The sequence below is a fragment of the Chiloscyllium punctatum genome, chromosome 30 (genome assembly GCF_047496795.1).
Source record: "Chiloscyllium punctatum isolate Juve2018m chromosome 30, sChiPun1.3, whole genome shotgun sequence".
NCBI classification, from domain to species: domain Eukaryota; kingdom Metazoa; phylum Chordata; class Chondrichthyes; order Orectolobiformes; family Hemiscylliidae; genus Chiloscyllium; species Chiloscyllium punctatum.
This window is the reverse complement of record NC_092768.1, coordinates 25,082,803-25,295,745: the sequence shown is the minus strand read 5'-3', so window position 1 is coordinate 25,295,745 and position 212,943 is coordinate 25,082,803. Positions and strand designations below refer to the sequence as shown.

At 44.9% G+C, this 212,943-nt stretch overlaps 3 protein-coding genes, 1 long non-coding RNA gene and 1 pseudogene across 7 annotated transcripts; 4 read left to right on the top strand and 1 right to left on the bottom strand.

Moving 5' to 3' along the window:
* The first annotated feature begins 7,634 nt into the window (after nucleotides 1-7,634).
* Nucleotides 7,635-37,865, top strand: LOC140455303 (butyrophilin subfamily 2 member A2-like). 4 transcript variants are annotated; one of them, XM_072550070.1, is made up of 19 exons: nucleotides 7,635-8,239; nucleotides 12,301-12,640; nucleotides 12,810-12,893; nucleotides 13,216-13,590; nucleotides 16,419-16,703; nucleotides 17,913-18,032; nucleotides 18,335-18,361; nucleotides 20,993-21,019; nucleotides 22,676-22,702; nucleotides 22,859-22,885; nucleotides 23,177-23,203; nucleotides 25,072-25,098; nucleotides 25,741-25,767; nucleotides 27,322-27,348; nucleotides 27,891-27,917; nucleotides 28,925-28,951; nucleotides 29,825-29,851; nucleotides 31,135-31,161; nucleotides 36,282-37,865. In XM_072550070.1, the coding sequence occupies exons 3-19, from the start codon at nucleotides 12,854-12,856 to the stop codon at nucleotides 36,797-36,799; spliced, it is 1,662 nt and encodes a 553-aa protein (XP_072406171.1). In that variant the 5' UTR covers nucleotides 7,635-8,239; nucleotides 12,301-12,640; nucleotides 12,810-12,853; the 3' UTR covers nucleotides 36,800-37,865. The 4 variants fall into 4 exon arrangements, with proteins under 4 accessions (XP_072406171.1, XP_072406169.1, XP_072406172.1 ...); XM_072550068.1 differs by lacking the exon at nucleotides 12,301-12,640 and having other exon boundaries at nucleotides 7,636-8,239; XM_072550071.1 differs by lacking the exons at nucleotides 7,635-8,239; nucleotides 12,301-12,640 and adding an exon at nucleotides 8,263-8,394.
* On the bottom strand, nucleotides 37,709-43,268 carry LOC140455330 (uncharacterized). Its single transcript, XR_011952818.1, has 3 exons — nucleotides 42,960-43,268; nucleotides 38,974-39,101; nucleotides 37,709-37,854 (listed from the first exon to the last, which is right to left on the bottom strand). It is a non-coding gene; the product is annotated as an uncharacterized lncRNA (long non-coding RNA).
* Nucleotides 43,269-46,613: 3,345 nt separating this feature from the next.
* LOC140455112 (uncharacterized) lies at nucleotides 46,614-133,422 on the top strand (annotated as a pseudogene).
* On the top strand, nucleotides 72,483-84,179 carry LOC140455323 (butyrophilin subfamily 1 member A1-like). Its single transcript, XM_072550102.1, has 6 exons — nucleotides 72,483-72,767; nucleotides 76,262-76,285; nucleotides 76,432-76,455; nucleotides 80,165-80,191; nucleotides 81,682-81,708; nucleotides 82,680-84,179. Exons 1-5 carry the CDS (start codon nucleotides 72,485-72,487, stop codon nucleotides 81,690-81,692), a joined length of 369 nt encoding a protein of 122 aa, XP_072406203.1. The 5' UTR covers nucleotides 72,483-72,484; the 3' UTR covers nucleotides 81,693-81,708; nucleotides 82,680-84,179.
* Nucleotides 133,423-160,376: 26,954 nt separating the features above from the next.
* LOC140455312 (zinc-binding protein A33-like) lies at nucleotides 160,377-179,601 on the top strand. The gene is made up of 6 exons (XM_072550085.1): nucleotides 160,377-161,137; nucleotides 161,227-161,322; nucleotides 161,416-161,649; nucleotides 162,255-162,277; nucleotides 163,423-163,538; nucleotides 177,150-179,601. The coding sequence occupies exons 1-6, from the start codon at nucleotides 160,727-160,729 to the stop codon at nucleotides 177,710-177,712; spliced, it is 1,443 nt and encodes a 480-aa protein (XP_072406186.1). The 5' UTR covers nucleotides 160,377-160,726; the 3' UTR covers nucleotides 177,713-179,601.
* Nucleotides 179,602-212,943: the final 33,342 nt, after the last annotated feature.

Here is a 212,943-nt window from a genome sequence, read left to right as displayed (position 1 = left end):
TCATTGGTCTTTGAGAAGGTAAAGACAGAAATGTATCAGACTCAGAGCAGGAACAGTTGAGCTCAGTTACAGCAGCCCGTAAAATGCAATGTAGACACCCAGTTCCCAGAGCCCATGGGGGACAGAGTCCATGAGAGTAGAGCAATAGACATGGCCAGATCAGCAAAAATCAAAATGTTTTTCCAGGCAAAAGTCAGGGCAATAAGTATGGGTGAATTGCACCTCGAATGGATCAACGCAGACACAATGGGCCAAATGGCCTTTTTCTCTGTTGACCATTCTACATTTCAATGATTTTGTGATCAGTTTTGCGATATCCACCATATCTAAGGAAGAATGCACTGGCCTTGGAGGCTGTCCAGAGGACTTTTGCAATAATGATCCCAGGGATGGAGGGATTGTCATATGAGGAGTGGTTGAAAATGCTGAGCCTGTACCGATGGACCCCCATCCATCCCTTGTGCTCAGTAGCTGCAGTGTGTCTTTAAAATGTACTGCAATAACTCTCCCGGCACTGAAATCTTGATCACTGCTCATTCTTAATGTGTCTTTTCTGTTTTTCTTTCTCAGAGAAGCTTCAGAACAATGTTAATGAGTTTCTGATTCAGTCTTTTTGTTGTCCGTTGAGGTGACTTCCAACAGCATCACTGAGGTGCATATTTTTTGTTGGTTTTGCTCATTTTAATTGGGATTACTAGAATCTGATCCTAAGCCCAGGAACAACCTGTGTTTCAATGGACAGTAACTGTGTGGGCCCCATGGCTGATGAGTTAGTGAATACAATACATCCTGCTTATCTAAAGGTCAGACAGAGCTCTGCATCAGATACGGGGACAGGTCAAGGCAGAGCCCAGTTCCAGTTTCTGGGCAAAGTCCAGAGGTGTAACACACATTCTGGACTGGGATCAGGCATCTGGGGATCCTGTGGGCAGCCAGTTGCAGGGTGGAACACAAATCATTAGGGACTTGGAAAGAATTGGTTTCTTTTAACACTATCATTCATAAGTTGTGAGATGCTTGACATCCAGTCAGAAATTGAATGATCTGCTCACTCTCTTGTTGGCTGGGGACAGGTGGTTACCATGAGGATGGATGTTCTAAATGACCTGTGATGGGAAAGAGTGGCTGGGAAAGGGAAGGTGATGAAATTAAAGGTCAGAGAATATGTAGTGAAACCTCCAGCAATTCATTGAAGCAGAGTCACAAATGTCCATGTCTTTGGAGTGGTCAGAGAGGATGATTTGTCAGCTCAGTTGGTTGGGTAGCTGGTTTACAATTAGGGATGATCCTGAAGTGCTTTTGTTTTCATTGGTACGCCCAATGCTATAAGGAAGGGAGTTCCATGATATTACCCTAATGACACTGAAGGAGCTGCATTACAGTTTGCAATCAGGATGGACAATAGATAATAGACAATAGGTGCAGGAATAGGCCATTCTGCCCTTCGAGCCTGCACGACCATTCAATATGATTATGGCTGATCATCCTTAATCAGTATCCTGTTCCTGCCTTATCTCCATAACCCTTGATTCCACTATCCTTGAGAGCTCTATCCAACTCTTTCTTAAATGAATCCAGAGACTAGGCCTCCACTGCCCTCTGAGGCAGAGCATTCCACACAGCCACTACTCTCTGGGTAAAAAAGTTTCTCCTCATCTCTGTCCTAAATGGTCTACCCTGTATTTTTAAGCTGTGTCCTCTGGTTTGGCACTCACCCATCAGTGGAAACATATTTCCTGCCTCCAGAGTGTCACGGTGAGTGACTTGGAGGGGAACTTGCAGGTGGTAGTGTTCCCATGTTTCTGGATGATAGTAAAATGACACAGTATGTTCAGAAATGTGACATGCAGCGATCTTATAAGTACAAAGAGAGAATGAAGAGATTTGGACATACTGGACAGGACTGTCTTGGCTAAATGAGGGATGATATCGGGTTCTGAGTGACTGGATAGGGTGGAAACCCAAGGTTGTTTACTCTTGTGGTGGAGAAGTCTGCCTTTAATGACAGAGAGACAAATAATGTTTCTCTCAGAGGGTCAATGAAGTATGGTGATCTCTTCTCAAGTATGTACATGAGGCTGGTCTTTAAATTTATTCAAAATTATGTTCAATAGATTTTTCACAGACAGGGGAGTGAAAGGTTAAGGTATACGTACAGGAAAGTGGAGGTTAGAACTCATTGATTGTCAGACAGCATGATCGAACAAGTGATCTACTCCTGCCCTTATGTCCTTTGTTCCTGTGTATGGTCTATTTCATCATTCACCAAAAAGTGAGAAACAAAAATAGTGATGACAGTTTTAGGATGAAAGTACATAAAATTCAAATTATTCTCTCCATGCTCTGATTATTCCTGGACTGAGAGGCAGTGAGATGGAGAGTCAAACAGAGATGGACAGAGACAGAAACAGAATGAGCATACTGCTCACTCTAATTCTTCCCTCTCCACCCTCCCAGTTTAAACTTCTGCTCTCAGGATATTAACAGGAAAAGAGAGGGTAAGTAGAAATAAACTACTTCCAAAGTAGTGGCGTAGTCTGAGACTTAGGGCCAGACCATTCAGCAGAAATGTTCGGCAGCACTTCTACGCACAAAGGGTTGTGAATATTTGGAATGCTCTTCCACAAATGGCAGTGAATGCAAGATCAGTTGTTAACAAAAGCTTAGTTACCTAAGATTTAAAGTTAAGCAAGTGTATTAAGTGGTAAGGTTGAAAGAGAGGTATATGAAGTTAGGCCACAAATCAGCCACTGAAGTTTGAAACTGGTTAGAGAGCTTGAATGGCCTACATCTGTTCATTGGTCTACCTCTTCACGTTAATATAGCGTATGACAATGCTGCTTCTTAAACAAGGTTATGCTTTTTTCCTCTAAGAAGTCATAAAAGCAGCAATTCTGAAAAGTCTAATTTTGAATGGTTTTAGGGCCAATTTGATTATAGTTAATGGATACTGTCTCAGACAAAAGGCTTTCACGTTTAAGAAAAGCTTAACTATAGAGACATAGCAATGTATAGCATGCCAAACTCATCCATGCTGACCAGATATCCCAACCCAATCTAGTCCCACCTGCCAGCACCACCCTATATCCCTCCAAACCCTTCCTATTCATATACCCATCCAAATGCCTTTTAAATGTTGCAATTGTACCAACCTCCACCACTTGCTCTGGCAGCTCATTCCATACATGTACCACCCTCTGCATGAAAAAGTTGCCTGTTAGGTCTCTTATATCTTTTCCCACTCACCCTAAACATATGCCCTCTAGTTCTGAACTCCCCCACTCCAGGGAAAAGACTTTGGCTAGATATCTTATCCATGTCTCTCATGATTTTATAAACCTCTAAAATGTCACCCCTCAGCTTCCGACGCTCCAAGGAAAACAGTCCCAGCCTATTCAACTTCTCCATATAGCTCAAATCCTCCAAGCCTGGCAGCAGCCTTGTAAACCTTTTCTGAACCCTTTCAAGTATCACAACATCTTTCCGATAGGAAGGAGACCAGAATTGTACGCAATATTCCAAAAGTGGCAGAACCAATGTCTTGTACAGCTGCAACATGACCTCCCTACTCCTGTACTCAACACTCTGACCAGTAAAAGAAAGCATACTTAAACCCCTTCTTCACTATCCTATCTACCTGCGACTCTACTTTCAAGGAGCTATGAACCTGCACTCTAAGGTCTCTTTGTTCAGCAACACTCCCTAGGACTTTACCATTACCTCTAAGATTTGTTTTCCCAAAATGTAGCACCTCGCATTCATCTGAATTAAGCTCCATTTGCCATCTCTCTGGCCATTGGCCCATCTGGTCAAGATGCTGTTATAATCTGAGTTAACCCTGTTCGCTGTCCACTACACCTCCAATTTTGGTGTCATCTGCAAACTTACTAATTGTACCTCTTATGCTCACATCCAAATAATTTATGTAAATGACAAAAAGTAGGGGACCCAGCACCGATCCTTGTGGCACACCACTAGTCACAGGCCTCCAGTCTGAAAAACAACTCTCCACCACCACTCTCTGTCTTCTACCTTTGATCCAGTTTTGTATCCAAATGGCTAGTTCTCCCTGTATTCTGAGATCTAACTTTGCTAATCAGTCTCCCATGGGGAACCTTGTTGAACACCTTACTGAAATCCATATATATCACATCTACTGCTCTGCCCTCATCAATCCTCTTTTTTACTTCTTCAAAAAACTCAATCAAATTTGTGAGATATGATTTCCCATGCACAAAGCAATGCTGACTATCCCTAATCAGTCCTTGCATTTCCAAATACATGTACATCCTGTCTCTCAGGATTCCCTCCAAAAACTTGCCCACCACCGACGTCAGGCTCACTGGCCTATAGTTCCCTGGCTTGTCCTTACCACCCTCCTTAAACAGTGGCACCACGTTAGCCAACCTCCAGTCTTCCAGCTCCTCATCTGTGACTATCGATGATACAAAAACTCAGCAAGAGGCCCAGCATCACTTCTCTAGCTTCCCACAGAATTCTCGGGTACACCTGATCATGTTCTGGGGATTTATCCACCTTTATGCGTTTCAAGACATCCAGCACTTTTCCTCTGTAATTTGGACATTTTGGAAGGTGTCACCATCTATTTCCCTACAGTCTATATCTTCCATATCCTTTTCCACACTAAATACAGTTGCAAACTACTCATTTAGTATTTCCCCCATTTTCTGTGGCTCCACACAAAGGCCGCCTTGCTGATCTTTGAGGGGCCCTATTTTCTCCCTTGCTACCCTTTTGTCCGTAATGTATTTGTAAAAACTCTTTGGATTCTACTTAATCCTATTTGCCAAAGCTATCTCATGTCCCCTTTTTGCCCTCCTGATTTCCCTCTTAAGGATACTCCTACTGCCTTTATACTCTTCTAAGGATTCATTAATCTATCCTGTCTATACCTTACATATGCTTCCTTCTTTTTCTTAACCAAACACTAATTTCTTTAGTCATCCAGCATGCCCTATGCCTACCAGCCTTCCCTTTCACCCTGACAGGAATATACTTTCTCTGGATTCTCGTTTTCTCATTTCTGAAGGCTTCCCATTTTCCAGCTGTCCCTTTACCTGTGAACATCTGTCCCCAATCAGCTTTCGAAAGTTCTTGCCAAATACCATCAAAATTGGCCTTTCTCCAATTTAGAACTTCTATCCTTTTCCATTACTATTTTAAAACAAATAGAATTATGGTCACTGGCCCCAAAGTGCTCCCCCACTGATACTGCCTTATTTCCCAAGAGTAGGTCAAGTTTTGCAACTTTTCTCATAGGTACATCCACATACTAAATCAGAAAACTTTCTTGTACATACTTAACAAATTCTTCTCCGTGTAAACTCTTAAAAACTATGGCAGTCCCAGTCTATGTTTAGAAAGTTAAAATCCTCTCCCAAAATCACTGCTACTCCAAAAGATTAGATTATCTACAGTGTGGAAACAGGCCCTTTGGACGAACCAGTCCAAACCCATTTCCCTCTAACTAATGTACCTAACACTACAGGCAATTTCACATGGCAAATCCACCTGACCTGCACATCATTGGACTGTGGGAGGAAACCCACAAAGACACGGGGAGAATGTGCAAACTCCGCACAGTCGCCAGAGGCTGGAATTGAATCTAGGACCCTGGTGCTGTGAGGCATCAGTGCTAACCACTGAACCACTGTGCCACTTGGAAGAGAGTCCAATGATCCACAAATGTGAATCCTTCTCCCATACACCAGCTCCTCAGCCATCTGCTCAATCTTCCTATTCCTGCCCTCACTAGCTTGTAATACCGGGTTTAATCCAGATATTACCACTCTCGAGGATCTCCTTTTTAAATTCCTGCCTAACTCTTTGTAATCACCCTTCAGAATCTCACCCTTTTCCCTTCCTATGTCATTGGTTCCAACGTGGACAATGACCTCTTGCTGGCCCCTCTCTCCCATGAGAACATTTCTTTTATCATCCAGCATTCCCTCCACCTACCAGCTTGTCCTTTCACCCTCACAGGAATGTACTGTGTCTAGAATCTCGTTATCTCATTTCTGAAGGCTTCCCATTTTCCAGCCGTCCCTTTACCTGTGAACATCTGCCTTGTGCAATAAAAGTGTGGTGGCCAATTCTCCCAGCCAACTTTTGGTTTGCTTTGCTTTGGTTTTTTATAGTAGACTGACTGTTTACTGAAAGCAGGCAGCCAGATAGTGAGGCTGCTGGTCCAAGAAACAGCTACATGGAAGAAGGTGTTCCATGCTGAATATTTCTGCCATCACTCTCTCTCCTGTAAGACCCTATGTTTGATTTTACATTTTGTGCCAAAGAGTGTTTATGGGGATTGTGCAAGTAGTTAGAACAGCATCATTAAGTTGGGATAGTTGGGTTTTCAGATAGGTTGTTATTCTGTATTCTGTTCTCTTTTGTTTGTGTTTCATCATAATAGAACATAGAACAGTACAGCACCATACAGCCCTTTGGCCCTTGATGTGTTGCTGGCCTTTTATCCTACTCTAAGATCAACAAACCTACATACCCCACATGGTACTAACTTCCATGTGCGTATCAAGAATTGTTTAAATGCCCCTAATGTATCTGACTGTACTATCACTGTAGGCAATGCATTCCATGAACTCACCACTTTCTGAAATCTCCCCTAAACCTTCCTCCAATTCCCTTAAAATTATGTCCCCTCATGATAGACATTTCCTCCATGGGAAAGAAAGTCTCTGTCTATCCACTCTATCTATGTCTCTCAACATCCTGTACACCTCTATCAAATCACCTCTCATCCTCTTTGCTCCAATGAGAAGAACCCTAGCCTCCTCAAGTTTTCTTCATAAAACATGCCGTCCAGTCTAGGCAGCATCCTGGTACATATCCTTTGCACCCTCTCTAAGGGTTCCTCATCTTTCGTATAATGAAGTATTGAAAATGAATTTCCTCTTGTTTAAAACTAAGTGGTTGTGCCAGCTGCATCACTCCTGAAATATCCACTCAACACCTGCTGAAAACAACTAGCAAAGTTAGGGTCTGGTCTATTTTTTTGAAATGTTTTGAGGGGGTCTGGCCTGGTTCATTGTAGTGATCACTGCACTCTGCAGCAGTCTCTCGAGAGCTTTACAGAGGAAGCTTGATTATCTGAAGGACATGGATGGAGAATATTTTGTTCGGATAATCAAATGCTGGATAATCGAATGCTGGATAACACAGTTTAGCCAACCTTGCGATCTTTTTTGGATTATCTGAAATTTGAATAATCAAGGTTCCTCTGATAATTATCCTGCTTTTACTCTCTGGGCTATGGCAAATAAAGGTTCCCTAATTTAGAGAAATGAACAGGCAGGAGAAAGAGGGATATGGATCAGTAGAAGCAAAACGTTTTCTGTTTGGAAAGGCATCAGGTTTGGTGGGCCAAAAGGGCCTGTTCCTTGCTGTACTGACCTTTGTTCATTGTTTATTACCATAACTCCTTTACTGATCTGCTCCAGGAAAGGTGTGATCACACCAATGAGATTACAGAGGAGATTTAAAACGTGTTGTCGGACTGGAAACTTTAGCAACTGTTTTCTTTTTGTAACTGAGGAGATGTTTAACTGTGGAGTAGAAATAGAGAGGACGAGGTAAACCGTTTAGACAGATCCCATAACGGAGAGGGCCAGGGATGTAGAGTAATGGAAGGATATTAGACCCAGAGACTGGGAATTCGGATCTGGATCTCCCTGTCTGAAAGAGGAATAGCGAAGAAACTGTTTTTTTGAAAAGTGGTTTGTGTACAGATAACGTTTTGGAAGGTGGGGTTAGACTCGACGGGCCGATTGGTCTCCCTCTGTGCCCTGAACCTCCTGTGAGGGTACACGTGTGTGCAAGACATACAATGTATGTATAAATAAACGAACATTGGGGAGAATCAGGGGAAAAGAGTGCGTGTGGGGGAGCAGGGAGTGATCTTTCTCTCCTGAAACAGCGAATGGTGGAAATTAACCCGAGCGGGATCCCCGATGGGACATGAAGTTGAACAAACATTTCAATGTTCCAGAGGCTGCAGATAACCTGGCGAAGGCTCAGCTCAAGATTCTCCGGATTACACTCTGAAGCACAGCCGTCCTTCCACAGTTTATGAAGTTAACGCCCTCAAAATTGTCGTTGAAAATCTTGCAAAAGGGAAGCGGAGGTGACATCAAATAGAAACTGAAAGGCGCTGATCACTGCTCCTTGGTGTCGCCCTTCCCGAATTTTGGATTTTTCTTTCTGGGTGAGTTTGGGGGTAATTTCAGCTCCTGCCAGTTTCGGTGTAATTGACTCCGGTCTCCCTGAGGGTGGGGGAGCCCCTGGATCACACACTCAGCCGCGGAACCTAACAGAGGCCGGCCCGGGAACTGGGAGGGCCGGGCTGTGGGAGAACAGAGGGTAAAAACAATGACTGCAGATGCTGAAAACCAAATACTGGATTAGTGGTGCTGGAAGAGCACAGCAGTTCAGGCAGCATCCAACGAGCAGCGAAATTGACGTTTCGGGCAAAAGCCCTTCATCAGGAATAAAGGCAGTGAGCCTGAAGCATGGAGAGATAAGCTAGAGGAGGGTGGGGGTGGGGAGAGAGTAGCATAGAGTAGCTTCAGAGCAGAGGAAATGACCTGGGAGTTGCAGTGGGAGAGGGACTTATTGTTTTTACCTTGTTGATTTTAACCCTCCTGCGAATCCTCTTGCAAGGATGCCTGCCTTGAAGAAGTTTTCCTCCTCTCTCTACAAGAATCTCAGCGAGTCCCTCTCCCACTGCAACTCCCAGGTCATTTCCTCTGCTCTGAAGCTACTCTATACTACTCTCTCCCCACCCCCACCCTCCTCTAGCCTATCTCTCCATGCTTCAGGCTCACTGCCTTTATTCCTGATGAAGGGCTTTTGCCCGAAACGTCGATTTCGCTGCTCATTGGATGCTGCCTGAACTGCTGTGCTCTTCCAGCACCACTAATCCAGTATTTGGTTTTCAGCATCTGCAGTCATTGTTTTTACCTTGTTGATTTTAACCCTCCTGCGAATCCTCTTGCAAGGATGCCTGCCTTGAAGAAGTTTTCCTCCTCTCTCTTCAAGAATCTCAGGGAGTCCCTCTCCCACTGCAACTCTCAAGTCATTTCCTCTGTTCTGAAGCTACTCTATGCTACTCTCTCCCCACCTCCACCCTCCTTTAGCTTATATCTCCATGCTTCAGGCTCACTGCCTTTATTCCTGATGAAGGGCTTTTGCCCGAAACGTCGATTTCGCTGCTCGTTGGATGTTGCCTGAACTGCTGTGCTCTTCCAGCACCACACTCTTGGCAGGGAATTTGTTTTCGGTGTACAGAAGTACTACGTTAGCTTTGGGACGTCGATGTAAGGTACTATGTAAATGCTATGTAAATGTAAGGTGCTATGTAAATGCAGTCAACATTATTCAGGAGCTTGCAAGGGTCAATGTTGCAGAGACGTTTTTTTCCCTTGGGCTGGTGACTAGCGCTTTTGAATGGAAGACAGTCATTAATAAATCCAACTGATAACCCTGCAGCAACTTCCTCAACCAGAAAGAGGGAGTGGTTGATGTGGGTGCTCGTTCTCCCCCACTCTCTCCGTCTCTGTTTCAGGATGTTGAATCTCACATTTCCTGTGCAGTGCCCCAGGCGAACGAGAGACAACTTCCAGAAACTGGCCATTCAGCCCCACGTGTATGTGTGGTCAGAATACATCCGTGCAATCCCAGACATTCTCTTTCCACCTTCCAGCTCCTGGTCCATATCCATGCACATCCAGATCCAGTGACTTTTTAAATGAGTTGAGCATTTTCACGTTTAGTATCAAATTGGGCAGAGAATTCCAGATGCTGACCACCGGCTGAGTGGAAGGGACACTGCTCATGTCCCCTATCATCCTTTATCCATCACCTTCAATCTCTGCCCCCGGGAGTTGATTGCACTTGTGGGAGGGGGGAACCATGTCTTCCCTGTCCATGCTATCCCAGAGCCTCATGCTGGGTACACCTCGATTTAGCCACAGGTCCACACCCCCCAACAAACCACCCTCCCGTGTTGGCACCCTCCCCTGCCCCCACAGGAATTGCAAAACCTGCGCCCACACCTCCTCCCTCACCACCATCCAAGGCTCCAAAGATGCCTTCCACATCTGTCAACATTTCACCTGCATATCCATCAATGTCCTTTATTGTATCCCTTGCTACTGATGTGGTCTCCTCTACACTCCCCACAGAGTGCATTAGGGAACCTCTCCAGGACACCTGCACCAATCAACCCCACTGCCCTGTGGCCCAACATTTCAACTCCCCCTCCCACTCTGCCGTGGTCATGCAGGTCCTGGGCTGCCTCCACCGCTGCTCCCTCATCACCCGATGCCTGGAGGAAGAACACCTCATCTTCCGAATTGGAACACTTCAACCCCAGGGCATCAATGTGGACTTCACCAGTTTCCGCACTTCCCCTACCCCACCTTATCTCAGTTCTAACCTTCCAGCTCAGCACTGTCCTCACAACCTGTCCTGCCTGCCTATCTTCCTTCCCACCTATCCGTTACACCCTCCTCTCTGACCTATCACCTCCATCCCCACCCCCATTCACCTATTGTACTCTTTGCTACCTTCTCCCACCCTCCCCTGTGACCTATCACCTCCATCCCCTCCCCCATTCATCTATTGTATCCTTTTCTACCTTCTCCCCAGCACACCCCCCCCACCCCCACCGAAATTTATCTCTCCATCCTGGAGGCTTCCTGTCTCTATTCCTGATGAAGGGCTTTTGCCTGAAACATTGATTTTCTTTGGATGCTGCCTGAACTGCTGTGCTTTTCCAACACCACTCTGATCTAAACTCAATTCAGCCACCCCCTCAGCCTCTTCAGGAATACAAGTCTAGCCTACTCGATCATTCCTCATTACTGCAATCTCCAAGCACTGTCAACATTGTTGTAAATCTTCTGAATAATGTCTAGAACCATTGTGTCCTTCCTGTAATGAGCTGACCAGAACTATACACGAAACTCCAATCACTAGACAGAGTCGTTATATAGATCCAACAATTATTTTCTGTTTTGTATTCATGTCTCACCCGATGAAGGAAAGCATCATATATGCCTTCTTGACCTCCTAATCTACCTCTCTGGCTGTCTTCAGAGACTGTGGACATGCACTTTAAGATCCTTACTTTTGTGCCCCTCAGTTCTCTCCTGTTTTGTGTGCATTCCTTGGCTTTGCCCTTCCCAGTTCCCTCATTGAAGGGAATTGCATTTGCCCTCTCAGCCATATCATTGATATCATTTTGCAGTCAACGGCCATTCTCTTCCCTAATATTTATATGCTCTGTTTTTAACATGTGGAAATATCCCAATTGTGCTTCCAACATTCACATCTAAATTGTTAATATGTACCACTATCAGATAGGGACCCAACATAGAGACCTGTGAAACACCACAAGAAGATGCCTCCCAGACACAAAAACACCCATTGACAATTACCGTTTGTTTCATGTCGCTGAGCCAGTTTTGAATCCAACTCACCAGGTTACTGGAAATATTGAATAGGTTTGACAAGGCTGGCAGCTTACCCAGTGTCAGCTTGAATCAGGTGTTGTGACTCCTTTCTTTACATCAGGAGTTTGTCGGCTCAAGTCCCACTCCAGGACTTGACCATAACACCCAGGCTGACACCACAGTGCAGTACTGAGGGAGTGCTGCAGTATTGGGGGTGTGCTCTGATCAATGAGATTTTATTGAAAATCTTACTTGATCTCTTGGTTTACCCATGTTCAGAGATGTCAGTCCTCCAGTACTTTCCTTCTCATTATGGTTATCTTTATGAGCCCACTGCTTCATAGCAAATTAGTTTTGAAAATGAATATGGTGCATTGGTATGAATAAAGATTTTGCATTTATCATCATAGATTTATTTTACGTTGGGGGAATAATCTGATGCAGATTGTAATTTCATGTTAATCTACACTTTTTATAAAATGTGTACCCAGTGATGCACAATTGATTGTTTAATAAATCTCACATGACGTGCTCCTGCACCATTCAATTAGATGAGCTTAATCGCTATCTGCACAAGCAATAATAATTGTGATAGAGTGAGGTGTATTAAATTGTTATTTGAAACTGAAGTATTCAAGGTCTATAGGAGAGTAAAAGGTACCTTGGCCCATTGAGTTGGTATTGGTCTGAAACAGCCACCTGTTTTAATCCCACTTTCCAATACATGGCCTTATATGCCTTGACATTGCAAGTGCACATCTAAATACTTCTTAAAAGTTATGAGGATTTCTGCCTTTACTGTGCATTTCAGATTCCTACCACCCTCTGGGTAAAAAGGATTTTCCTTACAGCCCATCTAAACATCCTGCCCTTTACCTTAAACCACTGGCCCCAGTTATTGATCACTCCACCAAGGCGATAAGTTTCTTCCTGTTTACCCTGTCTGTGTTCCTCATCATTGTTACATCTCAATCATGTGCCTGCTGAATCTCCTCTGCTCCAAGGGAAGCAACCTCAGTCTCTCTGATCTCTACTATTTTCCAGTTTTGGAAGAGTCACATAGATGAATAATTTGTGAAAAATTATTAAGAGAAAGGAGAAAAATATGAAAGTTGGGAAGGCTACTTGGGAATGGATCTGTGTGGAAGCCGGTATGTGTTTGTTAGTGAATGTATGTTTCAGTACTGGGTGTATATGTCAGCACATGTTGATGTAGATACCCAAATGTTGCTGTTCTAGTTGACTGCCCAGTGTGCCCATAAATTGCTCTGACTCTCCCCACTGTTATTGATGTAAACTGTCTGGTAATATTTTCGACAGGTACGACACATTATTCTTGCGTCTCCTGACACTGGATTTCTGAAATGTTTCTTCTGCTCTGGATTCTCGTTTGGATCTTTCATGGTAGGGAAATAAATCTCCAAGATAACAAAAACCTGTTTGCTCTTTTGTATTTTGCTGTTGGGATCACTTGGCAAGTCATTGGACCCTGAGCTAGAATTTTTTCTGTTTCTCATTCTTCATGTTTATCTATTCCTCACTTTGTTTTTGTCTCTCTGTCTCCAATCTCTGCCTCTATCCCTCACTGTCCCTCTGCCTGTCCTTTTCCACCACTCTATTTCTCCCTCTCTGTTCCTCCCTCTCTGCCTCTCCCTCTTACTCTGTTACAATGTCAATATACAGGTGTAATCTAAGCGATAACCAGTTAATCTGATTCTCTCTCCAGTGGTTACTGCAGAAGCGGTGACAGATTTTGCAGTGACAGGACCACCTAACCCTATCATGGGGGTTGTCAAGGGAAACGCGGTCCTGGACTGTCAGTTGGTGCCAGCCAAAGCCCCACAGAATATGGAAGTCCGCTGGATCAATGTAGTCAATGGCTACAACTCACCTGTCCACATGTACAAGGAGGGAGCAGATGATTTGACATTCCAGCCTTCGGCCTATAGAGGCCGGACTGAACTGTTTCTCAATGAAGTGGCGCAAGGGAATCTCTCCCTCAGGCTCAAGGATGTCCAAGTCTCTGACGGGGGAGAGTACAAGTGCTTTGTGGCATCTGATGAAAAACACCATGAGGTCAAACTCACGCTGAATGTGGCAGGTCAGTGACCATTTTGGAAACACCCTGTTTGACCTCCTCAGTGAAGGGCTTATTAAGGTGAAGGATTAAAATTCCTCTAAACCCTGATAGAGCACAAATAGTTCGAGACCCTGACAGGATCGACACTGAGAGTCTATTTCCACTGATTGAGGAATGTAGAACACAGGGACGCAAACTCAGAATAAGGGGACCATCACTTGGCACAGAGACGAGCGGTTAATGTGGAGGCTGAGTAGTTGAGTGTATTTAAGATTGAGGTTTATAGGCTTTTGATTGGCAAAGGGATCAAGTGTTATGTGGAGAAGTCAGGAAAATGGGGCTGAGAAACATATCGGTCATGATTGAATGGTGGAACAGAAGCGATTGACCAAATGGCCGAAGTTTGCTGATATATCATATGTTCCAACACCTGGCCTGTAGACCTGTATGCTTCAGTACTGTAAATGCACATCTAAATAATTCTTAGGTTTTCTAAAGGAGTGAGTTGTGGATTCCCACCACCCTCTGAATGAAAACATTTTTCCTGACATCCTCTTGAAACCTCCTGCCTTAAATCTCTATCACCAGGTCATTGAACCCTCCACCAAGGGAAAAAGTTTCTTTCTGTCTACCTTAATCTCTGCTCTCCATAATTTTATGTATCTTCTAATCATGTTTTCCCCCCACCACCCCTCCCTATCTGTCAGATTTGGGGCGGCACAGTGGTTAGCACTGCTGCCTCACAGCACCAGGGTCCCAGGTTTGGTTCCAGCCTCGGACGACTGTCTGTGTGGAGTTTGCACATTCTCCCCGTGTCTGCGTGGGCACCCTCCGGGTCTCTGGTTTCCTCCCACAGTCCAAAAATATGCAGGTTAGGTGAATTGGCCATGCTAAATTGCCCGTAGTGTTAGATGAAGGGGTAAATGTAGGGGAATGGGTCTGGGTGGGTTGCTCTTCAGAGGATCTGTGTGGACTTCTTGGGCTGAAGGGCCTGTTTCCATCCTGTGAGTAATCTAATCTAATCTCAGTTGCCTCTGGTCTACAGAAACAGCTCCAATCTGTTTAATCTCTCTTCATTACTGAAACTCTCCAGCCCAGGTAACATTCTGGTAAATCTTCTGTGCACCCTCTCCAGTACAATCACATCTCTCCTATAATGAAGATTCCAGAAATGCACACGGAATGTCCAAGAAGTTTTTTTTTTACTTGGAATCAAGGCAATACAATTCCTCAGACTAAACTGTTCTTTAAAAGCAAGACCATGCATTTTAAAATAAAAACAAAGTGCTGTAGATGCTGGAAACCTGAAACAATTTAAGAAAAAGACTGGAGAAAACCTGGAAATCTGACAACATCTGCACAGGGAGAGAAACCAAGTTAGTAAGACTTTTTAAAGAGGGAAAAATTCAGAGGATTCCATCCATTCTTCCCATCTGGGATTGTGATTTTACTTCTTTGAAACCATGGTCAAGAGTTTTGGTCTTGAGCATAATTATCAGGTCAGCATTAATTTACTGTTCAAGAAAATATATCTTTGGTCTGACTTGAGTTCCATAAGTTTCCAGGAAAACCCATTTGCAAGTCGTTAATACTAAATAGTTCAGAGGCACCTGCAAATGTGTGTAGTCACTGAAATTTTGAACCAGATACTGGAGTCCACCTTGTGAGGTTGTACACTTTTTGTGTGGAGACTATTTTCTTAACAGAGAAAGGTTTCAGAAATCTGAAGTGCAAAGGGTCTTGGGAGTCCAAGTTCTTGATTCTTTTAAGGTTAGCATGCAAGTTCAGTTGGTAGTTTGGAAGCCAAATGTACTGTTGGCATTCGTTTCAAGATGGGTAGAATACAAGAGCAGGGATTTATTGCGGAGGCTCTATAAGGCTCTGGTTAGGCCTCATTTCAAAATTTGTAGGGTGGTTTGGGCCTCTTTTCTCAGGAAAAATGTACTGGTGTTGGATGCAGGTCTAGAGGAAACTTATAATGACTATCCTGGGGAGGAAGAGCCTTTCACATAGGAGAAGTTGAGGGCCCTGGGCTTGTATTGGATGGACTTTAGCAGGATGAGAGGAGTGTTCTGATTGAAATTTACAGAATACTGAGAGGCCTAGATAGATTTGTCGTGGAAGAGTTGTTTCCACTAGTAAAGGAGACAGGACCCAAGGGCACAGTCTAAGAGAGAAAGTATAACCTTTTAGAACTGAGATGAGGAGGAATTTCTTCGACCAGAATGTGATAATCGTTGTTACATATGGTTGCGGAGACTAAATCATTGTATGTATTTAACATATAGATGGATGGGCTCATAAGGGGATGAAGGGTTACAGGGAGAAGATGAGAGAATGGGGTTGAGAAACATATGAGCCATGATTGAATGCAGTGCAGACTCGATGGGCTGAATGGCCTAATTTTGCTACTATGTCTTATGGAGCACTCTGGATTCAAATCGGGTTAAAGTGACTTTAGAACAATGCCAGAGAACCATGTTCTGATCCATGCAGGTCAGTGAATTTACAGTGAATTAAAAATTTCTGTGATGTTTGCAATTTAAAAAGTCCTACTTGACTATTTTTTTTAAAAAGTTCATCCTGTGGCTTCTTTGAAGGCCCAGAAACAAGGATTATATGTAAAAACTTTGCCCTGGTGTCTAATTTGTTCCCTGGGTAGTTCCTATCTGTATTGTTCCTCTCTCATCTCTCTGAGTGTGGTTTCTGACAGATTGTGATTGAACCCTGGTTACCCTGTGTGAGGGGATTATGAAAGCACAGGTCAGCTGCAATCTGACTGGGTGGTGCAGGGAGGCCATGACAGGCTTTGCGGCCTGCTTCCCTTCCTGATGTCTCTGTGATTGCAGGTACAGGCCGCCAGCCCAGGATCGAGATGGAGGGCCAAACAGGCGATGGCATCAGTCTGGGCTGCAGATCCGAAGGGTGGTACCCACAGCCGCCCGTCCTGTGGGTAGATGGAGATGGTGTGAATGTGACGGCCCAGCAGCAAACCACGTACCAGCCAGACCCTCAGGGGCTGTTCACGGTCAGCAGCTCCATCGGGATCCCCAAGCACTCCCCCAACAAGTACACTTGTGTCATTAACAATGTGATCCTGAAGGAGACACAGGAAGCTCACATCCAGATCGCAGGTCTGTCATGGTGGGAGAAGACTTTCCCAGATACTCAGCGGGCTGGGGGAAAGGACTTGAATCAGATTATTGAGAAATACAAAATCCCGAGGAAATGCTGTGATTGAAACAGGTTCCTCGTGGCCCTGGTCAGAGACAAGTGGCAAAGGTCAGCATCTCACGGCTACAGCTTGCCTGTCGTGGCAACAAAAAAGGCATTTTACCAGGAAAGAGGGAGTGATGGAGATTGAGAGAGAGTGAGAGGCTGCAACAGAAAGCGAAGGAGAGGCTGTGATACAGACTGGGGGAAGGAGAGGGTGTGATGGAGAAGGAAGGAGAGGGTATGATGAAAGTGGGGAGAGGGAGGGTTGAATTGAGTTTGCGAGAAGAGAGAGAGGTGATGGACAGAGAGTGGGTGTTGGAGGGAGAGAGAGATAATGGAATGGTGGGTTCAGGAGAGGGAGATGAGTAAAGGAGGGGGGAGGGTTGACGGATGGAGAGGGGAGATATAAACTGGGAATGGGGTGTGACAATGGCTTTGTGTTAACTCAAACAACTGAATGGTTCATTTTCTCAAAGTCTCCCTTTTTCTGTTTTCCCCCATCCCCATTCTCTCCCTTTATATCTTCCATTCTCCCTCTGGCTTTCTCTTTCCCTCTCACCCTTACTCTTTCTCCCTTCTCTCCTGTCCCACTTCCATACCTCCATCTCACACCCCTTTCTTTCTCCATCTCTCATTCTCATCTCTTTCTTTTTCTGTATTTTTTCTTCCTTCTATCTCCCCTTTATGCCCATTCTCTCTCTCTTGCTGTCTCTCTCCTTCACTCTTTGTTTCTCTGTCTCCCCCTCATCCTCTCAACCCCTCCACTTGTTCTGTCCTGCTCACTATCTCTCATCTCTCCCCTTCTCTGTCTGTCCCTCTCTCCCACTTTCTTTCTCCCTTCTTCTCCTCTCTCTTTCCCTCCCCATCTTTGCCACCTCCTTCTCCCTCTCTCTCTGTCTCTACCTCCTCCTCTCTCTTGCCCGCTCTCTTTTTCCTCTTTCTCTTTCTCCCTCATACACTCTCTCTTCCCTCCTCTCTTTCCTTCTCTCTCTTTCCTTCTCTATCTTTCTCCTACGCTCTCCCTCACCCTCCCATCGTCCTCCCCCTCTGTCTCTTACTCCCATTCTCTCACTATCTCTGTCTCACTCTGACTGTCTCTGTCTCTTCTCATCTCTCTCTCGATACAGATTCTTTCTTCCCCAATGTTTCCAGATGGCTGATAGCGTTCTGGATCCTGTTTCTTCTGATTGTTGCAGCAGTTACTCTCGCAGTGTGGTACCATTGGAAATTACAGAATAAAATTCAAGGTGACAAACTCTGCTGAAACTCTCAGAAGGTTTTTCAAGAATATTCGTAAACAGAAACTAATAAGACATTAACAAAAAATAAAACAGACAGTGCTTGTAATACTGCATAGATTAGGCAGAACCTGTGGAGAGAGAGAGAGAGAGACAGCGTTCGTGTTTCGGGGAAATAGGAGTTTATTTTTAGTGAAGTGTGTAATGAACAGTGTAATGAGGACCCTTTTCATTACGTTCCGACTCTGACTGTATCTCCCAAGGATATAGTGCCCATTGGGTTCATTAATTTATTTGCTTTTCTTTGCCAGGCCTCAAGAAGTCTGGTGGTATTCTTGGTAAGTAATGTTTCTTCAGTCTATGGGACATGTGGTGATGTTACACTGGCTCTTACTGTTGAGGACTTTCACACTCCCACTGTGACCTTTACTGTTTCTGTCCTGAGAGGGCTCCGACCCCTCCTGTGTGTAACTGATCTCACCAGTCTCCGGGAGGTTCCCTCAGTCAGTTTCTGATCCAACCCTCAAATTTCCAGCTGGGGCATTCGAGCATATTAACACTGCCCTGGTACCCACACCCCCGTCCCAAGACACTCCCAATCCCCTTCTGTCTCTAACTCTCACCCAATTGTCTCTCTGCACTCCCCAACTCTAAACCCTGCTACTCTCTGCCCTCCCCCGCTACTCTTTTCCCCTTCCCAACGCGCTCGCTTTCGCCCCCTCTGCGCTCTCTTCGCCCCCTCCGCGCTCTCTTCGCCCCCTCCGTGCTCTCTTCACCCCCTCCGCGCTCTCTTCACCCCCCCGCGCTCTGTCTCCCCCGCAATAATTTTTCCTCCCCCCCCCAGCACCCTCTCTTCCCGCTGCACTCTCCCTTCTCCCCGTTCCCTCCCTTACACCCCCCAGTGTCCAATCCCCCCCCCCCCCACACTCTGTCTTCCTCTCTGCACTGTCTGTTCACCCCCACATGTTCTCTTCGCCCCCCCCCCCATACCGTCTCCTTCCCCTGTCTTCCCCATTCCCCCCCATACTCTCACCCCCCTCTGTCTTTACCTTATCTCTTCTCCCCAGTCTCTGCTTTTCCACCCCTCACTTTTCCCTCCTCCACGTTGTTCTCTTCCCGTTCTAATTGTACAGGGGTTTGGTAAGATTGGAGCATTGAGTACAGTTTGTCTGCTTACCAGACTAAAGGTGTTCAGGTTATGGACGTAGCGCAATGTTGGCTTATCAGACTGTTGTGTGCGATAACAAGACTTGATCACTTAGATCTCTGAAAAGAGACTGGTTCACTTAGAATTAATTTTTGGAGGTTCAAAGAATGAAGCTGAATCTCTCTATCCCTCTGTCTCTTTGCCCCTTTCCACCTGCACTCCTCATTCCATCAACTCCCTTCCCATCCCCCCTACCCTGTCCCTCTATTTTCCAACTCTACACCCTTCTCTCTGCTCCTTCTCTCTCTCTCCCTCATGCTCCCCCTCCCCCAACTTCTCCCTCACTCCCTCCTTCCTCCTCCCTCTCTCTTCCTTCCTCACACTGCCGCTCGTTCTCTCGCTCTCTCGCTCCTCGCTCTTTCCACATAGTTCTGCAATTACTTCTTGTCCTTTTTAACTATTTCAGTGATTCCCTTCAGAAAGTTCCTGTTGAAAATCATGGAAAAAAAACCTACTGGTACCTCTCTCATGTTTCTGTTTCCATTGTTTTGAGTCCATATCCTCTGTCAGTGACCCTCTCCCCAGTTTCTCTCCAGTTTATTCACTCTGATAACCAGACATTGGGCCCTTCTCCTTTGTCCTTCCCCTTCCTCCTCCCCCTCTTCCACTCTCTCACTCCTTTACATCTCCTCCTCCTCATCGTTCCCTCCTCCTCCTCCTTCTTCTTTCGTTCCTCCACTCTCCCACCTCTTCTCTTTCCCTATTTCTCTCCATCCTTCCTTCTCCTCCCTTTTCTTCCTCCTCCATCCTCCCTTTTCTGCTTCTCCTTCGTTCTTTCTCATCCTCCCTTCCCCATCTCCGCCCTCCCTGCTCCTCCTTCCTTCTCACCCATCTTAAACATCCCACCTCCTCTCCCCCACCTCCTCTCCCCCCTTCCTCCTCTTCCCCCCTTCCCCCTCTCCCCCCTTCCTCCTCTCCCCCTTCCTCCTCTCCCCCTTCCTCCTCCCCTTCCTCCTCCTCCCCTTCCTTCTCCTCCTCCTCCCCTTCCTCCTCCTCCTCCCCCTTCCTCCTCCTCCCCTTCCTCCTCCTCCCCTTCCTCCTCCTCCCCTTTCCTCCTCCTCCTCCCCTTTCCTCCTCCTCCTCCTCCTCCTCCTCCTCTCCTCTCCTCTCCTCTCCTCCTTCTCCTCTCCTCCTCCTCCTCCTCCTCCTCCTCCTCTCCTTTCTTCTTCTTCCTCCTCCTCCTCCTCTTCCTCCTCTCCTTTCTTCTTCTTCCTCCTCCTCCTCCTCCTCTTCCTCCCCTCCTTTCTTCCTCCTCCTCCTCCTCCTCCTCCCCTTTCCTCCTCCTCCTCTTCTCCTTTCTTCCTCCTCCTCCTCCTCCTCCTCCTCCTCCTCCTCTCCTCTCCTCTCCTCTCCTCTCCTCCTCCTCCTCCTCCTCCTCTCCTCCTCCTCTCCTTTCTTCCTCCTCCTCCTCCTCCTCCTCCTCTTCCTCCTCTCCTTTCTTCTTCCTCCTCCTCCTCCTCCTCCTCCTCCTCTTCCTCCTCTCCTTTCTTCTTCCTCCTCCTCCTCCTCCTCCTCCTCTTCCTCCTCTCCTTTCCTCCTCATCCTCCTTGCTCCTCCTTCCTGTGTGCTTCTCCCTCCTCCTCTCTTCCATTTCCTCCTCTCCCCCTCCTCTCCCTCCCTTATATCTTTTAAGACTTTTTACAGTCGGGGAGAGTGGGTGATGTGATTTGGGTGACGCACGCTGCTCTGGGATTGGGAAAGGGATAAGTGTGAGTTGCAAAGTGCTGCCACTGATTTAATGTTTTCCTTTGACTCATTACAGAACATCAAAGACTGCTGGATGACATGGGTGAGTTGGTGTTAGAAACTTAAATGTGAAGGGAATGTGAAACCCAATGATGTGGAAATATAGTCACAGCATTTGAGAGAAGAACTCTAATCCTAGGCCTGGTGATGTAACGGTTAACAAATAGTTTGGGTTTGAAGGTCTTCATGGCGTGAATAGTAAGAAATATTTGCATTTCTGTAACACCTGTCACATTCTGAGAATATCTCAACGCCTTTTATCGAAAATGATGTGCAGAACAAAATGAGAAGCCAGAGCAGGAGTCAGCTGGAGCAGGTTGAGCTGTTCCACTGTTCATTCTGATCATGGCAGATTCTGCAATATCTCACGCAAAGAGCCTACATTTTTATTTTCCTGCATTTTTGATTGATGAGGCAAGGAATTCAGAAGATTCACAGCGCATAGATTGAGGAAATTTCTCCTCATCGCAGACCTGAACGGGAAGAAAGGTTTTCAGAACTGTGGGTGGGTTGGCATTGAGAAGCGAAAGGAGGACGAGACTGTCGATATGTTCTGCAAGATGGAATAGTCAGGTTTTCTCCATTACAAAGATGAGTTTTACATCTTGAATGAATTGTGGTTCTATGATGAGGTTTTGGCTTAAAGTTCCTATCCAGGGTTTGGGGACTAAACTCCATTTTGACACTACAGCACAGAGCTGAGGGAATACTGCATTGTCAGAGGAGCTGCCTTTTAGATTAGGCTTCAATACATGGCCTTTGAATGAATGGAAACACATGCTGTATCTCTAAGAAGAACAGATGAGGGCTCCCCAGTGTCCTGGCCAATATTTATCATGCGATTAACATTGTTTGTGGGATCTTGCTGTTCACAGGTGGGCTATGTAGAAGAATACAGTACAGAAGAGGCTTTTCAGCCCATCACTCTATACTATAATGCTTCCTTTGTGATGAGATGTGCCTTTGAAGGGGATTTGTTCTGTCCTGGTTCTTGAAGAGAGGAATTGTAAACCTGGAGCCGAGGTGTCTGCTACATGGACAGCAGAGTAAATAGCTTTTTCTTTAAAAAATTAAGCTGAAGAAGCCCGAGCACATGGAGTCAGGCTCACAATGACCCAACGTTTTAGTTTTGCTTTCAGTTGTTGAAGTTGGGGTTTTGGAGTGAAGCTGCATGATACAGCTCTCTCTCAGTTGCTGCTAAAAGCTTACATTCCCTCTCTCTTTGCTGCTGGATTCATTCTGTTGGTTCTCCTTCTTCTGGACTGGAGGAGGTAGCAAGTCTGGAAAAACTGTTCTGCTGAATTTGCCTTCGCCAAGAGTGGGTTCATGGGATGCTGTGATATTGGAACAGTTGATGTGTAGTAGTTAACTAGTATTTTATTAGGTCTTCAAGGGAGATAAAGTTGTGCCAATTCTTTGTTTTGAGTTTGCATTTTATTGTGGTGTCAGAATAGTGTTTTTCTCAAAGCCCGTTGGTTTGACCAATCGAATCACACTTACAAAGAAGGGCCTTACACTTGCCTCTAAATAAAAGTTCAGCTCTACGTTATCTTTTTATATGTTTGAGGAGGTTTGGACTGGTCCATAACACATTAAATAGACAGTTCTGTTTCTGGAGGACACATGGTCACCGTTAATTAAATCTAAATGAATCTGTATTTTTCACCATTTCTTACATGGATTATTTTTAAACTTTCAGAGCAAAAGAAGAGAAAGGTGCATGAAGGTTAGTAATCAGAAACCTGGGGATGCTGGGGACGGTTCCATTCAGACCCTGATTGTGTTTCTGTGCAGTTTCAAGACTGGAGTCAATTTCAAACAGAGATATTGCATGGTCACTTTATTGTCATCCCACTGAGGTGTTTTCACTTTTTTTTAACAGAGCATCAAAGACTGCACCAGGAGATAGGTAAGAACATGAAATCAATTGGATAGAAGGGAGTTGTGGGTGGATTATCCCCAGAGCAAGACCGTGGGAGAGCAATGGGAAAGCTGAATGGGACCGGATTTTAGTGGGAGAGAAACAGTTTTGGAATAACGTAGAACTCATGGCAGACCCATCAGGGGATTTGCAATAAAGCAGGTGCTGAGTGAAGGAGCGGGTTTGGACCTCTGCCATTCTGGGAGCAAGGGGAGGACAGATGTTGACCTGGTTACTGTCGACTCAGGATCACATCGTTGTTTGTTTATTCCATTTCAGAGAACGCGAAGCAAGCAGGGAAAAAGGGTGAGTTATGTGAACACACATTGTTTGGATTGTAATGTTTCATTTCAGCATCAGCCCATCTGAAGACAAGTTAACAAGTTTGTGAAGAACTGTTAATAGCCGTATCACCCAAACTGTTCCATCAAAATGGATATTAAATTGTTATACTGTCCTATCACTACATGATGTGAAGTGGATGAGTTCATTCAGTCACTTCTTCCATGTGAGCTGGTTATGTTCATTGATCTCAGAACTGGGATCCTTGAGAAGCTGACTTTCCAGGAATTTCTTGAGCTGATGGGAACAAATCCCGGAGCTGGGCATCTGTGGATATCTAGAAATACACTCCTCTTTAAATCACTATTTATTAATATTGCAGCAAGTCTGGTGTGTTCACTACTTTCCAAAATGCTCGCTGATCGAAACTGCCAGCAAATGCTAGAAGGAGAGACTTAGCATCAGTTTTAAGAGGCACCGGATTTTTGAGGGTAGAGTCTAGTCAGAGAGTGAATGGCAAAATTACTCTGCAGAGGGTGGCATGGTGGCCCAGTGGATAGCACTGCTGCCTCACAGCGCGAGGGACCTGTGTTCGATTCCAGCCTCGGGCAACTGTCTGTGTGGACTTTACACATTCTCCCTTTGTCTGTGTGGGTTACCTCCCACAATCCAAAGATGTGTAGGTTCGGTGAATTGGCTGTACTAAATTGCCCGATGTGTCGGTTAGGTGCATTAGTTAAGGGTAATCGGTCTGGGTGGGTTACTCTTCAGAGGGTCGGTGTGGATTTGTTGGGCTGAAGGGCCAGTTCCCACACTGTAGGAAAGAAAAGATTCCTGTGATTTTGTTGTCTTTGCAACTTTGATAAAAAGGCTCATAAAACTTGAGCAGGATGCCTGAAGTTAATCACAAGCTTCTATTCAGAAGGAAGATTTAATCTTTCCCATGAACACACACTCCTGCTCCCTGAGACTGAGTGAGTTACACATTTTATTTTTATCGGGGCATGTGTTTGTGAATCAGTCATTGATTTCATAATCAATTCTCTTCACAATTCTTCAAATTAGTCAAATAACATCTCCCATATTTCAGTATTTTCTAGTCGTTTCTAGCCTTTGACATTCTGATGTGAGGAATGCAAACCTCAATATATCAGAGGAAAAATGCATTCCTGACAACACAGTTTCATCTCATTCAACACCCTCTGACTAGGCTTTCACAGCCTGTAAATTTGTGGCCATCCAGCACTCTGCTGCCTGTGTCTTCACTAAACCCCTGTTCCACTCCCATGTTTGCAGACCTACATTGGCTCCTAGTTGAAAAATGTCTCCATTCTTAATTTCCCACTCAATCCCCTCATGTCCTTGCCTTCTCTGCTCTGTAACTCTGACATTCCTGTGCTCCTTTAATTCTAGCCTCTCGCATACCAAAAATTATAATTGTTCCTTCATTGGAGAGGACGGTTTCAGTTGCTTCAGTTCCAAACACTACACCCCTACCAAATCTCAATTTCCTTCTTTAAACACGTTCCCATGAAAACCTCCCTCATTGATAAAGCCTTTAGTCATCTGACCTAATACCTCACTGTGTAGCTGATATTTTTAAATGTAATATTTGAAGCATTTTGAGATGGAGTTGAAGAAAAACAGACTCTCTAAATGTAAGTTGTCGTGTAATATATATGCAGTGTATTATCTGATAGGTGAGCAATGCTATGCAAACATTACTCACATAACAATTATTTTTTAAAAGTTTTTTTTGTCTAAACTTAAAAATATCTGAGAAGTGATTTCAGGGATTTTTCAGTGACATTTCTGCTACAACTAATGATCTGATTTTAGATTGCTTTGTTCTGCATATGACAAATTTTGCTCTTGTCTTTTTTTCTCTTCAGAATGTGAAGAACTCCAGTGGTCGTATGGTAAGAGATAATTTCCAAAGTATTTTCTCTCTGGGTGTGGGTTCGCAGCTCATGTTCAGCACAGCTTTCTTCACCAGTATCGCATTGGTCGTGAGAAGCTAAAGGCAATGTGGTGAACTACCCCAAGTTTATTCCTGATGCTTTCAGCTTAATGGGTTTACTTTTACTGGATATACCAAAGTGTTTGATGCCAACAGTCAGAGGCAGCTTTGTGCTGTACCTAGTCCGTAGCTGCATCTCCTGAGAGTATTTGATGGAACAGTAAAGAACAAGAAGATTTACATTGTTCCTAACTGTGCTGTACCTCCTGGGAATTTTTGATGGGGGTGGTATAGACAGAGCTTCAATCTGATTCTAACCCTTTATTTTCCCTGACCCAGGAGTGTTTGATAGGATGGTTTTGAGGGAGCTTCACTCTATATCTAACCTATGTTATACTGGAAGTATTTAATGGGACAGGGTAGAAGGATAGTTTTTATTCTGTACCTAACCTGGTGGACTGGGTAATCTCATCGCTGACCTGTGCAGGGCGAGGGTAGACCTGGATAGGGTTCACCACATTCATTCCAGAAGCCTTGCACAGTGGTGGCATCTTCTAGAAGGTTCTATGCTTTAACATCTCTTTCTTTTCCTTTTTTACAGAAAAGAAAATTGCCACCATTATTGCAGGTAAGCAGGGAGCTGAGGAATTTCTGCTGGAGGAGAGGGACAGCAGATGTGCTATCAACTCTGGTTTGATGCACCTCTGGAGGTTTGGTCACATGACTTTGTCCCTCCAATTCCTCACAACCAATCAAACAGGCCTTCCCCGTCCCTCACTTTTTTTCCCTCCAAACACCTTAAAATTATGCCCCCTTGTGATAGCCATTTCTGTCCTAGGAATAAAAAGTCTCTGACTATTGACTCTGTCTCTGCCTGTCATCATGCACCTCTATCAAATCGCCTCTCACCCTTCCTCACTCCCATGAGAAAACCCTTAGCTCCCTCAACATTTCTTCAAAAGACATGCCCTCCAGTCGAGGCAGCCTCCTGGTAAATCTCCTCTGCGCCTTCTCTAAATCTTTCACGTGCTTCCTACAATGAGGTGACCAAAACCGAACAACAATATTCCAAGTGTGGTCTAACCAGGGCTCTGTACAGCTGCAGCATAACCTTGCAGCCCTTAAACTAAATCCCCCAGCTAATGACAGCCAACACACCATATGCCTTCTTAACAACCCTATCAACTTACTTTATAAGTTCAAAGACATTTAAATAATCCACACATTGTGTAATTCTGAGAGTTCCCATTCCTGGGCAGTGGTCACTTTGACCCAAGATATTGACCATTCCTTCCTGGAGAGTTGGTTCCCCGTGTTAGTGAACATCTGTTCATGTTCCAGCTGCTTCATATCTTCTGGGTTTTGTCTCTACTCTGAGGGAAAGGGCATAGAGTGACAGAGATGTACAGCATGGAAACAGACCCTTCAGTCCAACTTGTCCATGCCAACCAGATACCCTAAAATAATCAAGTCCCATTTGCTAGCATTTAGCCCATATCCCTTTAAACCTTTCCTATTCATATACCCATCCAGATTTGTTTTAAATATTGTAATTGTACCAGCCTCCACCATGTCCTCTGATGGCTCATTCCATACACTCACCACCCTCTGCGTGAAAACATTTCCCTTTGGGTGCCTTTTAAATCTTAAGGTTTAAATGATCTTGTCTATTTATCCTTTCCATGCCCCACATGATTTTATAAACCTCCAGGGAAAACAGACCCAGCCTATTCAGCCTCACCCTATAGCTCAAATTCTCAAACCCTGGCAACATCCCTGTAAATCTTTTCTCAACCCTTTCAGGTTTCACAACATCCTTCCAATAGCATGAACTCTTCACTCCCCAGATGATGTCAATGTTGGCCTGACCCAATGCTTGCCTTGGTATTCGGGTAGATGATTCCTGCTGTAGCTGGGGGTTTGCTGTTTGGGTACAACTGGCACCGAGAACCGTCGATTGGATTGGTGTTGCACTATCCGCTGCTCCAGTTTGTGGTGGTAGATGCCTCCATGGGCTACTGCTGGCTCCTCCCAGACTGAGTGAGTCTGGCTAATGGAGACTAAGCTCCGAGCACAGAGGTCAATCTAGAGCACAGAGGACAACAAAAGATAGCAGAAAATGAAGGTTGAGACATTGTGAAATTCAAATTTGTGATTAATGCCTCTCCCTTGTCTATTACAGAACATGAACAATTTAAGAAACAAGTTGGTAAGTGATTTAATCAGATTTTTTTATTTCTGTTGATGGCCAATTCAAACCAAAGGCAGACTCACTGCAACTCTTCCACAGTCCGTGCTGAGACTGGGGCCTGTTTCTCAATCTGTACTCAGTCTGGGGGCTGTTTCTCCGTCTCTGCTCAGGCTGGGGGCCTCTTTCTGCGCTTGGGCTGAAGTCTGTTTCTCACTCTGTGCTCGAGCTGGTACCTGTTTCTCAGTCTGCGCTCAGCCTGGGGGCCTGTTTCTCAGCCTGGGGCCTGTTTCTTAGGCTGTGCTCAGAGCCGGGGGCCTGTTTCTCAATCTGCACTCAGGGATAGGGGTCTGTTTCTCAGTCTGCGCTCAGGCTGGGGGCCTGTTTCTCAGTCTGCACTCGGGATGGGGGCCTGTTTCTCCGTCTGTGTTGGGGCTCAGTCATGTTACCAGTGTCGAGGACCACACATGTTAGCCTTGATTTTCCATTTTATTAATATTGTATAATGTCTCACTCGGGTCATTGTTCCATGCTATTGCTAAGTTCTTGATTCTGTCTTACAGATGAAGAGAGGGAGTCAGAGAAAGCAAGTAAGTAACTGTGTGTGGGCCTGAAGAAATGAAGTTCACCTCAACACAGGAGCAGGGAGGGGACTGGGATGGTGCATGCTCTGACAGGGAACAGATTGAAAACCCGGAAGCAGATAGCAAATGCTTCTCTCTCTGCTAATTTTCATTCTCGGTCTCTCCGCCTCACTCGCTTTTCATATTTTCTCTCACTTTCCTCTCCCATTCTCACCTTCTGCTCCTCAGAATCTCTCTGTCTGTCTCTCTCTCTCTCTGACACCCCCACCCCAAATGCTCCCCAGGTTCTTTCTTCTTTCCCTTTTTCATTCATTCTCTTCTGCTCTCCTTCCTCATCTTTGCCTTCTCTTCTGCTAATGTCTCTGCATCTCTGTCTCTCTTTTCCACCTTGTGTCTCCCCATCCCTCTCCTCTTCCTGTTTGTTTTCTCCCCAGTTCATTCTTTCTTCTGCACCTCGTCAAACCTGTGCCCTTTTGCTTCCTGCCCTATCCACTTTCTTCATTCCCTCTTCGTCTTCCTTTATTCTATCTTCTCAAAACTCCTGTATTCTTTCTCTACTTTACTCTGTCTGTCTGCCTGACTGTCTCATTCTCTCTGCCTCTTTTGCTCTCTATCTCTCTGTCTCTATCTCTCTCTCTCCCCTGCCCCCCCCCCCCATCTCTACATCTATCTCTCCTTCTTTTCACAAAATGATTGGTTAGTGATCTAAAACAAAGAAGCTCAGCAGTCCAGGGAGCATCAGTTGAAAGAGGAAAAACTGAGTTAATGTTTCAAATCTATTTCATTGTTTTTGTACCATCTCCTTGTAAATCACTTGGTGCCCTATTAGAAGGCAGTATATGAACACAGGTCAGTTCATTTTTTGTTTGAAATCAGCTTTGGGAAATAACTACTGATATTGAAATTTGTACGTGTTGGTAACAGTGTATAGTCAATTGTTTATGAAATCATTCATTTCGTTTGAAGATGTCAGCTCTTTGCTTTAACCATTTCTGATCATTCCTTATTCACAGAATATCAGAAGCTACGCACTGAATTTGGTGAGTTAGCTGTCAGTAAAAATGTGCCTTCATCTTCAGCTCAGCTACAGTTAGTAATTGAGCATAAAAAAAAACCAGGTTCAAGTCTGCACCATGCTTTCCCTCAGTTGGGTGTAATAATCTGGGATTGACTAGTCTCCGTCCTGGTGTTACAAATAACTTGTTTCCTGAAACAGATTTCTAGACAGAGCTGCAGGCGCTCATGAGAGATTGAACATCATGTCTGTAAACGGCAACTTTGGAAAGTGACCTGGGCTGCCTCATTTTTAGCTAAAATTATAGAGTGTGAAATAATTCATAGTCAAAGTCTGGATTCACTGTGAATTGATCACGACTCAGTTAATGAACATGGATTGGGTATTTACTTTGCAGCAGGAAGACAAAGCTAGCTTTTATAAGGTGTTGCTGGGCAATGGGTCCAATTTTCGTCCCTTCAAATTTCGTTCAAGATGGAAATTCAGGCAGTTCTATTGCAGGAGGCTAATCCTCCAATGCTTCTCAGAAAATATACCCTTGCGTGTTCTTTACCAAATATGAAAATATTGGTGGGAGTTGAGCAGGGAGCTTCAGTAACTTGCTCTGTAGTGCCACTAGATGGCCAGATGTTGCAATCACAGTCTGACTGTTGACGTAGAAAAATAGAATGGGAACTGCTGGCGCAGGTATTTGTTGATCAGAAATGCTGGCAATAGATCAGGACTTCACACCCTGGCTAGATTTTCTTAATAATACGTTAGTTATTGCTGCCATATTTAAAATGGATTTGGCTTTATCCTTTAAGAAAACTCTAGCATGAAAGCAAAATTTGTTGATAGTGTTAAGTGTATTGAGTGGGTTTTATTCACACATTTTCTCTTCACTGTTTCATTTCAGAGCAATGGAGACCTCTGGTCCAGTCAGGTATGATACCTGTGTGAATGCACATTGAAAAGAATCTTCAGTTGTCATTTGTACAAATGATTTAGATATGAACACAGGAGATATAGTTAGTATGTTTACAGATAACACCAAAATTGGTTGTCTTGTGGACAGCAAAGAACGTTACCTCAGAATAAAATAGAACTGGGATTAGATGGGCTATTATACCGAGGAGTGACAATGGTTCTTGGGGGGAGTTTAATTTCAATAAATGGGAGGTGCCAAATTTTGGAAAGGCAAATTAGGGCACAACATATACACTGAACGGTCCTGGGGAGTGTTGCTGAACAGAGACCTTATGTTGCAGGTTTGTAGTTCCTTGAAAGTGGAATCGCAGATAGATAGGATAGTGAAAAAAGCACTTGGTATGCTTTTCTTTTTTTTTGTCACTGCATTGAGTATTGGGGTTGGGAGGTCATGTTATGGCTGTACAGGACATTGGTTAGGCTACTTTTGGAATATTGTGTGCAATTTTGATCTCCCTCCCATCGGAAGGATGTTGTGAAACCTGAAAGTGTTCAGAAAAGATTTACAAGCATGTTGCCAGGGTTGGAAGGTCTGAGTTATAGGGAGAGGCTGATTAGGCTGGGGTTGTGTTCTCAGGCACATCGGGAGCTGAGTGGTGACTTTACAGAGGTTTATAAAATCATGAAGGGCGGGGATAGGATGAATAGCCAAGGTCTTTTCCCCAGGATGGGGGAGTCCAAAACTAGAAGGCATAACTTTTTAAAGTGAGATTTAAAAGGGACCTAAGGGGTAACGTTTTCATTGCAGAGGGCGGTGTGTATATGGAATGAGTTGCTAGGGGAAATGGTGGAGGCTGGTACAGTCACAGCATTTAAAAGAAACCTGGATGGATATATGAATAGGAAGGGTTTAGAGGGATTTATGCCAAATGCTGGCAAATGGGAAGAGATTAATTTAGGATTTCTGGTCAGTATGGATGAGTTGGATTGAAGGGTTTGTTCTGTGCTGTACACCTCTATAACTCTAAGAATCTATCAACGTTTGTATATTTTTTGATGTTAGCCCAGAGTAGCATTGAAATAAATGGAACAAGGGAGTGCGATGATCAAAATTATGTTAATTGCTACTTTTATTTCATTTAATCTGGAGTGTGTGTGTGTGTGTCTTTGCCTTTACTGTGGGTCAATGTCAGATCCTTGGTGTACTGAAAGCCACAATGTACTTTGACTGTTGTCGTATTTGAGAGTACTACAGTTTATTAGTCATCTTCAGTTACTATTTCTGTGTTACTTTTGCAGAGTGGAACAGGATACGGAGCTATGCAGGTAAGATTGTCATTGTAGGTAAGACCTCACACGAGACTGCCCTAACCACCATCTTTTGGACCATCAGAAGGATTTACAAGATTACTTATCAATGTCCTAGGCCGTGTTATAGTGAAAATTCCACAGATACAAGTTGTGAAGTGACCCATTGTACCATAAGACCTCCTCAGGAGTTTAAGACAGTTTGACAGCTCTATTGGCACTTTTTCTGACGTCACATTTTTATTCCTCAATTTTTTTTTCAAACTAACCCAGAAGGATCTGATCTCACCTTTTCTGGACTTTCGGTGCAGCAACAGAATCACAACAGGTGTTTTATACAGGAAGATGCAAATTGGTTGGGTCATCTTTGGTGTAGAGGTCAGGCTGGTGGATTCTGGATTAGTGGTGCTGGAAGAGCACAGCAGTTCAGGCAGCATCCAAGGAGCTGCGAAATCGACGTTTCGGGCAAAAGCCCTTCATCAGGAATAAAGGCAGTGAGCCTGAAGCGTGGAGAGATAAGCTAGAGGAGGATGGGTGTGGGGAGAAAGTAGCATAGAGTACAATGGGTGAGTCGGGGAGGGGATGAAGGTGATAGGTCAGGGAGGAGAGGGTGGAGTGGATAGGTGGAAAAGGAGATAGGCAGGTAGGACAAGTCCGGACAAGTCATGGGGACAGTGCTGAGCTGGAAGTTTGGAACTAGGATGAGGTGGGGGAAGGGGAAATGAGGAAATTGTTGAAGTCCACATTGATGCCCTGCGGTTGATGTGTTCCGAGGCGGAAGATGAGGCATTCTTCCTCCAGGCATCTGGTGGTGAGGGAGTGGTGGTGAAGGAGGCCCAGGACCTCCATGTCCTCGGCAGAGTGGGAGGGGGAGTTGAAATGTTGGGCCACAGGACAGTGTGGTTGATTGGTGTGGGTATCCCGGAGATGTTCCCTAAAGCGCTCTGCTAGGAGGCGCCCAGTCTCCCCAATGTAGAGGAGACCGCATCAGGAGCAACGGATGCAATAAATGATATTAGTGGATGTCCAAATAAAACTTTGGATGTGGAAGGCTCCTTTAGGGCCTTGGATAGATGTGAGGGAGGAGGTGTGGGTGCAGGTTTTACAGTTCCTGCGGTGGCAGGGGAAAGTGCCAGGATGGGAGGGTGGGTTGTTGGGAGGGTGTGGACCTGACCAGGTAGTCACGGAGGGAACGGTCTTTGCGGAAGGCGGAAAGGGATGGGGAGGGAAATATATTCCTGGGATCTGTTTGGAGGTGCCGGAAATGTTGGCAGATGATTTGGTTTATGCGAAGGTTGGTAGGGTGGAAGGTGAGCACCAGGGGCGTTTTTACCTGGTGGATTCTGATTGGTCAGGGAGTTGCCTGGAAATACAGCAGAGGATTGGGGTTGCCTCTGTGAATTTGGATTTATGACCAAAGGTGAAATATACGTACAAATTCTTGTTACTGACATGCAATAGGATCTTGTGTATTTATATGTGTAACTTCCAGCATGTTTAAATGCATCTGGTTGTATGTGCCCAGCTGATGATCTTAAATTGGTTTTTGGTGTAACTTGTAGCACCATCTGAATTATTTACCAAATTATTTCCAATAGCAGAATCACATCCTTTGATGGATATATTTTTCTGAGGCTTGCAAATACAGGGTGATAAATAAGCTGGCAATGGTGAAAGAACTATCAATGGAAATGTTTTCAATACGTGACTTTTATAAGTTCTTTGTGATGGTGAAGCGTCCTTCACAATGGATGTAGAAAACTTACTTTGAACTGTTTGCAACAGACCTAGCAATCTTTTGACCAATTCGTGTTGTGCAAAATCAGTCAGTGATAGAATGGGATATATTTGCAGAACATTTTTCACACCCTTGGGAAAATTCTTCATGACCAAAGACCTAAATGTTGGCAGTTATGTTGACTCATTTCAACACAGTGAATGAGGCAAATACATTAGTGTTTGGAAGTTTTGTTGAGAGTGAGGGATTGAGCAGGGGGTGTGGTAGCAAGGGGGCCTTGATTTTAATGTCTCTCTTTAACAGTGCAGCATTCCAGCCGTACTACACAGGGTGAGGTCAGCCTGGAAATGACTGGTCAAATCTTTCAATGCATTCTCCAGCCCACTGCACTATGAGTCAGAAGCAAGGATGTTACTGAGGGAGTCAGAGTTTCCTCTCAATGGTCAGCTTTCTGACTGACATGTCTTGTTAATTTTAAAAGTTCCTGGCCTGAAAATTTGATTGAAGTTTGAGCTGGTAACCTTTAGAATTCAGAAGAATGAGAAGGAACCTCTTTGAAATATATATATATTTCTGAGAAGGCTTGGCAGAGTAAACACTGTGAGGCTGGTTCCCTGGCTAGCAAGTCTAATCCCTACACCATGGAAAAAGCCAATTCTGCTCAGAGCCTGCAGTGACCCTTCAAAGAGCTGGATCTGGCCCATTGCCCTATCCCGGTAACCCCACATTTACCATGGCTAATGCCATCCCTAAAGCCTGTCAATAAAGCTACAAGTCAGGAGTGGGGTGGAATACTCTTCCCTTGCCCTGGATGGGTGCAACTCCAACAATACTCAAGAAACTTGACACTATCCAGGATACAGCAGCCCTGCTGCACTGGCACTACACCCACAATCATCTACTTTCTCTACCTCCGTACCAGCAGTGTGTACTATCTACAAGGTGCACTGCAGAAATTCACCAAAAAATCCTAAGACGGCACCTTTTAAGCCTACAACTATCTAGAAAGACAAGGTAGCAGATGCATGGGCGCAATACAACAATCAAGCTCCCCTCTGAGCCACTCTCTATCCTGACTTGGAAATATACAGTAGTCTCCTCATAACCGGGAGGGATCCATTCCAGGATTTATTGCAGAAGTCTGAAACTGCAGGTAGAAATGGAGCCATTCATTTAAAAGGGAAATTTTCTGTGTTCGGGCTGCGTGAAACCATGGTAACCAGACCCATTGATATGGGGTTGCCCTGTATTGCCATTGTCGCTTGGTCGCAATCCCAGAATGTCCTCCATAATGGCATTGTGGATCTACCTACAGAAGGTGGACTGCAGAAGTTCAAGAAGGCTTTTCACCTTCACATTCTTAGGGGCAACTTGGGATGGGTAATAAATGGTTTTCCAGCCAGCGGTGCTCACGTCCTACAAATGCATTTTTTTAACTTCACCTAGCCTGCTTATCCTTAGTCATAATAGAGCAGGTTTTTGGATGTCGATTTGATCGCTGAGCTAGAAGGTGCATTTTCAGATGTTTCATCACCATATTAGGTAACATCATCAGTGAGCCTCTGGATGAAGCTCTGGTGGTGAAGCCCGCTTTCTCTTTGTGTTTGGGTTTCCTAGGTTTGGTGATTTCATTACCTGTGGTGATGTAATTTCCTTTTCTTTTTATCAGGAGGTTGGTAAATGGGATCAGTGTCAAAGTGTTTGTTGATAGAGATCCGGTTGGAATGCCATGCTTCTGGGAATTCTTGTGCATGTCTCTGTCTGGCTTGTTCTAGGATGGATGTGTTATGCTAATTGAAGTGGTGTCCTTCCTCATCTGTATGTAAGGACACTAAGTGAGAGTGGGTCAAATCTTTTTGTGGCTAATTAATGATCATGTATCCTGCTGGCTAGTTTTCTGCCTTTTTGTCCAATGTAGTGTTTGTTACAGTTCTTGCAAGGTATTTTGTAAATGATATTTAGTTTTGCTTGTTGTCTGTGTAGAGTCTTTCAAGTTCATTAGTTGCTGTTTTAGTGTGCTGGTGATTTTGTGGGCCACCATGATGCCAAGGGGTCTGAATAGTCTGCCAGTCATTTCCAAGATGTCTTTGATGTAGGGGAGAGTGGCTTGGGTTTCTGGACATGTTTTGGGTTCTTTGGGTTTGTAGCTGAAAAATCAGCAGACTGTGTTCATTGAATACAGGATACATGAACATCAATTAGCCACAAAAAGACATGACCCGCTCTCACTAGTATCCTTACATACAGATGAGGAAAGACACCACTTTGACTGGGATAATACATCCATCCATGACAAGCCAGATGAGAATTCTGAGAAGCATGGCATTCTAACTGGAACTCTATCAACAAGCACATTGACTTGGATCCCATTTAGCATCCCCTTAGAAAAAGAACAGAAAATGATGACATCATAGGAAATGACATCACCAAACCAAGGCAACCCAAACACATAAGTAGAAAGTGGGCTACACCACCAGTGCTTCATCTGGAGGCTCACTGACGATGTTACGTAGTGCAGTGACAAAATGTCTGAAAATGAACCTTCCAGCTCAGTGAGCAAACCTACCTCCAGAACCTTAACCTGAGTCTCAAATCTTCTCAAACCCTGAGAGCAAGTTTTAGCTAATCCACCTAACCTGCACTACTTTGGACTGTGAGAGGAAATTGACGCACTCCGTGGAAACCCAGAGAACATGCAAACTCCACACAGACAGTCATCCAAGGTGGAATCGAGCCTGGGTCTTGGTGCTGAGTCCGCAGTGCTAGCCGCTGCCTGACTTGAAAAGGTAGGTGGGGTCAGACATTTCGGATTGAGATGAGGAGAAATGTTTTTACTCTGAGATTTATTAATGTTCAGAACTCTGTAGCCTAAAGATCAGGAGATGCCCAATCATTGAATACATTCAAGGGTGCAATTGATAGAGCTTTTGTCAGGATATTGCTGACATGGGAGGTGGGCATTGCTGTTGAGGCCGGCATTTGGTGTCCATGCCTAATTTCTCTTGAGCTGATTGACTGACTGATCTCTAGGCTATTTCAGAGACAAGGGGATTGAGATTTGGTGGATAGTGAAGTAACTTGGGAGACCAGTGATGTGTGGCATTTGTGTGTTCTTCCCACGGCTGCTTGGGTTTCCTATTGGGTGCTCCAGTTTCCTGCCACAGTCCAGAGATGTGCAGGCTGGGTGGATTGGTCATGCTGTATGCAGAATTATGCAGATGGGATCAAGGTCTGTTTATGGGTGGGATGCTTTTGAGAGGATCAGTGGTATCATGATGGGTCAAATGGCCTCTTTCCATACTATGGGGGTGCTATGATCGTACTGATCAATGGAGCAAGCTCAAGGGGCTGTGCAGTCTGTTCTTGCTTCTATTTCTCATCTTCTTGTGTTCTTTCCTAGCCCATGTAAAGATGGACCCTGAAACAGCCAACGCGTGTCTGATGGTGTCTCCAGACAGGCTGAGTGTGCAAGCCGGAGATGCACAGAATGTCCCCAACAACCCGGAGCGGTTTGACTCTGTCCCTTATGTGCTGGGTGCGGATGGTTTCACGGAGGGGGCCCACTACTGGGAGGTGAAGGTGGCTGACAAGTCCTACTGGGATGTAGGCATCACCAAAGGCTCAGTGCAGCGCAAGGGCATGCCTGAACTGTGCGCCGATGCTGGGTTCTGGACGATTGGGAAGGATGGTGAGCCATATGGAATAAGTGATGCGCAACGCTCCAAAGTCACAGTAACGACCAGTCCTGGAACGATCGGGGTGTTCCTGGAGGTGGAGGCAGGAAGGGTGTCTTTTTACAATGCCGATGACATGTTCCATCTTTACACATTTCAAGTCAACTTCCCAGAAAAGGTATACCCATTCTTTTGGCCTGGCTGGGACAAGTCACCCTTAACTGTCTGTCCAGTCAAGAACTAGTGAACTGATGTCTCATGAAACATTAACATAGTTAAGACTGACACATTAATTTTACCAGTAAGTCACTTGCTAACAAGTGCTCTGGAAGGGTCTATACTTTTAAAGTGTCTTTCAAATGGTCTGTAATCATGAAGTTGATGGGAAAGCAATGACCAAGGTCAGGCTGCATATTGACCAGGAATCTAATATGGCCAGGTTCTAAGGGCAAAGGCCTGGTCAAATTCTTTGATGTTTGGACATTAGACCCCCAATTTTTGAAATGACGCCATCCACAAAGAGCTCATTCTCTGAGGATTTTCTGATTTACATTGAGGAAAAATGATACAGAAAGAACCACTATGCCAGTTGCAAGCCAAGGAACTCTCATTGAAAGACGAGAAACCTCACACGCTGCAATCTAAATTAGTCAGGAAGGAGGCTGGAAGAAGTCACGTTTTTGGGTGTAACCCTTGTAATCTGTTCTCTGTGCTGTGCCCTCTGTGCTCTGCTCTCATTTGACAACATTGTCATGCTGTTCCAAGATATGGGCAAAAATGGGTTTTGCGGAGAAGCGTTGAAACCGTATGATAATTGTTCCACTAAATACTGCCGATACTTTCTTGCCAAGGAACTTATGGGATAGAATTATTTCTGGAAAAAAAATAATAATCTTCTTCAAGAAAAATAATGAACTCGGATAAAAAAGGCCAAGCAAGACAGGCTGATCTTCAGATAATGAAGTACAATAGTAATGGGTGTGAGAACCCTTGATTGAATACAATGACCTGGTGCCGTCTATTTCACGACTGACTCTGAAGTGATGTGTGTGACAGGAGCTTAAGCAGTTAATTTACCAAGTGTAGCAAATTCAAATGTTGTGTTGGAAAGATATTACAAATAGGAGGGAAGCTATGGACTCCAATGAAGGTTGTTGCTCGGACATTTCATCAGTTCAGTTACCAAGGCCCCCGTAAACCCTTGGGGCTCCCCTTCTCACAGTCTGTGGCCCCCTTCAAATGTGGGCCTAAGGAGGCCACATAGCTCCTGTTGAGAACGGCTGACTTCGATGTTAAGTACTGTGAAATAAGAGAGAGAAAAAGAATTATAATGTTACTCAGCTCAATGAGGATGCATTGTCCCTGAATATGAACTGAATACCATCCAGTCCATTCAAGAACAATGGGGCTATTCTATGTAAATCCTGTTGTGCCATACACTCTGCACTCATAAGATTAAAAGATGACTACTCTTTCTATGTAATGCATTGAATTTTGTAATGTTTTTATTTACAATACACTATTCATAATTTCTATTCATGACTTGAATGACAAAGCTGAATGAATTGCAACTTTTTGCAAATGGGATCACATCAAGTGGGAAGGAAGCTTAGGTTAAAAATGTCTCTTATTCATTCATGGGAAGTGGGCATCACTGGCTATACCAGCATTTATTGTCCATCCCTGTTTGCCTAGAGGGCAATTAAAAATCAACCGTACTGCTGGGGAAACGGAGTTAAATATAGGACAGTCCAGGTAAGGACAGCAGTCTCCTGACCTTATCCATCCCAGTCCAACACAGGTACCTCCAAACTTTGGGAAGAAGTCATATTACAGCAGGTTATAGTCTAACAGGTTTATTTGAAATCACAAGCATTTGGAGCACTGCTCCTTCATCAGGTGAAGTTTTGTGACAATTGATAATGATTTTGTTAGACCCTTAATTCCTAATTTTCAGACTTCACTATCTGACATGGTGCCCCTATATTAGAGCCAGAATGTCTGGGTTCAAAACCCTCTGGCTCTAGAGTTATGTCACAGCATGTCTGAACAGACTAATTACAAATAACTACAATATTATGAGTATTGATAACTCAATATTTCAAAGTAGAGATTAAAAACATCAACCACATCTGAATGAATGTGCAAAGGGAATATTTAAAGGTCTTGTGTTCTCAAATATTTAATCAATCAAGCAACCTGAGTATCACTGGCAAGGCCAGCACTTATTTCACATCCCTGACTACCCTCAAGAAAACAACTTTCCAAATCTATCTATAATAATTTAATAGAAATGTTATGTGCCATCTTCAGTGCTGATCACCTTTTTTTTAGGAGAGATATTGACTGAGTAGTAACTGCAAAGTTTGATTCAGTTGTGCTGAGTCAGAGACTTAATAAAATATGTGTAGGGTATACCTGTCAATATCAATCTTGAGGCTTTCAAGTGACTGGCTCCCCACAAAGGATCGTGGATAGTGAGTTCCAAATTTCCATTAGCCTTTGTCATTAGAAATTGCTTCTTGAATTTATTCCCAAATGTTGGCCTGATGTCCAAGACAAAAGTACAGAAAGTGACAAAGATTCAGTCTCGCAAAGTGTGAGGACATGTACTTGGGGAAGGTGGGAACACACAACAAATGAACATTACAGTGGAAACATGTGCACAGGTCTCTGCAGATGGCAGGGCTGGTAAATAGTACCGCTCTCGAATGAAAGAGGGACACGTGGTGATGAGTTAATCTGACGGCCACCATGCTTTAGGAAAGGGGAAAGGTTGAGAAGGGAAGTCCTTCATAGTTACTTCAACCAATGTAGGAACTAAACGAAAATGTCACAACAGTCTGTAAGGCAAGCCATCCATCCAGCCAATTGTGCTAAGAAGGCAAAATGGATATTGTCTTGGTTGCAGCTAGTAAAGGAATGTAAATTATTACTAATTAACTGCTAGTGAGATTTCAGAGTGCTCTCTAGGGAATCTGGACTAATTACAGTAAACGTGTGATCACATCAGCAAGGGTGCAGAGGAGATTTAAAACAGTGTTATGGAACTGGAGTATTTTAATTATGGGAGAGGTTTGTTTGAAATAGAGTAGGCTGAAGAGATGGATGACATGAGGTGTATAAAATTGTGAGGCCCAGATAAAGAGTATAGACAGAGGGCAAATACTAGGGGCCAGAGATGTAAAGTAATGGAAGGAGAATAATGCACAGGGTTTGCACCCGGCGGCTGAGGACCAGGACTTCACTGCCAGAAAAAAAGGTTGTTTTTTTAGCTTGTTCTCTTTCCATGGATACTGCCTGACCCGCTGTAATGTTCAGTATTTGTTGCTTTCAGCACAATAGATTCAGAAACCCTTTAACTTTAAAAAAGTTTTTAAAAAAAATCACACAACACCAGGTGAAAGTCTGACGGATTTATTTGGAAATGAAAGATTTGGGAGATCTGCTCCGTCGTCAGGGAGCTAGTGGTGCAGGATCATGGGACACAGAATTTCGAGTCCAACACGGGCATTTCCGCATCATACTTTAAAAGGATAAATTGTTTACAGAACTCAGGATAACGGTGTTAAGTGCTTCGAGTTTTTGGCTGTGAGGGCCCTGCGATGAAGTTATACCTCAAATCCATTTTTAGTTTTAAAATAGCTGTATTTGTGCAATTTCCTGAGAACAGGACAGCCGCGGCCCTGCCCAGATATGTCATGTAGCGCCACCTCCCGCCTGTGGAGCAACATTACAGGCAGGAAGGTCCCCGGATTCCTGCAGCTCACAGCTCATTCTACCCAGTCAGTCCCTCTCTACAATTGAGCTTCTATTTGTTTCTTCTCTCCCCCTCCCTCTTTCCCCCAGACTGAGACCGACCCCCATCAGTTTACAGCTGGCAGGAGGCAGGGGGACGGGGTGAAATTATGGGATGGATCTGTCAGTGCCCTTTAATCCCGCAGATTGTCAGCGGGGCGGAGTTTTTCCCGCCGTCATTCCATCCCGGATTGAAGATGGGAAAGATCCTCTCAGTGAAAGTGTGGGTGAAAGTGTGGAGATGGGACATGGTGTCCGCATTGTAAAATGACACCTGTCCACCCTCATAGTCCCGGAAAACCCCGATCTTCCGGGGATTCACACTCAGGGAGAGGGGATTCCATGTGGGGGCAACATAACTATCTCCAGGAATCAGCTCCACATTCCAGAATCCTATCCCCTCCTGGAAGACTCTCGGACCACTCCCACTCTCCACTCCGTCTTCCCTCCCATCTCCACCTCCCAGTAATGTCTCCCTCATGTGAATCCCTCTGATCCTAGGAGACAGTCCCAGGGATCAAATCTCTCTGGGGAGTCGGGGAGCGGCTGCTCTGTGTCTCCGAGTCTCACACTGGTCCGGTCCTCAGACAAGATGAGCCGGGGAATGGGCTGTGTTCGGATCCAAAGTCAGAGAGGCTGGAGCTGGGGGAGAGATCAAATATCACCGTCAGAGATCCAGCTTCTTGCTGTGACTTTCCTTGTTAAGGAATCCACACGGTTCGAACTGAATTCGGCAAATTTAACACGAGAGAAGGAGGCATAGAAATGTGAAAGACAGAAAGGAGGAGCGGGGTCTGTGGGCACTGGGCTGGTGGAGGGGAGAAAGGTGAGCAGCCTGAGAAAGTAATTTTCTAAATACTTATTCAGTGCCTTGATGGTGTTTCCTGTACCATTCTTTTGAGCAGTGAGTTCCAGATACTCGCACTGACATCTGAGTCATTTTTCCCTTCAAATCCCCTCTAAATTTTCTGCTCCTTATCTTAAATCTGTGCCCCCCCCAACCCCCCCCCCCACCCCCCCACCCCCACCCCCACCCCCGAGTAAGGGACGCCTCGAGTAGAGGGTCTCTGTGTAGCTAACCTATTCATGCCCCTCTTTCCTGTGTGCACCTCAATCAGGTCCCTCCTCAGCCTTCATTGCTGTGAAGAAAACAACTCCAGCCTGTTTAGTCTGTCTTCACAGCTGTACATCTCCATTTCTCCTCCTTCCTACAGTGTGGCACCAGCGCCGAAACACTACTCTCGCTGTGGTTTAAAGAACATTACATACAGCTCCATCTCTTTGCTCTTCTAATCAATGCCTTGACAAATGAAGGCAAGTATACCATATCCCTTGCTGTCCGCCTTATCTACCTGTCTTGCTGCCTTTCAGGATCTATGGACATGCGCACCAAGGTCCCTCTGACCTTCTGCTTCCTCCGGTCTAACCAGTCATCGTGTTGGCTTTTGTTTTGTTCATGTTCCCAAAATGCATCATTTAGGTTTGGATTCTAAGTTCCTGATGAAGGGCTTTTGCGCGAATCGTCGATTTTCCTGCTCCTCGGATGCTGCCTGACCTGCTGTGCTTTTCCAGCATCACTCTAATCTTGATTCTAATTGCCACTGTTTAGTCATCTAACCAGTCAGTCCATATCATCCCGTAGTCTTGGGCTTTCCTCTTCGCTATTTAACACAGTACCGATTTTTTAATGTGATTTTTGCGAATTTCCTGGCTGTACATTCATGTCTAGATCTTTAATGTACACATCAAAGGAAGAGCGCAGTGAGAAGTGGGGCAGAAGAATGTCAAGCGAAGGAGGGCGAGGGGAATGGGCAGAGGAAAGGGAGGGGGAAAAGGAGCTGGGATAGGAACAGACAGCGAGAGATGGGAGGGGGAAAGTCAGCGAATTGAAGGGGGGAGCGGTATGGGGTGAAGGGCAACCAGTTTTGGGGAGGAGAAGCCATGGAGAAAGGCACTGGGGGAATGGGGAGAAGGGTGAGGAGGAGAGGAGAAAGCTGCAGAGGGAGAGGAGTGAATGGGTAGAAACTGGCCTGGGGTGTGACGGAGACAAGAATGTGGGATAGTGTGTAGAAAATGTCAAATGTTGGACAGCGCGAGTGGGGAGAGACAGCAGCAGGCGGTGGGGTCGGGGTGGAGAGAGGGCCCGTGGGGAACTGGAAAGGGGAAGAGCAGAGAGGAGGGGAGAGAGGGACAAGAATGTAAATTAGGGAGACACAGCACGAGAGGGGGAGACAGAGTAGAGGAGGGGGCAGGGACGGACGGGGCGTGTGCCCCTTTGGGGATGGGCAGAGAGAGGGAGAGCGGGGAATGGAGAAGGCGACGTCCTTTAGGGAGGAAAGGGGAGACAGAGGAGGAGAGAAATCCGGAGGAAGGGAGAGATTGAAGCCTGTGGCATGCATTATTGCAGTGAGATACTTCAAACTGGACTGGGGCCTTTGGTCAAAATCCCGGAAGAACAGCGGATTCCCTCGCTCCCTGCCTGCTCGATCAATGGGACGACTGAAATAATTCGGCTGAACTCAATTCTCACTCACACCGCTGTCAGTTTGCTGCGCTCCCCATTTTAATGTAGATTCTCTGAGGCTGTGAAACCTCTGCCTGATTACCTCCTGTGCTGCTTGAGCCGAGAACACTCCAAAAAGTGTTCCACATGGCCTCCACTATCCAGAGGAGGCTTTCCGTTTTCTGCCGTCACTCCTCTTGACCGAGGAGCCTGGATCCACTGAGCCGGTTAGTTGCCTGTTCACACGCGGTCCCCAAAGTCTGTGTGTCCTCCCGCTAACACACTGATCAAAATCCTGCTCCGGTGTCCGACAGCCTGGACAAACTCGTGCTCACATCCTGAAATCCGTGCTCCCTTCCTGGGTTTATCCAGACCCCTTCACTTTTAATAAATACAGTGCTGGGAACTTCAGTCACTTGCTCAGATGAACCCACAGGAAACAAAATGTGAAAAGGCGTTAACAGCCGGCAACGTGAGTATATTTAATACGAGGTCTTAGATCCCCTTAGTTCTTTCAGAACAGGATTTATCACGAGCTTTACCGGAATTATTAACGTCTATCATTGCTCTCCTCTGTGTAAGTGACTTTAAACTTTCTGACAGGGCGCTATCAGCTACTGAGATCATTGTCACTCAGTCTGTAATTATTGAACAGTCGATGTCACCAATTTGACTTCGCTGGAAAATTTAAGAATTGATTTCAGTGTCCAGTAGCCCATGTCCGTTCAAACCTTTCGTATTCGTGAACTTATACAAATGTCTTTTAACACGGGAGTGTATTAAAACAAAACCCAGCAGCCAGGCCCGTTTGGAGCTAGAAGGTCGTGTGAACAAAAGCCTAGCCAAAGAGGGATGTTTGAAGGGAGAAGGGTGAAAGCGAAGTCGCGATACCAAGGGGGAAGGAGGGCAACCCAGAGATTCGGGCCCAGGCAACTGGAAGACAGAGCCATCAGTGAGCGACTCAAATCAAGGGTCCTCCCAGAGGACAGCGTTACAGGAGTGCAGATATCTCAGAGGGGTTTGCACTGGAGCTGATCTGGTAAATAATTTTTTTTTAATTTCAAAAATATACTTTATTCATAAAAAGATTTGATGGTCTGTACATTGGATCATGCCATACATATGTCCACATTTCCAAATACAGATTCGAATTTATCCTTGTCATTTACAATCCTGTGCATTTTTCAATCTTGTATATATACATATATTTGGCTGAGGCATCAGCAGAGCCCAAAAAAACGTCCGCATGGGCCCCCTGTTCTTCTTTCGGCAGGCCGATCTTACACGGTGGTCTTTCCCCACCGCGCCTTGGCGGCAGCTGCCCCAAGCTTCAGCGCGTCCCTCAACACGTAGTCTTGGACCTTGGAATGTGCCAGTCTGCAACACTCGGTCGGGGTCAACTCCTTCAGCTGGAAGATCAACAGGTTTCGGACCGCCCAGAGAGCGTCCTTCACCGAGTTGATGATCCTCCAGGCGCAGTTAATGTTCGTCTCGGTGTGAGTCCCGATCTGGTAAATAAAGAGAGAGCAGAGAGGTCGTGGATTTCAAAGTAAGGTGGAGAATAATAAAACCCAGATTTCCTTTCACCGGGAGTCCAGGGAAGAGGAGGGGAGGGGCTTGGTGCTGTGTGTCTATGACACGTGTGAGTTTGACAGGAGGGGGTGGGATGTGGGAGGGAGATCTGTCCGGAATGGGATGGAACTATCTCCATTGAGTTTTTTTTAAAATAAAAGACATGTTCTGCCCTGGGCTGGTTTTGATTTCGTTGCATCTCTGACTCAATATTCTAAGAGAAAACTAAACTTGGGGATCTCGGAAAGAATGACAATCCAAGTGTAAAAGCTCACGAGAATTTATTCCCGGTACGATACCGGTATTTCTGGGATTTCACAGACAGTAGGCGAGTGCGGGAATTCGATGAAAATAAAACAGTCTCCCCCTGAATGGACAAAACCGTTTAATTTTGTCCATGCTTCCCAGTAAAAGTACAGCCATGGAATTCACTCAGAGAGTCCTCACCGAGTAGGGCTCTTAACCATCAAAGGCATTCCTCACTTTTTCTGGGTCTGATGAAGGTTACCGAAGCGTTAACTCTGATTTCTCTTCATATATCCTGCCAGATCTGCTGAGCTTTTCCCATCAATTCTTGTCTTCACCTTTCCTGCTCTTCTCACGAACGTTTTCTTCCTGCAGTTCTGAGGGTCTGTCAGGAGGAGGCAGCCGTGTATCTTGTATCAAAGAGAGACCAGCACCTCACCCCAGCCCAGAAACAACGTACACCCAACCCACAGTGAATTCGTACGACCCTGAGAAGTACAAACAGAAAATTAAATAATTCGTCGGTTAATGTCTCATGGAAGGTTCTGGTTGTCTGAAAAACGCTGGTCGCGTCACGGGGAGGACTCACAGCGCCAGACACCGGGTTCGATTCCAACTTCAGGCGACTGTCTGTGTGGATTTTGCACATTCCCCCCCCCCCCCCCCCCCACCTCACCTTGTCTGCCAGGGTTTCCTCCGGGTGTTCCGGTTTCTTCCCACAGTCCAGAAATGCGCAGGTCAGGTGAATTGGCCATACTTAAATTGCCCATGGTGTGAGGTGCATTAGTCAGAGGTAAATGTAGGTAATCGGGTAGGGAAATGGGTCCGGGCGGGTTTCCTCTTCGAAAGGTCGGGGTGGACTTGTTGAGCCAAATGGCCTGTTTCCACACTGGAGGGAACCTGATCTAATCTAAAACAAGACTCACCTGCTCCTGTGTCCGGTGCGATCTGAAACCACGGCCCCTTCGGCCCATCGAGCCTGCACTGACCTATCTACATTCATTTCACATTTTAGCATTTGACCCATAGCCGTGAATGTTACGACAGTTCAAGAGCTCATCCAAGGACTTTTTAAAAAGGGTTTCCGCGTTAAACCATCGCAAGCAATGCACTCCAGACTCCCATCGCCCTAAACGAAAACCATTTTCCCTAAATCCCACATAAATCTCCCATTCCTCTTAACATTGTTCCCCCCCCCCCCCCTTTCGATTTTGACGCTTCGAATAATGGCAACAGCTTCTCTCTCTCCATCCTGCCCATACCCCTTTTCATCGTGTACGCTTTAATCAGATCCGGTCTCATTCTTGTCTGCTCTAAAGAAAGCGTGACGTGGAGGTGCCGGTGTTGGGGCTGGGGTGGCCAAGGTCAGAAGTCACATGACAACTGGTTATAGTCCAACAGGTTTCGTTAAAATCACCAGCTTTCGGATCGCTGTTGCACTTCATGTCACGAAGGAGCAGCGCTTCGAAAGCTTGTGATTTCAAATAAACCTGATGTTCTGTGACTTCTGACCGAAAGATCGCTACCCGAGCCTATCCCGCACCTCTTCATAACTGAACTGCTCCCTCCTGCGAATCTGGACTGCGCCAGTTCCTAAGCGACAGTGACCTTACACTGAACAATAGCTTCCCTCACCTTCAGAAATCTCCTCCCCCAACTTTGTTCCACCTGTTTCTGCAACTTTGAGTTCCTCCTCTATAGAACTTAAATTCTCCTGAATCTCTCGAAGTTCTTTCTCCATTGGTTCTACAATCCTCTCCTCTTCTTCCCTGAGATCTCTGAGTAAACGCTGCTCTTTCTCAGTGAGAATCTGGTGCATTTTAGTGAACTCGGATGTGATGTGGGTCTGCAGACTGCTCGCCTGTTCCTACCAAATGAAATGTGAAACCTCATTAATGTCCCGCGATAAAGGGAACAAAACCAACCGAGATCCCAGAAAATCAGCACCGGGAGAGCTCACCCTCACTTCGGAAATCTTTCCTCCTTTTGTTTGGAGTTACAAAACAGCCGTTTCTTTTCTGTGAAAGATTTCCAAGATTCCGATCGGGAGGGTCAATCACAGAAGGAAAGGGTTTCTTGAAACTCGCAGACGACTGGATCAATTGAGTCTTTTGTTTATTGTCCTTGTGGGGTCTCAACAGCTTCATTGATCGGCAGGAAATGCTGAACCTGTTGTTTGCTAAGCAAGCTCAGATGTTGGTCAGAAGAAACGTTGGGAAACGCAGAGGAAGCGGCGCAGGACTCGCTAAGTCCTTTCCCAGCGGGGAAAAGTTTTTGCTCATTTTCAGAAAACAGCTTCAGGTTCACCCGGTAATCTTCACGCTTTATTTCCTCCTCTCCCGTTTTCACCTTTAATTCTCGAGCTTTACTGATCTCACTATTTATAAACTCTCCAGTCAGAGAAAGCATCCTTGCAGTATCTGATGAAGAGTCACCTATACTCGAATCATTAGCTTGGTGTCTCTGACCCGCTGCTGTCGCCAGCATTTACTGTTTGCTCCCAACCAGCTTCAATTCCAATGCACTTGAAACAGTCGCAGCTTAAAATCCAGTATATTCTCCACGTTATCTCATAAGGAAAACTCGCTCCCTGCAGATCTCCGTGGAGAAGTTGGAGAGTCAGAGTGGATGAAGCGTGGAGCTGGAAAAAAAGTACAGCAGGTGAAGCGGGGAAGAGGAGTCGACGTTTCAGGTTTGAAACTTTCATGGACAGATCTCCGCCTTCTCTTCCTCTCTCGCTCTCTGGCCCAGCCCAGTGTTTGCATTCCATGAAATTTCACACCCTCGGCCAGGATTCAACACCAGGATTTGAGCTAAAAGGGAGAGGTTGAATAGGCTACGGCTGTTTTCCCTGGAGCGTCGGAAGCTGAGGGGTGACCTTATTGAATTTATAAAATCACGGGAGGCATGGATTGGATAAATAGATAAAGTCTTTTTTCGCTGGGGTGGGCGAGTCCAGAACTAGAGGGCATAGGTTTAGAGGGAGAGGGGAAAGATATAAAAGAGACCTAAGGGGGCAACTTTTTCACGCAGAGGGCGGTGCGTGTATGGAATGAGCTGCCAGAGGAAGTGGTGGAGGCTGGTACAATTGCAACATTTAAGAGGCATCTGGATGGGTATATGAATAGGAAGGTTTTGGAAGGGTATGGGCCGGGTGCTGACAGTTTGGACGAGATGGGGTTGGGATATCTGGTCGGTGTGGGCAAGCTGGACCGAAGGGTCTGTTTCCACGCTGTACATCTCTCTGACTGTGAGTCTACGATCAGCCCTATTTCTTCTTCAACATATTGACATTTCTTTACTTCCTGTCAAAGTATCAATAAGACAGGCAAGTTTAAGATAATCCAACCTTGTGTATTCGTCGGGGACTCGTTGAACTGAATGTATTCACCAGCGCGTCATCATCCAAAGTAAAACCGATTTGAATCAGGAAGTGCTGAGTGTGAACATGGCTTCCAGACAGGAACTCCTGAGTTTGACCGAGGAGGCAGTTTGTCCCATTTGTCTGGATTTCTTCACCGATCCGGTTATACTGGATTGTGGACACAACTTCTGCCGCTCCTGTATCACCTAGAGTTGGGAAAAGAAGGAGATAAACTCCTGTCCAGAATGTAGAGGGGAGTTTCCGGAAAGAAACCTCAGGGGAAATCGGGCCTTAGCGAATCTGGCCGAGAAAGCTCGAAAATTAAAGCTGGATCCGAAAGAGAAGGAAAGTAAACCCCACTGTGAGGTACATCAGGAAGATCTGAAACTGTTTTGTCGAACTGACAAGAAATTGATCTGTGTGTTTTGTGTCACTGCGGAACACAGAGAGCACCGTTTCATCCCGATTAAAGAGGCTGTTGAAATCTACAAGGTAAAAGGGAAGATACAAGGTACAATCTACAAGGTATTGGAAGGCGAGGGATTTACCACATTTTGCCGTCTAATCACATTTCAATTCTGTGATTTTTCTCTTCTGATGTCAGAATAAGCTGAAATCTTCGCTAGATTCTCTCACTGAGAAGAAATCGTCGGTTCTACAAATCGAACTGACCCAGAAACGGAAGATTTCCGAAGTGAGGGTGAGCTCTCCCTGTGCGGATTTTCTGGGATCTCGGTTAGTTTTGTTCCCTTTATCGCGGGACATTAATGAGGTTTCACATTTCATTTGGTAGGAACAGGCGAGCAGTCTGCAGACCCACATCACATCCGAGTTCACTAAAATGCATCAGATTCTCACTGAGAAAGAGCAGTGTTTACTCAGAGATCTCAGGGAAGAAGAGGAGAGGATTGTCGAAACAATGGAGAAAAACCTTCGAGAGATTCAGGAGAATTTACATTCTATAGAGGAGAAACTCTCAAAGCTGCAGAAACAGATGGAGCAAAAGGACGATCTGATATTTCTGAAGGTGAGGGATTATATTCCAGGTTAGGTAATGGAACCTTCACCCAGTTACAGCAAAAAGATAATTATTACGTTGATATAGCAATAACTGAAAAAAGAGAGATTTGGATGTGAACATAGGAGGTATTGCTAGTAAGTTTGTAGAGGACACCAAAAATGGAAAGTGTAATGGACAGCGAAGAAGATTATCTCAGAGAACAACAGGATCTTGATCAGATGGGGCAATGAGCTGAGGTGTGGCAGATGGAGTTTAGATAAATGTGATGTGCTGCATTTTGAAGAGACAAATCATGGCAGGACTGATACACTTAATGGTAAGTTACTGGGGCGTGGTGCTGAACAAAGTGACCTTGTTCATAGTTCCTTAATAGTGGAATCGCAAGTGGGTAGGATAGAGAAGAGGGCATTTGGTATGCCTTCCTTTACTGGACAGAGCATTGAGTTTAGGAGTTGGGAGGTCATTCTGTGGCTGTACATGACATTGGTTAGGCCACTTTTGGAATATTGGATGAGTTGGACCGAAGGGTCTGGTTCTGTGCTTACATAGCATTACAGCTGTACTGAAGGAGGATATTCCTGGAAATACATCCAGGGAAGTTATTTGGATGGAACTGAGAAATAAGAAAGGGATGATCACATTATTGGGATTGTATTATAGATGCCTAATATTCAGAGGGAAATTGAGAAACAAATTTTAAGGATATCTCAGGTATCTGTAAGAATAATAGGATGGTTATGGTAGTGGGTTTTAACTTTCCAAACATAGACGGGACTGCCTTGGTGTTAAGGGTTTAGATAGAGAGGAATTTGTTAAGTGTGTCCAAGAAAATTTTCTGATTCGGTATGTGGATATACATACCACAGAAGGTGCAAACCTTGACCTACTCTTGGGAAATAAGGCAGGGCAGGTGACTGAGGTGTCAGTTCGGGAGCACTTTGGCACCTGCGACCATAATTCTATTAGTTTTGAAATAGTGATGGAAAAGGGTAGACCAGATCTAAAAGTTGAAGTTCTAAATTGGAGGAAGGCCAAGATTGATGGTATAAAGCAAGGACTTTCAAAAGCTGATTGGGTGCAGATATTCGCAGGTAAGGGGATGGCTCGAAAATAGGAAGACTTCAGAAATTAGATAACAAGAGTCCAGAGAAATTATCTTGCTGTTAGGGTGAAAGGAAAGGCTGGTAGGTATAGGGACTGCTGGATGACCAGATAAATGGTAGTTTTGGTTAAAAAACAGAAAAAAACACATGTCAGGTATAGACAGGATAGATTGAGTGAATCCTTCAAAGAGTATAATGGCAGTAGGAGTATACTTAGGAAAGAAGCCAGGAGGGCAAAAAGGGGACATGAGATAGCTTTGGCAAATAGAGTTAAGGAGAATCCAAAGTGTTTTTACAAATACATTAAGGACAAAAGGGCAGCTAGGGAGAGAATAGGACCCCTCAAAGATCAGCAAGGCAGCCTTTGTGTGGAGCCACAGGAGATGGGAGAGATACAAAATGAGTATTTTGCATCAGTATTTACTGTGGAAAAGGACATGGAAGATATAGAATGTAGAGATATAGATGGTGGAATCTTGAAAAATGTCCATATCACAGAGGAGGAAGTGCTGAATGTCTTGAAATGCATAACAGTGAATAAATCCCCAGGACCTGATCAGGTGTACCCGAGAACTCTGTGGGAAACTAGAGAAGTGATTGCTTGGCCTCTTACTGGGATATTTCTATCATTGATAGTCACAGGTGAGGTGCCGGAAGACTGGAGGTTGGCTAACGTGGTGCCATTGTTTAAAAAGGGTGGTAAGGACAAGCCAGGGAACTATAGACCAGTGAGTCTAATGTCGGTGGTGGGCAAGTTGTTGGAGAGAATCCTGAGAGACAGGATGTACATGTATATGGAAAGGCAAGGACGAATTAGGGATAGTCAACATGGCTTTGTGCATGGGAAATCATGTCTCACAAACTTGATTGAGTTTTTTGAAGAAGTAACAAAGAGCATTGATGAGGGCAGAATGGTGGACATGATCTATATGGTCTTCAGTAAGGCGTCCGACAAGGTTCCCCATGGGAGACTGATTAGCAAGGTTAGGTTTCACAGAATACAGGGAGAACTCACCATTTGGATACAGAACTGGCTGAAAGGTAGAAGACAGAGGGTGGTGGTGGAGTGTTGTTTTTCAGACTGGAGGCCTGTGACTAGTGGAGTGCCACAAGGGTCGGTGCTGGGTCCACCACATTTCCTCATTTATATACATGATTTGGATGTGAGTATTAGAGGTACAGTTAGCAAGTTTGCAGATAACACCAAAATTGGAGGTGTAGTGGACAGCGAAGAAGGTTATCCCAGATTATAACAGGATCTTCATCAGATGGGCAATTGGGCTGAGAAGTGGCAGATGGAGTTCAGATTAGATTCCCTGCAGTGCAGAAACAGGTCCTTCAGCGAACAAGTCAACACCAATATTCCGAAGAGTCATACACCCAGACCCATTTCCCTCTGACTAATGCACTAACACTATGGGCAATTTTAGCATGGCCAATTCACCTGATCTGCACATCCTTGGACTGGGGGGGTGGGGAAACCAGAGCACCTGGAGGAAACCCATGCGGACACAGGGCGAATGTGCTAACTCCACACAGACAATTGCCCAAGGCTGGAATCAAACCTGGGTCCCTGGTGTTATGCGGCAGCAGTGCTAACCACTAAGCCACTGTGCCATCCATTTAATTTAGATAAATGTAAGGTGCTGCATTTTGGGAAAGCAAATCTTAGCAGGACTTATACACTTAATTATACACGCAATTCTGGTCTCCTTACTACTGGAAAGATGTTGTGAAACTTGAAAGGGTTCAGAAACGATTTACAAGGATGTTGCCAGAGTTGGAGGATTTGAGCTATAGGGATAGGTTGAACAGGCTGGGGCTGTTTTCCCTGGAGCGTCAGAGACTGAGGGGTGACGTTATAGAGGTTTACAAAATCATGAGGGACATGGATAGGATAAATAGAAAAAGTCTTTTCCCTGGGGTTGGGAAGTCCAGAACTAGATGGGATAGGTTTAGGAAAGATATGAAAGAGAGCTAAGGGGCAACATATTCACACAGAGGGTGGTACGTGTATGGAATGAGCTGCCAGAGGAAGTGGTGGAGACTGGTGCAATTGCAATATTTAAAAGGCATCTGGATGTGGATATGAATAGGAAGGGTTTGGAGGGATATGGGCCGGGTGCTGACAGTTGGGACTAGATTGGATTGTGATATCTGGTTGACATGGACGAGTTGGACTGAAGGGTCTGTTTCCATGCTGTACATCTCTATGACTCTCTGACTCAATGACTCTGACTAATTTGTGTCTGTGACTGGCTGATTCCGATGCTGTTCCTGAACTAAACGCTCCCACACTGTCTGGAGAATCTTGGGAATACCAAGACCTTCCCGGGAATGGGTTGTGATGTTTTTACTTGTTTTGTTATTATCTCAGTTTCCCAAGTTTTATTATCTCCTGGAACTCCCATTGTAATCCAGTTCCAGTTCCATGTGGAGAGTGTGTGGGTGTGTCTGATACAGTGAGAGTGTGAGAGTCACTGTGTCTGTGAGCGGGATTGATGGTCAGTATCAGTTTATTTTACCCTCTCCTCAATCTTCCTTCCAAAATGTATCACTTCACACTTCCATGTTGTGTCTGCTCATTTCAGCAGCCTGTCTGTCTCCTCCTGAAATCTGTTACTGCCATCCTCACTGTTTGTGATTCATTTCTTTCAGGAGGAAGCTTGTCGGAAGAGAAGGTAGGACATGCTCTTTATTGAAACTCTGCACAGTTTGCTCAGTAACTCAGGGACGGGTTATTATGGGGTTATTTCCTGGTTATTGTTGCCACTTTAAAGGGTCATTCATGGGATGGCATTTACTCACATTATGGTTCGCACACGAGTGTTTTATAATAAGAAGCTAATTACAGGTTTGGAACAGGCTTCTATTCAACGCTTTTACAATGATAAGATGCCTGTAAATAGTACAACCTGGTTTTCAGGCTGGAGGTAATCACTGCCCTGCCTTGGGCAGTTTGTGTGACTGTGACCTTCCCCCTGACCCTGAGAGAGACACACTGCCCATGTCTCCAGGGAATGGCCATCCCTGTCCCTGCATGGATCCTGACCAACCTGAGGCAGTCAGAGTTTCAAGGGGAAATCATTTTTTGTTTTACTTTTTATAACACTAACTCACACTGCAACCTTTATAAAGGCAATCATAAATCCAAAATAAAAAAAAATCTTTAATCAGTGTATTATAATGTCCTAATTTATTTTACAGGAATGTTGGAAAGTATAGAAAAGTGTCACTGAGATATTAACCCAGATGATTGCTGTGGGTTTTAGTGCATCTTAACGGAGGAAAGAGGAATAGAGAGATGGAGAGGTTCAGGGAGGGAATTCCAGAGTTGAGGGACTTGGCAGCTGAAGGTCCAACCTCCAATGGGGGGAGAGACTAAAATCAGAGACGGTCAGGAGGCTGGAAGTAGAGGTGCTGGATTCTCGGTGGGTTGTGGGACCCATGTATTACACAGTTGGTGATGAGGTTTTTAGATGTTTCAGATTTTTTTGTCTTTGTTCCACAAGCTCTGTTTACAATACAGCAAGGTGATGGAGGGAATCTACATCATCTCCATGGTGTGTGATGTCTCAATAACTGATCTGTTATCAGGACATGGGCCTTTCATTGGTTCTTGGAGTTTCCAATCCTTGTTCTTGCCTTACCAAATTCTTTTTGGGTCAGTTACAAAGATAAGATGAACATTTCACTTTCTAGCACATTGACTGAATCGTGAACAATGCTGAAAACTTGACCATTTAAATTATTTCATTAATATTCTAACAAAGCGGAACTTGTGATTTCAATTTTTTAATATTAGCAGGTTTACTGTGGATGTGAGTGAATGCTCAGCGGCTGATGGCTCTCTGTCTCTCAGCCAGTTCACCGGCCCTTTACAGTACACAGTCTGGAGAGAAATGATACACACCATTCACCCAGGTAAACATGTGTATTCATTTTCCTGATGATGAATCCAGTTGTGTAGGGTCTCCCAGTTTACATTTTCACATCACTAGTTGTTAATTCTGGGAGACTCTCCCTGGAAATATTGGACTTTCCGTGGGTCCATTTGGATAAGTTTCTGAAGCCATCAGCTTTGTGTGTCAGAGCAGAGAAGGGTTCTGTCTAACCAGAGGAATAGAGCACGGAAACAGGATTTCGAGAAGATACTGGGCTGGCTCCATATAGGAAGGGTTTGGAGGGATATGGGCCCGGTGCTGGCAGGTGGGAGTAGATTAGGTTGGCATAGACAAGTTGGACCAAAGGGTCTGTTTCCGTGCTGTACATCTCGAATACTCTGACTCTAACTGGGAGAATAGAATGGAATCTTTAAAGGAAGCAGGGTGCAAAGATTTATAGTCCAGGTAACTGTGTTAGTCAGTGGGTTTATAGTGGATATTGGTGTCCAGTATATCCCCAGAAATGGAGGCAGAGATGTTAAGGAAAGGAGGAGTCAGAGATTGACCTGGTGAAGGGAAAATTGCAATGAGAGCTCGAAGCAAAATTAAAAAATGTTTCCAATTCCAGACAAGAGGGGGAGGCGACATTGAGGATATCATTATATATTGAATGAAGAGTTTTTCTTTGGGGCCAGAACAAGACTGGAACAGGAATGTTCTCCATACCCCACAAAGACACAGGCATAACTAGGACCCAAGTGGGTACCCATGGCCACCCCTCTGACCTGAAGAAAATGAGAGCAGTTAAAAGAGATGTTGTTCAGGGCGAGGATGAATTTGGCCAAGGGGAGGAGGGTGGTGGGGGGTAGGAACAGTTCAGGCCATTTTTCCAGGAAGAAGTGGAGAGTCCTGAGACCATCCTGGTGGGAGATGGAGGTGTGGAGGTATTGCACATCCATGGTAAAGAGGAGGCAGCTAGTGTCTGCAAACTGGAAATTCTGAAACTGCCACAAAGCTTCTGAGGAATATGTGGACAGCGACTGAACCAGGGGAAAAAAGACTGAGTCAAGGGAGGAAGTGGTGAGCTCTGTGGGACAGGAGCAGGCAGAAACAATGAGATTGTTTGTGGATTTTGGGAAGGAAGTCGAAGTGAGTTGTGTGGGGTTGGCGGGCTATCAGCTTGGAGGCAGTGCTCTCAGATCCAACCCTGACTTTGTTATGAAGCCTGCTGATCAGGGTGGGACTGTTGTAGCCTGACAGACTGACCTCTACATTGTAGAGGCTGAGCGCCAACTCTCAGATACCTCCTCCTATCACTCCCTGGATCAAGAAGCCACAATGAAACATCAGCCCATTGTGACAACCATGGTCACTGACCTCATTTCATCTGGTGATCTCCGCCCCCCCCCCCCCCCCCCCCCCCCCCCCCCCCGCAAAACCCTCCACACTGCCTCCCAGCTGATAGGCCCCAGCCCTGCATAGCTCACTTCTACCATCTTCCAGGGACATTTGGGCTCAGGTGATCATCCTTCAAAGCAAATTGGCCAACGTTTTAACATCTTTCTCATCGAAATGTAGCAGAGTTTTAACATATTATAACAGGCTGATAGCCAAGTTCGGTATCCATGAGGATGGCCATAACCAGGACTTTAGGTTCAGGTTCCACTACAAGTGACCCTATGCACTCTCTCGCACATGCATACACACAAGTACACATACACACACATTATTACATGTTCACACACTCTCATACACACATATATACACCCCCCACACTCATACCCACACATACACCCATTCACAGGCTTATACCCCATAACATTCATACTCACACATTTTACCAAATGCACACTTGGTTGCACACATGCAAACATACACTCTCTCATGTGCACTCACTCTCACATGTACACACTCAAATGCACACACTCACTCTCTCTCTCTCTCTCCTGCACGCACATAAATATAAGTCTATGGGGTGAATTTATAATTGCAGAATTATATTTGCAGACATATTCTATGTTGCTCAAAAATGCACAGTCTGCGTGCAATCAATGCAGACAGTTAATACGTCATATTTTGAAATTTTATTTTGGAAATAGAGCCAGTCTGACTCAAGATTGGGATACAGATAGACTCACACCTTTAATGCATTGTCTGAGCTTAGATGTCACTTTCTTTTTTGATAAAGCCTTAAGTTATCTTGGGAATGTGACTTAAAAGAAATGCTGGGATTTATGTACTAATGCACCAAAAGCTGCAACCCATTCTAAAAGATGAAACTCTTCATTACAATTAGTTTGTTCAATACATAATTTCATTTACATGATACTGTAATTTTTTGCTATCAATTCTGTGTCATATGATCCCACTTCACAACTACCAGATGAAGGAGCAGTGCTATGAAAGCTAGTGCTTCCAAATAAACCTGATGGACTATAACTTGGCATTGTATGGTTTTTAATTTTGTCCACCCAAGTCCAACGCTGGCTCCTCCAGATCAGGCATTTATTGAAATTTCATCAACTTAATTTCAAACCACACAGTCACCGTCATCTTCTGTGAGTTCACTCTTCACTCACCCCTTGTGCTTCTTCTCCCTCCACTTCTGCCATACTCTCTTCCCCTCACTCTCCCCTCACCTTATGCTTCAGTTTACCCTCACCAGTGCACTCCCCCTTGCCACTACCACCACACTTTCCCTCTCCACAATTCCCCCTTCTTCTCCCCACTCCTCCTGGCTCTCCAGATGACACTGCACTCCCCAACCTACTCTCAACCTTCTCAGCCCTCAGTTGACCCCTTTCATTGCTCTCACCTGGGCACTCAATCCTCCCATTGCTCACCTCCCTCTGAGTTCCCCCTCATTCTCCACACCTCTCTCTCTCATATCGCCCCTTCACTCTACCCTCCTCTCTCTCCCACCTCTCCTCAATCTCCACTGTCTAACACACATCTCCTCACTCTTCCCCTCTCTTTAACCTTCCCCTCCCTCCTGCGATAAAATTAAGGTTAAGGTTTTGTTCTTCCTGTCCACTTCATTTCCTCACCCACTCCCCTCCAAATGATCCCTCTCACCTCCCTCACTGCTCCCTCCCCAGCCTTCCACCTTACCCATCCTTTCTCCTCATTCCTCCATTCTCATCACTCACTGCACTCTCCCTCACTCACTCCCCTTTCCCTGACCCTTCCCTCCTTCAAACTCCCCTTTTCCAGACTTGCCCTATATCCCCTCCACTCCCATCCCCCTCTGTCTCTCAACTCCTCACAACCTACTCCCCTCAGTCTCCCTGTTCTCTCTCTGCCTTCCTCTCTCTGATGGTGTTATTTGATCTCTCCCCCAGCTCCAGCCCCTGTGACTCTGGATCCGAACACAGCCCATCCCCGGCTCATCCTGTCTGAGAACCGGACCAGTGTGAGACTCAGAGACAAATGGCAACCGCTCCCTGACTCCCCGGAGAGATTTGAACACTGGGAATGTGTCCTGGGATCAGAGGGATTCACATCAGGGAGACATTACTGGGAGGTGGAGGTGGGGGAGAAGACAGAATGGTTTCTGGGTGTGTCCCGAGAGTCTGTGGAGAGGAGAGGAGAGGATGATCCAAGCCTCGAGACCGGAGTCTGGGCTGTGTGGCTGTTACCCGAAGATGGTTATTTAGCTGCCACCCCCTCCTCTGACATTCCCCTCTCCCCGAATGTGCATCCCTGGAAGATCGGGGTTTTCCTGGACGATGAGGGTGGACAGGTGTCATTTTACAATGCGGACACCATGTCCCATCTCCACACTTTCACCCACACTTTCACTGAGAGGATCTTTCCCATCTTCTACCTGGGAGAGAATGATGATGGGAAAAACCCCGGCCCACTGACAATCTGCGGGATTAAAGGGCACTGACAGATCCATCCCATAATTTCACCCCGTCCCCCTGCCTCCTGCCAGCTGTAAACTGATGGGGGTCGATCTCAGTCACAGGTGGAGAGAGAATCCAGGTTAACATTCCGGGATTAAACCCTGTATCGGAACTTAGAACTGAAAGATCAGCAAGGAGTTGTGTAGGGCTGGGGCAAAGAAGGAGGGCTGTTCTCATGCTGCCTGGGTCATTAAATTGTTTTTTAGTTAATTTGTTTTGTTTCTTGTAATCATAACAGAAATGTCATATTGATTTTGTTCAGACTCTCACCATGTTGCTGTAATGTATATTTCCCATGTGGCACAATGACACTGAGAAGCAACTTGTTTTGCTCAGGCCTGTAAATATTGTCCAGCATGTCACTACTCTGTCATAAAATGGAGGAAAGGAATCTCCTCTGACTATGGGAGCTTATTTAAAATTAGAGTCAGAATATGTCTGAGAAGTATTTGAATATCCACATGGGGTGAAATTGCTGGAAATATTGATTTGCAAACTATTTCAGATTTGCAAGTGGGGGGGTGAACTGATTGTGGATGTCATGATCAGATATTGAACCATTTTAAATACAGTTAAGTTGGTGCACACTGGAAAGTAAATGTAGTTATAGTTTTCATTAATTGCCTGATTTATTGCCTGTCTTCATTGTGTATATCAGTGAAATAATCCTTCAAACACCACTATGTCATCGTCTGTTTTATTAAAAGCATGAGTCAAACACTGTCTATCTGTAACCTTGTTAATATTGTCCCTGTATGCGCTGAATTATAATTTATATGATGTGTTTTCTGGCACCAACAAAGCACTGATAATCGCCGAATTGGCATTTTCCACTCTAATTATTCTCATTCTTGGAAGGTGCAATAAAAATACGAGTTTTAAGAAACTACTTTGTTTGATACTTTTTACTTCATCGTTAAATTCATCAATTTGTTACGTAATTTAAAATCCGAAAGAACTGTTAATCAGAAACAAAAACATAAGTTGCTGGAAAAGCTTAGCTGGTCTGGCATCATCTATGGAGAGAAAGCAAAGTTAACGTTTTGGGGCCAGTGACACTTCTTTGGAAGGTCTTTTTTGTTTGCTGGCCCTGATTGTTGTGTGAAGAATGCTGATCAGGAACAGGGGGACCTTCCCTGCATCTCCTCACAACAGGATCTGAAGCCTCCTCTTCAGACAGAGGCAGATTTGCTTTCACATTTACAGGAACAGGATTGGACCCTCTGGGCTGGAAATCTCTGCTGCCGTTTCATTGGATTATGGAGGATCTCAAATCATTTCACCCGTTTTTGCTCCACATTCCCTGATCTTGCCTGTAGATCCATCATGTCTCAGGGGAAAATAAAAATCCACATTGTCTTTAACATCTGTTTGTGATAAAGCAAACATCAGAAACTCACTCCTGAATCATCCAGTTTTACATATAGTGATGATGATTCCTCCCCTTCCCAATATCCCCTTCTACCTCCCTTCTTCTCAGGCTGACCATTGGAGAGAAGAGTTTCCAAATTTGAAAGGTTGGGACTGAGATAAGGTTGGGGGAGGGGAAATGAGGAAGCTGGCGAAATCTGCATTCATCCCTTGTGGTTGGAGGGTTCCTAGGCGGAAGATGAGGCAGTCTTCCTGCAGACATCATGTTGCTATGGTCTGGCAATGGAGGAGGCCAAGGATCTGCATGTCTTTGGTGGAGTGGGAGGGGGAGTTAAAGTGTTCAGCCACGGGGCGGTTGGGTTGGTTGGTTTGGGTGTCCCTGAGGTGTTCTCTGAAATGTTCTGCAAGTAGGCGGCCTGTCTCCCCAATGTAGCCTGCTCCACAACACAAATTCACCTGCACCTCCACACACATCATTTACTGCATCCGCTGCACCCGTTGTGGCCTCCTCTACAACCTTATCTCAGTCCCAACCCTCAAACTCAGCACCGCCTTCTTGACCTGCAATCCTCTTCCTGACCTCTCCGCTCCCACCCTCTCTCCAGCCTATCACCCTCACCTGAAATCTCCTTCCATCTATCGCATTCCCAACGCCCCTCCCCCAAGTCCCTCCTCCCTACCTTTTATCTTAACCTGCTTGGCACACCTTCATCATTCCTGAAGAAGGGCTTATGCCCGAAATATCGATTCTCCTGCTCCTTGGATGCTGCCTGACCTGCTGCGCTTTTCTAGCAACACATTTTTCAGCTGTGATCTCCAGCATCTGCAGTCCTCACTTTCTCCCAGAACAATGCACCTAATCCATATATCCCTGAACACTATGGGCAATTTAGTATGGCCAATTCACCTAACCTGCACATCATTGGGCTGCGGGAGGAAACCAGAGCATCTGGAGGAAACCACGCAGACATGGGGAGAATGTGCAAATTCCATACAGAATTGAACCTGCGTCCCTGCTGCTGGGAGGCAGCAATGCTAACCACTGAACCACCGTGCCACCAAGTGAGGGCAATCAAAGATGCCCGGACACCTATGCCTGTCAGGAGCTTGGGGCATTTTTTGGTCTGATAAATTATTGTGGAAAGATTATACATAACCTTTCATCCTCCTTGCACCTTTGCATAAGCCTTGAAAGCGCTCTCATAGATAAGCCTAACATTCAATGAAGTAAATAAACAGCTGCCATGCCTCTAATGTGGCACATTATGGTCCCAAGAATGATCTGGTATTGACATGTGATATTTCCCTGTATGGCATCAGGATGGTATTAGCTCATAGTGGCCCAATGAAAAGGAACACCCAATAGCTTATGCACCCAGGAATTTGGCTAATGCAGCTTGTAAATACACCCAGAAAATGGATTGGCAGTCATAATTGGGCTCAGGAAGTTCCACCAATACTTTTATGGATGGAAATTTGTGATAATCACTGATTATTTACCCTACTTGAAGAGGACAAGGCAGTGCTCCCTATAAGTTTGGGCCACATTCAGCAGTGAATTTTAATACTAAGTACTTATAATTATAAGTTAAAACACCATCCAGGAGGCCAAGTAGCAAATGCGATATATTGAGCCTTCTCTTGCTGGCAGATACGTCACCAGTGGTGCCCCTAACATTAAATTTTCATGACATGATCCCAGTCACAGCTAAGAATATCAGATTTTAGGCACAAAGATCCAGTCCTTATAAATGGAAACATCTGTTATTAATGGGGGAAACCAAAGGGCCATTACAACTAGAATTGAAACCTTTCTCGACTGGAGAGACAAGCTCAGTGTAAAGGCTGACATATTGTTATGAGGAGCAAGGGTGATTTTCCCAAGCAAAGGTCACTACTAGACAGTGGCTAAATTCCACCAGGGTCATTCAGGGGTCTCCAAAATGAAGATGTTGGCAATGAGTTATGGCTGATGGCCAGGCTTGGACACAGATACAGCCCCATTAGGGGCAGAGCAGTGCTCAGAGTGTCAACAAGGACAAGAATTACTGCCAGAAGCTTCCCACATCCATAGGAATGGCCAAGCAAACCTTGGACTCTGGTTGCATGTCAACTATGCAGGTTCTTTCATGCGTTCAATATTCTTAGTCATGGTAGACACTGAATCAAAGTAGATGGACATGCATAGAATTCATTCCTCAAACATGGGGATGCTGGTAGAAAAACTGCGCATATATTTTGAACACATGGAGTCCCAGAAGTGTTGGTCACAGTTAACAGGCTATCATTTACTAGGAGGGACTTTAGTTACTTCTTTAATATTGAATGGGATTTGACATACACAGTCAGCTCCATACTACCCATCATCCAATGGCTTGGCAGAAAGTGCACGCCAAACCATGAAGGTGGATTAAAGAAACAGCCTGCAGCCTCATTAGATACCAAGCTGTCACATTTGTTGATTGTGGGACCATCCCAAATGCAGCTACAGGAATAGCATCAGCAGAATTGCTAATGGGTCAAAAACCCCGCATGAGGTTAAGTCTGATCTTCCCGGACCTGGGAAAGAAGGTGACATGCCATCAGGAACACCAGTGCAGGACACAACTTCTGTAAGTAAGAGAGATGGTTTAATACAGTGGGCCAAGTTTGGTATAAGCAATCATGGAAATCGCCTCACATAGGTCAGAGGCATGGTTAACCTCAGGTCAGGGCTAATGGGTTTTAACATTCTAGCAGGTGTGATGATCCTGAATAAGCATTTGGACCATATGAAAGCTGTAAACTTGTAAACAGTGCCGCAACAAAACATACCCTGTCCTTGGAATGTCTGAAATGCTGTTGCAACCTGTGGATTCACTTTCTCCATCAAACTGAATCCTCTGTATCAGATTTGGACTTGACAGAAGTAGCTACCTTGATGCCTTTGCTGCCAGAAGAGAATGAAGTTTGGCGAAGGTGTTCCAGGCACAAAAGGCCAGCTCCTGTGCATTACATGCAGCCCATGTTTGATGCCAAGTCAAATGAACCTGATACACTGCTAAAATATCCCATGATTTTCTCCAAGAGAAAGGATTGGTCTATTTCTGCACACTCAGAATGGGAGGGATGTAGTGATTGTAATGAATTGAATTGAATTGAATTGAATTTATTATCACGTATCGAGGCACTGTGAAAATCTTTGTCTTGTGAGCAATGAGGTCAGCTGGGTGGAGAATATGAGTTGCTTGTGTTATGGACCAAACCAAGTCCCCTTCAACTATATCAAGGAGATAGCATAATAAAGACCCTAACTTTTACCTTATTTAAAAGCAAATGAGTTCCAGATGAAATTAAATTGGTTACAAAATGCATTTTACTCTTACCCTACAAACAAGTTAAAATACAAACAAAAGGAAAGAAGATCTTTGGTATAACTTTAACTCTTGATGGAGAACTGAAAAGAATAATAGATTATTTAACTACTAAACACCACAATTCTAATATAGTAGCATCCAATATACACAACCTTGGCATATTCAGTAAAATTGATTGACTCACATGCAATATTTTTCCAGTCAAGAAGGAAATAACATCAAGAGAAAATCATGGTATAGATAGAGAGAGAGAGCGAGAGAGAGAGAGAGAGAGAGAGAGAGAGAGAGAGAGAGAGAGAGCGAGAATTCAAGCCTTTTGCTGTAGCAGGGTGAGATGTATGGCAGCTTCAAAAACCCTGTACCTATGGGAACCTGACTCCACCCATTCATGATGCTTCTATTTTTCCAACTTAAAAGAAAAATCCAAGACCTCACAAGCTGTTTACTTGTTAGCTTAGAACAGAGTGCTGTTCACCTGTGTCTCAACCTATCTTTATTAAAAAGAGCAGGACAAAATACATTTATAAAGCCTCCATAATGTCACACCACCCCACTTAAAGAATGAACCATCAATATGCAAAGATGTCTTCATTTTTAAAAACCTTTAGTTTTATGCTCTTTGTACACTACAATACATATATATTACACTGACTGTAAACCTACAAACATTCAATACGACAGTCCATTTCTTTGTCACCGAACACCATCTTCCTTCATCAAAGTCATGACAATGCCTTGGCAATTATGTTCTCTCGTCCTGCCATGTGCATAATTTTCAATTTAAATGGTTATAACAACAAACTCCATCTGAACAGCCTGGTACATGCATCATTAGATTTTTGCAAAAGCGTTAAGGGATTATGGTCAGTACATACAATTGTCTTCGACACATTACTGGCAAGATAAATGTTAAAATGTTACAATGCCAACATCAAACTCAAGGTCTCTTCCTCAATTGTGGAATATTACTGTTAATAAATATTCAACTTTCTGGAAGAATACCCAATAGACTTTTCTACCTTTTTGTATTCTTGTAAGAGTCCAGCACCAACACCCGCATCACTCGCATCGATAGCCACTTTGAATGGTTCTGCATAAATAGGTGTGGCTAACATTGGGGTAATGGTTAATATAGCTTTCATCCTGTCAAGTGCCTTCTGACATTTCTGCAATCACTGAAATTTTCTGTGTTGCTTCAGTCAGTGAAGCAACCACACTGCTAAAATTTGATACAAATGTTTTGATAAAAATCACTCAGTCCCAAGAATCGTACTACTTCCTTCTTCAGCTTTGACATGGAAAACTCCACAATAATCTTTAATTTCACATCTCATGGGGCCATCTGCCCATGTCCAATGGTACGGCCAAGGAACATGACTTGGGCTTTTGTGAAATCACTCTTAGCCAGGTTTATCACCAAGCCCACCTTCTGAAGTAGATTGAATAATTTCAATAGATGCTCCAAATGTTCCTTCCATTTGTGCCAAAAATCACTGCATCATCTATGTATGCAACAGAATTGGGTAATCCCAAATGATTTTATCAGTTAGTGTTTGAGATGTAGGCTGATGCATTTTTCATACCAGATGCCATAACTTAAAATTGGTAAAGTCCACTCGGTATCACAAGAGCTGAAATTTCCTTCGCTCTCTCAGATAAAGGTATCTGCCAGTATCCTTTGAGTAAGTTCAATTTAGAAATATAAATTGCTTGTTCACCTTCTCAATACAATTTTCCAGCCTTGGAATAGGATATAAATCAGATTTTGTAACTTCAGTGATTTTATCATAATCAACACAAAAATGTTGGGTATCATCTGATTTTGGCATCATTGTTATGATCACCAGTTGCTGCAACTCACTTTGACTATATTGCCTTCCAGCATGCTTTCAATCAATTTTGAACCTATGCCAATCTTAGATGGTTAGACTGTTGCTTAATTGGAAAAGCATTTCCTATATCTACATCATGCATAATCTCTACATATTTCTACGTATCCCTCCACGTGATTGCAATAACTGTTTCAGATCATTTCAGTTTTCCTCTGGAGAGTAACTCAATAATTTTTCCCAATTTTTAAAAACTCCCTCACTGTTAAATTTAATTTGAGGAATATCAAATTCAAATATATCTGGATTTAGTTATTCACTCCAAGTACCACATTCTCCTTTTGCTTCTCTTTCCTATCAAAATACCGCTTGAGCATATTCACAGGACACATTGTGTGAGTATTCCTTCCCTCTGGCATTTTAATTCAATAAATCATCTCACTCAATTTCCTTTCAATTTGATAAGGTCCACTAAAACTTGCTTTTAAAGTTTAACCTATCACTGGGAGCAACAATAACAATTTAAACTAAATAGAGTGGTATAGGGGAAATTAGAAAACCTGAATTAAAAGAGGAGGTAAAACTGCAGAACTTGAGAGAGGTTTTTAAAATCTCCAGCACAGACACAAATTGGACAGAGTATCTGGAAAGAGTTAGCAATCATACTTCAAGTACACTGGGCAAACAAATGACTATGAGAGGTGGGACAATTAATACAGGACTGAAGGTGTTGTATCTGAATGCACGCGGTGTAAGGAATAAGATAAATGAGCTTGTCGTGCAGATCGAAATTGGCAGGTATGAGGTGGTGGGCATCACGGAGACATGGCTGCAAGGAGATCAAGATTGGGATATTAGACAATATGCATCCTATTGTAAAGGTAGGCAGGTGGCAGAGGAGTGGGGTTGTTCTATTAGTAAGAAATTAAATTAAATTAAAAGTGAGAAACAAAGTAGGGTCAGATGGTGTAGAATCTGTGTGGGGTACAAGTGAGGAGCTGCAAGGGTTAAAAAACAAACATAGTTGGAGTCATGTACAGGCCTGCAAATAATAATCATGAACTAGGGTGCAAGATACACCAGGAGACAGAAAAGATGTGTAGGAAAGACAAAGTTACAGTGATCATTGAGAGATTTCAATATGTGGGTAGACTGGGAAAATCAGATTGGTAGTGTTTGCAAGAAAGGGAATTTGTGGAATGTATATGAGGTGGCTTTTTGGAGCAGATTGTGATTGAGCCCATGAGGGAACCGGCAATACTGGATTTAGTGTCGTGCAATGATATAGACTTAGTAAGGGAACTTAAGGTGAAACAGTGAGCAGTGAAGATAGAATCAGCAGTAATGGTATTTCAGCTGAATAAACATAACTACAGAGGCACGAGGGAGGAGTTGGGTAGAATTGACTGGGAGAGGAGCCGAGCAGGGAAGACAGTGCTACAGCAATGGCAGGAGATTTTAGGAGTAATTCAGAGGCACAGCAGAGATTCATCCCAAAGAAAAAAAAAGCATGGTAATGGAGGATGAGACAACTATGGCTGACGAGGGAAGTCAGGGATAGCATAAAAGCAAAACAAAAGCATATAAAGTAGCAAAGAATAGTGGGAAACCAGAGGATTGGAAAGTTTACAAAGATCAACAGAGGACAAAAAAAGAAGAAATAAGGAGGGTGAAAATTAAATATGAGGGTAAGCTAGCCAGTAATACAAAGGAAGACTGTCAGGGTTTCTTTCAATACGAAAAGGGCAAAAGAGAGACAAATGTGGACATTGGGCTGCTGGAAAATGACACAAGAGAGAAATGGCTGAGGAACTGAATAATTATTTCACATCAGTCTTCACAGTGCAAAACACAAGTAATATCCCAAAAAATCAAGAGATTGAGGGAGCAGAGATGAGTATGGTGGCTATCGCCAAGGAAAAGGTGCGAGAAAACTAAATGGTCTGAGGGTGGATAAATCACAAGGACCATTTAGACTATACCCCAGTGTTCTAAGGGAGATAATTGAAGAGATAGTGGAGGCATTAGTGGTAATTTTTCAGGAATCACTAGAATCAGGAAGTGTTGCAGTGTACTGCAAAATCACTAATATAAGACACCAGGGAGAGTGTCAAAAGGGAGTAAGGCAGAAGAGGGGAAATTGCAGACCAATTAGCCTAACCTCGGTCGTGGGTAAGATCCTTGAATCCATTATGATGGATGAGATTTCTGAATACTTGGGAGTATATGGTAAAATAGGACAGAGTCAGCACAGTTTCATCAAGGGTGGGTCATGACTGACAAATCTGCTAGAATTCTTTGAGGAAGTAAAAGCAGATTAGACTGAGGAGAACCATTGGATATTATCTACTTGGACTTCAAAAAGGCCTTTGACAAGGCACCACATAGAAGGCTACTGAGTAAGGTAGCGGCCTATGATGTTAGAGGCAAGGTGCTAGCATGGATAGAAGCTTGGCTGTCTGGCAGAAAGCAGGGAATGGTGTTTCACAAGGCTCAGTGTTGAGACCACAACATTTCACTTTATACATTAACAATCAAGGTGAAGGAACTGAGAGCATTCTAGCTAAGTTTGCAGATGACACAAAGATAGGTAGAGCATGGGTAGCATTGAGGAGACAGGGAGGCTGTAGAAGAATTTGGACAGGTTAGGAGATTGGATGAAGAAGTGGCAGATGGAATACAACATGACAAAGCGTGAGGTCATGCATTTTGGTAGGTAAAATAGAGGCATGGACGATTTTCTAAATGTGGAGAAAATTCAGGAGTCTGAAGTGCAAAGAGACTTGGGAGTTCTAGTCCAGGATTCTCTCAAGGTAAACTTGCAGGTTGAGTCAGTAGTTAGGAAAGCAAATGCAATGGTGGCATTTATTTTGAGAGGACTTGAATATAAAAGGAGGCGTGTACTTCTGAGACTATATAAGGCTCTGGTCAGGCCACATTTGGAGTATTGTATGCAGTTTTGGGCCCCATATTTCAGGAAGGATGTACTGGCCCTGGAGCATGTTCAGAGGATATTCATGAGAATGGTCCCAGGAATGAACAGCGTAACGTATGAGGAAAGTTTGAGAACTCAGGTCTGCACTAAATGGAGTTTAGAAGGATGAGGGGTGATCTAATTAAAACTTACTGAATACTGAATGGCTTGGACAGAGTGGATGTTGGGAAGATGTTTCCATTGGTAGGAGACACTAGGACCTGAGGGCACAGCCTTAGAGTAAAGGACAGACCTTTTAGAATGGAGATAAGGAGAAACATCTTCAGCCAGAGAGTGGTGAATCTATGGAATTCACTACCACAGAAGGCTGTTGAGGCCACGTCATAGTGTGTTTAAGATGGAGATAGATATGTTCTTATTGTAAAGGGGATCAAAAGTTACAGTGAGAAAACGGAAGAATGGGCTTATGATTCTCATCAACCATGATTGAATGGCAGAGCAGACTGAATGGGCTATGTGGCCTAATTTCTGCTCCAATGTCTTACAGTCTTATGGTCTAACAATTTATCTCCTTTAGTAAAACCACAAATTTTTGTTGTTTTCTGCTTTCTGTTTCATCACCTGCTGTGCTACTTTCAAATGCTGTCGAGCCAACTCACACACTAAAATAGACATAGTTCAAATATGTGGTAACTGAACTCTTGCTTACCAATATTTCCTTAATTAATTTCAGTGGTCCTCTCAGCTCAGGTCTGAAAATTAATTTGGATGGACTGAACTTAGTTAATTTGTTGGGTGCATCTCTAACTGCAAAAACTACAAATTAATTTCCTTTATCCCATTTCTTTGAATAGCCTTGACTATAAGCCATGGTCCTTAAAGTTTGACACTATTATTCTAATGCTCCTCACAGTTGATTTAAATTGTTTTATACCTAAGCTGTCCTTAACTTCCTTGAATATTGTTGATGCAAAGTTTGATCTATGACCTGATTGAATCTCTGGATTGTCTTTACATAGTAAAACAAAGTTTGGGAGAAGATTTGTAGCTCGGGTGCTCGTTGTTGTGGTTCTGTTCGCCGAGCTGGGAATTTGACTTGCAAATGTTTCGTCCCCTGTCTAGGTGACATCATCAGTGCTTGGGAGCCTCCTGTGAAGCGCTTCTGTGATGTTTCCTCGGTATTTATAATGGCCTGTCTCTGCCGCTTCCGGTTGTCAGTTTCAGCTGTCCGCTGTAGTGGCCGGTATATTGGGTCCAGGTCGATGTGTTTGTTGATAGAGTCTGTGGATGAGTGCCATGCCTCTCGGAATTCCCTGGCTGTTCAGGGAATTTATAGGGCAAGCCAAATAGAGAATAGCCAGGGAATTCCTAGAAGCATGGCACTCATCCACAGACTCTATCAACAAACACATCGACCTGGACTCAATATACCAGCCACTACAGCGGACAGCTGGAACTGACAACCAGAAGCGGCAGAGACAGGCCATTATAAATGCCAGAGGAAACATCACAGAAGCGCTTCACAGGAGGCTCCCAAGCACTGAGGATGTCACCTAGACAGGGGACGAAACGTTTGCAAGACAAATTCCCAGCTCGGCGAACAGAACCATAACATAGTAAAACATTTGAGTAACTCATCTACAGTCCTTTTAGACATGATATTGCAAAATGAAATTGCCTCTGGAAATAGTCTAGACACAGCTATTATGATCAACAAATATTGATGACCACTTTTTCTTTTAGGGAGTGGTCCAACGTAATAAATTAAGACTTGTAAAATGTTCCTCGATGCTTGAATGGGTGTTAGGATGAGGGTGGACTGACCTTGCCTCCGCTTAACTTGACTCCTTCCTGTCGACCTTCATCCAGGAACTTCCCAGTTACATTTGAGACACGTTCCATGCCTTCCATTTCCTCCATGATTTCCGATTCCCCAGCCCTCAACACCTCATCTTCACCATGGAAGACTTTCTGCACCTGTATCCTCCATGAGGAAGATTTAAAAGCCACTACACCAACACCTTCCACCCTGACCTTAAATTCACTTGGACCATCTCCAACTCTCTTTCCCTTTCCCGCACCTCTCCATCTCCGGCGACTGGCTCAACACTGACATCTACTTCAAATCCACCAACTCCCACAACTTCCTTGACTACACTTCCTACCATCCCACCTCCTATAACAATATGATCCTTTATTCCCAATTCCTTGGCCTTTGCTGTATCTGCTCTCAGGATGAACAAGTCCATTTCCAGATGTCCTCCTACTTTAAGGTCCGTAATTTCCCCTCCCCTGTGATCAACAATGCCTTAAATTGTGTCCCCTCCATTTCCCACACTACTGCCCGTGATATGCCATCCCCCAACCCCAACAAGGATAGGATCCCCCTTATGAATCACTTTCCATCCCACTAATCTCCAAATCCCATGTATAATCCTTCGCTATTTTCATCACCTACAATCAGATACCACCACCAAAAATACATTTCCCTCCGCACCCCAATTTGTGTTAAGTAGGGACTGTTCCTTCTACAACTCCCTCCTTAGGTCCACACTACCCATCAAACCCCTCAGTATCTGGCAACTTCTTCTACTGCTGTAAGAGGTGCAAAGCTTGTGCCCACACCTCCTCCATCACCCCCATCGAAGGCCACAAAGCTTCATTCCAAATCTGGCAGAGATTTACTTGTATCTGCTTGAACCTCATTTACTGCAGACAATGGTCTCGATGAGGTCTCCTCTACATGAGAGAGACTGAACACAAACATGCAGAACTGTTCAGGGCTCATCTCTGGTCTGTATGCACCAACCAAACTCACTTTCTGGTGGCCATTCACTTCAAAAGCCTCTCCCATATCCCCATGATGTGTCTATACTGAGCCTCCTCCACAGCCAAAAGGCCACCCACAAATTGGAGGAAGAACACCTCAACTTCCGTCTCGAAAGCCTCCAACCACATGGCCTCAACATTGAATTCACCAGTTTCCAAATCTCCCCTCCACCCCAACCCCTTCGCAAATTCAATCCTCTGACTTCACACCACCCTCTTGATCCATTCCTGTTGAAGGACTTTTGCCGGAAACTTTGATTTTCCTGCTTCTCGGATGCTGCCTGACCTTCTGTGCTTTTCCAGCACCACTCTAATCTTGACTCTGATCTCCAGTATCAGCAGTCCTTATTTTCACCTACCTGGGTCCATCTTCCTTTCCACATATCCGGTCCACACTTCCCACCAACCTACCGTCATCACCTTTTCCCTGCATCCATCTATTACCATCCCATCTACTATTTTCCTCGCCCCACTCTCCCTCCTCCTATTTATTTTTCAGCTCCCTTCCCCCTTCCCAGTCCTGATGAAGGGCTATGCCCGAAATGTTGATGTTCTTGCTCCTCAGATGTTATCTGATCTGCTGTGCTTTATCCAGCACCACACTTTAACTGAGAATATCTGAGGGATGGTTAGTAAGTTTGCAGATGACACCAAAACTAGTTGTATAGTGATAATGAAGAAGGATATCTAAAATTATAAATAGATCTTGACCAATTGGGTCAATGGACTGATGAGTGACAGATGGAATTTAGTTTGGATAAGTGCAAGATATCGCATTTTGTTTTCACAAACAAGGGAATGACTTATACAATTAATAATAGGACCATGGGTAGAACTTAGAGAACAAAGGGTTCAGGTAGATTATTATTTGAAATTTGCAACATAAGTAGATAGAGTGGTTAGGAAGGCATTTAGCATGCTTGCCTTCACTACTCAGATTTTTGAATATAGATGATGGGACATTATGTTGAGGTTGTACACGATATTGCCCCTTGTCACCCAGTTCTGTTTGGAGAAAGTTGTCACCCAGTTCTGTTCTGCAGATGCTGGAGATCAGATTCAAGAGTGTGGTGCTGGTAAAGCACAGCAGATCAGGCAGCATCTGAGGAGCAGGAGAATCAACGTATAGGGTGGAAACCCTTCATCAGGAATCCAGATCCAGTTGCCTTGTTATAGGAAGGCTATTATCAAACTGGATAGGGTTCAGAAAAGATTTAGCAGGAATTTGCGGGTTGGAGTGTTTGAGTTATTAAAATAGGGTAAATCGGTTGAGACATCTTTACTGACATAACCAATCTGAAAATTACGTCTCAATTTTCCTCCCGGATTCTTTTGCTGTTTTCAGAAGGCAGAGGTTGACTGGTTCCTGCTTAGAAAGAACCTCTGAATTTATTATTCAAAAGCCAGAGCTTTCAGCTACAGGTAAAAATAAATAAGTTGATTTTCTTCAGTCTTAAAGGGGCTTTTACAGCAGAGAACAGAGACAGCTCCTGAGCTGTTGGAAATCTGAAGGCTTCTTTGTATTTTGTTCATAGTTCCAAGTTGTGCAGCTTCCTGAGAACCAGTCACATCATTGTTGGCAGGCTTTTGTCATCAGTAACTGGTCACTAATCTACAAGCCAATCAGCTTCTTGTTGCTGGCTCAGTCGCCATTTGTAAGCCCTCCTTCTGGCACCAGCTCATCTGCAACTTCTCCTACTACTGCTGGAGCCAGCAGCTTTGTAAACAGTGTTTAAAATGAGTCAGGTTACTTGCTTTCGAAAACAGTTATCCTTGGTTTTAAAACACTTCAGACTATTTCAGATTGCAATAAAATAAAAAGATGCACTGTTCAACAAGGTAAAAACTGTATCACTAAGTCTGATTTATATTTCTTTGTTTCCTCTCCTTAACCAATACAATCACGTTAGCTTCATTTTTGAGGTGTGAGTGGTGACAATACTATACTGCAATCTAAGTTGGGAAATTGTCCTCCACTTTGCCTTCTGGTGGCAAAAACTCAGTTTGGTAACAAAGCAAAGACAAAGCAAAAGGCTTCTCTCCTCTCTCCAACTCCCAAATTCCCAATGATCATTTCAAGCATTGGAGGACAATATTGATAGCTAGAAGTACAGTTCTGCAGTGAGCTAACCAAGTGGCATAGGGAGACCATGCCATGCTTTTGGGCCTACCCCCATAACCCCCTTCCTAATGTCTCTGTGATTGCAGGTATGGGTCAGCAACCCTGGATTGTGATGGAGGGCCAAATGGGCACGAGCATCAGACTGGACTGCAGATCCGAAGGCTGGTACCCAGAGCCGCCCATCCTGTGGGTGAATGGAGATGGAGTGAACATGATGGCCCAACAGGAAACCACATACCAGCCAGACGATCAGGGGCTGTTCATTGTCAGCAGCTCCATCGAGATCTCCAAACACTCCCTGAACAAATATACTTGTCTCATTAACAATGTGATCCTGAAGGAGTCACGGGAGGCTCACATCCAGATTGCAGGTCTGTCATAATGGGAAAAGAGCTTTATAGATACTCAGCAGGCTGGGTAAAAGAACATGAATCTGATGGTAGAGAAATATAAAATCCCGAGGAAATTCCATGACTGAAACAGGCTCCTCATGACCCTAATAGGCCACAGTTCCTGATAATAGACTAATCTAGGCTCTTCAGACCTCACATAACAACAACAGACACTTCATAGTGAGGGTGTCTTGGAGATAGAGTCAGGCTGTAATGGAGGAAGAGGCAGTGAAGGAGATGGGAGAAGAGGGAGAGCCAGTGATGGGGGTACAGGCTGTGATGGCGGGGGAAGAGTGGGGTTGTGAAAGGTTGGGGTGTATTAGAGAAAAGGAAGGAGGTCTAATCTGGGAATAGCATGTGAGAGCAGGTTTGGGTGAACATATTCTCAAGCAGTTGACTGTTCTCGCCCCCCCTCTCTCTGTGAGATCGTGTTTAATAATGACCAAGATTAGTGCATGGAGAAAATACCCTCTTTATTAAGCATCTGCAGTAGCACAGTTTGGGAGGGTGATGGAATCCAAAGTACTGTTTTACAATAGCCTCTTTATACACAGTTCTTAGACTCATTAAGATTTTAACACTATGGCATTGCATAGTTGCATCCATTGTATACAAAAGTTTGTGTGACATCTGTCCTGGGGAAGCAGCAGATGGTTTAAACACTTGCTAAACGCTGATTGTTACTCCTGATGGGAATTGAATGTCTGTCCAGTCTGAGCTTGCATAATTAACAGGCGTTAATCCTTTCGTCTTTCAAGTCAGTAATGTTAGTAAAAATACTAAACCTTCATGATCAAAATAAGTAAGAAATTATACATGTGCAAAATAAAGGAATAGAGAATATTAAACTGATCTCAGCAGCTGATTTGTGAGATTTCATGCCAGTTTTGACATTCATTCATGAAGTTTCAAGGATGCGCTGTTTTGACAGTAAGCTTCTTAAATGGATAGCAGGCCTATTTAATATTGTATTAAAAAGCACATGCCAGTGGAGGACTCTATTTGATGTTTTGCAATCTATTCAGATGCTGAGAGACAGTTATTAAACACTGATTAACGTTATAATCTGTCCTTAATTTGAGTAAGTGATGGAGACGTGATGGTAGTATGGCATTGTTCTGAGTAGGTTACAGTACACTTATTCTGGGGTAACCTTTGATACAGAGACAGGTCTAACCACTGCTTAAAGCATAGGACCAATACAAATTTGAAAGGTGGAAAGAAGCAGTAATGGGTTGGAAGGGATGTTTTAATTTAGTTTGTCTTGTAATAGTAAAACCGCAGTTTAATGAATAAATGTAGATGTGGTGTAGTAAACATAGTGTGTTTGTGAATGAGTTGGTAAAGAGAATTATAATGCAATATCTCACATCTCTCTCTCTCTCTCTCTCTCTCTCTGCACAGATGTCTTCTTCCCCAAGTCAGAAGTGAGCGTGGAATTCTGGATCGTTATTCCATTGATTGCTGCATTACCAATTTTATTGTCATGCTGCTTCTTTCAGCTTTTTAAATCAATAAAAGGTGACAAATTAAGCCACTGAATGAAACAGTGATGGGGTTGAGGGGTACAGGGAACTGACTGGGACTGACTCACTTCCTGATATACTGAGTGGGACCAGACTGTCCTCCACCCCCTCCACCTCCCCTACCACTCTTTCTGCCCTTCTTCACTCCTCGTTCATCTTCTCCTACCCCTGCTTCTCCCCACCTTTCCTCCATTCTCTTCTCATTTCCTCCCTCCTCATTTTCCATCCCACTTCACTATCTTACTCCTCCTCCTATTAACCCTCCTTCCTCTTCCTTCTCCCCCATCCTTTCTTACCCTTCTTCCCCTTTGTTTACACCCCTCCTTCTGCGCATCCCCACTTGCTAATTTTCAACCAGATCAGAGACCAGGGGATAGGATGATCCCATTGATATCCTGATCATGGGGTATGCATGTCCAGGCAATAGTAGCACTTCCAAGATTTCAGCCGCACTTCTAATGAAACATCAAATGGACATTTTGTTTTTATCATCTCAATAAGGAGTTTTGAATTTTTTCCATCTGTCAGCAACAAATAAAGAAAGGTGAGAAATTGAAACAAATTTTGTAAAAAAAAAAAGTGGTGGGGGCAGTATCCCACAGGAAAGAGAAAGACATAGTGGGGGCAACTTTGACAGGTATCAGATAATGGTGAGGGAGAAACATTTTTTGCAGCAATATATTGATTGTAAGTTCCTTAACTCCACATTCAGTCCAACTCTTCTGGACTGATTGTGGGGCTAATGTGATTCACCTGAGGGGTATAAACCAAGTACTAGGTGGGGAGTGGCTTTGGGCCTCTGTCATTCTAGGATTAAGAGTAGGACAAGTGTCATTCTGGTTACTGCAAGCCCTGATCATACCTTTTCTTAACACTTCAGAGAACTGTAAGCGAGCAAGGAAATCAGGTGAGTTATGACAACACATGGGTGACACTGTGACTTTTCGGATGATAATGTTTCATACAGTCTTGGATTGTCAGAACACAATTGAAAATAAAGGTACGGTCACTGAAATTAACTGACCAAGTTTATAAACAACAGTTGAAGGCCAAATCACATAAACTGAACCATCAAAACCAAACTAAATTATAATGCTCTCCTGTTACAATGTGTGAAGTGGACAGGCTAATTCAGCCAATTCTTCAATGTGAGCTGTCACGTTCACTGTTCTCAGAACCAGGGTCCCTGAAAAAATGTTGTTCTAGGGGTTTCCTGAGCTGATAGAAACACATTCTAGAGCTGGGATTCAGTGGATTTCCAAACGTACATGTTTATATTCACTTATAGAATGTGGGTGCTCTTGCTCTGATGGAAAACAGCATTTGAGAAATTGTTCACTCCCCTGTGCTAACACCAGTGTTTGGCTTGACCAAGTGGTAGTCCTGGGGATTGGATAGATGTCTCTATGTTGGTGAGGTTTGCAGTGTAGTTCCAGCTGGGACAGATGACTGTCTGATGAATTGGTGTTATCCTATCCATTACTCCAACTTGGAATGGTCCATTGGACACTGCTGGTTGCATATGGTTGAGTAAGACTGAGTAATGGAGAACTGAGCTTAGAGCAGAGGGTTCAGTGCAGAGAGCAGAGAGAAGCAAAGGATTGGAGACAAAGATAATGTTGACATTGCAAAATTTCAAATGTAATCAGGATTTCCTTGTTTGTTACAGCACACCAATAATTCATGAAAAAAGTTCTGTGATTTTACCAGAAGTTTCATTGATGTTGATGGTCAATTCAGAGTAAAGACAGACTGACTGTGATTGTTTTTTGATTGGTGCTCTGACGAGAAGGTTGTTCCTTCAACACTACATCACTGTTTTAAATTTCAGGAATTGTTCCTCTTACTGACTGCTGGAAATGATTTAGTGCCTTTTTGTCACACTGAATAAAATATTCTGACTTTATTGGTACTCCAATTACTCACATCTTGATTCTTATTTTACAGCTAAAAAGAAGAAAGCTACAGAAGGTATGTAATAATGCCAGAGATTCTGACTGGAGACCTCCATGACTTCAAACAGAGACAAAGTGATAGCACCTTTTTGTCACACTGAATAAAGATATTCTGACTTTACTGATACTCCAATTACTCACATCTTGATTCTTATTTTACAGCTAAAAAGAAGAAAGCTACAGAAGGTATGTAACAATGCCGGAGATTCTGACTGTAGACCTCTGTGACTTTAAACAGAGACAAAGTGATAGCATGAACCTACAACAAACATTGTAAATGGAGGCCTGGGTCAGCAACTCAGTGAAGGAATCACTTACTCATCCACTTTGTTTCCAATTGCAGTGGGGAATGTGCAACCTGGAAGAGACCAAATTGGAAATTTAGCAGCAGACAGCACATACTTTCTTTACTTTTCAACCTACATCCTTATTTTTTCCTTCTCACTGTCTCTTTTTCATGTCACCTTGCCTTTCACCTACACCAAGTGCTCACTCTGTGCTTCCTTTCCCTCTTTAATTTGCTTGTTTCCATTTCTTCCATTCCCCTGTATTCTCTTCCCTTCCTCCTCCTCTCTCTAATGTTCTGGTTCTCTTTCTGTTCAGCTTTCCTAACTTTTCTTCTCTGTATCTCTCTATCTGCCTTCTCTCACATGCTCGTCCAGGCCAGTCATTCTGGCCGGAGACTTCAACTGTATCATTGATGCAGATGGACGATCCGGCGGGGGGGACAGTAAACCGGACGCTACGTCCAGGGCCCTGATGGAAACGGTCAAAGACGCCAAGCTGCACGACGTCTTCAGCGCCCCTGCAGATGGAGCGCAGCGTAGATACACCTGGTCACGGGCAGATGGGTCTATCCGCTCAAGGATAGATTACCTGTTTGTGTCCCGAACGCTCTCGGTCAGATCCACCGATGTCAAGCCGGTGTTCTTCTCTGACCACTGCCTCCTGCTGACCGACTGTCACCTACAGGACGAACAGCGGGCGGGCAAGGGAACGTGGAAACTGAACACTAAGCTGTTGACCCCGGGAAACATCGAAGAGCTCAAGAGGGATTACGCAGGTTGGAGAACCGTGAAGCCCCTCTTTGAGTCTCCAGCGGACTGGTGGGAAACGGTAAAAGGGAACATCAAGAGGTTCTTTATCCTCAAAGGTGTCCAGGAGGCGAGAGAGAGGCGGGGAAAACTGTCCCAGTGAGCGACAACCCAACTTTTGATGTCATCTGCCCCACCTTACTGAGCTGTATACTGCTAGCTCCACATTTCACTTTGTTCAGTTGAATCCAGCAAATATCCACCAGTTAGGACTTCAACTGATGCCTTGGCTTTATAGCTTTTTGCCATGTTTCTTATCTGACATGAAGAAAAGAATGTCCTGATTGCAAATATTCTGCAGATATAGTTTGCAATTATTAACCCCTTCTTTTCTGCAACTTAGCATTGCAGAGTTCACTGAGTCCAAAATCCTGCAGCATCTGGGGAGCTGGAGTTAATGTTTTGTCACCCTCTTGTCATTAGTATTGTCTCATCCTTCATGAGTCACTTGTGAAGTATTAAAGGGCAGTATGTAAACACATAGATGTTAATTACTGATCGAAATCAGCATTGGAAAAAGGTGGAAATTGCACCTAGGTAAATGACTGGTTGTTACTCAAATTGTACATGTTGGTGACACTGTCCAGCCGCTTGTTAGAGGTTTGAATATGCTAATCGTTTGTTTTACCTGCTGGGGCGGCACACGGTGGCTCAGTGATTAGCAATGTCGCCTGTCTGTGTGGAGTTTGCACATTCTCCCCGTGTCTGTGTGGTTTTCCTCCTGGTGCTCCAGTTTCCTCCCACAATCCAAAGGTGTGCAGGTCAGGTGAATTGGCCATGCTAAATTGCCCACAGTGTTAGTCAGGGGTAAATATAGGGTAGAGAAATGGGTTTGGGTGGGTTTCTCTCCGGAGGGGTGGTGTGGACGTGTTGGGCCGAAGGGCCTATTTCCACACAGTAGAGAATCTACTTATCAGAGGCTTCACAGTGAATGTGTTAAGTTGGGTATCAGTAAAAATCTGGCTTCACTCAATTAGCATGCAACCACATCTGCTTTTGTGAACAACTGCGATTTAATCTTTGAATTGAATTAGTTTATTGTCACATGCACTCAAATGAGTACAATGAAAAGTGTGTAAGTCGCCATCTGCAGCACCATTTCAGGTACAAAAGTGCCTAAGGACAACTCCTTCAGTTACAAAATTAGTTACAGTGTAACAATGTAAGCCGCACATGGCCATCTTAGATACAGACTACCTAGATACACAGCACAGCACAGTACTGGCCCTTCAGCTCTTGATGTTGTACTGACCTCTTTTCCTACTCTAAGATCAGACTAACTTACATACCCTTCATTGTACTAACTTCCTTTTCCCAAGCAAGAGTCAATTAAATGTCTCCAATGTATCTGATTCTACTACCACTGCTGACAATGCATTCCATGCACCCACCACTCTCTGAGTAAAGAACCTATCTCTGATATTCCCCCTAAACCTTCTTCTAATCCCCTCAAAATTATGCCACCTCATGATAGACATTTCCACTATAGGAAAAAGTCGCTGGCTATCCAGTCTATCTATGCCTTTCAACATCTTGTACACCTCTATCACGTCACCTCTCATCCTTCTTTGCTCCAATGAGAAAAACCCTAGCTCTCTCAACCTTACTTCATAACACATGCCTTCCAGTCCAGGCAGCATCCTGATAAATCTCCACTGCACCTTCGCTAAAGTTTCTACATCTTTCCAATAATGAGGCAATCAGAACTGAACACAATATTTCAAGTGTGGTCTAATCAAAAATCCATACAGCTGCAGCATAACCTTGCGGTTCTTAAACTTAATCTCCTGCTAATGAAAGCCAACACAGCATATGCCTTCTTAACAACCCTGTCAACCTGGGTGGCAACTTAGAAGAATTTATAGACATGGACTCCAAGATCCCTCCACACTGCCTTTAACCCTGTATTCTGCATTCAAGTTCAACCTTCCAAAGTGAGTAATTGCACAATTTTCCAGTTGAAATCCATCTGCTACTTATCAGTCCAGTCTGTATCTTGTCAATGTCTTGTTGCAACCTTCAACAGCCCTCCACACTATTCACAACTTGAATAACCTTTGTGTCATCTGCAAACTTACTAACCCACCCTTTCACTTCTTCATTCAAGTCATTTATAAAAATCACAAGGAGTAGAGGTCCCAGAACTGATCCCTGCAGAACACCACTGGTCACCGAGCTCCAGGCTGAATTCTTTCTATCTACCGCCACCCTCTGTCTTCTATGGGCCAGCTAATTTTGTATCCAGACAGTCAGGTTTCCATGGATCCCATGTCTCCTTACTTTTTAATGAGCCTGCCATGGGGAACCTTATCGTGCACCTTGCTAAAACTATGACTGTCACTCTGGCCATCCTCTTATTCCTCACATAAGTGTAGAATGCCTTAGTTACAATCCTTAGTTACAGAATAGAGAAATGAAGAAAAACTTACATTACAGCTATGCATAGTATAATCGTACATCGGAAAAGCAAGAATCAAAGTTATAAAGACAAATATCACCGTCTATCTCCAAGGGCTGGCTGCAGTAGACTAGTGCAGAGCAGCATCCACAGGGTCTCGCTGTTGGCTGCCATCCTCGAGGGACTGACTGGGCTGTTGGCTTCCCACTACTAACAACATTGGTCACTGGCTTCCATGCGCCAGGCTGCTTGTTGTCTTTATAATTAATTAGTTATTGCTTCCAGTAATTTTCAAACAAAAGTGTTCATCAAGAGAACTTGGGCATGGAGAATTTTTGTTAATAAAGTCAAGAGCACTAAATGGGTATATTGATTCTTTTTCAATTTTTCTGTTTCCATTTAGAGGTTACGGATCCAAATGTTATGATAGGTATGTTCTCCCATGTAAATGCACATTGAAACAATATTAATTTTTCAGTATTGGGTTTTTATTAATGTTAAACCAGAATTGTATTGAATGAAATAGAGTAAGAGGTTGGGAATGTCAGTTTTCTTAATATCCACTCGTAGTTAATTCTAAAATTGCCAAGAATGTAAATTTTGGACATTAATCCTTGGTACTCTGTATGTGTGCACATGTGTGCAAGTGAAGCATAGAAGCAGTATGGTGTAAAGTGTATGATTTAACCTGAATCACATCCCTAGAACCAGCAGATAGGTGCACTGTCTTTAGCCAAACTCCTAAGTTTTGTCCTGCAATTGAGGATTGCAAAGAAGTTCTATTTCTCATTCGCCTGCACCTTGAGGTCTTGCTTCACACAGTTATGATGAAGGTTGGAGATATCTCTGCAGACATTCACTTTGATAAAAACCCCTTGTGATTAATGGTAGTTAGTTTTTGAAAGCAAAATTGATAAGGTATGGATTGAGCAGTCTGGTGTTCTACATATATATGCAGTTTAGTTACTAACTATGTAAAGAGGTCATAGAGTCATAGAGGTCTCTGGGGTCTTGTGGGCACAGTTTGCTGAGACCGCAGAATACAGTAGTTGGAAGTCTTTCAATCACTCTTCAAGAGAATAATTGTGTTCCACAGTCTACTCACATCAAGGATTTTTAGTAAACAGGACAGCTGAATCTGGAAGTTCTTTTCCTTCAGCAGGCTTTCTTCAACAATATCAAAAACATCTTCAAATCAAGCTAAGACCTGGTATTCACAGACTAATGGTCTGCAGTAAATGAGCATTAACCACAATATAGGGACCTACAAGAAGTGCCTTGGTCAAAAAAACCCAAAGATTTTCACTGATTATTTTTGCCCCTTCAGGGTGGCATGGTGGCTCAGTGGTTAGCACTGCTGCCTCACAGCGCCAGTGACCCGGTTGGGTTCCAACCCTCGGGTGACTGTCTGTGTGGAGTTTACACATTCTCTCCCATGTCTGTGTGGTTTCCTCTCAGTGCTCCGGTTTCCTCCCACAGTCCAAAGATGTGCAGATTAGGCCATGCTAAATTGCCTATAGTGTTCTGGGATGTGAAGGTACTAATCAGGGAAATGTATCTAATAGGATGGGGTGAATGGGTCTGGATGGGTTACTCTTTGGAGGGTCAGTGTGGACTTGTTGGGCCAAATGACCTGTTTCCACACGGTAGGGATTCTATGATCTATGATTCTATTCAGATATTGACAGAACTTTGAACTTGATTTATTTGTCTACAGTCCTTCAAAAGTCAAATCCTCAGAATAAGAATATAAAGAATGAAGATTGCATTACCTTTAACATATTGTTAATACCCCTCTAAATGATATGACTCACTCCGTGGTGCCTTGCTTACTATAAATTGCAATGTACTTTGACCCTTGCCCCTCTTGTGTGTATTAAAAACATTATTTATCTTTTGTCTTCTGTTTTTTTTCCACAGCATTGAACTGATTTGCGAACTATACAGGTAAGAAACTTGGTGTATGTGTGTGTGAGTGCACATGCGGGTGGTAGCCAAACTTTTTTAAAAGTGAATTTCAATCCCATGATGGAATTTGAGTTTCACTGGTTTATGTATCCAGTAACAGTACCTTTACAGATCATTCTTCAAATCCCCAGGTTGTTCTGAAGGGCCTTATGATTAAACCAGTAATGTTGCTGTCAATAAATGGCTTGACACATTTCTGTATAGCAAGATTCCATAAACAGCGAATAAGACAAAATAACATTTGGAGGTTTTGGGTGAGGATGAGTGAATGGCAGGGGATGAAGTAGAAAAGGAATTTGGTCTTAATGCCTCATGTTGATTTGCAACATTTCCTTCATATTACATGGAGAAGATTAGGTTAGATTTTTGTGCTCAAATCTCTGGGATGGAAATTAAACTCCCAGCTCTCTGACTCATCAATGAATTGCACTCTCTAAGTCTGAAGCTTTTCAATGTGCAACCTCCTGGCCAAAACCTCCTGCTAATCTTGAGCTCCTGCCCTGCCAAACTGATTGAAAGATTAATTAGATTTGGGCCTACATTCTCTGGAGTACAGAAGAATGCTAAGTGACCTCATTGAAATGTGTACAGTCATGGGAAGACTCAATAGTGTAAGTACTGAGAGGCTATGTCCCCTTTTCTGAAGAGGTCATATTCTGAATTGGTATTGGACATTTAGAATTAAGACCAGAAGAAAATTCCTTCTCAGAATTATTAATCTTTGAAATTTGCTACACAAAAGAGTATAAGATGTTCAGTCATATGAGTACATTCAAGACTGAAATAACTAATTTGCTTATTTTGTACTTTGTAAATTAAGAGATTTTGGGATAGTGTGGAAACGCAAAGTTAAGGCAAATTAGCCATGGTTGTATTGAGTGATGGAGCAGAGCCCAGTATTGTACGTCTATTCCGGCTCCTATTTGTCATCTTCTTGTGTTCTTTCCTAGCCCCTGTGAAAATGGACTCTGAAACAGCCAACGTAAATCTGCTTGTATCTATAAACAGTCAAAAATATGAAAGGTGAACAGACATTGAGTGATGTGACAACCCGGAGTGGCCTTCTCCATCTACTTGCTGAGGCAACATTAACAAGCATATTCATTCATTCAGCTCCTCAAGATTGCTCTCATGATGATCGGATGTAACCTCCAATCCAAATTCCTGCTTGCTTCTGATGACGTTTCACCAACCCCTCTACCCCCACCTTGCTTACGAATCTATCTCTCTGGTAAAACACTTCATGGACTCTGCTTCTCCAACCTTTTCGCGAAAAGCGTTCCAAATACTCATGTCCTCAGAAGAAAGTAACTCCTCATCTGTTTTAAACAGATGACCCCCGAGTTTGGAAATAGTGTGTCCTCTGGTTGTACAGGGGAAGGTGAGAGCTGAGCAACGTTATTGGTGGATTAGTAATCCAGGGACACCAGTAATGTTCTGGGGAGTTGGTTTGAATTCCACCATAGCAGATGGTGAAATTGAATTAAATTTTTAAAAAATCTGGATTAAGAATCTAATCACAACAATGAAGCTTTGTTGAATTTCATGAAAAAATCTGTTTCACTAATGTTCTTTAGGGAAGGAAGACTGTTGTTCTTATCTGATCTGACCTCAAGGTGACCCCTGACTCACAGCAATGTGGTTGACTCTCCTCAGCCCTCTGGGAAATTCAGGATGGGTAATAAATGCTGGCCTAGCCCACATCCCATAAATGAATAATAATAAGATTCTTCCATCAACCTCTGGAAAAGCTGCTGTGGACTAAAAATAGGAAAATAAATTTCTAAGTTTGTGTTTTTGATTTTGGGTCAGTTGCATGCATTTTGTGTATACCTGAATTTAACAACTAACATGTAAGTATTTCTACAGCTACGGCAATTTCTTTGAAAACAATTTGTGACCACAACTTTGTCAGTGCTAATGGGTATTTGTTTATCTTGGGATGTTTTTATATTTTTGGAAAGTAAACCACTATATTTTAAGGATTGTTCAAAATATCTAGCCTTAGTTTTTATTTACATTTTAGGGGAAATACCCAAAGCTTAGTGAGAAAGATTTCTTTCTTCTGTACTACTTTGTTTTTGGGGCAAGTTTGCGAAGTGCTTGTAAATGAGTGGTTGTACAGAGCAGTGCTTCTGAAAAGGGGAGAATATCATGAAACTAGATTACCTTTGAGTAAGGAGTTAGTGTAAGTCCCCAACACAAGGTGTTGGGATAAAACCCTGGAGAAGTTATTTGAAACTGAGTATGTTTACAATAACCTCACACTATCAATGTGAGGACAAGATTTATTTCCCTCTGGGGTGAGGACAGTGCGAAAGATATTTTGTTGGGATTTTGTAAAGGACACCTGTGATGTTAGTGGAATTATACTTTTACTGTGCGTTTAAAAGTACTGTGACAAGTAAAGGCGGGATTTATTATATTTCCATTTATTTTGCTTTATAAAATTTTGAAAAATAAAATCTGCAATCTTGTGTGCTTATACTTCAGTGGGAAACCACCTCACAAAAACCAAACCAAGCCAACATCTATCGATGATTCCTGATGAACGGCATATGCCCGAAACGTCAACTCTCCTGCCCCTCAGATGCTGCCTGACCTGCTGTGCTTTTCCAGCAAAACACTCTTGACTCTGATCTCCAGCATCTTCAGTCCTCACTTTCTCCAACATCAATTGAGCAAGGTTTAAGTCTGGGATCTAACTTGCACAGTAACAACATTAGCTGGGATCATAACAATGGCAGAAGGTTTAGAGGGGATTTGAGCAAATTTATTTTCACCCCGATGTTGCTGGTGATCTACAATGCACTGCCTGGGAAGGTAATTGAGGCGGGTAACCTCACTACCTTTCAAAAAGTACTTAGATGATCACTTGGAATGTCATAACATTCAAGACCATGGGCCTAGTGGTGGAATGTGGGAAAAGTATAGACTTACTAAATTGTTGGTGATATGGACTCAATGGCCCTCCTCTGTACTGTATGATTCTATGAAAACTAAAGAAGCTATGTAAGCACAAGAGCTTACAAGATTGTGCAAGAACATTTAAAAGCTTGACAAGTAAAATTTTAAAAATAAGCAGACGAACATCAGAGCATGGCAAGCAAGAGATGAAGTTCTGCCTTTATAAAGTGAACCTCTGAAAGCAAAATCCAGTAGTTGCTACTAATTAGACGAATGAGTAAATTACTTGTCTGTCAGGCATTCCTGATCACAGAGAGATCAGTTGCCATGTTAATACATTGAAGAAATATCACAGGGAAGAAGGTGATGTGGATCTTTTTTATTACTAGCATCCTGAATTTTGTGATCGGTAAAGGATAGACAGCGAAGTTAGAATCTAATACAACTTCACCTTTATTATCTCTAGTTCTTAGAAAGCAAACAAGCAACATATTAGCTAACTGTTTGACTAGAATCTCGACACTACCCATATGTGGTTAACTGGCCAGGTTCATCCTAATGAGTTGTATTCTGAATTCAGGGTCTCCTCTTTGTGATGGTTGGTCTCATTGTTGTTCCAGTACTCGCTGTCGATATCCTCAATATGGCTTCTTCTGTGTTTTCTCCAAATCTTGCAGACTGTTCAATATCATGCCCCCTTACAGGTTCCCTCAGTGCTGAACTCATTCATCCAAGAATCTAGAGATGTCAGTGTCATGGTTCCTCTCACCAGTCATATTTTATCCTTATTTCATCCACAGAAGTCAAATAACCTTTCACACAGCCATTCGCTTCAGTCAGTAGTCTGATTTTAATACTTCTGGTCATAGTAAGCTGATTTGGCATTTCTGTAAAGTTAGCATAACTTCCCCAGCATGCTTGACCAGCTTCAAATGTTAGGCATAGGGTAACAGTTAGTGACATGATCACATATGTCAGGTGGGAAAAGATAGAGAATGCCAGAGACAATAAAGGTGAGGCAGAGAAAGGATATACAATTCTTAAAGTGAACTCCACAATTTGACTAGCCAATATGGAAATACTGGAAAGGTTAACCCTGCGTTCTTGTATTTAAAGGAGGGAAAACAGGAAGAGCTAGTGAAGTTACTTGATCCATTTTATTTCCAATGTATAGTTCTACACCTGGATGCACTGTGTGAGCTAGACATGATCTGTGAATAGAAGAACCAGAGCAGGTAAACAATATCCTTCCCAGTTGAGCCCAGAAAAACACAATCTCAGGTGAATGAACACTTGCTGGGAAAAGAAATATCACTTTTGAGTCAAGCCAAAGTCAGCTGACTTTTGCTAGTAGTGCTGGGACATAAGAAATAGGAGCCGGACTAAGCCATTCTGCTGCTCAAGCTTGCCTCATCATTCAACATGATTATGGCTGATCTCTCCCAGGCCTTGACTGCTCGATAATACCAGTTCCTCACACACCTCAATTCCATGATAATTTCAAAAATCTGCCAAGTTCTTTTTTTAAATAATTTCAGTGATCTAGCCTCCACGACTCTCTGGTGCAGAGAATTCCAGACATTCAGTACTCAGAGAAGGAATTCCTTCAAATCTCAGTTTTAATTGAAGGTCTCCTTATTTGGTAACTGTTCCTTAGCTGAGATTCCTCCACTAACAACTCAATATTTAACCTATCAAGCTCCCGCAATGTTCTCTTTTTCAAAAAGTTCACCCATCGTTCTTAAACTTTAATGAATAACCTGTATAGCCATTCTTGTTAAGTCAACCCCTTCATCACAGGAAACAGCCTAGTGAATCACTTTTTAAAAACCTCTAATACCAGTACCTTAAGTAAATACAGGAACAAAAACTATACGTGGCACTCCAGGTGCACCATCACCAACATCCTGTACAGTTGTAACAAACCCCTAGCAATAAAAACAATCACTGGTCTTCTTAACTATATTTAACTGTTTCAGTTGAATGCTCATTTTAATGTGTTTTATACATAAGAACCACCCAAATATCGCTGTGCTACACTTTTGTTGTAATTGCTTTCCTGTTAGAAAGCAGTCTGCCTTTTGGTTCTTCCGATCAAAGTGAAAAAGTGGACCCATGACATTCTGCCTTCTCTTCCAAGTTATTAATAAAGATACTAAGTAATTAAGGCTTAAGGAATGTGACATTTAACTAGTCTAATCTTTCTAATCTGAAAAAGATCGAGTAAACCCAACTATCTGTCTTATGTGTTAACCACTCCTCAATCCAAGCAAAAACATTAACCCCAATATGATTTGCTTCTATCTTGTGCAATAACCTTTTATATGGTACCTTATCAAAGTCTTCTGGAAATTCAAATGCATTAAATCTATTTGTCCTCTTATTCAACTCTTAAGTTAATAAACTCCAAGTTCCTAAGCTGGATAGATCAACTTGATTCTAAACAGATTACAGAAAAGTAAATGTATTAATGAAAAGCAGACTCAAATCTAATTCCTTGGTTTGAAAATTGTATTGAAAGGTTTGTCAGTGCCTCATTTCCTTCTTAAGACTGAAGCATAGAACAGGTTCTGGCAAGTGTATTAACATCAAGATACAAAGAGATAACTGTCTTTGATATAATTGATTTGCTGTGGCAATGTTAAATCATGTCATTTGGATTTAAAAGCACCCAACCAATATTCCAGTAACTTATAGAGCATAGAACGTAGAACGTTACAGCACAGTACAGGCCCTTCGGCCCTCATTGTTGTGCCGACCTGTGAAAATAATCTGATGCCCATCTAACCTAACCCATTCCATCATTATCCATATGTATGTTCAATGCCCATTTAAATGTCCTTAACATTGGCAAATCTACTACTATTGCAGGCAGGCCATTCCATGCCCCTACTATTCTGAGTGAAGAAACTACCTCTGATATCTGTCTTAAATCGATCACCCCTCAATTTAAAGCTATTTCCCCTTATGTTAACCTTCACCATCCAAGGAAAAAGGCTCTCACTGTCCATCCTTTCTAACCCTCTGATTATCATATACGTCTTGATTAAAGTTCTTCTCTCCATCGAAAACATCCTCAGTTCCCTCAGCCTTTCCTTGTATGACCTTACTTCCATACCAGGCAACATCCTAGTAAATCTCCACTGAACCCTTTCCAAAGCTTCCACATCCTTCCTATAATGCGGTGATCAGAACTGTACTCAATACTCCAGATGCAGCCTTACCAGTGTCTTGTACATTTGAAGCATGACCTTGTGGCTCTGAAACTCAATCTCCCTATCAATAAATGCCAACACACCATAAGCCTTCTCAACAACCCTATCAACCTGGGTGGCAATTTATAGGACACTGAGATCTCTCTATTCATCTGCACTACCAAGAATTTTACCAACAGCCCAGTACTCTGTATTCCTGTTATTTCTTCAGAAATGAACTACCTCACACTTTTCCTCATTAAACTCCTTTTGCCACTTCTCAGCCTAGCTCTGCATTTTATCTATGTCCCAATGTAACCCACAACATCCTTCAGCATTATTCACAATTCTGCCTGCCATAGTGTCATCAGCAAATTTGCTAAACCATCATTTTACGCGTACATCCAAATCATTTATAAAAATGACCAACAGCAGAGGCCCCAAAACAGATCCTTGTGGCACACCACTGGTAAATGAGCTCCAGGATGAACATTTCCCATCAACCACCACGCTCTGTCTTCTTTCATTTAGCCAGTTTCTGATCCAAACTGCTAAATCACCTTCAATCATGGAACTCCATATGTTGTGCAATAGCCTACCATTGGAACCTTATCAAACACCTTACTGAAGTTCATACACACCACATCAATCATTTTACCTTCATCCACCTGTTTTCTCACCTTCTCAAAGAACTCAATAAGGTTAGTGAGGCAGACCTACCCTTCACAAAACCATGTTGACTATCCCTATCAAATTATTCCTTTCCAGATGATTATAAACTTATTTCTTATAACCTTACCGACAACCAAAGTAAGGCTCACTGGCCTATAATTACCAGGGTTGTCCTGACTTCCCTTCTTAAACAAGGGAACAACATTTGCTATCCTCCAGTCTTCTGGAACTACACCTGTCGACAATGATGACATAAAGATCAAAGCCAAAGGCTCTGCAATCTCCTCCCAGAACTATTTCACAGACCTTGCTTGGGCAAGTATGAATCGCATTTGTGAAGGTGTGATGTAATATGTAGATCAGAAAAGTCAAGGACAGCAGATTTCCTTTTGGGTTGAATGAGACGGGCTTTGAGACCATCTTTTTGTTTGAGACTGAGAATGAATTTTTGATTCAAGTTTTTTGTTTAAATATGCTTAATTAACTGAATTTAAATCACTGTACCCAGGCTGGGATCCATCCTCAGGTTTTCAGTGGATTAGTGGGGCAACCAGATTATTGTCCAGAATATTCCCATTTTCTAAATATCCAAGCATGACATTTCCAGTCCAAAGAAAACATCCTCCTTGCATCGTTCATATGAAGTTGTGTCAATGAGGTCACCCTTCATTCTCTTATACTCTGAGGAATAAAGGTCTCGACCCCTCAAACACAGCTCAGAGAACAATCCCCACCATCTGTTGAATCTTTGTTACATTCGTTATGAGGAAGGTCCATCCTTCTCAGGTAGTGACAACAAAGGTTCTTGGGACGCCAGCTGTGGTTTCAATGAGTGTCTGTAAAATTGCTTTTGAAGTTATATACTTTTGCTAAGGAAATGCAGGAGTGAACAGTGATCTCCATAAACAGGAAATGATATCTGAATACACTTCAGCTGGAGTTCTGAGGAAGAGTCACTCGACTTGACACCTTAACACTGCTCTGGATTAGTGGTGCTGGAAGTGTACAGCAGTTCAGGCAGCAGCCGAGGAGCAGTAAAATCGCGTTTCGGGCAAAAGCCCTTCATCAGGAATACAGGCAGAGAGCCTGAAGGTGGAGAGTTAGGTGAGAGGAGGGTGGGGGTGGGGAGAAAGTAGCATAGAGTACAATAGGTGAGTGGGGGAGGGGATGAAGGTGATAGGTCAGGGGAGGAGGGTGGAGGATAGTGGAAAAGAAGATAGGCAGGTAGGACAAGTCATGGGTACAGTGCTGAACTGGAAGTTTGGAACTAGGGTGAGGTGGGGGAAGGGGAAATGAGGAAACTGTTGAAGTCCACATTGATGCCCTGGGGTTGAAGTGTTCCGAGGCGGAAGATGAGGTGTTCTTCCTCCTGGTGTCTGGTGATGAGGGAGTGGCGGTGAAGGAGGCTCAGGACCTCCATGTCCTTGGCAGAGTGGGAGGGAGAGTTGAAATGTTGGGCCACAGGGTGGTGGGGTTGATTGGTGCGGGTGTCCCAGAGATGTTCCCTAAAGCACTCTGCTAGGAGGCATCCAGTCTCCCTAACATAGAGGAGACCACATCGGGAGCAACAGATACAATAAATGATATTAGTGATGTGCAGGTAAAACTTTGATGGATGTGGAAGGCTCCTTTAGGGCCTTGGAGGGAGGAGGTGTGGGTGCAGGTTTTGCAGTTCCTGTGGTGGCAGGGGAAGGTGCCAGAATGGGAGAGTGGGTTGAAGGGGGGCGTGGACCTGACCAGGTAGTCACGGAGGGAACGGTCTTTAGACAATAGACAATAGACAATAGACAATAGATGCAGGAGTAGGCCATTCTGCCCTTCGAGCCTGCACCGCCATTCAATATGATCATGGCTGATCATTCCTAATTAGTATCCTGTTCCAGCCTTATCTCCGTACCCCTTGACTCCACTATCTTTAAGAGCTCTATCCAATTCTTTCTTAAAAGAATCCAGAGACTGGGCCTCCACTGCCCTCTGGGGCAGAGCATTCCACACAGCCACCACTCTCTGGGTGAAGTAGTTTCTCCTCATCTCTGTCCTAAATGGTCTACCCCGTATTTTTAAGTTGTGTCCTCTGGTTCGGCACTCCCCCATCAACGGAAATATGTTCCCTCCTGCCAGAGTGTCCAATCCTTTCATAAGCCTATACGTTTCAATCAGATCCCCTCTCAGTCTTCTAAACTCAAGGGTATACAAGCCCAGTCGCTTCAGTCTTTCCGTGTAAGGCAATCCTGCCATTCCAGGAATTGACCTCGTGAACCTACGCTGCACTCCCTCAATAGCCAGAATGTCTTTCCTCAAATTTGGAGACCAGAACTGTACACAGTACTCCAGGTGTGGTCTCACCAGGGCCCTGTACAGCTGCAGAAGCACCTCTTTGCTTCTATACTCAATCCCTCTTGTTATGAAGGCCAGCATGCTATTAGCCTTCTTCACGACCTGCTGTACCTGCATGCTTGCCTTCATTGACTGGTGGACAAGAACACCCAGATCTCTCTGAACAGCCCCTTTACCTAATTTGATACCATTGAGGTAGTAATCTGCCTTCCTGTTCTTGCCACCAAAGTGGATAACCAGACATTTATCCACATTAAACTGCATCTGCCATGCATCTGCCCACTCACCTAACTTGTCCAGGTCACCCTGTAATCCCCTAACATCCTCATCACATTTTACCCTACCACCTAGCTTTGTGTCATCAGCAAATTTGCTAATGTTATTGCTGATACCATCTTCTATATCATTTACATATATTGTAAAAAGCTGCGGTCCCAGCACGGATCCCTGCGGTACCCCACTGGTCACTGCCTGCCATTTCGAAATGGAGCCGTTAATCACTACCCTTTGTTTCCTATTAGCCAACCAATTCTCTATCCAATCTAGTACTTTGCCCCCAATCCCGTGCGCCCTAATTTTACTCACTAACCTCTTGTGTGGGACTTTATCAAAAGCTTTCTGAAAGTCCAGGTACACTACATCCACTGGATCTCCCTCGTCCATCTTCCGAGTTACATCCTCAAAAAATTCAAGAAGATTAGTCAAGCATGATTTCCCCTTCATAAATCCATGCTGACTCTGTCCTATCCTGTTACTATTATCCAGATGTGCCGTAATTTCATCCTTTATAATAGACTCCAGCATCTTTCCCACCACTGAGGTCAGACTAACTGGTCTATAATTTCCTGCTTTCTCCCGCCCACCCTTCTTAAAAAGTGGCACAACATTAGCCGCCCTCCAATCCTCAGGAACCGACCCCGATTCTATTGAACTCTGGAAAATAATCACCAGCGCATCCACGATTTCCCGAGCCACCTCCTTCAGTACCCTGGGATGCAGGCCATCAGGTCCCGGAGACTTATCAACCTTCAGACCTAACAGTCTCTCCAACACCAAATCCTGGCAAATAGAAATTCCCTTAAGTTCAGGTCCTTCAGCCACTGTTACCTCAGGGAGATTGCTTGTGTCTTCCCCAGTGAACACAGATCTGAAGTACTCATTTAATTCCTCTGCCATTTCTTCGTTCCCAGTAATATATTCCCCTGCTTCTGTCTTCAAGGGCCCAATTTTTGTCCTAACCATTTTTTTGCCTTGGACATACCTAAAAAAGCTTTTACTATCCTCCTTTATATTCTTGGCCAGTTTACCTTCGTACCTCATTTTTTCTCTGCGTATTTCCTTCTTACTAATCCTCTGTTGTTCTTTAAAAGCTTCCCAGTCCTCCGTTTTCCCGCTTATCTTCGCTAAGTTATACTTTTTCTCTTTTAACCTTATATGCTTCTTTACTTCCCTTGTCAGCCACGGCCGCCCATGTCTCCTCCTGGGATCTTTCTTCCTTTTAGGAATGAACTGATCCTGCATCTTCTGCATTATACACAGAAATATCTGCCATTGTTCCTCCACGGTCTTCCCTGTTAAGGTATTATACCATTGAACTTTGGCCAGTTGCTCCCTCATAGCTCCATATTTCCCTTTATTCAACTGAAATATTGTCACTTCAGATTGTACCCACTCCCTCTCAAATTGCAGATTGAAGCTTATTGTATTATGGTCACTACTTCCCAATGGTTCCTTCACTTCGAGGTCACTGACCAATTCTGGTTCGTTACACAATACCAGATCCAGAATCGCCTTATCCCTGGTCGGCTCCAGCACCAGCTGCACTAAAAATCCATCTCTGAGGCACTCCACAAAGTCTCTTTCTTGAGGCCCGATACCATCCTGATTCTCCCAGTCTACCTGCATGTTAAAATCCCCCATAACAACTGTAGTAACATCTTTGCGACAAGCCAATTTCAGCTCCTGATTCAACTTACCTCCAACATCCAGACTACTGTTTGGGGGCCTGTAGATGACTCCCATGAGGGTCTTTTTACCCTTAGTGTTTCGAAGCTCTATCCACACTGACTCTACATCCCCTGACTCTAGGTCCGCCCGCGCAAGGGACTGAATATCCTCCCTTACCAACAAGGCCACCCCACCCCCTCTGCCCGTCAGTCTATCCTTACGATAACACATGTAGCCTTGAATATTCATTTCCCAGGCCCTGTCCCCATGAAGCCACGTCTCAGTTATCCCCACAATATCGTATCTGCCAATTTCCAAAAGAGCCTCAAGCTCATCCACCTTGTGTCTAATGCTTCGTGCATTCATATATAGAATTTTTAATTTGTTACTGCTCTCACCCTTCCCCTCAACCCTTATTTCACTCAACTTTACAGCATGATGCCTTTTCCAGTTTTCTGCCTCCTTGCGTCTGGTGGTGAGGGAGCGGTGGTGAAGGAGGCCCAGGACCTCCATGTCCTTGGCAGAGTGGGAGGGGGAGTTGAAATGTTGGGCCACAGGCTGGTATGGTTGATTGGTGCAGGTGTCCCAGAGATGTGACACCTCCCTCCCCTTCCTGGACCTCTCCATCTCCATTAATGACAACCGACTTGATACCGACATTTTTTACAAACCCACCGGCGGAAGGCAGAAAGGGGTGGGGAGGGAAATATGGTGGTCTGGTGGTGGGGTCTGTTTGGATGTGGCGGAAATGTCGGCAGATGATTTGGTTTATGCAAAGGTTGGTAGGGTGGAAGGTGAGCACCAGGGGTGTTCTGTCCTTGTTACGGTTGGAGGGGTGGGGTCTGAGGGCGGAGGTGCAGGATGTGGACGAGATGCGTTGGAGGGCATCTTTAACCACGTGGGAAGGGAAATTGCGGTCTCTAAAGAAGGAGGCCATCTGGTGTGTTCTATGGTGGAACTGATTCTCCTGTGAGCAGATACGGCGGAGGAGGAGGAATTGGGAAAATGGGATGTCATTTTTGCAGGAGGTAGGGTGGGAAGAGGTGTAATCCAGGTAGCTGTGGGAGCCGGTGGGTTTGTAAAAAATGTCGGTATCAAGTCGGTTGTCATTAATGGAGATGGAGAGGTCCAGGAAGGGGAGGGAGGTGTCACATCTCTGGGACACCTGCACCAATCAACCATACCAGCCTGTGGCCCAACATTTCAACTCCCCCTCCCACTCTGCCAAGGACATGGAGGTCCTGGGCCTCCTTCACCACCGCTCCCTCACCACCAGACGCCAGGAGGAAGAACGCCTCAGGAATGCCTGTATTCCTGATGAAGGGCTTTTGCCCAAAATGTTGATTTTACTGCTCTTTGGATGCTGCCTGAACTGCTGCCTGAACTCTTCCAGCACCACTAATCCAGAATCTGGTTTCTGCAGTCATTGTTTTTTACCTGCCTTAACACTGCTCCACACAGATGCTGCCAGACCAGCTGAGCTTTTCCATCAATTTCTGCTTTGCTTTCACACTTTCACTGGATATTGGTGAACAATTTTCAAAATTGTGTTCTAGATGATCCTCTGACAGGTGGTTTCTTCGAGAGAGTTCAGCGTAAGGTAATTTGCTCCTCAGAGTGAATCCCATTGCAATTTTCAGCAGAATAATGAAAACAAAACTGGAATGCAGCAGATTGTAAGTGATGTGTCCAAGTCAGTATTTTGCTTCTAACTTAGCACTGGTTAGCACTGCTGCCTCACAGCGTCAGGTACCTGGGTTCGATTCCAGCCTCAGGAGACTGTGTGGAGTTTGCACATTCTTCCCGCCTCTGCGTGGGTTTCCTTTGGATGATTCAATTTCTTCCCACAGTCAAAAGATGTACAGATTAAATGGATTGGCCATGGGAAATGCACATGACAAGGAGAGGTCAGTGGGTAGATATGGGTGGGGTGTTTTTCAGAGAATCGATGTGGATTCAAATTAAATTAAATTTGTTAAACTCAAAATAGGAAAAGACGAGATCTGTGGGGCAGGAGCAGGCAGAAACAATGAATATGCACAGGCAATCTTGTTTGTGGATTTTGGGAAGGAAGTGAAAGCGGGTTGTGCGGGACTGGGAGTTTATCAACTTGGAGCCAGTGGAGGGAGGAGAGATGATGTGATTACCAGATGCAATGAGGTTGGTGACCAGACTTGACACAATGGCCTGATGTTCCATGCTGAGATTATGATCGAGAGGGAGATAGCAGGATGTAACGGAGAGCTGGTGACTCTCAATTCCAGGATCAGCTGAACTCTTCCTTAGATTCTCTCACAGAGAGGAAATCGTCAGTTCTACAAACGGAACTGACCCAGAAACGGAAGATTTCCGAATTGAGGGTGAGCTCTCCCCGTGCTGATTCTCTGGGATCTCGGTTGGTTTTGTTCCCTTTATCGTGGGACATTAATGAGGTTTCACATTTCATTTGGTAGGAACAGGCGAGCAGTCTGCAGACCCACATCACATCCGAGTTCACTAAAATGCACCAGATTCTCACTGAGAAAGAGCAGCGTTTACTCAGAGATCTCAGGGAAGAAGAGGAGAGGGTTGTGGAACCGATGGAGAAAAACCTTCGAGACATTCAGGAGAATTTAAATTCTATTGAGGAGGAACTCTCAAAATTACAGAAACAGATGGAGCAAACGGACGAGCGGATTGCAAGTTATTTCAGACAGATTTCGGACATGATGACAACTGTAAAAATAATATTGAATTTAGTGTAAAAAAATCTGTTTTTTGTAACCGCTGCCACACTGCCTACAGAATCTCGGGAATTCTCCCGGGAATGTGTTGTGATGTTTTTAATTGTTTTGTTATTATCTCCGTGTTCCCCGAGTTTAATGATCTCCTGGAACTCCCATAGTAATCCAGTTCCATGTGGAGAGTGTGTGGGTGAGTCTGGTACAGTGGGAGTGTGAGAGTCACTGTCTTTGTGAACGGGACTGATGGTCAGTTCCAGTTTATTTTACCCTCTCTTCGATCTTCGTTCCAAAATGTATCACTGCACACTTCCGTGTTGTGTCTGCTCATTTCAGCAAGGTAAAAACAATGACTGCAGATGCTGGAAACCAGAGTCAAGATTAGAGTGGTGCTGGAAAAGCACAGCAGGTCAGGCAGCATCCAAGGTGCAGGAAAATCGACGTTTCGGGCAAAAACCCTTCATCGCCTCATTTCAGCAGCCTGTCTGTCTCCTCCTGAAATCTGTTACTGCCATCCTCACTGTTTGTGATTAATTTCTTTCAGGAGGAAGCTTGTCGGAAGATAAGGTTGGACATGCTCTTTACTGAAACTCTGCACAGTTTGCTCAATAACTCAGGGACGGGTTATTATGGGGTTATTTCCTGGTTATTGTCGCTGCTGAAAAGCGTTGTTTATCGGGCCCCAGTGTTTTTATAATAAGAAGCTTCTTGCAGATTTGAAACAGTATTAGATTTTGTAAAACTCTTCTGCAATATTGTAAACTATATCAAGATGCCTGTAAATAATACAACCTGGGGTTCATAGGCTAGATGGGATCACTGCCCTGATTTGGGCTGTTTGTGTGACTGTGACTTTGCCCCTGAACCTGAGAGAGGCACACGGTCACTGTTTCCAATGTTTCCCTGTCCCTGCATGGCTGCTGATTAACCCGAGACAGTCAGGGTTTAAAGGGGGAAATCACAGAATCAGAGAGATGTGCAGAACAGAAACAGACCCTTTGGGCCAACTCGTCCATGCCGACCATTTATCCTAACCTAATCTGGTCCCATTTACCAGCATTTGGCCCATATCCCTCGATACCCTTCCTATTCATATACCCACCCAGATGCATTTTCAATGCTGTAATTGTACCAGCCTCCACCACTTCCTCTGGCAGCTCATTCCATACAAGCGCCACCCTCTGCGTGAAAATGTTGCCCCTTAGGTCTATTCTATATCTTTCTCCTCTCACCGTAAAGCTATGCCCTCAAGTTCTGGACTCCCCCATGCTAGGGAAAATACTTTGTCTAATTATCCTATCCATACACCTCATGATTCTATAAACCTCTGTAAGGTCACCCCTTAGCCTCAATGCCCCAGGGAAAACAGTTCCAGCCTATTCAGCCTCTCCCCATAGCTCAAATTCTCCAACCCTGGCAACATCTTTGTAAAGCTTTTCTGAACCTTTTCAAGTTTCACAACATCCTTCCGATAAGAAGGAGACTAGAACTGCATGCAATATTCCAAAAGTGTACAGCTGCCATATGACCTCCCAACTCTGATACTCAGTGCTCAATAAAGGAAAGTATCCCAAATACCTTCTTCACTATCTTATTTATCTGTGACTCTACTTTCAAGGAACTATGAACATGCACAACAAGGTCTCTTTGTTCAGAAAAACACTCCTCAGGACCTTACCATTAAGTGTATAAGTTTTGCTAAGATTTACTTTTCCAAAATGTAGCACCTCACATTTATGTAAATTAAAGTCCATTTGACACTTCTCAACCCATTGGCCCATCTGATCAAGATCCCATTGTACTCTGAGGTAATCTTCTTCACTGTCCACTACATCTCCAATTTTGGTGTCATCTGCAAATTTAGTAAACATATCTCCAAGGTTCATATCCAAATCATTTATGTAAATGATGAAAGGTAGTAGACCCAGCACCAATTGTGGCACACCACTGGACTCAGGCCTCCAGTCTGAACAGCAACCCTCCACAACCACCCTCTGTCTTCTACCTCCGAGCCACTTCTGCATCCATTTAGCTAGTTGTCCCTGTATTCCATGAGATCTCACCTTGCTCACCAGTGTCCCATGGGGAACCTCATCGAACGATATATTGAAGTCCAAATAGACCATGTCCACTCCTCTGCCCTCATCAAATCTCTTTGTTACTTATTCAAAATCTCGATCAAGTTCGTGAGACATAGTTTCCCACACACAAAGTCATGCTTACTATCCCTCCTAATTAGTCCTTGCCTTTGCAAATACATATGAAGTTTGTCCCTCAGGATTCCCTCCAACAACTTGCCCACCACCAGTGCTAGACACACTGGTCTATTGTTCTGACTTTCCCTTAACATCTTTCTTAAATAGTGGCACCACGTTAGCCAACCTCTAGTTTTCCAGCACCTCACTTGTGACTATCAATGATACAAATATCTCAGCAAGGGGCCCAACAATCACTTCTGTAGCCTCCCACAGAGGTCCTGGATACACCTGATAAGGTCCTGGGGATTTATCCACTTTTATCCATTTGAAGACATCCAGCACCTCCTTCTCTGTAATATGGTCATTTTTCAAGACATCACCATCTATTTCCCCACTTTCTATATAGAGTCATAGAGATGTACAGCATGGAAACAGACACTTCAGTCCATGCTGACCAGATATCCCAACCCAATGTAGTCCCACCTGCCAGGATCGGCCCGTATCCCTCCAAACCCTTCCTATTCATATACCCATCCAAATGCCTCTTAAATGTTGCAATTTTACCAGCATCCACTACTTCCTCTGGCAGCTCATTCCATAGATGTGCCACTCTCTGTGTGAAAAAGTTGCCCCTTAGGTCTCTTTTATATCTTTCCCCTCTCACCCTAAATCTATGCCTTCGAGTTCTGGACTCCCCGACCACAGGGAAAAGACTTGCCTATTTATCCTATCCATGCCCCTGATAATTTTGTCAACCTCTATAATGTGGCCTCTCAGCCGCCAACACTCCGGGGAAAACAGTTCAGCTTCTCCCTATAGCTCAAATCCTCCAATCCTGGCAACATCCTTGTAAATTGTTTTTGAACACTTTCAGGTTTCACAAGATCTTTCCAATAGGAAGGAGACCAGAATTGCATGCAATATTCCAACAGTGGCCTAACCAATGTCTTATATAGCCGCAACATGACTTCCCAACTCCTGTACTCAGTACTCTGACCAATAAAGGAAAGCATATCAAACGCCTTCTTCACTATCCTATCTACTTGTAACTCCACTTTCAAGGAGCTATGAACCTGCACTCCATGGTCTCTTTGTTCGGCAGCACTCCATAGGACATTACCATTAAGTGTATAAGTCCTGCTAATATTTCCTTTCCCAAAATGCAGCACCTCGCATTTATCTGAATTAAACTCCATCTGCCTCTTCTCAGCCCATTGACCCATCTGGTCCAGATCCTGTTGTAATCTGAGGTAACCCTCTTTGCTGTCCACTACACCTCCAATTTTGGTGTAATCTGCAAACTTACTAACTGTACCTCTTGTGCTCGAATCTAAATCATTTATGAAAATGACAAAAAGCAGAGGACCTAGCACCAATCCTTGTGGCACTCCACTGGTCACAGGCCTCCAGTCTGAAAAACAACCCTCCACCACCACCCTCTGCCTTCTACCTTTGAAGTCCATATAGATTACATCTACCGCTCTGTTGTCATCAATCCTCTTTGTTACTTCTTCAAAAAACTCAATCAAGTTTGTGAGACATGATTTCCCATGTTAACAAAACCATGTTAACTATTCCTGATCCGTCCTTACCTTTCCAAATACATGTACATCCTGTCCCTCAGGGCGCCCTCCGACAACTTGCCCACCACTAATATCAGGATCACTGGTCTCTAGTTCCCTGGCTTGTCCTTACCACCCTTCTTAAACAGTGGCACCACATTAGCCAACTTCCAGTCTTTGAGCACCTCACCTGTGACTATCAATGATACAAATATCTCAGCAAGAGGCCCAATAATCACTTCTCTAGCTTCCCACAGAGTTCTAGGATACACCTGATCAGGTCCTGGGGAGAATGGAATGGAGTATTTACAGGAAGCAGGGTGTGAGGATGGACAATCCAGTTATCTGTGGGAGTCAGTGGGTTTATAATGGATATTGGTGGCCAGTCTATTCCCAGAAATGGAAATAGGATGTCATGGAAAGGAATGGAGGAGTCAGAGCTGGACCAGGTTAAGGAGAAAGTGGGGTGGAAGTTGGAAGCATCATTGATAAACCTTTCCAATTCCAGATGAGAGCATGAGACAGCCTTAATATTATCATCAATATACCAGAGAAAAGGTTATGGGTGGAGGCTGGAATAGGACGGAACAAGGAATATTCCAACTACCCCACGAAGAGACAGGCATAACTAAGGCCCATGCTGGTATCCATGGTCACCCCGCTGACGTGAAGAAAATGAGTGGAGTTAAAAGAGAAGTTTTTGAGGGTGAGGATGAGATCAGCCAAGGGGTGGCGGGGGAGTGGGGTTGGTTCAGACCTTTGTTCTAGGAAGAAGCAGAGAGCCCTGAGAACAATGGGGGATGGAGGTGTAAAGGGATTGCACATCCATGGGAAAGAGGAGGTGGCTGGAGTCTTCATATTGGAAATTTTGGAACTTACAAAAAAGTGTACAAGAAATTGTGATCATAAGTGGGCCAGGACAGGACCAGCGAGTCATGGTGGGAACTGATGAGTTCTGTGCGACAGGAGCTGGCAAGAATCAATGTGTCTGCCAGGGCATTCCTGTTTGAGCATGTTTGGAAGGGGGTAGAAGTGAGCTGTGTCAGGCTGGGGGCCTATCAGCTGGGAAGCAGTAGGAGTGGGGGTGGGGGGTGGGTGGGAGGAGAGATCACCAGATGAAATGAGATCAGTGACCATGGTTGACACAATGGTTTGATGTTTCATTGTGGATTCATGGTCTGGGGGAGATAGGAGAAGGCATCTGAGAGCTCGTGCTCAGCCTCTACAATGTAGAGGCCAGTCTGCCAGGCTACAACAGTCCCACCCTGATCAGCAGGCTTCATAACAAAGTCAGGGTTGGATTTGAGAGCACTGCCTCCAAGCTGACAGCCCGCCAAGCCCACACAACTCACTTCTACTTCCTTCCCAAAATTCACAACAAAACTCATTGTTTTGGCCTGCTCCCGCCCCACAGAAGTCATCACGTCCTACCTTGATTCGGTCTTTTATCCCCTGGATCAGTTCCTATCCACATATTCGATGAAGGACTTCAATACTTCAAGTCCTGAGTATTGAAGTATATTCAGTACTTCAATACTGAGTCCTGAAGGCTGCAAGGTCCCCCATTGGGAAATGAGATACTGTTCTTCCAGCTCAAGGCTCAGCATAAACTGAAAGAACAGCATCTCATTTTCCACTCCATTAAGGCCACATCCTCAGAGAGAATCATAGAGATGTACAGCATGTAACAGACCCTTCAGCCTAATTTGTCCAAGCTGACCAAATATCTTAAACTAATCAAGTCCCATTTGCCAGCACTTGGCCCGCATCCCTCGAAACACATCCTATTCATTTACACACCCGGGTGCCTTTTAAATGTTGTAATTGTACCAGTCTCCACCACTTTGTCTGGCAGCTCACTCCATACACGCACCACCCTCTGTGTGATAAAGTTGCCCCTTTCCTTCTCCACAATAAATCACTGAAGTGAAATATTCATCTAGCGCCTCACGCATCGCCTGTACTTACACCTGGGTTCAATTCCTGACTCGGGTAACTGACTGTGTGGAGTTTGCACATTCTCCCCGTGTCTGCATGGGTTTCCTCCGGGTGCTCTGGTTTCCTCCCACAGTCCAAAGATGTGCAGGCCAGGTGGATCGGCCATGATAAATTGCCCGTAGTGTTAGGTAAAGGGGTTAATGTAGGGGAATGGGTGGGTTGCGCTTCAGCGGGTCGGTGTGGACTTGTTGGGCCGAAGGGCCTGTTTCCACACTGTAAGTAATCTAATCTAATCTAAAAAAATCTAATCTAATGTAGACATCTCACCCTAAACCAATGCCATCTGTTCTGGAGTCCCCAACCCCAGGGAAAATATCTTGTCTATTTACCCTATCCATGAGTTTATAAACCTCTATAAGGTCATCATTCAGTCTCCGGCATTCCACAGTAAACCTATTCAACCTCTCCCTGTGGCTCAAATCTTCCAGTTCTGGCAACATCCTTGTGAATCTTTTCTGAATCCTTTCAAGTTTCATAACATCCTTCTGATCAGAAGGAGACCAGAATTGCACACAATATTCTGAAAGTGACCTAACCAATGTCTTCTATTGCCACGGCATTACCTCCCAACTCCTAAACTCAGTGCTCTGATCAATAAATGATAGCATTTCAAACGCCTTCTTCACTATCCTATCTACCTGAGACTCGACTTTCAAGGAACAATGAGCCTGCACTCCAAGGTCTCTTTGTTCACCAACACTCCCCAGACCTTACCATTAGGTGTATATGTCCTGCTCAGATTTGCTTTTCCAAAATGCATCTCCTCACATTTATCTAAATTTAACTTCATTTGCCACTCCTCAGCCCATTGGCCCATCTGATCAAGATCCCATTTTACTCTGAGGTAAACTTCTTCGCTGTCCACAACACCTCCAATTTTGATGTAATCTGCAAACTGACTAAATATACTTTCTATGTTCACATCCAAATCATCCAAAACAAAAAGCAGTGGATCCAGCACCAATCCTTGTGGCACACTACTGGTGTGCCACTACAGGCCTCCAAAGTAAACCTCCACCACCATCCTCTGTCTTCTACCTTCAAGCCAGTTCTGTATCCAAATGGCTAATTCTCACTCTGTTCCATGAGATCCAATTTTGCCAACTAGTCTACCATGAGGAATCTTGTCAAACACCTTACTGAAGTCCATATTGATCACATCCACTGCTCTGCCCTCAACAATCCTCTTCATTATTCCTTCAAAAATCTCAAACAAGTCAGTGAGACATGATTTCCCATTTAAAAAAAGCCATGTTGACAACATCTAATCAGTCCTTGCCTTTCCAAACACATGTAAGTCCAATCCCTCAGGACTCTCTCCAACAACACGCTCACCACCAATGTCAGGCTCACTGGTCTATCATTCCCTGGTTTTCTTTACCACCTTTCTTAAATAGTGGCACCATGTTAGCCAACTTTCAGTCTTCTGGCACATCACCTTTGACTATTGATGATACAAATACCTCAGCAAGATGCCCAGCAATCACTTCCCTAGCTTCCCACAGAGTTCGAGGTTACACCTGATCAGGTCCTGGGGTTTTATCCACCGTTATGCATTTTAAGTGTTCAGGCACCCCCTCTTCTGTAATATGGACATTTTTCAAAATGTTACCATCGACTTCACAACATTCTATACCTTCCATGTCCTTCTCCACAGTAGACACTGATGCACAGTACTCATCTTATAATGCACCCACCTCCTTCTGTTCTACACAGAGACTTGCTGATTTTGAGGTGCCCTATTTTCTCCAAAGTTACCCTTTTGCCCTTCTGTATTTATTGAATCCCTTTGCATTCTCCTTAACCCGATTTGCCAAAGCTATCTCATGCCCCGCTTTTACCCTCCTGATTTTCTTTTAAGTATACTCCAACTGTCTTTATACAATGATTCACACAATTGCAGCTGTCTTTTCCTGACATATGCTTCTTTCTTTTTCTGAACCAAAGATTGAATTTCTCCAGTCATCCATCATTCCCTACAACTACCAACCTCCCCTTTCACACTAAGATGGCTGTACTGTCTGTGACAACACAGGGTAAATCTCTCTGCTAACTTAAACCAGCTACACAGAAAAGATTCAGCCCGTGCTGTAATCTGTTAAAATTCGAGAGGCAAACAACTATCCCGGAGGTGGATTAGTGCTGCTGGAAAAGCTCAGCAGTTCAGGCAGCATACGAGGAGCAGTAAAATCGACGTTTCGGGCAAAAACCCTTCATCAAGAATACCACGTATTCCACGATGAAGGGCTTTTGCCCTAAATGTCGATTTTCCTGCTCCTGGGATGTTGCCTGAACTGCTGTGCTTTTCCAGCAGCATTAATCCAGAATCTGGTTTCCAACATCTGCAGTCGTTTTTACCAACTATCCCAGAGGTCACTACTTAAGGTAAGAAATAACAATAGTATTCTTTAAATCCAACAGAGAATATTAAAACCAACAGCAATTAACAACTCCTTTCTCTTTGTCAGAGAAATTAGCCCAGTAAAGCAGAATCGCACAAGCCAGATCGGGTGAAATTGACAAGCTCTTTTTTTACAAGCCACAGCACTGGAATAGAAATTGACTGAGTTGAAACGACACAGACAGTCTGTCCGGGTAGCCAAAAACTCTTTTCCTCGAGCTGAGAATCAAGCCAGGTTTTGTAGGAATCTTGTACAATGAGGTTAATTAAAATGGGGAAAGATACATTGTATTTGGAAATTAAGTAACCCATTTGCAATGGTGAAAATTGAAAAAAACTTATCGCAAGAATGTCCTGATTGTCGATACAGTGTAATTGCAGCATCAATGAGGTCTGGATGGGATCAGGAGATTTCAGCTCTCTTTGCACGTAGGTGAGATTTTTTTTTGAAACAATAAGGTGTTTCCATTGTTCCTGTGCTGTAAGCAAGGTTTTCTGGCGCCTCTCTTGACCCCTCCTCTGTGTGGCTTTGGCATTGCTGGGTTATGAAACTGCCCTCGGGGCTTGGGGACAACTGGGTTAACTGAGCCCAGGAAGCTTATTCTGAGTGCGTCTTGGGAAGCGTATTTCCTTGTCTGCGAGTGACTATGGTAATTTCTGGATTTTCCTGTCAGCCTGTTTGGTCAATGCTGAGGCATTCTGGGTGTTTATGTAATGTTTTGGACAGGTTTGATATCCTGTGTTCTATGTGGGCATACTATGGGTAGGCAGGGTGGCAGATTTTTTCCCAAACTCTTAAAATTATTTTTTAACCTTCCTAGTATACTAGTATGATAAGAAAATCCCGATACATTTTTGTTTTAAATCACGCTTCAAAAACCAGTCAGCTTTATTGTTAGAAACGAAAATCCCTTCTTAATAATCGCTCTAGACAAATTCAGGAAAACAAAGTTTTATTAGCAAGTCTGCAGAGTTGGGCACCCTTCTGAGAAAAAGGCGCCCCGAGGCTTACAAAGTTTCTCATTATATACAGCACAAGTCCCTCCCCTCCTTGGCTCTAACGAGCCATGAGGTTCACATTCTTAAACCATCATTATTCTCCAATTTGCACCCTTATCACAAAGTCTGCAACAAATGTCTCCAGACCCTCCCCTTCCTGGCTCTAACGAGCCATGAGGTTCACATTCTTAAACCGTCATTATTCTCCAATTTGCACCCTTATCACAAAGTCTGCAACAAATGTCTCCAATGTCTCCAGAGTTGTTGTTTTTCTCACCCTGTAGTCTTATCAGTCAAAGACTTATTCTTCTCTGTCTGTGCTAGCGGTCTTATCAATCTGTAGCAGATGTCTCTGTATCAATCTGTAGCAGATGTCTCTCGAGTCGTTTCCCTATCCTGCAGTCTTATCAGTCAAGGACTCATCCTTCCCTGCCTGTGTTAATGGTTTCATCAATCAAGGACCTGTTTGTTTTTACTCTGCTCACAAATTGTCAGCATTATGCACAATTTAAACTATTCTACTTTTGAGTATACAAAATGTTTTAGAAAAGAAGCAAAAGTTTTGTCTTTTATTATAGATCAGCCTGTGGTCCAGGCACATCTTAAAGTTTGAACCGAAATTACCTCTCACATTTATCAATTCTCCTTAGTAGATTTTTCTCTGCAGATTTTCTCAAGGTCACTTTTGATGTTCTGCTGCACAAACTTATAGACAGGTACCTTTCAGTGATTTGTTCTGCTAGCAGTGGGTGGCTCAGTGGTTAGCACTGTTCCCTCATAGCACCAGAGTCCCAGGTTCAATTCCAGCCTGGGGTGACTGTCTGTGTGGAGTTTGCACATTCTCCCTGTGTCTCTGTTTCCTGCAGGTGCTCTGGTTTCCTCCCACTGTCCAAAGATGTGCAGGTTAGATGAATTGGCCATGATAAATTGCCCCATAGTGTTAGTTGCATTAGTCAGATGGAAATGGGTCTGGGTGGGTTACTCTTCGGAGGGTTGGTGTGGACTTGTTGGGCCAAAGGGCCTGTTTCCACACTGTAGATAATATACATGATTTGCAGATGCCAGTGTTGGACTGGGGTGTACAAAGTTAAAAATCCCACAACACCAGGTTATAGTTCAACAGGTTTAATTGAAAGTACACAATTGGTAGATTAGTCTGTACTTGTTGCTGGTTTGGCAGTTCTCCTTCTAACTGTTCAAAATGTCCAGTTTTATACCACACAACTAAATTCAAATGATCTTGGATTTGGTATCTTGAGGCATAATTTAAACTGATTGGCCAAATTTGAATTTGGTTTTTTGTTTCATGACAAGCCAGATGCTGCTGTTTGTATTGACCAAGTGTTACATTGCTACTGCGTTCAGGAATCTCTGTGCTTTGTTAGTCCTTGCAAGCTTTTCAACTCTCTTAAAGGTACAGTACACCTCTACACCTTCATAACTTGTCTCTGGACACTTGTTATCTCATTTTTGAAGGCTTCCCATTTTCCAGCCATCCCTTCAACTGTGAATATCTGCCCACAATCAACTTTTGAAAGCAAGTGAGCTTAAACCCTCTTCATCACCCTGTCCACCTGCAACTCCACCCTAAGGAATCATGTACCTGCACCCCCAGGCCTCCCACTCAGTAACACTTCCCAGGGCCACACCATCAACTGTGTTAGACCTGGCCTGGTTCAACCAACCAAATGCAACATTTATCTAAATTATACTCCATCTGCAACTCCTTGGTCCATTGGCCCCTCTGATCCTGTTGCAGTCTGAGATAATCTTCTTTACAGTTCACTAGGTGTCATTTTTGTGTCAACTGCCAACTTATTAACTATGCTTCCTGTTCTTGCACCCAAATGATTTATATACATGACTAAAAGCAGTGGGACCCAGCACCAATCCTTGTGGCACACCGTTGGTCAACGGCCTCCAGTCTGAAAAGCAACCCTCTGCCCTAACGCTCTGTATCCTATCTTCAAGCCAACTTTCTTTTACTGAATTGGCAATCCTCCCTGGAACCCATATGATCTAACTTCTATAACCAGTTTATCATGTGGAACCTTGTTAAAAGTTTTTTTCTAGTTCACCTCAACAACATCTATCGTTCTACCTTCATTAATCATCTTTGTTACCTCTTCAAAAAACTCAATCAAGATGTGATCTCCCACTTACAAAGCTTTATTGACTATTCCTAATAAATCCTTGCCTTTCCAATTGCATGTAAATCCTGTCCCGCCCTCTCCAATAACTGACCTACCACTGATGTAAAGCTCACTGGTCTGTAGTTTCCTTGCTTTTCCTTACAGCCTTTCTTAAATAATGGCAGCAAATTAGCGAACCCCCAGCTCTGACACCTCACTTGTAGCTGTAGATAATACAAATATGTCAGTAAGAGGACCAGCAATCTCTTCCCTAGCTTCTCTAGTTCCTGGGAAACACCTGATCGGGTCCCAGGGATTTATCTCACTTTACATATTTGAAGACCTCCACAGCACATCCTCTTTCTGTAATATGAACTCTTTTCAAGGCATCACTATTTATTTCCCAAGTACCCTAGCTAACAAGTTGATCGTCTCTTGATGACCAACATGGCCAAATTACTCACTGTTCCTGCACGCTAACGTTTTCTGACTCATGCATCAGAACACCCAGATCACTCTGCACCTCATAATTCTGCAGGTTTTCTCTGTTTAAGTAATGCTCCTTGTTTTTAAAATTCCTCCTTGTGAAGACTCCCTTTCCCATCACATCACTCAGGCCTCACACAATCCCCATTCTCTCACCCCACAAACTCCCATCCATCACCCCAAAGTTGTCCTATCTCCTCACCCTTGCCTCCCGCATGTATCTCCTCTCCCTCTTCAACCTCAATCACTCCCTCCAGCAAAGCAATTCCTTTCAACAATGCCTACCTCTCCTACACTTCTCCTTCATTTACTCCTCTTCCTCACACTCCCCCACACCACACCCCTCACCACCCCCAGTCTCCCTCCATGCTCCCACTTCAATTGCACTCCCCCTTGCTCCTGTCTCTCCTCGCCCTTTACACTCATCCTACATCAATACCAAACACATCACTCTCCTGACCGTCTTACCCTCACATCCACGCATCCTCCCTCTCCCATCTCACTTACACTAGCCCTCATTTCTCTTCCAGCCTCCTCTCCAATTACTCCTCAACCTCATTCTTAACCCCTGACACTCACATCCCAACACCCCGCTCCCCCCCCCCCCCCCACAGACTCTTCATTCTCCTGCTATGGGCTAGACCAGACTCACTCAAAACATTGCAAGACGGTGGCCCAGACCCTAACATTTCTAATTGTTTTCAGCAGGGATACAGTGGATATTCCAGGAGAGATGCAGCTGGCTCAACCACTCAGTTTGAAACAAAGCAGTATTTATTTACACATGGACAGAACTAAACAATTTCAGAATAATATAGCTATTTAAAAACCAATTGACTCATTCGCAACTTAATGATGTTGTTCCAAGTATTTGCAACATCCCCATAAAAAAAAGCCTCAGCAAAAAGAGGAAAATTCAAACCCAGATTCTTACAGGAGGGATGTCACAGAGAGGATCAGCATGGAGCTGTTTCTTTGACCAGCAGCCTCAAAAGCCTGACTACTTGCTAAACCAAACCAAGCCAAAACCACAGTAAAGTTGAAATGGGAGAACTTGAAAGCCTGCGGCAGTATCTGTTAACTAGAATCAAATCGGCCCTAGAACACATACAAACCAGACACATGGGAAGTGATGCAGTTATGGCCCCTCTGTAAAAGACAGGGACAAACTAACCTTGTTAAAGGAGCAGCATCATGACACCACTCACACCCGTATGCTCTCAGCTTCTCCCATTCATCTCCCTTTCACTTTCTCGCCTCCTGTCTCCCTGATTCTCCTCCTCTGAGTCATCCTCCTCATTTTCATCCCCACCCCATCCCAGTTGCTGCCAATTTCCCTCTCTTTTTACCTTACCCCCTGCCTCTCCCCTCCTCCACACTCATGACCTCACACACAACCCATCTCTTTATTCATCCGATAACCATCTCCTCAGATTCCTTGTCCCTACCCCTCACTGCATTCCCCTTCCACCTCCACACAGGCTCCACTCTCCTCACCTTCCCTCCCCATCACTTTCCCATGGATCTCATTCTCCACTCCCTACCTCTAGCCAACACTCCCTCCTGATCTCCCGCCCGACTCTCACCTGCTTTCACTGACCCCCCCACTTCTGCTCACTCCCGTCTTTGACCCGACTCTCCCTACCATCCACCCTCAGCTCTCCCACTCCTTCTGTGGCCACCTGCTCACTCCCCATTCACTCTTTCCTCTCATTCATTGGCCTCACTCTCCCTGGCTCCTCTCTCCCTCCCTCTCACTGACGGTGTTATTTGATCTCTCCCCCAGCTCCAGCCTCTCTGACTCTGGACCCGAACACAGCACATCCCCGGCTCAAACTGACTGAGGACCGGACCAGTGTGAGACTCGGGAACAAACACCATCTGCTCCCTGACTCCCCGGAGAGATCTGATCCCTGGCTCTGTGTCCTGCTCATCACAGGGATTCACATCAGGGAGACATTACTGGGAGGTGGAGGTGGAGGGCTAAGATGGAGTGGCTTCTGGGAGTGGCTCGAGAGTCTGTGAAGAGGAAACGGGGGGATCAAACTGATCCCGGAGACTGGATTCTGGATTGTGGGGCTGCTACCTGGATGTGGATATTTTGCCGCCACCTCCCCCTCTTCTGACATTCCACTGTCCCCGAGTGTGAATCCCCGGAAGATCGGGGTTTTCCTGGACTATGAGGGGGGACAGGTATCATTTTACAATGCGGACACCATGTCCCATCTCCACACTTTCACCCACACTTTCACTGAGAGGATCTTTCCCATCTTCCATCCGGGATTGAATGGCGGCGGGAAAAACTCCGCCCCGCTGACAATCTGCGGGATTAAAGGGCACTGACAGATCCATCCCATAATTTCACCCCGTCCCCCTGCCTCCTGCCAGCTGTAAACTGATGGGGGTCGGTCTCAGTCACAGGTGGAGAGAGAAACCAGGTTAACATTCCGGGAATAAACCCTGTATCGGAACTAGGAACTGAAAGATCAGCAGGAGCTGTGTAGGGCTGGGGGAAAGAAGGAGGCGGGGGAGGAGAAACAAAGAGAAGCTCAATTGTGGAGAGCGACTGACTGGGTAGAGTGAGCTGTGATCTGCTGGAACCCGTGGACCTTCCTGCCTGTAATGTTGCTCCGCAGGCGGGAGGTGGCGCTACATAACGGTGTTCGAGATGAATCAGTCAATGGGTCTCAGACTGAGCTCATTGGAATCTTTACAGGGCGACTTGGCTCAATCAAAATAAAATATCAGAATGATCTTTCGACTTTCACCATGTGTCAGTAATGTATACCCCACACGTGATTTAATAACATTGAGAAACTGGTCTTGTTTTGCTCAGGTCTCTAAATATTACCCAGAATGTTACTACTCTTTAATAAAATTGGAAAATGTGAAAACATCAGATTTGAAAGGGTTGGGTGTACTGATCTTTTTTTGTCATGATGAGATAATACTTAACCATGTTTGAAATCGTTCAGTTGGTCCATACTGCAATGTAGGTGGAGTCACAGTTATCACTTACCCCAGTTATTGCTCTCTCTTCGTTATCTCCAGTGAAATATCTTTAAGTCACCCCAACAAAAATGTCTGTTTGATAAAAGTTATTACTCTGACACTCTATGCATAGAATCAATTTAGATTTTGTCAATGTTTGCGTAATTTTAATTGTTTTTGGTGTATAGCATCAAATTTGAAAATAGTTTCTTCAATCAAAACAACATCAGTGATTCACGAAAATGAAAACAAGGTTTCGAAAAAAATTACTTCATCAATCAATCCAAGAATTAGAGAGTAACCTGTTGTTATTTCATTTGCAAATTTCTCCAGAAACATTCCACCTTCATCAGGATTATTTTAAAATTCAGTGCTTCGAGTCAATGGATTGTGAGTTACCTGAAAATGATCCCACATTTACTCTGGACATTCAGTCATTGCTCCCTTTGGTAGGGTCTTAGAATCAGAGATTGATAGAGTCCCATAGCACAGAGACAGGCCCTTCAGCCCAAACTGGTCCATGCCAACCAAAAACTCTATCTACGCTAACCCCGTTTCCCTGCACTTGGCCAATCTCCTTCTCAACCTTTCCTTTTCATGTATTTATCCAAATGCCTTTCAAATGATGTGACTGTACCATCTCAAACATTTCCATTGGCAGCACATTCCACCCTTTGAGTAAAAAAGTTGCACTTTTATTCATTCCCTCTAATCTTAAACTGATTCCCTCTATTCATTGGTTCCCCATCCCTGGGGAAAAAGTTGTTTGCATTCGCACTATCCATGCCTCTCATGACCTTACTCACTTCTCCCAGATCCCCTCTCAGTCTCCTATGTTCAAAAGAAAAACAATCCTCGCTTGTCCTACCTCTCCCTGTAACTCAGACCTTTGAGTCCAGGCAACATCCTTTTACATTTCTTCTGCATTCTTTCCTAATAACATTCTTCCTATAGTAAGGTGACTAAAACTGAACACAATAGACCAAATGCAGCCTCACCAATGTCCTGTACAACTGCAACATAGCTTCCCAACTTCTATACTCAATACCCTGACTGATGAAGACCAGTAGGCCAAAAAACCTTCTTCATTGCCCCATCTACCTGTGACTCCACTTTCAGAGAACCATGTACCTGAACTCCAAGGTAACTGTGTTCTACTACAGTCCTTAAGGCCCTAACACTCACCATGAAACTCCTACTTTGATTTGACTTTCCAAAATGCAAGAAATCAGACTTATCTGTATTAAACTCTATTTGCCATTTCTCAGCCTACTTTCAAAGTCCTTCTATAATTTCTGTGAACCTTCCTCACTGTCCACACTCAGTGTTGTCTGAAAATTGTCATGTGGTGGGCAGTGGCACGTATTTCAGACCGTGTGGCTGTAAAGGCGCATGGAGAGAGTATTCAGCTGGTCCAAGTCTGTCCCTTTTCCCCTCCTGCCCTGTAATATTGTTTTTACAGTCTAACTTTCATACAATTTTGTAGTATTGTAAGTGTTTTGGTTTCTTAAATAAAGTGGAAATGTAAAGCTTCAGCAGTTGGAAAATTTAAGGATAATGTTCAACACAGTTAAACAATTCTTGATAATTGAGGAAAGCCAGTGTGGGTTTGTTCAATGCAAGTCATAGAGTCATAGAGAAGTGCAGCATGGAAATAAACCCTTCGGCCCAACCCGTCCATGCTGACCAGATATCCTAACCTAATCTATTCCCATTTGCCAACACTTTGCACATATCCCTCAAAGCCCTTCCTATTCATATACCAATCCAGCTGTGTGTTAGATGTTGTAATTGTACCAGCCTCTATCACATCCTCTGGCAACACATTCCATACACGCACCACCCCCTGCATGAAAAAGTTGCCCTTCGTTCATTTAAAGCGTGCCTCTCTCACCCTAAACCTAGTCTATTTATTTTATTCATGTCCTCATGATTTTCTAAACCTCTATAAAGTCACCCCTTAGCCTCCAGTGCTCAAGGGAAAATAGGCCCAGCCTATTCTGCCTCTCCCTATAGCTCAAATTATCCAAACCTGGCAACGTCCTTGTAGATCTTTTCTGAACCCTTTCAAGATTCACAACATCCTTTCAGATTTCATGCAATATTCCAAAAGTGCCTAAACAATGTCCTGTCCATCTGGAACATGACCTGCCAACTCCTATACTCAATGCTCTGACCAATAAAGGAAAGCATACCAAACACCTTCTTCTTAACAGGGTTGATTGAGCTTTCTAATGAAGACACAATTCGGATGCAGACGGAATTTGATTCTGGACTTGAAAAGGCTATTGTAAAATTGTTACGTAAAAGAATTAAAAGTAAAATTGAAGCCCACGGAATGAAATGCCAGTGATAACATGAAGATGAATTTGACTGGGTGACAGTGAGTGCGTTTTTTTAGAAGAAGTGAGTTTTACAGTAATGTTCTGTATCAGTCTGTTCCAGGAACACTGAATCTCAGCAGGTCTGGCAGCTTCTGTGGAAAGAAAGCAGTTTCTCCATCATTTTGTGTTTTGTTTCAGATTTCCAGCATTTGCAAATTCTTTGTTTGTTGACAACTAGGTGCACTGCAAACTTCAATTTTCACTGCCAAGGTGAGCTACAAAAACAGAAATTGCTGGTGAAAATCAGCAATCTGGCAGCGTGAGTGAAGAGAAAGAGCGACAACATTTTAGCTCCAGTGACACTGCTCAAATTTCTCAAGCAATTTTTGTTTTTGCCAGATACCTTGAAATTGGCAGTGAAATGCAGATTCTTCCAGACCATTTCAAAAAGTCTTTGAATTAGATTTCAAGTAGACTGAGGCATTAGCTTCCCCACTGCCAACCAAGGACTCCATGTTATCTTCTTGAATTCCCTTTTACATTGCAGGGCTGTGCCTTTGTTGTGAGAAAAGGACTGTGAAGCCTCTCAAACCCATCACATAAATCAATACTTTTCTACACCCTCCCACTGGACAGACACAACTCTGAACAAGAGTCACACTAGATTTGAATAATTTCTCACACCTTCGCTGCGGCCAGACCTGCTGAATTTCTCCAGCATTGTCAGAGTTTGTGTAGAATTTGATGCTGAAGAGGGCTGTTGAGGCTGGGTCATTTATTATATACAAGGCTCAGATGGATAGATTTGTCATGAGGAAGGGAATCAAAGGTTATGGAGTTAAGGCTGGAAACTGGAGTTGGGAATGATCAATAGAGCTATGATCTTATTAAATGGCAAAGCAGAGGAGAGGTCACATCTGACAAACTTCACTGAGTTTCTTGAGGAATTGACAAAGAAGATTGATGAATGCTGAGTGATGAATTTTGGTGTAAATGGATGTTAGCTAGGCCTTTGAAAATGTCCCTCATGGCTGGCTGATAAAGGAGATGTCAAATGGTGGGAGGGTGTTTTTCTGACTGGAGATCTATGTCCAGTAGTGCTGTGCTCTGATCTGTGCTGAGACCCCAAATATTAATAATTTGGAGCAGAGTATATGTGGTCTGAACTTTCTGTGTGTGACATGATCATTAAACCCAGACTGACACTCGAGGGAGTGCTGCAGTATTGGGAGTGCACTCCGATCAATGACAATTTGATCCAAACCCCATGTGGGGGTGAAAAGAAAAAGAATTCCACAGCCAATATTTATCCCTCATTCAACATTACAACGATTAGATGACTTGTTTACATTCGTGTTTATGGGTGAATGCTCGATACAGACTGGGTGCCTTATGTTTCACGTTCCAACATTGAATTCTATTCTGAAATACTTCATGGGCTGGAAGAAGCATTGAGATTTCAAGAAAGGCACTTTGTAACAAACAGTAATTTTAATTGAGGCATTCAATTGGATATTCAGGAGCTTGACAGGGTCAGAATACCATGTTATCACTTCTGAGGTTGACTCGGCTTTGTAAATATATAGTTGCCGGCTTCCCCACTGCTGACTATGTTATAACACCACAAGATACATGAGCACGGTGATTTGCACCACCACTATCGTGGCTGATATATTTCATGGGAATCTAGGAATACTGGAGCAGAATGAGGTCATACATTAATCGTGTTTGCTCTACCATTTGAAGGGCTTATATAAGCCGAAACGTCGATTCTCTTGCTCCTCGGATGCTGCCGGAATGGCTGTGTTTTTTCAGCACCACACTCTTCGACTCTGATCTCCAGCATGTGCAGTCCTCACTTTCTCCACAGAAACTATCTGACCGACAAAAGCGGGCAATTCAGCCCATTGTGGGCATTAACAATCAAAACATTCACGTTTCGAGCTTTTTTACTAGTGGCTGTTTTATTTTCACTGCCGCGTTGTGATTCTGCCGACAGGTGGCAGCCGTGCAACGCGTAACAATACCAGGAGGTCCGAGTGTTGCATTGAGGTGGACAAAATCTGCAGTCACACGACACCAGGTAAGAGTCTAACAGGTTTGTTTAAGATCACAAGCTTTCTGAGTTTGTCAGGTGAACGAAGGAGCAGAGTTCATAAAGTTTGTAATCTTTATCAAACCTGTTGGACAATAAGGTGTAACAATGAGAAAGCTGCGTTCATGCAACGCCTCAATATATCCCAGACAATAACTCCACCCGAAATGATCTAAGGAAATGGAGCGGACAATGTGCACAAAGTACAATCCTGAAAAGTACAATCGGAAAATGAAATGAGTAATCGGTCTAGCCTTTTCAGTGTGAGCACTGTTGGATGACCAGACTGTTGGAGGGTAGCACGGTAGTTCAGTGGTTCGCACTGCTGCCTCACAGCGTCCGAGATCCAACCTCGGGCGACTCTCTGTGTGGAGTTTGTACATGTCTTATTAGTTATGGCCTATTGTTGCGAAAGGCGCTACATAAATGCAAGAACCTCGGAGTCCCATTTCTGCATCTGTTATCGCAAAACCATCTGATCATTTAATAGTTCTTTGTGTTTGAGATTGAGTGCCAGCCATCATGCACACAATTCAGATTACGGATCCAGATCTGACCCTGGGCATCACCAGAGGGTCTGTGATCGGCAGTGAGTTCAGGGACTACTGGCTCCCCGCCCATCTCCACCTCTACCTCTCACCTGCGCCCTCTCTTTCTTTCTCTCTCTCAGACACAAACACACTGTCCCCGCCCCCAAAAGTAATTTTCTCGGCACCTTCCCGGGCCGGGGTCAAAGCCCCCGCGGCGTTCTAACCCTGTATCTCCTTCAAAATGTTGTTTTTCACTGTTTTTCCGGTCAAAGTCTAGATAAAACATAGTTACTAGTGATTCTTCGCTGGCAATTGCAGTGAAATCTGTCAGTCACTGATGAAACTGAATGTGTTCACCAGCGCAGCCACATTGAAACTGAAAGCGGTTTGAATCAGGAAGTGCTGAGGGTGAACATGGCTTCCAAACAGTGGTTCCTGAGACTGACCGAGGAGACTATTTGTCCCATTTGTCTGGATTTCTTCACCGATCCGGTTACACTGGAGTGTGGACACAACTTCTGCCGCTCCTGTATCACCCAGAGTTGGAAAAACATGAGGATAAACTCCTGCCCGCAATGTCGAGAGAAGTTTCCGGAAAGAAACCTCAGGGTAAATTGGGCCTTAGCGAATCTGACCGAGGAGACTCGAAATTTAAAACTGGAAGTGAAAGAGAAGGAAAGTAAACCTCACTGTGAGAAACATCAGGAAGGTCTGAAGCTGTTTTGTGAAACTGACAAGAAATTGATATGTCTGATTTGTAGAGATTCGCGGGAACACAGAGAGCACCGCTTCCTGCCGATCAATGAGGCTGTTGAGTCTTACAAGGTAAAAGGGAATATTTTTAAACTAAGGGCTTTATAATGCGTTTGTGTTCTGACACTTTAATTCTGTAATTTCTCTCGCAATCCCAGGATCAGCTGAAATCTTCCTTAGATTCTCTCACAGAGAAGAAATCGGCGGTTCTACAAACAGAACTGACCCAGAAACGGAAGATTTCCGAAGTGAGGGTGAGCTCTCCCTGTGCTGATTCTCTGGGATCTCGGTTAGTTTTGGTTCCTTTATCGCTGGACATTAATGAGGTTTCACATTTCATTTGGTAGGAACAGGCGAGCAGTCTGCAGACCCACATCACATCCGAGTTCACTAAAATGCACCAGATTCTCACTGAGAAAGAGCTGCGTTTACTCAGAGATCTCAGGGAAGAAGAGGAGAGGATTGTGGAACCAATGGAGAAAAACCTTCGAGAGATTCAGGAGAATTTAAATTCTATTGAGGAGGAACACTCAAAGTTGCAGAAACAAATGGAACAAAAAGACGAGCTGATATTTCTGAAGGTGAGGGAATATATTCCAGGTTAGGTGATGGAACTTTCACCCAGTTACAAAAAAAAAGCTGGTGATAATTGTTACGTCGATGTAGTAATTACTGAAAAAAGGAATTGCATTGAATTTCTTCCTGGATGGTTCTGATGTTGTCACAGAACTAACTGCCCCCACACTGTTTGCAGAATCTCAGGAAAACCGACGCCTCCCGGGAATGTGTTGTGATCTTGGTCGTTGCTTAATTATTATGTCCGTGTTCTCCAAGTTTAATTTATCTCCTGGAACTCCCATTGGAATCCAGTTCCAGTTTCATGTGGAGAGTGTGTGGGTGTGTCTGGTACAGTGGGAGTGTGAGAGTCACTGTGTCTGTGTGCGGGATTGATGGTCAGCTTCAGTTTATTTTTCCCTCTCCTCAATCTTCCTTCCAAAATGTATCACGTTACACTTCCGTGTTGTGTCTGCTCATTTCAGCAGCCTGTCTGTCTCCTCCTGAAATCTGTTACTGCCATCCTCACTGTTTGTGATTCATTTCTTTCAGGAGGAAGCTTGTCGGAAGAGAAGGTAGGACATGCTCTTTACTGAAACTCTGCACAGTTTCCTCTAACTCAGTGGCCGGTTATTATAGTTTATTGCCTGATTATTGTCGCCGCTTTAAAGGGTCGTTTATCGGACGACAATAACTCTGGTTATGATTCAACACAAGTGTTTTTTCTAAGAAGAAGCTTATTGCAGATTGAAACAGTATTAGCTTTGATAAAACTGTTCAACAATATTGCAAACAAAGACAGGATGCTTGTAAATAACACAACCTGGTTCTCAGGCTGGAAGTGATCACTGCCCTGATTTGGGCTGTTTGTGTGACTGTGACCTTCCCCCTGACCCTGTGAGAGACACACGGCCCATGTTTCCAGGGAATGGCCATCCCTGTCCCTGCATGGATCCTGACCGACCCGAGACAGTCAGAGTTTAAAGGGAGAATGGGGTGTACTTTGAGAGTGCAAACTCACTGTTTAACCTTTTCACTCTAATACTTGTCTGTATTTAAAGAGCACGTCTAATGTCTCGAGCTGTTTCACAGGAGCTTTAGAAATCAATAAAATAAAAATGACACTGAGATATTAATGCAAATAACTTTTGCAGGATTTAGAGCATCTTAAAGGAGGGAAGAGGAATAGAGAGATGGAGAGGCGCAGGGAGGGAATTCCAGAGCTGAGGGTCTTGGCAGCTGAAGGTCCAACCTCCAATGGGGGAGAGACTAAAATCAGAGATGGTCAAGAGGCTGGAAGTAGAGGAGCAGCATTTTCAAAGGGTTGGGGGAACTCATGTCTTGCACAGTTGGACACAAAGCATCCAGATGTTTCAGTTTCCTTGTCTCTGCTCCACAAGTTCTGTTTATAATACAGCAAGGGGATGGAGAGAATGTTTATCGTCTCCATGGTAGGTGATCTCTTATCAGGACATGGGCCTTCCTCTGGACCTGAGAGTTTCCAACCCTTGCCCTTGCATTATCAAATTCTGTTTGGATCAGTTCCAAAAATAAGATGAACATTTCACTTTCTGGCTTATTCACTCAAACACAAACAATGCTGAAAGCTTGAATGTTTAAATAATTTCATGAATGTTCAAACAAAGCAGAATTTATTATAACAACTGTTTAATGTTTACAGGGTTAGTGATGAGCGGAATAATCTCTCAGCTACTGGTGCCTCTCTGTCTCTCAGGCAGTTCACTGGCCCTTTACAGTACATAGTCTGGAGGGAAATGATACACACCATTCACCCAGGTAAACACGTGTGTTCATTTTAATGATCCAGTTGTGCAGAGGCTGTAAGGCCCCAGTTTACATCTTCACATCACTAGTTGTTAATTCTGGGAAAGGCTTCCTGGAAACATTGTACTTTATGTGGATCCATTTGGGTAAGTGTCTGAAGCCATCAGTGCTGTGTGTCAGAGCAGTGAAGGGTTTTGTCTAACCAGAGGAATAGAGCACGGAAACAGGATTTCGAGAGGAGACTGGGCTGGCTCCATCTGGAGTGACAATGGAGGAACAGTTTTTCTCATAATATCAGGAAGACACTGATATTAAAGCGCCAGTGTTAACAGTGTTAACAATGGTATAACGGCTGCAGAAAGGCAGTTGGAGGGGGATCTGCCTTTGAAGGTAGTATGGGCTGAAGTCAGAAATAGGAAAGGTGCAGTCACCTTGTTGGGTGTTTACTATAGGCCCCCCAGCAGAGATGTGGAGAAACAAATTGGGAAACAAATTTTGGAAAGGTGCAGAAGCTACAGGGTAGTAGTCATGGGCGATTTCAACTTCCCAAATATTGATTGGAAGCTCTTTTAGATCAAGTAGATTGGATGGGGCGGTGTTTGTGCAGTGTGTCCAGGAAACTTTTCTAACTCAGTATGTAGATTTTTTTAAATTTCAAAATATACTTTATTCATGTAAATAAATCTCTGGTAGTTGTACAATTTTCCATGTTGTTCATAGTTATATACATTGCATGTCTTAACATTACAAAGAACAAATTGAATTAATCAAATTTACAGTTATCCTATTAACAGTTACCTTTATTAACTATCCAGTCTCTTGGTATTTGGCTGTGGCTTCAGCAGAACCCACCTGTTATATGAAAGCAAATGCAACTTCTTTAACCCCCAGTTTATGGGGGTTATCATTGTCCATTTGACTGTCCTGTCTCTGGGGTAGCTTGTCTACATCCCCACGGTAAGCACGAACTGCTGGACCTTCGCTGGGCTGAGGTAGCTATCCAGCTCCTCACTGGGGTCATTTACCCGCTCTGGTGTCATTGAGCCAAGGCAAGGGTCCTCACTGTCCAGTTCTGTGTCTGACAATGGGACTGTCAGAGGATCACAGCTCTCGGTTGCCTGTAGTTGTGGGGCAGTGGGTACCCCCTGGTTCTCACTGGGTGGAGGGTGGACTTCGGGGGGTCCGTTGTTTCCTGGTTGGGAGGAAATGCCCTCCTCTTTACCGACGGCGCTCTGTCTCTTCTTCTGGTGGTGATGGCCTTCTTTGCGTCCATCTTCCCCCTCCGAAGAGCTGGCCGTCCCTCCCTCGTGCAGCTGTCTTTTCCCCTTTTGCTGGGAGGCTTTGGGGCCTGGCAAGATTTCCTCTTCCTGTTTTTAACAGGTATCCACTCCTCTGCCTGCTTGATTACCTCCTCCTCCTCCATTTCTTCCATCTGCCCGGCTAGAGCTAGGATCAGCTGCTGTGTCTCCCCGCTGGCTGCCGTCTCCTCCACTCCAGCCTGGTCTTTCTGGGTGTCACCAGACTCCGTTTCCCTGCTGTCCGGGTGGACCTTACTGGTCTTTGGGGGTCCACGGGTCACATTGCCACCTCCAGCCATCTGTGCGTAAGTGGGGCCCCCCCGTCTTGGGCAGGTCTTATACATGTGGCCTGCCTCTCCGCACAGGTTGCAGCTCTTTTCTTCCTGATAGTCCTTAGTCATGTGACCCTCCTGTTTGCAGTTCCTGCAGATGGTCACTTTGCAATCCGCCGCCACGTGTCCCGACTTCCCGCAGGTTCGGCACACTTTTGGCTGCCCTGCATCTGTCAGGTAGCCTCTGCTCCCTCCAATTGCGAAGCTCGAGGGTGGGTGGAGGATGTTCCCACTATCATTGGCCCTCAGAGTTACCCTAACCTGCCGCTTACTGGTCCAGATCCCAAAGGGGTCGATCACATCAGTGGCTTCTCCCTCAACTTGGATGTACCTTCCCAGGAAGGTCAGAACATCAGCCGCTGGAACATAAGGGTTGTACATATGGATTGTAACAACCCGATTCCTCTGTGCAGGAAGCACACACAATGAGGTCGCTGACAAGATGGAAAACAGCGGCTCCCCTTCCTTCTCCTTGAAGACCTTCAGGAGCTGTTCACACTGCTTCACGCTTCTGAAGGTCACATCAAAGTAGCCTGCCCCAGGGAAATCCTGCAGGCAGTACACGTCCGCAGCAGCAAACCCACAGCATCCCAACAATACCTTCTTGATAAACAGGGCGCGGTCGAGCGGTGTATGATCCTCAATCTTCTTCACAGTCACCCTGACTGTATTTCGAACCCCCTGGCCAGGGCTGCGGGCAGCTGTCAAGGCCATAGCTCTGAGGTTGGCTGGTCCCTGAATTGGCATTAGGCCAAGTATGTAGATTGTCCGACCAGAGGGGAGGCCATATTGGATTTGGTAGTGGGTAACGAACCGGGACAATGATGGGCTTGTTAGTGGGTGAGCATTTTGGTGATGGTGACCACAATTCTGTGACTTTCACCTTGGTTAAGGAGAGAGTGCGTGTAACAGGGTAGGTTTTACAATTGGGGGAATGGTAAATATGATGCTGCAAGACAGGATCTGAGGATCATAAATTGGGAGCATAGGCTGTCAGGGAAGGATGTCATTGAAATGTGGAACTTTTTCAAGGAACAGATACGATGCGTCCTTGATATGTATGTACCTGTCAGGCAGGAAAGAGATGGTCGTGTGAGGGAACCTTGGTTGACGAGGGAGGTTGAATGTCAAGTAAAGAGGAAGAAGGAGGCTTACATAAGGTTGAGGAAACAAGGTTCAGACAGAACGTTGGAGGGATACAGGGTAGCCAGGAGGGAGCGAAAGAAAGGGATTAGGAGAGCTAAGAGAGGGCATGAAAAATCTTTGGCGGGTAGGATCAAGGATAACCCCAAGGCCTTTTATGCATATGTAAGAAACATGAGAATGCTGAGAACAAGGGTAGGTCCGATCAAGGACAGTAGTGGGAGACTGTGTATTGAGTCAGAAGAGATAGGAGAGGTTTTGAATGAGTACTTTTCTTCAGTACTTACAAATGAGAGGGACTGTATTGTTGAAGAGGAGAGTATGAAACGGACTGGTAAACTAGAGGAGATACTTGTTAGGAAGGGAGATGTGTTGGGCATTTTGAACAACTTGAGGATAGACAAGTCCCCCAGGCCTGACGGGATATATCCTAGGATTATGTGGGAAGCAAGAGAGGAAATTGCAGAACCGTTGGCAATGATCTTTTCATCTTCACTGTCAACGGGGGTGGTACCAGGGGACTGGAGAGTGGCGAATGTTGTGCCCCTGTTCAAAAAAGGGAATAGGGATAACCCCGGGAATTACAGGCCAATTAGTCTTACTTCAGTGGTAGGCAAAGTAATGGAAAGGGTACTGAGGGATAGGATTTATGAGTATCTGGAAAGACACTGCTTGATTAGGGACAGCCAGCACGTATTTGTGAGGGGTAGGTCTTGCCTTACAAGTCTTATAGAATTCTTTGAGGAGGTGACCAAGCATGTGGATGAGGGTAGAGCAGTGGATGTAGTGTACATGGATTTTAGTAAGGCATTTGATAATGTTCCCCATGGTAGGCTTATGCAGAAAGTCAGGAGGCATGGGATAGTGGGAAGTTTGGCCAGTGGATAGAGAACTGGCTAACCGGTCGAAGTCAGAGAGTGGTGGTAGATGGTAAATATTCAGCCTGGAGCCCAGTTACAGGTGGAGTTCCACAGGGATCAGTTCTGGGTCCTCTGCTGTTTGTAATTTTTATTAATGACTTGGAAGAGGAAGTCGAAGGGTGGGTCAGTAAATTTGCAGACGATACGAAGATTGGTGGAGTTGTGGATAGTGAGGAGGGGTGTTGTCGGCTGCAAAGGGACTTAGATATGATGCAGAGCTGGGCTGAGGAGTGGCAGATGGAGTTCAACCCTGTCAAGTGTGAGGTTGTCCATTTTGGAAGGACAAATAAGAATGCAGAATACAGGGTTAACGGTAGGGTTCTTAGTAAGGTGGAGGAGCAGAGGGATCTTGGGGTCTATGTTCATAGCTCTTTGAAAGTTGCCACTCAGGTAGATAGAGTTTGTAAGCAGAGGGATTGAATTCAAGAGTCGTGAGGTGATGTTGCAGCTATACAGGACCTTGGTAAGGCCACATTTGGAGTACTGTGTGCAGTTCTGGTCGCCTCAGTTTAGGAAAGATGTGGAAGCTTTGGAGAGGGTGCAGAGGAGATTTACCAGGATGTTGCCTGGAATGGAGAATAGGTCGTACGAGGATAGGTTGAGAGTGCTCGGCCTTTTCTCATTGGAACGGCGAAGGATGAGGGGTGACTTGATAGAGGTTTATAAGATTATGAGGGGAATAGATAGAGTAGACAGACAGAGACTTTTTCCCTGGGTACAACAGAGTGTTACAAGGGGGCATAAATTTAAGGTGAAGGGTGGAAGGTTTAGGGGGGATGTCAGGGGTAGGTTCTTTAACTAGAGATTGGTGGGGGCATGGAATGTGCTGCCTGTGGGAGTGGCAGAGTCAGAATTATTGGTGACCTTTAAGCGGCAATTGGATAGGTACATGGATAGGTGCTTAAGCTCGGACAAATGTTCGGCACAACATCGTGGGCCAAATGACCTGTTCTGTGCTGTATTGTTCTATGTTCTATGTTCTAACAGGCACAAATCTAGTGGGGATTGTGTGAGAAACAAAAACAGAAATTGTTTGAAAAGCTTGGCAGGTCTGCCAACATCTGTGGAGAGAAATCAGTGTTAACATAGAACATAGAATAGTACAGAACAGAACAGGCCCTTCAGCCCATGATGTTGTGCCGACCATTGATCCTCATGCAAGGTAAACCTAAAGTACGAACCCTGAAATTTCTGTGACCGTATGTATGTCCAGCAGTCTCTTAAATATCCCGAATGACCTCGCTTCAACAACTGCTGCTGGCAACGCATTCCATGCTCTCACAACTCTCTGAGTAAAGAACCCACCTCTGACATCCCCTCTATACTTTCCGCCAAACAGCTTAAAACTATGACCCCTCATGTTAACAATTTCTGCCCTGGGAAAAAGTTTCTGGCTATCAACTCTATCTATGCCCCTCATTATCTTGTACACCTCAATTAGGTCCCCTCTCTTCCTTCTTTTTTTCCAGTGAAACAAGTCCGAGCTCAGTCAACTTCTCTTTGTAAGATAAGCCCTCCATTCCAGGCAGCATCCTGGTAGACCTCCTCTGAACCCTCTCCAAAGCATCCACATTTTTCCTATAATAGGGCGACTAGAACCAAAGTTTTATAGAACTGCAACAAGATCTCATGGCTCTTAAACTCAATCCCCCTGTTAATGAAAGCCAAAACACCATATGCTTTCTTAACAACCCTGTCCACCTGGGTGGCAATTTTAAGGGATCTATGTCCCTGCACACCAAGATCCTGCTGTTCCTCCACACTGCCAAGAATCTTGTCTTTAATACTGTACTCAACTTTCAAGTTCGACCTTCCAAAATGCATCACCTCGCATTTATCCAGGTTGAATTCCATCTGCCACCTCTCAGCCCATCTCTGAATCCTGTCAATGTCACGCTGCAGCCTGCAACAGTCCTCTATACTGTCAACGACACCTCCAACCTTTGTGTTTTCTGCAAACTTGCTAACCTATCCTTCAATCTCCTCATCCAAGTCATTAATAAAAATTACAAAGAGTAGAGGCCCAAGAATAGAGCCCTGTGGAACACCTCTTACCACTGCCTTCCAGGCAGAATATTTTCCTTCCACTACCACTCATTGTCTTCTGTTGACCAGCCAATTCTATATCCAGACAGCTAAATTTCCCTGTATCCCATTCCTCCTGACCTTCTGAATGAGCCTACCATGGGGAACCTTATCAAATGCCTTACTGAAGTCCAGATACACAACATTCACCGCTCGACCCTCATCAACTTGTGTAATAACATCCTCAAAGAACTCAATAAGATTTGTGAGGCATGACCTGCCCCTCACAAAGCCATGCTGACTGCCTTTAATCAAGCCATGCTCTTCCAGATGGTCATAAATCCTATCCCTCAGAATTCTTCCTAACACCTTGCAGGTGACAGACATTAGACTGACTGGTCTGTAATTGCTGGGGATTTCCCTATTTCCTTTCTTGAAGAGAGGAATTACATTTGCCTCCCTCCAGTCCTCCGGTACGACTCCGGTGGAGAGCGAGGATGCAAAGATCTTCACAAGCGGCGAAGCAATCACATTTCTTGCTTCCCAAATCAGCCGAGGACAAATCTGGTCTGGCCCCGGCGACTTGTCAATCTTAATGTTTGTCAAAAGTTTCAACACATCCGCTTCCTCAATCTCTCTCTGTTCCAGCATGCTTACCTGCTCCTAAATAGTTTCATTCAGCTTTCAGATTGTGTGACCTTTCCTCAGTACTGATGGTAGCTTGGAAAATGCCAGTTTACACGCAGAAAATAGGGTGAGGGGGGAGGGCCTAATGAGTAAGTGATCGGTGGGATAGACCCCAAAGTGTGAGAAAAACATTAGAAAGTCAAAGGAGTGGACAATGATTAGGCTAGGAGGGTGAATAACTATCAATGGAGACAGTTCGTGCCTAACAATAGGTGGTATATAATGGCTGACTATGTGAGAGCAAAGCTGGGTTTGTGGGGTAGGGAGCTAGGACATAGGAGAGCTCAGGCCCTAAAATGATTGACCTCACTACTGAGTACTGAGAGCTGCAGGGTCCCCAAGTGGAAATTAAGTGCTGTTCTTCCAGCCTGCGCTGAGCTCCTCTGGAGCACTGCAGCAAGCCTGAGACAGAGACGTTGGACAGGGGACAGGGGAACAGAGTGGTGCTTGGAAGTGGCAGGCAGCTGGAATCTCAGAGTCTTTTTTTGTGAACAGCACATAGATATTGTGCGAAGTAGTCACCCAGTGTATATTGCATTTCTCCAATGGAGAGGAGACCACATTGTGAGCAGTGAATGCAATAGACTAGATTGTGGGAAGTGCAGGTAAAGTGCTGCTTCACCTGGAGGGTATGTTTGGGCCCTTTAAATATTGAGGAGGGAGGATTTACACCTTCAGCAGTATCAGGGGGGCAGTATCATGGGGCTGTGGGTGGGTGTTGGGAGTGAAGGATAAGTGGACCATAGTGTCCCGGAAGGAACGGTCCCTCTGGAAGGTGGATATGGGAGAGGAGGCGAATGTGTGTCTGGTGGTAGGATCTGGCTGGAGGTCCTGGAAGAAGTGTCTGATGATCTACTGGACATGGATGCTGGTGAGATGATAGGTAAGGACAAGGGGCACCCTATCGCTGCATCAGGTGGAAAGAGAACTGAAGTGCCGGAGATGGTGAGGATCCAGTCCAGGGCTCTGACAATATCAATGCTGGGCAATGCTTGGTTGAGGAAGAAGATGGACATTTTGCAAGCTCCCTTGTCAAAGTTGGCCTCATCGGAACGAATACGACAGAGTTAGAGGAACAGGGAGAATGGAATGGAGTCTTTACAGGAAGTAGGCTGCGAGGATGTACAGTCCAAGTAACTGTTGAAGTTGGTGGGTTTATCGTGGATATAGGTGAACAGTCTATCTCCAGAAATGGAAACAGAGATGTTGAGGGAGGGTACAGAGGCATCCGTGATAGACCAGGTGAAGATGAGAGCCAAGTGGACATTGCAAGTTGGTTGGGTGAGAATGGAGGAAGAGGGGGCAAGTGGGGAATGTGAGATTTAAATAGTTTTGTGAATAGAAGGGGTTGCAAACACCTAGAGACTATATTGTATAATAGAAGGTGTGTGATGGTCTTACTGAAGTGGTCAGTGATGGAAACAGTAGCCAGATAAATATCAACTGAAAGAACTGTGGATTCTGTAAATCAGAGACAAAAACAGAAATTACTGCGACAGCTCAAGGGGAGATAGGAGGTATTTGAGAGCTGGCGCTCAGCCTCTGTAATGTAGAGGTCAGTCTGCCAGATTACGGCAGCGCTGTCCTGATGAGCAGGCTTCATAACAAAGTCAGAGTTAGACCTGAGAGCACAGAGTGCAGTCAGTTTCTTTGGACAAGAGTCCTCTCCCCATCCCACAGACCCTTTGCCCACTTCCAACACTTCCCCCTTGACTCTTATCTGCACAAGATCTCTTCATTCTGATTTGTTGACATGACATCGGTCACATCAATTTCTGTGCCCCTCTTACCCTTCCAACCTATCCTCCCAAGAACTGAGTGGTCTCAGATCCAACCTTGAGTTTATTATGAAGCCTGCTGATCAGGGTGGGGCTGTTGTTGTCTCGCAGACTGATCTCTACAATGCAGAGGCTGAGTGCCAGCTCTTTCATAACTCCCCATCGCTTCCTGGACTATGAAGCCAGAATGGAACATCAGGCTATTGTGCCAAGTATGGTCACTGACTTAAGTTCATCTGGTGATCACCCTCCCTACTGCCTCCCAGCTATAGTCTCCCAGTCCTCCACAGCTCGCTTCTACCTCTTTCCCAAAATACACAAACAGGACTGCCCAGGCAGACCCATTGTTTCTTCCTGCTCCTGCCCTGTAGAATGCATCACATCCTACCATGACTCAGTCTTTTCTCCTGTGGTCCAGTTCCTGTCCATTTACATCTGTGATTCATCAGACGCTTTATGCCAGTTTCAGAATTGCCAGTTTGTGGGCTCCAGCTGACTCCTCTTTACCATGGATGTGCAATTCCTTTACACCTTCATCTTCCATCAGGATGACTCCAGGGCTCTGCACTTCTTCCTGGAACTAAGGCCTGAACAATTTCTCCCCACTCCCCTCCCCATCCCCACCCCACCCTTCCACCACCACCACTACCATCATCAAACAGCCTCGTGGTATCCCCTGAGCTACCATCAGTTCTGTGTAAAGGTCACTCGACCCAAAGTGCTAACTTTAATTTCTCTCCACAGATGTTGCCAGACCTGCTGAGCCTGAAACATATCTATAGATTTAATATAGTCAACTGTCCAACAAGGTGGAAATGTTTCTAAATTTTCATAATGAAGGATGAAAAGACAGTTTTCAGATAGTGAGGCTGATAGAATCACAAAATCCCTGCAATGTTGAAGCAGGTAATTCAGCCCTTTGAGACCATTCCAACCCTGTGAAGATCATCCCACCCAGATTCAAGCCCCCACCATTATCTCTGTAACTCTACATTTCAAATGGATAATCCACCTAGCCTGCACAACCCTCAACAAAAACTGCACATTTTAGGACTGTGGGAAAAAAACTCATGCAGACACAGACATTTGCCTGAGGCTGGAATCAAAACAAGCTCCCTGGTGCTGTGAGGCAACAGCACTAACCATTGAGCTATGGAGACAATACTTTGAATAATCTCTTGATCAAGCAGTGAACCCATTGGTCGTTGAAAGCATTTGATCAGAGGCCCAATCCAGTCTGAGGGTTGTGATTCAGTGCAATGCTCCTGGTCAGTTTTCCAAGGGTTTGGAATGTGAGAAGGGTTAAGGTCATCATGCAGGAGGGGTCAGGTGACGTGAACAATGCCATTATTTCCAGGTGAGGGAACGGAGCGATTGAGGATGTTGGGAACATGGAAGGAAATGGACAATCAAGAAACAATGAGTAGCCATGTGAATAACTCACCTCCTAGTAGCAAAGCAATCATTACAGAGGAGAATATGATAAATCAAATTGTATTTAAATATTGCCCATGTGCCCACATCATAGCCCAAAGAGCTTCTGAACCATTGAAGTGTTTTTGTGGAATATTCACAGTTGTAATGTAGGAAATAAGAGAATCAATCTGGGAACAGTGAGGTCACAGACACAGCATTGTGACAATGAGAAAGTCATCAGTTTGATGATATTTTTTATAGTAGAAAAGTTCACTGACACCAAGCGAACTTAAACATTGCATTATTTCTAACAGTGATGCAAGAGACTAAAAAGTAGGTCCTCCAGGGTAATTATATCAGTGCTAGTGACAATAGAAGTAGGAGGATAAGGCAGAATGTATGGTTGAGGAGCCTGTGTAAGGAACACGGATTCATATTTTTGGACTAATGGGATCTCTTCTGGGGAAGAAGTGACCTGTATAAGATGGACTGGCTGCAACTGAATTGGAAAGGGACCAACATCCTGATGGGGGGATTTGCTAGCCCTACACAGGAGGCTGAGAGGTGGATCTGATGAAGGTGTAGAAAAACATGATGATCATAGATTGGGTAAATTTCAGGGTACTTTTTCCCCTTAATGGAATGGTCAATAACTGGGGACATAGGTTGAAGGGAAGGCACAGGTGTTTTGGAGAGGAATTACTCACCCAGATGACTGTGAGCATCAAGAACTCACTGCCTGAAAGAAGACAGAAACCATTGCAATATTTAGGAAGTTATTTAGAGGGAGTGATAGATGTCACACAGCATGGAAACAGACTCTTCCATCCAAATCATCTGCACTGACCAGATACCCCAAACTGCCCCAGACCCATTTGCCACCATTTGGCCCATATCCCTCAAAACCCTTCCAATCATTCACTCATCCAGATGCGTTTTGAATGTTGCAATTGTAGCAGCCTCCAAGACTTCTTCTGGCAGCTCATTCCATACACGCACTACCCTCTGCCTTAAAAAAATGCCCCTTTAGTCCGTATTAAATCCTACTTCTCTCAACTTAAACTTATACCCTCTACTTTAGGACTGCCCTACAGGGGCAAAAAAGACCCCAACTATTCACCCTATCCATGTCTCTCATAATTTTGAAAAATTCTATAAGATCACTCCTCAGCTTCCCATCTGGTCACCTCCCCTCAATCTCATTCTCCTCTTGGTTTGTACCTGCCATTAGCTGTCCCTTAGCCCAACAGGAGAAAGTGAGGACTGCAGATACTGGAGATCAGAGCTGAAAATGTGTTGCTGGAAAAGCGCAGCATGTCAGGCAGCATCCAAGGAGCAGGAGAATCGACGTTTCGGGCATGAGCCCTTCTTCAGGAAGGGCTTTCCTCATTTCCTCACTTTACTCATTCCAGAAAAAGGGTTCATGCCCGAAATGTCAATTTGTCTGCTCCTTGGATGCTGTCTGACCTGCTGCGCCTTTCCAGCAACACATTTTCAGCCCTTAGCCCAACAGACAGCCTCACTGCATTATCCACCATCCACCCAACTCACCTCCACATTCCCCACATTCATTCATTCCTCTCAATTGTTCACCATTCAGTCCTCCCCCATCCTCCCTTCATTGTCCAACCTTTACAATTCCCTCCCCCCTCCACCTCAGACTTCCCTCCACCTCACTCTCCAATCCTCACTCTCCAATCCTCACTCTCCTTGTCACTCCACCACCCCCGACACTCTGATTGCCTACACTCTCCAATTGCCCCTTCCCATCAATGCTCCCTCAATCCCACCTGCTGTGCCCTTCCCCTTAATCTCACAGTCTCCTCCTGATCACTCCTCCCACCCTCTCAGCTCACTCTTCCCTCACCCTCACTATCTTCTTGAGCACAGCTTCCCAATCCAGCCACTCTCCCCTCAACCTTGCTCTGCTTCCACCCTCTGCCTTGCACTGCCCCTCAATCCTATCTCACATTTGTCTTCCCCCTCCACTGCATTCCTCCATAATTGCTCTGCCATGATTTTCCCATTCCTGATTCTCCCCTCTCTTTTAATCTTGCCTCCTCACACTCCCCTTCCACATCACTCTTGTCTCCACTTCGCTCAATCTCCACATCCTCCTTGGATCCCACATGTTTCACAGACTTCCTCAATTCCCAAGACCCAACTCTCTCCTCTCATTCTTACACTCCCCTCATCTTTACTTTCCTCTCCTCCTCACACAAACCTCACCTCATCCTCCAATTCAGTCACCTCCACAATCCGTACAAGACCGTATTTTGTTACTTTCTCACTTCCGTATCTCACTTTGTTCCCTTTATTCTTAACCCACCCCTTCCCCTTATATACCCTTCACTCACCCCACTCACTCACCTCTCCCATGCCCAAAAGTAATTTGTCTTTCTCGCCTCCAACTCAGCCATTCCTTCCTCTTCACTCTCAGTGGTTAGCACTGCTGGTTGATTTCAACCTCGGGCAACTGTCTGTGTGGAGCTTACATATTCTCCCCATGTCTGCGTGGGTTTCCTCTGGTTGCTCCAGATTCCTCCCACAGTCCAAAGATGTGCAAGTCAGGTGAATTGACCATGCTAAATTGCCCATAGTGTTAGGTGCATTAGTCAGAGGGGAAATGGGTTGGGGTGGGTTACTTTTCGGAGGATCAGTGTGGACTCGTTGAGTCAAAGGGCCTGTTTCCACACTGTTGGGAATCTAGTCTAATCATCCCTCTTTCACTCATCCCCCTCATTCACCACATTTCCATCACTCAACTCTCCACTCACTCTCCCAATCTCCAAACCTCAACTGTCCACTTATTTTTGTTGTCCTCATGTCCTCACCCTCCCATTCAATGCTGTCAGTCACTCTCCCTTACCCTATCCCAAACAGTCCCCTCCCCTCACAAAACCCGCACACCCTCTCCCACATCCCTATTCAGCTTCTACTCATTCTCTCTTCCATCATCTCCCCCAAGCCTTCACTCTGCCATTCCCTGCCTCATTTCTTCCCACTGTTCTTCATGCTCCCATCCTCCTTCCTTAAATCCTCCCTTACAAATGTAACCCCGCTGTACTCCCTCGCTCAGTCTCTACACTCACTTGCTGCCCATCACTCCTGCTTCCCCTTGCTATCTCCATTCCCATCCACTCACATCATCTCACTCTCCCCTTCCCCTTGAATTCACCCACCCTCCACTTCTTCTCCCCTCCCCCACTCTCCCTTTCCCCTCACCCTTGCTTCATCATGTTATTGCGCTCTGTGGTCTCTCTCCCCCATTATTCTCCCCTCCTCTTATAATACGTTTCCTTTTCCTCTCACGTCCACCTTCCATTACCCTCACTCTCCTATCCACTCTTCCCTCCCAAGACATGTCATCCTCCTGGACTTAGCCATCTCCCCTTCCTGTCCACGCCCCCTCTCTGTCAGTCTCTCCTCTCCCTCACTATGCCCTCTCCTCATCTTGTTCACAGTATTCCCTCTCACAAACCCTTTCATTCCCCCCAACCTCTCCCCATGCCCCTCACTCTGCCCATTAGACCCCCCTCCTGACTGCCACCATCTGACATTCCCCTATGCTGTCCCATACACCCTTGCTCTGTCCTCACTTTCACTCCATCCACATCTGCCACACTCTCTGCCACTCGGTCTCTCCTTATATTCTGCTTCAGTTTAACCTATCCAGCACACTCCCCCTTACCAATACACTCACACATCCTATCCCGTCAACTATCCCTTCTTATCCTCAATCCTTCCAGCTTGCCAAATGATGCTACATTCCCCAGCCTGCTTTCTACCCCCTCCTAAGTTTGCCCTTTCTCATTGCCCTCACCCAGGCACTCACCCTCGCATTGCTCAACCCCTTCTGAGCTTCCCCTCATTCTCCAAAACTCTCTCTCATACTGCCCCTTTGCACTCCTCACTCTCAATCCTCATTCCTTACTCCCCAACTCTCCTCTCTATCCCACGTCTCCGCACTCTCTCCCACCTCTAACTGCTCTTCATGTGCATTCCAATTCCTCACCCACACCCCAGAACTGATCCCTCTCACTTTCCCTCCCTCAATTCTCCATACCCAGCCCTCTGCCTTATGCATCCTTCTTCCTCATTATCATACTCTCTTCACTCACTGTACTTTTCCTCAATCACTTCTCTTTCCCTGTCCCTCCCCACTTTCAAACTTCCCTTTTATGCACTTGTCCTATCTCTTCCCTACACCCATTTTCCCTCTATCGCTAAACCCTTCACTGTCATTCAACCCCTCACTCTCCCTGGTCTTTCTCACCCTATTGCCCTCTGACGGTGATATTTGATCTCTCCCCTATCTCCAGCCTCTCTGACTCTGGATCCAATCACAGCAAATCCTTGGCTCATCCTATCTGAGGACCGGACCAGTGTGACAGTCGGAGACAAACGGCAGTTGCTACATGATGCCCCGGAGAGGTTTGATTCCTGGCATTGTGTCCTGGCATCAGAGGGATTCACATCAGGGAGACATTACTGGGAGGTGGAGGTGGGGGAGAAGAGCTGGTGGATTCTGGGAACAGCACGAGAGTCTGTGAAGAGGAAAGGGTGGATCAAGCTGAACACAGAGACCGGATTCTGGATTGTGAGGCTATATCCTGGAAGAGGTTATTTTGCTGCCACCTCCCCCTCACTGACCCCCCCCTCCCCGAGTGTGAATCCCCGGAAGATCGGGGTTTTCCTGGACTATGAGGGGGGACAGGTGTCATTTTACAATGCGGACACCATGTCCCATCTCCACACTTCCACCCACACTTTCACTGAGAGGGTCTTTCCCTTCTTCCATCCAGGACGGGATGATGACGGGAAAAACTCCGCCCCGCTGACAATCTGCGGGATTAAAGGGCACTGACAGATCCATCCCATAATTTCACCCCGTCCCCCTGCCTCCTGCCAGCTGGAAACTGATGATGGTTGGTTTCAGTCACAGGTGGAGGGAGAAGCCAGGTTAACATTCCGGGATTAAACCCTGTATCGGAACTAGCAACTGAAAGATCAGCAGGAGCTGTGTAGGGCTGGGGGAAAGAAGGAGGGGGAGAGCAGAAAGAAATAGAAGCTCAATTGTAGAGAGGGACTGACTGGGTAGAATGAGCTGCGAGCTGCAGGAACCCGGGGACCTTCCTGCCTGTAATGTTGCTCCATAGGCGGGAGGTGGCGCTACATGATGGTATTGGAGATGAATCAGTTAGTGGGTCTCAGACTGGGCTCATTGGAGTATTTCCAGGGGGACACCAAATCATTTCACTGCAGGGTCAGTGGAGTCTTTCCAGGGGGACTGGGCGCAATTAAAATAAAAATATCAGACTGGATGTCTTTGGACCCTCAACATGTGTCAGTAATATAAATCCCACACATGATGTAATAACATTGAGAAACTGGTCTTGTTTTGCCCAGAACGTTGCTGCTCTTTCATAAAATTGTAAAATTTGAAAACCTCAGATTTGAAACTGATGGGTGAATTGATCACTTATGTCATGATCAGATAATATTTAACTAGGAGAAAGTGAGGACTGCAGATGCTGGGGATCAAAGCTTAAAAATGTGTTGCTGGAAAAACGCAGCAGGTCAGGGAGTATCAAAGGAGAAGGAGAATCGACGTATCGGGCATAAGCCCTTCTTCAGGAATGAGGAAGGTGTGCCAGGCAGGCTAAGATAAAAGGTAGGGAGGAGGGACTTGGGGGAGGGGAGTTGGGAATACGATAGGTGGAAGGAGGTCAAGGTGAGGGTGATAGGCCGGAGAGGTCGGGAAGAAGATTGCAGCTCAAGAAGGCGGTGCTGAGTTCGAGGGTTGGGACTGAGAAAAGGTGGGGGGAGGGGAAACGAGGAAGCTGGAGAAATCTGTATTCATCCCTTGTGGTTGGAGAGCGACTCATCTTCCGCCGAGGAACCCTCCAACCACAAGGGATGAATACAGATTTCTCCAGCTTCCTCATTTCCCCTCCCCCCACCTTTTCTCAGTTCCAACCCTCGAACTCAGCACCGCCTTCTTGACCTTCAATCTTCTTCCCAACCTCTCTGCCCCCACCCCTCTCCGGCCTATCACCCTCACCTTAACCTTCTTCCACCTATCGCATTCCCAACGCCCCTCCCCCAAGTCCCTCCTCCCTACCTTTTATCTTAGCCTGCTTGGCACACCCTCCTCATTCCTGAAGAAGGGCTTATGCCCGAAACGTCGATTCTCCTTCTCCTTTGATGCTGCCTGACCTGCTGCACTTTTCCAGCAACACATTTTTAAACTCATATAATATTTAACTATGTTTGAAACTGTTCGTTTGGTGCAAACTGCATTGTAGGTGGAGTCGTGGTTATCACTTATCCCTGAGTTATTGCTCTCTCATCATTATCTGCAGCGAAATAATCCTTAAATCACCCCAACGAAAATGTCTGTTTGATAGGAATGATTATTCTAGCACTCTGTGCACGGAACCTATTCAGATTTTGTCAGTGTTATGGTTGCGTAATTATAATTTATAATTTAGAACTTAGAACATAGAAAAGTACAGCACAGAACAGACACTTTGGCCCACGATGTTGAGCTGAGGTTTAATTCTAATGTAAAATATAATAACTTAACCTACACACCCCTCAATTCACTGCTTTCTATGTGCATGTCCAGCAGTCACTTAAATGTCCCCAATGACTCTGCTTCCACCACCACCGCTAACAATGCATTCCATGCATTCACAACTCTCTGCGTGAAGAACCTACCTCTGATGTGTCCTCTGTATCTTTCTCCTAATATCTTAAAACTATGATCCCTCATAACAGTCAATCCTACCCTGGGTAAAAGTCTCTGGCTATTGACTCTATCTATTCCTATCAGTATCTTGTATACCTCGATTAGGTCTCATCTCTTCCTCCTTCTCTCCAGAGAGAACAGTTCAAGCTTATTCAAGCTTTCTTCACAAGGCAAGCCCTCCAGTCCAGGCAGTATTCTGGTAAACCTTCTTTGAACCCTCTCTAGAGCCTCTGTATCTTTCCTGCAGTAGGGCGACCAGAACTGGACACAATATTCCAAGTGTTGTCCCACCAGGGACTTGTAGAGCTGTAGCAAAACCTCATGGCTCTTAAACTCGATCCCCCTGTTAATGAAGGCCAAAACACCATATGCTTTTTTAACAACGCTATCCACTTGGGTGGCAACTTTGAGGGATCTATGTATCTGCACACCCAGATCCCTCTGTTTCTCCATACTGCTGAGAATCCTGTCTTTAATCCTATATTCAGCATTCGAGTTTGACCTTCCAAAATGCATCACTTCAAATTCATCGAGATTGATCTCCATCTGCCATTTCTTAGCCCAGCTCTGCATCCTGTTTATGTCGCGCTGCAGATAGCTAAATATCCCTGTATCCCATACTTCCTGACTTTATGAATGAGCCCACTTAGATTGTAGTGCAGTATCAAATTTGAAATTAGTTTCTTCAATCAAATCAACATCTGCGATTCACTTGAGTGAAAGCAACGATCCTTAAAAAACATAAAATTACAATAGCTCACACCATTGGTGAGAACTGCTGCCAGAGAATCACTATAGAGGACCCCCCACCCACTGAATATAAACCTCCCCTAAATCAGATCATTCAAGGGTATAAAACAGACATGGCCATTTGACCCGATCTAATGCCTTTTCTGCAACCAAGGAGATCACTAGTTCCTGAACTGACGACTGCTGACACACTTGAATCATATTCAGTAACCTTCTGATATTATTGGTGGATCTGTGGGCTTTTAAAAATGAGTCTGTCCATCTCTAACAATGGAGGGCAGTACAGTTTCCAATCTTAATGCAAGATCCTTGGACAAGATTTTAAAATCAGTATTTAAATGTGAGATGGACCTATAGGAGGCACATTCCTCTGAGGTCTTCCCTTTCTTAAGGATAAGAGAAATATTAGCCGTTCTTCAGGATGGCGGGAGGCAATCTTGGCTGTACAAGCAATTATATATGTCTAACATCTCTTTATAAATTCTTTGTAAAACTTGCTAGGAAGGCCATCAGGGCCACACTGCATCTGCTTCACAGCCTCCTATAACTCTTGCTCTGTTAAAGGGGCATTAAGGAAAGATGCCTGTTCAGAGGTAACACCTGGAAGATCCAGGTTCTTAAAGAAGGACTGCACCTGAGCCCTCACAATGTTCAGATTGGTACAGTTAAAAATAAAATTTCCAAATGCAGCATTGATCTTTTTAGAATCACAAGTAACCATCCAAGTCCCGTCCCTAATTGAGGCAATCGATTGGGGGGCATTATGTTTCCTGGCAAGATATGCTAGATACCTGCCTGGCTCTGTCACCGTACTCAGACAGTCTTTGTTTCACAAAACAAAGTTCCTTCCTTTCTGTCTGTGTGAACGTGGAGTTCAAGGTGGACCAAAGAGCTGTAACCCACTGCAGCTTAGCCACTGATGGTCTGTTAAAAATATGCCTTCTCTGCTGTTTTTAGCCGTGCCTCAAGCAGGCATTGCTGCTCCCCCTTCTGTCATTTCTGACACTAACATTACCCTTATCCTCAGTCTCTAAGTATTCTGTCGCATAATCAGAAATAGTAATGTTTCCAATTGTATAAGATGTTACCAAATCCAAGGATTACACAGAAGTTATGAAAGATCAATCCTAATATGATGCTTGTGCAGAGTAGAAAAGAAAAGCATTATGTCCCTACCTGTGGAGTGGAGATGCCTCCAGACATCTACCAATCCCAATTATGCACAAAAGTCCGCTAGCTGCTCAGATTGTAAAGAAAGTGTTGAGGGACCTCCAGGCATTCTATCCAACATGGGATCCATTAGACACTTAAAGTCTCCCCCTCCAATAATCTGCTGTGGTGCAACAGCCATCAGTTTGAGAATGCATCAATCAAAAATTCAAAGGGATGCAGCGGTGGACAATAAACATTCAAAATACCATACTCTTCTCCATGTATTGAGGCTTTAAGAATGCCGAACTGTCCATACTCATTTTAACCTGATCTAGCAACTTAAATGGAAGATTCTTCTGAATAAGTATGGCCTTTCCCATAACTCCTAGTATTAAAGGAGGAGAAATATGCCCAATCAAACCCACTCTCTGCAATTTCAGATATCCCTTATCACCAAGGCGAGTCTCCTGCAAAAGGACAATGCCCACCCTCTACTCTCTAAGACGAGTAAGCACTTTTTTTCTCTTAACTGGCAATTAGCTCCCTCTTATATTCCACGTACACCATTTAAGGACACAATTAGCCATGACTCTCCATAACAGCAGGTGAATTCCAAAACGGAAGAATTTGACTTACCAATTGCTGAGCATAATCAAAAAAAGACACATGAAGCCTAAAAAAATGCATAAACTACAACGACTACGACTAACAAACTAGTAACTACATGTACAAAAGAAACAACAAACTAAACCTAATATAAGGCACTAAGTGAGGAGCTCTACCCCCTGCCCACAGGGGACACTTACGTATACCAAAAACACCTTCATAACTCCTTCCAGCTTGAGACAAATCCCAGTTAAAAGCCAAGAAAGGAAAGAAAGAAAAGTAATATTAACAACAAACGTAAAAGTAGGCACACTACCCACCCCCCAAATATATATTAACACCCATTGATGTCAGAAAAAAATTCAACAACAATTTACTTTAGAAAAGGAGAGAGACAGAAAAGCAAAAAAAGAGATGCTATTGTCCACATCCAGTCACCCAGTCTATTTTAAAACATCCAAAAAGCTTTTCACTTTTTCTGGAGTCAAATGAGTGCACAGACCCATCATAAGTGAAACAAATGACACCTCAAGGAATACTGTGTACCAACGTCTCTCAGTCTTCTCTTGGCTTCATCAAAGGACTCCCTTTTATGAATCACAGCCGTAGAAAAGTCCTGGAAGAACGTTGTTCTGGTACCTTTGTGAGTTAAGGCCTGTGGATCCTTCTCCTTCAATCTGGAGGCCTCCATAACTTTAACTTCGTCCCTGTAACTGTGGGGTCACACTCGGACCACGTGATGGTCGTGGTCCAAACTGAACTGATGCTCTGTGACCTGATGGACCCTCTCAGCTTTCACCCAGCCTGACCTGTCCTCCAAGCCAAGAAATTGCAGAAACCAGCTCTCAAAAGAGCTCACTGGCTGATCGCCTTCTTTTTGGCAGCCCCACGATGCAGAGGTTGTTCAGCCAACCTCTATCCTCAAGGTCGTCGACTTCTTCAAGTAAGGTCAGGACCAGCTTCTTTTGAGATCTTGAATTTGTTCCTTTGAAGAGGTTGATTGTGGTCTCTGAAGCTGCGGTCCTTCATTCAACCTTCTCCGTTCAGTGTCCAAGGCCTTTCAACTGCTCCTCGTGCTTGTGAAACACGGCCAAGATCAGGTCCAGCCTACCACAGAGCTTCTCTGCAATCGACACCTCGATCTTTTCCCACAGTTTTGCAAACTCCGCAGCCAGGACCTGATGGGTGAGTGACTCCATCAGACTAATGGAGGGGGCTGCAGATGTAGCTGCAGCTGCCGGTGTGTTTGACATCTCCTGTGATTTCCCCATGTGACATATTCCAACCTTGACCTTTTGTCATATTTCTTTAATAGAACAGACTTTGTAAAAATTGGTATCAGTTCTGTAGCTCTTTAAATGCTGATTTTCACAAAAATAACTTAGGTGGGGAGGGTGAATGTGTTACTTTGCCTGAGTTGAGATGCAGAGTTAAGCAAAGCAGACCTTTCTGATCGTCGTCATTTGGATCACCCTCAGTCCCTTTTCAATCTTACCCCTCTCACCTTAAAGCTATGCTCTCTAATTTTGGAAGTCTCTACCCTGGAAAAAAGACCTTGACTATTCATTCTATCTGTGCTCTGCATGATTTTAAAGCTTCTATAAAGTCACTCTCAGACTCCAGCGCTCCAGAGAAAATAGCCACAGCCTATTCAGCCTTTCCCTACCATTCAAAGCTTCCAAGCCTGGCAAAATCCTTATGCAATTTTTCTGAACTTTTTCATATTTCACAACATCTTTCTATAGCTGTGAAACCAGGATTGAATGTGATTCCCTTTTTTAAAAAAAAAGTAACGAATAGGATTGATGAAGGCCAAACGGTGGATGTGATCTGTATGGACTTTAGTAAGATGTTTGACAAGCTTCCTCATGGTAGACTGGGTAGCATGGTTAGATCATATAGAATGCAGGGATCACTCGCCATTTGGTTACAGAACTGGTTTGAAGGTAGAAGAGAGAGGGCAGTGGTGGAGGGTTGCTTTTCAGACTGGAGGCCTGTGACCAGTGACGTGCCACAAGGATCAGTGCTGGGCCCACTGATTTTCATCATATATATGAATATAAAACACACACACATATATATATATATATATATATATATATATATATATAGATATGTGTATATAAAAATATAAATGATTTGAGTGTGAACAACGGTGATAAAGTTATTGAGTGTGAACATCAGTGATAAAATTAGTAAGTTTGCAGGTGACACCAAATTGTAGGTGTAGTGGACAGTGAAGAAGGTTACTTCAGAGTACAATGGGATCTTGATCAGATGAGCCAATGGGCTGAGGAGTGGCTGATGGAGTTTAATTTAGATAAATATGGTGTGCTGCATTTTGGAAAGGCAAATCAGGGCAGGACCATACACTTAATGGTAAGGTGTTGGGCGGTGTTGATGAACAAAGAGAACTTAGAGTGCAGGTTTGTAGTTCCTGAAAGTGGTGACACAGATAGAAAGGATAGTGAAGCAGGTGTTTTGTATATTTTCCTTTATTGGTCAGAGCGTTAAGTAGAGGAGTTGGGACATCATGTTGCAGCTGCACAGGACATTGGTTAGGCCACTTTTGGAATACTGTTTACCTCCTATTGGAAGGTTGATGAGAAACATGAAAGCATTCAGAAAAGATTTAAAAGAACGTTGCCAGGTTTGGCATTTTTGAGCAATCGGGAGAGGCTGAATAGAATGGGGCTGGTCTTCGTGCAGTGTCAGAGTTTGGGAGATAACCTTATCCAGGTTTATAAGATCATGAGGGGCATGGATAGGGCAAATAGACAAAGTCTTTTACCAGGGGTGGCGAAGTCAAGAACAAAATGTGAATGATCTCATTTTGAGGGAGGTTGGTGGGGAAGGGATGAGTGAAGGGACAGCAGATGAAGGGGTGAGAGAGAGAGAGAGAGAGAGATGGAGGAGAGTGATGGAGTTTTGTCGGGGTGTGGAGACTGAGGGTGTGTGGAGTGTTACGGGTAGAGGAAAGGGAGGGATAGACATGATGTGGATATAGGGGAGTGATGTGGAAGGAGTGGGAGTAGGGGAGCAAAATGAGGGGAGTGGAGAGAGAAGATTGGGAGGAGAGGATGGAAGACAGGAGAATGTGGGAATGGGAGAGAGGATGGTCATGGGATGGGGAAATTATTGTCAAGGCAAGAAATCAGTGTTGGGGAGAAGAGTGCCAGGGAGAGGAGGAAAGGCCAGAGGAGAATGGGCAGAGGGAGAGCGGGAGGTGGAAAATTTCCCAGTGTTGTGTTGACCCCAACAACTCAGAAGATAGAGGTCAAACAGTCCCATTACCTTGAAATCCACCACAGACTCTGTAGCAATGGGAACAGAGAGAGAATAAGATCTATCAGTCTTCACAAAGGTCATTACTTTTGTTTCATTCATACTAATAGAAACAGAAAGGGAGGGCAACAGAGAGAGTCTGACAGAGAGAAACAAAGGGACAGACAGATGATAGAGAAGTCAGAAAGTGATTGATATTTCTCTCAGTACAAACCTGTGACAGTGGAGTACTCTCAGAGTACAAGCTCTCCACTCATGCAGAACTCCCTCAGTAGAGATTCTGACACTGCACTCTCCCACTCTGACATTGTGGCATTCCGTCAGTTCTAAATTCTGACAATATGGGACTCCCTCAATGGTGACCTGTTGACTGCAAAGCACCTCCTTAGTACAGAGCATCTGACAGTACTGTACGCTGTCTGTAATCACCCTTCAGAAGTGTAGTACTATCTGATAGTTGAGCATTCAATGGCTAGCCAAGGTTGCTTACTCAAATCTCTGGTCCAGGAATTGCCTGGATGTGTGGAGCTCCAATAACACTCCAGAAGCTTGACATTATCCAGGAGAAAGCAGCCTAATGGCTAATCACACCTTCCACCATATTTAACATTCACTGCATCCACTGCACCTAAGTCAGAATGTATATCTTCTACAATATGCAGTGCAGTAATTTACCAACGCAACTTTGCAACCTCCTTCCAAACCTTGAACCTAAGTAACCGTAGCAGGGCAAGAGCAGCAGACACGTGGGCACACCATTACCTGCATGTTCCCCTCCAAACTCCAGATTTGGAAATATACCATTGTTTGTTCAGTCTTGTCAGATCAAAATCCTGAAACTCCTTCCATAATATTGCTACGGTTTCCTAATCTGGGCAGAAGACAACTCAGTACCACCTTTTTTGGATAATTAAGGATAGCCAAGAAAACCCACATTCATCAATGAATAAAAAATGCCTTGCTCCTCTCAGCCAGTGTTTGATGAACTACCAATTCCACAAGAGGAATGGCAAAATTGAAACAAGTAATTTTTTATGGAATTTCTTTGTCCAACCTTGGAAGATCCAAACAGGAAAGTGAAGCTGGAGAAACATTCCAGAATTTCATAAAACCAGTGTCAGCAGATTCAGAAAATGATGGGTTGCAATTGCCTGAAATGCTATCAATAGTTTACATCACAGACCAAGTACAAAGGAAATAATTGAAGCAAGCATTCTGGCCTCAGTAATTGAGTATTCATGAATGTGCTTCCAGATACATTGACTAAAATATAGATTTCCCTGAACTTACATTGTCGAATTTCCAAAAAAATATTAGATTCCTTCTTCTGTTTCTGCAACATTTTACAAATGCATTTTACACAGCAACACATTTCAATGAGGAAGAAAAATTCCAAAAGATGGATCAACAATGTGTGGTTAACTCAAAATGTTAAAGGTGGTGTCCAACATAAAGAAAAAGTAATTGTGTCAAGACAGATGACAGGTGAGAAGACTGGTCAAAATATTTTTTAAAATCAAAAAATGATGAAAAGATGAATGAGAATGGGAAAATTACTCTATGGGAGAATGCTAACCAGAAGTATAAAAAAGCAGAGATTTTGTAAATATTTAGAACAGAAAAGTTCAAGTGAGTGTTGGTTCTAAAGAAAATGAGGATGAAGAAGTAATAATGGAAAATAAGGAAATTACAAAAAAAACCAGATATTTTCCATTTGTCTTCAAAATCTGAGATATAAGTAACATTCCGGAAGCAGCGAAAAAATCAGAGAATGGAGGAGAAGGAGGGACTCAGGACAGTCACAATCACTCAAGGGGGGAGAGAGAGGGGACGGGGTGGAGAGGAGACTGAGGAGAAGAGTGAGGATGGGACAAAGAGATAGGAAGAGTGGGTCACTTATTACCTTTAGGGAAGGGTCTCTGCCATCTTTACCTGATCTGACTTACACATGACTCAGAGCCCCAGCATAGTGGTTGAATTTTAACTGCCCTCTAAAATACCACCACAAGTCACTCAGTTCAAGGGCAATTAGGGATGGGCAACAAATGCTGGCTTTGTCAATGATGCCAACAGCCCATGAAAAAATAAGTAAATGTAAGAAAGAACCATTAAGCACCATCAATGATAGTTCCAATGTTGGGCCAAGGAAAAGGTGAACTGATGTAGTGAGAACCATAGTCCTGACATATTGAACTGTGAGACACAAGGTTAGTATTTTACCCATGTGATAAAAAGTGAAGCACTCAGAATCAAGGAGCGAACAGGATTCAAGAAGATAGGAGAATAAATGTTTACACAGCCTTCACAAAGAAGTAAACATTTGGGCCAAGGCAAACAAGGGAATAAATTCTGTTCTTGTTGCATTCCACTAATCAATGGATTCCCCAGAAGTTCAGACTTTGGAGCACTTGCCAGTCACAACACAGTCAAAGGAAGGAAACATAGGATAATTTGTGACATTTTACATTACTCCCGTGAAGATGCATTCCGTGCACACCATTGTTGTTATATCAGTGAGAGCAGGCCTGTAAATGAACATGTACTTGGAGAATCCCCTCCCCCACTTCCTGTCTTAGTGAACGCTCAAGACCTGACATTACAGAACCACCAACACAAAAGACAATGCGAGGAGAAAGTGAGGACTGCAGATTCTGAGATCAGAGTCAAAAAGTATGGTGCTGGAAAACCACAGCTGGTGAGCAAGCATCCAAGGACCAGGAGAGTTGACATTTTGAACATAAGCTGGAATGTGAGATTGGAAGGCAGCTGAAGAATAAATAGGACAGAGCTGGGGGCTGGGGGAAGGCAGCTAGGAATATTCAGATGAAGGTGGTGGAGATGATGATCGGTCAGAGTGGAGGGTGGTTAGGAGGGAAGGGAGATGGACAGGTAGGACAGTTCAAGAGGGCAGTGCCAAATTGAAGAGTTGTGTCTGGGATAAGGTCAGGGGGAGAGGAGATATGGAAACTGGTAAAACCGACATTGATCCCAAGGCAGAAGATGACGTTTTCTTCCTCCAGGGGTTGGGTGGCTAGAATTTTGCCAAGGAAGAGGTCTAGGACTTGCCTGTCCTTGGCAGAGTGGGAGGGGCAGTTAAAGTGTTCAGCTACAGGATGATAGGGTTGCTCTCAATGTGGTCTCCTTTACACTGGGCAGACAGGATGCCAACTTGTGGAATGTTTCAGAGTACATCTCTGGGACACACATACCAATCTACCCCATCACCACATGTACTCCACCAACCCACCCTTCACACCCTGCACTTATGAAACCTGCACCCACACCTTCCCTCTCACCTCTGTCCAAGGCTGCAAAGGATCCTTCCACATCTGACAGAGATTGTACTGACCTGTACTTCCACATATGTTACCTACTGTGTCTGTTGCTCTTGGTGTGGTCTCCTCTACATTGGGGAGTCAGGACGTTGACTCGCTTAATATTTCAGAAAACATCTCTGGGAAACATGCATGAAAGAACCCCACTGTACTGTGGCTGAACACTTTAACTCCTCCTCCCACTCTGCCAAGGGCATGCAAGTCCTGGTGCTCCTCCACCGCCAAACTCTAACTGCCTGACGCCTGGAGGAGGAAAGCCTCATCTTCTGCCTTGGGAACCTCCAACCACATGGGATCAATGTAAATTTCACTAATATTTTTCACGTACCCTCCCATCACCTTTTCCCAGATCCAGCCTTCCAACCAAGCAACCCCCTTTTGAACTGTCCTAACTGTCCATCTTCCTTCCTACCTATCTGCACCCCCTTCCATTACAAACTATCACCACCAACCCCCAACCTCCGTCTACCTATCTAGCTTCCCACCAGCCTCACCCATCTCCCATATATGTCTCAGCCACATGCCCTCATTTCCCGATGAAGAGCTTATTCTCTAAACTAATGCTGCCTGACTGGCTGTGCTTTTCTAGCACCACACTTTTTGACTGTGAACTCCATCATCTGCAACCTCACTTTCTGCTATAAACCATCTTTGCCTAAACTCTCCACCATTATGTCTCTCCCAGACACCATTTCCCCCTCGTTAGCCCTCCATACCTTTCGAGCACTTGTCTCATCATTTGTCACACCTTCATTGTTGTCTCTCTACTCCACAACTGCTTTTCCTCCTAATGCTGTCAACTTGCATCCTCCTGTCCTCTTCCACCTCTTTGATCCACCTGTATCTCTTTTGTCTGAGCTCTGACTGTACTATTCATCACACTCTCCAGTTCCCCAAACATTGCGGGTTGTCTCCCTCATAGCCTCTCACACCAGCATCTCTTCATACTGCTTGTTACCTTTATTACCACTTATATGCTCCACAATCTTGCCATAACAATTGTAACTCCCCAACCCCACATGATGGCTTTCCCCTCCTTGCCACACTGTTTTTGTTAATCCCAAGATTGCAGGCAATAAAACCCTGATTCATTGTCATGATCGGTCAAGCTAACTCCTCTGCACCGTTTCAGCCCTGTTGTGGTAGCAAATTTCACATATCACACAAAACATAATGAGGCATTTTCAAAAATAATTATTTAAATAAATGATACCATGAATATAAATAACTATGTCACTTAAATTACTCCAGCTCCAGCTAATTTGACTCTGGATCCAAGTACAGCGAATTCTTGGCTCATCACCGCCAGACCAGTGTAAGACTTGTAAATAAACCACAATAGCTAACTAACATCCCGGAGAAATTTGCCAACTGGCCCTTTGTCCTGGGATCAGACAGATTGATATCAGAGAGACATTACTAGCAGGTGGAGGGAGCAAGCAAGACTGAATGGATTTTGGAAGTGGTCTGAAGGTCTGTAGAGAGGAAAAAGGAAATTAGTCTCAATGCTGACACTGGCTATTGAATTATGTGGCTTTTCTCTGGAAAAGGTTATATGGCCAACACCAATGTCTTCGTGATTCTTCTTAACCCAAATGCTAAACCATGGAATATTGGCATTTTCCTGGATTATGAGAATGGAAAGGTGTCATTTTACAATGCAGACAACATGGTCCAATTTCCACTCTTTCACCCACACTTTCAATGAGAGGATCTTTCTCTTCTTCAATCCGAGATCTAAGGAAGGTGGAAAGAACTCAGCACCACTGACAATCTGTGAGATGTAAGATCACTCACAGATCCTGCATCTATTTCACACCATCTTCATTTCTCCTGCCAGCTATAAACTAATGGAGATTTGCCTTCATCAGCATGATGTGAATACTTTATTTGTTCTGTAATAAAGAAACATTGATTGACAACACACTGATCAATGCTGTTGGGAGAGTAAAGCACAAAATGCGATAGAATAGAAACTCAAAAGAACTGGGGATGCTGCAAATCAGACCTAAAAATTGAAGTTGAATCAAAATTAACATTTTGGGAAAGATGCTGCCAGACGTGCTGAGCTTTTCCAGCAATGTCAGTGATTATGAAACAGATGAGTTATTTGCAAAGCCAGCTTTCAGAGGCACCTGAAAAAGTTGCAAATAATGGGAGCATAGGCACTTATGTGTCATTGGTCTAATGCTTGGGCTGCTTGTTGTTGTACCCTCTCCACCTGGAAATTACAGGAAACCTGGTTAATAAAATCAAGGCACAAACTCAAATTTGCAACTGATTACAGACCAGGACATAATAAATAATTTTGATAAGTTGGAAGATAAAATAACAGATTAATGTGGGAAAGGAATGTAAATAGCTAAAACTTCAAAAAATTCAATTCAGTGCACAGGAAGACACAGGGGATCAAGGAGTAGGGCATCAAGGAGTAGGCCTGCATTTGTTGCCCATTCTCACAATCTTTGCAAAGATGGAAGAAAGAAGCTTTTTTGAGCTCATGCAATCTGTACCATGAAGGTACCATCTGTACCATCTGTACAGTGCTGGTGACAAGATTTTGATGCAGTCACATTGAGTAAATGCCAAAATAGTTCAAAATCAGAATGTTACTTGGTTTTGACAGTAACTTGTAGGTTCCTTTATATCAGCTGCCCTTACATTTCTAGGTGGCAGAAGTCACAAATTTGGAAGGTGCTGTCGATTAAGATTACCAAGAAGAACCTGCAGTTATATAACGCTTTCCACATAATTCAATTCATTCCATACATAGAATTCATAGTCATGCAGAATGGAAACAGACACTTTGGCCCAATTTATCCATGCCGAACATACATCCCTGTCTGATCTAGTCCAGTCTGCCAACATTTGGCCCTCAAAACACTTCCTACTCTTACAAACATCCCGATGCTTTTAAATGTTGCAATTGTACTTGCCACCATAGATTCCTCAGGCAGTTCATTCCAAAAATGCACTGCACTTTACATGTTATCTCTCAAGCCATTTTATAATCTTTTCCCTCTCACCTGAAACCTCTGCCTTCTAATTTTGGCCTTCCCCACCTGAGGAAAAGAGATTGATTAATTACCCTATATATAGAACATAGAACAATACAGCACAGAACAGGCCCTTCGGCCCACGATGTTGTGCTGAACATTTGTCCTAGCTTAATCACCTATCCATGTACCTATCCAATTGCTGCTTAAAGATCACCTCATATATACACCTCATGATTTTATAAACCTCTAGTTCTCCAGCTCCAGGATGGAGAAACAAATCACTAATTCAAGGATTCATGGGCATTTATGAATAATCCTCCCTGCCGACCTCTCTGGGTTACCTTTCTCACTAGAGATCAGGGGCTTCACTGGATTTCTCTAGAGAGAAAGTTCTTGCTTCTAGACAGCATGGTTTTGTGCAGGGGAGGTCTTGCCTTATCAACTTGATCACATTTTTTTGAGGAGGTGACAAAGATGATTTCTGCTGTTTGTGGCCTGCATAAATGATTTGGGGAAATGGTGGACAGTATAATTAGTAAGTCTGCAGACATAACAAAGATAGTGTAGATGCAGGTAGTGTGGAGGATTGTCAGAAGTTATAGCAGAATATAAATGAGATAGAGACATGGGGAGAAAAATGGCAGATGTAATTTAATTTGGACAAAAGTGAGATGATGCATTTTGGAAGGTCATATACAGGTTGAAACTATAGTGACAGAACCTTAGGAGGATTGATATTCAGAGGGATTTGGGTATGCAGGTCCACAGATCACTGAAGGAGGCAGCACACGTAGATAAGGTAGTATAAAAGCATATAGCCTGCTTGCCTTCATTGGAAGAGGCATTGAGTGCTGCAGCTTTTTCGAACTTTAGTTAGGCCACACTTGTAAAATTGCAATTCCTATCAGTAGACCACGTGACGAATGTGGATGCTTTGTCAGGGTGCAGAAAAAGATGTTTACCAGGATGTTGTCTGCTATGAGAGATTTTATCGAAGAATAAAGGTTGGATACACTAAGTTAGGTTTTAGTGAAATGCAGAGATTGAAGGGCGAGCTGAACGAAGATTATAAGATTGTGAATGCCATGGATAGAGCTTTTTTTCCCGCAGGGTCAATTACTAGAGGACACAGGTTTAAGGTGTAGGGTGGGGTGGGATGAAGGATCTAAATGGGATGTGTGAGGCACGTTTTTTCACACAAAGAGTGGTGAGTGCCTGCAACGCACTGCCAGAGGAGGTGCTGGAAGCAGACACAATAACAGCATTCAACAAACTGGACGAATACATGAATTGAAACGTCCTGGGGGATGCGAATCCTGCAAGACAGTTTTATTATGGAAGGGCCAAACATATTGGAGAAGGCCTAGATGACCGAAGGGCCTGTTCCTGTGCTGTATTGCTCTTTGTTCCATGGCATAAAACGTCTGCGAACCCCACTTCGGCTTCATGAACCACCCCACTACCCCCCCTCCCCCCCCACCCCCCTTTCTCTGCCTCACGATCATGACTGTCCCCTGATGGAAGACTTCCTGACAGGGAGGGTAAAAAAAAAACCCATCCGCAGACCCGGGAGCTATTAATTCTGCAGGCTTTGTGACCTTTACACAGAGTTTCCAAAAACACCCACCCCGGGCATCGCTTACCTCTGCAAATATAACAGAGGCAGGTCTCGGGCGTGGGAACGTCCGCGTAAGCGCACTGTATCTTAAAGCGCAGGAAATAGAAGGGGTCCATTACCCTGTTGTATCATGGGTAATCAGCGCACCATTGGAATCCATAACCTAGGTGTGGTTAGACATTTGTTGTGACATCATACAAATTGGTATGTCAGAATTAATGGAGAAGCGGAGTGCCACACATAGCAACAACTATAGTAGAATCTCACACGTAATGGCGATTATCGACGGAACAATTCCTTCAATAAGATGTTCGCTCAGTGATGCTCAGAAGGTGGGTTGCTTTAGGGAATCTTTTCTGTGAAGAACTGCCATGATCGCATTCTCATAAGTGTTCCAGGGCATGTATTATACTTATGCTGGTACATGAGGAAAGAGCAGGGAATCCTTAGGACACGGGACACAGACTCTTTATTAAATTCTAAAGGGTGTGGTTGCTGCCAGCATGGTATTTTGTTATTGCCATTTCCAAATGCTCTATTGCCATTTCTAAATGCTCTGAGAAGATTCTGCTGAACTCACTTTAGGTCTATTTGCTGTATTACATTTGGATTGTAGCGTTTCAAATGATTTGAACACCACCACAGGCAGTTAAGACTCAACCACTTTGCTGTGTTTGTGAGAAATCTGGAGCTCAGATGAGATTAGCAGGTTTCCCTTCTGAAAGGAAGAACATTTTTATTTTATTTACTTTTCAACTTGGAGCAAAATTGGAAAACATTACTTTCGATTAAGAGAACTGTAGAAAGAATATGACCACTGTTTACAAAGAAATGATTCTTACTGAATTTGCCTGTAGTTTGCAAAGCAAGAACATTGAATGGGTGCGGAATAAATGATGGCAGAAGTGGGTACTGCAGATGCTGGAGATTAGAGTCAAGATTAGAATGGGAGCTGGAAAAGTACAGCAGGTCAGGCAGCATCCAAGGAGCAGGTGATTTTCCTGCTCTTCTAATGGTGCCTGACGTACTGTGCTTTTCCCGCACCACTCTGATCTTGATGCAGAATAAATGATGTGAATGTGTGGAATATCAAAGCCAGACAATTTATCTCAACTTGTTCATTTTTGGTAAAGTTCTACGCAGTGACAATGCCTAGCTTTTCTATTGATGAGGGGTAGTGGTTTGGAGATAGAGCAAATGAGAAGCTGCTTTTAGATTATGGGGGACAGTTTTTCCATTTAAGCAAGAACTGGCCACTTAACGCCTGTAGAGAAACTATCCAGAGATAACACTGCCTCTCTCACCTACATCTGAAATGTATCAGTAAATCCAGCTTCTTTTTTGTTTAATTCGTTTGTAGGATGGAGACGTTGCTGCTGGTCAACTTTTTGCCATTGAAGGGATTTTTTAGCGACTGATACATATGAATGACTTGCTTGGTCATTTCAGAGGGGAATTGAGAGTTAACCACATTGGAATTAGGTGAAGTCCAGACCAGGTAAGGATAGCAGTTTCCTTGCCTGAAGGATTATATTGAATCAGATGGGATTTCATGAAATTGGTTTAATGGTAGGCAGTCAACACTGCAATTCAGCTTGTTTCTGTTTTTTTAAAAATTCACATTCCCTCCAGTTTGAACCCCATTCCACAGAACATCAGCTGAATTTCGCCATTAATAGTGTAGTGATTATACTCCTATATCATTGCTCTCCATTCCTTATGTTAGCCATTTTCATCTGCCCATTTCCATAAAATTGCTTTATTCATGTCCCGAATGAAGGAACAAAAAGAAAGCTTTCCACAGTAGGGTAAAAATTAATCCTAAATGTCAGAAAGCTAAAAGCTTTCCTAAAAGCTGATCCTTGGCTCAAGGATACTCTGTCCTTGATTTTTTTTTCCCAAGGGATAATAAACCAGGCTGGGATCTCTGATTTGGTACAGAGATGAAAATGATTTTGAGAGGTCTTTTGTTTGTATGCAAACAGATGAGACGTCAGGCCAAAGTGATCATGTCTTAGAATTGACCTGTATAATGAAAGGGGAGTGATCTGCTCTCTAGCTGAGCAGCTCAGTTCACTCTTGAACTGGTGGGGTGTTCAACAGGGAGCTGTGTGGAAACTCTCTGTCTCTCTCTGTCTCTGTCTCTGTCCCTGTCTCTCTTTCTGCCCTTCAACTTCAACCTGTAAGCATGTGTTCCATTTATACTAATTTTTAAAGGGAGTTTGCATATTGGGACTGTTGTGTACATTCAGAACAGCATAATTAGGTCTAGTTGGATAGGTCGAGTTCTGTAGGGATTGCTTATTCTGTTCTTTGTGTTTCATTGTGTAATTTTGTGAAAAAAACTTTTGTCAACTGAGAGAACTTAATCCGGGGATTTTTCACTGTCCAATTAGCAAAACAAATTGCAAAGTTATGGTCTGAGCTGACTGGTTAAGAATGTTTTGAGTGGTCTGGCTTAGTCTAAAATGGATTGGGGACTCTTTGTGGAATTTTAAACAGCAAGGGGTAGGTGCTAGTGTCTTCATTTCATGTGTTGGTTTGGTTGTGTCGACAAAACCTAGGACAGGAATGGCACTTTCAGTCACCCAACGTTTTCTGGATATGGATGCAGTGACTTTGGAAGTTTTGCAAAAGGTGAATAAGACCAAGTTGCAGGAATGATCAGAGAAGCTGGAATTGGAACTGTCTGCTTCTGTTAACTCTGAGTTAACAGAGTCTTACTTGTAATCATGCAGTTTTTGACCAAAGTACAATGTAACTCTGCAAGTACAAATGCACCCCACAATTGTGTGTGTCTGGGTGTGTGGGGTTGTGAGTGTCTGTGACAGAGAGTGTATATGTGTGTGTGAGTGTAAAGGGATGTAAGTCTGAGAGGCTTGCATGTGTGAGTGTGGGAGTGTGTGTGCCTGTAGGAGTGTATGTGTCTGGGGTGGGGGGTTGTGAGTGTTTGTGACAGAGCGTGTACATGTGTGTGTGAGTGTAAAGTGGTCGAAGTCTGTGAGAAGATGCATGTGTGAGTGTGTGTGTCTGCCGGAGTGTGTATATGAGGTGGGAGGTTGTGAGTGTTTATGCGATAGAGTATATATGTGTGTGAGTGTGAGTGTAAAGAGTGTAAGTCTGTGAGAGGGTGCATATGAGGGTGTAGGCATGTTTGTGCATTTGTGTGTGTAGGAGTATACCCCAGTTCAACACCGGCATCTCCAAATCATGACTACCATCAACACCACTAACTACCGGCTTAAAGTGAAGAGGATCTCCAAGATGATCACACATACCGACACAGACATTAAGTTGCTACATGTGGGATATAGGTAAATTAATGTTACTTCTGCAATTCTGCAATTCCATTTTATAAAGTAAAATGAACTCACACCAGTGTGTAATTGTTTTAGCCACAAGCTGAGTAAACAAGAATGGAAGCGTTGTGGAGGAAATATATAATTGTTTTTGTATTAGCTAAAACTGTATATCAGAATGAAATGTGACTGCAAAACAATGGTAGACATTATGGGCAAGTAGATAAGATGTTGTGAGGGGATGAAGTTAAGCTAGATACGCCTGTACAAACAGTAGGTATAAACATCTGTTTCCCACTTTTACAGAGACAGAGGAACAAGCCCCAATTAAAAGGGTCATAGGGATCAGAACAGCCTCGGGAAAGGCACAGATGAAGGGGGTAGATAATGATGAAGAAAGAATATGCCTAACAATGACCTACAGCAGGATGAGATCAAACAGCCTTGTGAGGCCAGAAATAAGCATTTTGTCACAGACAAGGCCGGATGAGGCAATAGATAAACAGGGGTAATGGGGGCCGGTCTTAGGGAAGTGGAAGATGTAAACAGGGGAGGAGCAGTCAAATTATATAAATGTTGTGTATGTCCTCTGCCTTATAGACACTGGACATCACACCCACTTGCAAGTGTAAAATAAATGACACTACTGATTCAGATCTTGTCTCAGACTGAAATTATTGAAGTGAGTGGGCTTTGTTTCTCACATACAGAAATGAAGGCAAGCAGGAAAGATCCCAAAAGGATTATGGATAGCATTATCACTGCAGGGAAGTCGATGCTCAACTTATTGGACCACACCCTTTGTCCGGAAGAGATTGAAGTCCTGAGCAGTGGTCTCAATTTCTGCCTCACCACCAAAATGGACCCATTGGTTCTTGCAGCAGACATGGAGGAGTTAATCAGACAAATGAGACTCTGGGAATTCTTTCAAGCTGCCAGCAGTGATCCCGACGAGCCCACTGATGAACCGGAACAGTCATCAAATGGATCTGTAGAGGAGCGCCAAAGAAGAAGTCAACTTTGACCCCACTGATGAACCGGAAGTCATCAAATGGATCTGTAGAGGAGCGCCAAAGAAGGAGTCAACTTTGACCCCACTGGAGGGCCACGCCACAATTCTCAGAATCTTTCAAAGGGATGAAATAGCTCTTCTGCAAACTTCAAACCAAAGAAGGAAATGGGGGTATTTCCGAACTCAGGGTGAGATCTCCCTGTGCTGATTTTCTGGGACCTCAGTTAGTTTTGTTCCCTTTACAGCAAGTCGTTACTGATGTTTTCAATTTCATTTGGTAGGAACAGGTGAGCAATCTGCAGACCCACATTACGTCTGAGTTCACGAAAATGCACCAGATTCTCACTGAGAAAGAACAACATCTTCAAAAAATTGAACAGAATGTAAATTATATTGATTGTATTTGCCCAGAGTTACAGATTCAGAAAGAATATGGAGACTTTGCTGAGATTTGTCAAGGTGACATGAATTTCTGAAACAGTCAATCCATTAAAACCGGAATGGAACTATTTGGCGCCGCCCTTTTGGCGCCAATCATTTGGCTTGTTTCTCTTGCTTCGAATGTTTTCAGCCATTTCTGGTATGGGCTCCACAAGAAAAAAGAAAGAAAATTGTATTACAGCTTTCCAATGTGAAGACAGAAGGGCTTAAGTATCATCAAGGCAGTAGATGACTATTAACAATTGGTAAATGAGAAAATGATTACAAAACGAGATTTGAATCTACAGCGGGTCATTACAGCTTTGACTCTATCAACTCTTGCTAGTTGAGAAAATTACATTGGGTCGTTAGCCATCCTCTCTTCTTTAACCAAACAAGACATTTTTAAAATTCTGAATTGGCACCAAAACAGCTCAGCGCCAAAGTAATGAGCGCCTAAACAGTTTAGAGCCAAAACGGCGGGGCAAATGATCGGCGCGAAAAGGGCGGCGCCAAAACGTACCCTACCCCATTAAAACACTGTGAAAAAATAAACAAGAAAGAAATGTTTCAACCAGGAGACCGAGCATTAGTCTCACACTGCTAGATATAACGGAATGGATTCATTACTTTGCGGATTGTCACTGGGTGATTTTGTAGTCTTCAGTGAGACGAACTAACCAATGAGGGATCAGCAGAATTTTGGAGAATTTTTTTCCCCACAAAGTAAACAGAGCGAATGGAGCTCAGGACCCTCCTGGGATTGGTGATGGTGGAGTTTGGGACATTTGTTGTAAGGTCTGGCTCAGTCAGTAAGAATACAGTGGAATGCTATTGGCTGCTCTGGCACGGCGTTCGCAATTTTGACACAACTCTGGAGACGCTAGTGAACAACACTTTGAAGAACAGTCAGGGAAGTTTCTGTCATCCTCTAGATAGTTCAATCAGCCTCTTTCTCTTTCTTTGTGTTGCTGGAAAACCACAGCAGGTCAGGCAGCATCCAAGGAGCAGGAGAATCGACGTTTCGGGCATAAGCCCTTTTTCAGGAATGAGGAGGGTGTGCCAAGCAGGCTGAGATAAAAGGTAGGGAGGAGGGATTTGGGGGAGGGGCGTTGGGAATGCGATAGGTGGAAGGAGGTTTCAGGTGAGGGTGATAGGCTGGAGAGAGGATGGGAGCGGAGAGGTTGGGAAGAAGATTGCAGGTCAAGAAGGTGGTGCTGAGTCCCAAAATCAGCATTCATCCCTTGTGGTTGGAGGGTTCCGAAGTGGAAGATGAGGTACTCTTCCTCTTGGAAGAGCGCCTCATCTTCCGTCTAGAAACCCTCCAACTACAAGGGATGAATGCTGATTTCTCCAGCTTCCTCATTTCCCCTCCCCCCACCTTTTCTCAGTCCCAACCCTTGGACTCAGCACCGCCTTCTTGACCTGCAATCTTCTTCCTGACCTCTCTGCCCCCACCCCCTCTCTGGCCTATCATCCTCATCTTAACCTCCTTCCACCTATCGCATTCCCAACGCCCCTCCCCCAAATCCCTCCTCCCTACCTTTTATCTTAGCCTGCTTGGCACACCCTCCTCATTCCTGAAGAAGGGCTTATGCCCGAAACGTTGATTCTCCTGCTCCTTGGATGTTGCCTGACCTGCTGCGCTTTTCCAACAACACATTTTTCAGCTCTGATCTCCAGCATCTGCAGTCCTCACTTTCTCCTCTTTCTCTTTCTTTGTCGATTTTCCCAGAGCTACTTCACAGAACTTGCTTGGGGAAGTATCAATTGCATTCCTGGAGGTGTGATGTAATATGTAGACCAGACCATTCCAGGATGGCAGATTTCCTCTTGGATTGAACAAGACGGGTTTTGAGACTACCTTTTCGTTCGAGGCTGAGATTGAATTTTTATTTCGAGATTCTTCTTTAAATGTGTTTCATTAATTGAATTTAAATAGCTGCATCCAGGCTGGGATCTGTCCTTAGGTTTTCAGTGGATTCGTAGGGGCCCGGATTATTGTTCAAAATATTCCCATTTACTAAATGTCCAAACACATTTCCAGCCCAGAGGAAACATTCTCCCTGCATTGTTCATATGAAGTTGCATCAATGCGATCAACTTGCATTCTCTTAAATTCTGGGGAATAAAGGTTTCATCCACTCAGCCACAGCTCAGAGAACAATCCCCACCGGAGATCAATCTGGTGAATCTTTGTTACATCCATTGTGAAGAAGGTCTATCCTCCTCAGGTCAGGAGACCAAACATTTTTGGCACGCCAGCTGTGGTTTCAATGAGGATCTGTATAATTACTGTCATGTTTATATGCCCTCAATAGTTTTGCTCTAGAAACTCAGGAGTTAACAGTGAACTCCATTAACGGGCTATGATGCCAGAATACACTTGAGTCGGTGTTCACTCAACCCGACATATTAACTTTGACTGTTCCCTACAGATGCTGCCAGACCTGATGAGCTTTTCCATCAATTTCTGCTTTGCATTCACACTTTCGGTGGATGTTGGTGATCAATTTTCGAAGTTGTGTTCTCAATGATCCTCTGACAGGTGGTTTCTTAGAGAGAGTTCAGTGTCAGGTAATTTGCTCCTCAAAGTGAGTCCTATTGCAATTTTCAGCAGAATAATGAAAAACAAAACTGGAAGTTAGTAGATTGTAAGTGAAGTGACCAAGTCAGTGTTTTGCTGCCAACTTAGACTGCCTGGTGGTTAGCACTACTGCCTCACAGCACCAAGGATCTGGGTTCGATTCCAACCTCAGGCGACTATCAGCATGGAGTTTGCGCATTCTCTCTGTGTCTGCATGGGTTTCCTTCAGGTGGTTCGATTTCCTCCCACAAGATGTGCAGGTTAGATGGATTGGCCATGGGAAATGCAGGGTTACGATGGTACATCTGGGCGGGATTTTTTCTTTGGAGGATCAGTATGAATTCTAATTGAATTAAATTTGCTGGACTCAAGGTAGGAAGAGGTGAGATCTGTGGGTTAGCCAGCAATCTTGTTTGTGAATTTTGGGAAGGAAGTGAAAGTGGGTTGTGTGAGACTGGGAGCCTATCAACTTAGAACCAGTGGAGTGGGGGAGAGAAGATCACCAGATGCAATGAGGTTGGTGACCGGGCTTGACACAATGACCTGATGTTCCATGATGAGATCGTGGTCGAGAGGGAGATAGCAAGAGGTATCGGAGCTGCCAATCAGCTTCAGTGATGTCGGGGTTATTCTGCCAGACAACAACAGCACCACAATGATCAGCAGGTTTGATTACAAAGTCAGGGTTAGATCTGAGTGTATGGAGTGCAGTCAGTTCAGTGGGAGACAGGTAGGAATGGGTAAGGCAGGGCAGAGAAATTGAAGTGATCCTTGTTGTCAATGAACAGGTCAGTTGCAGGTGTTGGGTCAGAGGGAGAGGTCCAGATGGAGGGAGAGGGTTGAAGCTGGACGAAGGGGGTCTGTGGGCTGGGGAGAGGACTCTTGTCCAAAAAGAACAGCACGGAGGGGAAGGAATGGAAGAAAAGTTCAATGTCATGTCGTGCCTGAAATTCATTAAGGTGGGGGACACAGAGGGATACAGCTGGGGACTTTGCTGAGTACAGAACGTTCAGCATCGGAGAGTTGAAGGTCAGGAGGGATAGTGACTACATGACAGGAGATGGGGTTGGGGAAGGGGATGGAGTCAGAGGGAGGGGGAGGGGAGTAGGGTTCCACAGGGCCGTGGGTATCTCTGAGTTGTTGCATCTTCTCTACCTTGATGCCCGAAAGGAAAAGAGAAGAATTCTTGTTTGAATATCGAATGGTCTGGAGGATGAAGTGGAGCTTGGGAGTGATGCAGTCTTGAGCCAGCATGATGAGATGCTTTTGGAGAGAGAGAGAGAGAGGTGGAGAGTGTGCATGGCACTGAGTGTGAATCTCAGGATTCGGGGTGAGCAGCTGTCTGTGGGATGTTGAATATCACTGGGTTACTGTGACCCTGGGTGGATTCAAAGCACGAGGGATGAAACTTGAGTTGGAATCCACATGAGTCTGAGCTGGGGGAAGTCGCTGAGGAATGTGATGTGGCTATGGAAATGAGTTTCAGCAAATACCTAGTCCAACACCAGGAGTGACAGCGATGTTAATGTTGGCTTTACAAATGGTTCAATTTACCAACCTACTTCTCTTGGTGTAAAACATGCAGTGATTCTTGCAAATATGATCAAATCCACAGTTTCAAAATGGTCTTCATTCAATCTCATTATTTGAGTATGCGTTTGATGACCATTGTTGAGAGACATTAACTAGAAATAGCAAAATTAATATCTACTTCTGGGAAGTATTATAATTTTGTGTTCATGTGTGAAGTGTGATGACTCTTTTCCTCGGATGGTGAAGGCTAACACGAGGGGACATAACTTTAAATTGAGGGATGATGTTTTTAGGACAGATATCAGGGGTCATTTCTTTACTCAGGGGGGTGTGGAACGGCCTGTCTGCAGCAGTAGTAGACTCAACGACATTGAGGGCATTTAAATGGGCATTGGGCATACATATGGATAATTATGGTATGGTGCAGGTGAGACAGGCATCAGATTAATTTCACAGGCCGGTGCAACATCGAGGGCCGAAAGGCCTGTACTGTGCTGTAACCTTCTATGTTCTATATGCTGGAATATTCACCTTCCTCTGAATTACCTGAAATATTGTCAGGGCATTGTTTCCCAAGGATTGGAGTGCAGTAATCATTGGGGGTGGGGTGGGGGGGTGGTGGATGAATTTATGTTGCAGAGCCCGTGGATTGAGCTGGTTCACTTTTGTCTCAGGATCAAAATACTGACTATCAAGACACTTAGACTCCACTACATTCCTGGTTTTTCCATCATTCTGGTGAAAATCGCGGTGAGATTTACTCTGCTGAGCCAAAATGCTCATGGGGTGGTATGGTGGCTCAGTGGCTAGCATTGCTGCCTCACAGTGCTTGGTTCCCAGGTTCAATTCCAGCCTTGGGAGACTGTCTGTGTAGAGTTTGCACATTCTCCCCATGTTTCCTCTGGGTGCTCTGGTTTTCTCCCATAGTTCAAAGATGTACAGGCTAGGTGAATTAGTCATGCTAAATTGCCCATAGTGCTAGGTGATTAGTCAGAGGGAAATGGTCCAGGTGGGTTACTCTTCAGAGGGTCGGTGTGGATTTGTTGGGCCGAAGGGCCTGTTTCCTCATTGGAGAGAATCTAATCTATTGATTCTGGCTTCCAGCATCTGCAGTCCTTCCTGTCTCCTGCAATTGAGACTTCTGTTAAAAAAAACTTTCGAAAATAAGGGCAAACAATTTTGACTTCTTGTATTTAAAAAATTATACATTATCCATAAAAATATCTTTGTGTATGTACAGTCACAAATGCCCTTCGGTTCTGTACAGTTGCATTTGAGGAAACAAGCAAACATTGGAGTTCCACTCTGTCCAACAAACAAAACAAGGGCAGCTCTTACACGGACAAGACAATATTTGCATCTATATGAGGCACCGGGAGGGCAAACAACTTTGACTGTAATAGTCTCAGTCCACTGTGAGACTGCACCAGGTGTACTGTGACCTACTGTGGTTTTCTTAGCTGAGGACGGATAGACCTGTCTCAGAGAGAGTGCAACAAAGATTCAACCTGGAGTCCAGAGAGAGATGTGAAGGTTGGGGCGGGGGGGGGGGGGGGGGGGGGTGGTGGTGAGCGGAGGAGGTGGGGAGAGGTAACCAAGGACATTGTGAGCAGCAGGCCTGGGCAGAGAGAGAGAGAGAGAGCGAGAGAGGATGAATAAGTGCTAATAAGATCTAAAAGGTGGTCAACATGGGTGAACTGTATGAAAGCAACCCAAGTAATGTGATAAAAGGCCATGGAGTAGGGTAGAGAGAGAAAGCAACCCGTCTCACAACAAGACATGACGTGGGGTGGGAAAACGGGTAATGATGGGACTATGCTCTAAATTTGGCTCTTAAATCGATATTGAGGCCGAGAGGCTGCAGGGTTCTCAAATGGAAAATGAGATGCTGGTTTTCGACCTTGCGTTGAGGTTGGCTGAAAAAATGCAGTAAACCCGAGACAGAAATGTTGGCCAGGATACACGGTGGTGTGTTGAAGTGGCTGGCAACTGGAAGTTCAAGGTCACTTGTTACGGACAGAACATGGGTGTTCTGCACAGCAGTCACCCAGATTGTGTGTCGTCCCTTCACAACCACCTGGTCAAGGAGCAGCGCTCAGAAAGCTAGTGCTTCCAAATAAACCTGTTGGACTATAACCTGGTGTTGTGTGACTTTTAGCTTTGTACAACACTGGCATCTCCAAATCATGTCGAGGAGACCACACCGTGAACAGCAAATACAGTGACAACAATTTTCACAGTTGTCGATATTGAGACCAATTTGCTCCGATCTTGTCTATTTGATGATTCCGTCAATGTCACTTTGTAACTTAATGCGCCTTTCGACACTGTTTACAATGTCATCTACTGTTGTACCATTGGGAAAGTTGGATTTGTGGGTTTCTGTCCCGGCACCTAAGTAATGAATCAGTCGAGTGACGGAAACATTGTTAACACGGAAGGACTGCTCCTAACTCGCAGAGAGATTGATGACAGTAGTAAGTGGAATTGAGCTGTAAATAAATGTAACGGATAATCTGAGCATTGGGTTAAGAACAGAAAGGAAAGCAAAGGTGAGGAGATTATAAGATCAGAAACTGATCACAAAAGAGAATAATACGAACAATGTCTCCTGTCGCTCAGCCAATTTCCCAACCAGGACAAGCATTTGTCTTCAATGTGACGTGCTCCGGAATAGATGAAGAACTTTTCCCCGAAACGTCGACTTTTCCTGCTTCTCAGCCTGACCTGCTGTGGTTTTCCAGCACCACTCTTATCTAGACTCTGGTTTCCAGCCTCTTCAGTCCTTGTTTTTACCTGAGAGGGGACAAGGCAGCTGCCCTGCTCACTGGTCACATTGTATGGCTAGTTTTTTTTTCTCTGTACATCACAACAGCGAGAACATTTCAGGAAGGCTGAATGGTCATCAATGTGCTTGGGTAAATCTTATTGTCCTGAAGGACGCTTAAATGCGAAAGATTCACAGATCTAATCCCAGGAAAGACTGCTTCCGTATCTGTTATCTCAATATCTGACGGACATGTATAATACTTTGTCTCCGAGTTTGAGTGCATGCAATCACTCACACAATTCAGGTTACAGATCCGGATCTTACACCGGGTTTCACCAGAGGGTTTGGAACCGGCAGTGAGTTCAGTCTGCAGCAAAGTGTCAGGAAAACTCCCTCACCGCCCATTTCCGCCTCATATTTCTCTCAATTCCCAGCCAACGCCAACACAACATGGACTTTCACCCTCCCGGCCAAAGTTCATCTTCTCCTCCTACTCCTCCGCGTTCTAATTCCGTTTCTCCTTCAACGTTTTCTTCTCTCCCTTCAAAATATCTGGAGAATAAAGCTATCTTATAATTATTCTCCGAGTATTGCGGTGAAATTCATCAGCAAATGTTTAAAGTGATTGTGTTCACCAGCTCAGTCACAGTGAGCCTGAAAGCACTTTGAATCGGTAAGTGCTGAGATTGATCATGGCTTCCAGACAGCAACTCCAGAGACTGACCGAGGAGACAATTTGTCCCATTTGTTTGGATTTCTTCACCGATCCGGTTATACTGGATTGTGGACACAATTTCTGCCGCTCTTGTATCACCCAGACTTGGGAAGAGAAGGGGATAAACTCCTGCCCGGAATGTAGAGAGGTGTTTCCGGAAAGAAACCTCAGGGTAAATCGGGCCCTAGCGAATCTGGCCGAGGAGGCTCGAACATTAAAGCTGGATCCGAAAGAGAAGGAAAGTAAACCTCACTGTGAGAAACATCAGAGAGAACTGGAGCTGTTTTGTGAAACTGACAGGAAATTAATCTGTGCGATTTGTAGAGATTCGCGGGAACACAGAGAGCACCGCTTCCTGCCGATCAATGAGGCTGTTGAAATCTACAAGGTAAAAGGGGACTATTTTCTAAACTGTGAGCTGTGTTAGCGCTTTCGCATAGTGACACTTCAATTTTCTCATTTTCTCTCCCAATTCAGCATAAGCTGAAATCTTCCTTCGATTCTCTCACAGAGAAGAAATCGGCGGTTCAACAAACGGAACTGACCCAGAAACGGAAGATTTCCGAAGTGAGGGTGAGCTCTCCCTGTGCTGATTCTCTGGGATCTCGGTTAGTTTTGTTCCCTTTATCGCGGGACATTAATGAGGTTTCACATTTCATTTGGTAGGAACAGGCGAGCAGTCTGCAGACCCACATCAGATCTGCGTTCACTAAAATGCACCAGATTCTCACTGAGAAAGAGCAGCGTTTACTCAGAGATCTCAGGGAAGAAGAGGACAGGATTGTGGAACCAATGGAGAAAAACCTTCGAGAGATTCAGGAGAATTTAAATTCTATTGAGGAGGAACTCTTAAAGTTGCAGAAACAGATGGAGCAAACAGAGGAGCTGATATTTCTAGAGGTGAGGAAATATTTGCACGCTATTTCAGATACATTTCAGACATGATGACAATTGTAAAAATAATATGTAATTTAGTGCAAAAAAAAACCTAAACTGCACTTGTGACTGTCCAGACGATTCTGCTGTTGTCACTGAAGAAGGGTCAATGCTCCCGAAGCGTTCACTCTGATTTCTCTCCACAGATTCATCAAACCAACAGAGATTTTCCAGTAAATTTCGGTTCGTTTTGTAACCGCTGCCACACTGTCTGCAGATCCTCGGAAATACCGACATTCTCCCGGGATGGGATGCGATGTTTTTATTTGTTTTGTTGTTCTCTCCATGTTCCCCAAGTTTAATTATCTCTTGGAATTCCCATAGTAATCCAGTTACAGCTCCATGTGGAGAGTGTGTGGGTATGTCTGGTACAGAGGGAGTGTGAGAGTCACTGTGTCTGTGAGCGGGACTGATGGGTATTGCCAGTTTATTTTACCCTCTCCTCAATCTTCCTTCCAAAATGTATCACTTCACACTCCCGTGTTGTGTCTGCTCATTTCAGCAGCCTATCTGTCTCCTCCTGAAATCTGTTACTGCCATCCTCACTGTTTGTGATTCATTTCTTTCAGGAGGAAGCTTGTCGGAAGAGAAGGTAGGACATGCTCTTTACTGAAACTCTGCACAGTTTGCTCAGTAACTCAGTGACGGGTTACTATGGGGTTATTTCCTGGTTATTGTCGCGATTTTAAAGTGTGATTTATCGGAAAGCAATTATTTCGACTATGGTTCAAACACAAGTGTTTTTATAATAAGAAAGTTATTGCACGGTTGAGACAGTATTAGATGTTATAAAACTGTTCTGCAGCATTGTAAGTAATGACAAGATGCTTGTAAATAATACAACCTGGTTCTCAGGTTGGAAGAGATCATTGCCCTGATTTGGGCTGTTTGTGTGACTGTGACCTTTCCCTGACCCTGAGAGAGCCACACGGCCCATGTTTCCAGGGAATGGCCATCCCTGTCCCTGCCTGGCTCCTGACCAACCCGAGACAATCAGAGTTTAAAGGGCAAATCATTTTTGTTTCACTTTTTACAACACTAACTCGCACCATAGCCTTTATAAAGAGTACAATAAATGCAAAATCAAAAACAAAAGACCTTCAATTAGTGTAATGTCACGTTCTGAGATATTTTACAGGACCACTGGAACGTATAGAAAAGTGTCACTGAGATATTAATCCAGGTGATTGATGCAGGTTTTAATGCACCTTAAAGGAAGAAAGAGGAATAGAGAGATGGAGAGGTTCAGGGAGGGAATTCCAGAGCTGAAGCAATCGGCAGCTGAAGGTCCAACTTCCAGAGGGGGGAGAGTCTAAAATTAGAGATGGTCAAGAGGCTGAAAGTAGAGGAGCAGGATTCTCGGAGGGTTGTGGGACCCAAGTATTACTCAGTTGGACATGAAGCATTTCGACGTTTCAGTTTTTCATCTCTGTTTTACAAGTTCATGTTTATAATACAGCAAGGGGATGGAGAAAATATTTATCATCTCCGTGGTGTGTGATGTTTCAGTGCCTAATCTGTTTTCAGGACATTGGCCTTTCTCTCAATCTGGGGGTTTTCAATCCTTGCCCTTGCATTAGCGAATTCTTGCTGGATCAGTTATAAAAATAAGATGAACATTTCACTTTCTACCCATTGACTCAAGCACAAAAAGTGTGGAAAGCTTGAATATTTAAACCTTTTCATAAATGTTTGAACAAAGCAGAATTTATGATGTCATCTGTTTAATGTTTATAGAATTAGTGATGAGGAGAAGAAACTCTCATCTGCTGATGGCTTTCTGTCTCTGGGACAGCTCACTGGCCCTTTACAGTACACAGTCTGGAGAGAAATGATACACACTATTCACCCAGGTAAACACGTGTATTCATTTTCCTAATGATAGATCCAGTTATGCAATGTCTCCAGGGCCCAGGTTACATTTCACACCATTAGTTGTTAATTCTGGGAGATTCTCCCTGGAAATATTGTACTTCCTGTGGGTCCATTTGGATAAGTATCTGAAGCTATCAGCTCTGTGCGTCAGAGCAGTGAAGGGTTCTGTGTAACCAGAGGAATAGAGCACGGAAACAGGATTTTGAGAGGAGACTGGGCTCACTCCATCTGGAGTGACATTGGAGGAACAATGTTTTATCATAATATCAGGAAGACATGAAGACATTAAAGAGCCAGTGTTAACAGGTGTGTATCTAATGGGGGTTGTGAGACAAAACAAAAACAGAAATTGCTTGAAAATCTCAGCAGATCTACCAGCATCCATGGAGTGAAATCAGAGTTAACCTTTCAGATTGTGTGACCCTTCTTCAGAACTGGTAGTAGCTGGGAAAAGTTGGTTTATATGCAGAAGATAGAGTGGTGGAGGAGGTAAGGAGGAAATTATAGGTTGGGATAGACCCCAAAGAGAGAGAAGAACAGTTAGAAAGACAAAGGAGTGGATAACGATTAGGTTAGGAGAAGGTAAAAACAATGACTGCAGATGCTGAAAACCAAATACTGGATTAGTGGTGCTGGAAGAGCACAGCAGTTCAGGCAGCATCCAACGAGCAGCGAAATCGACGTTTCGGGCAAAAGCCCTTCATCAGGAATAAAACTTTTATTCCTGATGAAGGGCTTTTGCCCGAAACATCGATTTCGCTGCTCGTTGGATGCTGCCTGAACTGCTGTGCTCTTCCAGCACCACTAATCCAGTATTAGGTTAGGAGATACTAGTGCCTAATAATAGGCAGAATGTAATGGTAGTGATAACACGACCTGGCTTGTGGGATAGGGGTCTAGGTCATGGTAGAGCTCTGGGCCTAATGTTATTGGCCTCGAAATTGAGTCCAGAGAAGTGCAGGGTCCGGATGTGGAAAATGAGGTGTTGTTCATCCAGCCTGCACTGAGCTTCAGTAGAACACTGCAGCAAGCCTGAGACAGAGATGTTACCCAAAGCATAGGATGGTGTATTAAAGTGGCAGGAAACTGGAAGCTCAGGATCTTTTTTTAAGGCAGAACACAGATGCTTTGTTTCCTCAGTGCAGAGGAGACCACCTTGTGAGCAATGAATGCAGGAGACTCAATTGTGTAAAGTGCAGGTTATGTGCTGCTTCACCTGGAGGATGCGTTGGGCCCTTGGATACTGAGGAGGGATGAGGTAAATGGGCAGGTGTTTTACCTTTGGCAGTTGCTGAGGATGTTGCTGTGGGGCTGTGGGTGGTGAAGGAAGAGTGCACCAGGGTGTCCTGGTGGAATGGACCCTGTGAAGGGTTGTCAAGGGAGGGGAGTGTGTCTGGTGGTGACATCTTCCTGCAGGTGGCATAAATGGTGTCTGATACTTTTCGAGTTGTGGATGCTGGTGGGATGGCAGATTTGGACAAGAGGAATGTTAATGCTATTGTGGCGTGGGGCAGACCCAGTTGAGGGCACTCTCAACAACATTGCTGGGGAATCCTCAGCTGAGGAAGCACGTGTGCATTTCTGAGGCTCCCTTGTCAAAGTTTGCCTTGTCAGAGCACATGGAATGGAGATGGAGAAACTGGGAGAATGGAAAATAGTCTTTACAGGAAGCAGGGTCTGAGGATGTGTACTGAAAAATGTGTTGCTGGAAAAGCGCAGCAGGCCAGGCAGCATCAAAGGAGCAGGAGAATCGATGTTTTGGGCATAAGCCCTTCTTCAGGAATCTGAAGAAGGGCTTATGCCCGAAACGTCGATTCTCCTGCTCCTTGGATGCTGCCTGACCTGCTGTGCTTTTCCAGCAACACATTTTTCAGCTCTGATCTCCAGCATCTGCAGTCCTCACTCTCTCCTCTGAGGATGTATACTCTATGTAGCTGGGAAAGTTGTGTTTATAGTGGATATTATTGGTCAGTCTATCCCCAGAGATGTCGAGGAAGGGAAAGGAGAAATCAGTAATAGACCAGCTGAAGGTGCGAGTGAGGTGAAAATTGGAAATTGGCAGTGTGAGAATGGGGAAGAGGATAGGTGAGTGGGGAAGTTGGGATTTAGATAGTTTAGTGAAGAGAAGGACTTGCAAACACTGAAAGACTACATTGTATATTTGAAGGTATGTGTTGATCTTACTGAAGTGGTCAATGATGAAAACTGTAGCAGATAAATATCAACCGAAATAACTTTGGATACTGAAAATAAGAGTTAAAAACAGAAATTGCTGGAAAAGCTCAGCATGTCTGGCAGCACCTGTGGAGAGAAATCAGAGTTAATGTTTCGGATCAAGTGGCTCTTCCTCAGAACTGATGGTAGCTCAGAAAATGTCAGTTTATATGCAGACATTAGTGTGGGGAAAGGGGTTAGGACTATCTGCTAGGTGGGCATAGAGTACAAAGTCAGAAAAAAGCAGTTGCACAGAAAAAGGAATGATTCAGAGGGTGTCTAGCTGTTAATAGGGCTAACAATGGGTTGTGTGTAATATCAGACTCTGTATAATGAGGCCTGGTCAGTCGGGGTTGAAGTAAGGACACGGGAGAGCTCAGGCCTTAAAGGTAATGAACTCAATATTGAGTCCGGGAGGCTGCAGAGTCCGAATGAGGTGCTGTTCTTCAGCTTGTGCTGAGTTTCGCTGGAGCACTGCAGCAAGCCTGAGACAGAGATGTCAGTCAGGAAACAGGGTGATGAGTTAAAGGAGCAGGCAACTGGAAGCTCAGGGTCTTTTTTACAGACAGAATGCAAATGTACAGCAAAGCAGTCACCCAGTTTATGCATCATTTCCCCAATGTAGAGGAGACCACATTGTGAGCAGAGAATGCAGTAGATTAGATTGAGTGAAGTGCAGAGAAGGCATTGCTTCACCTGGAAGGTCTGTTTGGGCCCTCGAATACTGAGGGGGGGAGGAAGGAAATGGACAGGTGTTCCACTTTCTGTAGTTACAGGGGAAGGTGCCATGAAGCTTTGCGGGGGAGCTGTTGGGAGTGAGGGAAGAATAGACCAGGGTGTCCTGGATGGAACAGTCCCTGTGGAAGGTGGACAAGAGAGGGGAGAGGAATATGTGTCTGGTGGTTGCATCTTGCTGGAGGTGGCAGAAATTATGGCTAATGATCTTCTGGATGTGGATGCTGGTGGGATTGCAGGTAAAGACAAGGGGAACCTTACCACTATTACATAGAACATAGAACATAGAACATAGAAGAATACAGCGCAGTACAGGCCCTTCGGCCCTCGATGTTGTGCCGATCAAAGCCCACCTAACCTACACTAACCCACTATCCTCCATATACCTATCCAATGCCCGCTTAAATACCCATAAAGAGGGAGAGTCCACCACTGCTACTGGCAGGGCATTCCATGAACCTACGACTCGCTGAGTGAAGAACCTACCCCTAACATCAGTCCTATATCTACCCCCCCTTAATTTAAAGCTATGCCCCCTTGTAATCGCTGACTCCATACGTGGAAAAAGGTTCTCACTATCAACCCTATCTAACCCCCTAATCATCTTGTACACCTCTATCAAGTCACCCCTAAACCTTCTTTTCTCCAAAGAAAACAACCCCAAGTGCCTCAGCCTTTCCTCATAGGATCTTCCTACCATACCAGGCAACATCCTGGTAAACTTCCTCTGCACCCGTTCCAGTGCCTCCACATCCTTGCTATAGTATGGCGACCAAAACTGCACACAATTTTCCAGATGCGGCCGCACCAGAGTCTTATACAACTGCAGCATGACCTCAGGACTCCGGAACTCAATTCCTCTACCAATAAAAGCCAGTACGCCATATGCCTTCTTCACTGCACTATTTACCTGGGTGGCAACTTTCAGAGATCTGTGTACATGGACACCAAGATCCTTCTGCTCTTCCACACTACCAAGTATCCGACCATTAGCCCAGTACCCCATCTTTTTGTTACTCTTACCAAAGTGAATCACCTCACACTTAGCTACATTGAACTCCATTTGCCACCTTTCTGCCCAGCTCTGCAGCTTCTCTATATCCCGCTGTAACCTGCCACATCCTTCCTCACTGTCTACAACTCCTCCGACTTTTGTATCATCCGCAAACTTGCTCACCCAACCTTCTAACCCTCCTCCAGGTCATTTATAAAAATGACAAACAGCAATGGTCCCAAAACAGATCCTTGCGGAACACCGCTAGTGACGGCACTCCAAGATGAACCTTTGCCATCAACTACTACCCTCTGTCTTCTTCCAGCCAGCCAATTCCTAATCCAAACCTCCAACTCACCCTCAATGCCATATCTCTGTATTTTCTGCAGTAGCCTACCATGGGGGACCTTATCAAACGCCTTACTAAAATCCATATATACCACATCTACCGCTTTCCCCTCATCTACCTCCTTCGTCACCTTCTCAAAGAATTCAATAAGGTTTGTGAGGCACGACCTGCCCTTCACAAAACCATGCTGACTATCCTTGATCACATTATTCTTATCCAGATGTGCATAAATCCTATCCCTTACAATTCTCTCTAAGACTTTGCCCACAACAGAAGTGAGACTCACTGGCCTATAGTTACTAGGATTATCCCTACTCCCCTTCTTGAACAAGGGAACCACGTTTGCTAGCCTCCAGTCCTCTGGCACTACTCCTGTAGACAAAGAGGACACAAAAATCAAGGCCAATGGCTCTGCAATCTCCTCCCTTGCTTCCCAGAGAATCCGAGGATAAATGCCATCAGGCCCAGGGGACTTATCTATTTTCACCCTTTCCAGAATTTCCAACACCTCTTCTCTACATATCTCAAAGCCATCCATTCTACTTATTCGTGCCTCAGTATTCATATTGCAGGAGGGAAGAGAAGGAGTGAGGGCTGAAATGCCAGAGATGAGTTAGACCCAGCTGGGGGCCCTGTTACCAACAGTGCTGGAGAATCCATGGTTCAGGAAGAATGAATGCGATAGAGACGGAGTATCTGAGAGCATGGAATAGAGTTTTTACAGGAAGCAGAGTGTGAGGACGTACAGTCCAGGTAACTGTGGGAGTCAGTGGGTTTATAGTGGATATTAGTGGCCAGTCTATCACCAGAAATAGAAACAGGAATGTTGAGGAAAGGAAGGGAGGAGTCAAGGATGGCCCAGGTGAAGGTGAGAACAAATAAATGTTTCTAATTCCAGATGAGAGAGGGAGACAGCACCAATGACATCATCAACATAGAAAGACCTGTGTGCAGGACTGGAATAAGACTGGAACAAGGAACATTCCATGTATCCCACAAAGAGACAGGGAAAACTGGGGACTCATGTGGGTACCCATGGCCACCCCTCTGACTCGAAACCAAATGAGAGGAATTAAAAGGGAAGTTGTTCAGGGTGAAGGTGAGCTTGGCCAAGGGGAGGAAGGTGGTGGGAGAGTGGGGATGGTTCAGGCCTTTGTTCCAGGAAGAAGGGGAGAGCCCTGAGACCATCCTGGTGAGGGATGGAGGTGTAGAGGGATTGCTTGACCATGGTAAAGAGGAGGAGAAAGTGAGGACTGCAGATGCTGAAGATCAGAGCTGAAAATGTGTTGCTGGAAAAGCGCAGCAGGTCAGGCAGCATCCAAGGAGCAGGAGAATTGACGTTTCGGGCATAAGCTCTTCTTCAGGAATGGTAAAGAGGAGGCAGATGGAGCCACAAACTAGCAAGTTTGGAACTGACATAAAGTGTCAGAGGAATGGCGGATGTAAGTGAGCAGGGACTGGAGCAGGGGAGACAAGACGAGGTTATGGTAGGAGATGAGTTCTGTGGGGCAGGAGCAGGTAGAAAGAATGGATCTGCCGTTTGTGTATATTGGGAAGGAGGTAGAAGCGAGCTGTGCAGGGTCGGGGACTATCAACTGGAGGCAGTTGGAGTGGGGGCAGATCCCCAGATGAAATGAGGTTGGTGACCATGGTTGACACAATTGCCAAATGTTACATCATGGGGTCATAGGTGAGAGGCCGACAGGAGGAGGTATCTAAGAGAGATTTTAGCTTCTGCAATGTAGTGTTCAGGTTGCCAAGCACCACCCTGATCAGCAGCTTAATATCAAAGTCATGACTGAATCTGAGAGCACAGAACATGGTGCTGCCTCCCTCTCCCATTCGGAATTGAAAAGGTTTATCAATTTTGTTTCAAACTTCCACCTCACTCTCACCTTCACCTGGTCTATCTCTGAATCTCCCTTCCTTTCCTGAACATCTCTGTTTCTATTTCTGGGGATAGACTGGCCAGCAATGTCCGCAAGCTGGAACAACAACACCTCATTTTCAGCCTGGGGATCCTGCAGCCTTTCAGACACAATATCAAATTAAATAATATTGGGGTCTGAACTCTCCCATGTCCTTACCCCAACCCACACAACCAGGCTTTGTTATCATGGAGACTGTTAGTACACACAAGCCATTGTTAGCCACTAATAGTCTCCATTAACAGCTATTCACCCCCCTCATACATGCTCATGACTAAGAAATACCTCATTGGGATTGGAGTATCAGCTCTCAAATAGACAGTGGGAAATTAAGAAGCAACATGTAGGGAGATCTCAGACATCTGTCAGATTAATAGGATTGTAATAGTAGGGAATTTTAACTTTTCAAACATAAACTGGGAATGCCATTGTGTTAAGGACTTGGATGGAGAGGAGTCTAAGTGTATCAAAGAACATTTTCTTATTCAATATGCGATTGTACCTCTTTTCCCTGGAGCGTCGAAGGCTGAGGGGTGACCTTGTGGAGCATTATAAAATCATGAGGGGCATGGATAGGGGAAATAGTAAGGAAGTCCAGAACTAGAAGGCAGAGATCTATGGTAAGAGGGAGAAGATTTAAAAGGAATCTGTGGGGCAAATTTTTCATGCAAAGGGTGCTGCATGTATGCAGTGAGTTGCAGAGAAAGTGGTGGGGGCTGACCAGTAAAGGCAAGTGTGCCATTCTCTCTCTTTACCACCCTGTCTACCTGCAATACCACCCCAAGGAACCATGTACTTGCACCCCCAGGCCTCCCGCTCAGTAACATTCCCCAGGGCCCCACCATCAACTGTATTAGTCCTGGCCTCATTTGCCTGATCAAAATGCAACACTCACATTTATCTAAACTCCATCTGCAGCTCCTTGGCCCACTGGCCCATCTGCTCAAGATTCTGTTGCAGTCTAATATAATCTTTTGTTTACTGTCCACTGAACAATATCTTCATGTCTTCTGCCAACTTATGAACGGTGTTAGACAAGCAGGAGGCAGGGAGAACACAGCAAGCCAGGCAGCATCAGGAGGTGGAGGAGTTGAATTTTTTGGGTATAACCTTTCTTCAGGATTGGGGGTGGGTGAGGGGGGAACTGAAGATAAAGGAGGTGGCAGGAGCAGGGTTGTGAATTGGCGATAGGTGAAGACAGGCAGAGGGTATGACTTGGTTGGTCGATGGGTGGAATGAATCCGGTTGGTGGCTGGGAGGAGTGGAAGAAAGGGGGAGGGGCTGGGAAGGGAGTAGGGGATGAGAAAGGACGTTATTTGAAATTGAAGAACACATCGTTGAGCCCTCCGGGCTGTCGACTGCCCAAGCGGGTGATGTGTTGTTCCTCCAATTTTGGGTTTGATTCATTGTGGCAATGGAGGAGGCCAAAGATGGTTATGTTGGAAAAGGAGAGGGGAGGGGAATTAAATGGGCAGTGACTGGAAGGTCCGGTCGGCCTCTACAGACCCGGCTGCGATGCTCAGCAAACATTTCCCTCAGTTTATGTTTGGTCTCTCCAAAGAAGAGAAGATGACATCGGGAGCACCTGATGCAGAAAACTGGGCTGGAAGAGAGACAGGTGAGCCTCTGTCTCACCTGGAAGGACTGTTTGGGGCTCTGGATGGTTCTGAGGGGAGTTGGTGTACCAGCAGGTTTTGCATCTTTTGCAGTTGCAGGGAAAGGTACCTGGGAGTTCAGGTGGGTCGGTAGGGAGAGTGACACAAACCAAGGACTGTCGATGGTGACTGTTCTTGCAGAAGGCAGAGAGACATGGGGAGGGGAAGATGTTCTTGGTGGTAGGGTCTAGTTGGAGTTGGCAGAAGTGTTTGAGGATGATGCGTTGGTTGCGGAGACTGGTAGGTGAGGAGAGGGGGGACTCTGACCTTATTGCATTGAGGGGGGTATGTTTAGAGCAGTGGAACAGGGAATGGAGGTGCAATGGAGGGCTGTCTGGATGACAGAGGGGGGAAATGTACATTGTTCAAAATAGGTTGATGTCTGGGATGTTCATGAGTGGAATGTTTCCTCGTCCAAGCAGGTGCAGTGAAGGCAGAGTAATTGGGAGAATGGGATGGAGTTCTTGCAGGATATTTGGTGGGAGGAGATGTGTTTCAGGAATGCTCCTTGTTTGTAAAATTCTTCCTTGTGAAGTCTCCCTTTCTCCTCACATCACTCAGGCCTTGTGAGAGTTTGTGAGTTTATAGTAATCATCCGTCTGGAGACTGTTGCTGGAGATGGAAACAGCGAGATCAAGAAAGGGAGGGAGGTGTCCGATATGAACCAACTTAGGAACCATGCTTTCAATGTTTGCACCCAAATGATTTATATACATGACCAAAAGCAGTGGGACCCAGCACCAATCCTTGTGTCACACCGCTGGTTTCCAGTCTGAAAAGCAACCCTCGACCATCACACTCTGCCTCCTACCTTCAATCCAATTTTGTACTGAATTGGGAGCTCCCCCTGGAGCCCATGTGATCTAACCTTACTAACCAGTCTACCATGCAAAACCTTATTGAATGCTTTGTTGAAGTCTATATGGACAATGTCTATTGCTCAGTCTTCATCAATTTTCTTTGTAACATCTTCAAAAAACTCAATCAGGATGCGGTTTCTCACTTACAAAGCCATGTTGGTGATTCCTAATAAGTCTTTTGTGTTTCCACATGCATGAAAAATCCTGCCCCACCCTCTCCAATAACTTACCCACAACTGATGTAAAGCTCCCTGGTCCATAGTTCCCTCACTTTTCCTTACAGCCTTTCTTAAATAATAGCAACAAATTAGCCAACCTCCAGTTCTGGCACCTCACCTGTGGCTATTGTTAACACAAATATGTCAGCAACGGGTCCAGCAATCTCTTCCCTAGCTTCCCTAGTTTCTGGTAAAGACCTGATCAGGTCCTGGGATTAATTTAGCTTTTTACAATTGAAGACCACCACAGCATATCTTCTTCTGTAACATGAACTCTTTTCAAGACATCACTATTTATTTCCCCAAGTTCCCTAGATGCTGGGAAATGGAATAAAAGTTGATAGTCCCTTGATGACTAGCATGGCCACAATGGGCTGAAGGGCCTCATTTGATGCTGTGTTATTCTATGGCTATGTAGGTTTGTTAGCTCAGTTGGCTGGATAGCTGCTGTGTGACACAGACTGGCAGTAACAGTGTAGGTTCAGTTCCTACACTGTGAAGATCCTGTCTTCTCATCCATGCCTTTTCACTGAGGGATGGTGACGCTGGTAATAAACTTGCCACTAGCTTTCTCTCTCAGATCAGACAGCAGCCTCTGGGACTATGTCAACTTCACTTTCTTTCACGCTGTAGCTCAAGAAGTTTTCTCTGTTTCAGGAATGCTCCTTGTTTTTTAAAATTCTTCCGTGTGAAGTCTCCCTTTCCCCTCACATCACTCAGGCCTTACACTATCCCCCATTCTCTCACCCCCATAACTCCCATCCACCACCCTGAAATTGTCCTATCTCCTCAGAATAACATAAGTGTTTAAAAACCCAATCACCACTGCCACAACTTAATGATGTTGTTCCAAATAATTGGAACATCCTCATAAACACCACCTTGGGAAAAACAAAGGAAAGTCAAACCCAGGTTCTCGCAGGAGAGATGAAAGATAGAAAGAGGTGGTCAGCATGGAGCAGTTTCTTAGACCAGCAGACTCAAAAACTGACTGCTTGCCAAACCAAACCAAAACCAGAGTTAAGTTGATCTGGGAGAACTGGATGCTCCCCTTCCATTGAACAAGTGTTCCTTTAAACTTGAATTGGAGATGCCGGTGTTGGACTGGGGTGTACAAAATTAAAAATCACACAACACCAGGTTATAGTCCAACAGGTTTAATTGGAAGCACACTAGCTTTCAGAGCATCACTCCTGATGAAGGAGTGACACTCCGAAAGCTAGTGTGCTTCCAATTAAACCTGTTGGACTATAACCTGGTGTTGTCTGATTTTTAACTTTAAACTTGAAAGCCTTTTACCTGAGGCAGGATCTGTTATCTGTCATCAAATTGGCCTTAAAACCCATAAAAACTAGACACGTTGGAACCTGTGTGTTTATGACACTCTTAAAAAAAACAAGAACAACCTAACCTTATTTAAGGAGAAACATTTTCACACCCCTCACTCACCCCCACACTCTCAGCCTTGCCCCACACATCTCCCTTTCACTTCCTCCTCCTGTCTCCCTGATCCTCCTCAAGTCATCCTCCTTATTTTCATTCCCCCTATCCATCTCCCTTGCTGTCAATTTCACTCCCATTTTCCCTTACACCCCACCTCTCCCCTCCTCCACACTCGTGAACTCTCACACAGTCCACCTCTTTATTCACCCCATCACTCACTCTCTCCTCAGTTTCCTTGTCTCTATCCCTCACTGCATTCCCCTTCCATCTCAATACAGGCCCTACTCTCCTCACCTTCCCTCCCCATCACTCTTCCATCGACCTCACTCTCCACTCCCTACCTTCGACCAACACTCCCTCCTGATCTCCCACCCCACTCCCTCCTGCTCTCATTGTCTCCCTTCAACTCACTCCCCACTCCCATCCCTGACCCTACTCTCCCTATCCAAAACCCACTTCTCCCACTCCCTCACTGCCCACCTGCTCACCCATCATTTACTCTTCCCTTTCATTCACTGTTCCCTCTGGCTGAGCTTCCCTTCCCAGTCACGCTCCCCTTGACCTCATTCTCCTTTTGGTTTGTACTTGCCATTAGTTATCCCTTAGCTTGACAGACCATGGCCTCACTGCATTATTCACCCTCCACCCCACTCACCTGCACATTCCTCAAATCCATCCATTCCACGATTGTTCACCATTCAGTCCTCCCCCACTCTCCCTTCAATGTCCAATCTTCACAATTCCCTCTTCCCTCCATATCACTCTCCTTGCCACTCCACCTCCCCCTTCTACTCTGGTTGCCTACACTCTCCAATCTTCCTCCCCATTAATGCCCCCTCATTCCCTCCTGCTCTCCCATTCATCGTCAATCTCACAGCCACATCCTGATAACTCCTCATACCCTCTCAGCTCACTCTTCCCTCTCCCGCACTATTCTCCCATGCATAAATTCCCATTCCGGTCACTCTCTCCTCAACCTCGCTGTGCTCTCATCCTCTGCCTTGCACTGCCCTTCACTCATATTTCACATTCACCCTCCTCCTGTATTCCATTCCTCCCTAATCACTCTGCCATGATTTACCCCACCCCTGATTCTCCCTTCCCTTTTAATCTTGCCTCCTCACTATCCCCTTCCTCTTCATTCTCACCTCCACTTCTCTCCCCCTACCTCATCCTCAAATTCACTAACCTTCTCCAAATTCCACAGACTTCTTCAACTTCTGAGACCCAACTCTATCCTTCCTTTGAAACCAACAGCCTACACTGCCCTCATCTTTACTCTCCTCTCCCCCTCATAGACTCCACCTCATCCTCCAGTTCACTCACCTCCAGAATCCCCACAAGACCTTATTTTGCACTTGCTCACTTCCACATCTCATCCCCTTATATACCCCATCACTCCCCACCACTCACTCTCCTCTCCCACTAACTCAAACCTCCCATGGCCAAAAGGAACCTGTCTTTCTCCCCTCCAGATCAGCCATCCCTTTCTCCCCACTCTCACATCCCTTTCTCTCTTCTCCTGAATCACCATATCTCCAACTCTCAACCCTCCCACTCAGTCTCTCAATCTTCAAATCTCAAATAGACCTTCTGTTGTCAGCCCCCCATTCTACAATACTGCTCACTCTCCCCTACATCATCTCAAACAGTACCTGCCTCTCACAAAACCTCCAAACCTTCTCCCATGTCCTTACCCAGCTTCCAATCATTCCCTCCTCCATCACTTACTCCATTTCTTCACTCTTCCATTCCTGCCCTGAGGTTGAAAACCTCCCATCATTTCTGCCCATCTTTATCATGCTCCTCTCCTCCTTCCCTAAACTCTCTTTTACAAAAGCAACTTCACTCTACCCTCTCTCCGTCTCCCCACTCCCTTGCTGCCCCTCACCCCTGCCTCTCCTCACTATTCCCATTCCCACCCACTCACATCAGCTCACTTTCCCCTTTCTCTTACATTCACCAACCTTCCACTTACTGACTCCCTTTCCCTTCACTTGCACACTTCCACATCTCATCCCCTTATATACCCGATCACTCCCCACCACTCACTCTCCTCTCTCACTCACTCAAACCTCCGTTTCCTCTTGTTATCGCACCCCTCATGCTCACTTCCCCAGTATTCTCCGCTCCTCTCATTCTCCCCTTCCTCTCACTTTCCCTTCCCCATTCCATCATTCTCACTCTCCGACTCAGTCTCCCCATCTAATTTGTTTCTTCCTCCTGGACCTAACCATTTCCCCTTACAGTCCATGTTCCATCCCTCTCTCTAATTCAGTCCTCACCTTCACGCTACCCTCCCCCACCTATCCATACCATTCACTCTCACTAACCCCTTCACTCTCCCCCACCTCTCACATACCCTTCACTCTGCCCATCGCTCTCCCCACCCTCGCCTGGCACTCACCATCTGTCACTCCCCTGTGCTGTCCCACTCCCCCTTGCTCTCCCCTCACTATCTATCTCCCTCCCCTCCTGTTCTGTTTCTTCTCCCTCAACCTCTGCTACAGTCCCTCCCCCTCACTCTCCCCTCACCTTCTGCTTCAGTTTACCCTCCCCAGCACACTCCCCCTAACGACTACCATCACACTCCCATCCCCACAATTCCCCCTTCTTCTCCCCACTGCTCCTGGCTCCCCAGATAACGCTGCACTCCCCAACCTGTTCTCTCCCTCCCTCTCCTTCACTTTACCCCTTCTCATCGCTCTCAGCTGAGCACTCAAATTTCCCATTGCTCACCTGCGTCTGAGCTCCCCCTCATTCTCCATACCTCTCTCTCATACCACCCCTTCACTCTCCCCTCCTCTATCTCCCACCTCTCCTCACTCTCCACCCTCTATCCCACATCTCCTCGCTCTCCCCATCTCTTTAACCTCCCCCTCCCTCCTGCGATAGGGTTAAGGTTTGGGTTCTGTTCTTCCTGTGCACTTCATTTCCCCACCCACTCCCCTCAAAGTGAGCTCTCTCACCTCACCTCCCTCGCTCCTCCTTCCCCATTCTTCCTCCCCATCCCTTCACTCGCATCATTCACTCCCCTTTCCCTGACCCTCCTCTCCTTCAAACTCCGCATTTCGGGACTTACCTTATCTCCCCTCCACTCCCACCACCTCTATCGCTCAACCCCCCACTACCTGCTCCCCTCGTCCTCCCTGGCCTCCCTCTTTCTGACGGTGTTATTTGATCTCTCCCCCAGCTCCAGCCTCTCTGACTCTGGATCCGAACACAGCCCATCCCCGGCTCATCCTGTCTGAGGACCGGACCAGTGTGAGACTCGGAGACAAACACCAGCCGCTCCCTGACTCCCCGGAGAGATTTGATCCCTGGGAATGTGTCCTTGGATCAGAGGGATTCACATCAGGGAGACATTACTGGGAGGTGGAGGTGGGGGAGAAGACCTGGTGGTATCTAGGAGTGGCCCGAGAGTCTGTGAAGAGGAAACGGGGGATCATCCTGAACCCGGAGACCGGATTCTGGATTGTGGGGCTGAATCCCGAATGTGATTATTTAGCCTCCACCTCCCCCTCACTGACCCGCCTCTTCCCAAGTGCGAATCCCCGGAAGATCGGGGTTTTCCTGGACTATGAGGGGGGACAGGTATCATTTTACAATGCGGACACCATGTCCCATCTCCACACTTTCACCCACACTTTTACTGAGAGGATCTTTCCCATCTTCTATCCGGGAGGGAATGACGACGGGAAAAACTCCGCCCCGCTGACAATCTGCGGGATTAAAGGGCACAGATCCATCCCATAATTTCACCCCGTTCCCCTTCCTCCTCCCAGCTGTAAACTGATGGGGGTCGGTCTCAGTCTGGGGGAAAGAAGGAGGGGGAGAGAAGAAACAAATAGAAGCTCAATTGTAGAGTGGGACTGACTGGGTAGAATGAGCTGTGAGCTGCAGGAACCCGGGGACCTTCCTGCCTGTAATGTTGCTCCACAGGCGGGAGGTGGCGCTACATGACGGTGTTGGAGATAAATCAGTCAGTGGGTCTCAGACTGGGCTGAGGAGAGTCTTTCCGGGGTGACTAGGCTCGATCAAAATAAAAACGTCAGACTGAGCTTGTTTAGATTTCCACCATGTGTCAGTAATGTATATCCCACACATAATTTGATAATATGGAGAAACTGGTCTTGTTATGCTCAGGTCTGTAACTATTGCCCAGAATGTTAACTGCTCTTTCGTAAAATTAGAAAATTTGAAAACCTCAGATTTGAAAGTGATGGGTGAATTGATTATTTATGTCATGATCAGATAATATTTAACCATGTTTGTAACCGTTCAGTTGGTGCAAACTGCAATGTAGGTGGAGTCAGTTATCAGTTTTCCCTGAGTTATTGCTCTCTTATCTCATTTACAGTGAAATAATCCTTGAGTCGCACCAACGAAAATGTCTGATAAAACTCTCGCACTCTACTATGCACCGAACCTATTCAGATGTCTATGTTTATGTAATTATAATTTATATAGAAGTGCAGTATCAAATTTGAAAATTGATTCTTCAATCAAATCAATATCTGCGATTCTCTACAGTGAAAGCAAGGCTTCTAAAAAAATTATATCATCAATAAATCCAAGACAGTTGTCATTTTATTTGTAAATTTCTCCAGAACATGTATTCTTGTAGCTCATATTCCAACTTCATCTGGATTATTTCAAAATTCACTGTTTTGAGTCAATGGAGTGTTAGTTACTGGGAAATGATCCCACGTTTACTCTGGACTTTCAGTTATTGCTCCCTTCGGTAGGATCTTAGAGTCAGAGATTGATTGAGGCCTACAGCACAGAGAATAGGCCCTTCGGCCCAAACTGGTCCATGCCAACCAAAAGGTCTATCCACACTAACCTCATTTCCTTGCACTTGGCCCATATCCTTCTAAACATTTCCTGTCCATGTATTTCTCCAAACTTCCTTGAAATGTTGTTAATGTGCCCATCTCAACCACTTCAGCTGGCAGCTTATTCTGTATGCAATCCATCCTCTGTATAAAATCATTGCCCCTTTTATTCCTTCCCCTCTCACTGGAAACTGATGTCCTCTCTTCCTTGATTCTGCAACCCTGGGTAAAAGACTGAGTGTGTTCACCCTATCCATGCCTCCCGTGATCTTATTCACTTCTCTAAGTATCTCTGCTCAGTCTCTTCCACTCTAAAGTAAAATGTTCTCACTTGTCCAACCTTTCCCTATAACTCAGACACTTGATTCCAGGTAGCATCCTTGTAAAATTCTTCTGCACACTTTCCAGTTTAATAACATCCTTCCTAAAGCAAGGTGACCAAAACTGAACCCAATACTCCAACTGCAGCCTCACCAATGTCCTGTACAACTGCAACATAACTTCCCAACCTCTATACTCAGTGCCCTGACTAATGAAGGCCTGTGTGCCAAAAGTCTTCTTCATTGTCCTGCCCACCTGTGACTCCACTTTCAGAGAACCGTGTACCTGAACTCCAAGTCTCTCTGTTCTACTACACTCCTTAAGACCCTAACATTCATCATGAAATGCCCACCTTGATTTGACTTTCCAAATGGCAGGACCTTAGACTTATCTATATTAAACTCCATTTGCCATTTCTCAGCCCACTTCCCCAGCTGATCAAGGTCCTGGTGCAATTTCTGAGAAACCTCCTGATTGTCGACAATACCGCCTATTTTAGTGTTATCTGCACATTATCATGTGGTGGCCAGTGGGAACGTCCACATGTTTCAGACCGTGAAGCTGTAAAGTCAGATGGATAGAGTATTCAGCTGGTCCAAGTCCAGTCCCTTTTCCCCTCCTGCCCTCCAATATTGTTTTTACAGTCAAACTTTTATTCAATTTTGTAGTATTGTAAGTGATTCAGTTCTTAAAATAAAGCGTAAGCGTAAAGCTGCCGCAAAATGTCAGTGAGATTAATCTCGGTGATGGGAAATGTTATGGATAATGTTCAATACAGTTCAGTTCTGCTTAAGTCTGGATAATTGAGGAAAGCCAGTGTGAGTTTAGTCAAAGCAAGTCATGTTTAACTGAATTGATTGAGCTTTCAACTGAAGACACAATCGGAATTCAGAGGGAATTTGATCCTGGACTTGAAAATGCTGTTGAGAACTTGTCACACAAAAGATTTCGAAGTATAATTGAAGCCCATGAAGTGAAATGCCAGTGATAACATGATGATGAATTTGATTGGGTGACAGGGAATGAGGTTTTTTGAGATGAGGTTAGTTTTACAGCAATATTCTGTATCGGTCTGTTCCAGGAACACTGAAACTCAGCAGGTCTGGCAGCATCTGCGCATAGAAAGCAGTTTCTGCATCAATTTGTGTTTTTATTTCAGATTTCCAGCATTTGCAATTCTTTGTTTGTTGAACACTAGGTGTGCTACAAACTTCAATTTTCACTGTCAAGGTGAGCTACAAAAACAGAAATTGCTGGTGAGAATCAGCAATCTGGCAGCGTAAGTGAAGAGAAAGAAGAGACAACATTTTAGGTCCAGTGAGACTACTCCAATTTCTCGAGCATTTTCTTTATTTTTGCAGGAAACCTTGTGATTGGCCGTGAAATGCAGATACTTCCAGACCATTTGAAAGGATTAATGAGTTAGGTTTCAAGGAGGCTGAGGCATTAGCTTCCCCACTACCAATCAAGGACTCCGTGTTATCTTCTTGAATTCCCTTTTACATTGAAGGGCTATGCCTCTATAGTGAGAAAAGGACTGTGAAGCCTCTCTAACCGATTACACAAATCAACACTTTTCTACACCCTCCCACTGGACTGACACAAACAGGTCTGAACAAGAGTCATACTGAATTTGAAACATTTCTCTCACCTCAGCTGCTGCCAGACCTGCCGGGTTTCTCCAGTATTCTCAGTGTTTGTGTGGAATTTGATGCTGCAGAGGGCTATTGAGGCTGGGTCATTCAGCATATACAAGGCTCAGCTGGACAGATTTTTCACAAGGAAGGGAATCGAAGGTTATGGTGTTAAGGCCAGAAAGTCAATTTGAGAATGATCAGATTAGCTATATTCTTATTAAATGGCAAAGCAGGGGAGAGGTCACATCTGACAAACTTCATTGAGGTTTTTGTGGAAGTGACAAAGAAGATCGATGAGTGTGATAGAAGTGTGTTTTTCTGACTGGAGATCTGTGGCCAGTGGTGTTGTGCAGTGATTTGTGCTGAGACACAGTATATTAATAATTTGGAGGAGAATGTAGGTGATCTGAGATTGTATTGTGTGACATGATCATAAAAACCTAGACTGACACTCGAGTGCAGTACTGAGGGAGTGCTGCAGTATTGGAACTGCACGCCGATCAATGACACTTTGATCCAAACCTCATGTAGGGGTGAATATAAATAAGATCCCACGGCCAATATTATCCCTCATACAACATCAGAACAATTAGATGACCTCTTCACATTGCTGTTAAATGAGAGCCTGGTCTGTAAGGACTGGCAGCCTTATGTTCCCTACTATAACATTGAATACAAGTCTGAAATACTTCATGGACTGTAAGAAGCTTTGAGATATGATTAAAGGTGCTATGCAAATACCAGTCTTTTTATTTGACACACTCAATATATTATTCAGGAGCTTGACAGGGTCCATATACCATGTTATCACTTGTGATGGAGACTCGGGGTTATAAATATAAGACAGTCACTAATATATCTAGTTGCCACCTTCCCCTCTGCTGACCATAAGATTTAGCAGCAGAATGAGGTCATACACCAATCGGGTTTCCTCCACCATTTGATCATGGCTGATATATTTCTCAGACCCCATTCTCCTGCCTTCTCTCTGTAACCCTGGTCCCTTTATTAATCAAGAAGCTACCCATCTCTGTCTTAAACACACTCAATGACTTGGTCATCACATCATTCTGCAACAATGAGATTGACAAATTAAACACCCTCTGGCTGAAGAAGTTCCTCCTCATCTCAGTGAAACAGTCAAAGAATCAGAGATGTTCAGCATAGAAACAGACCCTATGGTCTAACTTGTCCATGCCAACCAGAGATCCTAAATTAATCCAGTCCCATTTGCCAGCATTTGGTCTGTTACCCTCTCATGCCTTTTCTATTCATATTATTATCCAAATGCCTTTTAACTTTGTAACTTTATCAGTTTTCACCACTTCCTCTGGCAGTTGATTACACTTTTATTTTTAAAACATTGCCCTTTAGGTCCCTTTTCTTTTCTTTTTATATAGATATTTTTATTGAAAGAGGTAGATTTCTTTTGTAAAATTACAAAAGTACAACCACAATAAACCAACAAAAACACTTCTCTCTCTCTCTCTGTCTCGCTCTCTCTCTCTCTATATATATTTATATATAAATAACAAAAAAACAAGAAACAATGCAAACAACTATACTCAACTAAAACTGAACAAATCAGAGAATGCAATAAATAAATAAAACTGCTCAGCACAATTAAACATTTGTTCCTGACCTCCAAGAGCATGAGTATTACACATGAATTTATCTGAAGTTCTTCCTTCATGGGCATCAATTTCACTAAATCCGGTCGTCATGGCGGCCCAAAAGCCCGACTTAATATTGTATAGCCCATCTATACAACGTATTCAAGGAGAACGGGTACTCAAGAAATATAGTGCGCAGATTCCTCAAGAACAAACCACAACAAGCAGACCAAACACAGCCAGAAACCCTAACCACCTTACCATACATCAAAGAAGCATCACTCCTTCCATGACAACCGAAAAGACCACTCCCTCCATGACAATCCCACTCCTCCGCCCTTGAGCCCCACCCATCCAACCGACACCAGGACAGAACCCCACTGGTCCTCACCTTCCACCCCACCAAGCTCCATATACAGCGTATCATACATCGTCATTTCCGCCACCTCCAAACAGACCCCACCACCAGGAAAATATTTCTCTCCCCTCCCCTATCAGCGTTCCGAAAGGACCACTCCCTCCGTGACTCCCTTGTCAGGTCCACACCCCGCCACCAACCCAACCTCCACTCCCGACACCTTCCCCTGCAGCCGCAAGAAATGCAAAACTTGCGCCCACACCTCCCCCCTTACTTCCCTCCAAGGCCCCAAGGGATCCTTCCATATCCACCACAAATTCACCTGCATCTCCACATACATCATTTATTGCATCCGCTGCACCTGATGTGGCTTCCTGTATATTGGGGAGACAGGCTGCCTACTTGCGGAACGTTTCAGAGAACACCTCTGGGACACCCGGACCAACCAACCCAACCACCCCGTGGCCCAACACTTCAACTCCCTCTCCCACTCCACCAATGACATGCAGGTCCTTGGACTCCTCCATCGCCAGACCATAGCAACACAACGGTTGGAGGAAGAGCGCCTCATCTTCCGCCTAGCAACCCTCCAACCACAAGGAATGAACTCAGATTTCTCCAGTTTCCTAATTTCCCTCCCCCCCACCTTGTCTCTGTCAAATCCCTTGAACTCAGCACCGCCTTCCTAACCTGCAATCTTCTTCCTGACCTCTCTGCCCCCACCCCCACTCCGGCCTATCACCCTCACCTTGACCTCCTTCCATCTATCGCATTTCCAATGCCCATCCTTCAAGTCCCTCCTCCCTACCTTTTATCTTAGCCTGCAGGACACACTTTCTTCATTCCTGAAGAAGGGCTCATGCCCAAAATGTCGATTCTCCTGCTCTTTGGATGCTGCCTGACCTGCTGTGCTTTTCCAGCAACCCATTTTCAGCTCAGAAATGACAGCCAGACTACTAAGACCCCTCAGAATGCTAGTAGCACACAAACCCACCAAAACTCTCAAACAAAAACTAACAAACTTAAAAGACCCAGTACAACCCATGGACAAAACCAACGTCATCTACAAAATTCCATGCAAGGACTGCCACAAACACTACGTAGGACAAACAGGAAGAAAGTTAGCCATCAGGATACACGAACACCACCTAGCCACAAAAAGACACGACCATCTCGCCCTCGTAGCCCTACACACGGTTGAAAAAAACCACCATTTCGACTGGGACAACACAACTAACCTGGGACAGGCTAAGCAAAGACATGCCAGAGAATTCCTAGAGGCCTGGCACTCCAACCACAATGCCATAAACAAACACATTGATCTAGATACCATCTATCAACCCCTGAGAAAACAAACAGGAAATTACATCACCACAAACCCCAGAAACCCCATCCAGGAGAAAGATATAAATAGAAAGCAGGAGACAACAGCTTCGCTTCACTTGGCGGTCACCACTGATGATGTTACCGAGCCAGGTAATGAAACATCTGGATATCAAACCTACAGCTCAGCGAGCAAACTTACACCCCGACTTAGGATGGCAGATAAATCTATAACCAGATAATCCAAAAAGGGCCATCATATCTTATGCAAATTTTCAGTTTTTCAGTGTACCATATTCGTGAGAAAGTTCAAAGGAACATGTTCCATAATTATACCGCCCCCACCAACACCACTCACCTGCATTCTGCTGACACGCCCCCCCCCCCCACAGATCCCACTGTCACCATCCCCGCCCCCAGAACCCTGAGGGGAACACCACCCCTGTTCATGACTCCACCCCCATTCCCCCCCACCACCACACACATTCCAGTTACAGGCTCCGCCCCCACTCCCAGCTCCACACCCACACCAGATCCCAGCTCCCAACTCTGCCGAGTTTTCACCATTCCCTCTGACCTCCCCTCACTGAAGAAAAACGATCAATCCTCAGCAAAGGACTGACCTTCATCCCCCTCTGGCCACGCACCAATGAATTTAATACACGCCGTGACGTCGGACACTTCTTCCGTTGACTCCGCCTCCAAGCTTACTTTCCCAATCAGGACTCCCGCCCACCTTCCGAGGACCCCTTCGCCCACCTCCAACACACTCCATCCACCTGGACACCCCGTGTTGGCCTATTAGCCACCCTCGGCCTCTTCATTTCCAACTGCCGCCGGGACATTAACCATCTCAACCTGTCTACTCCCCTCCCCCACTCTAACCACTCACCCTCACAACGCGCAATCTTCCAATCCCTCTGCTCCAATCCCGACCTCACCATCAAGCCAGCGGATAAAGGGGGCACAATGGTAGTCTGGCGCACTGACCTCTACATTGCTGAAGCCAAACGCCAACTCGAGGACACCTTTTCCTACCACCCCATCGACCATGATGCCACCCCCCCATCACCAAACTATCATCTTCCAGATCATACAGAACCTTATCACCTCAGGAGATCTCCCACCTACAGCTTCCAACCTCATAGTCCGGGAGCCCCGCACTGCCTGGTTCTACCTCCTTCCCCAGATCCACAAGCCTGACCACCCTGGCCGACCCATTGTCTCAGGGTGCTCCTGCCCCAGTGAACTCATTTCTACCTACCATGATACTGTCCTATCCCCCCTAATCCAGGAACTCTCCACATACGTTCGAGACACCACCCACACCACCCACGCCCTCCACCTCCTCCAAGACTTCCGTTTCCCAGCCCCCAACGCCTCATTTTCACCATGGATATCCAATTCCTCTACACCTCCTTCCGCCATGACCAGGGCCTCCAAGCCCTCCATTTCTTCCCCTCCTGATATCCCCAACAGTACCCTTCCACCGACACTCTCATTCGTCTGGCCGAACTGGTCCTCGCCCTTAACAACTTCTCCTTCGAATCCTCCCACTTCCTCCAGACCAAAGGGATAGCCACGGGCACCTGTAGGGGCCCCAGCTATGCCTGTCTCTTTGTTGGCTACGTAGAACAGTCCATCTTCCGTAATTACACTGGCACCACTCCCCACCTCTTCCTCCGCTACATTGATGACTGCATTGGCGCCACCTTGTGCTCCCGCGAGGAAGTTGAACAATTCATCAACTTCACCAACACATTCCACCCTGACCTTAAATTTACCTGGACCATCTCTGACACCTCCCTCCCCTTCCTGGACCTCTCCATCTCCATTAAGGATGACCGACTTGACACCAACATTTTTTACAAACCCACCAACTCCCACAGCTACCTGGATTGCACCTCTTCCCACCCTACCTCCTGCAAAAATGCCATCCCATATTCCCAATTCCTCCGCCTCCGCCATATCTGCTCCCAGAACCAATTCCACCACAAAACACACCAGATAGCCTCCTTCTTTAGAGACCGCAATTTCCCTTCCCACGTGGTTAAAGATGCCCTCCAATGCATCTTGTCCACATCCCGCACCTCCACCCTCAGACCCCAGCCCTCCAACCGTAAGAAGGACAGAACACGCCTGGTGCTCACCTTCCACCCTACCAACCTTCGCATAAACCAAATCATCCGCCGACATTTCCCCCACCTCCAAACGGACCCCACCATCAGGGATGCATTTCCCTCCCCACCCCTTTCCACTTTCCGCGAAGACTGTTCCCTCTGTGACTACCTGGTCAGGTCCACGCTCCCCTACAACCCACCCTCCCATCCTGGCACCCTTCCCCTGCCACAGCAGGAATGGCAAAACCTGCGCCCACACCTCCTCCCTCACCTCCATCGAAGGCCCTAAAGGAGCCTTCCACATTCATCAAAGTTTTACCTGCACATCTACCAATATCATTTATTGTATCCGTCTCTCCTGATGCGGTCTCCTCGACACTGGGGAGACTGGACGCCTCCTAGCAGAGCATTTTAGGGAACATCTCTGGGACACCCGCACCAATCAACCACACCGCCGTGTGGCCCAACGTTTTAACTCTCCCTCCCACCCATCCGAGGACATGGAGGTCCTGGCGGTCCTTCACTGCCAATCCCTCACCACCAGATGCCTGGAGGAAAAATACCTCATCTTCCACCTCGGAACACTTCAACCCTAGGGCATCAAGGTGGACTTCAACAGTTTCCTCATTTCCCCTTCCCCCACCTCACCCCCAGTTCCAAACTTCCAGCTCAGCACTGTTCCCATGACTTGTCCGACCTGCCTATCTTCTTTTCCACCTATCCACTCCACCACCCCGCCTAATCACCTTCATCCCCTCCCCCACTCGGTACTCTATGCTACTTTCTCCCCACCCCCACCCTCCTCTCATTTATCTCTCCACCCATCAGGCTCTCTGCCTGTATTCCTGATGAAGGGCTTTTGCCTGAAATATCGATTTTACTGCTCCTTGGATGCTGCTTTTCCAGCACCATTCAAATCTAGACTCTGGTTTCCAGCATCTGCAGTCATTGTTTTTATATAATTAGCCTATGCCAAGCCAACAGACCCAGGGCGTTTCCAGAGATCCAATACATCACAATTCTTTCCCTCGCATGAAAAGTGAGAATATTAAGAACTTTTTTTTCCCATGAATGCCTAAAGAAGATAAATTGGGGAGGGCCAGGAGAACAGAGACAGGGTCCCCATTTACTTCGATCCCCAAGAACCTCTCTATTACTCCTGCCACAGCACTCCAATATCTGCCTCAGGCAAGACCATAGACAATGACTGAGACTACTGATATCTACTTTATACTTAGGACATAGTGAAGATACTCCCACCTTAAATTTAGTGAGATGCTCTGGGGCCAAATGTGCGGGCCCTGTGAAGAATCTTAACCTACATGGCATGGCTCCTGTTACAGATTGAAATCTCTCGCATTTTCACAAATGTCCTCCCATGTTTCCATTGACATCTCAACCCCTAGCTCTCTCTCCCAGAACCCACAATGTTGCTCAACATCTTCTGAATGATCACTCCCGAATACATGAAAAACAGTACTAACAGAGAGAGTAATCAGCACACTCTCCTCTGTGACATATCGGCAGGAGTAGATCACAAAGCACAGTTCCTTTTTGAATAAAATCCCTGACCTGACAAAAACAAAAAAGTTCACTGCTGGACAAACCATACTTACAGGTTATTTGGTCAAAGGACATCATTTCACCTTCACATAAATCACGCAGACAGGAGATTCCACTAGCTGTCCATTATCCTTGGCTGAAAACCCAGCAAACCAGGTATGGGGTATGCTGCATTGCCCTCCATGCTTTGACAGTATTAATAATTATTGGATTACGACAATATTCAGTAACCTTCTTCAAATTATCTATGAATAACAGGTAAATGAGGGGGCATTTTGCCAGGGGGCACCAATATCTAGCCATATTGACACCGGATCCTCACAAGCCTAGTCATTAACAAAAGATACAAGAGAACTTAGTTGATATCTTTTAATATCGGGAGGTCCACTCCACCCAACCCACGGGGCAACTGTAATTTAGCCAGCTATGAGAGGCCTCCTACAGCACCATATAAAGGAACTAAACCAACCATGAAATCTCCGGTATGTTTGCCTAGGAAAAATTAAGGGGAGCATTCGTATAGTAAAGAGCAAACAGGGAAGGACATACATTTTAATGACAGCTACTCGGCCTAGCCAGGATATTGGAAGAGCCTCCCATCACTGAAGGTCTTGCTTAATCCTGTCAAACAAATGGGCAAAATTGGCCTGAAGTAACTGATGCCAAAGTAAAGAAATCTGCCGTGACCATTTAAAGGGGAACTATGATTCACCATGCACATCAGATATTCTCCTAAAGCCCCACCCAACGGCATGGCCTCCGGTTTTGAGAAATTAATCTTATACCCCCAAATGAATTGATACATTGTATCAAATGGGGTAGTGAGCCTACTGGATTCGACAAAAAGACAAGAACATCATCCTTATGTGATATGATCTTTTGCGATTTTGATCCCACTTCTGGGGCAGCTATATCAGGATTCCTGCCTCTGCCAGCAGCTCAATCATCAATGTTAAAAGTAGTGGTGAGAGGGGACAATCTTTCCAACTGCGCCTACAGATATTAAAATTACTAGACCTCACACCACCGGTGAGAGCCGCCGCCAGAGGATCACTATAGAGGACCCTCACCCACCAAATAAAAACCTCCCCTAAAACAAATCATTCAAGGGTAGAAAAGAAAGTGGCCACTCGATCCAATCAAATGCCTTTTCTGCATCGAAGGAGATCACCAGTCCCTGAACTGACTGCTGCTGACACACTTGAATCATATTCAGTAGCATACTGATATTATTGGAGGATCTACAGCTTTTTTATAAAACCAGTCTGGCCGTCTCTAACAATGGAAGAAAGCAGAGTTTCCACCTTAATGCAAGATGCTTGGACAAGATTTTAAAATCAGCATTTAAATGTGAGATGGGCCTATAGGAGACACATTCCTCTGGGGTCGTCACTTTCTTAAGGATAAGAGAAATATTAGCCGTTCTTCAGGATGGCAGGAGGCAATCGTGGCTGTACAAGTAATTATATATGTCTAACATCTATTTATAAATTAGTTGTAAAACTTGTCAGGAAGACCATCAGGGCCAGGCACCTTCCCACTCTGCATCTACTTCACAGCTTCCTGTATCTTTTGCTCTGTTAAAGGGGCATTGAGGAAAGATGCCTGTTCGGAGGTAACACCTGGAAGATTCAGGTTCTTAAAGAAGGACTCCATCTTAGCCCTCACAATGTTCAGGCTGGTATAGTTCAAAATGAAATTTTCAAAATGCAGCATTGAGCTTTTTAGAATCACAAGTAACCATCACAGCCCCATCCCTAATTGAGGTAATCAATTTGGGGGACATTCTTTCTCCTGGCAAGAAATGCTAGATACCTGCCTGGCTTTGTTTTGCAAAGAAAAGTTCCTTCCTTGCTGTTTGTGTGAGCGTGGAGTTCAAGGTGGACTGAAGAGCTGTAACCCACTGCAGCTTAGCCACTGATGGCCGATCAAAATATATCTTCCCTGTTGTTTTTAGCCGTGCCTCAAGCAGGCATTGCTGCTCCCCCTTCTGTCATTTCTGACTGGCAGAATAAGAAATAATTACCCCCCAGTCATAAGCCTCAGCTGTGTCTCAAAGAATAGATGGGTAACTGGCAGTATCTGAATTGGTGGCTCACAATACCTTAAATTCATTAAAGAAATAGTCAACGAACTTAGTGTCCTTAAGTATAAAGGGATCCATTCACCAGTGTCGAGAGCCTGTAACATTGCCCTGAACCTCAACCTCTAAATGTACGGCAGCATAGTCAGAAATAGTAATTTTTCCAATTGTACACGATGTTACTAAATACAAGGATTACGCAGGAGTTACGAAAAGATCAAACCTAAAATGACACTTGTGCAGATTAGAAAAAAATCATAATGTCTCTCCCCGTGGGATGCAGATGCCTCCAAACATCCATCAATTCCACTTCATCACATAAGTCCACGAGTTGCTCAGATTGTAAGGAAAGTGTTGAGGGGCCTCAAGGCATTCTATCCACCATGGGATCCATAAGGCACTGAAAGCTCCCCCTATAATAATCTGCCGTGCAAGAGCCATCAGTTTGGAGAATGCATTGATCAAAAATTTAAAGGGATGTACCAGGGACAATAACTATTTAAAATACCATCCCCTCCTCCATGTATTGAGGCTTTAAGAATGACAAACTGCCCATACTCATCTTTAATCTGAACAAGCAACTGAAATGGAAGATTCTCCTGAATATGTATGGCCTCTCCCCTACTCCTAGTATTGAAGGAGGAGACATAGACCTGATCAAACCCACCATGCTGCAATTTCAAACGTTCCTTCTCATCAAGGTGAGTCTCCTGCAAAAAGGCAATGTCCACTCTCTCCTTTCTAAGTGAAGAAAACATCTTTTTTCTTTTAACCGGCAAATGGCTCCCTCTAGTGTTCCAGGTACACCATTTGAGGACACAATTAGCCATGACTCTCTATAACAGCTTTTGAAGTCCAAAAAGGAAGAATTTGATTTCTTAATTGCTAAACATAAACAAAAAAAGACTCATGAAGCCTAAAAAAAACATAAGCTCAAACTACTACAACTATAACACTAGTTACTACATGTACAGAAAAAAAACAAAACAACAAACAAAACCTCACTTAGTGAGGGGCTCTATCCCCTGCCCACAGGGGGCACTTAAAGATCCCAAAAACACCTTCATAACTTCTTCCAGCTTGAGCCACATCCCAGTTGAAAGCCAAGAAAGGAAAGAAAATAAAAGTAATATTAACAACAAAATTAAAGGTAGGCACTCTACCCATCTCCAAATATACATTACCACCCATTGATATCAGGAAAAAATATTCAACAACAATTTCTTTCAGAAAAGGAGAGAGACAGAAAAGAAAAAACAGAGACACTCTTGTCCACATCTTTTCAGTCATCCAGTCTATTTTAAAGCATCCAAAAAGTTTTTCACTTTTTCTGAAGAGTCAAATGAGAGCACAGCCCCATCATAAGTGAAACAAAGGATACCTCAAGGAATACTGGATATCAAGATCACTCAGTCTTCTCTTGGCTTCATCAAAGGACTCCCGTTTATGAATCACTGCCGAAGAAAAGTCCTGGAAGAACATTATCCCAGACCCTTTGTGAATTAAGGCCTGTGGATCCTTCCCCTTCATTCTGGAGGCCTCCATACCTTTAACTTTGTCCCTGTAACTGTAGAGTCGCACTAGGACCACGCATGGACACTGGTCCGAACTGGTTCTTTGTACTGTGACTGGATGGGCCCTCTAAGCTTTCACCCAGCCTGACACAACCTCCAAGCCAAGAAATCATGGCAGCCAGCTCTCAAAAGAGCTCACTGGCTGATCACCCTGCGCTCCCTGCGGCAGCCTCACAATGCGGAGATTGTTCCACCTCCCTCTGTTCATGAGGTTGTCGACTTGCTCAAGTAAGGTATGGTCCAGCTTCTTGAGACCTCAAATTTGTTTCCTTGAAGAGTTGATCATGGTCACTGAAGCTGTGATCTTTCATTCAACCTCCTCCATTCAGCGTCAAAGGCCTTCGAACTGCTCCTTGTGTTAGTGGATCAAGGCCGAGATTGGGTCCAATGGAACATCTCCTCGATCGATGACTTGATCATTTCTCATTGTTTCACAAACCCTGCAGTCAGGGCCTGATGGGTGAGCGACTCCGACAGACTAGTGGATGAGGCTGCAGCTGCGGCTGCAGGAGCGTTCGACATCTCCAGTGAGTTCCCCGTGTGTTGGGACTCATTCAAATGTTTACAATTTATCATATTTCTTTAATAGAACAGACTTTGTAAAAATTGGTAAAGGTTCTGTTGCTCTTTAAACACTGATTTTCACAAAAATAACTTAGGTGGGGAGGGTGAAGTTGTTACTTTGCCTGAGTTGAGATACAGAGCTCAACAAAGCAGACCTTTCAAATCGCCACCATCTTGGATTCCCCAGGTTCCTTTTCAAATTGTCCCTTCTCACCTTAAACCTGTGCTCTCTAGTTTTGGACTCCTCTACCCTGGAAAAAAAGACCAGGGCTATTTACTCTATCTGTGCTCTGCATGGTTTTATAAGCTTCTGTAAAGTCACCTTCAGACTCCAAAGCTCCACGAAAAATAGCCCCAGCCTATTCAGCCTCTCCCGACTGCTCAAACCTTCCAACCCTCGTAACATCCTTGTAGATCTTTTCTGAACACTTTCATTTTCACAACATCTTTCTCTCGCTGAGACCAGAATTGAATGTGACTGAGTTTTTTTTTGAAGAATTAATGAATAGGATTGTTGAGGGCGCAGTGGTGGGTTTCATCTATGTGGATTTCAGTAAGGTATTCAACAAGGTTCCTCATGGTAGACTGGGTAACAAGGTTAGATCACATGGAATGCAGGGAGAACTAGCCATTTGGATACAGGACTGGCTTGAAGGTAGAAGACAGAGGGTGGTGGTGGAGTTTACTTTTCAGACTAGAGGCCTTTGACCAGTGGAGTGCCAAAGGATCATTGCTATTTCCATTGCTTTTCATCATATACATATGATTTGAGTGTGAACATTGGTGGTAAAGTTAGTAAGTTTGCAGATGACACCAAAATTGGAGGCATAGTCAACAATGAAGAAGATTGCCTCAGAGTACAATGGGATCTTGATCAGATGAGTCAAGGGACTGAGGAGTGGCAGATGGAATTTAATTTAGATAAATGTGAGGTGCTGCATTTTGTGTTGATGAACAAAGAGACCTTATAGTGCAGATTTGTAGGTCTTTGAAAGTCGTGACGCAGGTAGATAGGATAGTGATGCAGGTGTTTGGTATACTTTGCTGTAATGGTCAGAGCATTGCGTACAGGAGTTGGAGGTCATGTTGCAGCTGCACCGGATATTAGGCCACTTTTGGAATACTGTGTGCAGTTCTGGTCTCCTTCCTGTAAGAAGGATGTTGTGAAACATGAAAGGATTCACAGAAGACTTAAAAGGATGTTGCCAGTGTCAGAGCTTTTGAGCTAGAGAGAGAGACTGAATAGGCTGGGTTTGTTTTCCCTGTTCCCTCCCTGGAGACTGGGGGTGGGAGTGGATGGGGAGGATCTCAAACAGGTTTTTAAAATCATGAGGTGCATGGATGGGATAAATAGACAAGGTCTTTTCACAAGGGTGGGAGAATCCAGAACAAGAGAGCATAGGTTTAGGGGAAAGCTTTGAAAGGGACTTAAGAGTCAACTTTTTCATGCAGAGGGTGGAGTGTGTATGGAATGAGCTGCCAGAGGATGTGTTGGAGGCTGTACAATTACAGCATTTAAAAGGCATCTAGAAGGGTATATGAATATGAAGGGTGAAGAGAGAGATATGTCAAATGCTGACATTTGGGACTAGATTAATTTAGGATACCTGGTCGGCGTGGGCAAGTCTGTTTCTGTGTTGTACATCTTCATGACTCTTTGACTGCATAACATCTCATTTTCAGACGAGGCACTTAAGAGCCTTCCAGACTTAATATTGGGTTCAACGCCTTTAAATTGTGAACTGTTTCTTTCCTTTCATTTAGCTTTTCCCCTCCCCCATGCCACTTACTGACCTTTCAAGTCTGGCAGGAGACACACCATTGCACTGCCTTTCTCACATTCCAATCACTTGCTGTAAACCACTAACAGTTTTTCTCCATCAGGAACCTCCACCCCACTATCCCACCATCCCCACTCCCAAACTGTAGCATAAATGCTGTCCCTCAACACTTCACTTCAGCTCTGATGAAGAGCTATCAAGACTTGAATCGTTAGCTTATTGTTTCTCCTTGGATGCTGTATGACTCACTGTGATCTCCAGCATGTGTTGCTTTCAGTGTCCAGTCTCCTAGTTCAGTCAGAGCACTCCACGCTACCCCCACCCCCATCTTTCCTCTCCAGAGACACTTGGACAACTCCCAGACTCCTCCCGGTCTTCAACCCCACCTTCACCTGCAGTAATCGCTCCTTGATGTGAATCCCTCTGATCTTAGGATACATCCCCAGAGATCAAATCTCTCCAGGGAGTCAGGCAGAGGCTGCTCTGTGTCTCCGAATCTCACACCGCTCCGATCCTCAGACAGGATGATTCACTGCATTCTTATCCAGAGTCAGAGAGGCTGGAGTTATGGGAGAGATCAAATAATACCACCAGAGAGAGGGGCAGAGTAGAGTGGGAAAGGTTTGTGGGCAGCAGAAGTTCTGAGAGTGATGGAGAGTGAGAACAGGTGAGCAATGGATAGGAGATGGGAATGGAGGGGAAAATGAGGTGACCAGGAGGAGGGAAGTTGAAAGGTAAAGGGTTGAAGAGAGAGAGAGAGAGAGAAGGTAGTGACTGAGGATAGTGGAGGATTAATGGACAGGTAGATCAGGGGAGGAAAGAATGAGGTGCATGACCTCATTTCGAGGGAAGTTGGTGGGGAAGGGATGAGTGAAGGGACAGCCGATGGAGAGGATAGTGAGGGGGTAAGAGTGGGAGGAAGAGAAGTGAAGGGTTGGTGAACTAGTCAATGTGGATGGAGCAGGGGAAGGAAAGAATGTAATGAGGGGGAAAGTGACAGAGAGAGGGAAAGCAACAGAGAGAGAGTGAAGAAAGTGTGGGTGTGTGTGCATGAGGGGCCAATTGAAGAGAACAAGAGGTGAGTGAGGCAGAGGGGAAGGGATGTCACTGGAAAGGGATGGGTTGTGGGAAAGGATAGGTTGTGGAAAGAGTCGGGGTTAAATGGGAGATGGGAACGGCAGTTCAGGCTCCACAGAAGTTGTGTAGGAATGGGATGGAATGGGAGTGTGGATAGGGGAGGGGGTGAGGGTGTGAAGGAAGTGGATGGGAAGATTGATGCGAATGAAGAGGAAGAGGGGCAGGAAACTGGGAGGGACAGTAGTGAAGTGAGTCAGGTAATGGATGACTGTGGAGCCAGAGAATGAGTAGAAGCAATCGGAGTGGCCAGAGGACAAGGCGAGGGTGAGTAAGACGACAGGAGATGGTGGGAGAGCGAAAATGCTGAGTGGTGTGTGGGAGGGAGAGTGAGGAAGTGGTGGCAGATTGCAGGGGAAGGGGGAAGATAATGGAGTAGATTGAGGGTGTGTGGAATGTGAAGAATAGAGGAAAGGGAAGGATAGGCATGAGGTGGGCACAGGGGAGTGATGTGTAAGGAGTGGGAGAAGGGGCGTAGGATGTGAGGAGTGGGAAAAGAAGACAGGGAGGAGAGGCTGGGAGATAGTAGAAAGTGGGGATGGGAGAGTGATGGTAAGTGGGAGGGAAATTATTGTAAGGGCAGGAAATCAATGTTGGGGAGAAGAGTGCGAGGGAGAGGAGGGCAAGGGCAGAGGAGAATGAGCAGAGGGAGTGGGGAGGGGGAAAGTTGCCCAGTATCATGTTGGCCCCAAACAGCTCTCAGATATGGATCAAACACGCTCATCACCATGAAATCCATCACAGATTCTATAGCAACCAGAGAGAGAGAAAGAATCCGATCCATCTATCTTCACACCATTACTTTTGTTTCATTCATAATAATATAAACAGAAAGGCAGGCCAACAGAGAGAGTCTCAGAGAGTGAAACAAATAGACAGAGAGGGAGAGACACAGAAACACAGAGAAAATGACAGGGACAGCCAGATGTTCGAAAACTCGGGAAGTGATTTGCATTTCTCTCAATACCAACCTGTGACAGTGGAGTAACCTCAAAGTACAAGCTCTCCACTTGTGCTGAGCTCCCTCAGTACAGTGCAGTCTCTCACAGCATGGAGTCTCTGACAATGTAAAGTTCCCTCAGTTCTCATCTTCCAACAATAGGGCACTTCCTCTGTATGTAATTGCCTGGATGAGGGCAGCCTCAGGAACATTTAAGAAGTTTGACATTATCCAGGAAAAGCAGCCTACTGGATAATCCCCCTGTCCACCACGTTTAACATTCACTGTCTTCAAAAGCACATTACTGAGAATGTGTATCTTCTCCAAGATGTGATGCAGCAACTTACCAAAGCAAATTTGCTACCACCTTCCAAATCTTAAACCCGGAGAAACTTAGGAGGATCAGGTCTGCGGGTATACTACAACCATCAAGTTCCCACCCAAGATACTCATTATCCTGATTCGGAAATATATCACAGTTTGTTCAGTCTGAAAAAAAAGCTTGAGAAACAAGTGGTGGTCTGGCCAACAAAGCCCAAATTCCTCAAGGAGTAAAAATACCTCAGTTATATAACTCAGTGTTTGTTGAGCTGCTTATTCCACCAGAGAAAGGATGAAATCCAAACAATTTTTTGAATGCACGTTTGTTCTTCTACTGTACACGGTACTGGTCTCTGTCCTTCTGGAGGTTTCTAATGGTGTGGACACAAAGTGTGAGCTCCTGTAAAGTGAAACCCATTCCTGCAACGGGAATAAAGGGATCATTACGGTCCTGGATCAGCCACATTCTGGTCCACTTATGATTTCTTGCCCTTGGAACCTACACTTCCCTTCACCCGGGGTGTATGAGCTTTCATCCTTCCACACCCCGGCCCTCTCAGTCTCCGAGCCGGGACAGTTCAGTTCCAGGACTGACTCCCATCCATCTCTTAAATTGAGTGCAAGATACAGGAGCTTCCCACTGGGAAAGAGGGTGGGATCAGGGCAAATTACACCAGAAATGACAGAAGCTGAAATCAACCACTAGTTAACTGATTGAAATCCATTACAAAATTCAGCAAAGGTGATAAAATGGAGAATTGCTCTGAGCTTTTCATTTCATTTCTGATTTCAGCTCTACTTCTCCAATCAGCAATGGTTAGATTTCATAGATTCCCCATCACATGGAAGCAGGCCACTCAACCCAACGAGTCCACACCAAGCCACCGAAGAGCATCCCATTCAATGCTATCCCCACTACCCTACCACAGCATTTCCCATGGCTCATCCATCCAGCCTGCACATCTATGGACACTGGGGACAATTTAGCATGGCCAATGGACTTGACCTGGACATCATTTGGACTGTGGAAGGTAACCATAGGAAGCAGAGGTAACCCACACCGACATGTGAGAATGACCAACCTCCACACAGACAATCACCAGAGGCCGAAATAAAACCTGGGTGTTATAAGGTAGAAGTGCTAATGTCAACCTCAAACTGTTGAGGGCTGGAAATAGACCAGGAGAACCTTTATCCGAGCCCCTCAATCAGTTCTTCTCCAAGTCTCCATGTGTTAGCTCATATTTATCATCACTTTCACTATCTGACACACAGTGTATTGATTGCACAGAGTGAAGACATGACAGGTTTTGAGAAGATTTATAGCTCAGGTTGACATTCTGGATGTAAGTGTTCTCACTGAGCTGGGAAGGTTCATTTTCAGATGTTTTGTCACCATACTCGGTAACATCATCGGTGAGCCTCCGGTGAAGTGCTGGTGTTATGTCCTGCTTTCTATTTATGTGTTTCAAAGGGATTGCTCTTTAAATCTGAGATGAGGAGGATTTATTTCAGTCAGAGGGTGGTGAATCTGTGGAAGTCATCACCGCAGAACACTGTGGAGGCCAAGTCTCTCCGTATGTTGAAGACAGAGATTGATAGATTTGTGATTAGTAAGGGGATCAAGGGTTACAGGTAGAAGGCAGGAGAATCAGGTTGAGAAACATATCATACATGATCAAACGGCAGAGCAGACCAAATGATCCGAATGGTCCAATTCTGCTCCTATATCTTATATGGTTCAGGGCATGTGCTGACGGAAAGACACAGATTTGTTTTCTTCCTGATTTCCAATCCTGAACAGCAGTCCTGTCAGTTACAGCACTTCATGGGCATATCCAAATGTTACTTAAATGTGGAGAAGCATTTCTCCCTCTTGCACCACTTCATGCCGTGAGTTCAAGGTTCCTCCCCCATGGGTTTCCTGCACAGTATGTTCGGATAAATGTACCTCCCTCAGGAAGTCAGCCAGTAGCTCCCTCACTCCAGAGATTTGAGGGCAAATTCCATGCTAACATCTGCCCTTCAATACAGAAAATAAAAACTTACATTGATTTCGCAGCTTTCATGAGGTCAGGATGCCTCAAAATTAGTCATAAAGATTTATAGCTCAGGAAAAGGCCCTTCAGCATGGTGGCACAGTGTTTAGCTACTACTGCTTCATAGCACTAGGGTCTGAGGTTCAATTCTAGAGTCAGCAATTGTCTACATGGAGTGTTCTGGTTTTCTCCCACAATCACAAAGATGTGCAGGTCAGATGAATTGGAAGGCTGGCTAGTTTGTATGTAATCTGATCTCATCCATGGCTGTCAAAAACAAATACCTCCTTATTGTAATCCCATTTTCCAGCATTTAGCTCATAGCCTGTATCCCTCGGCATTGCAAGGATGCACAAAAAGGTCCTTAAATGTTCTGAGGATTTCTGCCTCCACCATACTGACAGGCATTTAGTTCCACATTCCCACCACCCTCTAAATGACAATGTTTTCACTGATAACTCATTTAAAATTCTGCTTGCCTTAAATCCCCCCATCATTGATCTCTCCACCCAAGGAACAAGTTCTTTCCTGTCTACTCTATCTATGCTCCTCAAATTTTATACATCTCAGTCACATTCTCCCTCAGTCACCTCTGCTCCAAGGAAAACACCGCTAATATCCCTGAAACTCCCTAGCCCAGACAACATCCAGGTAAATATCCTCTGCACCCTCTCCAGTTAAAATGCCTCTCTCTTATTATGTGGATTCTAGAACTGCACACAATGGTCTAGCCGTTCCAGCATAACCCCCATAGTCTTAAACAAGATTCCTCTGAACCTTTGTGCTTCCCAGGATCCTACAATGCATAATGTATTCGCTTGCAATGTTTATCCTGCCAAAATGCATCACGTCATATTTATCTAAATTTAATTCAATTTGCTGCTGATCATTCCATCTGTACATCCGCATGTACTCTAAGGTTATCCTCTTCATTGTTTACCATCTACCAATTTTTGTATTTTCTGCAATTTTACTTCTCAACCCTTCTTCATTTAAGTCTAAATCATTTATATAAACCACAAACAGCCAGCGTCCTTACACTGACTCCTATAGAACCTGACTGGACACACACTTCCAGTCAGAAAAACACTCCTCAACCATCATCTTCTGCTTCCTGCCACTCAGCCAACTGTTGATTAAATTAGTCGAATTTCTTTTGATTCCATGGGCTCTTATTTTTCGCTCTCAGTCTCCCATGTGGGTCCTTATGAAAAGCCTTGCTGAAATCTCAGTCGATTACCTCAAAAGCATTGTCCTCATTGAGACAGCTGATCATCAGTTTGGAAAATTCAATCAAGGTGATCAGATATGACCTCCACTTAACAAAGCCATGCTGACTGTTCTTGATTAATGCCTGCCTCTCCATGTGCAGATTAAATCTGTCTCTCAGAACTGCTTCCAGTCATTTCCCCACCACTGAGGTTAAACTGACCTCGTAGCCAATAAAGTGCCTTTGCAAAGGTGGGATAAGAATGTTACAACGCAGCGAACACTAAACCCAGGTAATGAAATGGCACTCCTGCTCTGACCCCATCAACTAGTTCAAACACTGAAACATGGCATCTTGCCCCACGACCTTTATCTTTGAAAAAAGACTGACCTTCAAAAACTTGGAGTTCTGAGGACCCATCAAATCAGATTTCTCTCCATAGATGCTGCTGAGCTTTTCCAGCAATTTCTGTTTTTATTTGCAAAACTTTGTACTCTTCCTCACAACAGGCTGTGGAGGCAACCAGTTACATCGTAACGACTTACATTTATGTCGTACCTTTAAGATTATTGCTTTGCAGAAGGAATATATATTTCCATTTACCACTGATGCTCATCGGACAGTGATCAGAGTTTGGGAAAAAGAGGAAGGTTCAGGAAGCGTCTTGACATAGGAGAGACGCAGAGATTCAAAAAGAAAGACTTGCATTTGTTAAGCACCTTACAGGACCACTCACTGTGTCAAAGTGCTTTGCTGCCAATTAAGTACTTTTGGAGTGTAGTCAATGTTGTGTTATAATCATTGCAGCCAATTTACACACAACAAGCTCTCTCAAACTGTGATGAGATGATAACAAGATCATCTGATTTTTGTGACCATCTATTTCAGTGTCAACTGCAAGCCTACTAAACATGCATCCTATATTCAAATCCAAATGATTTATATTACTAATAAAACAAAGCAGTGAACCCAACACTTATCCTTGCAGCTCACTGCTGGTCACAGGCATTCCAAAAGCTACCTTCCATCCCCACACTCTATCTCCTACCTTCTAGCTAATTTTAAATCCAAATGGCTAGTTCTTCCTGTATTTTATGTGATCTAATCTTGTTCACCTGTCTATCATGTGGAACATTGTTGAACGCCTTACTGAAGTCCATATAGACAATGCCCACCACTCTGCCTTCATCAAACATCTTCACCGATTCTTCAAGAAAACTCACTCAAGTTTGTGAGACATGATGTCCCATGCACAAAGCAAAGTTGACTATCCCTAATCCATCCTTCACTTTCCAAAAACACGGAAATCAAATCCTTCAGAATCCAATCACATCTACATGCCAGCCACTAATGTAGGCTCATCATTCTACAGGCCTCTGACATTTACTCACCACCTTTCTTAAATAATGGCATCACATGAGCCAACCTCCAGTCTTCTCTGCCTCACACATGGTTAATGATGATACAAATATCTCAGGAAAGGGCACAGCAAGCACTTCCCTCGCTTCCTAGAAAGTACAGCTGATCTGGTCCTGGGAATTTATTCACCTTTATGCATTCAAATGGTCATCCCTTCATCACACAATCCAAAAATATGCCAGTTATGTGGATTGGCCATGGGGAATGCAGGGTTACAAGAAGATGTCAGTGAGAAGGTCTGGGTGGGATGTTTTTTTTTTGGAGCATCAGTGTGGATTCTGATTGAATTAAATTTGCTGGACTCAAGACAGGAAGAGATAAGATGTGTAGGGCAGGAGCAGCCAGAAACAATAGGTCTGCACGGGCAATCTTGTTTGTGGATTTTGGGAAGGAGATAGAAGCAAGTTGTTCAGGATTTGGAGCCTATCATCTTGGAGGCAGTGGGGGAGAGATCACCAGATGTAATGAGGTTGGTGACCGGACATTAACCGCCTCAACCTGCCTACCCCCCTCCCCCACTCTAACCTCTCGCCCTCACAACACGCAGCCCTCCAATCCCTCTGCTCCAATCCCAACCTCACCATAAAGCCAGCGGATAAAGGGAGCGCAGTGGTAGTCTGGCGCACTGACCTCTGCACCGCTGAAGCCAAGCGCCAACTCGAGGACACCTCTTCCTACTGCCCACTCAACCATGACCCCACCCCCATCACCAAACTATCATCTCCCAGACCATACAGAACCTCATCACCTCAGGAGATCTCCCACCCACAGCTTCCAACCTCATAGTCCGGGAACCCCGCACTGCCGGTTCTACCTCCTTCCCAAGATCCACAAGACTGACCACCCTGGCCGACCCATTGTCTCAGCATGCTCCTTCCCCACTGAACTCATCTCTACCTACCTCGACACTGTCCTATTCCCCCCTAGTCCAGGAACTCCCCACATATGTTCGAGACACCACCCACGCCCTCCACCTCCTCCAAGACTTCCGTTTCCCTGGCCCCCAATGCCTCATCTTCACCATGGATATCCAATCCCTCTACACCTCCATCCGCCATGACCAGGGCCTCCAAGCCCTCCATTTTATCCTCTCCAGACGTCCCCAACAATACCCTTCCACCGACACTCCCATTCGTTTGGCCGAACTGGTCCTCACCCTTAACAATTTCTCCTTTGAATCCTCCCACTTCCTCCAGACCAAAGGGGTAGCCATGGGCACATGTATGGGTCCCAGCTATGCCTGTCTCTTTGTTGGCTACGTAGAACAGTCCATCTTCCGTAATTACACCGGCACCACTCCCCACATCTTCCTCCACTACATTGATGACTGCATTGGCGCCACCTCGTGCTCCCGCGAGGAGGTTGAGCAATTCATCACCTTCACCAACACATTCCACCCTGACCTTAAATTTACCTGGACCATCTCTGACACCTCCCTCCCCTTCCTGGACTTCTCCATCTCCATTAATGACCACTGACTTGACACTGACATTTTTTACAAACCCACCGACTCCCACAGCTACCTGGATTACACCTCGTCCCACCCTATCTCTTGCAAAAATGCTATCCCGTATTCCCAATTCCTCCGCCTCCGCCATATCTGCTCCCAGGAAGACCAGTTCCACCATAGAACACATCAGATGGCCTCCTTCTTTAGAGACCACAATTTCCCTTCCCACTTCAACACATGCCCTCCAACGCATCTTGTCCACATCCTGCACCTCCGCCCTCAGACCCCATCCCTCCAACCGTAACAAGGACAGAACGCCTCTGGTGCTCACCTTCCACTCTACAAACCATCGCACAAACCAAATCATCCGCTGACATTTCCGCCACCTCCAAAAAGACCCCACCACCAGTGATATATTTCCCTCCCCACCCCTTTCCGCCTTCTGCAAAGACCATTCCCTCCGTGACTACCTGGTCAGGTCCACGCCCCCCCTACGACCCACCCGCCCATCCTGGCACTTTCCCCTGCCACTGCAGGAACTGTAAACCTGTGCCCACACCTCCTCCCTCACCTCTATCCAAGGCCCTAAAGGAACCTTCCACATCCATCAAAGTTTCACCTGCACATCCACTAATATCATTTATTTTGTCCGTTGTTCCCGATGCCGTCTCCTCTACATTGGGGAGACTGGGTGCCTCCTAGCAGAGTGCTTTAGGGAACATCTCCGAGACACCTGCACCAATCAACCACACTGCCCTGTGGCCCAACATTTCAACTCCCCCTCCCACTCTGCCGAGGACATGGAGGTCCTGGGCCTCCTTCACCACCGCTCCCTCACCACCAGACGCCTGGAGGAAGAACGCCTCATCTTCCACCTCGGAACACTTCAACCCCAGGGCATCAATGTGGACCTCAACAGTTTCCTCATTTCCCCTTCCCCCACCTCATCCTAGTTTCAAACTTCCAGCTCAGCACTGTCCCCATGACTTGCCCGGACTTGTCCGACCTGCCGAGCTCCTTTTCCACCTATCCACTCCACCCTCTCCTCCTTGACCTATCACCTTCATCTCCTCCCCCACTCACCCATTGTACTCTATGCTACTCTCTCCCCATTCCACACTCCCCTAGCTTATCTCTCCATGCTTCAGGCTCACTGCCTTTATTCCTGATGAAGGGCTTTCGCCCGAAACGTCGATTTCGCTGCTCGTTGGATGCTGCCTGAACTGCTGTGCTCTTCCAGCACCACTGATCTAGAATCTGGTTTCCAGCATCTGCAGTCATTGTTTTTACCTCGTTGATACAATGGCCTGATGTTCCATGGTGAGGTCATAGCCGAGAGGGAGATAGCAGGTGATATCGGAGAGCTGGCGATCAGTTTCTGTGATGTAGAGGCCAGTCTGCCAGACAACAACAGCACCATCCTGATCAGCAGATTTGATTATAAAGTCAGTGTTGGATCTGAGAGCATGGAGTGCAGTCTGTGCAGTGGGAGATAAGTTGGAATGGGTAAGAGTGAGGGGGTAGAGGATTTGAGGTGACCAATGCCCTTTTGACAGTTCTGATGAACAGGTAGGGTGCAGGTATAAGGTCAGAAGGAGGAGTCCAGGAGAATGCACAGGGTTGAAGCTGGGCGAAGAGATCTGCAGGATGGGGAGAAGCCACTTGTCCAAAGGAAAATGAGCATGGAAGTGAAGACAACAGAAGAAGATTTCAATGTCATGTCGTGCCTGAAATTCATTAAGGTGGGGCACTCAGAGGGATACAACTGGGAGCTTTGCTCAGTACAGAACATTCAGCATTGGAGAGCAGAAGGTCAGGAGGAATGGTGAATACATGACAGAAGGTGGGGGTGGGGGAGGGAATAGAGTCAGAGGGAAGGGGAGGGGATGAGGGTTACAGAGAACAGTGGATAACTCTGAGTTGTCGCATCTTGTGTGCCTTGATGCCCATCAAGAAAATTTTGCAAATCTTGTTGGAATGTGGAATGGTCCGGGGGATTAAGTGAAGCTGCGGAGTGGTGCAGTTCTGAGCCAGTATGATGCAATACTGTTGAAGAGAGAGAGAGAGAGAGAGAGGTAGAGAGTGTGCATGTGATGCCGCATTTCACTGAGTGTGGATCTGAGGATGCGAAGTGGGCAGCTGTCTGTGGGATGTTGAATATCACTGGGTTACTGTGACCCTGGGTGGATTCAAAACGCGAGGGATGAAAGTTGAGTTGGAATCCACATGAGTCTGAGCTGGGGGTAGTCGCTGAGCAATGTGATGTGGCTGTGGAAATGAGTTTCACCAAATACCTGTTCAAGCACCAGAAGGAGCAATGATGTTAATGTTGGCCTTAAAAACGGTTCACTTTACCAAACTATTTCCCTTGGTGTGAACCAGGCTCGGATTCTTGCAGACATGATCAAATCCACATTTTCAAAATTGTCCTTGTTCAATCTCCTTATTTGAGTATGTGTTTCATGACCATCACTGAGAAACATTAACTAGAAACAGCTAAATTAATATCTATATTTTTTCTGAAAATATTATAATTCTGTGTTAACGTGTAGAGGGTGATAAATGCTGGAATATTCAGTTTCGTCTGAATTACCTCAGGAACCAATAATATTGATGCCAGGGCATTGTTTTCACAAGGATTGGAGTGCAGTAATCGAGGGGAATGTATGGCTGGAGAACGCGGGGATTGAGCTGGTTCACTTTCTGTCTCAGTATCAAAATACTAACTGAGTATCAAGACACTTACAGTCCAATGCTTTCCTGGTTTTCCCATCATTCTGGTGAAATTTGCAGTGGGATTCACCCTGCTGAACCAAAATAGGTGACTTTGAGTTTCTCTACTTGTTCGCTTTATCTTGTCAGAGAATTTGAAGGACCGATAACCTCAGAAAATTGTTCATGATATCCATAAGTGTGAGTTCCGATACCAATCCCATTACAGTACACGGTGTTTGCTGGTAACTCCTGCATCTCCCCACTCACCTAACCGCTCCACCCTTCCCACTGACCAATCACAACAACCCCCCCACCTGTATCCACCTATCACCATCCCACCTACCCTTTCCCCCAGCCCCATCCCCTCCCTCTATTTCCATCTGGGCTCCTTCCCCCTCCCCAGACCTGAGGAAGGGTTTCGGCCCGAAACAGTGACTTTCCTGCTCCTTGGATGCTGTCTGACCTGCAGCACTTTTCCAGCTCCACATCTATTGATTCTGGCTTCCAGTATCTGCTGTCCTTCTTGTCTCCTGCGGTTGTTTGTTGTTAAAAAAAAAAGCATATAAGGGCAAACAATTTAGACTTTATTTTAAAAATATACACTATCATAAAAATATCTTTGTGTATGTATAGTCATAAATGCCGTTCGGTTCTGTACAGTTGCATTTGAGGGAACAAGCAAATATTAGAGTTCCACTCTATCAAACAAACAAAACAAGGGCAGCTCTTACACGGACAAGGCGATATTTACATCTATTTGAGGCACCGAGAGGGCAAACAACTTTGACTGCAATTGTGAGAGCACACCAGGTGGCGGATAGACCTGTCTCAGAGGGAGTGCAACAAAGATTCAACTTGGATGTGAACGGGGGGAGGTAACCAAGGACATTGTGGATAGCAGGCCTGGACAGAGAAAGAGAGAGAGAATGAATAAGTTCTCATAAGATCTAAAAGGTGGTCAGCATGGGTGAGCTGTATGAATGCAATCCAACTAATGTGATAACAGGCCATGGAGTAAGGTAGAGAGAGAAAGCAAATACTGGATTAGTGGTGCTGGAAGAGCACAGCAGTTCAGGCAGCATCCAACGAGCAGGGAAATCGACGTTTCGGGCAAAAGCCCTTCATCAGGAATAAAGGCAGTGAGCCTGAAGCGTGGAGAGATAAGCTAGAGGAGGGTGGGTGTGGGGAGAAAGGAGCATAGAGTACAATGGGTGAGTGGTGGAGGAGATGAAGGTGATAGGTCAAGGAGGAGAGGGTGGAGTGGATAGAAAGCAACCCGTCTCACAACGAGACATGGCGTGGGGTGGGGAAAAACGGGGAATGATGGGATTAGGCTTTAAAATTACTGAAATCGATATTGAGGTCGAGAAGCTGCAGGGTTCTGAAATGGAAATTGAGATGCTGGTTTTCGACCTTGCGCTGAGGTTGGCTGGAAAATTGCAGTGAACCCGAGACAGAAATCTTGGCCAGGATACACGGTGGTGTGTTGAAGTGGCTGGCAACTGGAAGTTCAAGGTCACTTGTTACAGACACAGAACGTAGGTGTTCTGCAAAGCAGTCACCCAGATTGTGTATCGTCCCTTCACAACCACCTGGTCAAGGAGCAGCGCTCCGAAAGCTAGTGCTTCCAAATAAACCTGTTGGATTATAACCTGGTGTTTTGTGATTTTTAACTCTGTACACCCCAGTCCAACACCGGCATCTCCAAATCATGTCGAGGAGACCACACCGTGAACAGCAAATACAGCGACAATAGTTTTCACGATTTGGAGATGCCGGTGTTGGCCTGGGGTGTACAAAGTTAAAAATCACACACCACCCCAGGTTATCGTCCAACAGGTTTAATTGGAAGCACACCAGCTTTCGGAGCGTCGCTCCTTCATCAGGTGGTAGTTTTCACAGTTGTCGATAATGAGATCAATTGATGATTCCGTCAATGTCACTTTGTAACTTGATGCGTCTATCGACACTGTTTACAATGTGGTAAAAACAATGACTGCAGATGCTGGAAACCAGATTCTGGATTAGTGGTGCTGGAAGAGCACAGCAGTTCAGGCAGCATCCTGATGAAGGGCTTTTGTCCGAATCGTCGATTTCGAAGCTCCTTGGATGCTGCCTGAACTGCTGTGCTCTTCCAGCACCACTAATCCAGAAACTGTTTACAATGTCATCTACTGTTGTACCATTGGGAAAGTTGGATTTGTGGCTTTCTGTCCCGGCACCTAAGTAATGAATCAGTCGAGTGACGGAAACATTGTTAACACGGAAGGACTGCTCCTAACTCGCAGAGAGATTGATGACAGTCCTAAGTGGAATTGAGCTGTAAATAAATGTACCGGATAATCTGAGCATTGGGTTAAGAACAGAAAGGAAAGCAAAGTTGAGGACGTTATAAAATCAGAAACTGATCACAAAAGAGACTAATACAAATAATGTCTCCTGTCGCTCAGCCAATTTCCCAACCAGGACAAGCATTTGCCTTCAATGTGACGTGCTCCCCATAGTCGCTGCTTAAAATCCAGTACCTTCCCCAAGGGAACAGCTCCCTTTGGCTGTGGGTTTCCACATTCGCACCACCCTCTGGAATGAAATCTCTCCGAATATCGGAATGAAAACACCATTCTAAGGCCTTTTGCTTTCGGTTGATTTTCTTTCTTTCTGAGCGAGGGTCGGTGGGAAGGAGCCATTGAACACAGCGGCCTGTCTCATTGAGGTATCTGGGAGGTTGCAGCATCGACAGAAAATCCACTGGCTCATCTCTCCAGACTTCCTGTGGAAAGGAACATTCCAGAAACAGGTGGGAAACTGCCTGGGCTCCAGTGGGAGGTGTCAGTTGTGGTGCAGTAGGAGCGCTCTTCCCTCTGAGTCAGGTCAGGGGTATCGAGGCCTGGACAATAATCCAGACGGAGCCTGCGGGACTGAGAGGGGACAAGGCAGCTGCCCTGCTCACTGGGTTCACTGCTGGGCTTGATCGTTTTTCTCTCTGTACATCACACCGGCGAGTACATTTCAGAAAGGCTGGATGGTCTTCAACGTGCTTGGATAAATCTTATTTTTGTGAAGGACGCTATATAAATGCAAGAGTCTCAGATCAAACCCTGGATAGACTGCGTCCGTATCTGTCATCTCAATATCTGACGGACATGTATAATAATTTGTCTCCGAGTTTGAGTGCATGCAATCACTCACACAATTCAGGTTACAGATCCGGATCTCACACCGGGTTTCACCAGAGGGTTTGGAACCGGCAGTGAGTTCAGTCTGCAGCAAAGTGTCAGGAAAACTCCCTCACCGCCCATCGCCGCCTCATATCTCTCTCTGTCCCACCCCATTACTAACACACCATGGACTTTCACCCTCCCGGCCAGAGTTCAACTTCTCCTCCTACTCCTCCGCATTCTAACTCCGTTTCTCCTTCAACATATTAACGTTTATTTCCCTCCCTTCAAAATATCTACAGCATAAAGCTATTTTACAATTATTCTCCCGAGTATTGCAGTGAAATTAATCAGCAAATGTTTAAACTGATTGTGTTCACCAATATCCTTGCATCATGCTTCCTGTAAAGGCCCCAATCCATTCTCCCAGTTCCTTCATCTCCATCATGTTTGTTCCAATGGTGTCAGCTTAAACAAGGGAGCCTTCAAAATGTTTACCTTCTTCCTCAACCAAGGATTCCCCATCACCTTTATTGACAGGGCGCTCAGCTGGGTCTAAACCATCTCCTGCATTTCAGCCCTCACCCTGTCTCTTCCCTCCTGCAACAGCGATAGGGTTCCCCTTGTCCTTACCTATCATCCCAACAGCATCCACAACCAGAAGATGATCATCCACCACATCCACCATCTCCAGTGAGATGCCACCAGCAGACACCATACAGCACCCCTCCCTTGTCGGCCTTCATCAGGAACTGTTCCCTTTGGGACACCATGGTTACTGCCAACGCAGCCCTCCCCCACCCCTTCCCACCCACAGTCTCACAGCAGTCTCACCTGTTGTAACATCTGAATGTTAACCTCCTCCCTCCTCAGTAAGCAAGGGCCCCAACGTACCTTGCAGGTGAAGCAGCAGTTTATTTGCACTCCACACAATCTTGTCTGCTGCATTCCCTGTTCACAACATGGTCTCCTCTACATCAGAAAAACAAAGCATAGACTGTGTGATCACTTTAGAGAACACTTGTGTTGTGTTTTTTTTCTGCAAAAATAACACTGAGCTTCCAGTTGCCTGCCTCTTTAACCCACCAACCTATTCACTCGCCAACATCTCTGTCTCAGGCTTGCTGCAGTGTTCCAGCAAAGTTCAGCGCAGTCTGGATGAACAGCACCTCGTTTTCACCTGGGGACCCACCAGCCTTCTGAACTCAATATCGAAGTCAATAACTTTTAGGCTTGAGCTCTCCCAGGTCCTTGCCCCAACCCATCACAGACTTGAAGACAGTAAGGACTGGAGGTGCTGGATATCAGAATTGATGAAATGTAAAGCTGGAAAAGCACAGAAGGTCATTCGGTATCAGAGGAGCAGGAAAGCAAACACTGACCTGTTTTAGATTTCCAAAGCCTTTCCATGTTTAGAAATTAGTCGACATCTCTATTCTCCCAACAAAAGCGCATAATCTCACACTTTCCCACACTGTGACGTGGAGGACTAGGATGAACAACAATCGAGGTTTGTTAAATATATCAATTTTCTTATGTGACACTGTAATTGGTTCCTCTAAACTCTGTGTCTTATGGTCCTACTCCACAACCACCTGAAGAATGGGGTGTAAGGGTGGTGTCGGGTCTAACAGCAGCACAGAGGCAGCGTCAGGAGCCAGGGAATGGGCTGTAACTGGAGCGAGCGATGTCCGGACCCGTGTTCTGAGCCCATATCCAATGTAGTGCCTTCTTCCAGAGCAGGGAGCCGGCCTCCAGTTGCCAGCGTCCAGCCTGTTTCTTACGAGGAGGTGAGCAACCAGCAGACCCAGAGACCTGACTCCCAGGCGACTGCCTGTAGGCTGCAAGCGGTTCAGAGACAATTCTGTCGTGCGGCAATCCAAGAGGAGGACAGCTATGGACAGGACAACAAGAATGAGGAACACCTGTTCTTTGGCGCTTTCTTCTCAGTGTTGCACCTTGTCCAGGGCTACCATGGTACCCTTCAGCACTGGAGGAACGACCTGCAGTGGGCACACTGAAAGGGCACCACTTCCTCCAGTAGCATCACATCTGGCGCAAGGATGGCATCGGCTACCTTAAGAGGCTGAGGCTTGTGCAGGAGGAACCCTTCACCCTCGCCAATCAGAGCAAGTTGGTGCCTTCAGCGAAGGGAGTGGTGAAGCAGAGGAAGGGGTATTGTCGTGCCAAGACTCACAGCAAATCCAATCAGACACACCAGAGGGTTCTGTAGGCCTGGGCTGAGGTAGTGGAAGCCCTTGTGTATAGTATCTATTTGAACCAATCCATCTGAAAATTCGGTGGTGGACAAACACTATCAATCAACTTGTTCCCACAGTCTCCCAAAACGCCCCACATGGGACATTTGACTAAGCCGTCCTGAAGCTCTTTGCAGCACAAAGACTGGTGGAAGATTGAAATTTTTGTGTCACGGACAATTAATGTTAATTCAGAGATAGAATAGATATCAACTAGCCAGTGGTAGAAAGGTATGAGTGGTAAAGATGGGGATATAGGTGACAGACAGGCCATGGTCTCATTGAATGGCAATGGAAGGAGCTCAAAGGCCTCTTCTTATTCATAATGTACTGGATAAAGGAGCAATTTTGATGTGAGCCATTCTTCATGTCAATGCTGGGCGATGTTGGCTTTACATTTATCCCTGAGCCCCATTGAAATCACCGGAGTTTACTGTCAGGTGGAGCTTAAACTATAAACAGTTGTTTTCTCCAATCCAATGAGATTCCTGCCTGGACCAAATGCAGTAAATTAACCCCAATCCCACCCTCCCCCACCCTACTGCACCAGGGAGGGTTGTGGCCTGATCCTATTTCTGCCTATTTCAGTTGGGCAAGGTATTTGGACTGGGTGGCCAAAATGTCTCAACATGTTAGTTGAGGGAACAAGAACACTGGAACAGGTCACAAAGTTCCTGACTGCTACCCAGTGAGCTGCAGGAACATAGCAGAACGGGCCACATGTACAAGGCCTGCCCAAGACGAGGAGCCGCCACCTACGCACAGATGGCCGGAGGTGGCAACACGAGCCGCGGACCGACAAAGTCCAACGAGGTACCGCGACTCGGCAAAGGAACGGTGCCTGGAGGCACCCAGAAGGAAGGGAAGGTTGTAGAGGAGCAGGCGGCAGACAGCGGGGAGATGCAGCAGCCGACCCAAGCTCCTACAAGACAGACGGAGGAAATGGAAGAGGAGGGATCAAAGGAGGCAGAGCAGTGGATTATCGTTAAAAACAGGAAAAGGAAACCTCTCGAGGGCCCCAAAGCCACCAAGCGAAGGGGGAAGAGACACCTCCAAGAGGAGGATACAGGCAGCTCCTCCGAGGGTGAGGACGGGCGCAAGAAGGGTCGCCTCCGGAGGAAGAGGCAGAGCGCCGTGGGGAGAAAGGAGGGCAGCACTGCCCAAGAAGGAAAAGACGATCCCTCTGAGGGGATGGGTGAAGGCCTCCCCCTACCCGGTGAGAACCAAGGGGTACCCACCGGCCCACAGCTCCAGGGAACTGGGAGCAGCGTCCCAGTGACAGCCCTGCTGTCAGATGGAGAACGGGGCGATGCGGACCCTGGGTCTGACACGATGACACCAGAGCGGGGAAATGACTACAGCGTGGAGCCGGACAACTACCTCAGCCCCGGGAAGGTCCAGCAGTTTGCCGTCACCACGGGGATGCACGCAGCTACCCCACTGGAGCAAGACCAGAAGAAAATGGACACTGGTAACCCCGTAAACTGTTAAAATGGGGTTTAAAATTGCCAGCATAAATGTGCGTAGCATTAAAGCGGCTACGCGATGTGTTTCAACGCTGGCCTTCCTGGCCAACGTCAAAGCCGATATCCTGTTTCTGCAGGAGTGTGGGATACCGCACCTCAGCAGTTACAGGAGATGGTCGAGCTTGTGGGCCCACGGGCCGTCAGTGTGGTCGGGGGGCAACGATAGCCGCGCCTCCGGCCTGGGTATCCTGTTGCGGGGAGGCAACTTCACCATCTCCGAGGTTAAGGAGGTGGTGGGTGGGCGCCTCCTCGTCGTGGACGTCAAATACAGAAATGCTCCCGTGAGACTAATCAACGTGTACGCCCCAGTGGGTAAGAGTGAACGGTTGGCCGTCCTGCAACAGCTTCCACTGCTGCTGGCTACGTCCAGGCCGGTCATTCTGGCCGGAGACTTCAACTGCATCATTGATGCAGATGGACGATCCGGCGGGGGGGACAGTAAACCGGACGCTACGTCCAGGGCCCTGATGGAAACGGTCAAAGACGCCAAGCTGCACGACGTCTTCAGCACCCCTGCAGATGGAGCGCAGCGTAGATACACCTGGTCACGGGCAGACGGGTCTATCCGCTCAAGGATAGATTACCTGTTTGTGTCCCGAACGCTCTCGGTCAGATCCACCGACGTCAAGCCGGTGTTCTTCTCTGACCACTGCCTCCTCTGGCCGACTGTCACCTACAGGACGAACAGCGGGCGGGCAAGGGAACGTGGAAACTGAACACTAAGCTGTTGACCCCGGGAAACATCGAAGAGCTCAAGAGGGATTACGCAGGTTGGAGAACCGTGAAGCCCCTCTTTGAGTCTCCAGCGGACTGGTGGGAAACGGTAAAAGGGAACATCAAGAGGTTCTTTATCCTCAAAGGTGTCCAGGAGGCGAGAGAGAGGCGGGGAAAACTGTCCCAGCTCCAGGAAAGTATGCAGAACCTGCTCCTGCTGCAGACGATGGGGGTCGATGTCACGGAGGACCTCAAGGAGGTGAAGGGCCAGCAAGCCTCGCTCTTTGCCTCGGAGGCCTCCAGGATAATCTTCCGGTCCAGGGTCCGC

What these genes read in the sequence shown, in the direction of transcription:
- LOC140455303 (XM_072550070.1), top strand. Translation starts at nt 12,854, where the DNA reads ATGTTTCTTCTGCTCTGGATTCTCGTTTGGATCTTTCATG. An exon ending in ACTCACGCTGAATGTGGCAG is followed by an intron (nt 13,591 to 16,418) that starts GTCAGTGACCAT and finishes CTGTGATTGCAG; the next exon opens with GTACAGGCCGCCAGCCCAGG. An exon ending in AAGACTGCTGGATGACATGG is followed by an intron (nt 21,020 to 22,675) that starts GTGAGTTGGTGT and finishes TTAAACTTTCAG; the next exon opens with AGCAAAAGAAGAGAAAGGTG.
- LOC140455323 (XM_072550102.1), top strand. Translation starts at nt 72,485, where the DNA reads ATGGGTCAGCAACCCTGGATTGTGATGGAGGGCCAAATGGGCACGAGC. An exon ending in GGCTCACATCCAGATTGCAG is followed by an intron (nt 72,768 to 76,261) that starts GTCTGTCATAAT and finishes CTTATTTTACAG; the next exon opens with CTAAAAAGAAGAAAGCTACA. An exon ending in AAAGAAGAAAGCTACAGAAG is followed by an intron (nt 76,286 to 76,431) that starts GTATGTAATAAT and finishes CTTATTTTACAG; the next exon opens with CTAAAAAGAAGAAAGCTACA.
- LOC140455312 (XM_072550085.1), top strand. Translation starts at nt 160,727, where the DNA reads ATGGCTTCCAGACAGCAACTCCAGAGACTGACCGAGGAGACAATTTGT. An exon ending in AGGCTGTTGAAATCTACAAG is followed by an intron (nt 161,138 to 161,226) that starts GTAAAAGGGGAC and finishes CTCCCAATTCAG; the next exon opens with CATAAGCTGAAATCTTCCTT. An exon ending in GATACACACTATTCACCCAG is followed by an intron (nt 163,539 to 177,149) that starts GTAAACACGTGT and finishes TCTCTCCCCCAG; the next exon opens with CTCCAGCCTCTCTGACTCTG.